General features: G+C 39.9%; 3 protein-coding genes and 1 long non-coding RNA gene across 16 annotated transcripts; 2 read left to right on the forward strand and 2 right to left on the reverse strand.

The window, feature by feature from the left end:
- The first annotated feature begins 17,031 nt into the window (after positions 1-17,031).
- IFT88 (intraflagellar transport 88) lies at positions 17,032-152,593 on the forward strand. 6 transcript variants are annotated; one of them, XM_070577829.1, is made up of 27 exons: positions 17,151-17,263; positions 17,366-17,528; positions 28,850-28,945; positions 32,823-32,885; positions 42,048-42,104; positions 43,248-43,301; positions 43,929-43,992; positions 44,756-44,825; positions 48,307-48,397; positions 49,612-49,716; positions 50,811-50,913; positions 51,907-52,021; positions 54,389-54,620; positions 55,936-56,006; positions 62,463-62,549; positions 76,368-76,467; positions 82,129-82,215; positions 88,529-88,715; positions 90,871-90,979; positions 92,728-92,878; positions 93,824-93,939; positions 105,705-105,757; positions 107,410-107,475; positions 111,815-111,921; positions 130,261-130,327; positions 151,958-152,068; positions 152,315-152,593. In XM_070577829.1, the coding sequence occupies exons 3-27, from the start codon at positions 28,856-28,858 to the stop codon at positions 152,434-152,436; spliced, it is 2,478 nt and encodes an 825-aa protein (XP_070433930.1). In that variant the 5' UTR covers positions 17,151-17,263; positions 17,366-17,528; positions 28,850-28,855; the 3' UTR covers positions 152,437-152,593. The 6 variants fall into 6 exon arrangements, with proteins under 6 accessions (XP_070433929.1, XP_070433932.1, XP_070433934.1 ...); XM_070577828.1 differs by having other exon boundaries at positions 17,032-17,528; XM_070577831.1 differs by lacking the exon at positions 151,958-152,068 and having other exon boundaries at positions 17,079-17,528.
- Positions 152,594-160,742: 8,149 nt separating this feature from the next.
- Positions 160,743-181,316, forward strand: LOC103562589 (uncharacterized). The gene is made up of 5 exons (XM_070579454.1): positions 160,743-160,847; positions 161,677-162,058; positions 162,141-162,718; positions 179,408-179,905; positions 181,067-181,316. Exons 1-5 carry the CDS (start codon positions 160,743-160,745, stop codon positions 181,106-181,108), a joined length of 1,605 nt encoding a protein of 534 aa, XP_070435555.1. The 3' UTR covers positions 181,109-181,316.
- Positions 165,620-170,147, reverse strand: LOC139076307 (uncharacterized). The gene is made up of 2 exons (XR_011527739.1): positions 169,865-170,147; positions 165,620-167,154 (listed from the first exon to the last, which is right to left on the reverse strand). It is a non-coding gene; the product is annotated as an uncharacterized lncRNA (long non-coding RNA).
- A 2,204-nt stretch (positions 181,317-183,520) lies between the features above and the next one.
- EEF1AKMT1 (EEF1A lysine methyltransferase 1) lies at positions 183,521-218,307 on the reverse strand. 8 transcript variants are annotated; one of them, XM_070577841.1, is made up of 6 exons: positions 218,094-218,307; positions 199,115-199,277; positions 192,175-192,257; positions 187,143-187,423; positions 185,149-185,321; positions 183,521-183,860 (listed from the first exon to the last, which is right to left on the reverse strand). In XM_070577841.1, the coding sequence occupies exons 2-5, from the start codon at positions 199,256-199,258 to the stop codon at positions 185,185-185,187; spliced, it is 645 nt and encodes a 214-aa protein (XP_070433942.1). In that variant the 5' UTR covers positions 199,259-199,277; positions 218,094-218,307; the 3' UTR covers positions 183,521-183,860; positions 185,149-185,184. The 8 variants fall into 8 exon arrangements, with proteins under 8 accessions (XP_070433942.1, XP_070433946.1, XP_070433940.1 ...); XM_070577845.1 differs by having other exon boundaries at positions 199,159-199,277; positions 218,094-218,243; XM_070577839.1 differs by having other exon boundaries at positions 198,902-199,277; positions 218,094-218,198.
- Positions 218,308-219,321: the final 1,014 nt, after the last annotated feature.

Raw genomic sequence — 219,321 nt, forward strand, 5'->3', positions numbered from 1 at the left:
CCTGAGCTAACATCCGCTGCCAATCATCCTCTTTTTTGCTGAGGAAGATTGGCCCTGAGCTAATATCCATGCCCATCTTCCTCCACTTTATGTGGGATGCCTGCCACAGCACGGGTTGATAAGCACAGTAGGTCTGTGCCCGGGGTCTGAAACAGTGAACCCTGGGCTTCCAAAGTGGAGCACACGAACTCAACTGCTATGCCACTGAGCTGGCCCCCTTATAAGGTTTTTATTTATAGAAATTAAAATGTTGATTTTAAACTTTATATATGGAAATGCTAATGACCTAGAATTTGGAAGATTTACTCTAAAGTTACAGTTATTAAGACAGTATGGCAGGAGAGATAATCCAGAAATAGACCCATGCATATATGTCAATTGATTTTGATAAAGATGCCAAAGTAATTCAAAGAAGAAAGCACAGCCTTTTTGAAAGACAGTGCTGGAACAACTAGATATTCATATGCAAAAACAAATTTACTTCATACCATATATAAAAATTAACTTGAAATCAATCTTAGACATATGTATAAGAGCTAAAACAATGAAACTTATAGAATAAGAAAACAGAAGAAAGACCACCTTTGTGACCTTTGATTAGGCAAAGGTTTTTTAGATAAGACACAGAAATGAATTCATAAAAGCAAAAATTGACGAATTAGACTTCATCAAAACTATAAACTTCTGCTCTTCAAAAGGCACTGTTAAGAAAAATGAAAATACCAGCCACACACTGGGAGAAACCATTGGCAAAACACATATTAGGTTGAAAGCTTGTGTTCAAACTGCACAAAGAAATCTTGGAACTCAATAATACAGAGGTTGTGAGGTGCTTCTATCTATATATTCATTCATTCAGCCAACAAATACTCACACTGCGCCCCCACCTTAGGCTAAACACTTTGCTAGGAGAGAAGGAATAGATTGACAAGGTCCTGCTCCCATGGAGCTTATATTTGGAAGTTGGCAAGAAATAGGTAAATGGATAAGATAATTTCGGAGAACGGTGGTTACTATTGAGTAACTAAAAAGAGGTAATGAGATACTGACTGTCCAGTGGGAGGCTGTAGAGGTGCTGATTTAGATTGAATAGAAATCCTCTATGAGAATATGATTTTTTTTTCCTGCTGAGGAAGATTTGCCCTGAGCTAACAGCCATGCCAATCTTCTTCTGTTTTGTATGTAGAACGCCACCACAGCATGGCCACTGACAAGTAGTGTAGGTCAGCACCCAGGAACCGAACCTCGGCCACCAAAGCAGTGTGCATTGAACTTAACCACTAGGCCACGGGGCCAGCCCCAGATTTATTTCTTTTAATTGTGAATCTGAATACTTCTGGAGACAGGTCCATGGTCCACTGAGTTATCAATGTTGTCAAGCTAGTTGCTGGCAGGAGTGGCCAGCAAGGGGCTCTCCCGCTCTCAAGGGTCAGACATAAAGAGGGCCCTCATGACAGGATCCATGTGTATTATGTAGGTAAGGACAAGAGCCAGTGAACTTTGAGTTCTCCCTATTTACGTAATCACACTTGTACCCATGGCTCCTGGAGGCCTAGGGAAGCTTGAATTACAATAATAATAATTCATATTAGTGTCATTCTTCTAGTATATGAAATTATTTCACTTCATTAGCCCATTTGATCCTCACAATCTTGTTTTTTTTTGTGGGGTTTTTTTGCCAAGAAAGATTAGCCCTGAGCTAACATCTGTGCTAATCTTCCTCCACTTTATATGTGGGTCACTGCCCACAAACCCCAGCTGCCTAAGTGGAGTGCACTGAACTTAACCACTATGCCAGGGGGCCAGCCCCATGATCCTCACAATCTTTTAATCGTTGTTTTCCTCATCTTAGATGTGAGAAAACAGGACGTTCAAATAGGCAAGTTCAGCAACTTTCATTTGCTTAACCTCATTCATTAAATATTTATTGGGCATTTCTTATGTACCAATCAATATTCTGAATCAGCACTGTCCAAGAGAACTTTCTGCGGTGGTGGGAAGGTTCTGATTCTTTTTTTTTTTTTTTTTTTGAGAAAGATTAGCCCTGAGCTAACTGCTACCGATCCTCCTCTTTTTGCTGAGGAAGACTGGCCCTGAGCTAACATGCATGCCCATCTTCCTCTACTTTATATATGAGATGCCTACCACAGCATGGCTTGCCAAGCAGTGCCACATCCGCACCCGGGATCCAAACCAGCGAACCCCAGGCCGCCAAGAAGTGGAATCTGTGCACTTAACCACTGCGCCACTGGGCCGGCCCCGGAAATGTTCTATATCTGTGCTTTCCGATATGGTAGCCACTAGTCACCCGTAGCCACTGATACTTGAAATATGGCTAACATGGCTGAGGAACTCAATTTTTATTTTATTTTATTTTAATTAATTCTAATTTACATTAAATAGCCACAGGTAGCTAGTGGCCATCGTATCTGATAATTCAGTTTTAGACGTTGGGGCAGAGTGATGAACAAGACAGATAAAGACCTCCGGTCTCATAGAATTTATATTCTAGTAAAAGACACAGAAAATAAAAAGTAGACAAAAAATAAATGGCATAATATATAAGGAAATAAAAATTGAGGTCATGATAAGTGCTATGTAGAAAATAAAGCAGGTTAAGGAAATTAAGAATGAATGTGGGTGAGGGAGATGCTTTTTTAAATCAACAGTTAGGAAAGGCCTCTCCTAGAAGCGAAGTTTGGAATGTTCAAATAATTATACGGATTTATAATAAAACCCTAAATCCTTTGCTCTCTTCACCACAAATGATCCAAAATTGTCCTCGTCTTTTCAATAGCCAAGCCCTACTTCCTCTTGGAAGCTATGACTACTTCACCCCGTGATGGAGGAGCACTCTTTTCTCCGAGCTCCCAAGCTTGCTGTAAGCACTACTTGGTACATTCCGTTATTCATTCACTCAGTTTTTCATTGTACGAGTCACTATGTTAAGAAATGCTTAATGTTTAGTCTTCAGCTATATAGTCAACTTCTGAAGTTTAAGGCCTGTGCCTCATTTTTCCTTACTAAGCACATAATAGGTCTTTAACAATGCTTCTGAAAGCTTTCTTCTGTTTATCTCCAAAAGCAAGGGAAAAAGCACATCCTTCTTCCCGTTTTCTTTTGTTTGTTTTTTCAGTTTGATATGCAGCGGAATATAGCACATGGATTCCAGCTTCAACTGAAAGTGTTAGATTCGTTTGTACCCCCACCCCCCCACAGAATACAAAAACAAATCAACAAACCTGAGTAGAATATAGAACAGAAAGATGGAAGACAGAAAAAGAGCAAAGAAAGTTGTATTCCAACACAAGCTGAGAAGAAATCAAATTCAAAATAGTGAACAGTAACTTGTCTTTCAGAGCCCTACTCAAATGTGGAGGAAGGAGTTGCTTCTGAATAAGTTGTTTAGAAATCATATAGCCAGCTTCAAAGTACTAGGGACAAAAAGTAAGTCATATCAGCAAAACGTTATACCACTTTAATGTACCACAGCATATAAAAATGATTAGAAAAATTATTTACATTGGATAAAATTTAGATGTAGGGTACGTTATTGTAAAAGAAATCTCAAAGTTTGTAAAAATGGATGTTTTTCATAACAATAAGCATTTTCTTTTCAGCTCTTTTTCTTTTCTTTTTTTTGAGGAAGATTAGCCCTGAGCTAACATCTGCTGCCAATCCTTCCTCCTTCTGCTGAGGAAGACGGGCCCTGAGCCAACATCTGCACCCATCCTCCTCTACCCCATATGTGGGATGCCCACCACAGCATCGTGTGCCAAGCGGTGCCATGTCCTCACCCGGGATCTGAACTAGCGAAGCCAGGCTGCTGAAGTGGACCGTGCGCGCTTAACCACTGCACCACGGGGCAGGCCCCACAATAAGCATTTTCTGTAAACTACAAAATTCATTTATGGAAATTAACTGTTTCATGTTCTATAAACACTCTGTACAGCACATGTCGGGTACACTGAAGGAGAGCCACTTGCTGTGGGAGCCCCGGCCTGGGCGTCCTCTCACTCTCAAGTCCGATGGCTCCAACAGCTCTGCCTCCCGACGTGGGCTGCATCTGTTTCCAGAGAAACAAAATCCACGTTCTCATGACAGCCAGTTGGCCAGTAAACCTCCGATCAGAAATTTCTTTTCAGTTAAAATGCCCTGAATTTTATATTTATCCTAAGCTTAAAGAATGTTCTCAAAAGATTTGTAATTGAATTTCAGTTTTGTAGTTTAAACCTCAGGAATAGTCTCCAGGAGCGTCCACAGGCACTGCCGGCTCCTAGCAAACTGTTTCACAGAGCAGTGCACACATCGCTCCCTACAGCTCCTCCTGCCCCTGTCTGAACACCCTGGTCACAGCCCTCAGCCTCCATTCCCCTTTTTCACGTTCTTTAAAATATCACGAGTAACACCGTACGTTAATACAGCACTTCACAAAATGTTTTCTCATCATCCGTTCCCTGCCTATGTTTATTCTGCTAAAGAAAGGAAAGGGAGGGAGAGAGAGAGGAAAGAAAAAGGGAAGTAAGATGACAATTTCTGAAGTGAGTGAAACAAGAGAAATGTTAGCATAATAAAACTGCTCCACAAAACAGTGTGCTGAATGCACTATCATTCACAGAGTCACCCAGCCGGAGAGACTATCGTCCTGAAGGGAGACAAAATGATTTAAACACGTCACCAAGCGAACCAAGAACTGTTTTTCTGTACAATTCTTTCCTCCTTAACATCACAGTAGTTTTGATAGTTTCTTTAGGGGGAACCAAAGACGGAAGATAGTTTGTATGTGTTGGGGAGATTTTGGGGGATATAGAAAGGTGTATCTCAAAACTGAAGTATTCCTCTCTATTTATATTAATCACATTTGTACCCATGGTCCCATGAGGCCTAGGGAAGCTTGCATTATACTATATTATTTATGCTACATAACACATATAATATATTGATATTATTATTTTAACAGAGTTAGCATATGAAGATAGAATTTTAAGCCATATCCTTGACAATTCTTTTTCCTTTTCTTTACCTATTAAACTTCACTGATTCACTTTCACTAATATAAGTGTTTTGATTTTAAAGAGTACCTAGAGCAAGTGAGAACCCATTTCATGCCTTTGTGTAAATAAGAAAAAGGCTCTTCTTCAAGACACTGTAGTCTCATCTGAAGAAGATTGTCATGCTATATTGATTTTTTAGGACAAGATACTTTACTGCCATCTTCTGGAAAGTTGTTTTGATTATTGTTATAAGTACCAAATCTATGATATCTGTAATGTGAGGAATATCTCCTTAAGTGTGTCCCCTTTGTGCAGGACACAACCTATACAACCATATAACAGAGGCTGTGATAAGTATCATATTGTCTAGGGAAATTTATGTGCTTGAATATAAGTATGTCCAGAAAGATGGTAGCCTCTTGTCAGAAACTTAAGATTTCATGACTATTATAATTACAGTGGCTCCTTTCCAAATAGTTTCTGAATTCACTCAGAGAAGATGTCATTCATGGGCTTCATCTTTGTCTAGACTCAGGATTCTGGAGGTAGAAACCAGGGCACAACTTGCTTTAACTGTACTCAGTTGTCTGTTTGAAAAAGTAGTTAGATAACCCATTACTGAAGCCCACCCTATAGATAACATCGGATGCTTGGTCACCATGGTAACAGGTGCTTAAGTTTTCCAGGAACTGAAAGCAACTCCTTGTCCAATTCAGGCCGATTAAGACAACTAGCTCATCAACAGTGCCTGCTTGAATGACCAATAGGTGACCTTCTGATGTCAGGGGGTGGGAAACTCTACCCTCAGATCATGGTAATGTCACCATTTTGTGAACATGTGTCCTATGAAGAGATGTGAGGTTCGACTAAGCTTGCACAGATCACCCGTTACCTCACTTCTCCTCACCTCCAGTCATCTATTCCCAGCCTGCCCCCTTGTCCCACAAATATCCCCTATCTGCATTCAGGGAGGTGTAGTTGAGATTTGTTCTCCTGTCTCCTCACTTGGCTGAGTTGAGAATAAACCCTCTCTCTGCTGCAAACTCGTCATCTCGGTGATTGGCATATCGTGCAGTGGACAAAATGAACCTGGTTCAGTAACAAGGTAATAGGAGGATGAGCAAGAGAATGGATGATGGAGATCCTTGATTTAAAAAAACCTGCAAAGATAGAAGATGAGAGTCTAAATCAACAAGCATGTAGTCTTACTTCAACAAATAGGACAATGAAGATCTTTACCTCAAGTAACCCTTGATTTTCTTTACTGGGGTTTTAGAGAAAGTACTTAGATGCCCCTTTCAAAGTCATTACTGGGTAGAGACACATTTTCAATGAAAAAGAACGACTCTCCTTGCCTTTTAGCATGGTTCAACAATTTTATACACAAGCCACCTCAAAAAAGACAAAAACCTATCATCTTCCCAAACCACTCCCACTTTCCCATAGCATTAAACATACTCACCCAATTATGAACCAAATGAATGGGAAGACTAGCAATGTTTCAGTGAAGTGACCCTAGTTCTTCCTAAGGAGAATTTTGAAGAGCACACATAAAGATAACACTAATTCATTTCCCAACATTCTGTATTGTATTTTCATAGACATTTAGAAGAATTTATCTCACACGTCTTTAAAAAATACTATCAGCTCACTAATGATTCTTTGGACCATGCTTTGCGGCTTACAAACAAACATAGCTTATTCAAAATTGCTTTTAAATGGTGCAGTCAGGTGACTTTAATATTCTGTCTATCCTCCTAGCATTGTCCAACAGAATGTCCTGTGATGATGGAAACGTTGTACATGTGTATGTTCCAATGCAGTAGTCACTAGCCACGTGTGGCTATTGAGCACTTGGAATGTGGCTAATGAGACTAGGGAACTGAATTTAATTTAAATTCATTTGTTTCATTTTAAATAGTCAGCTGTGGCTAATGGTTACCATATTAGACAGTGCAGTTTATATATGTTCTTCCCTCTGCCAGGAATGCCTTTTTTCTGGCTTATCCATTTCTGAAACTCCTATGAATGAATGAATGAATGAACATGTTATGTTAGACACCGTATATAGCTGATGCAGATCAATAAAAATATTTAATGCAAACAGTACAACACACTTAACTGCACTGTTTTGTGTCATCAAATATCTTTGTACAATATTCTAAAAAAGTTTTGGTTATTTGAGCATTCTTGCTTTTTGGTGATTTTTGGATGATGAACGGCTGGGAGTTTACTTTGGATTGGATAAGAGTTATTGGGGTTTTTTCAAACCACATTTCAGCCTTCACTGATCCTATTTTCAAGTTGAAAAGCTAAATTCACATCTATTATTATGAAACTGAATTAACTACCGATTCGAGCAAGTAGAAAAAATTGACATGTTATATTGGGGAATAAGACTTTTTATAAGAATGCTCTTCGGAAAGAAGAAAAAAGAAAGGCAAAGTGATGGAAATTTACTTTGCACATATATTGCATAAACTGCCCTTTTCAGAAATCAGCTTCGGTGCGGCATGAAGGCCACAGCTGCAACAGCAGCACAGCGTGTGAGGTTCATGAAAGGGCCAGAGCGTGCTGCTTTTTGAAGAAACCCTTTCACAAGGTCCCTGCTTTGCTCCAAGCACAGGAGGATGACATGGGCAGCAATTAGAGGACTACAGGCCGCCTTTTACTAGTTTCCATCCATAAAAGTTGTTTGAACATTTTTCAGTATTTTTCCACTTTTCGTTTTTCTCCTCTGCCCCGCTCTCGTGTTTTAATCGGCAATCTCCTTTCACGCTTGAATGCAGATTTATTACCTTAAATGTGGGCATTCTACTGATTTTTAAAGGTGAGAGATTTGTGGAAAAGGGAATCGTAACTTTTGAATATGAACTAAAATATACGTTAATACTAAGGAAATTCCCCTTAACAATAGTTAAAATTCCTTTCATTGTGGGCAACAGTCAAATGAGCAAGCAATGGAGTGCTGGGGTGGAGTACTCCCTCTGACAAGTGAGGAGAAGTCAGGAGGGATCAAAGCCTCAGAAGCAGCTAGAGCTGCCAGAGGCCAAGGCCAACACTTACTGTGACAAGACACAGTCCTAGAGAAGGCAGGGACTTGTCCAAAGTGACACAACAATTCAGTGGCAATGCTCGAGGTAGAAGCCAGAGTCTCTGACTCTTAGGAAGGTAAGCTTTCCATGGCCAATGCTTCTCAGTTTCTCCCAGCAAGGAACTCCAGTGGCAGAGGAGAATGAACACGCTTCCCTCCTCAGGGCACAGGAGACACCTCTCCCAAACTTAATATTTCATTGCAGTTTAGAGTGCTTTCTTAAGAATCTATAATAATTTACATTCTACTCTAAAGTACATCCATATTTGTGTTAATATAAAGTAATATTTGAAATTCTTTACCAATTTAAATTACCTAAATTTTTCTCCCAAAACACATTTGAGTAACACTGATGTTTCAGAAAAATTCATCACTTTCTTTCATACCTCTGGCATAATGCCACAAATCCCCGGGCATATTTGAGAAGTACAGCAGTCCATGAAACTTTGCAGAAATCAGGCCATAGGCTGAAAAAAATATTGAATTATCGCTACCTTTTCTTGATAGCGCCTATCCAAATTAAGCTTAAAAATAGCATTTTTGCTTGTGTGAGGAAGTCATAGTCTTTCTTTACTGCCATCTTTAGCTTCTGTTTTCTTAACCCAGTGAGAGGAAGACGGCACAATTTTATGCTGAAAGCCAAAGGTTCCTTGATTTGTAAACTTTCTCGTAAGATGGAGATGAACTTGGAGAGAAAAAGTTGAATTATTGGGGCTGGCCCCGTGGCCGAGTGGTTAAGTTCGCGCACTCCGCAGCAGGCGGCCCAGTGTTTCGTTAGTTCGAATCCTGGGCGCGGACATGGCACTGCTCATCAGACCACGCTGAGGCAGCGTCCCACATGCCACAACTAGAAGAACCCACAACGAAGAATACACAACTATGTACCGGGGGGCTTTGGGGAGAAAACGGAAAAAATAAAATCTTTAAAAAAAAAAAAAAAAAAAAAAAAAGTTGAATTATTAAGTGTAATTTAGACTAAGCATAAATATGCTTTAATTATTAAATTGGTTGCTATGCACAAGAAGTATATGATATTAATCATTAATATTATAATTATGTAACTATTCTATGTGGTTATGTAATTATATATAATTATATTCTTATCTATTATTATGTAATAATTATTAATCACTAATGTTGTTATTGCTAATTATTCTCAATATAAGTGAACTTGAATTATTAAATGTAGTTTTCACTCAGTCTGGCAAGCTTTATGGGTTGGATAAAAAGAATGTGCAAGTCCAAAAATTTTCTTGAATTCTGCAATCCCTCACAAACAAAATCATGGCAAAACTGATAGGAATAGAAACTGAAGTTTTGCTTATACCTAGAAAGTGGTAAACATAACACAATTGTCTGAAATCTCCAGTTAACTGAGGCTTTTTTTCAACTGAAAAACTATCATTTGGGGATGGAAAATCGAAGAGTTATGATAAATATGTGAACAATTCTAGACGTTTACACAAATCAATACTTAGGCTCTTCTTTGTTGTATACATTAAGAGTTTTTGGTAGGAGTACCAAAAGTTAGGAGCTACCAAGGTTAAGAGCATGATTACGGCATTTTAGAACTAAAGTGGAAAGAATGATCCAGGACAAGAAAATGGATTCAAAAGAGAAAGAAGAGGCAAAAGCAACTGTCTTTTTTTTTTTTTTCGGTGAGGAAGTTTGGCCCTGAGCTAACATCTGTGCCGATCTTCCTCCATTTTGCATGTGGGATGCCACCACAGTGTGGTTTGATGAGTGCTGTGTAGGTCCGTGCCCAGGATCCAAACCCATGAACCCTAGGCTGCCACAGCAGAGTACGTGAACTTAACTACTACACCACCAGGCTGGCCCCTAACTGAGTGTCTTGTACTGACTGAATGACTAGCATACTTGAGTGGTTTTGTAGCCAATGTCATTGATTTTATTTTTGTGTGTACCTTTGAGCTGGGTTACTTTATCACTAGAAGGTCAAGAGCTTGCCTTTTTCATCCTTTAAAAGTTATGATAATGCTTAGTCATTATCTACCTTGACTAATTCCTCTCTGGCAAGCAATACACTGTTAGATTAGAGGCTGGACTTTAGTAAGTACTTCCTAGTTATAAATTAGAATTCCTTAAACTCTGCCTTCTTTATTTCACATGCTACCATTGGGGCATGTGATAGTGTGGGTACAACTTAAAACCCCTCCAGCCTCCTCGTATGTTACACATTAATTTCAACTTGTTAATGCCTGTGGGTTTTGTGGTGTAAATGGACATAGGACGTTTCACTGGGGTAATTTACAGTCCAATGTCCATTTATTTTAGAGCAGATTGAAATTATTGGCAAGCTAAAGTTATTTTGTAACTTGCAAGTAAGAAATCTTGCAAGCCTGAGCACAAATTGTGATACTTTGGTTACACTGTGGGTACTCTGTCCACAATTTAGGATCTAAAGATCCTGCCCAAGGGCCATGAAGAGGATTTCTCTGGGCTTGATTGGTGCCAGTTGGAAAACAGTGTTTCTCACATTAAGAAATATGAATCTCACTTAGATGGCTCTGAAGGAAGAGAGGACAGAACATTTGATGTAGAATATGCAAAATTAAGCCTAGTTTTTGCACATTTCAACACGAAGAGAAACCCTGATAAAACACCCAGGTAGGAGTATCTTTTTCTGCTTTGTCATGTAAACAGTAAAAGAAAAAGGGGTCTGGAACTTCAGTGATCATATTTTCATTTTTTTTAATTTTTATTTATTTATTTTTTTTGAGGAAGATTAGCCCTGAGCTAACACCTGCTGCCAATCCTCCCCTTTTTGCTGAGGAAGACTGGCCCTGAGCTAATATTGATATCGACCCTGATATCAGTTTCCCCACATTAAACCCAGCATATATGGGGTTAAAACCAAAACACTCATTCTCTGCTTACTCTCTGGCTTCCTGGCTCCGGAATCCACTGTCCTCCATGAAGACAAACACCGCCAAGGACAAGCACCTGGACTATCTCCTCCCGCAAAGAGATCCGGGCTGGTGGGAAAGCTGCTGACCACCAAGGTCACGGGCTCCCTCCTCTCTGCAAGTGTCTCAAGGCCAAAGACAGGCTGGTGGGAAAGCTCCGACCAGCAAGGACATATGCTCCCCTTCCCCTACCTAAAACCCCAAATGAAAACCCTTCCTTTTAGCTTTTCAGGGAGTTTGGGATTTGAGTGTTAGCTGCCCTCTCTCCTTGCTCAGCGCTGTGCAAAAACAAAATTCCTACTTTCTTCCACCACACCCGGTGTCAGAGATTGGCTTGCTGTGCAACGGGTGAGCGAACTCACTTCAGGTAACAATATCCGTGCCCATCTTCCTCTACTTTATATATGGTACGCCTACCACAGCATGGCTTGCCAAGTGGTGCCACATCCACACACGGGATCCGAACCAGTGAACCCCAGGCCGTTGAAGCAGAACGTGCGAACTTAACCACTGCGCCACTATGCCAGCCCCAGTGATCATATTTTCAGAACACCGAGTGGTGATTATCCTCCCAATAAGTATAAAATGTATTGTAAGTTTTACTGGTCATGTTATTAGCCCCAGGAAAGAACTGGTCTCAGTTGTTTGAAAAAGGAGAAAAAAAAATTTCATTCTGCATTTTCAGGCTAATTTGCTTTTAACTTTTAGGGTAAAAAAATGTCACGATAATTTTAAATATTTAACAGGCAATCACGGCATTTCATGGTATTTGTCTGGGCAGAACAGGTGAAAGGTTTTCATAGTGCCTAATAAATTACTTGTTAGATAAAGTTTTGCCGCGCCAGGGTGGTAATCCAGTGGTGAGCAGTAACATGTGGTCGACTTGGGTAAACTTCTATGAATAAATAGTAATTATAAAACTGTGTTACATGCTCTGATAGCAGAAGGTCAACATGCTATAGGAATACAGGACTTAACATAAACCAGGTGTTATGGCCTGAATCATGTCCCCCCAAATTCATATGTTGAAGCCATAACATATAGAACCTCAGAATGTGACTGTATTTGGAGATAGAGCCTTTATTTATTTTATTTTATTTTTTATTATTTTTTAAAATTTTTATTTTATTTTATTTTTTTAAAAAAGATTAGCCCTGAGCTAACATCTGCTGCCAATCCTCCTCTTTTCACCGAGGAAGACTGGCCCTGAGCTAACATCCATGCCCATTTTCCTCTACTTTATATGTGGCACACCCACCACAGCATGATGTGCCAAGTGGTGCCATGTCCGCACCCAGGATCTGAACCAGCAAACCCCAGGCCACCAAAGCAGAATGTGCGCACTTAACCGCTGCGCCACCAGGCCACCCAGAGATAGGGCCCTTAAAGAGGTGATTAAGTTAAAATGAGACCCTTAGGATGGGTCTTAATCCAGTTTAACTGGTGACCTTGTAAGAAGAGAAGATTAAGACACACGAGAGACACAAGGGGTAGCTGCACAGAGAGACCATCACGTGAAGAGGCAGCATGAGAGGGACCACCTGTAAGGCAAGGAGAGAGGCCTCAGAAGAAACCAAACCTGCTGACACCTTGATCTGGGAATTCTAGCTCCCAGAACAGTGAGGAAATTAATTTCTGTTGTTGAAGCCCCTCAGTCCGGTATTTTGTTATGGCAGCCCTAGCAGATTAATACACCAGAATTAGGGAAGGCCTCCTGGAGAAAGGGGTGGCTAGGCTAAGCGGACTGTAGGAAAGATCATTTTAGGGAAAGAGAATAGCATGTGTGAAGGCCTAGAGGTGAGAGAGATCATGATACCTTCCAGTGACTTGAAAGAAGTTAAGTATGGCTGGGGCATAATGTGCAAGAGGAGGGTAAAAGGATGGGAGGTGTCATGGACATCTGTCATTTTTGGCTGTTCAACATCCGAATACCTTTTGTGCTTGAGGAGAATCTCAAAATAGGTGGGAAGAAGCTTAAGGGGAACAGATGCCCTTTCTCTGAGCTCCCTGGAAGCCAGGACATGGCATTTGACCTAAATACAGCCAGCTCATGTTCCTTTCTGGGACTGTGACTCAGGAAGGGAGAGGGAGATGAAGGGTAGGATGGTTAAAAGTGGTTCATGCTGCCCATGGTGGTACCTAGGGTCTAGTGGTAGGGCAGAAAGTGCCAGAAGCAACAGAGTACAGCTGTATGACAACGTTTCCAACGGCAAGATGGGAGGTATCAAGATGGCAGGTACCTACAGCAGTAGACTAAGTAGGGTGACCAATTTGTCCTGGTTTGCCCAGGATTTTCCTGGTTTTACAACAGAAAATCTCACATCCTGGGAAATCCCTCAGGCCTGACCAAACTGGGAGGGTCGGTCTCCATAACTCAGGCAGACAGTTCCTGTGGTACAATTTCGGCTGTGCCTCATCTCCCTGAGCTTCTGTTGTTTTTCCAAGCCTTGTTCTTTAGCTTCTCTGATAACTCAATGAGTTACTTGATATCTTTCAAAAAATTCCTTTTCTCCTTAAGTTAGCAAGAACTGGTTTTTCTTGGCTGCAACAAAGAATCCTGAGTACTGAGACTGTGAAGGGCCTTAAAAGCCACATTATGGAGTTTAGACCTTGTCCAGAGGTCCAGGCAGAGTAGGGAGAGGGGGCGTCAAAAGGTTTTGAGCAGAAAATAATGTGATCAGATTTTCACTTAAGGATGATTACTTTGGCTAGAGTGTGGAGAACAGACCGAATGAGAACAAGCAGGAAGAGTAAAAAGGAAGCAGTGAGAAAAGTTAGGAAGTTATGGTAACGAGACAGACAAGAGGAGATGGTTGCCTAGCCCTCCAGGTGGTAGGGGGATGGAGAGAGGTGCAATGGTTGGAGGGAAATGTAGCAGGCTAGATAGAATTATTGATGAATGACAGACAACCAAGACCTTTAAGAACACTGACCCTGAAACCATGAGAGCATGAACTCAACATAGAAAACCAGACTGAACATGCCCATCCTCCACCATCTTACACTAAATAAATGTCCACAAGGCTGCTGCTTACTTCTTCCTGGCTGCTGGCCACTACAGACGATCTGCAGTTGCCATCAACAGTTGACTGTGAATAAAGGGAACATTGTACCTCTTACCAGAGCCACTGAGCCTCGCTTTCACGCTCTAGCAGAATTCTTTGAGACCTATGTGCTCAGACCCTCTCAGAAACTGTCAGGTCTAAAGCCACCTCTTCTCACATCCCTGTTTTCCTTGGACACCACCCAGAGCACGTCATTGTGGTCAGCAGCCATATCCTGGGCCAACCCTTCCCAAAGCCCACTGGCTTTCTCAGGCTCAGTTCTAAGCTCTCTTTTCTTGTCCCTCGACACCCTCCTCTCCTACAGCAATCTCATTCACTCCCAGGCTTCAAGTCCACTGATTTTAGGAGCCAGCGAATCCGAAATGTATATCTCCAGATGGAATCTCTTCTCCGAGCTTTACTATATACAATTGTCTACTCAACATCTCTATTTCCGTATTTCCCAGGCATCTGAAACGCAACATGTTCAAAACTAAATTTATTTTCTCTCTCAAACCTGCTTCTCCTCTAGTATTCTCCATATTAATAAACGGCACTAGCTTTTATTCCACTGCTCATGCCAAACTTGGGATTCATACTTGTTGCTTACTTTTCATTCACTCCCACCTCTATATGTGATTAATTACAAGCCCTGACAATTTACTCAATAAATATTATTGAGAACCAACTATTTTCAGGCACTTTTTTAGGCACTGGGGATATAGCCGAGAACAAAAAAGACAAAAACCTCTGTTCCCTGTGGAACTTATATTTTAGTAATCCAAGTTATGTGGCCCTAACATTTTGTCTGGCAATATAGGTGTGTGCTCAGTAAACAGTAGCTGCATTACAATATTTAAAATGAAAGAGACGATTGGAGCTGGCCCAGTGGCCAAATGGTTAAGTTCACGCGTTCTGCTTCAGCAGCCCAGGGTTTCGCCAGTTCAGATCCTGGGCACGGACATGGCACCGCTCATCAGGCCATGCTGAGGCAGCATCCCACGTAATACAACCAGAAGGACCTACAAGTAGAATATACAACTAGGTAGTGGAAAGCTTAGGGGAGAAGAAGAAAAAATAAAATAAAAAAATTTAAAAAAAGATTGGCAACAGATGTTAGCTCAGGTGCCAATCTTTAAAAAAATAAAATAAATTTAGAAAAATAAAATGAAGGAGATGATTAACCACTCCCTACGCAAATAACTGTATCATGCTTAACGAGTAACTAAGTTTAAAGGAACTTGAATTTGTTTTCAATTTTCCCTCACACAAAAAAAATTGCGGGAGCATAGCCTGGAGACCTAAAGAAATAATTAAAATTGTCTTATATATTGAAGTGTAGTGACTTGAAAGAAGCACTGTGCAGTGTTCACTAATTAACTCAACAAATATGTAGTGAACATCTGCTTTGAGCTAGGCACTGCAGCTAGACACTATCAAGAATTCCGTACCATCTTACCCCATCTCTGAGCTAACAAGCTGACGGTGTCGTTAACGCTGGCAGAAAGTACCTGCGTCAGGGACAAAGGTTTTTATTACAGTCATGCATCATTAACGACAGGGATACATTCAGAGAAATGCATTGTTAGGTGATTTTCTTGTTATGCGAACATCATAGAGTGTACTTACACAAACCTAAATGGTATAGCCTAGTATACACCTAGACTTTATGGTGCTAACCTTATGGGACCACGGTCATATATGCGGTCCGTCATTGACCAAAATGTCGTTATGTGGCACATGACTAGTCACAGTTCAGCAAGCAGAGTGAGCTTCACATTCCCTTGAGTTCACCTTGCCTCCCAAGTCCCACGGGGGTAGCCCAGGTGGATGCTGCACATGCAACATGTTTGTGTCACAGCTGAGGAACCCTAAACTTAGGGAACCTCAATCTTTTACAACAGACTTCAAGCCAAAGTGCTCAGCATTTGCCCCAGAGGGAGACATTATCATTAATATACTGGACAGCAGCCAACCTGCCTTTTGCACTGTAAGGGGACGATGATCTCAATCTTCCAATGCTGTTCCCTAGACAAACTCCTTTGAAAAAATTGTTGTATTAGTCAGGGTTCTCGAAAGAGACAGAATCAAAAGGATTCATATATATGTATATATCTCTATCTCTCTATCTATCTATACAGAGAGACTGATTGTAATGAATTGGCTCATGCAATTGATGAGAGCTGGCAAATCCAAAATCTGCAGGGCAGGCCAACAGACTGGAGACCCAGGGAAGAGCTGAATTTACAGCTCAGTCTAGAGCCAGAATTCCCTCCTCCTCAGGGGACATCAGTCTTTTAAGTCCTTCAACTGATTCGATGAGGAACACCCATATTACGGAGGCTAACCTGCTTTACCCAAAGGCTGTTTTGTTTGTTTTTTAAAGATTGGCACCTGAGCTAACTGTTGCCAATCTTTTTCTTCTTCTACTCCCGAAAGCCCGCCCGCAGCACATAGCTGCACATTCCATTTGTAAGTCCCTCTAGCTCCACCATGTGGGACGCCACCACAGCATGGCCTGATGAGCAGTGCTTCTCAGCACCCAGGAACCAGCCAGAGAAACCCTGTGCCAACAAACTGGAGCGCAGGAATTTAACCACTGTGCCACGGGCCGGCCCCACCCAAAGTCTGTTTTGACTGTTGAAAAAACACGTGAAAAAAAATCTTCACAGCAATATCTAGACTGACGTTTGACAAAAAACTAGGTACCATGGACTAGTCCAGCTGACACAGTAAATTAACCACAATAGTCCAGAACAAAAGCAAGCAACTCATGAGAATTGTATCCCAACATGTACTTAATGTTTTAAACTCATTAAATACTGGTGTCTTTAGACTTCCCGTGCTCCCCATTTATCTTTAAAATTTAAAACAAACTTTAATAATGTTAATTATGAATTTAATTCCTCATTCATATTGCATGTATTAAGCTTTACTGCGAGGCTGCTTCTAGACGTCTGGGACAGAGTTTCAGTCCCTGCCCTTTGAGGCCCTCACCAGACAACACATGAAGAGCTCTGACAAAGCCCTGCCCAGGGCCTGTGGGAACGCGACTGCAGACGGGAGGGAGGGAGAGGCGCTGCGGCCGCCCAGACAGGCACCTCCTCGGAGAGTGATCTTATCGGGTGACTAAGGGAGTCGGTGACTGCACGGAAAACGGCACTCAAAGGCTCCCAAGATTAGCGTAGCGGAGAGCTACAGGAGGTATTTTATGGGGACCTGGCGTCATCCTTTGGCAATCTGCGGTCTGGCTGATTCCATCAGGATGTAAAAGATCTTCGTTCTCTTCCTTCCCACGCCGCCTAGTGGCCGCCCGCCGGGACACCGCCCGCGCCCCGCCCCTGGCGCGGAGGACTGTGGGAGCGGCTTCCTTGGTTTCCGCGCGTGGCAACGACCCGGGCGCCGCGCTCTGGCCTACGGAGGCTCCGAGGGGATTCTCGGGACCGTCGCCCTGTTCCCTCGCCGCGAGGTACGAGGAGGGCCCGGGACGACGGGCGCCTCGGGCTGGCGCGGGCGGCGAGGTGCAGGGCCTGAGGCTGGTGGCTGTCCCGAGGGGCGGGCCGCCCGCCCGCCCTGCCTCTCCGCCCTCCCTCCCCGTCCTGGGCCGCCCTCCGTCTCCGTCTTCCCTCCCTCCCTCCCTCCCTCCTCGTCCTCCCTCCCTGTCCTCCCTCTCTGTCCTCCCTCCCCGCCGCGGGCCGCCCGCCCTCCCTCTGCGCCGCCCGACCCCCTGTCTCCGCCGCCCTTCCCCGGTCTCCGCCCTCGCCGCCCGCAGGGCTGGGCGTGGGTAGTGAGGCGCCCCGGAGGGACCCTGCCGGCCTGGCTCTCCTTCTCTCCATCCCGGCCGAGGGCTGCCTCAGGTGCCGTGCCTGCCCTTCCTGAGACGTGGCGCTCATTCTCAGACGTTGGTTTCCAGCGTCGGCCAGTTTGTGTCGCTCCCCTTCCCGGGGCTGGGCACTGTTGCCCCACGTGGGATGCTCTCCCAATCGTAGTCACACCTTACGCGGGGAGTTGGAAACCTGGTTAGACCCTTTCGCCAGCTCTTGAATTTCACGGTAGACTCGTGGATCGTTCATCTTCAGTTTTTGTGTTACGTAAAGCTTTTGAAATTGTCTAATAAAGGGTTTAATGAGTGACATGTAAGAGTACACAACAAAGTATGTAAAGCACATACTCTCACAGAGATGGAAAAAATCAAAGATTTGAAATACTGTTTTTCGAAGATTTTTTCTAGGCCTCGAATTCCACTTTTTCTTTTCCCAGGTGGAATTTGGTTGTGAGCTTTTGAGGAACTACAGTCGGCATCTTGCATGTAGACTGTCCAGCATAGTCAGCCGAAGAGTACCAGAATAGTAACTTTCTCATTTCAAAAAACGTTTTACTGGCGTTTAATTTATATGTATATTTTTAAAAATTTTATTGAGGTCATATTGGTTTACAACATTGTGTAATTTCAGGTGTACATTATACATCAGTTTCTATGTAGACTGAATCGTGGTCACCACCAATAGTTGGCATTTAATTTATGTTGAGGTGTCATCATCCTCGGAAAATTTCAACATGAGAGGCTTATTATGTGTATAAACTGCTTTTGAAATAGCCTGGAGAATCCAGAAGGCCTGAGTTGTGCTGCCACTCATAGCTGTTAGCAATGGGGACTTCACTTCACCTTTCCTGGCCTGGCTTTCCACGTCTTTAAAGTTAGTGTGTTTACTAGATGTCTGTTCAGCTAAAGTCTCTCCAAGATATAAACTATTTTCATTTTGGTTGCAATCAGCAGAAAGGATCTCTAATTCTAAAAGGTGCTTGTTTTTCTGACGTTAAGTGTAAGCCAAACTGACTTAAATAGGGCTCACAGGGGCCGGCCCGGTGGCGCAGCAGTTAAGTTCGCACATTCAGCCTCTCGGCGGCCCGGGGTTCACTGGTTTGGATCCCAGGTGCAGACATGGCACTGCTTGGCACGCCATGCTGTGGTAGGTGTCCCACATATAAAGTAGAGGAAGATGGGCACAGATGTTAGCTCAGGGCCAGGCTTCCTCAGCAAAAAGAGGAGGACTGGCAGTAGTTAGCTCAGGGCTAATCTTCCTCAAAAAAGAAAAAAAAAATAGGGCTCATAATCAGGAAGTTCTTGTTCAGCACACCAGTCCTCAAGGGTAGTCCCCAGACCAGCAGCATCAACAATACTTGGGAACGTGTTAGAAATGCACATTCTAAGGGATGGAGAGAGCGGCGCTGGCACCCACCCAAGACTTCCTGAATCGGAAACTGGCGGGGCAGAGTAGGAATCCATATTTTAACAAGCCCTTAGGTTTCTGAGGCATGCTAATGTTTGAGAACCACTGGTTAGCCTTATCTGAGCTAAAGCTTTTAAGTTAAAATGTTTCAGTTATTTTCTACCAATGACTTTTAATACCATTTGGAGGTATTTTGGAATAAACGTTTCTATCTGAATGACACTGCCCTCATAGTAGTGAATTTTCATCTCTAAAAAGTAATGAGAAATTCAAAAGACCTAATTGTAAGAGCTAAAACCACAAACTCTTAAAAGAAAACATAGGTGTAAATCTTCTTGACCTTGGATTAGGCAGTGGTTTCTTAGATGTGACACCAACAGCACCAGCAACCAAAGGAAAAAAAAAAATGGATAAATTGTACATCATCAAAATTAAAAGCTTTTGTGCTTTAAAAGACACTCAAGAAAATGAAAGGCTAGTGCACAGAATGGGAGAAAATATTTACAAATCGTATGTCTGGTAAGGTTTAGATTCCAGAATATATTAGAGAATTCTTAATAATTCAGATAAGACAGATAACCCAGTTTTTTTAAATGGGCAAAGCATCTGAATAGGCATTTCTGCAAAAAGATATACAATGGTTAATAAACATATGAAAAGATGCCCAACATCGTAAGTCATCAGGAAAATGTAAATCAAAACCATAATGAGCACGGGGCCAGCCCGGTGGTGCAGTGGTTAAGTGCTCACGTTCTACTTTGGCCTCCCGGGGTTCGCTGGTTCGGATCCCGGGTGTGGACGTGGCACAACTTACCAAGCCATGCTGTGGTCGGCATCCCACATATAAAATGGAGGAAGATGGGCATGGATGTTAGCTCAGGGCCAGTCTTCCTCAGCAAAAAGAGGAGGATTGGCAGCAGATGGTAGCTCAAGGCTAATCTTCCTCAAAAAAAAAAAAAAAAAAAAAAACCCATAGTGAGCACACCCAGAGGGATCTACAAGTAGAATGTATAACTATGTACCAGGGGGGTTTGGGGAGAAGAAGAAGGAAAAAGACCCATAATGAGATAGCATTTCACACGCACTGGAATGACTTTACTCAAAAAGAGGGACAATAAGAAGTGTTGGCTAGGACATGGAGAAACTGAAACCTTCATACATTCCTGGTGGGATGTAATACGGTGCAGCCACTTTGGAAAGCAGTCTTAGCAGTCCTCCAAAAGTTAAACATAGAATTTTCATATGACATAGTACTTCCATTCCTAGGTGTGTGCTCAATAGAATCAAAATACATGTCCATGCTAAAACGTGTACACAAATGTTCATAGCAGCATTATTCGTAATATCCAGAAAGTGGAAATAATTCGTGTCCATTAATTAATGAATAGATAAAATGTATATCCATACTATGGAATATCATTCAGCCATAAAAAGGAATGAAGTATGGATACATGCTGCAACATGATGAACCTTGGAAACATTATGCTAAGTGAAAGAAGCCAGACACAAAAGGTCACATATTGGGTGATTCTTTTTATATGAAATGTCCACAATTGGCAAATACGTAGAGATAGAAAGTGGGTTAGTGCCATGGCCTGGGAAGAGGGAGGAATGGAGAGTGACTGCTAAAAGGCCCCAGGTTTCTTTATGGGGTGATGAAAACATCCTGGAATTAGATAGTGGTGATGGTCACACAGCCTTGTAAATATACTAAAAACCACTGAATTGTATACCTTAAAATGGTAAATTTTATTTTTTTTATTTTTTATTGTTTTTATTAATGTTATGATAGATTACAACCTTGTGAGATTTCAGTTGTACATTATTGTTAGTCATGTTGTGGGTACACCTCTTCCCCCTTTGTGCCCTCCCCCCACCCCCCTTTTCCCTGGTAACCACCGATCAGATCTCCTTGTCAATATGTTGACTTCCACCTATGAGTGGAGTCATATAGAGTTCGTCTTTCTCTGTCTGGCTTATTTCACTTAACATAATACCCTCGAGGTCCATCCACGTTGCTGTGAATGGGCCAATTTTGTCTTTTTTATGGCTGAGTAGTATTCCATTGTGTATATATACCATATCTTCTTTATCCAATCATCAGTTTCTGGGCATGTAGGTTGGTTCCACATCTTGGCTATTGTAAATAATGCTGTGATGAACAAAGGGGTGCAAAGGGACTCTTGGGATTTCTGATTTCAGGTTCTTAGGGTAGATACCCAGTAATGGGATGGCTGGGTCATAGGGTATTTCTATTTTTAACTTTTTGAGAAATCTCCATACTGTTTTCCATAGTGGCTGTACCAGTTTGCAGTCCCACCAATAGTGTATGAGGGTTCCTTTTTCTCCGCAACCTCTCCAACATTTGTCGCTCTTGGTTTTGGATGTTTTTGCCAATCTAACCGGTATAAGGTGACATCTTAGTGTAGTTTTGATTTGCATTTCCCTGATGATTAGCGATGATGAACATCTTTTCATGTGTCTATTGGCCGTATTTATATCTTCTTTTGAGAAATGTCTGTTCATGTCCTCTGCCCATTTTTTGATCGGGTTGTTTGATTTTTGGTTGTTGAGCTGTGTGAGTTCTTTGTATATTATGGAGATTAATCCTTTGTCGGATAAGTGGCTTGTAAATATTTTTTCCCAATTAGTGAGCTGTTTTTTTGTTTCAATCCTGTTTTCCCTTGCCTTGAAGAAGCTCTTTAGTCAGATGAAGTCCCATTTGTTTATTCTTTCTATGGTTTCCCTCAACTGAGGAGTTATAGTGTCCGAAAAGATTCTTTTGAAACTGATGTCAAAGAGTGTACTGCCTATATTCTCTTCTAGAAGACTTATTGTTTCAGGCCTAATCTTTAGGTCTTTGATCCATTTTGAGTTTATTTTGGTGTGTGGTGAAAAAGAATGGTCAGTTTTCAATCTTTTGCATGTGGCTGTCCAGTTTTCCCAGCACCATTTGTTGAAGAGACTTTCTTTTCTCCATTGTAGGCCCTCTGCTCCTTTGTCGAAGATTAGCTGTCCATAGATGTGTGGTTTTATCTCTGGGCTTTCAATTCTGTTCCATTGATCTGTGGACCTGTTTTTGTTCCAGTACCATGCTGTTTTGATCACTGTAGCTTTGTAGTATGTTTTGAAATTGGGGATTGTGATTCCTCCAGCTTTGTTTTTCTTGCTCAGGATTGCTTTAGCAATTCTCGGTCTTTTGTTGCCCCATGTGAATTTTAGGATTCTTTGTTCAATTTCTGTAAAGAATGTTCTTGGGATTCTGATCGAGATAGCGTTGAATCTGTAGATTGCTTTAGGTAGTATGGACATTTTAACTATGTTTATTCTTCCATTCCATGTGCATGGAATGTCTTTCCATCTCTTTATGTCGTTGTCAGTTTCTTTCAAGAAAGTCTTGTAGTTTTTGTTGTATAGATCCTTCACTTTCTTGGTTAAGTTTATCCCAAGGTATTTTATTCTTTTTGTTGCGATTGTGAATGGGATTGAGTTCTTGAGTTCTTTTTCTGTTAGTTCATTGTTAGTGTATAGAAATGCTACTGATTTATGTATGTTGATTTTATACCCTGCTACTTTGCTGTAGTTGTTGGTATTTCTAATAGTTTTTCTATGGATTCTTTGGGGTTTTCTATATATAAGATCATGTCATCTGCAAACAGTGAGAGTTTTACTTCTTCATTACCTATTTGGATTCCTTTTATTTCTTTTTCCTGCCGAATTGCTCTGGCCAACACCTCCAGTACTATGTTGAATAGGAGTGGTGAAAGTGGGCACCCTTGTCTTGTTCCTGTCCTCAGAGGGATGGCTTTCAGTTTTTGTCCATTGAGTAAGATGTTGGCTGTGGGTTTGTCATATATGGCCTTCATTATGTTGAGGTACTTTCCTTCTATATCCATTTTATTGAGGGTTTTTATCATAAATGGGTGTTGGATCTTGTCGAATGCTTTCTCTGCATCTATTGAGATGATCATGTGGTTTTTGTTTTTCATTTTGTTGATGTAGTGTATCACGTTGATTGACTTGCGGATGTTGAACCATCCCTGTGTCCCTGGTATAAATCCCACTCGATCATGGTATGTAATCTTTTTGATGTCTTGCTGTATTTGGTTTGCCAGAATTTTGTTGAGGATTTTTGCATCTATGTTCATCAGTGATATCAGCCTGTAGTTCTCCTTCTTTGTGTTGTCCTTATCAGGTTTGGGGATCAGAGTGATGTTGGCTTCATAGAATGTGTTAGGGAGTACTCCATCTTCCTCAATTTTCTGGAATAGTTTGAGAAGAATAGGTATTAAGTCTTCTTTGAATGTTTGGTAGAATTCTCCAGAGAAGCCGTCTGGTCCTGGACTCTTATTTTTGGGGAGGTTTTTGATTACCGTTTCTATTTCCTTACTTGTGATTGGCCTATTCAGATTCTCCATTTCTTCCTGATTCAGTTTGGGGAGGTTGTAGGAGTCTAGGAAGTTGTCCATTTCTTCTAGGTTGTTCAATTTGTTGGCATATAGTTTTTCATAGTATTCTCTTATGATCCCTTGTATTTCATTGGTATCTCTTGTGATTTCTCCTCTCTCATTCCTAATTTTATTTATTTGAGATTTCTCTCTTCTTTTCTTGGTGAGTCTGGCTAAAGGTTTGTCGATTTTGTTAATTTTTTCAAAGAACCAACTCTTTGTTTCATTGATCCTTTCTACTGTCTTTTTTGTTTCAATATCGTTTATTTCTGCTCTTATTTTTATTATTTCCCTCCTTCTACTGACTCTGGGTTTTCTTTGTTCTTCTTTTTCTAGTTCTGTTAGGTGTCGTTTGAGGTTGCTTATGTGAGCTTTTTCTTGTTTAGTGAGGTGAGCCTGTATTGCGATGAATTTCCCTCTTAGGACTGCTTTTGCTGCATCCCAAATGATTTGGTATGTCGTGTTCTCATTTTCATTTGTCTCCAGATAATATTTGATTTCTTCTTTAATTTCTTCAATAATCCATTGTTTGTTCAGAAGCGTGTTGTTTAGTCTCCACATTTTTGCACCTTTCTCTGCTTTTTTCTTGTAGTTGATTTCTAGTTTCATAGCATTATGATCAGAAAAGATGCTTGATATTATTTCAACTCTCTTGTATTTATTGATGCTTGCTTTGTTTCCCAAAATATGGTCAATCCTTGAGAATGTTCCATGTGTACTTGAGAAGAATGTGTAACCTGCTGTTTTTGGATGAAGTGTTCTATATATATCTATTAAGTCCATCTGGTCTAATTTTTCATTTAATTCTATTATTTCCTTGTTGATTTTCTGTCTGGATGTTCTGTCCATTGGTGTTAATGGTGTGTTGAGGTCCCCTACTATTATTGTATTGTTGTTGATGTCTTCTTTTAGTTCTGTTAAGAGTTGCTTTACAAATTTTGGTGCTCCTGTGTTGGGTGTGTATATATTTATAAGTGTTATGTCTTCTTGGTGGAGCGTCCCTTTTATCATTATATACTGTCCCTCTTTGTCTTTCTTTATCTGTTTTGCTTTGAAGTCTACGTTGTCTGATATTAGTATAGCGACACCTGCTTTCTTTTGTTCATTATTAGCTTGGAGTATTGTTCTCCATCCCTTCACTCTGAGTCTGTGTTTGTCTTTGGGGCTGAGGTGTGTTTCCTGGAGGCAGCATATTGTTGGGTCTTGTTCTTTGATCCATCCTGCCACTCTTTGTCTTTTGATTGGGGAGTTCAATCCATTTACATTTAGAGTGATTATTGAGATGTGGGGGCCTACCACTACCATTTTGTGTCTTGTTTTCCGGTTTTCTTCAATTTCCTTTGTTTCTCGTCCCATGGTTTAATCTGTTCTGATGAAGAGCTGCTACTCTCTGTTGTTGTCCTACTACTTATCTCCTCTGCTCTTGGTTTTGTAGCCCCTTTCCTTTTTTGGATTTTTCAGGAATGAGGGTTTTCCTGAGGATTTCCTGAAGAGGAGGTTTTGTGGCAATGAACTCCCTTAATTTTTGTTTATCTGGGAAAGTTTTTATTTCTCCATCGTATTTGAAGGATATTTTCGCTGGGTAGAGAATTCTCGGCTGTAGGTTTTTGTCCTTCAGATTTTTGAATATATCATTCCACTCTCTTCTAGCCTGTAAAGTTTCTGCTGAGAAATCTGCTGATAGCCTGATGGGGGTTCCTTTGTGGGTTAGTTTCTTCTGCCTGGCTGTCCTTAGTATTCTCTCCTTGTCGTTGACTTTTGCTAGCTTCACTACTATATGCCGTGGGGTTGGTCTTCTTGCATTGATAAAGTTTGGAGATCTATTGGCTTCTGTCACCTGAAGATCCATCTCTCTCACCAGATTTGGGAAGTTCTCAGCCATTATTTCTTTGAATAGGCTTTCTGCCCCTTTCTCCTTCTCTTCTCCCTCTGGTATACCTATAATCCTTATGTTGCATCTTCTAATTGTGTCTGATAATTCTCGGAGAGTTTCTTCATTTCTTTTTAGTCTTACTTCTCTCTCCTCCTCTGCCTGCAGCATTTCTATATTCCCATCTTCCAAATTGCTAATTCTTTCCTCCATATCATCGGCCCTACTGTTCAGTGCATCTAGATTTTTTTAAATCTCCTCTATTGTGTTCTTCATTTCCAGTATTTCTGTTTGGTAAAATGGTAAATTTTATGGTATGTGAATTATATCTCAAAAAGTTATTTTATGTAAAAATAATTTTTTAAAGGTTATGAATAGCCATTGAAACCAAGGATGAAGGAGTTAAAATTTCCCTGGATTAGGATGAAACCATGCCTGTACCCACAAGGTTGACGTGAGAAATAAAGTAATCAAATTTTCTAAGCTTGCTTTGCAGAATAGCAGGACAATAGCTGATAAGAGAGTAGCTTGCTGACAGTCCTCCCCCCGGCCTGACTAAGCATCTCGCAGCAGCACTGGGAAGCTAAAATGACTAATTGTAAACTTTAGATGTCACAGATTAAAAATCCACCGCATGCAACACATAGAGCCGCCTTGAGTTAGCACATGTGATGCATAAAGAAATATGAAAGTTAGTGGCAGCCATACAGAGGACCCTTAAAACTTCAGCCCCTAAGGCCACATGCTCCCTTTCCCCATCTTATTCTCACAATGTGCTTTGGAAAAATGCTTAGAACTGCACATAGGCAAGGATAATCAGTAACCGGTAGAAAGAATAACTTGTTAGCAGAAAACTTACGTCCTCTGCCCAAAGCTGTTCTTTCTGTCCCAGGTAAGGAAGTACCTGATGTTTTATTAGATTCCTCAGGAATGTCACATTCAGCAGATCCAAAACTTTTTGTCTATGGAGAGGCATCCACTGGTCTCTGGTCATCCATCACCTGACATTCCTGAACCCTGTTTGCCTATATGAGTTGTTTCCAAATCAGTTCCCCTTTAAGATGTTTTTTTTAAGGACCATAGTCTGCCATCTTCTGATCAGCTAGCTCATCACTTAATAAAATTCTTTCTCTCTACCACCTTGCTTCTTAACTGATTGCCTTTTGTCTTGTGGCAAGCAGATCGAGCCCTTGCTTGGTATCAGCCACATATATTTGGCAATGTACTGAGTAATAAGATTAAGCTGAAATGTTTGTAAGAATTTACTGGCATGCTTAAAATTGTACAAGCTTTAAAGAAAATATGTATTTTAAGATGGACAAAGTAGTTCAATACTGCATTTCTTAAGTAACTAGCTGCCCCCACCTCCTCCCTAGTTGCCTAAAAATATTGACTGAATTTGATTGATTCTTCTTCCGGGAATTCGTCTCAGATTCTCTAGTAACTATTACATTTACAGTGTGTGGAATCAATAATTACGTTTCTTCCATGCTTCTGCTTTACTTTCTTTGACATCTGTTTTATTCTGTCTTGCATTTTGTCTCAACATTTTATTATGAAAGTTTTCAAATGTATAGCAGAGTTTAAAGAATTTTACAGTGAACATCATACCTGCTACATAGATTCTACCATTAACATTCTTCTGTGCTTGCTTTACCACATATCCATTTATCCATCTTATTTTTGTACATTTGAAACTGAATTACAGATACTCAGCTTTACTTGAAATAGTTAAGTATGCATATTAATTAAAGTTCATTTTTGCTTACAGTTTTTTCTTTCAAGAAGAAATTTACAAATAATGAAAAGCAGATATCGCTGATATGTGTTTGCTGAATTTTCACATGCATACTCCTGTGTAACCTAAACTGCTATCAAGATACAGAACATTTATCACCCCAGAAAAATCCCATCATTCCCTTCTCCATTCATTCCCTACCCTTAGCCCCTAAGAAGCAACCACTGTTCTGATTGTTTCTACCATAGTTTTGCCTGTTCTAGAACTTCAGATCAATGAAACAATACATAATGTTTTTGTATGGGACTTCTTTCACTCAGCATAATTGAGACTCTTCCATGTTGTTATATGTGTCATCAATGCATTATTTTTTTATTGCCCAATAGTACTTCAGTGCATAAATATGCTGCATTTTGCTTATCCATTCTATTGATGGGCACCTAGTCTGCTTCTAGTTTTTGGCTATTATAAATAAAGCTCCAAAACCATTCTTACACAAATCTTTTTGTAGACATATGTTTTCATTTCTCTTCGGTAAATAGTTTGGAGTTGAATTCCTGGGTCATACGATACATGTCAATTTTGTGAAACTGCCTGACTTTTTCCCAAAATTGTACCATTTAACACTATTATGAACAATATATGTGATTCCAGTTTTTCCATATCCTTGCTGACATTTTATGGTGTTGGTCTGTTTAATTTAGCCATTCCGATGGGTGTGTAGTGCTTTCTGCCTTGCATTGTAATTGACTATTACATACCTTTTTTCTGCACTTGACGCTACGTTCCTTGAAAATCAGTACAATCAACTGTTGTTGGTGTCACAATCCAATCTACACATCAGGATAGATGCGGAGAGGGCTGATGGCCACTCTGAGTTTATTATAACCAGCATTTCAATATATACATAGCTTACATCTGTTAAACATACACAGGTGTTCTGGATGAAGTAATTAGCGAATGCCAAGAATTCTTAGTGATTTCTCAAGGAGCCCTCCCTTGGCCTCCGTTTTGATATTATCATGTTATTGCTGTGCTCGTATACTTTCTCTTGGAGCATGCAAGGCCTCCTAGGCAACGGCCCCTCCTGCTCCCGATATCGTGTCTCCATCTGTGCCCCCTGGCAGCCGATGCCTGTCTTAGGTTGCCTCCCCCTGAAGGTCTTACCCCTCATTGGCTAACTGGCCTTCTCACCTCTGGGTCACAGTTTGTTGGCAAGCTTTTTCCAGTGATTATTAACCCTTCCTGTGTCAGGGGCGGCTACAACTGTAACCCGCTCTAGTGCCTGTCACTGTCCTTGAAGGTAGTAGGTGTGGAATAAATGTGAAATGAGGGCAATGAGTGAATATTTTGACACCTATTTTTGAGAATTTGTCACGAAAAAAATTTTAAGCCATAAAAATATGTAGAGAAAATTTGACCAGAAAGGTTTAGTTATACTTTATTTCAATTAAGAATTATTTCTCATCTCAAGAACATATTTACACTGCCAATTTTTCATAGGTACAAATGATGCAAAATGTACACCTGGCCCCAGAGACAGATGAAGATGATCTTTATTCTGGATATAATGACTACAATCCAACCTATGATACTGAGGTAAAAAATAAATAAATAAATAAAATCTCATTGTTTTTTATGTTTGCCTTTGTGGTAAAGCTGGTTCATGAAAACTTTGGATTTGAGGATTCTGCTTTATTATGCTTTAAATTAAGTAAGCTGATTAAAAGCCTAGAAAAGTGCTGCTACTGAAGACTCTACTAACTTCTACCAATGATAATAATAGCAACAGAAGGGAAAATCATGAGAAAAGTTATGGCAACAAATAAGTATCAATTATAGACTTGCGTTCTTCAGCACTAGTTATCTGAATGTGTAAGTTGAAACACTTACATCACTTGAAGTACCTAAAGTCAGTTTTGTTATTTCAGTGCTCTAAATTTGAAATGTGTAGAGTTATTTTTCTTCTTTCAAATTGTATAAGTATTTTATAGAAAAATTATGAAATAGAAATAAGTATAAAGAAAATTAAAATCATAGAAACTGTTACCACCCAGATATAACTGTTAATTAACTGATAGTGCCAAACATTACCTATGTATATACACATGTATCTGTATGTTTTTGGATAAAATGGTATCACACTGTGTGTACTGTTTTGTAACCTGCTTTTTCTCTTTTATAATTATCCAGTTATGTCGACAAATCTATATCTGTGTAATATTTAGTGGTATAGTAATTTAAAAGATGAAATTGTTACCAAATTGAATATTTTAAGTCTTTTTACATCATTGTGAGAGTTATAGTTTCTGAATTGTAAAACAAACAAGAAAAAAAAACCTCTTTATAAACTCATCTTGAATGCATGTGTGAAAAAAAGTAAAGATGAGGCTTATGAGCATTAATTTACTTGCTAGTATATAAGAATCAAATATTGGCATTTATATCACTTTAAACTAATTTAGGAAATCTCATACTATTCTAGAGTTTTTCATATAACTTTTAGTCATTTTTGAATTGTTTTTTTCTCTGGAGAAAAATGGTAGTCTGTGAGTTTGAGACCTATAAAGAAAACAAGGAAAGAAACCAGATACCATTCACTGATTCTACATGAAAAAAAATCTAGGAGATGCTGATCATTGTAGAAACAAAATGACATAAATCCTGTCACTCAAAGATCCACTTTATTAGATATTATCACCTGATGTTTTGTTGTGTTCCCTTGTCTTTAATATACACAGGTGTTTCCCTCCCTGTATACAAAAACGTGCGTGCGCGCACACACAAATATGATTATATAGACCCCTTTTAAAAAATTTGTATTAAAACGTAAGCATTTTCCTAAGTTAGTATAAATTATGAAAACCATTGAAATGTCCCCCTTCTCCTAGTTATAAAAGTTATGTATATAAAGAATATACATGCTCATTGTTGAAAAAATTACCCATAATCCCATCACACAGGATTAACTACTGTTGACATTTTGTTGCTGTCTTGCCTTCATGCATACCTACAGTTTTCTTTTAGCGGGTTTGGAATTGAACTACCATATACTTTTCTGTTTGCTTTTTTTACATTAACTACTTCATAAGCAAAGTTTCATGATACTAAAAATTTAAACAAATGCAATTTTAGTGAGTGCATAATACTGAAGGTATACAGTTGATTATAACTATTTTCCAAACATAGGATATTTACATCCAGTTTTCTGATGTTGTAAATAATAACAATGTAATGAACAATTTTATGCATAAATAACTTTAGGTATTTTGTTCAAACACTTCCTTGGACAGAGTCCCGGAAGTGAAATTAATAGATCATGAATATGATCATTTTTAAAGCACCAGAGAAACTTCCTAACCCCTCAGGTCATCATAGTGTGGCTTCATATTTAATTTGAAGTGAACATTCAAAGTATCAGATGCAAAAATAAGTTATACAGTAAAATAAAAATGATATTTGGTTTGCCCATGGTTTCTTTTATCGTAATTAATTGGAATAATAAAAAGTTTAATATATAACTGAATTACTTGAAAAGTTGCTAAGATGTTGCATAGATTAGGCAAATTGTTAAATTATGAACAAAGAAAAAATTACAAAAGGTGTTAGTTTGGTATTTGTAATTGGAGAATTTGTTGACAATTTTTAGTTTGTTAGAATTCATTGAGCTGGTTAATCAAATTTTGCTAATAGTTTAGGAATATTGGAGGATTTCCTTTTCCTAAAACATCTGCCAAAGTAGTATAATTAATTATGCTGAAAGTTGCCTTTGGCTTTATATTTCATATGAAAATTGCCTAGTTTCTATGGCTGAGATTGTGTACTTATTTAATTTTATGTAGTTGATATGGAAGGTTATAAAGATTATTTAAAGTAAAAATTAAATAAGATTGGGGCTGGCCCAGTGGCGTAGTGGTTAAATTTGTGCACTCCACTTTGGTGGCCCAAGGTTCGCAGGTTTGGATTGTGGGCGTGGACCTAACACAGCTTGTCAAGCCATGCTGTGGCAGCATCTCACATGAAATAGAGGAAGATTGGCACAAATGTTAGCTCAGCAACAATCTTCCTCAGCAAAAAAGAGGAAGATTGGCAACAGATGTTAGTTCAGGACCAATCTTCCTCTCACACACACACACACAAATTAAAGAAGAACATTTGTACATAATAAAATGTTTAAAGTGCAGTTATTAACATCCTGGTTATATAAACATTTTACTTTGCAGTTTCAAAAGTTAATTGATATTGACTCTTATCTATTGTTTGTACTTATTTTTTAATAATCAGTAAGTATATTTTTGTGGGAAGTAGACTGAAATAAATCAGAGTCGAGTATGAGAATTGCGCATAACATTTATGAGGGGTTAGAGCCAGAGTTTGTGTTGGTGAAGGAGTAAGAAATAAAGGCTGGTTAGATTGGTGGTTGGTAAGACTGAGTCCTTTTGAGAGAGTCTTTTTATTTATTTAATTAATTTATTTTTTGAGGAAGATTAGCCCGGAGCTAACATCTGCTGCCAATCCTCCTCTTTTTGCTCAGGAAGATTGGCCCTGAGCTAACATCCGTGCCCATCTTCCTCCATTTTATACGTGGGATGCCTGCCACAGCATGGCTTGACAAGTGATGCCATGCCCGCATCAGGGATCCGAACCAGCAAACCCCGGGCCAGCAAAGCGAAACGTGCGCACTTAACCGCTGCACCACCGGGCTGCCCCGAGAGTCTTTTTAAAAATGACATTTGTCCAGGAAACCCAGGAACACTTCTATCTTGCCCTTGACTGATGTTACTTTCCTTAGATTTCCTGAGGGAGAATATGAGTACAGGTCAGGCATCAGCAAAGCATAATAACATTTTATTTCAACCGAGGCTTTGGTTCCAAATGGCATTGTAGGCTAGGCTCTGTGGAGCCCTCAGTTTGCCTAGGTTAGCTCCAGTCTGAATCTCAGACTTTACCTCTCCAGTGAGAGGAAAAGTGTTTGCCCGTTGCTTAGAGAACATATGGCCTTTTCTGTGCTAAGGCTTTCTCAGGTAGGGCTAGTAGTCATGGTCCCAGCATATGGAAGAAGAGAGGAGAGGGAGAGAGAATGGACAGAAAGAAGGAGAGAGAGAGAAAGAGATTTGCTTCTTTGTTCTTACTGCTCTAGCTGCTTGGAAGACAGAAACAGAAGAAAGGCCATATCCTTGTGTACTTGATCTTTTAACCAGGCATAATATAGTGCCCATTTAAACAGTGGCTAATGTCCTACAAATTGACTGACATTGTCAGTACTCTTCTTCCTAGGGGAGGGAGGAGCCTTGATATTTTGGATAGTGTGAAGGGGGTATATTTGAGGACAGGAGTCCTTGAGCCCCCGACCTGGAAATCAACAGATGGGGTAAGATGAGTTATAGAGGATCATGAATACCAAACAGGAGAGGTTAAACATTTAAAAAAAAATTCTCACTTCTTGTTGAATGTTAAATTTGCCTTTTTATTTTAGGAATTGGAGAATGACACAGCTTTTCAGCAAGCTGTGAGAACTAGCCATGGTAGAAGACCTCCAGTAAGTGAAATTTTTTTATTGTGGTAAAAAACACAACATAAAATTTACCATCTTAACCATTTTTAAATGTATCCTTCACTTAGTGTTAAATATATTCTCGTTGTGAAACAGATCTTCGGAACTTTTTCGTCTTCCCAAACTGAAACTCTGTACCCATTAAACAGCGAATCCCCACTCCCCTCCCTCCAGCCCCTGGCAGCCACCCTTCTACTTTCTGTCTCTATGAATTTGACTAATTTAGATACCTCATGTAAGTGGAATCATACAGTATTTTTTTTTTTTTGTGACTGGTTTATTTCACTTAGGATAATGTTCTCAAGGTTCATCCATGTTGTAGCACGTGACAGGATTTCCTTCCTTTTTAAGGCTGAATAATATTCCGTAGGATGCGTATGTCACATTTTGTTTCATGACCTTTGGGTTGCTTCCACCTCTTGGCTGTTGTGAACAGTGCTACTATGAACATGGGTATGCAAATATCTCTTCAAGACCTGGTTTTCAATTCTTTGGACCCAGAAGTGGGATTGCTGCATCCTGTGGTATTTCTATTTTTAATTTTTTGAGGAACCTCCATACTGTTTTTTTTTTCTTTAAACTTTTTATTAAGATTGTGATAGTTTACAACTTTGTGAAATTTCAGTTATACATTATTGTTAGTCATGTTGTAGGTGCACCACTTCACCCTTTGTGCTCTCCCCCCACCCCCCCTTTCCTCTGGTAACCACCAATCAGTTCTCTTTGTCTATATGTTTAACTTCCACCTATGAGTGGAGTCATACAGAGTTCATCTTTCTCTATCTGGCTTATTTCACTTAACATAATACCCTCACGGTCTATCCATGTTGTTGTAAATGGAGCAATTTTATCCTTTTTTACGGCTGAGTAGTATTCCATTGTATATATATACCGTATCTTCTTTATCCAGTCATCATTTGATGGGCACTTAGGTTGCTTCCACATCTTAGCTATTGTAAATAATGCTGCGATGAACATAGGGGTGCTTGGGACTTTTGGAATTGCTGATTTCAAGTTCTTTGGATAGATACCAAGTAGTGGGATGGTTGGGTCATAAGGTATTTCTATTTTTAATTTTTTGGGAAATCTCCATACTGTTTTCCATAGTGGCTGCACCAGTTTGCATTCCCACCAACAGTGTATGAGGGTTCCTTTTTCTCCACCACCTCTCCAACATTTCTCACTTTTTGTTTTGGATATCTTTGCCATTCTAACCGGTATAAGGTGACATCTTAGTGTAGTTTTGATTTGCATTTCCCTGATGATTAGTGATGATGAGCATCTTTTCATGTGTCTATTGGCCATCGTATATCTTCTTTGGAGAAATGTCTGTTCATGTCCCCTGCCCATTTTTTGATCAGGTTGTTTGATTTTTTGTTGTTGAGCTGTGTGAGTTCTTTGTATATTATGGAGATTAACCCTTTGTCAGATAAATAACTTATAAATTTTTTTCCCAACTAGTGGGTTGGTTTTTGTTTCCATCCTGTTTTCCCTTGCCTTGAAGAAGCTCTTTAGTCTGATGAAATCCCATTTGTTTATTCTTTCTATGGTTTCCCTCAACTGAGGAGTTATGGTGTCCGAAAAGATCCTTTTGATACTGATGTCGAAGAGTGTACTGCCTATATTCTCTTCTTGAAGACTTATTGTTTCAGGTCTAATCTTTAGGTCTTTGATCCATTTTGAGTCTATTTTGGTGAATGGTGAAAAAGAATGGCTTTCCAGTTTTCCCAGCATCATTTGTTGAAGAGACTTTCTTTTCTCCATTGTAGGCCCTCAGCTCCTTTGTCAAGATTAGTTGTCCATAGATGTGTTGTTTTATCTCTGGGCTTTCAATTCTGTTCCATTGATCTGTGGACCTGTTTTTGTACCAGTACCATGCTGTTTTGATTACTGTAGCTTTGTAGTATGCTTTGAGGTCAGGGATTGAGATGCCTCCAGCTTTGTTCTTTTTTCTCAGGATTGCTTTAGCAATTCTGGGTCTTTTCTTGCCCTATATGAATTTTAGGATTCTTTGTTCTACTTCTGTAAAGAATGTCATTGGGATTCTGATCGAGATAGCGTTGAATCTGTAGATTGCTTTAGGTAGTAGTATGGACATTTTAGCTATGTTTATTGTTCCAATCCATGTGCATGGAATGTCTTTCCATCTCTTTATGTCGTCATCAGTTTCTTTCAGGAAAGTCTTGTAGTTTTTGTTGTATAGGTCTTTCACTTCCTTGGTTAAATTTACCCCAAGGTATTTTATTCTTTTTTGTTGCGATTGTGAATGGGATTGAGTTCTTGAGTTCTTTTTCTGTTAGTTCGTTGTTAGAGTATAGAAATGCTACTGATTTATGTATGTTGATTTTATACCCTGCTACTTTACTGTAGCTGTTGATTATTTCTAATAGTTTTCCTATGGTTTCTTTGGGGTTTTCTATATAGAAGATCATGTCGTCTGCAAACAGCGAGTTCTCCATACTGTTTTTATAGTGATTGTACCATTTTACAATCTCACTAAGGATGCACAAGAGTTCAAGTTTCTCTGTATCCTCACTAGCGCACTTGTTATTTTCTTTTTTTTTTTTTGGTAGTAGCAATTTTAATTGGTATGAAGTGATTCTCATTGTGGTTTTGATTTGCATTTCTCTGATGATTAGTGACATTGAGTATCTTTTCACACACTTGTCGGCCATTTGTATATCATCTTTGAAGAAATGTCTATTAAAGTTCTTTGCCCATTTTTTAACTGGATTATTTGATTTTTTTTTTTGTTGAGTTGTAGGTGTTCTTTATAAATTCTGGATTTTAACCCCTTATCAGATATATGATTTGCAAATATTTTCTCCCATTCCATAGGTTGCGTTTTCACTCTGTTGATTATGCCCTTATGTTGATTTATGCACAAAAGTTTTTAAGTTTGATGTAGTCCCATTTGTCAATTTTTCCTTTTGTTGCCTGGGCTTTTGGTGTCACATCCAAGAATCACTGCTAAGTCCAGTGTCATGAAACTTTTCCTCTCTGTTTTCTTCTAAGAGTTTTATAGTTTTAGATTTTAGGTTTGGACCTTTAATCCATTTTGAGTATAAGATAAGGATCTAACTTCATTTTTTTTGCATGTGGATATCTAGTTTTCCCAGCACCATTTGTTGGAGAGACTGACCTTTCCCCATTGTGTGGTCTTGGCACCCTCGATGAAGGTCATTTGACCATATACACGAGAGTTTTTTCTGTGTTCTTTATTCTAGTCTGTTGGTCTATTTAATCTGTCTTTATGCCAGTACCACAATGTTTTGATTACTGTAGCTTTGTAATAAGTTTTGAAATCAAGAAATGTGAGTCCCCCAATTTTGTTCTTCATTTTCAGAGTTGTTTTGGCTATTCCGAGTCCCTTGAGATTCCAAATAAAATTTAGGATGAATTTTTCTATTTCTTAAAAAAATGCCATTGGGATTTTGGTAAGGATTGCACTGAATCTGTAGATCGCCTTAGGTAGTATGGGCATCTTAGCAGTATTACATTTTCCAATCCATGAACATGGATATCTTTCCATTTATTTGTGTCTTCCTTAATTTCTTTCAGCAATATTTTGTAGTTTTTAGTATATCCAGTAAATGAATTTTAAAGTATTTTAGATAAGAGGATTTTTTTATTTTTTCGAGAATATAAATATCATTTATGTAAAGCATTGGAATATATTTATCTAAAGTACTATTGTTTAAAAAAATATTTCTAATTTTAAAGTTACATAAATATTGATACTTCAAAATGTTGGGGCTTAATTTACAAATTACTCCTTCCTTGATTAATGACCCTTCATTAATTCATCTTCCACCAGTAAATAAATTGATAGAGTGATTTTTCTCAGTATTGTTAAAATTTTTGTTTATGTCATGTACTGGAAAACAATATGGAGATTCCTCAAAAAATGAAATATAGAACTACCATATGATCTGCCTATTCCATTCCTGGGTATTTATCCAAAGAACATGAAAACACTAATTTTAAAAGGTAAATACACGCCTATGTTCATTGTGGCATTATTCACAATAGCCAAGACTTGGAAGCAACCTACGTGCCCATCAGTGGATGAATAGATCAAGAATAGATCAATGGAATACTACTCAGCCATAAAAAAGATGAAAACTTACCATTTGCAACAGCCTGGATGGACCTTGAAAGTATTATACTAAGTGAAGTCAGTCAGTCAGAGAAAGCCAAATACCATATGATTTCACACATGTGGAAGATTAAACAACAACAACAACAAACAAACACATATAGATACAAAGAATAGATTGGTGGTTACCCTAGGGAAAGGGGAGTGAGAGGAGGGCAAAAGGGGTAAAAGGATGCACTTACAGTGATGGATGGCAACTAGACTTTTGGTGGTGAATACGAGGTGGTCTATACAGAAGTTGAAATATGATGATGTACAGCTGAAATCTATGTAATGTTATAAACCAATGTGACGTCAATGAAAAATAAATAAATTTTTGTATATGTCATGCAAAGCATGAACATCTGCCTTCCACAGTGCATGAAATATGCCAAGCTTCTTTTGTAGTTGAAAATAAACAAGGTTAGTACTAGGTACTGCAAGTCTATTCCTAATGTTCTGTTTTTAAAACTGCCTCTCCACAGGTGCCCACTACTGTATAACAGTGGTTCTCAGTCCTCCCCGACACTCGCCCCAGGGGACCTTTAGCCTGGAGATATTTTTGGTTGTCACAACTTGGGTGAATCTAAACATTATAGAATGCACAGGACAGCCCCCACCCCCTCAATAAAGAATTTTTCAGCAAAAGGTCAATGGTGCCAATGTTGAGAAACTCTGATATAAGCAACTCCTCTGCTTTGGATGAAATGTCCTCCTGTCCTTCCCTCACTTTGTCACTTTCTCCCTTTCCTCCCTGCTGTACATGGTATTTAGCAAAAATAAATCATCAGTATTAAAGCACTTAAGATGGAAAGGATCTTGTGAGTAGTTTGCCCAGCACATTTATATAAGTTAATTTAGTGTGGTTCCCTGCAATGAGTTTAGCCAACTAAACAGTTAGAGGACATAGTTCTCCACAAGACTGTCATCACTTCTGACACCAACTGCAAGTTCAGGGGGTTCCCCAAACCACCTTCAGGTTCAATACTCTGAAAGGGCTCACAGATCTCACTGAAAGCAATTACACTCAATGGTTCATTACAAGGGAAGGATACAGGTTAAAAGCCACCAAAGGAAGACACATATAGGGCAGAGTTGGGGGGTGGTCCAAATGTGTAACTTCTGGTTGTCCTTTCCCTGTGGATTCCTGGATAGCATTAACTCCTCTTGGCAATTATGTGATGACAATACTTAGAGAGGGTTGCCAGCCAGAGAAGCCCACCTATGACTTTGGTATCTAGAGTTTTCACTGGAGCTCCATCACGTATTGTCTGCATGGCTGACCCTTAGTCGCCAGCACCTCATGGAGGTTTGGGCTGGTACCTCTGGAAGTTGGAACTGATATTATGTGTCCCAAAGCTCACATTATAAATCATGTTGTTAGATTACCTGGTGGCCAAAGCCCCTGGACAAACAAAAATATATCAGGCAGAACACTTCCGGGGCTTAGAGATCACCTCCTAGTAGCCAAGGGCAAAGCCAGACTCTCTTTAGGTAAAGTTAATTCTTGACTACACGTTCCACAACCCATTTTTGAATTTTAAGGTTACCTTTATCATGGAAAGAAAAATCCTAGGTTGAGTTCTTCTGCTAGGCTAATGACTAGACTATAAGCTTTTTGAAGAGGCAGACTGTTTTATTCATTGTTCTTTTCTTTGACTACTGTTGGTGCTTCATAAATCTTTATTGCATGACTTAGTAAATAAGTGAACAGTTTGAGTTAACAGTGATTTGAGTTATCAGACATCAGGTGATAAAGTTTCACCAGGCTGGCCCTTCAGTGATCTTTAGAAGTGACTTCAGAGATCCTCATTTTACAGATGAGGGAACTGAAGCCACGAGAGGCCAGAAGTCTCACAGCTGTCTGTACTGGGATAGAGCTTAGGTCTCTTGGCCCCCTGTTGAATGATATTTTCATCACACCCTACTTATATTAAATGGGGAAAAATTGTATAGCTTTTATATGAAAGGTACAAGGCTCACTTAAGAGGGATAAAATTCTAGCTAGCTCCAAAGGACCTTCTAATCTTAGGAAGGAAAATAAAATGGACACAGATATTATAAAGCGTCATGTAATATTGTCATACAAAAGAGTGTAAATTGGTATGGGACCACAAAGAGAGGTTATTTATCACTAGTTAGAACAATCAGAAGAGGCTGCCTTAGAAGATAAATTTACAGTTAAATGTTAAATGATGTGTGCAGTTAAGACTGACCTTGATGGGGCTGGCCCCGTGGCCGAGTGGTTAAGTTCGCGCGCTCCGCTGCAGGCGGCCCAGTGTTTCGTCGGTTCGAATCCTGGGCGCGGACATGGCACTGCTCGTCAGACCACGCTGAGGCAGCGTCCCACATGCCACAACTAGAGGAACCCACAACGAAGAATACACAACTATGTACTGGGGGGCTTTGGGAGAAAAAGGAAAAAATAAAATCTTTAAAAAAAAAAAAAATCTCCTTAAAAAAAAAAAAAAGACTGACCTTGAGATATGAGAGGAAAGGCATTGCGGGTGAGAGTGTAAGGTGAATGAAAGAAGAGACAGTGTAGGATCCAGTCTTTCTGAAGAGAGCAATCCAATGCTAAGAATAAAAAGACCCAAAAGAAACAGATTAAGTCATTAGTAAGTAGTTAAAAAGAATGATGGTCTCTTTCCTTGTGTTTGTTTTCATGGAAAAAATTGCTGAGATCTATATCCTTTCTTTTTAGCTTTTTCTAAGACCTGTTATTTGTCACTTAGGTCAACTTTGTTATGGTTTTGTTCAAGTGTTTGATATTTTTACTTATCTTTTTTGGGGGGCCTACTAGTTCTATTATTAATGAGACAGTTATGGTCAAATTTTACACTATGATTGTGGGTTTATTTCTTTTTTTTAGATTTTTGCTTTATATATTTGGAGCAAAAATATTTAAAATTGTTACATTTTCATGGTAAATTGAGCTTTTCATTGTTATGAAATGTCCTTATATCTCTAGTAATAGTTTGTCTATTTTGTCAGATGTTAGTATATTGATAGAGCTATTCAAGCTCTCTTCTGTCTAGTGTTTGTGTGATATGTCTTTCCCATCTTTTTACTTACTTTTCCATATCCATATATTTAAGATGTGTTTCTTATTAACAGCATGTAATTGAGTTCCGTTTTTTAAATACGGTCTGATAACCTTATTCTTTTAGTGAAGTATTTTAGTCCATTTACGTTTAATGAAATTACTGATTTGGTCTACCTTTATTGTCTTACTATTTGCTTTTTGCTTATTCCTGCCTCTTTTATGTTTCATTTTCTGTTTATTCTTGCCTTCTTTCGTTTGATTGTTTTTATTATTCCATTTACTCCCACTGTTATCTTGGGAGTTTACATTCTTTAGCTATTTTTTAATGTTTTCCTAAAGATTACGATACTCGTCTTTAACTTATTAGAATGTAGTATATATATTAGTATTTTACTACGTCTTGGACAATGCCAAATTTTGCCTTATCTTCAACGATTTTTTACTTCTAACATTTCTATTCCTTTTTTATAGTCTCCAGTTCTCTGCTGAAACTGTCAATCTTGTCTTTTAATTCATTGAACATATTAAGCATAGTTATGTTAAAGTTGGTGTCTGATATTTCCATTGTGTTATCCCCTTCTGGGTTTCTTTCCATTCTTTTATTTCTTTTGGCTTTTGGTTAGGTAGTCTTGCCTCCTATTTGTCTGGTTGTTTTTTATTGAAAGCTAGACATTGTAAATGAAAAATTTTAGGGATAATTTAAGGCTATATCTCTCTGCTGTCCAGTATGATAACCACTAATCACATGTAGGTATTTACATTTAAATTATTTAAAATTAAATAAAATTTGAATATTCAGGTCCTTGTTACACCAGCCACATTTCAAATGCTCAGCAGCCACATGTGGCTAGCAGCTATCTTATCAGACAGGGCAGCTGCAGAAAAGTTCTATTGGATAGCACAGCTCTAGGTGATTTCATCTTTTACTAGAGAGAATTTGCTTTTGCTTGTGGCCCTAGAGGCACTGGGAATCCTGGACCACCTTGATCCAGTTGAGTTTGAGTTGATTGTAAATTGGACTTCAGTCCTTATGAGGACTGGTATACCTCTACTTTACTTTTCAGTCTTAGAGTGTAGCCTTTTGAGATCACAATCCAAAGCCTGGGGGATTACCAGTGCTGCCACCTTGGCAGGTCCCCAACTCCAGTGTTTCTCTCTTAAGACCTGTGAGTCTGTAAAAAGCTATGTTCAGCTTCTCAGCCATGCCTTTGGGATTAACAGATGCCTCTAGGAGAAAAGCAGGCCCAAATGCAGGCTCACCTCTCTAGCCTTCCCTTTTCCTTATCTTGAGACCTTGTAATTCTTCACTGCCTGCATGGTTCTCTCATGTGACCAGACTGAGTTTTTACAAAAATAATTTTGTCCCTAGCTTTTTTAGTGGTTCTTAGTGATAAAGTTGTTTAAAATAGTAGTCTATCATAGCCAGAAGTAGAACTCTTCTACTAATGATGTTTTAATTAAATATTTCAAACAAATATGCCTAATAACTAACATGTTTAGGACATTTTCATCTACATGGTCCTGTTTGATTCCAACTACAAATATGTGATCAGCATACTTTGTATCCTTATTTCAAAGATGAGAAAATTTAAGGTCAAAGAGATAAAATAAACACAGCTAGTAGAGGGCACACTGAGATTCAAACCCAGATTCTCTGACTCCAGATCCTAGTGGATGGCAGTAATAAATACGCGTAATGAAGGATAGATGCAACCATGAAAAGCTAATCTTTCTTATTGGCATCTCAGGTCATTCTGAAGTCCCTTTTCTACTTTAAAATTAATTATAGAATAAATCCTTTTCTCAATACTTAAAATATCTGAGCTCCTTAATATTTAGGGTAATGTAAAAGAAATTATCCTAAATATTATATAAATATGTCTCTCTTTTCTATTTCTTTTCTACTTTTCTATTATATAGCTTAATCTGGATTCTATTAACTATGTTTTTTTTCCTCCCCAAGATAACTGCTAAAATACCAAGCACAGCAGTTACTAGACCTGTAGCTACTGGATATGGGGTAGGTTTTCTTAAGCTGAAGATATTAAGATGCTTTTTCTCATACATGAGTTCACTTTAGGCAATTCTGCATAACTTTGGCTGTCTTTCAGTCCATGACCCAGATATATTTTCTATTTTGGGTAGTTATGAACATTATAAAAGTGTAATTTGATTAATAACTTTGAATATTCTAGTCATTTTGATTGTAAATATATCAGAAAATATTACCCCTTTATTGGTAAACCTCGTGTTTGTTAATTGACTTCTTTTCATTTTCTGTATAATATAACCAAGTCTCATGTGTATTCCATTCATATATTTTGTGTGAAGTTATATGTTATATAAATGTAACAATGTGTATAATTTTAAAAGTTACTAACTAATACATGAAAAAATAAAATTTAAGAAAAATTTCAGAGGCATGTATTTGGGTCTTTTATTTGAGATCATTGGAGGAAAGATGCTATATAAAAATCCATAGAGGAAAATCTTCTAAACTTTGCTCAAATTTGGATGTTTTAACTTACATGAAATAATAGAAGAATGGGAGAAAGATGGAAGAATGAAGTAGAATAGCTTTTTCTAGTCCTTATGATCATATTTCTTAGGGGTCGGAAAAATGGTTTCAGAACCTGGAGGTCCAGGGCACTTGCCTTCATGCTCACCCCACATGTGAATGAAGAAAGTAGCCTCATATGTAATCTAACTGTGTGTCTTGTGAAACATGCTGTTATTAATCAGCCCAAGCGTGTACTACTCATGGGTTTGATTTTTGGTGATGTTTCAGAATAGGAGACAGCAGACTTTTTCTGTGAAGGGCCAGACAGTTTAGGGATTGCAGGTCAGATAGTCCCTGCTGCAGCTGCCCAACCCTGCATTTGCAGTGCAGTCAGCCGGAGACAGTGTGCAGACAAATGAGATGTGGCTGTGTTTCAATACGACTTTATTTACAAAGGCTGAGGGTTGTGGTTTGCTGACACCTCTTTTAGAGTTTTATAGTTTGATCCTATATGCTGAGGGGATAAATGGAAACAATTATGTTAGGTTTACTTGCCAGTAGAATGAAGAAAAAAAGTTTTGAAGAAAACTTTTGTAACTTGGTTTATAAAATTAAATGTAGATGTTTTTTAGAATCATTTTAACTTAGTTTTCTGTTTACTAGTCCAAGACATCCCTGGCATCATCAATGGGAAGACCAATGACAGGGACTCTTCAGGTATCTCTGTCATGGGGTTGTTCATCTTGGCTCTCTCTTGTGACTTCGAATATTACCAAAGTTTTTTTTTCTTTATTATATTATCTTAAAACGTTGAACATATTACTTACATAATGACCCTGATTCTTTAAGTCATGGGCTACAGGTTGGATTGTTCTAAATATTTGGAGGCAGAGTCTCTTTGGATTTGTTTACTCGGGTCTCAAATGAAATCCCATTGAGTAGTGGACATGGGGCTGACACTTTGCTTGTGTGGTGTACTCTGGGGCCCATTTTTCCTGTGCTATCATTTACAGAAATTTCTGTGGGTTCTCTCGTAGGCACATAGGAGACCAACGGAAAGTAGGAAAGCAGCTAGCTAACAAGCTATATATAAAAATCCATTAGTTTTTTTTTTCAAACTGACAGTAAGCCCAGTTAGATCAAGGAACTGAAATTTTATAGGGGAAAGGGAAAGTAGAGACAGGATTGACATAGGAGGAGGCAGAAGTAAGGAATAAGCAGATAGTGATTAAAAATAAGCGCTAAAAATTAGAGCTGTATTAAGATATGTGTCATGTACAGAACTGTAAATAAGAGGTAGATGTTATTTAAGAACACTTTTTAAATGATTCTTATTCTTTTAAGGATGGAGTTGCTAGACCTATGACAGCAGTGAGAGCAGCTGGTTTTACGAAAGCAGCTTTGAGAGGTTTGTTATGTTATCATTACTAGTAATTTCTTTCAGATCTTTTCATCTTTTTACTGTTTTTGTATGTGTAAATATTATTACCAGTTAAAATAAAATCTAACATGCCATTGATTATAAGATGTGCCATTATTTTAGGTACATTAAGAAAGGAAAGGGGTGATGAAAATGATCTGCATCTCAGTTGGGGTGATAGTTGTACGGGCATGCAATCTCTCAAAATGTACTGACTTGTACATTAAAAATGTGTGCATTTTATTTTATGTAATTATGGCTCAATTTAAAAAATTAAAGGTGAAAATAATATTTACATATATAAGTTTACATATATGTAAATTACATATATGTAAATTTTACATATAATAGTTTTAAAATAAAATTATGACAAAAATTAATGTTTATTAAACCAATGAGGAAAATTAAAAAGCCAGTACCAGGTTATTACTGACGTGATTGATAATTTAGAGTTCATAATAGGGATAGATTACCGTGGGAGGAAGTAAATACTAGTAGACAGTATCTCATTTTTGTTTTTACATGTTAACACATGAGTTTTGTTTACATAGATTTATGTATGTTAAAAATCTTACTAATTTCTTGATATATGAAATTTTTGTCTAGATATAATAAATGTCCTTCCCATTTTATAAATAAGGAATCTAAGCCATTTTATAAATAGGTAAATTAAGTAAGTTGTGCAATGTTTCATTTTTCTTCAATTATGCTGCATCGCAAATTAAATGCGCACTCTTGAATTGTGTCTCAGGCTCTGCGTTTGACCCCCTTGGTCAGTCAAGAGGCCCTGCTCCTCCTCTGGAAGCCAAAAACGAAGATAGGTATGCAAGTCCTGAGGCTGTTGTTTTGTTGTTGTTGTTGCATGTTTTGTATTTTTATTTTACAAATATATAATTCTTAAGTATTTTAAAAGTTTGTGTCAGCAGGATAGTAATCAAAACATCATCCTTAGTTCTTGAAACTAGCAAAAGAATCAAGTCTAAGAAAAACAGCTATGTGTGTTCTGTAAAGTTTTATTATAATATTATTTGGCTTGAAGATATGTCTAATTTTTATGAGCACCAGTATTCTCTTGAAGGCCAAATGGGATTGTAAATGGAGTAAGATGTGCTTATTTTAAAAGGACATTTCAAAGAAAAGATTTAAGAGAACAAATAAAAGGTTAGTTATCTTATCAATATTGAGGGGGGCCGACCCCATGCCCGAGTGGTTAGGTTCACACGCTCTGCTTTGATGGCCCAGGGTTTCACCGGTTTGAGTCCTGGGTGTGGACATGGCACTGCTCATCAGGCCATGTTGAGGTGGCGTCCCACATGCCACAACTAGAAGGACCCACAACTAAAAATACACAACTATATACCAGGGGACTTTGGGGAAAAAAAGGAAAAAAATAAAATCTTTAAAAAGAAAAATATTGAGAAATTTAATTTTTTTATAGAATTAACTTACTTTTGTGCAAGTGGCTACAGAGTAGCCAAAAAGCTGTGGTATAAATTCAGCTGTATACATGTACTGATACCTGAGTACCACTGATGTACACATTTTACAAATAGTAATAGAAGCCAGTGTTTCCAAGTACTCACTGTGTGCCAAGCACTATGCAAGTGCTGTAAATAAATGAAGACTGAGCTGTTTTTATCATTAGTTCATAGCGAGAGAAAGTAAAGCACGGAGATCTTGGTAACACAATAAATGGCAGGACTAAGATTTGACCCAGGTTGTCTCTTCCAGAGCTTATGCTATTAACCAGTATGTTTTATTTTGCTTCTATATAATAGATGTTTTTAAAATTGTAATTCTTAAAACCCAGTATTTGGGCTGTTGTATAAATTACATAGTTTCCCTTTTTTGCCAACAAGGAACTTCTATAGAAAATCGGATTACTTTGTATCCTAGTTAATGGCAGCATGTTTGCTAATAAAAGTATGTTATTTTACTTAAATATTATGTCATTTAGGATCATTTCACTTGCTAACAACACAAGACTCATCAGAAAAACAGACACACAACAAGAACATTTATTATATTATATAATGGGAAATCTGAAGGAAGGGCTGTTCTAGGGATGGTTAATTTAACTGCTCAGTAACATCATCCCTGGTTCAGCTTCTCTTTGATTCTCTTGGTTTTTCTCGAAAGCTGCCCCATCCTTATGCTCCCAAGGGAGCCATGAGAGTTCAAAACCTCTAAGTAGTTGATAAAACCTAGAGTCAGAAAGTTCTCAGTCTTAGGTCCCTTTTATTTTTATTTATTTTTAATTTTTTTGGTGAGGAAGATTGGCCCTGAGCGAACATCTGTGCCAGTCTTCCTCTATTTTGTATGTGGTATTGTCACAGCATGGCTTGATGAGCAGGGTGTAGGTCTGCACCCAGGATTTGAACCAGTGAACCCCAGGCTCCCAGGCTGCCAAAGCGGAGCACGTCAACTTAACCACTGCTCCACCGGCAGCTTACCTAGGTCCCTTTTATTTTACTTTTTATTTATTTATTTATGTATTTATTTATTTTTGGGGAAGACTGGCCCTGAGCTAACATCCATGCCCATCTTCCTCTACTTTATATGTGGGACGCCTACCACAGCATGGCATGCCAAGCAGTGCCATGTCCTGGTGAACCCCAGGCCGCCAAAGCAGAATGTATGCACTTAACCGCTGCACCACTGGGCCGGCCCCTCTCCTCGATTGCTTTTAAAAAGTCAAGAAAATCTTTCCAGGTACCTTCTACCCCGAGCAGGTGTGTCTTCTTTCCTCATTGGCCAGAAATGCTTCACAATCCTATGACTGAACCAAACATTTGGCAAGAGAATGAGACTCTTGACTATCTTAGATTTTGCATGCAAGGAAGAAGGATAGGTAGGTATCCAACAGTGTTTTCATATAGAGTTCATTTTTCTGGCATTTGGTAGGGACAAGATAGTTACTTTGAGTATCTTCATAGAGTTTTCTTACAGATTTTTATCTTTAAAATTTTATATTTTAGGTTTAATAATAACAATCTGTAAGCAACATTTAAAGACATTTATTAGAGTGTTTCAGATAACTAGAAAACAGAATTCTGTACTTCGTTGTAACCTTTATAAAACTACCATCTATTATTATGCTCATTGCTCAGTTAGAATTTTGTGGATTTTTATAAGCTAATAAAATTTGTATCCCATCTGACTAAATTGGTAGTCAGGTTCCACCAAAGAATATGATTCTATAGACAAATCTATACTATTAAATTTATTCCTGTATTCTTTTAAAAAATCCATTTATAGAGGCCATCCCCATGGCCAAGTGGTTAGGTTTCTGCCCTCTGCTTCAGTGGCCCAGGGTTTCACCAGTTCGGATCCTGGGCACGGACATGGCACCGCTCATCAGGCCATGCTGAGGCGGCATCCCACATGCCATAACTAGAAGGACCCACAACTAAAATATACAACTATGTACTGGGGGGCTTTGGGGAGAAGAAGGAAAAATAAAAAAATTTTAAAAATTAAATAAAAGTATTTTTAAAAATCCATTTATAGAGAATTAAGAGAACTGTGTATTCTGATACGTTTGTAGTAAAATTTTATTTAGGCACCAATGTACATTCAGAGTACTGTGGTATTTTGCTGGAAGAATGTGGTAACAAAACAACATCAGTGTTACTTTTGAAATGAGACTGATTTGGGAATACTCCATTTGTTACTAATGGAATCAGGATTTTTAAACTTCTTTGTCTTGTTAGGAATCTTCTCCAGAGTACCTATCTGGTAGTAAATAATAATGTCTTATCTCTTTTTGGAGGGACTTCAGTTTTCCTAACCATAGGATAAAGTTTTCCTTTGCCATAGGATCTGAAAAACGATCTGCCTTCTTTTGGGGATGATAATATAACAGTGTGGATCCTAGAGCTACCTGACTGGGATTTAGATCCTGGCTCTGTACCTTACTAGCTGAATAATCTCGAGCATAATCCTTCACTTCCTAAACCTGTTTCCCTATCAGTAAAATGAGAATAATGATAGCACTTGTATCAGTTGTTATTATGAGGATTAAATGCCATAATTAAGGTAAAGCATTTAGATCAGTATTAAATGATACTTGGGCTAAATAAATTTTAGGTATGTTTACTATTATTATGAACAATTATTTAATGTAATTATTAAAAACAGTAGTACGTTTGCTCTTTAATGGCTTTTATACATTTATCTTATCTGTGACCTATTCTTAAGGTTTAAAAGCACGTAATGGGTGATGCTAAAAGTAAATTAGATTTTGGTATAATTATTAGTGGTTGAATGATTCAAAGTACACTTACTTTTTTTCTTTAATAGCCCAGAAGAAAAGATTAGACAATTAGAGAAGAAAGTAAATGAGTTGGTAGAAGAAAGCTGTGTTGCCAACGGTTGTGGAGACTTAAAACTGGTAAGTTCATAAACTAATAGAATTCAAGGTTATGAAGTGTGTGTTATATGTGTGTGTCTGCCTTAATATATGCATACTTACAAGCATATGTATAGTTAAATATTTTTGTTTTGCTATTGACTGGCCATATGTTTTCACTGAAGCAATTATTTTGAGAACCTGCAATTGTAACTGTGCTTCATAAGCTCTGATGTCAAAACATTTGGCTGCTTTTACACTGTTTGATGTTGGACGTTTCAGTAGGGAAGAAGATTCTAATGTCGTGGTTGATTGAATTGTGCAGCCTGGTGGGCTATGGATGAGACTCAGAGCCTGCTGAGAGGCATAGCTTCCTTGATCCACACAGTACCAAGGGCTGTTTTCTTATTTAAGCCTCACTACCCTAAAATATATTTTCTTAAGTAAACTGTAGAGTCGTGGTTTGCTTTTTAGGAATCCAACTCTGTTTTGTTATTATTATTATTAAATCTTTTTTCTTAATTTTCTTTGTTCATGTTACTTTGTCATACCATATGAATATAATTTCTGTGACATAATTGTCAGATTAATGAATACCATTAGAATGAATTATTCAGTATAAAAAGCTACTTTTATATCTCATAGAACTGGCGCTTTTTTATCTTGTCCTAAAAAAAAAAATCCCATGTTGAATTAATCAGTCTGTAAAACTGATTAGTTTCTCAGTGGAAATAACAAAAGGTTCTTGGCATCCTGAGTAGGATGTGAGACCAAACTAAGCATCAGTTGTAAGACAGTGTAGCAGTTATCCTTTGACTTGTCTGTATTTTGAGCATCCCAGAAACCAAACAAATCCATCAGGTTTCTGTCTCACGAAAAGGAATTAAAATACCTAAAGATTCAGGAGTTACAAGGAAAAAAGAAGTAAATAGGTATGGTCAGTCCTAAAAGGTGGTGGAAGGTCTGGTGATGAAGAAACTTGACTTGGGGCAATATACTGGACAGTTTCTTCCTTGTACTTTCTCTCCTTTCCCAGGAAAACACATGAGGTTTTTATGATGGTGAGCTCCAGTTTAAACAAATACTCTGGGCTCTTTTGTGTTCAAGGGGAGTTGATGGTAAGAGTCCTGCAGGGCATCCTAGGAATCCAAGGGTGGATAACGTGTCCAACCAAGCATCATGCAGATAGCTCCCAAATGCATAACGTGCTCATAATTAATGCTCAAGGAGTTTACCAAGTATAAACTTGATTTCAGGCCTTAGAAAAGGCAAAAGATGCAGGAAGAAAAGAAAGAGTCTTGGTGAGACAACGAGAACAAGTTACAACTCCAGAAAATATCAATTTGGATTTAACTTATTCAGTAAGTATGAAATTGCTGTTGGCTAAAATTGTTTTGGCTAGGATTTGTAGATTCCAGAAGTCTTTTTTCTTTTTTCGTTTATTTTTTAAATCTCATTGGACCTCAGGTGCCCAGAATTAGATTAATAATAATCTTGAGTTCATGAGACACTCTCTTCTTTGGTCCGTGCAAAGTTTTTTTGTTTTTTGTTTTATTTAGTTAAGTTGTTTTTAATCACTTACTAAGTACTCACAAACCCACCATCCAGTGACTCTTATTTCTTGAAGATTGCTAATATTTATGCTCTGTTCTGTGTGGTTACTTTAATGAGATTCTAATGTGGACTTTCTCGTCTGCGATTTTCAAGAACTTCACACTAGGCAAATAAAGCAGTTTTCTGTGAGGGTAGGGGGGAAAAAAGCTAACTAATTTCTAACAAAATTTTCTTACTTCTTGAAAGACACTTCCTTGATGCTTATACTGCTGTTAAAAGGGTGTATTTTCAGTGGGCAAAGTCTTCATATGCCAAACAAATGGAAAAAAGGATATTTGAGACTTTGATTAATAAGAATTTTTAGATTTTACTATTTATAACTAATATTTTTAAATTCCATGGACTCTTTAGATTAGGGAATAATTTATGATCATTTTTTTACCTTGAAGAAGATAATTTACTGTACCTTAATGACTTAAATTATATTTTTGCATATAGAGAAATACTATACAAATTAAAGTTTAAGATATTTCCACATGATGTTTAATTTATGAAGAGAATTTGGTCCACTGTCTTGCTTATTCCTGTTATCACTAGCAACATTAACAATACACGTTTATTCTTTGTAGGTCTTCCTAGATTAACGGATGGCAAATACTGCCTAAATTAGAAAGAACACATAGAAAATTAAGGTGAAATTTAGAGGACAGCTCTACTTGGCTCAGTGCTCTGTTTCATTTGGAATGCAAGACATTTCTCTGTATACTTCATTTCCTAAGTGGCTTGGTGTCTTGAGATAAGCAGCTAACTTTGTTATAGGATTTTAATCTCTAGAAAGATTATAGGCATAAGGGGCCTAAAATGGTCATTTTTTGTCTTTTTGCAATATTTTTCTCCGTAGGTTCTTTTCAACTTGGCCAGTCAGTATTCAGCTAATGAAATGTATGCTGAAGCACTAAACACGTATCAAGTTATAGTGAAAAATAAGATGTTTAGCAATGCAGGTATGTGTGTATAGTCAGTTTTTCCAATAAGTCTAGTTCTTTTGTAGTGTTAATTTACATTTCCCCACCTTATGCTTCCTTATAATGAAATGATCTACTTTTTAAAAAAAATTTTTTTAATTTTTATTTTTCCTTCTTCTCTCCAAAGCCCCCCAGTACATAGTTATGTGTATTCTAGTTATGCATGCTTCTAGTTGTGGCATTTGGGACCCTGCCTCAGCATGGCCTGATGAGCGGTGCCACGTCTGCGCCCAGGATCCGAACCGGCGAAACCCTGGGCTGCCGAAGCAGAGTGCAAGAACTTATCCACTCGGCCACAGGGCCGGCCCCTGAAATGATCTATTCTTTAAACAAATTTGTATTTATATAGATGTGTCCTGCTTAAACATACTATTTATATGAAAATTCACGCAAATACTAATGAAGAAATATGGTTGATGTGAGGTATATTACCTAATAGTGAACAAAAAATGTATTCTGTCATCACAAGTGAAATGAGCCGTGGGAACCCCTTTGAACATGCTTTCCCCTCTGTAATTTATCCCCAAGAGACCATAGTTTATATTTAGCATTTATACTGTGTAGTTTTTTGGTAGCAGTATTAAAGTTTATCAGAATATTTTCTTTGATGTCATATTAAAATGTGTGTGGCATTACTGAGTCTAATTTTAAAATCCCTTGTTTTTCTTAGAAGAACACAACTCCAGTTTTATAAATTGTTTAAAATCGTAAATTAATTAAAATTGTTTAAGTTGTGAATTAGTTGTTTTCTAGCCATATTTTCAGGAATCCGTCTATCTTGTTACATTTCCTCACAGAAGATTAGTGTGCAGATACATGAAAACAGTATAACTGTTTTAAAGTGAGAATTTTAGGTAGTATCTGAAGCTTCAAACTTGGAAAAAAGCTTCAAAGGATATGAATTAAGGTCATCTAAAATATATAGAAAAAGTGAAAAAATAGAATGTTAAATTCATTAATTTCTTTCATTAGGAAGATTGAAAGTGAATATGGGAAATATTTATTTAAAGCAAAGAAATTATTCCAAAGCCATTAAATTCTACCGAATGGCATTAGATCAAATTCCAAGTGTCCATAAAGAAATGAGGTAAGTTTACATAATGATAACTTTGTAAAATTTGTGTTATTTTTCAGAAACAAGATAACTCTTCTGACCTGTTGTTAGGAGATTGAACATTTTGAGGTGTTTGTACATGAGAAGTGTTAGATTTATGTTATATCTTTAGTGTTTTGGTCTATTTTCCTTATAACTGCTTGCACACATTTGTTTAATGACAAGTTAAGGGTTAAAAACATAATAACTGATCAGTTAACGTAAAACTAAGCTAATTGGCCTATGTAGGGTATAACCCTGCAGGCCATTAACACCAAATACAACTTATTGCCAACACAAAATCAAAACAACAGTCTTTTAGAACATACCAGAATCTGGAAAGCAAGGCTAGAAATTAAGACCCTCGTTCTTGTTATAGATTGAGAGTAAAATAGTGAAAGGGAGGGGCCAGCCCAGTGGCTCAGCAGTTAAGTGCACATGTTCCACTTCGGCGGCCGAAGGTTCCCTGGTTTGGATCCCGGGTGCAGACATGGCACCGCTTGGCAAGCCATGCTTTGGTAGGCATCCCACATATAAAGTAGGGGAAGATGGGCACGGATGTTAGCTCAGGGACAGTCTTCCTCAGTAAAAAGAGGAAAATTGGCAGCAGATGTTAGCTCAGGGCTAATCTTCCTTAAAAGAGGAAAAAAAAATAGCAAAAGGAAGCGATTGGTTTTAAATCTTAGAGGATGGGGAGGTGAGTGAAGCTGAGATATTTTCTATTCCTATAATATTTAAAGAGCAGAAACAGTAAATTACCTTATGGTCTGGTAATAACCTTGGGAACATAGAAGGTTTCCAGGATGTTTACTGGTCATAATTTCCCCTAGACACAGTACAGTTCCTCTGTGAAAGTTAATTTATTTGTAAATGCCACCTTTAGTGATCATTTATTTTTGAATTATGCATGATATCTCATTATCATCAGTAAATAGCTTATGAACACAATGTTGTTGAGGTACTTTGAACCCAGGTGAGGCCAAGAATTTGAACATTTTAGACAAAGATGATAATATTAGATAGTGTAGGTTAAGCGCTTAATAATCAATACTTAAGGGTTGCTGTAGTAATTCAGTTGAGGGAATAACTTTTGAGAACGGGAATGGTCAGGAAAGATTTTGTGAGAGCGGTCTAAGTGAGAGGAGAGAAGGGTGACATTCCAGACACGGGGATGCCAGAGGAGAGTCAGGGAAATGACAGTGTTTATGATCTGATCAGACAATTATGAATAGACAAATTTAGTTGAAACAGAGGCATTTTGTTGAGGAGTGGTTACAAATAAGATGAGATCACATCCGTTAGAATGACTCTAATCAAAAGATAATAACAGGTATTGAAGAAGATGTAGAAAATTTGGAAACCTCGTACATTGGGGATATAAAATGGTACAACCACTTTGGAAAATACTTAGGCAGTTTCTTAAAAAGTTAAATACAAATTTGCCATACGCCCAGCAATTCCATTCCTAGATATATTCCCAAGAGAAATGAAAACAAGGGATTGTTTGCATATGTTCATAGCAGCATTATTCATAATAGCCAAAAAATGGAAACAATCAAATGTCCATCAAGTAGGCAACGGATAAATAAATGTGGTGTATTCATACTATGGAGCATTATTTGGCTATATAAAACGAATGAAGTACTGACACATGCTACAGTATGGAGGAACCTTCAAAAGATTATGCTAATTAAAAGAAGCCAGACACTTGGAGCTGGCCTGTTGGTGTAGTGGTTAAATTCACGTGCTCTGCTTCAGTGGCCTGGGGTTCGCAGGTTCAGATCCTGGGTGTGGACCTATACACTGCTCATCAAGCCATGCTGTGGCAGTGTCTCATATACTAAATAGAGGAAGGTTGGCACGGATGTTAGCTCAGGGATGATCCTCCTCAAGCAAAAAGAGGAAGATTGGCAACAGATGTTAGCTCAGGGCTAGTCTTCCTCACCGAATAAAAAGAAGCCAGCACAAAATATCACATATTATGTGACTCCATTATATGCAATGTCTAGGAAAGGCAAATCCAGGAAGTCAGAAAGTAGATTAGCAGTTGCCTAGGGCTGGACATGAGAATGGGGAGTGACTGCTAATCGGCACAGGTTTTCTTTCTAGGGTGATGGAAATGACTTAGAGTAAGAATGTAGTTATAGTCCCACAACTGTGTAAATACAGCAGTAATCACTGAATCATATACTTAGAACAAGTGAATTTCATGATATGTAAATTAAACCTCAGTAAAGCTTTAATAAAACAAAACAAAAGAATAAAGTGGGAAAGAAAAGGAGGAAACTATTTGTGGAATGTCTTGACTACCAATTAAAGAGTCCAGACTTTTAAAGCTAATCTGTGTTTATTTTTCTTTAGAATTAAAATCCTGCAGAACATTGGAGTTACATTTATTAAAACTGGTCAGTATTCAGATGCTATTAATTCATTTGAGCACATAATGAGTATGGCACCAAATCTGAAGGCAGGCTTCAACCTAATTCTTAGTTACTTTGCTGTTGGAGATCAAGAAAAAATGAAGAAGGCATTCCAAAAATTGATTGCTGTTCCATTAGAAATTGATGAAGATGATAAATATATTTCACCAAATGTGAGTATGAAGAAGACTGTTATGTAGCCAGATCTTAGTTATCCATGCTTTTTTGTTTCCAGAAATGAAAAGTTGGAATGGATGACTTCTTAGGTTTCTCCCAGCCCTATGTTAATATGTTTTAATTAATTAATGCATTTTATAATTTTCATTTGTTATTAAATTAGGTTGAGAATGGGACTCTATTGAAATAGAGCTAGGGATTATGGTTAAAACAGACAATTTTAGTAAAAAAAAAAAGGGGGGGAAGAATGTTATGAAAAATAAGGTTGCATGTCATTCTTTAAGAGTAATATCTTGACCAAGTAATCCTAAAGCCTTTTTTGACTATTTCTTCAGTCGTTGCTGAGCAGAGGGAACTAAAATATACTAAATATATCAAGAATGGAAAGAAGTAATTCCTTATCTTTATTCGTAGAGTGGAGCATAATACAAAAGTCATACTTTCAAAGACCTGAGGAAATATGTTATGTTAAGTGAGAAAACACAGATATACACCCATTCATGAACAAAACTAGAAGAAAATACACCAAAATTGAAACAGTAGTTTTTGGGCAATGGGATTATTTTTTTTAATGCTTTTAAAATATTTTCCATATTTTTACACATACATTATTGGTATACTACTATATTATTTTATTTTAAGTCAAACCCTATGAAATTGCCTGTATTTATACATCAAAATGGTGTAACAATGTCAGTTTCCTAAGATAAACTTCATAGATTTTTTTCACAGATTATAAGGGTGTTGCAGCATAGTGGCTGACTCCATCACTCAGTACTGACTCTCCTTGTGCCTCAGTTCCTTTATATATAAAATAGGACTAATTATAATAACCTGCCTTATAGAGTTGTGAGGATTAAATGAGGTAATGCATGTGAAATACTTAAAACAGTACCTGGAATATAGTAAGTGCTGGGTAGATGTTAACTATTATATATTACTTTCATGCTGAGAAAAAAATTATATATATTGTGAAAAAAATCATCTGTGGGAGTAGAGATATGGCTCATACTAGGTAATTGGTGATCATTAAAGCATTTATATTTGAGTTTAGAATGTGTAACGTCACACAGCTTCTGTGTACTTGATCATATTCTTTCCGGCCTGACCTTTTACCAGCTGCTTAGAATTTATGTTAGTTCAGCGGAGAAATAAGAAAAAAGATCTACTTTGTGTAAGGAAAAATAATTTAGAAAGACGAATTTACCCTACATTTTATACAGCTAATTAGTGGTGAGGTTGACTAGAAATCCAAGTTCTTGGTGTTTACTTCTGAATTATTCATTTTTCTTTACAATTTTATTTTCCCAGGATGATCCACATACTAACTTAGTGATTGAAGCTATAAAAAATGATCATTTAAGGCAAATGGAACGTGAAAGGTAATATTTTGGGCACTTAATAATTAGAACTTAGTAATGTAGGTTTCATTTTTATAAAAGAGTTAAATGTGCATTTTGATGATTTCTTTCAAAACTTACTAGATTCACCGTATGTCTTGAATAGTGCTGTTGTTTCACCATTTCTATACTTCACTGGGTTCTCTTTCCTCTTTCAAATAACCTCAGTTCTCATGCTGATCCCAATGATTCTTACTCAGTTACTCTTACTATTTCTTTATAATTAACTTTCCCTCTTCATTTGGTGCAATATTGGAATTTTGTTTTGTATTACCTTTATTTTAAAAATTATATCTTTATGTATTTTTGTCCAGCCTCTCAATTAAATTTCAACTCCCAAAGACAAAATTCTTTCTATTTATTTCATTTCTTCCTTCCTCTGATATGGTACCTAGTCTCTGGCAAGTATAGTTTGAAAGTTCTAATGTTTATTGAATATGCAACAAGTATAATAGTATATCACATGATAGAGGACCTTTAATTTTTTTTTAATTGTGATAAAATACACAGAATGTAAAATTTACCATCTTAACCATGGTGCATAATTCTTTATGGTTTGGTAGTGTTAAGTGCTTTCACATTGGTTGTAACCAGTCCCCAGAACTCTTTTCATCCCTTCAAACTACAACTCTGTACCCATTGAACAACAGCTCTCTAGCCCCCTGCCCCCAGCCCCTGGCAACCACCCTTCTACTTTTGTCACTGTGAATTTGACCATTCTAGTTACCTTATATAAGTGAAGTCATAGTACTTTGTCTGTGCCTGGCTTATTGCATTTAGCATAATGTCCTTCAGGATCGTCCATGTTGTAGCATGTGACAGGATTTGCTTCCTTTTTAAGGCTGAATAGTATTCTATTATATGTTTGGAGGGCCCTTAATCTTTAGGAATTAGTCTAACATTAAAAATAAAACAAGATACTTGTAATTCTTGGAGGATGGAGTAGACGTACTTTTCCCTGTTTTTCCCAAAAAAATATGCAATTATTATATAATGTAATATATAAATGTATAAATAAAAACCCTGGAAATTATATATAAAACAAATATAAGAAGAAAGATGGAGAGAAGAGGGTAGCAGCGAGGAACCTCCGGACCTGAGGAACCACATAGCACTGAGTTCCCCTCACGTTTCCCAGAGTTGCAGCTGAAGAAGCTGGCAGTCAGAAAATGCTGATGAGTACATTTAAGAAAAAAAAACGAAAAACCCAAAAAGCCTGCTTTCTTTAGCCAAAGGACAAGGAAAGGGGTAGGCTAGCAAGACAGGAAAGTTTTAGACAAAAACCACAGAGAAAAACTGTATCCCCACCCCTGCTTATGCCAGCAAAAGCCAAGCGGGAGCCTAGACACCCTCTACCCCAAAAGATCAAGTAGGGAGCAAGGACTTTAATCTCCAAGGCCTTTAATGAGTCCCCCACTCTGTGGTGTCAGCAGATAGCACCTGGGAAGCCTGGAATTTCACCCTACCCAGCAGTAATGAGCTACTCCTGCCCCCCTTTCCTGGGGTGGTGTCAGAGGAGACCAGCGGAGAGTCAGGATATTTATCATCACTCAGCAGTAACAAGGCCACCCCACTGTGGTGTCAGTAGGGACCATGGTGGAAGTAGGAACTCTTACTCCACCCAGTAGGAACAAGGACTCCCTCCCACTTTGGGTGGCAGAGGAGTCCATGTGGAGAACCTGGACTTCTTTTATCTGGCAGTGATGAGGTGGTGTCTCTTTTTTCCCTGCTGGAGTGGTGTCAGAAAGCCAGCTAAAACAAAGATTTAAATAAAATTCAGAGTCTATAATGCAAAAATGTCCAAGTTTCGGTCAAGATTCACTCATCATACCAAGAACCAGGAAGATCTCAAAATGAGTGAAAAAAGCTAATCAAGAGATGCCAACATTGAGACGACAGAGATGTTAGAATTATCTGACAAATTTTAAAGCAACTGTGATAAAAATGCTTCAACAAGCAATTATGAATAAGCTTAAAATGAAAAATAAAAACCATCAGAAAAGAAATAGCATCTCAGCAAAGAAATAGAAGCTATAAGGAAGAACCAAGTGGAAAGTTTAGAACTGAAAAATATAATAACTGAAATAAAAGCTGAGGGGATGGGATCAACAGGAAAATGAAGGGGAGAGGGGAAAGATTCAGTGAACTGGAAGATAGAAAATGGAAATTACCCAATCTGAACAACAGAGAGAAAATAGACTAAAAAACAAGAGTGAACAGAGCCTCAGGGACCTCTGGGACTATAACAAAAAAATCTAACATTTGTGTCATCACTGTCTGGGAAGGAGAGGAGAAAGAGATTGGGCTAAAGAGATAATGGCTGATAACTTCCCAAATTTGGCAGGAAAAATAAACCTACAGTACAAGAAATGGAACAAACCCCAAAGAGGATAAACCCAAGCAAGATATATCATGATTAAATTTCTGAAAATTAAAGACAAATAAGAAGTCTTGAAAGGAGGCAGCAAAAAACAACACGTAAGGGAAAAGCAATTAGAATGACAGTTGAAAAGTCTTAAATCAGTAACCTAAGCTTCTAGCTCAAAAACCTAGAGAAAGGAGCAGTCAATCCAAAGGAAGAAGAAGGAAAGAAATAATAAAAGAACAGACATCATTGACATTGAAACGAAGGAAACAATAGAGAACATCAATGAAACACAGAGCTGATTCTTTGACTAGATCAATAAAATTGACAAACTTCTAACAAAACTGACAAAAAAGAGAGAAGACACAAATTACCAATATCAGGAACAAATGGGCTATCACTACAGACCCTGCAGACATCAAAAGGATCATGACTACAACAACCCTATACACATAAATTTGGCAACTTAGACAAAATGGACCACTTTCTTGAAAAAAAAACTACCACAGCTCACCTAATATGAAATAGATCATTTGAATAGCACGATAAGTATTAAAGAAATTGAATTTATAATTTAAAAACTCCCAAAAGAGAAATCTCCAGGCCCATATGGTTTTACTAGAGAATTCTAGGAAATGTTTGAAGAATTAACATCAGTTGTACACTATATTTTCTTCCAGAAAATAGTTCCTTTTATGAAGCTAGTATTACCCTGATACCAAAATATGACAAAGACAATAAAAAAAAAAAAAGGGAAAATGTTGACCAATATCTTAGGAATATAGATGCAGAAATTCTTAAGAAAATACTAGCACACCAAAAATAACTAACAAAATATTAAGAGAATTATGCACTGTGACCAAGTGGGATTTATCCTAGGAATGCAAGGTTTGTTTGCCATCTAAAAATCAATTAATATAGTACAGGATGTCAATAGAATGAAGGACAAAAACCACATGATCATCTCAGTATAAATAAAAAATTTTTTGGACAAAATCCAGTATGCTTTCATGATAAAAACAAAACACTTCAAGCTAGGAGTAGATGGGAAGTTTCTCAATCTGATAAAGATATCTATGAAAAACGTGCAATCTGACTCATACTTAATGGTGAAAGACTGAATGCTGTCCCCCCAAGTTCAGGAGGAAGGATTTCAAACTCTCACCAATTTTGTTCAGCACTGTGCTGGAGATTCCAGCTACGGAAATTAGGCAAGAAAAGGAGGGAAGAGACATCCAGGTTGGAAAGGAAGAAGTAAAACTATTTCTGTTTACAGATCGCATGCTGTTATCTCTAGAATATCCTTCCTAAAATTTTAGAATCCACTAGAAAATGATTATAGGCAATAATGGAGTTCAGCAAGTTTGCAGAGTAAAAGATCAGTATACAAGAACCAATAGTATACTATAGAAATGTATTATACAGTATCAATGAACTATCCAAAAATGAAATTAACAATTGCATTTATAATAGCATAAAAAATAAATTATTAGAAATAAGTTTCACAAATGAAATGTAAAACTTATACCCTGAACACTGTAAGACATTGAAAGAAATGCTGAATAAGTGGGAAGACATCACATGTTTATGGATAGGCTCTTAATATTAAGATGACAGTGCTCCTCAAATGACTTTATAGATTCAGTGTAATCCCTATCAAAATCCAAGCACTGTTTTCACAGAAAGTAACAAGTTGATCCTAAAGTTCATACGGAAGTATAAGGGATCCAAAATAGCCAAAACAATGTTGAAGAAGAGCAAAGTTGGAGGACTCAAACCACAAAGCTACATCAATCAAGACAGTGTGGTTAGTCCTTTATGCTAGTAGCATGAAGATAGAAGTATAAATCGTTGGGATGGAATTGAGAGTCCAGAAATAAACCTGTAAATTTATAGTCAGGAAAGGTGTCAGGACAATTCAGTGGGGAAAAGATAGTCTTTTCAACAAATCGTGCTGGGACAACTGGATATTCTTATGCAAAAGAATGAAGTTGGACCTCTCTCTGATACGATACACAAAAATTATTTCAAAGTGGATCATAGACCTAATGTAAGAGCTAGAACTATAGAATTCTTAGGGAAAAGCATAGAAGTAAATATTATTGATCTTGTGTTAGGCAATGGCTTTTTAGATATGACACCAAAAGCATATCAAGGGAACTGGCCCCATGGCCGAGTGGTTGAATTCACATGCTCTCCTGTGGCAGCCCAGGATCCTGGGCACAGACATGGCACTGCTCATCATACCATGCTGAGGCGGCATGCCACATGCCACAAGTAGAAGGACCCACAACTAAAAATACACAACTATGTACCGGGGGGCTTTGGGGAGAAGAAAGAAAAAAAACACATCAAAAGAAAACAGTGAGTAGATTGAACTTCATCAAAATTAAAAACTTTTGTTCTTCAAAGGGCACCATCAAGAAAGTGAAAAGATAATCCACTAAATGGGAAAAAATATTTGCAAACCATGTATCCAAGAAGGGACTTATTTCTACAATATGTAAAGAACTCTTCCAACTCAATAATAAAAAGGCCAGTAACTCAATTAAAAATGTATAAAGGATCTGTATAGACATTTCTTCAAAATAGATATGCAAATGCCCAATAAGCATACGAAAAGATGCTTAACTTCTGTAGTACTCATTAGGGAGATGCAACTCAAAACTGCAGTGAGATACAACTTCACACCCACTGGTATAACCATTATCAAAAAGATAGATAGTAATAAGTGTTGGTAAAGACATGGAGAAATCTATATCTTATATGCTGATGGTGGGAATGTAAAATGGTACAGCCACTTTGGAAAACAGTCTGAAAGTTTCTCAAAAGATTAAACATAGACTTACTGTATGACCCAGCAATTTCTTGCCTTGGTATATACCCAAAAGAAATTAGACCATGTGTCCACACAATAACTTACACATGAATGTTGATAGCAGCATTATTCATAATATCTTAAAAATAGAAACAACCTAAATGTCCACAACTGAAGAATGAATAAATAATGTATAGTCTGTCTGTACAGTGGAATATTATTTAGCCATGAAAAGGAATGAAGTACTGATATATCCTACAATACACATGACCCTTGAAAACATTTGATAAGTGAAAGAAACCAGTCACAAAAAACACATATTCTGTGATTCCATTTATATGGAAGGTGCAGATTAGGCAAATCTATAGCAACATGTAGTGATTCAGTTTTACTATTTACCGTACAGTATTTCTTTAATGGCCGTCTTCACGCTTTCCTTTCATGTCCACAGACAGTGCAGGTTGTGTAACTTCTGCTGCAGAGCCTTGTGTCTCTCCAGTATTTATTTCTTACTTCAGTTTGTCAGTATGTATCATAGAACAAAAAACAAAAAGAGGGGCTGGCTCCGTGGCCAAGTGGTTAAGTTCTCGCACTCTGCTTCAGTGGCCCAGGATTTCGCTGGTTCGAATCCTGGGGGCAGACATGGCACCGCTCATCAAGCCATGCTGAGGCAGCATCCCACATGCCACAACTGGAAGGACCCATAACTAAAAATACACAACTATGTACCGGGGGGGTGGTTTGGGGACAAAAAGGAAAAATAAAATCTTTTAAAAAAACAAAAAGAAATGAGCTGTTGGGGCTGACCCAGTGGCGCAGCCGTTAAGTGTGCATGTTCTGCTTCAGCGGCCCGGGGTTCGCTGGTTCAGATCCCAGGTGCGGATATGGCACCACTTGGCAAGCCATGCTGTGCTAGGCGTCCCACATATAAAGTAAAGGAAACGGGCATGGATAGTAGCTCAGGGCCAGTCTTCCTCAGCAAAAAGAGGAAGATTGGCAGCAGATGTTAGCTCAGGGCTAGTCTTCCTAAAAAAAAAAAGAAATGAGCTGTTAACCCAGAAGGCAGTCGTGGCTTTCTAATCCCTTTTCCTAGTCATGATTTTCAACCTGACTTGTAAATGGATTTCTAGTGTAGCTGCTCACCACTTGGTTTATTAACTTTAATAGATAATGTTTATGCTTAAATTTTAAGGAAAAATCCATACTCTTTTTATACTGTGTTTCTAAATAAGTTTTGTTTGTTTGTTTGATACAGGAAAGCCATGGCAGAAAAATACATCATGACAGCTGCAAAACTCATTGCTCCTGTAATTGAAACATCTTTTGCTGTGGGTTATGATTGGTAAGAGAGAAATTCAGTATATCTGGATGGATATGGTGTTTTCTTTTCAAAATTTATACTTTTATTGATTTGAAATTTTATTAGAGGGGCTGGCCCAGTGGTGTAGCAGTTAAGTTCACATGCTCTGCTTCGGTGGCCTGGGGTTTTCCAGTTCAGATCCTGGGCATGAACCTACACACCGCTTATCAAGTTGTGCTGTGGTGGCGTCCCACATGTAAAATAGAGGGAGATGGGCACAGATGTTAGCTCAGGGCTAATGTTCCTCAAAAAAAAAATGTTATTAGAAAAGTGAATAAATCATTATGAATATTAATTTCTACTTATCAAGCAAATATTATATGGTAAGATTAATGTAGGCCATTCTAAAAGTTCTAGTGTATTTTTCTTATTGTTCATGTCATTTCATAAATCAAGTACAAAGACAAGTGTGCTACCATTTGATATGAGGATACATAATTGCTTCCATTGTATAAATTCCAACTTGTGGCCTCTTTCATTTTGCTTAATTTTTTCTCATTTTCTCCTTTTTCTGCCTTAAGTTTGTCAGTAGTGCTAAATTTCCTGTCCTGAGAAGTAGCTCCCACACCTATGGAGGCTCTCGTCTCCTGATGTCATGTGTTTCCTAGAAAGGAGTGAAGAGTTATATTAAACTTGGAAAAATCTTAGACCATTTGTTGAATGATTAATTGAATTTGTTTCTTCCTTCCACCCAGTATGGGAATCCCCTATCTAGCATCCCATTTAGTTAGGTGGCTATTTAATCTCTGCTTGGATTCCTCTGGTGTTCAAATCATATGTTTTATTTCTCAACATCTTTAAGGGTTAGAAAATTCTTCTTTGACCTGAATCCAAATTTGCCCCTTGTGGAACTCTTCTGTGATCCTTCAAGCAAACATAGAGTGAGTCTATGATCTCTTCTATATGGTACCTTAGAATTTTTAAAATCTAAGATACATGTACGTGGTTAGAAAATCAAGTAAGTACAGAAAAAGAGTTACAGTCCTAGTTTTCTCTTTTTTTATTAATGAGATATAATTGACATACAGCATTATGTTAGTTTCAGTTATATAACATAAAGATTTGATATACATATATATTGTGAAATGATCACCACAATAAGTCTAGTTAACGTCCATCACCATACATAGTTGCAAATTTTTTTTTCTTGTGATGAGAACTTTTAAGATCTACTCTCTAAGCAACTTTCAGATATACAGTACACTATTATTAACTGCAGGCGCCATGCTGTGCATTACATCCCCAGGACTTACTTATTTTATAACTGGAAGTTGTATCTTTTCACCCCCTTCACCCATATTGCCCACCCTCCCGCCATTGGCAGCCACCAGCCTGTTCTCTGTATCTGTGAGCTCAGGGTTTCTTTGTTTTTGTTTTTTTGTTTTCTAGTTTTCTAATTACTTTTCATGTTTCTTCTTGGTAGAAGTAACTTATGCTATCTTTACCATATCCTTAATATCTTTCAAATTCTTACCCATTCTTATTCCTTAGAATCCGTTGTCTCCCTGGTTTAATTTGTCCTGGAGGCATCATATTTGGTTCATGATGTATTGTTTTTACTGGTATTTCTAGTTGCCTATCTTTTTTTTGCATGCTTTGCTTCTGTTGTAGACTTAGGTTTTTGTTGGAGTTCTCCCTCCCAGAATCTCTCCCTGCTCCAGTTTCTGTAAGCTGGTTACTGTCTTGACCTGGTGTTAAATGTTGTTTGGGGCTTACCTTCATTTCTTTCCCAGTTTAGATCCTCTTGTTGTTTGACACTTTATTTTTTCCTTTATTTCATCCTGATTTAACTTCCTAAGATCTTTCTGTGCATGTCTGTAAATATCTAATTATCATTCTTGATTGATCATTTATTTGATCAGGTATAAAATTCTAAGTTGTAACTTATTTTCTCTTAGAACTTTAAAAGCATTCCTTCGTTGTTAACTAGGATTGTTGCTGATTAAAAGTCTAATGCTAGTCTCACCCTTGTTATTTGTCAGTGACCTGCATTTTCTTTCTGATAATTTTTATAATTTTCTCTGTTGGTTTGTTATTCTGAGATTTTATAGTGATGTGTTTCTTTTTTTCTATGTTCCTCCTAAGTGCTCAATAGGCCCCTCAATTTGTAGTCTTATGTTTCCTTTCAATTTGGGAAAATATTATTATATTATTTTTTGATAATTTACCTTCTTATCTAGTTATAAATATCTATCAGTAAGATTTTGGACTGTCTTATCACTTATCTTTCTATTATATTTTCCATCTCTAGTTTTGCTTTGCTTTCTAGCAGACTTTGTTGACTTTCTCATGCAACTTTTCCATTTAATTATTTTATTTTTACATTTTTATTTCCAAGAGCACTTTGATCTTCTCTGGTTGTTCCTTTATCACTGTTGAGGATAAGGAGAAGTGCAGGCTTTGCTGCACACAGAGATGGAACAGTCAGTGATTCCATGACAGACCTGTAATCACCCTGATTTCAGCCCACTTCTCAACTCAGCCCTTCACACTTGCCATCTCTGAATCCGCAGTCTCACCTTGATTCAGTGCGGAAGTAAACTCCCTCCTCTGTTGTAGCATTCTTTGTCCCTGCTTTCGAATCCAGCACTCTTTTCATTCTTCCAGAAATTAGTTTGCTCATTGAGGAGGGAATGGGAGAGACATGTATATGTGTGCTACTGTTTTGAATCAGAAGTTTTGCCAGTTATTGCTGCTGATAGTGATGTAAGGGCTTTCTTCAAAGTTTTTTGTCTTTTTAGAAACTAGTTTCTTCACCCATTTCAGATATGATGTGTTTTTCTGGAATAACTGGTTTTCTACCTCACTGGTTGCATGCCTAGTTTATGAATGATTCCCTTAAAATCTGTCCCTGTATCTGTACAAATTACTCCACTTGTGTTTTGACCAATGCATAGTACAACAGAATCATTATATCCTTTTTTCTGGATACCAAACTGGTTGTAACCAAAGATCTCCTTGATAAATGAACTCTGTTCATCTTTAATTATGTTGAATAGTATGTATTATTTGTTTTATTATTACTAAATCTAATCTGAATTCTCTTAATGTTTACTAGTGCTTACATATTTATTTATTTATTTTGCTAAAGAAGATTTGCCCTGAGCTAATATCTGTTGGCAGTCTTCCCTATTTTATATGTGGGTTGCTGCCACAGCATGGCTGACAAGTGGTATAGGTCCACACCCAGGATCCAAACCTGTGAACCTCAGCTGCCGAAGCAGAGTGTGCCGAACCCAACCAGTATGCCACAGGGCCGGCCCTTAATTTTTAAATATTTTAAGCTTTTTAAAAATGTGATTATAGTTGTGTCTTTACAACCTAGCAGTTGGAATGTAAGGGAAATTTTGAGCATTTATCAAAATGCCAACCACTTTGACATTTTCCACTAAATTATTGTTTTAACTTGCCAAAACTAATTGCTTTTGTCATGTTAGACTCAAGATCAGGATAGAGTAGATGATTCTACTCGTGTATCATTTTACTTTTACCTAAGTATATGTTTTTACTTGAATATATTTCTATTGTAAAATGATAGCCTTGTATTGAAAAAATGATAGATTTGCTTAGGAAATGTTGACAAACAGCCACTACGAAATATGAAAATGAACATATTAGCATTTATTTAAAAAGTTAGATTTCAGTAGATTTTTTGTATGGATGCTGATATAATGAAAGAAGGAATCTAAGTAGAAGACCATCCTTTTACTGGGGTTCCATATTTACCCTCACATATTGTTTTATCCCAGCTCAACATTTTTTCCTCTTTATTTATTTTTTCCAGGTTTATTGAGATATTATTGATATATAATATATGTCAGTTTAAGGTGTACAAGTTGATGATTTGATATCATATATATTGTGAAATTATTACCACAATAAGGTTAGTTAACACCTCCATTCCGTCACATAATTACCCTTTTTTCTTTGTGGTAATTAGATTTAAGATTTCCTCTCTTCATTTTCAAGTAAATAATACAGTATTGTTAATTATAATCACCATGTTGTACATTAGATCCAAAATCTTACTCATCTTTTAGCTGGAAGTTTGTACTCTTTAGCCAACATCTCCTTATTTCCTTCACGTCCTAGCCCTTGGCAGTTGCCATTCTACTCTATTTCTAGTTTACATTCCACATCAGCGTGATAATATACAGTATTTGTCTCTCTCTGTCTGACTTATTTCACATAGCATAATGCCCTCAGGGTCTGTCTATATTTTTGCAAAAGGCAGGATTTTCTGTTTTATGGTTGAATAATATTCCATTGTGTGTGTGTATATATATATTTCACATTTTCTTTATCCATTCACCCATCAGTGGACACTTAGACTGTTCCTGTATCTTGGCTATTGTGAATAATACTGCAATGAATGTGGAGGTGGAAATATCTCTTTGAGTTAGTAATTTCATTTCCTACAGATATATACCCAGAAGTGGGATTGCTGGATCATATGGTAGTTTTCTTTTTAATTTTTTGAAGAACCTTCATACTGTTTTCCATAGTGGCTGCACCAATTTACATTCTCACCTGCAGTGCACATGGGTTCCCTTTTCTCCAACATTTATCTGGGGGTTTTTTGATAGTGGTCATTCTAACAGATATGAGGTGATATCTTATTGTGGTTTTGATTTGATCATCTCTGATGACTAGTGATGTTGAGTATTTTTTCATGTACCTGTTGGCCATTTTTATGTCTTCTTTGGAAAAATGTCTATTCAAGTCCTCTGCCCATTTTCTTTATCAGATTGTTTGTGGGTTTTTTGCTATTGAGTTGTATGAGTTCCTTATATATTTTGAATATGAAACCCTTATTAAATAACTGGCTTGCAGATATTTTCTCCCATTCCCTGTAGGTTGCCTTTTTATTTGGCTGATTGTGTTTTTTGCTGTGCAGAAGCGTTTTAGTTTGATATGGTACCACTTGTTTATTTTTGCTTTTGTTCCTTGCACTTTTGGCATCATATGCAAAAGATCCTTGCCAAGACCACTGTCAAAGAACTTTTTCCCTATATGTTCTTCTAAGAGTTTTACAGATTAGGGACTTAGGTTAAGTATTTAATCCATTTCATGTTAATTTTTGTGAGTGGTGTAAGGTAGAGGTCCAACTTCATTATTTTCCATGTGAATACCCTGTTTTCCCAATACTGTTTATTGAAGAGACTGAGTATTCTTGGCTTCCTTGTCAAATATTAGTTGACCCTTCATAAGTGAGTTCATTTCTGGCCTCTCAATTCTATTCCATTGGTCTTTATGTCTGCCTTTATGTCAGTACCATGCAGTTTTGATTACTATAGCTTTGTAATGAAGTTTGAAATTAGGAAAAGTGATGCTTCCAGCTTTGATCATCTTCTCAGGATTGATTTGGCTATGCGGGGTCTTATGTGGTTCCAAAGGAATTTTAAAATTCCAATAGGAATTTTCTCTATTTCTGTGGAAAATGTCATTGGAACTTTGAAAGAGATTGCCTTGAACCTATAGATGGCATTGGGTAGTGTGGACATTCTAACAGTATTCGTTCTTCTGATCCATGAACACAAGATATCTTTCCATTTATTTGTGTCTTCTTCAATTTCTTTCATCGGTGTCTTGTAATTTTCAGTGTACAGATCTTTTAGCTCCTGGGTTAAATTTATTTCTAAGTGTTTTATTATTTTTATTCTATTGTAAATGGGATTATTCTTTTAATTTCTTTTTCAGATAGTTCATTGTTAGTATATAGAAATGCATTGGTTTTTGTATGATGATTTTGTATCCTACAACTTTACTGAATTTGTTTATTGGTTCTAATAGTTTTTTGGTGGAGTCTTTAGATTTTTCTATCTATAAGATCATATCATCTGCAAACAGAGACAGTTTTACTTCTTCCTTTCTGATTTTGATGCCTTTTATTTTGTTTTCTTGCCTTATTGCTCTGGCTAGGATTTCTGGTACTATGTTGAATAGGAGTGGTGAGAGTGGGCATTCCTGTCTTGTTCCTTGTCTTAATAGGAAAACTTTCAAGTTTTCAACCTTATGAAGTTAGTTGGGAGTTTGTCATACATGGCCTTTATTATGTTGAGGTATGGTCCTTCTATACCCAGTTTCTTGAGAGTTTTTATTGTGAAAGGGCGTTGAATTTTGCGTCTCTTGAGATGATCATATGATTTTTATCTTCCATTCTATTAATGTGATGTGTCAGATTTATTGATTTGCTTACGTTGAACCATCCTTGCATCCCAGGTATAAATCCCATTTGATCATGGTGTGTGGTTCTTTTATTGTGCTGTTGAATTCACTTTGCTAGTATTTTGTTAAGAAGTTTTGCGTGTGTGTTCTACAGGGATATTGGCCTGTAGTTCCTTTTATTCTAGTGTCCTTATCTAGGTTTGGTGTTCAGGTAATGCTGGCTTCATAAAATGAGTTTGGGAGTGTTCCTTCTCCTTCACTTTTTTGGAAGAATTTGTGAAGGATTTGCTTAGAATTCACCAGCGAAACCATATGACACTGGGCTTTTCTTTGTTGGGAGGTATTTGATTTCTGATTCAATCTTTTTACTTGTTATCAGTCAGTTCAAATTTTATATTTCTTCACAATTCATTCTTGGTATGGTGTGTTTCTAGGAGTTTATCCATTTCTTTTAGGTTGTCCCATTTTTTGGCATATAATTGTTCAGATAGTCTCTTATAATCCTTTCTATTCTGTGATGTGGTGTCAATTGTAATGTCTCCTTTCTTTTCTTTTTTTTTTCAGTTGTATTGAGATATACTTGACATGTAGCAATGTATAAGTTTACAGTTTACAGCATTATGACTTGACATACATATATTGTGAAATGATTACTGCAATAAGTTTAGTTAACATGCATCACCTCATATAGTTAAAAAAAATTCTTTTCCTTGTGATGAGAATTTTTAGGATTTACTCTCTTAGCAACTTACAAATATACCATACAGCAGTGTTAACTATAGTTACCATGTAGTATATTACATCCCCAGTACTTATTTATGTCATAACTGAAAGTCTGTACCTTGTGACCACCTTCATCCAATAACTCCCCAACCCTGGTAACCACAGATCTGATCTCTTTTTCTATGAGTTTGGCATTTTTTTTAGATTCTGCGTATAAGTGAGATCATACAGTATTTGTCTTTCTCTATCTGACTTATTTTGCTTAGCGTAATACCCTCAAGGTCCATCCATGTTGTTGCAAAGAGCAGGATTTTCTTCTTGTTTATAGCTAAATAGTATTCCATTATATATATACACACATACCACATTTTCTTTATCCATTCATCTGTCAGTGGATGCTTGGGATGTTTCCCTATCTTGGCAAATCTAAATAATGCTGTAAAGAATATGGGAGCGTGCATATCTCTTCTGCATAGTGATTTTGTTTCCTTTGGATGTATACCCAGAAGTGGAATTGCTGGACCATGTGGTAATTCTATTTTTAGTTTTTTGAGGAACCTCCATACTGTTTTCCATAGGGGCTGTACCAATTTATATTTTTCCCAACAGTGCACAGGGGTACCCTTTCTTTACATCCTCATCAACATTTGTTCTCTCTTGTCTTTTTGATGATGGCCATTCTAACAGATGTGAAGTGATATCTCATTGTAGTTTTGATTTGCATTTTCCTAGTGATTAGTGATGCTGAGTACCTTTTCATTGCCTGTTGGGCATTAGAATATCTTTTTTGGAAAAGTGTCTATTTAGGTCCTTTGCCCATCTTTTAATTGTATTATTTCTTTTTTGGTGTTGAGTTTTATGAGTTCTTTATATATTTTGGATATTAACCCCTTACCTGATACATGATTTGCAAATATTTTCTCCTTATTCCGTAGGTTGTCTTTTCATTTTGTTGATCATTTCTTTTGCTGTGCAGAAGCTTTTTGGTTTGATGTACTCCCACTTTTTTCTTTTTTATTTTGCTGCTTGTGCTTTAGGTGTCATATCCAAAAAAGTCATTGCCAAGACCTATGTCAAGGAGCTTTTCCTGTATGTTTTCTTCTAGGAGTTTTATGGTTTTCATTTCTGATTTTATTTATTTGAGTTTTCTCTTTTTTTCATAGTCTAGCCAAAGATTTGTCATTTTTGTCTATCATTTCAAAAAAACAGCTCTTAGTTTCATTGATCTTTTCTATTGTTTTTCTACTCTTCATTTCTCTCTGCTATTTGTTATTTTCTTCTTTCTGCTAACTTTTGGCTTAGTTTGTTCTTTTTTCAATTCTTTGAGTTGTAAAGGTAAGTTGTTTATGATCTCTTTTTTTCCTTAACAAGCATTTATTGTTGTGAACTTCCTTCTTGGAACTTCTTTTGCTGCATCCTGTAAGTTTTGGTGTGTTTTGTTTCCATTTCATTCATTTTGAGATATTTTTTGACTCCCCTTTTGATTTCCTTTCTGACTCATTGGTTGTTCAAGAGTGTGATCTTTAATTTCTACATATTTGTGAATTTTCCTGTTTTTCTCTTGTTGTTGGTTTCTAGTTTCATATCATTGTGGAAGGAAAAGACACTTGGTATGATTTCAGTCTTGTTGCATTTGCTAAGGTTTGTTTTGTGACCTAACATATGATCTGTCTTGGTGAATGTTTTGTGTGCACTTGAGAAGATTGTGTATTCTACTGCTGTTGAGTGGAATGTTCTGTATATCTCTGTTAGGTCCATTTGGTCTAAGGTATAGTTCAAGTCCAATGTTTCCTTATTGGTTTTCTGTCTGGATGGTCTATCCATTGTTGAAAGTGGGGTATTGAAATCCCCTATTCTTATTGTATTGTTGTGTATTTTTCCTTTCAGATCTGTTAGTATTTGCTTGATATATATAGGTGCTGTGATATTGAATACATATGTATTTACAATTGTGATATTTTCTTGATGAACAGACCTCTTTATCGTTGTATTATAATGACCTTTCTTGTCTTTTGTAACAGTTTTTGACTTAAAGGCTTGTTTTGTCTGATCTAAGTGTAGCTACCTTGGCTCTCTCTTGTTTTTTTCATTTACATGGAATATCTTTGTCCATCCCTTCATTTGAACCTATGTATGTCCTGAAAGCTGGAGTGAGTCTCTTGTAGGCAGAATATAATTGGAACTTGTTTTTTAATTTATTCAGATACATGGTGCCTTTTGATTAGAGAATTTGATCCATTTACATTTAAAGTAATTACTGATAGGTAAGGATATTGATTGATAATTATTAATTAGTAATTCTTGATTGGTACTAATGCCATCTTATTGTTTTTGGCTGTTTTGTAGTTCACTTGTTCCTTCTTCTTTTGCTGTCTTTCTCTATGAATTGATGATTTTTCCATAATGATGTGCTTTGATTCCCTTTTTTCTATCTTTTGTTTATCTACTGTGCATTTTTGCTTACTTAAAACATCTTATAACAGTCTATTTTAAGCTAATAACATAATTTTAATTGCATACAAAAAGTCTATCCCCCCATAATTTTATGTTTTTGATGGCAAAATTTACCTTTTTATATTGTATATCCATTAAAAAATTATTGTAGCTATAGTTATTTTTAATACTTTTGTCCTTTTACCTTTATACTATAGTTAAGTGACTAAAATACCACCATATTATAATATTAGAGTATTCTGAATTTGACAATATAATTACCTTTTCCAGTATTTTTTACATTTTCTTGTTACTAATTAGTGTCCTTTCATTTCATCTTGAAGAACGCCTTTCAGCATTTCTTGTAAGGCAGGTTTAGTGGTGATGAACTCCCTCAGCCTTTGTTCATTTGGAAAAGTCTATCTCTCTTTCATTTCTGAAAGACAGCTTTGCTGGGTAAAGTATTCTCAATTGGCAGTTTTTTCTTTTTTCTTTCAGCACTTTAAATATATTATCTCACTCTCTCCTGGCCTACAAGTTTTCTGCTAAGAAATCTGCTGATAGTCGTATAGGGGTTTCCTTAGATGTGAGAAGTTTTTTCTCTTGCTGATTTTAAAATTCTCTTTGTCTTTGATTTGAGATAGTTTTATTATAATGTGTCTTGGAGAAGATTATTTTGCGTTGAGATTTTGGAGTTGCCTATTAGCCTCATGAACTTGGATGTCTAAATCTCTCCCCAGATTTGGAAAGTTCTCAGCCATTATTTCTTTAAGTAAGCTTTCTGCCCCCTTTTCATACAGGTTTTGATATACCATATTTTCATTATCATTCACTTTAAAGTATTTTACAATTTTTTCTATGATTTCTTCTTTGAACCATGGATTATTTAGAAGTAGATTGCTTAATTTCCACAATGTTGGGCATTTTCTATTATCTTCTTGTTACTGATATTTAGTTGAATTTCCTTGTGGTCTGGGGATATACACTGAATTATTTAAACCCCTTGAAATTTGTTGAGGCTTGGCACATATCCAGAACATCCTTTATTGCTTCTAGTAATGTCTCTCGCCTTAAAGTTTGCTTTGTCTGCTTTCTTTTGGTCAGTGGCTTGTCTTTTTCACTTTACTTTTGATCATTCTGTGTTATTAATTTAAGGTGTGTCTCTTATAAGCAATACAGAGTTGAGTTTTGTGTTTTATCCATTGTAAAAATCTCAGTCTTTTAATTGGGTTATTTAGTCCTTTTACATTTAAAGTAGTTACTTATATGTTTAGATTCCTTTCTCCTGTCTCACTTCTTTTCTTTTTGTCCCATGTTATATGTTTCCTTTAATCTCTTTCTTTGCCTTTTCTTGGTAATTAAATATTTTAAATTATTCCAGTAGTATTCCAGTTCTGTCTCTTAACTTCTTCATTATGTGTTCTTTTACTATTCTTATAATCATTGATTTTGGTTTTTGGTTTTTTTTTTTTTTTTTTTTTTGCTGATCTAACATACTTTGCCAATATTCCTCTTTTTTTGCTTGAGGAAGACTGGCCCTGAGCTAATGTTGCGCCAATCTTCCTCTATTTTGTATGTGGGTTGCTGCCACAGCATGGCTGATAAGTGATGTAGGTCTGCGCCTGGGATCCAAACGCAGGAACCCGGGCCATCCAAGTGGAACATGCCAAACTTAACCACTATGCCATGGGGCTGGCCCTGTATAATCACCGTTTTACAGTGTGCATCCTTGGTGTATTACAGTCTGATAAAAATGATTATTTTTGCTATTTCACTGATAGTGTTAGAACTTTAGAATACCTTAATTCCATTTCCTCCAACCTCGTACCTTTTTAATTTTTGTCAGGCATTTCAAATTCTAAAATATTTTAAATCTCAACGAGGCCTTACTGTGTATTTTTTGTATGTTGACAAGAGTTTCTGAAATGAAATTTATCAACTTTTCCTTTATGGTTTATTGCTTTAATATCATGCTTAGAAAGCCAACAACCACGCAAAAAAATAAATATTCATTGTTTACTGCAGGCCATTTGGTAGGTCAAGATAAAAAAGTATCTGCCTTCAAGAAGTTTATGATTGAGCTAAATAGATAATTATATTAGCAGTAACAAAACTTTATTACTGATATATTAACAAAACAAATTATGTTTTATTGTATGGTGTGAGATTGCTCAGCAGCAATTGCTAATTGCTGATGTAGTCTGGTGTTGTGTGGAAGGCTTCCCAGATGAAGTGACATTTGGGTTGAGACCTGAAGGATTAGCAAGGATAAAAGGGAAGGAAGGATGGGAAGATGTTCTAAGTAGAGAGAAGAGTGTTCTCCCAGGTCCAAACATTGACAGCCCTTCTAATATTGATTCCTCAAGGTAATTAAGCCCTAAGGTTCTAAGGCGTCCTATGCATCTGGAATGATAAGAGCTGTGTACTGTCCTTAGGAAAATTGAGAAAAAGTGACTCAGATGCTTTTCTGCAGGGCGTTATTCCTTCGCAGAACCCCATTTGAGAAAGGTAAAGAGGAGAGCCTGATGTATTTGTCTTTGAAGCACTTGATTTTAAACAGCACCATGGTGAATGAATCAGGTTCTTAAATATTTCCTGATTCTTGGTCTTCCACATTTGTGGACATACTATTCTCTCTTCCTGAAATGCCCTTCCCCTTTTTGTCAAATCAGTTCATACTTATTCTTCAAACTGAGCTCAGACATTTCTGAAATACCTTTCCCAGTCTAGTTTAGAGTCTCCACCCCCGTATTCTTTTATAATAGTTCTTACACAAGACTTAATTTGCTCGTCTACTTCCTCCACAAGGGCATGAACCGTATCTTATTTATCCTTATAGTCCCTATACCAAACATAATGTCTGACATATACTAGACATTCAGTAAATATTTGCTGAATGTATTACTGAATCAGTAGTTTTCAAATTATTTTCAAATTGAAGTCTTGTTAGCCAAGTCTACAGGCTGCTTTGCTGGGGTTGGAATGGGGACAGAGGGCCATTCACAGGGCTACTGAGCAGGCAGGGCTTCAAGTCCTCTCTCCCCACTTCAAGCAGTGGGGCTCTTTTATAAATTGGGATTAAAAAACTAAAGATTTTGCTTGAAGAAAGGGATCTTCTGCTTTTTTTTTATTTTCCTGAAGTAGATTCACCCTGAACTAACATCTGTTGCCAGTCTTCCTCTTTTGGCTGAGGAAGATTTGCCCTGAGCTAACATCTGTGCCAGTCTTCCTTTATTTCGTATGTAGGATGCCGCCACAGCATGGCCACTGATAGATGAGTGGTATATGTCCATGCCCAGGAACCAAACCCAGGCTGCCAAAGCAAAGCGTGCCATAGTTAACCACTAGGCCACCAGGCCTGGCCCTGCTGTAATATTTTAAAATTATTGATCAAGGCCAGTGGCTTTGAAACATTTTTGAACCAGACCCTCAGTAAGAAATGTATTTTAGGGGCCAGCCCCCTGGCCGAGTGGTTAAGTTCATGCGCTCCGCTTTGGCGGCCCAGGGTTTTGCCGGTTTAGATCCTGGGCGCGGACATGGCAATGCTCGTCAGGCCGTGCTGAGGTGGCGTCCCACATGCCACAACTAGAAGGACCCACAACTGAAAATACACAACTATGTATGGGGGGGGTGGTTTGGGGAGAAAAAGGAAAAATAAAATCTTTGGAAAAAAAGTGTATTTTACATTGTTTACTGAAACAAGTTTCATGAAACAATCCTTGCCCTCATTATGTATGATGTCCTTTGACATTTTTAAATTTTTTTTTAAATACAAATCATGATCCACTAAATTAATTTCAGTTGACCTCAATTTGAAAAACATTTGTCTTGGTGCAAATGAATTTGATATCAACTAAAATTCAGTTCAGACTCTCACTTGACCGTTTTCTATCTGTGTGATCTCAGATCTTCCATTTTCCTATATAAAAAACAGAGATAATGCCTGTGTTTCAAGGTTTGTTGTAAGGATTAAACGTGACAATGCTTATAAAGGAATTAGTGCAGTGCCTGACAAATAGTTAAAAATAAATGTTCTGTGTGCTTTGGGGAACAGATCTACGATAGTCTAAGTTTGGACATAAAAAATTAAATATATTCTGCAAACTCTGTAACATTTTTCTCACCATCAGAGCATTTAAGTTGAAAAAAAAAAAGAAACAATTTTATCTGTTATAAATTAAAATTGTTTTAGTAGTTAATTAAAATTAGAATGTTGAGCCCAATCCAATTTTATTTAAAATACCATAAATAATTAGAAGTGATGACAGGCTAATGAAAAATTGGGTAAGAAAATTAGTTTAAAACTGAAGCGTTCAGTAACTTAATGCCTGTATTGGAAGAAATCAGTGCTTGCTTAACCTTATAAAACACGAGGGGCACTTTAAAAAGTTTTTGAAAGTCACATTTAAGAAAACCACAAACAACATAAATATATCAAACCAAAATAAAGTAACGTTTTTATGCTTTACGTTATAGGTGTGTTGAAGTTGTGAAAGCTTCTCAATATGTAGAGCTAGCAAATGATCTGGAAATAAACAAAGCGATTACGTACTTGAGACAAAAGGACTTTAACCAAGTAAGTTTTAAAAATTTTTAGGTGAAATTTCATATGTTAATTGGTCAAAGCCATAGTATTGGGAAACTCCTTTGTAGAATAATTTTTATCTGTGATTATTCTGAAGTTGAGTAATATTTTTATTTCTGTCCTAACATAACTTCCATTAATATAGTATTACTTTATTTTAACTTTGACCTGTTTGTCTTGTTTCTTAAAATATAAATACTTTCCATGTAAAGCATGGTTGCTAAATTACTGAACCGTATTCTAGTCCAGAGATCAACTTTTCCCTAGGGGTTTGGGAACTGTCCCTGAAACTCTGAGGTTTTTCAGAATGAGGGATTATGTGTAGGGACTAAGCAAGACCAGGAGCCTGGATAGTAGCTTGACACTTCATCTACTGTTTTCACCAGAACAGCTTTCCCGTTACCTGTTTTACATATTTAGTTTACGCATTAATGGTGCTTTGGGCATAAAATGGTCCCATTGCTAAGCAGTTTCAGAACCTTCCAGGATCTCTCACTGGTACCACTGCTACCTTGCTACCATGGGTGGAGGTGGAACAGTTACCCCCCTTCAATATGAAATCTGTCTCAAATGAGACATAGTTGTGATAAGAATAGACAGCTTTGAGGGGTGGGGGTAGGGGAAAATAATAAAAGAGGATAAACAGAATGAAACTTGATATCCTAGTTTATAAAGCCAATGGTTAGTGTCATATGTGCCCACAAATAGAAAACTTAGCTCCTCCAAGCTTAGACTCAGAGAACAGGGCCAGAGAAAGCCACAATATCTTTCCTACATCCTATCCCAAGCCTGTTTTCAATTTTTCTTCCTACTTAAGGACCTTTCTTTTGTCTAGGAGACAATAGAAATGACTAACCCCTTTCTAGAAGTTGGGGGAGAACGCCAGCTACCCTGAGACTTGAGAGTAGAATAAAGCAGCCCCAGTGTTCATGTTGTGATTATTGATTAACATAATGGAGTGCCATGGACTTGTTCCATTGTGTAGTTGAATTTAGTATGCTTAAAAATTTTTAGCATTTGTAAAGCACTGAAAGACTTTTCGAAGTATCTTTACATCTGTTCTGTCATTTGATTATCACACCCTTGGTCATTAAAAATGCCACTGATAACTCTCTAATACTGTTGTAATGCTCTTTCAGTGGAAATGAAGTGAGACAAATTGGTCTTTATTGTCTTGCTGAAGTCATCTATGGACCAAAAGAGTAATTTTTGTGTGTGTAAGAAATATTGTTGTAGGTAACAAAATAGAGAAAACCATGTTTGCCAATTTTCTCTTGATATTTTATTTTTAAATGGTCTTGTTTGAAAGATTTCACAATGTATTACCATAGTTCATGTTTTAAAACTGTGCCCATTAAGGAAGAAACTCTCTAATTTTTTCATATTAAAATTAATTTAACCCACATCTTATTGTTTACTGCTTTCTCAGCTATCCTCATTCAGCATATCTTTTGTTCCATTTGTATTTTCAAGATTTTAATAACAATTAGTTTATCTATATTTTTAAAATGTAATTTCTGCTTCCTTTTCAACATTGCTGCTTTTACTTTGTGTTTCTTTTGTTTGCATATTGTAAGTATGGGTATAATACAATCTTAGTTTGAAGAGAACACTATTAGGTTAAAAAGGATTGGGTTGACATAACTCAGAATGATCATTTGATGAGGACTACTTTACTTACAATTCAAGGTAAAAGAAAAATATATCCTTTCTTATATAATTCAGTAGTTTAAATACTTTAAAAAAGTATTTTTTAAGTTGTTTTTTGGAGGAAGATTAGCCCTGAGCTAATATCTGCTGCCAATCCTCCTCTTTTTGCTGAGGAAGACTGGCCCTGAGCTAACATCTGTGCCCATCTTCCTCTACTTTATATGTGGGACGCTTGCCAGAGCATGGCTTGACAAGCAGTGCCTAGGTCTGCACCCACGATCTGAGCTGGTGAACCCCGGGCCACCAAAGCAGAACATGCAAACTTAACCGCTGCACCACTGGGCCGGACCCTCTAAATACTTTTTAAAGAAAAGGTGCTGAAATCTGAGTTTGGTTCCTTGTCATGATAGTGTTATTTTGTAGTCACTTTTGTAATGGAGAAAGAACTCCACTAAAAAGCCAAAGGTGGATGAAATGAAGTAGTTTGGTCTAATAGCCAGTGATAGTATACAGACAGACTCCATGGAATGCTGAAGCCAGTAGCTAGATGGCGTTAGCCAGGAAAGAAAACTAAAATGGTGACATATCTATTTTCCTATTTGTTTTTTGGGGGAAAAAAAGCAACCAAACTAGCAACGTTTTGTTTTTTGTTTTTTGTTTTTTGTTTTTTTGAGGAAGCTTAGCCCTGAGGTAACTACTGCCAATCCTCCTCTTTTTGCTGAGGAAGACTGGCCCTGAGCTATCATCCCTGCCCATCTTCCTCTACTTTATATGTGGGACACCTACCACAGCGTGGCTTTTGCCAAGCGGTGCCATGTCCGCACCTGGGATCCGAACCAGTAAACCCCTGGCCGCCAAAAAGCGGAATGTGCAAACTTAACTACTGCGCCACCAGACCAGCCCCACAACGTTTTATTGTCATTATTTGTTTTGCCATTTACACCTAAATTTAACTTTGTGTACTTTTATCACTTTTATTTTTAAATAAATTGATTTATGTTTTACTCTTAAAAACAAACGTTGGATATGCATTCCTTGAACATATAAAGAACGGTTGTGAAAACAGCCTATTTCAAAGCTAAAAAATACCTGAGAATGTTCCTTTTATTCAAGTAATTAGCCTTTTTAGAATAATGTATAGTTTAGAAACTTAAAATATGAAGTATGTTTTTATTCTCTCAGATGTTTTTAAATGGATGTTTTAGGTTCAAAATACTTTTATTTCGTTTAAGTAATAGCTTTGGATTGCATTGCTTTTTACATCTTGTTTGAATTTATAGTAACTTTTTTGGGGGAGAATAATTTGATGTTAAATGTAGTCTTAAAAGTATTGTTACTAATGAGCCACAAATTAGCACATATGAAAAGTTAAAAATCCAATACGTTTCCTTGACTATAATATGAATAGCTATTTCTAAAAGGAGTGGTATAAACTACTGTAGCATTCTATTTTTAGAAAAGTGATTGTTGTTGTTTGTTACCCTGCTTTTGATATTGTCCTTTGTGGATGACATAAATATTAGAGAAGAGCCTTTCTTTCCTCTACACTTGGCTTCAGAGAGTTTAATGTTTGTGTGAATTATACCTGTTCATGTACCTTATATTTTAAATTAACACATACATTTATCATGCCACAATCTAAGAGTAAAGATTAAAACATCTGAATTCTTATTCAAAGTGAAATGCAGCTTATAAAGCTTAGAGGTTCAAAACAGCAGTGGCTTTTGCATTGATAGCTGCGGAGGTTGTGTACAGATTCAATGAAGTCGGTTCTGCAGGATGAACAATGTAGGCAGCAGTAATGTCTGCGGTAAGTTTTAGGAACTTCTTGATAGTTTTAGAGAAGATCCTTCCACAAGATAAGTGAGAAAAAGAATCTCAAATGTGAGGGTATGATATTTGGAGGTTTTTCTTCCAGAGTTTACTTTGTGGAATTATAAACTACTGGCCCGGAAACTTCCAAAGGTTTTCTTTAAAACAATAAAAAATCCTTTGAAAAAATAATAATTTACTCATATTATAACCAAGGTATACGATTCTAGTGTTTTAAAATCTTCTACCGTAAAAAAAACTGAGTCAACATGCTTAATGGTACTCCATTTGTTGTACCTCTTTTGAGGTCAGAAATTTGCACAGCACAAAGATAAGACTTCTCAGGCGTTTTCCATATTCATTTGTCAGGCATATTCTATCAGCAATAGCTGATGCCGCTGTAAAAGCTAGAGTGGGATTTCTGCTTGGAGCAGCTTCTCCCCAGAAGCAGGAGGCACCAAGAGGCCAAGCACTCTCTCCAGTAAATGTATTTTAAAGGAAGGAAACCCATTGCCTTTCTCTGCTTTTTTTTTTTTCTCTCATATTTCTCAGTAATTTCTAGGTTGAGTACTCATTTGCCTTTCATGCAAGATGTCTGCCTGTCCCAAATGTCGTATTTGCTTAAGGTTAGACCTGGCAGGTAGTTAAATATGTACCTTCATTTCTCATGGCTTGAAAATGTAATTATATTTCAATTTATTTCAGATCTTTTTTATATACTCCCAGAATTATGTTCTGTCATCAGTTTTAGAAAATTCTCAGCCATTCATCTTTCTTTTCTTTTTGGAACTCCAGTTACATTTGTATTAGACCTTTTCACTGTGTTTCCATATGTCTCTTATGTTCTTCTTTTTTTATTTTTGTAAGAAAGATCAGCCCTGAGCTAGCATTTATTGCCAATCTTCCTCTTTTTTTTTTTTTTTTTAGGAAAAGGGGTCCTGGGCTAACATCTGCGTGCCCATCTTCCTCTGTTTTATATGTGGGCCACCTGCCACAGCACAGCTTGATAAGCAGTGCGTAGGTCTGCATCTGGGATCTGAACTGGCGAACCCTGGGCCGCTGAAGCAGAGCACACAAACTTAACTGCTACGCCCCCCGGCTGGCCCCCGATCTTCCTGTTTGCTTGGAGAAGATTGTCACTGAGCAACATCTGTGCCATTCTTCCTCTATTTTATGTGGCATGCCACCACAGCTTGGTTTTACAAATGGTGCTAGGTCTGTGCCTGGGATCTGAACCTGTGAACCCTGGGCCACCGAAGCCGAGCGCATGAACTTAACCGCTATGCCAATAGGCTGGCCCCTCTTATGTTCTTTTCTAAGAACGTGTTTTAACCTTTTTTTTTTTTACTTTTTTTTTTAAAGATTGGCACCTGAGCTAACATCCATTGCCAGTCTTTTCTTTTTTTTCCTCTTCTCCCCAAAGCTCCTTCAGTACATAGTTGTGTATTCTAGTTGTAGGTCCTACTGGTTCTGCTATGTGGGATGCCGCCTCAGCATGGCCTGATGAGTGGTGCTAGGTCCACGCCCAGGATCCAAACCAGCGAAACCCTGGGCCACCGAAGCAGAGTGTGCAAACTTAACCGCTTGGCCATGGGGCCAGTCCCCTGTTTTAACCTTTTCTTTTGCAGTGCTTATTTCAGTCTGAACATTTTCTGGGATCTTGACCTTAAAATCCTGGTTGCCTTAGTAGCTCTCCATTGCCTTCAAAAATATTTTCAGTGCTTCATCAAGCTTTTCTAATTGTTCTCTGTAGGACAATGGTTTTCTATAGGCTAGTCTCTGATAGCCAGAAGCGGAAATTCTAGAATTATTCTGTAAATAGCAAATTTGATCATGTATTTTAAATAAAACCTTACCCCCACCTCATTATGCAAGATAAACACTAAACTGTGTCACAAGGCTCGCTATTTACTCTTCTTTTCAGCTGTTTCTAATCTGCTGTTAAACCCATCTATTGTGTTCTTAATTTTAGTTATTTTATTTTTAGTTTCATTTTATTCTTTTTTATAAATTTTAATTCTCAAATGAAATTCTCATCTTGTTATCTGTTTTCTTAAAGATATTAGTCCTACCCTCTTTTGCCCTTCCTTGGTCTTCCCCTCTAGATACACTGACTGATCTTTTCCCCAATCTTAAGCCTGAATACTGTCATGTTACTGTAGTAATAACTTTCAGATATTTCATTTCTAGGCTGTAGAGACCTTAAAAATGTTTGAAAAAAAGGACAGTAGAGTGAAAAGTGCAGCTGCAACCAACCTCTCATTCCTGTATTATTTGGTAAGTTCTGTTTTTTTTTCACAATTAAGAGTTTTGGTAATGTGATATTTTTATGTTGCTAAATTTCTGCCTGAGGAGCATGCCTAAGGAGCAGCTCCAAAGAAGACTGGTGGAGATGTCAGCAGAATGGAGTGTATAGAGGGTCTGGTCGTGATAAGTTCTGGGCCAGGAGTGAGTTCATGGATGTGAGTGAGAGGACCATCTTCAGAAGGAGAAGGAGGGAAAAAAATTGTGGTGGTAAGCATCACATCATAGAATTAGAGTGTAGATCTGGGAGATGAGCTAGAGATACATTTCAACTCCATGTTGGGAATAAAGAAAGTGACATCTTGGGTGAAATGATTTATGTATGGTTACAGTGTCATCGATAACAAGCATACTTGAGCATCTACTGATGCCAGTCATGGGGAATACCAGAAGTTTAAAAGGGAACTTTCTTCATTTGGAACAAAGAAGGCAGGTGGGTAGACTAGGAAGGAAGAAAGGAAGGTTGGCAGAAAACAAATTAATGTGGATAGCAAGTACTTGAGACATTCAGAGGAGGCAAATAACCTTTTAATTTATGACTTTCAGGGAAGATTTCCTAAGGTTGGATCTTGAAAGTCAGAATATAGATAAGAGAGAAAGAAACGTTTGTGGGGAGACCAAAGGAGTAAACAAAAGCACAGAGACGAGAACGCTGGGCAGGGAGATGAGCCTCAGGATTGCTGTGTTTAGTTAGAACGTGTCCAGTCCCCAGGGAGCTTCCGCTCTGTGCACCATTGGGGACTGCTGCCCTGCTGAACTAACGTCACGCTGGGAAGGTGTTCCCCCCTCACACGTGTTAGGATGGGAGAGAGGTCAGACCACTGGTGAAGGTGGCTCCAGTGTTCTAAATCTGCTGGCAGGAGAGTGGTGTCAAGTTCATGTCCAGAGGAGGGTTCAGGTTCAGGAGAAAAATGCTGAGTGTGTTTTTAAATATATTTTAAAAGTGTTTGTACTGTTGGTGATACATTCAAATAGAAATGTCCAGGAGGCATGTGATGCTGATCTCAGACAAGACGTCAGGGTCAGAGATAAAATGTGATGATCGTCTCTGTAAAGGTTAAACCTTTGATAATAGATGCTATGGACTGATTGTCTGTGTGCCCCCAAAATTCGTATATTGAAGCCCTAGTCCCCAGTGTGACTATATTTGGAGGTGAGGGCTCTGTTATGTTAGATGAGGTCATAAGGAGGGAGCCCCCATGATGGGGTTAGTGCCCTTGATAGAAGAGGAGACCAGAGTGCGCTGTCTCCGCCATAAGAGGACGCAGCAAGGAGGCCATCTGCAAACCGCGAACTGGGCTCTCACCAGACCCCGAATTTGCTGACACCTTGATCTTGGACCTCCCAGCCTCCAGAACTGTGAGAAATAAATATTTGTTGTTCAAGTCACACAGTCTGTGGTATTCTGTTATAGCAGCCTGAGCTAAGACAATAGAGGGTATCTCCAAGGGTGAGAGCATAGCACAGAACTGAGAACTAACTTTGGGGTGTGCATACGTTGAAGAGGCCAGAGTAAGAATCAGATCGGGAAGACAGCAGAAGAACTATAGGATGCTTTCTTTGAAGTAAAGGAAGGCACGAAGAGGAAGTATGTAATAGTGAAATCAGAGAGGTAGTACAAGAAAAGGAAAGCTCAGACAAGGCCGCTGTCGCCGGTGAGACGCAGACTCCGAGATGGAGATTAACCTGCAGGAAGTTTGCTGGGGAGAGCTCTGTGGATCAGCACCGCAGGGAGAAAGGTAGGAAGCAGCATTGCGCAGAGGGAGACATGAGGCTGCGATGTAGTCACCACAAGGCCTGAGCCAACCCTGTAGGACACTTTGAAGCTGGGACGGCAGCTCAGCACTCTCCCCTCTTGGGGTGAGGGGACTGGGCCTCCGTAGCCCTGTGTCACCCAGTCGCTGGATATCTGGCCTGCTCACAGGAGGGGCAGGACTTCAGGCATGGTGCCTCTGCCTCTTCGGCCCAGGGTAATTCGTAGACAGGGCTGGCGGCCAGGGCTGGCGGCCAAGGCTGGCGGCCGGCACCATTCCCGGCAGCTCTGAAGGACAGGTCTCAGGGGCGAGGCGCAGCCTCCACTACAGCCGTTACGTGTTGAATGTAGGAAATTGTGAGTGAATTTTGTGAACATGGTTTCATGAGTGATCAAGTCTTTACCAAGCTTGGTGAATGTATGGGAGGAGACCAAGAACATTTTTAAAGAAGGAAGAGATTGGTTAGATTTAGTCAACTGAGCAGAGCCAGTGGAGCATCAGATCAATAATTTGTTGTGCCTGGTTGTGAGGAAAATGGTTGTTTTGAGGAAGAATGATGTCTCTTATGTAGTTATATTTAATATATAGTTGAAGATATATTTTTGGTATCCAGTATATAGTTGTATCAGTTTTCTATTGCTCTGTAATAAGCCACCCCAAAACTTAGTGGCTTAAAATAACTATGTATTTGCTCACCTTCTACCTGAAGGGACTGGGTTTACCTGAGTGGTCCTTCTGCTGGTCCGGCCTGGGATCATTCATACTGCTGCCATCATCTGAGGCTTGACTGAGTCTCAGATGCTTCCCTGATGTCTGGCACTTAGCTGAGCTGTTGGCCAGGCGTCTTAGTCCTCTTTCACAGTGCTTCTCCGGTGGAAGAGCCCAGATTTCTTTTTTTTTTTTTAAGATTGGCACCTGAGCTAACAACTGTTGCCAATCTTCTTTTCTTAATTTTTTTATTCTTCTCCCCAAAGCCCCCCAGTACATAGTTGTATATTCTAGTTGTGAGTGTCTCTGGTTGTGGCCTGTGGGACACTGCCTCAGCATGGCCTGATGAGAGGTGCCATGTCTGTACCCAGGATCTGAACCAGCAAAACCCCAGGCCGCCAAAGTGGAGTGCATGAACCCAACCACTCGACCATGGGGCTGGCCACAAGCCCAGACTTCTTACATGGGATAGGGTCCATAAGAGGAGACCCCTGTGCACAGGTGCTTCTCAGGCTTTTGTGTGCGTTGAATTTGTTGTTATCATATTGGGAAAAACAAACATAGGAAAGAACCATACAAGGGCATGAATACTGGGAGATGTGATCTATTAGGGGCATTATTTTAACAATCTATCACTGCCTGCATTCAAGCCCAAATTATTCACATCCTTTCCATATGCAAAATGTACTTAACCTCTCCCAAGACTCTCATGGTCTCGTGCAGTTACAGTATCAGGCTCAAAGGCTGTCATCTACATCAGGTCTGGATAGAGATGGGGCTTTCTCAGGCACAGGTCCTCTTGATCCAGAGTTCTGGGAATAATAAAAACATGTCATCTGCCCCCATACACTACATCTCACAGGATGTAGTGAGATAAGAATGGGATAACTGTAATAAACACTGCCATTCAAAAGGGGTGAGATGGAAGCACCTAACAGTCACTGGTCCTTAACAGTTCTGAAATCCAGCTAAGCACGTGTGTCAGCGCCCCTAATGTGGGAGAAGGGAATATTCCTTGATTAGGGCCCAGCTCTGATTGGAGTGATCCCCCAATCCTTTAGTCTCTGTAGTACTTGGTTCTGTCTTCTGAGAACCCCTTTGTTCTATAGAAAAAATAACTTATGTTTGCAGCTGATTAACTTTGTTAGTCTGCCTTCTGCCCAGAAAAATTTTAGGCCCAGAGACCTTTTTTCATTTTGGACTGGGTCTGTCCCTAATTTAATCTAATCTGGGAACACTTTTGTTAGTACAACTCCCTTAAAAACTTGGCAGATTTCTATAAATCTCATTAGGATTTCCTTCATGCCCCAAAAGCCAAATCCATAATTCTTTTCAAAGCAGACCCCTTTTTCTCTTAGGTGTACAAGGATGCTGTGGAATAGAGCCCTAAAGATGCTTAGAAGCTTTTTTCTACTTGAGAGAGAGGCTCTACTCTGCTAGGCACTGCCTTAAGTCTTGTTTGCAAAGGATGTCAGAGCTATACCCTTGATTTGATCTCTACCATGCAACCATTTCTTACTTTGAGAATCTTTTGCCACCAAGAGAAACTGGAGACATTAAATAATTTTATTTTCCCACACATCAAGTCCTAGTTCCTCCATATTTCTTCTCAATTCTAGCTGCAAACTCTGAATAGTTCTCTCCTTAGCTCCTCTCTCTCACTGTACCTTATCACACCCAGTTAAAATACCTTAGTTGGCACTTTCAGCAACCTCCTTAGCCACATGTACATGTTCATTAAGTACATTTTCTATCTTCTAAGTCAATGTAGATGCCAAGGAACAGTTGTCTCGTGACTACAAAACATGCCTTGCCCTTTATCAAGCCTCTAATAACAATTGCTCACTGCTTTTCCAAACTCCACTAATGGTTCATCATCTCTCCAGTCTCCATCAGCAACCCTTCACTGCTTTTCTAAATTTTACCTGCTGCCTACTCCAAAAGACAATGTTATATGATTTAGTTTTTATGACAGCAGCACCCTACTTTTAGGTACCAATTTTTATATCAAAGTTCAGAGTCCACACAAATACTTGTACATAAATGTTCATAGCAGCATCATTTATAATAACCAAAAGTGGGTGAAAACAACCCAAGTGTCTCAACAATGAATGGATAAACAAAATGTGGCATATCCATACAATGGGATATTATTCAGTTCTAAAAAGGAGTGAGGTACTGATAAGTGGTACAACATGAATAAACATCAAAAACATTATGCTAAGTGAAAGAAGCCAGACGTAAAAAAGTCACATATGGGGGCCGGCCTGGTGGCACAGTGGTTAAGTTTGCACATTCTCCTTCTCAGCGGCACGGGCGTTCTCCTGTTCGAATCCCAGGTGCAGACATGGCACCACTTGGCAAGCCATGCTGTGGCAGGCGTCCCACATATAAAGTGGAGGAAGATGGGCGCAAACGTTAGCTCAGGGCCAGGCTTCCTCAGCAAAAAGAGGAGGATTGGCGGCAGATGTTAGCTCAGGGCTAATCTTCCTCAAAAAAAAAAAGTCACATATTATTATATTTATTATGAAATGTCCAGAATGGACAAATCCATGGAGACAGAAAGCACATTAGTGGTTGGCAGGTGCTGGGGGGAAGGGAGAATGGGGAGTGACTGCTAATTGGTGCAGGATTTCTTTCGAGGATGATAAAAATGTTAGGGAAATGTAATGTTATGGATACTGGTGACGGTTGTACAACTTTGTGAATGTGTTAAATGCCACAGAATTGTATGTTTTAAAAGGGTTTTTTAATGATATTTGAATTATATTCTCTATTTTTTTAAAGTTCAATCAGGGAAGCAGTCACTGTGAATGTTACGGGAAAAGGGATATAGGAATTAGAACTTATACAGTGGTAGAGGAGCTATGCAGGTGAAGGTGTGGAAGGGGGACTTGGGGAACTGAGAAGGGATCACCCATCAGTGAGTAAGTAGCCAGGTTTGTCCAGCAGCCACCCAACGGGGGACTTCATGAAGAGGTGTATGGGAAGTGATTGCCTCTGTACAGCTGCTTCCTCTGTGGGTCCACAGCCAAGCACCATCATGGATCTGGATTGCTCTGGTCAGCAGAGACAGCACAGTCAGGAAGAAGAGCCAGACGTGGAGTGGAAGTAAGTGAGGACAGACTGGAACCCATGGACATCAGTCCTGCAGCTGATGACCAGCAAAAGACCTTCAGAAAGTAAAGGCTGCTGCTTCATGTCTGCAATCTACATGTCCTAGAAGTTCCTTTTGGCCAAGTCTAGAAGAGAACCATACAGGGAAGAGGATTCTAGGAAGTGTGGCTCTCAGCTTAACTAAGCTGATATGGCACAAACAGCTGCACTACTTAAGAACTGAGAGGTCCACGTGGCATGCATGAATAATGGCAAGGTTCTGATCGAGCATTTGGTAGCAGAGACAAAGAAGATGATTGCTAGAAATGCAAGACCTAGTAAGTGATGCAGCCAGTTTGAGGGGGGAGCAGAAAGGATAGTGATGCTTCCATAGCTATTTCAATGCTTTAGGTTTGGGAAGCATAGTACTGCAGTAATAATGACATGAAATTTGGGCCCTCGAAATGGAGCTACCTACATATAAATAATGTTGTTAGTCAAACCAGGAGACTGTGGAGAAGCCAATTATAAGAAACTTGGGTAGTCGAAAGAGCTTGATGATTAAAAATCTTTTGTAGAATAAGCCTATCAAGACCAAAATATGTAAAATATTTCTGTTCATCCTATCTGTAGTCTCAGAAAGTCTGTTTATCATATCAATAATTTCAAAACAGAAAAGATATTTGATCAACTTTGAATAATTTGTATGTGTTTGGTACTTTATTTAGGAAAATGAATTTGCACAAGCCAGCAGCTATGCAGATTTAGCTGTGAACTCTGATAGATACAATCCATCAGCTCTTACTAATAAAGGGAATACAGTTTTTGCAAATGGTGATTATGAGAAGGCAGCTGAATTCTATAAAGAGGCTCTAAGAAATGATTCTTCTTGTACTGAAGCACTTTATAATATTGGTAAGTAAAACAGGGAGAATTGCTTTCTTTTGTTCTTTTTGCTTTTCAATTCTTTTTTTTTTTCCTTCAAAGAGCTCTAACTCAAGAGGAGGAGAAGAGTTGAAAAGAAGATCCTTGGATCATAGGTTATTTTTTTAAAATTTTTTATTGAGTTAATGATAGGTTACAATCTTGTGAAATTTCAGTTGTACATTGTCTGTCAGTCGTGTTGTCGGTGCAACCCTTCACCCTTTGTGGCCACCCCCCAACCCCCCTTTCCCCTGGTAGCCACTAGTCTGTCCTCTTTGTCCACATGTTTAAATTCAATCATAGGTTATTTTTTAATGGAATTCATGATTCAAAAGCTGTACACATGTAAAATTTGGATAGATGTTGCCATACAGCCCTCTGAGAAAATTTTTCCAATTTCTGTTTCCACTGTGGTGTATGAGATGACTGATTTCCCAAATTCCTACTAATACTGAATACTATAATTCAACTTTTGCCAAACTGAGAGGTGAAAAAAATCACATTTTCTTCCTTTTTAATTATGAGCAGTTCCAAACATAAAAAAATTGTATGAGAAAAATAAATACCCATGTACCTACAACCTGAAGGCTCACCACTATCTCATTTTCTTCCCTTCCCTGAAATGAGTGTCATTCCTTCCTGTTCCTGAGTTTGCAGTGTTGCAGACACATCTTGATGCAATACTGTGTCTTATCTCTTGGGTTATTAATGAAGTTTCTTTTGATGTTTTCTTCTCCCTACGTAGGTTTGTTTTGGGTTTTTTTTTGGTTTGCTTGTTTGTTTTATCCTCTCTCTGTCATGTTACAACTTATCCTCAGATGTCTGATGGTCCTGGCCTGTCTCCTCATATTTAGGACTTTGCAGCTAAAAGCTGAGTGGGATCTCTGGGGCCACAAGTGAGATTGATGGACGGGCACCCTGCCATAGGGCCATCTGTCTGATCTGTTTAGTTGGGGCACTGCCCGTCAGTCAACTGGATCTTTTCCTTCCAGAGAAGACTCTTTAATTTCCTGCCAGAGGAGAAAGGAAGACCTGTCTGGGTTGGGAGGAGAGGAGGCAGGGTGAAATTAGCAATTTTGGATGGAGTCAAGGAGAGCTTCACTGAGAAGGTGACGTTTAAAGTCATGTTGGAAGGAAGGGAGGATCTGACCATTTGGATACCTGGGAAAAGAGCATTCCCGGCAGAGGGAGGTGAAGAGCAAAGGCCTTAATGCAGATTGCTTGCCTAGATATGTACTTGGGGCTGGCCCCGTGGCTGAGTGGTTAAGTTTGTGCGGTCCACTGCAGGCGGCCCAGTGTTTCATTGGTTCGAATCCTGGGTGCACACATGGCACTACTCATCAAACCATGCTGAGGCAGTGTCCCACATGCCACAACTAGAAGGACTCACAATGAAGAATATACAACTATGTACTAGGGGGCTTTGGGGAGAAAAAGGAAAAAAATAAAATCTTTAGATACGTACCGATTTATTCTCTTTGTAAGTTTTAAATACCTTCCCTAGTCCATTGCTTGACTTTTAACTTTATAATTTCTTTTGTCAAACAGAATTTTAAGATTTTTTATATAGTCAAATTTGGCTTTTTGAAAATTTGTGCCTTCATTTGTTTATTGCTTTGCAGAGCCCTTCCCTCCCCCAAGATTACAAAATCACTTTCTTATATTTTTGTATCATTCTTTTACAGCTTTGTTTTTTCCTTTTAGCTTTAAAGTAAATTTTGAATTTATTCCTTTTGTGAATAAATTCACAATAGGAATCTCTGTTTTTTTCTTCATCATAGTCAATTGTCCTGGCACCATTTATTCCTAGTCCCTTAGTCCTCATTGATTTTAAATGCCCATTAACTGAGTTCTGTAACTGAGTCAGTTTCTCAACAATTTTTCTGTCTGTTAATCTGTTTGTCATTCCTGCTCCCCTACGACACTAAAATCACTAAAGCTTTATGGCATGTTTTGGTATCTACCAAACATTAGTGAAAAGCCCAGCCCGCTCCACCCACATTGCTCTTTTCTTTAAAAAGTTCTGTTCATCTTTATTTTTTCTTCTGGATGAATATTTATGTATATTTAAAGATTTATTCTGTTACTTTGAGAAAATTCACTCCCAGTAATAGTGCTAATAGCTTTTCTTTCTCTTCTTTTTAAGGCCTTACCTATAAGAAGCTAAACCGGCTTGATGAAGCTTTGGACTGTTTCCTGAAACTTCACGCAATCCTGAGAAACAGCGCCCAAGTTCTGTACCAGATAGCACATGTGTATCTTATGTGAAAAACTTAAGGACAGTTATTAATTCACTCAATTGGTGATTGAATACCAATTATTAAATAAGCTTAACCAAGGAAGTAATTGATGAGGATAATATTTTAAAACCTATCAGGTTAATGTGTGATGAAAGTATTGAGTGATCCTATTTTAAAAGATTGTTTGCATTTATAAGAGGAATTATTTAAAGGTTAAAACTGTTTATTAAATTTTGGAAATAATTGAAGCAATTGAGTATGACATGTTGCATACTCATAAGCTATTCATTGAATATGGATTAGATACTTTAGAATGTGTTAGCTCTGAGTCTTACAGGGTATTTTTGAAGCAGTCACTTACTAATTAAAAGGAAAATATTGTTTATTACTGATAGTACTACTGATTGAGTTTGGATAATTTATCTTGTGTATTTTAGCTGACCATGTAGGTTTGGTGAATGTAACTCTCTGAACGCCTTAACCCTCCAAAATTACACAGTAGTTTGTATGGATTCGCTCATTCGTTCATTCAGTAGTCGTTTATTGACTGGGTACTATATGTGCCAGTATCATATTTAGAACTCTGGGGAATGTTGAAATATAAAATACTGCTCTCGTGTCAGTTTCTTCTACAACTCTTAGCTTTCTTTAGTTTTTTTTTCCCCCTTGCCCTTGTTTGGAAAAGCATAAATTTGTTAATGTTTTTAATGCCTTTGACACTATTTGAAAAACACTTTAATTTCTCTCCTTATTTAAGAAAAAAACTTTGACAACAACATTGGGAAGGATTAAAATCTTATATAGGGTTTTAAGTTACCATTGGCTTGATATAAATTTTATATAAATATGTTTAGAAAAAAGTATATTATGAGACATACCATTAATAATTGTAAGTAGTATCTGCTGTCCTTAGGGTAGAGTAGATAAAAAAATTCTTTTGTTAAAAATTTTAGTTTGGGGGCAGATGGCTTCGTAGTTATTTCTTTTAGCCTTTTTGTTTTGTCCATTTAATTTCTCTGAAATTGCCAGTGTCATGAACTGATACTACCCAGTTCATCATCACTTTAGATCGAATTGAGTAATTGCTACATTTAAGGCTGAGTTTCTTTCCTTGTTTTTATGTTTTCTTATGGTATCACATTTGTCATCATTAAAAATAGAAGGCTCTTTTTCAATAAAACTTTGGATTGGGGTATTTTCATTTCATTGAAACATCTAATATAAAAATAAATAGTAAGTAATCAATAAGTATTGATGTGAATAAATTATTTGAGTATGTGCAGAGGACTTACTAGGTACAAAAGCTACAAAAAACACAGCTCTGTATTTTGGGCTTATAATCTAATTAGGGAAAACTCATAGGAAAACACGTGGAAACTATTCCCTTAATATGTTTAATATGTTGAGCATGTTAAGAGAGGTAGAATAATTGAACACAACATTCAGGCATTTTTATTAAGGACAAATTTTGGACAATGCTGTGAATAAAATGGCAAACTGTTAATTCTCCTAGAAATTTGGGAGTTGATCTTAGTGGACAGTAACAAAGCAAAAGGAAAAACAAGGTGTGTGTATGATACAAGGGCGTTATTTACAGTACTGCTCCATTTGTCATCCTTATCCCTGGAGAAATACAGAGTAAACTATTAAATAGCACGTTACTATAGGCTAAGAGATAGTTTTATTGTAATGTTGTTTTTAGGTTTCCCTATTGATCAATGAATTTAGAAAAATTGTGTTATCCTTAACTGAAATTGTCCAAGATATGAATTAATGGAAGATCCCAATCAAGCTATTGAATGGTTAATGCAACTGATCAGTGTTGTTCCAACTGATTCTAGAGCTTTATCTAAACTAGGAGAATTATATGATAGTGAAGGAGATAAATCTCAAGCATTTCAATATTATTATGAGGTAGGTATATAATCTTACTTTCCTTCTACTTTTTAGCTTTTATGAATTATTATAAAAAAAAAAAAAAAAAAAAACACAGCTTCCTGGGGCTGGCCTGGTGGCGTAGTTGTTAAATTTGTGTACTCCACTTCGGCCGCCCGGGGTTCACGGGTTCGGATCCTGGGCGCGGACCTATACACTATTCATCAAGCCATGCTTTGGCAGTGTCCCATATACAAAATAGAGGATGACTGGCAGAGATATAAGCTCAGGACCAGTCTTCCTCAGACACACCAAAAAAACCAGCCTTTTAATTTTTAAAATTTAGAAATGCTTATTAGTTTTTAAATGAGTAATGATTTAAAATAAAGCATTTGTGGAATATAAAGTTAGTTTTGATTAAAATTAATAAAAACTGAAATTAAAAGTACAGTTTTTTTTTCTTTTGAAGCATGATTTTCATCCCTTTTTGATTCTATTACATATTGAATTTGATTCAGATTATATATCAGTACATCAAAAAGATGTATATAGATAATTTTAAAATGTGTCAAATTTTGTTTTCTAAATCTTGTACAATTTCAGAATTCATAAAGTGCTTATGACAGCTCATAGTTTTTTATTAAGAAATTTCACAGTGGATATGGGGCCAGCCTCGTGGCCAAGTGGTTAAGTTTGTGTGCTCCACTTCAGCGGCCCAGGGTTTCACTGGTTCAGATCCTGGGCACAGACATGGCACTGCTGGTCAGGCCACGTTGAGGTGGTGTCCCACATGCCACAATTAGAAGGACCCACAACTAAAATATACAACTACATACTGGGGGGATTTGGGGAGAGAAAGCAGAAAAAAAAATTTTTTAAAAATTTCACAGTGGGTAAATTAACCCATTCAATAGGTAAAATGTTCAAAAATTAAATTATACATTGCCACTGAAGTTGTATTGTCATGTTCCTTATTTTTTCCAGTCATATAGGTATTTCCCTTCTAACATCGAAGTCATTGAGTGGCTTGGAGCCTATTACATTGACACCCAGTTTTGTGAAAAAGCCATTCAGTACTTTGAAAGAGCTTCTCTTATACAGTAAGTAACTATTATGATGATATGTTTAGTTAAATATCTTGTGTTGAGATTTGATTTTATCCCTAGAATTAGAATCTTATAGACATATTAAGTTCATGAACAAATATTAGTGAACATTTATGCATTATTTCCATTTTCTTGTATTATGTTCCATTTTAGTTGTTTTTATTTTGATAAATATATTTTCCTTATATGCAAAAGTTTTAAAAATACCTTCAAGATCCTTTTTTTAATGTATTCACATCTCAGCAAACAAATATTATTTCTTTATCCGTCAAATAATGACTACCTCAGTTCTAGGACGAAGTTTCATTTCTGAAAGCGTTCTAATAGAAGTTGTGTTGGTTTCAATTTATAAGTGATACATGTTGTATATTAAAAATTAAACTCTTAAAGATGTCTTTAATTTTACATCAGAATGTTTTGTACATGTCTGACTCAAAAATAACTAGAATATATCATATTTTGCTTTGTGTTTGGCCAAACTGAATTTTAACATTAAATATGACTTTTAATCATTTAAACGATAAAGAAATGCTTAATAATTTGAGTGATCTGTGTAATTTAGATTAGGCAATTAGTTTTTATGACACTTGCTTCACGTAAATATTTTGTGAATTATAAAACTGACTACCAAGCATAGAGGGATAGATTATTTATGTGCTTGAGACTGAAGTTAGATAGGTTATATACTGTAAACTTTTTATTATGCTTAATATTAACTCTAACCTTAGCCGTTAGCTGATGTAAGACACTTTCTCCTTTGAGGCTTCATCCACCACTGTTCCATCCTTGACTCCCATTTGTGAATTTCCCATTTGTGAATTTCCTGTGTTGACCTGACAGTCCTTCTCTTATCTAGTCTAGATCATGCTGTTTTTTTCTATCCTATCAGTAGTCACAAATCTTGGCCTTCCTAACTATTGCTCTTTACTCCTCTGCAATTCTGCCGCCTAGATCTTATGTGATTTTGATTATCATCCAGCACATTTATACAAATAAATTCCTACATTGTAATATCCAGCTGTCTGAACATAACCTTCTCTCCTTCCAGCTTCCATACTCCCTACTTTCCAGTATGCCTTTCTTTGATAGAATTGAGACCTCCAATTTCTTGACCTTTCTTTCTCTTGCAGTGTCAGTCTCTCCTGGCTTTAGTTCTGAGTCTGTCTTTTCTAGGCTACTTGATTGATCATATCTATTCCCTTACTTGCTCTTGGTTACTTTTTCTCTGTTGCTTTGTTGCCTCTTTCATCTCCCCAAATTTTAGTTCATGAATTAATGTAACTATTCATTCCATTCTTATACAAGAGTGGGAAACAGTATTGGACATAAATTATGTGACCAGATGAATTGATGACATACACATTTGTATCATGTGCACGCTCCTCATCAGTCTTAAGTGTTTCTAATTATCTCTCCCTCCTTTTTCTCTCACAGATCTCCTCAGCTTCTCTCCCTGTTTTACACTTAAATTTCCCAGAAAATAGAAATCTTTCCTAGGAACTCCCCTAAACATTTGCCTCTTCCTGCTTTCCTATAAATTTACTTGCACCTGTTTTTGCCTCCTTCTTCCTAAGTGACAGAGACATTTAATATGCACTAATTACCCCTCCTCCTGAGCATTTATTTTCTGTACTATACATCTTAATTTCCACTTTTTCTCCTTTTTTTATATGCTCAGTCTTTGTTTGCCATGTAAGTTTTACCTCTACAATAAAAATGTAAGCTCTTTGGAGGTGGTGCAGAGGTCTGTACTTTTGTTACATAGTTCTTTACATATTTCAGAATAGTTGGCATATAGTTGCAGTAAATTATATTACATATCTTTGCTGTTTCTTTCCTATAGAAACTCCTCACCTTGCTGTATTCTTAGTAATCTTTATGATTCTGGTATTTTGGTAATTGGTTTAAGCCTCTACTGTTATTTTCTGTTTTCATAAATCCATAAATCATGCCTTAAAACTTCAAGAAATCCTAGTCCTAACTGGTCCATTTAATGTAATTTTATTATGGTGCTGCATTAGAAAATGTTCTTTAGTATTTATCATGATTATTATTATTATGGAATACCATCAAGCAGACCGATGTATACATTATAGGAGTTCTGGAAGGAGAAGACAGAGAATGGACCAGAGAGATTATTTGAAGAGATAATGACTGAAACTTCCCAAATTTGAGGAAGATATGGATCTACAAATGCAAGAAGCTCAATGAACTTCAAATAGGAAAAACCCAAAGAGACTCCCAACAAGACACATTATAATAAAATTGTTGAAAGACAAAGAGAATCTTGAAAGCAAGCAAAGAAAAGTGACACATCATGTAGAAGGGATCCTCAGTAAGATTATCAGCAGATTTCTCAGCAGAAACCTGGGAGGCCAGAAGGCAGTGGGATAACATATTTAAAGTCCTAAAATAAAGAAAATGTCAACCAAGAATTCCATATCTAGCAAAACTGTCCTTTGAGAATGAAGGAGAAATTAAGACATTTCCAGATAAACAAAAGCTAGAGGAATTCATTACTAGTACATCTACCCTACAAGAAACTTAGACATGTTTAAGTTTTTAAGTGTAAATCTAAGTCTAAGATGTAAGAAACAATTAAAGAACACTTGTAAAGATAACTTCATAGGTAAATGTAAGAGCCAGTATTATTGTGGTTTTGATTTGGTTTATAACTTCTCTTTTTCCTGTATGATTTAAAGGCAAATGCACAAAAAGGAATGCACAGAAAAGGAATGAAGTGAATCAAAATAGTACACCACCAAAAAATCAGCCAAATACCAAAAAAGAGCAGTAATGGGGGAATTGAGGAATAAAAAACAGTAATAGGCATAGAAAACAAATAGCTAAATAGCAGAAGCCAATTGTTTTATATCAGTAATAACATTAAGTGGAAATATATTAAACTCTCCCATTAAAAGACAGAGATTGGCAGATTGAATAGAAAATCAGGATCCTTCTGTATGCTGTCTACTAGGTACTCACTTTAGATATAAGGGTACAAAGAGGTTGAAAGTAGATAGGTGGAAAAAGATGTTCCATGCAAATAGTAACCAAAAGAGAGCTGGGCTAGCTATGTTATTGTCAGATGAAATAGACTTTAAATTACAAAAGATTATAAGAGACAGAGAAGGATGTTATATATTGATAAAAAGCTCATTACTACAAGAATATATAACAATTATAAACAGATACACAACTAAAGGAGGAAACCAAGAATATATGAAACAAAAATGGACAGAATTGAAGGGAGAAATAGATAGTCCTACAATAGTAGTTGGAGACTTCAGTAGCCTACTTTCAATAATGGATAGACAAGTGAGACAGAAGATCAGTAAGGAAATAGAGAACTTGAGCAACACTATGAACTAATTAGATGTAACAGTTTTGTACAGAACACTCAACCCAACAAGAGCAGAACACACATTCTTCTCTAGTGCACATGGCACATTCCCCAAGATAGACTATATGTATTAGGCCACAAAACAAGTCTTAATAAATTTTAAAAGACTGAAATCATACGAAGTAACTTTTCCTGTCACAATGAAATGAAACTTTAAATCAACAAAAGAAGGAAAACTGGCAAATTCACAAATATGTGGAAATTAAGATGCTCTTAACCAGTGGGTCAGAGATGAAATCAGAAGGGAAATTAGAAAATACCTTGAGATGAATGAAAATGGAACATAACATACCAAAACTTATGGGATGCAGCAAAAGCAGTGCTAAGAGGAAAATTTATAGCTGTAAATACACACATTAAAAGAGAAGAAAGATCTCACATTAATAACCTAACTAATTCCTTAAGGAATTATTTTTTAAAAAAAACAGCAAATTAAACCCACAGCTAGCAGAAGGAAGGAAATTATAAAGATTAGGGTAAAGATAGATAAAATGGAGAATAGCAAAACAAATAGGGAAAATCAATGAAACCAAAAGTTGATTCTTTGAAAAGATCAACAAAATTGACAAATCTTTGATTGTTAGATTGATGAAGAAAAAAAGAGAAAAGACAAATTACTAAAATCAAAAATGGAAGTAGGATCATTACTACCAATTTTACAGAAATAAAAAAGATTATGAGAATACTATGAGTAGTTGTATGCCAACAAATTAGATAACCTGGATAAAGTGGACAAATTCCTTGAAACACACAATCAACCAAAACTGACTCAGGAAGAAATAGAAAATCTGAATAGACCTATAACTAGTAATGAGATTCAATTAAGTAATCAAAAATATTCCAATAAAGAAAATCCCTGGACCAAGTGGCTTGACTGGTGAATTCTACTGTAATGTTTAATTTTAGTGTCAACTGGACTGTTCACTGGGTGCCCACATTAAACATTATTCCTAGCTGTATCTGTGAGGGTGTTTCCTGATAAGACGAGCGTTTGAATTGGTCTGGTGGACTCACTAGATTGCCCACCCCAGTGTGAGTGGCATCACCCATCTCTTGAAGGACTGGATAGAACAAAAGGCAGAGCAAGGAGGAATTTGTCCCTTTTTCCTACCTCACTGTTGAGCTGGGACGTTTCATCTCACCTTCTCCTGCCCTTGGACTAGGATTTACACCATCAGCTCCCCTAGGTATCAGGCCTTCAGACTTGGACTGAATTATACCACTAGCTTTACGGGGTCTCCAGCTTGTGGACAGCAGATTATGGGACTTCTTAGCCTCCATAATCACACGAACCAGTTTGTCATAACAAGCCAATCAATCTCTCTCTCATTCTCTCATTCTCTCATTCTATGTGACCAGCCTTATCTTGATACCAAAGCCAAGCAAAGACACTACAAGAAAAGAAATCTACAGACCAATATCCCTGATGAATATAGATGCAAAAATCCTTAACAGAATACTAGCAAACCAAATTCAGCAGCATGTTAAAAGGATTACCAAGTGGGATTTATTCCCAGAATGCAAGGCTGGTTTGACATGTGAGTATCAATCAATATAACATGCCACATTGATAGAATAAAGGAAAAAAACCCATATGATCATCTCAATTAATACAGACAAGGCGTTTGACAAAATTCAGTGCCCTTTCATGATAAAACAAACAAACTGGGAATAGAAGGAATCTTCCTCAACATGATAAACACCATATATGCAAACCCCACAGCTAACAATGTACTTAATAGTGAAATACTGAAAACTTTTCCCCTAAGATAAGGAACAAGACAAGTATACCTGCTTTTACGACTTCTAATCAACCTAGTACAGGAGGTTTTAACCTGAGCAGTTAGGTAAGAAAAAGAAAGAAAAGCCACCAAATAGGAAAGGAAGAACTAAAATTATCTCTGTTCACAAATGACATGATCTTGTTTATAGAAAACCCTAAAGAATCTACAAAGAAACTGTTAGAACTAAGAACTTTGGCAAAATCACAGGATACAAAATCAACACACAAAAATCAGTTGCATTTCTATACACTAATGATGAACTATCTGAAAATGATATTAAGAAAACAGTCCCACTTACAATAGCATCAAAAAGAATAAAATACTTAGGAATAAAAATAACCAAGGAAGTGAGAGTCTTATATGTTGAAAACTACAAAACAGTGCTGAGGGAGTAGCCTGATGGTGTAGTGGTTAAGTTCGCATGTTACACTTCAGCTGCCTCAGGTTCGCAGGTTCGAATCTTGGGCACAGACCTACACACCAAAGCCATGCTGTGGTGGCATCCCACATACAAAATAGAGGAAGATTGGCACAGATGTTAGCTCAGGGCCAATCTTCACAAAACAAACAAAAAAACAACATTGCTGAAAGAAATTAAAGACAACACAAATAAATAGACATCCCATGTTCATAGATGGGAAGACAATATTGTTAAAATGTCCATACTACCCAAAGAAATCTACAAATTCAATGTGATCCCTATCTAAGTCCTATGGGCATTTTGCAGAAATAGAAAAACCCACCCTAATATTTGTATGAAATCTCAAGGGACCCCAAATAGCCAAAACAATTCAAAGAGGAAGAAAGTTGGAGGGCTCACACTTCCTGATTTCAAAATTTGCTACAAAACTACAGTAATCAAAACACTATGGAACTGGTATAAAGACAAACATAGAGACCAATGGAATACAATCTAGAACTCAAAGATAAACCCTCATGTATGTGGTAAATTGATTTTCAGCAAATGTTCCAAGACCATTTGATGGGGAAAGGACAGTCTTTTCAGCAAAAGATGCTTGGAAAACTGGATATCCACATGCAAAAGAATGAAGTTGGACCCTTACCTTATACCATATACAAATATTAATTCAAAATGGATCAAAGACCTAATTGTAAGACGTAAAACTATAAAACTTTTAGAAGAAGACATGGGGGGAGACCTTCATTACATTGGATTTGACAGTGCTTTCTTGGATATGACACCAAAAGCACAAGCAATAAAAGAAAAAAGTAGATAAATTAGAGTTCATAAAAATTTAAAGCTTTTGGGCATGAAAGAACTCTATCAACAGAATGAAAAGACAATCCACAGAATGGGAAAAATATTTACAAATCATATATCTGATAAGGGATTAATATCCAGAATAAATAAAGAACTTCTGCAACTCAACAACAATAAAGACAATTTGAAAAATGGGCAAAGGATTTGAATAGACGTGTCTCCAAAGGAATGATCAATAAGCACATGGAAATATGCTCAATATCATTAGTCATTAGGGAAATACAATTCAAAACCACAATTAGATACCACTTCACACCTTTTAGGATAGCTGTTATATTATATTAAAACAAAATAACAAAGTGGTGATTGAGTACGTGGAGAAGTTGTAACCCTTGTGCATTGCTGGGAGGAATGTAAAGTGATATTTTACAGAAAACCATTTGGTGTTTCCTCAGAAAGCTAGACTTAGGATTACCATATGATCCAGTAGTAGTACTCCTACGTATATATCCAAAGGAATTGAAAGCTGAGACTCGAACAGGTGTTTGTACGTGCGTGTTCATAGCAGCATTGTTCACAACAGCCAGAAGATGGAAACAACCCAAGTGCCTATCACTGATGAATGGATAAGCCAATGGATAAGTTATATACGTGCTGTGGAATATTATTCAGCCATGAAAAGGAATGACGGTGTGACACAGGCCACAACGTAGAAAGACCTTGAAAACATTATGCTAAATGAAGGAGGCCAGACACAGAAGGACAAAATATATGATTCACTTATATGAAAAGTCCAGAATGGGCAAATTCAAAGGGACAGGTAGTATATTAGAGATTACTAGGGTCTAGGGGCTGGGGGGAGTGAAGAGTTATTGTTTAATGGTTGTGGGATTTCTGTTTGGCTTGATGAAAAAGTTTTGAAATAGGTAACAGTGATGACTGCACAACATTGTGAATGTAATTAGTGCCACTGAATTGTATAACTAAAAATGGTTAAAATGGCAAATTTTTTGTTGTATCTATTTTAACCATAATTTAAAAAAATTAATAATGTAACACACCAAAAGCCTTTCAATTATACACTTTAAATAGGTAAATTGTATGTTTTCTTTATTTACATGAATATTTCTTTATTTACATTATATCTCGATAAAGCTGTTAAAAAAAGCATGCATACTATATGATGTCATTCATTAAAGTTCACAGTCAGGCTAAATCGACAGTGTTCGAAGTCAGGAAGTAGTTGCCTTTGTAGATGAAGGAGGTGATGTTGGAAGGGAGCGTGCTGGAGGCTCCTGGGGTTGGCAATGTTCCGTTTCTTGAACTGCAGGGTAGCTACACGAGTGTTCACTTTATGACAATTTGTTGAGCTGTATAGTTATGTTTTGTGTACTTTTCCATACATATTATACTTCACAATAAAAGATTTAAAAATTAAAGGAAAAAGACAATATGAACAAAGAAAAGCAGCTGCCCCACCCCGAGGGGAGCCATTTGGAAAAATAGGATGAGGGGCATTTTAATTGTCATGATGATGGGGAAGCACTATGAGCATCAGGGGGTGGCCACCAAGGATGGGAAGCGTTCAGGAATGTGTAGAGGACGTGTACAGTGAATTGTGTCACCCAAAATGCCAAGAGTACCTTCCACCAAATGCTGCATTAGGACACTGTAATAGTATGATTTCATTACTGAGATTTAATCTTAAAATTCCAAAATCTTTTCTCTGGGGCCGTTTGGTGTATTCAGGGAAGCAGTTTTTGGTCTGCCTCAGGAGTACCAACCTGGCTGCTGCCGTTTCTGGTAGCTGGAAGGGGCTGGGGCCAAGGATCTTGTTGTTCCAGAAGCAGACTCTCTATTTCGTTCTTCAGTTTTCATTCCAGCACCTCGAACCAGCCTGAGCGCCTGAGCAGCTGCCAAGGGTGCACAGAGTAGGGGCCCAGCTGCTCCTTAGTCGGATTCCCAGTCTGTCTTCCTTTGTGTGGTTCTGTGCCTTACTTGCTACGTGCTCATTGCTGGGGATGCAGATTCTTGGCGTTTCTGGTGATTTTCAGGAAGATCTGTGTGCTTCTCTTCAGTCTGCCCTTTGTGAGCACTTGAGTCTCACCTTTCTTTGCCCTGCTCAAGTCAGTTTCCATTTCCTTCCTTCATCATCCATCATTTGTATGTTGTTTTATATGGTTTGAGTTTTATCTGAGATGGAGTTTATCTGTCCCATTCCTTTTGGTTTTGGGGGGTTAATTTCCAGAAAAGACATTGTGAGGTAAGGGGTCTTTACTCTACCATTTTAAAACCAGAAATCATGACTCTCTTTCTAGTGCTTACTTATTCCACATATGGAGATAACAATTCTTCCCTGTGGTAATTTTCAAACCACATCCTTCATTGCTTTCTGGAAGTGTGAAATAAGGGATTTATAACGGGATATTACCCTAGTAAATCCTGTTGGGAGAATAACCTTAGACATAGCTCTTAACCTTGCCTGGGTTTGTTTCCTTCTCCATTAAGTTGAGTGGGTAGAAGGAATTGCTACTTGAGGCCACTTCTATTTCTAAAATTCCGTAATTCTATAACTTAAATAGTTGCAGATTTACAATACTTAAAACTTTTAGTACAGTTCTGTATTCGTTATACTGTGCTAGGCAATTTATAAGCAATTTGCTGGAATTTTTTGTTGTTGCATTATTTTAAATCACTGTATCTTAAATGTGCTCTCTGTAAAATAGTATTTTTCTTTATTGTGAGAATTTAGGAGAGAAGTAGGCATTCCATCAAGAAATAAATTTAGTTTATTATTTCTAAACTATATTCTGTTGGTAAAACAGAAATGAAAGAGACAATCCAAAACAATTAGCCTTGTTTATTTACTTTGATGTAGAACTTTCTTGTCCTATATTAATAATGCCTAGGCTTTCTCCAGTTACTGAAAGTAACAATAGGGACATGGCAGTTTAATTCTTTAATAAAATACATTTATCTCATGTCCTAAATTGTTCCTTCGTTACATTTATTATACATGGAAGTTTATCAACTATTATAATGCATAAAATCTTTTTATGATCATACAGATCACATCAATGCCCAGTTATCTGTGCTAATGAAGTAAGCAGTGTCACAGATAATGTGTAGTTATTATCAACTAGAATTAATAACCCAGAATGTCACCTGACCCTTTGTTAACATTGAGTCACTGAGCTCTGTTCTTCCTCTCTTCACTGGGCTACGTTAGTGATTGAAAAGACCATGAGGATGCATGCACACTACTTAACCAACTACTCTAGTAGCTATTTATTGAATTTCCCAATAGGTGGCATTCATGAATAAGGCTTTCTTGAAGAAAAAAAAAGTGGTTTTAATAATTAATGTTTATTGTTTACATGTTATTTAATTCTCACAACAATCCTCTGAAGTGGACGCTATTATTATCCCCATTTTATAGAGGAGGAAACAGAGGCACAAGTTTAAGTAATTTATGAGGTTCACAGAATTAATAGGTTGGCAAACTAAAAATTATAATCCTGGGGCCAGCCTGGTGGCGCAGGGGTTAAATTCTCACATTCCGCTTTGGTGGCCCAGGGTTTGCTGGTTCAGATCCCGGGTGCGGACTTAGCACTGCTTGGCAAGCCATGCTGTGGTAGGCGTCCCACATATAATGTAGAGGAAGATGGGCATGGAGGTTAGCTCAGGGCCAGTCTTCCTCAGCAAAAAAGAGGAGGATTGGCAGCAGATGTTAGCTCAGGATGAATCTTACTCAAAAAAAAAAAAGAAATTACAATCCCAACCTTGAAGGAAATAATCAAGATGTGTATTTGAATACACCAAGGAAGAGGAATTAAAAATGAATAGTCATCCAGTAGGTATCAGGCATCATGCCAGGTCCTGAGTATACAAAGACTATCCTGCTCTTGGGAATTTATAGTTTAATAAGGCCTTCGGAAACATAAATAATAATACAGTATAGTAAATGCAGTGCTAAAGAGATTGAGAGTGTTAGGAGAGTACAGAGAACAGTCTGGTCCAGCCTGGCAAGGTGGAGTGTCAAGAGGTTGGAGTGAGCCTCCTAGTAGAAGTGATGGTGCCTGCAAAGACCAGGAGTCTAGAAAATGTAGTGAATGCAGGGAGCTCCGTGCTCCTGTTTGGATTTGCCATGGCGTGAACTGTTAGGCAGAGCATGGTGAAGACAACTTGGAGAAGCAGAAAAATGACTGCAGTGGTTGAGCTGGATTAGGATCTTAGATTTATCATGTAGTTGAGGGAGAGGCAATGGGTTTTAAGGAGAAAACTAATATGGTTAGATATGTATTTTATTTAGATCACAGTGGCTGGCTGTGTAGGCGGTGGATTGGAGGTTAAGTAACTTGCCCAAGTAGCAGGGCTGGAATTTAAATCCAGGTCCGTCTGATTCCAAAGCTGGTAAGTTTGCCATCCAACTGAGTAGGAACCAAGGCTATCTGTCTTTGAAGCCATCAGGTGAATTGAAAGGAGATTCTAAAAGGAAGTGAAAAGAGTGTTAAATTATTTCCTAGTCTTATTTCTTCAAATCTTATTTTTCTTAGATTTTTTTTTTTTGAGGAAGATTAGCCCTGAGTTAACTGCTGCCAATCCTCTTCTTTTTGCTGAGGAAGCCTGGCCCTGAGCTAACATCCGTGCCCATATTCCTCCACTTTATATGTGGGACGCCTACCACAGCATGGCGTGCCAAGTGGTGCCATGTCTGCACCCGGAATCCAAACCGGCGAACCCCAGGCTGCCGAAGCAGAACGTGCAAAGTTAACCACTGTGCCACCAGGCCGACCCCCTTTCTTAGATATTTTTAACAGTAGTCTTTAGAAGTCTTGGTTGTGGTTATTTAGATAAGAAATTCATGTCTTTTTAGGGGGAAAAAAAGGGGGATGAATAGAATTCTTTTTTACTCCCTCTTTAGCTGAAGCCTAATTGTTCAAACACAAGGTCAGAAATTGCCTCCTGGGACTAAATTTGCAAGCCTGAGCCTAAATTTCTAAGCTATGGATACTAAGCCTAAGTATAAGACTATGGCAAAAGTAATGATAATGTTTAAAATAGAATGCAGTGGTCTTCAACCAAAAGAGTTTAAGTGTTTGTCATAAGAACATCTAAATAAAGGCGTGAACTAGATTGAAGGACTCTTAAATTTAAATTTCCTAATATAAATATGGCAGGTAGTAATGAAGGAAATTGTATATGTGCTATTTACAGTAATAAAGATGATCTAATCAAAGGTCAAAAAGTAATTGAAAGACAGTACAGATACATAGCTTTATAAAACTGTTTGACTATCAGGGTTTTTTTTGTTTCATCTCTAATTTCATATAATTTATTTCCTTTATAGGCCTACGCAAGTTAAATGGCAGCTGATGGTAGCTAGTTGTTTTAGAAGAAGTGGTAAATGCTTTAATTTTATTCGTTTTTTAGTATGGTGTGCTTCTTTCTGTCTTTTAGATAATTATGCCTATGTGTTTCAATTGCATATTTGTTTATTAAAACATTAACTTTTTATAACTACACATTTGAAGCATTGTATGAAAAACATAATAGTTACTACATACAGAAAATAATTATGCTTACAAAGTAGGTCTTAATTGTGTATTTCAATACCACTGTTAAAAACAGATTCATTTTCACATTTAGTCATTTTCATAAGTTAGCCACAGAAAAATGGCCATTCTGTACACATTAGTTTATATTTCTATTTTCTGCTCACCTAATTCTAAATGTTCTTGCATGCTCTGCCAAATTCATGGTACTACCTCAGACCTGACAAGCCTGTGGAAGCCCAGAACTGGAGCAACTGGGACTATTTTTTTTATACCAAATGTCATTAGATATCTTCGTTTGTGTTTTCAATAGCTGCTTTTATTACATCCTGTACTGCTGACACTTGTCCTAAGTATAGAGATGTTAATAGTTTTGGACTGTGAAATGAATGATACTGTTCAAATATCAGAGATAAAGCAGGGAGATAAATGTTAACAAATTTGTTATCCTTCTTGTACAGCATATAAATGATCCAGGAAAAGAAATTCTTCCATCTAAAGGAAACACAAATTGTGAAAGTGTTAACAGTATGTTCCCACGCAGTTTTATAGGTTTCTTTACCTCTGTGAGCTCCTTCAGAATGGCATCAGAATACATACTCAGTGTAGTCCTCACTTCAGGGGTTGATCTGTAATGTTACTGTATTTCCTACTGGATATGCAGCATAATTGTACCATAGACATTTTATTTATATCAGTGTGAGTTCTGAATTGCCTCTGTTCATTTCAATGTCATATATAAAGTGTACATATATATACAAGATATTCTGTATAATTTAAAGACATAAACCTTCTTGAGTTATTGAAGGGCAGGTTAGACGAGAAGCTAACATTTATTGAGAACCTGCTATGTGCTAGATGCTTCCTATCTTTATTTCATTTAATTCTCACAGCAACTCTTAGAGGGTTAGCATAGCCATCCCTCTTGTACAGTAAGACCCAAAGAGATTCATAACTTGTTTACTGAGATTTTAGCAAAGATTTTTGAACCAAACTTCATTTTCTTATTCTGTGCTGGTATGTGAAGCTAAATTATTTTATTACAAAAGAAAACACTTTAAACTTTCTTAATGTTTCAAAATGAAAACTACAAAAAAGTTATTTTTATCTGTTCCAATTAAGTGAATGACATTCAAATTAATATTAGTCTATCACTTAAATAATTTTTAAATTTGTCAGTTCATCTGAAATAACATTAAGTTTTAGGAAATTGAACTGATCTTAATTTTTTGCTGCTACCATATTTATTTTAAGAAGTGGAGCTAAGTTTCAACCATCACCCCTTTTCTTCTGCTCTAACCTCTTTTCAAATTTATTTTATCTGTACATTTTCTTCCGGAAGTTGTATTAAGAATGATTATATATGCTTGTGGCAAACATGAAAATCTTCCTATTAAACCAATTAAATCGTACCAGTATTTTGGATTAAAATTAATATTTTGCTGAATCTTATTATTCTATAATCTGCTAGTGTGTTTTTTTTTTCTTTTTTACTTATAGGTAACTACCAAAAAGCGTTAGATACTTACAAAGATATTCACAGAAAATTTCCAGAAAATGTTGAATGTAAGTGAGATTACATTTTGTAACTTTGATGGTATAGATTCTCACATTTTATGTCCTAATATATAATGATTACCCCTGCTACAGTAATTGCATACATAGATACCAACCTATAATTTGTGGTACATATGTTTTCTTTTTATATTTTTTTGCTGAGGAAGATTTGCCCTGAGCTAACAGCTGTGTCAGTCTTCCTCTCTTTGGTATGTAGGATGCCACCACAGCATGGCTTGATGAGTGGTATGGGTCCACGCCTTGGATCCAAACCTGTGAACCTGGGCCACCAAAGCAGAGTGCACTGAACTTAACCACTATGCCCCCGGGCTGGCCCGAGAAAAGACATTTTAAACTATATTTAGTATACAACTTTTTGAGGTTGAAAAAATACTTTTAGAGTTTATGAAAATAGAATACTAGTAATCTTTCTGATACTGATAGCAAATGAATTTTGATGTTACTTTAATTTTAAAACAGTATATTGATGTTACTTATTTCCCTTTTGTAAAGTTAACTTTGTAGAAAATATTCAGTTATTCCCCATCTTCTTGTACAATGAATTTGATGCAATTTAAAGTTATAATATACAGCATTATGGCAATAACCACAATAGAATCAGAATGAAGAAAAATACAAAATAACTATATTCATATGTCGCATATTCCCACTAAACTATATATTTGGCCCTGAATAGCCTTGTGGCTAAAGAAAAGAGATAAAGTACAATCCATTGTATAATCTTTACTATTTATGAAGAAATAAAAAGCAATTCCAGGGGCCAGCCCCATGGCAGAGTGGTTGTGTTCGTGCGCTCTGCTGGGGGTTTCCTGGACGCTGACATGGCACCGCTCATTAGGCCATGCTGAGGTGACATTCCACATGCCACAGCTAGAAGGACCCACAACTAAAAATATACAACTATGTACCAGGGGCTTTGGGGAGAAAAAGGAAAAATAAAATCTTTAAAAAAAAAAATCCTTGGGAAGAAGAAAAATTTTTCCAACTTTTAATTCATTCATGTTGAGACACTGAGAGACATGGTAGGTAAGGTTGTTAAAAAATATAGTAGCTACTTGCTTTAAAACATCCCTACAGCAAATAAAATAACATTCGAAAAGACTGTTTTTAATTTTGTCCGTCAGTGACAATGAACACAGAACAACACATTTGAATTCAGTAAAAATAATCTTTTTCTGAGCCAAGTTTTCCAGTGGCCCAGCCTGATCCAGGGTTAGAGGGGTGCTGCACGGTCCTGATCCCGGGGTTAGAGGGGTGCTGCACGGTCCTGGTCCCGGGGTTAGAGGGGTGCTGCACGGTCCTGGTCCCGGGGTTAGAGGGGTGCTGCACGGTCCTGATCCAGGGGTTAGAGGCGTGCTGCACGGTCCTGGTCCAGGGGTTAGAGGGGTGCTGCATGGTCCTGATCCCGGGGTTAGAGGGGTGCTGCACGGTCCTGGTCCCGGGGTTAGAGGGATGCTGCACGGTCCTGATCCCAGGGTTAGAGGGGTGCTGCACGGTCCTGGTCCAGGGGTTAGAGGGGTGCTGCACGGTCCTGGTCCCGGGGTTAGAGGGGTGCTGCATGGTCCTGATCCCAGGGTTAGAGGGGTGCTGCATGGTCCTGATCCCGGGGTTAGAGGGGTGCTGCACGGTCCTGGTCCAGGGGTTAGAGGCATGCTGCACGGTCCTGGTCCAGGGGTTAGAGGGGTGCTGCACGGTCCTTCATTGGTATTTTCTCAGTTTGGCTTTTGTGGAAGCCCAACAGCAGGTAGCCCCGAGTTATGGCCTTAGGTAGTAGCTTAGGAGCAAGGAGTTTCCTCATGTGGATTAGAGGTAGATCCATTAGTTTACAGGAGTAGTTTCCAAAGGCCAGTCAGGCAGGGAACAGGCTACTTGGAAATTGCTTGTAAAACTTTTTAAAAGTACATATTTTGGGGGCCAGCCCTGTGGCTGAATGGTTAAGTTCGTGCACTCCGCTTCAGCTGCTCAGGGTTTTGCTGGTTCGGACCCTGGGCGCGGACATGGCACTGCTCGTCAGGCCATGCTGAGCTGGCATCCCATATAGCACAGCCAGAAGGACCTGCGATGAGAATATACACCTATGTAGTCAGGAGGCTTTGGGGAGAAAGAAAACAAAAAAAGAACATTGGCAACAGATGTTAGCTCAGGTGCCAATCTTTAAAAAAAAAACAAAAAACGATTCATTTCACTGAATGCAATTTTTTTTAAAAGTACGTATTTCTAGCCCTACCTACAGAGAATCTCATTTAGGTTTGCATTTCCCCCAGATGCCTAACTTTTTGCATTTCCTATTTCTTTTTTAAAAGCTTTTTATGTGATTCTTAATCTCGGTCACATTAGGGAACTGGTACTTTAGAGGTTAAATGAGAGATGGCAGTAATATGTCTCTTTGCAAAAGAAGCAACTCAGATGTCTGCTAGGCAAAAGTTTCTCGGCATCGGCACCATTGACATTTGGGATTGATAATTCTGCGTTGTGGGAGGCCATCCTGTGCATAAAATGTTTTAGCAGCAGCCTTGGCCTCCACCCACTAGATGCAGGGAGCATACCGCTCCCCACTTATGAAAAGTCCTCAGACATTGCCAAATGCCCCCTGGGGGCCAGAATTACTGCCAGTTGAAACTACTGCAGTAGCCATACCTCCTCTGCATCGGACCAGGAAAGGGAATATTTCCAAGCGAGGCCAAATTTCCTTCTTTATTTAAAGAGAATTTTTCTCTAAAAATCCACGCCACAAGGAAGGTCTAAGATGACTTTGGCCTGGATAATTTTCACAATAAGTGTAATCAATAGTCTACATTAACTACAATAGTCCCCCTTTATCTGTGGGGGATATGTTCCAAGACCCCCAGTGGATGCCTGAGACAATGGATAGTACCGAACCCTATATAGACTATATTTTTTCCTATACATACATACCTATAATAAAGTTTAATTTATAAGTTAGGCACAGTAACAGATTAACAACAATAACTAATAATAAAATAGAACAATTACAACAATATACTCTGGTAAAACTTACCATAGATCTTAACCTCAGCGTACAATTTTTTTCTTTCCTTGTTAAGTTGAGAACTTTCACCTTTCTACTTGAAGGAAGCACTTTATGGCTTCTCTTTGGCATATCTGAATTGCTAGCATCACTACTCTTGCACTTTGGGGCCATTATTAAGTAAAGTAAGGGTGACTTGAATACAAGCACTGTGATACCGTGACAGTCGATCTGGTAACTGAGACAGTTACTAAATGACTGCCGGGTGGGGAGCGTGTACAGCGTGGATCACTGGACAGAGGGATGATTCGCGTCTCAAGTGGGATGGAGTAGGATGGCGCGAGATTTCATCACACTACTCAGAATAGTGTGCGATTTAAAACTTATGAATTGTTTATTTCTGGAATTTTCCATTTAATAATTTTTGACCACAGTTGACTATGGGTAACTGAAACCGTGGAAAGTGAAACTGTGGATAAAAGGGGACTACTCTACAGTCATGGAAAAAACGTTTGCACCTGTGGAATGTCTGGTTTTGAGCAGAGTAGTTTTCTGGCAAACCCAACAGGATACTTTAGTCTTAAAATATATTCTTCATTTATCAAACATCGATCTGCACTGTCCAGTTACAGATGACATGCTAAATTTCAGAGGACATCTACGAAAAAAATGATTTTTATTTTACATTAAATATTCCTAAGCCACTCTTTCTAAGGATGGGTATATAAGAGAAATAGTTTTGTATTATTTGTAGAAGATATAAATTGCCTTCTTATTATGAATTATTAAGACAGATGTATACATAGGCAATTTATATAGTAATGTGTGACATTTTAAATTATTTTAGTACTGTTACTTTTGCAGTACATTAATGGTCATGAATTGGTCATTAATTTACAAATTCTTATAGAGCAGCTGCTGTGTTGGTACACAGCACTGTTCCAGCACTACGGATGTAGCAGAAAACAAAACAGACAAAACCCTCGGTCTCACAAAGCTTGAATTCCAGTAGGAAGAGAAAGACAATAAACAAATATATAATATGTCGGTAGTCATAAGTGCTGTAAAGGAAAAGCAGTTAAGGAGATAAAGAATATGGGAAGGGCTCTGATTGTAGATGGTCTGGTCTCACCTGAGGGCAGGGCAGGTGGAGCCCCTTTCAAGGAAGTCAGTTCCCCCAGGGCAGAGAATACAAAATATAGTTATTTTTCAAGAGAGAAACAAACACTGTTTGTGAGCATCACTCCTACCTGTGTCTCAAAAGACTGAGTTTATAGATTTGTTGTACTTTCAACACTGCGCATAAATACTTTTCTAAGTATTTTTTTCGCAATTTAGGTCTGCGTTTCTTGGTTCGTCTCTGCACAGATATTGGATTAAAAGAAGTTCAAGAATATGCAACAAAACTCAAGAGATTGGAAAAAATGAAAGAAATAAGGGAACAGGTATCTTATATGGGCCGAAAACTGCTGTCTGCTATTTTCCAAAACGTCAGCCTTCTGTAGTTCAACTGAGTGATGTTGGGGGTTTCTATCAGTAAAGGAAAGTTGAAATTTTTTTCTGCTCTGGCATAAAAGGAAGAATAACTAAAATCCTAGCTTTAGGACAAAAGTCTGTCAAAAACAAGTTCTCAGTAGGAGGAAGCACAATGGATTCTGTATAGTCTGTAGTGGATAGTTACTAATAGACAAACAATTGTAACTTTCCACAATACAAAATAACTTAGAGATTAACTTATAGACTTGATTTTAATTGGAGAGTCCTGTGGCCATGGAACCTAAGAAGCAATTACTTGTATATAACAACAGTACTTTTTTCTTTAAGCTGTTTCAGTATACAGTAGAGCATGGCTATGGGAATACTATTAATATACTTGGAGGCATTTTAAGTATGTTTCTGTGTTCCGTGCAGTATGTAGAATAACAATGTTCTTATTTTTACTTCTTTAAAAGAATAATTTCTCTTAACTTTGAACCTAGAATATTTAGAAATTAAACATGATTTTTGAGTTTCTGCCTTTCATAGAAAGAAAATATATTCTTTAAGCTTAGGCTTTTTCAAGAATTTAATTATCTTGGATAATTAGATCTAAATTCCATATTTCCTTTCAAAATGTGGTTATCTTGCTTTTGCTTTAAGATGTGATCTGATTTTGTTTTTCAAAGTATCAGTTATAAAAGGATTATGAATATAACATAGATATTTACTTTCAAAATTCTTAAAATGTCAAGTTGGTATTTAAATACCATGCTAGGGCATGTAGTTAAAACCTACTGTGAAGACCAGTTTAATACCATGTACCAATTGCTAATTAAATTAGATAACCTGTGTGAAAGCTTTGTAAAATGTAAACTAGTATAAATGGAAGTTTAAATTATCATAAGTGTCATCATAATCACTATTAAATTTGTTTCATTAAGAAGAATAAAAAAGAAGTATATGTTTCTAACTAAGAACATTCTTTGGAACTCAAAATTAGTTATGTAAAGTTACCTAGTATAGAACCATGGATGCACGTGGAAAGAGTTAAATTCTTAAGACTTCATAAGTTTAAGCATCAGTAGTTTGAGTTAATTATACTGAACAAAATGAATACAGATTATGAATACAGATTATGGATCATGCATAATACACTGCTTGCAACTTATAACCCCAAACAGAAAAATTGGTATATGCATTACTGTCTCTGATTTGGTAGACTTCCAGGGTTGACCCCTTTTAAACAATAAGTAGTGGCCTTCTGATTCCCTGGGAATTTCCTTACAGCTAGTTCACAAGGGATCTTAACTCAAGCTTTAGGACACATTGAGTCCAAGGAATTCCTGGAAAATGAACTTGAGGGTTAAAGACTAAAATAGTCCCCCTTAAAAGACATTCAGAATTACTTTTACACACTTTTCTTATAGTTTACTGTTTAATTTTCCCATTTACTAAGTTGTATCTTAGTTGAACCGTTACAGATATCGTTCTCTCCTTTTGGTCTTTACAGGGCTTCGCTTTTACATTTGCTTCCTCTCTCCTTTTGAATTTTGCTCTCCTTATCCTCTTTTCTTTATTAAATTCTCTCTATATATGGTTAAACTCTTTTTTTTTCATCTGACTACTATGGACTAATATTCATATGGAATAATGAATTTAACTATTATAAATGAATATATGAATGTCATTGACTACTTTTCCTTTCTAATCACTATTCAGTCTTTTAATTCCTCTTCCATTAAAATATTTATATATTCATCAAGATAGTCAACTTTTGTCTCTTTCTCTCGTAGACCTTGGTTTTAATCCTTATGTGGTACTCACCACAGTAACTCCCTGATGGCTTAGGTTAGAATACTTTAGCAAGCTCATATGAATTACCATTGATGTGTTTAGATTATCCAATGTTTATCTCACCTCTTTACCCAAGTTATTAATGTCTCACTGTGCTTGAGCAGTGCCTCTTTTGGTAATATTTTATCACTGCTTTCATTGTACTCTGTATAAAACCCACTGTCATTTGGATATCTTCTCTTATTTTATGTTCTCCCTAATATCTTTCCCTCAAACATTGTTATTCCTTAATCTTTCTTTTTTTCTTCTTCTCCCCAAAACCCCCCAGTACATAGTTGTATATTCTAATTGTAGGTCCATCTGGTTCTTCTATGTGGGATGCTGCCTCAGCATTGCTGGTGGTCCCATGTCTGCGCCCAGGATCTCACCAGTGAACCCCTGGGCCGTAGAAGCAGAGCGCGTAGACTCAACCAGTCGGCCATGGGGCTGGCGCCCTTAATCTTTCTTTAGATTTACAATCACAGCATTTTCTTGCCAATTTCTTTGAAATTCATTTCTCTATTACTCTTCAGTACTCCGCATTAAATCTTACATCAAAGAAACATTTTCTTGATGTTTTCTCACTTATGTTTTGCTTGTAAACACAAAGTGGAGGGGAAAAGTTAGTGGAAAAGAAAGATCTTAAGAAGAAGAAAAGACGCTTAAAGAGAAAGAATTCTAATATATCTGGGAGCTAACTTCTCAGTTAATTGTTGCGTCTCCCATTTCAGTTTGTCTGTCTTAGATTGTAAAGCCATGAGGCAGGGCATTCTGTTTTCTGGCTTGTGTAGTGCCTAAAACACTATTAGTTATGAAACAAAATATAATTAATAAACTTCTGAATAAAGGATGCTCTCCTTTTCTAAATTTGAACTTAAAACTTCTTACTTTTTCTGTATGTTTCTTGTGTAGAATCTGTCCCAATGAAAAAACTTAACATTTTTCCTACGTAAGTGGAATTTCTCATAAAATCATTAACGCCTGCATAATACCATGTTGTACAGATGTGTATTGATTTCTTTAAACATTTCCAAATTGTTAGACAGTCATGTTTCTTTCTTATAGTTGGTAACTTTCTGTGATCTAATTTGCAGGTGTTTCTTTCTAAAGCTCTGTTGACCTCTGTGATTATTTGTAGGAGAGCTCTTCCATATTGCTGACTTGAGACATTTTGTGAAATAGCCATGTTATTGAAACGAGGGCTATTTATAGAGAATCACATCCAGCCTTTACCTGGAGCTATTAGAAAGAATACAAAATCGACCCCCAGTCTTTATGTCTTCCTTTCCCCCGAAAGTGCTGATAATTGCAGAAGTTTGACAGCAGGAAGGAAAAGGAGAAATAAAGAGCCTGGATAACCTGTTCCTGAATGATGTTGACAGTCTTCATGTTTCTGGTTACAGTTTTCCAATTAATTCTACTTTATTACATCTGCTTAATTGGACATTAATAATTATAACAGCTAACATTTATTGATTGCATGGTAAGTGCAGGCACTATTCTAAGCACTTTACACAAATTAACTAATTTAATCATTGCAAGAATCCTGTGGTCTTGGATATGGTTTTATTATTACTCTTTTTTACAGATGAGAAAACTGAGTCCCATGGTTGCTAAGTAACTTTCTGCAAGTCACACAGCTATTGGGAGAAGACCTAGGATTCAGATCCAGGCAGGCTGGCTCCCAAGTCCAGGCTCCTGACTACTGTGCTTATGAATACTACCTTATGAACAGTAGAGAAAGAAGATGATGCAGTTAATAATTACCTGTTGATGTATATTCCTTACTTACTCTGCATCCAGAAAACTTGGTAACTCATACCATGAATTAGGTTAAGATGGACCTTGCCGTCAGCTCAGCATGATTCGATTAGGAGTTATGGTGTCAGAAGAGTGCTATTCAAGTGTGGCTTGTCGCCCAGCGGAGCCTCAGAATCACTTGGTGCTTCTTAGACTTACACTCCAGACCTGCACAAACCCTCCCCTAGTGTTAAAATCTCTGGGTATGGAGTCCAAGAACCTTTGTGTTTGTTATTTTAAACAAATCCTCTAGGTAATTTTTATATTCACTAACTTTGAGAAGAACTCGAGTTTAAGCTCCCGAAGAGTCACCTTGCAAATGATTAAATACCAGCTCAGGATATGGGATCTGATTTAAGTTGGGGGTGGGGGGTGGGGGAGTAGATGTAAAATGAATCAGGCCATGAATTTTTAAAAATTGTTTAAAAATTTAAAAGGACTTGTATAGACCTAAGAAAGATAAATTAATTCAGGTTTATGTGGGTCAGGATAATGTATCTCCCTGAGCCCCTAACTCCTATTTTAAGATATTAGAACTGGAAGTTTATTTATGTGGACAGATTTTTCAGAGAAACTCTTTCTGGAGCTGTTGTGGGAAAAAATACTGTTCTCCCCTTTGTGCTCAGGGGACCTATATTCCTGAGTAATTAGAAAACTTTGCAGGGGCCGGCCCCATGGCTGAGTGGTTAAGTTCGCATGCTCCACTTGCATGGCCCAGGGTTGGGTGTGGACATGGCACTGCTCATTAGGCCATGTTCAGGTGGCGTCCCACATAGCAGAACTAGAAGGACCCACAACTAAAATACATAACTATGTACTGGGGGAATTTGGGGTGAAAAAGCAGGGAAAAAAAGGAAAACTTTGCACATTGTGTATTTATTAGTGCCAGCAATAAGCAGTTCCAGGTACAGGGCTCTTCGCCAGGCAAGAAAGAGTCACTCTGCCATGTCTGGACACTATGAGCCCCGGAGCAGCGTGAGTTAGCCCCTGGCTGGCACTGTGAGCCCCTTAGCAAAGGTGTTTTGTAAGAGATATTTTGCATTTCTGCTTCACTGAACACAAAAAACATTAGCTGCAAGGAATTCTGTCAAACTTGATAGTATGGCTGGAAAAGAGCAAAATGGGAAGAGCAGGAATTGCAGACTGAGTATTTTAAATATGAAGAGGAAGAGAAAAATACTAGCCAAAATACCAAAGATGATTAGAGGACAAAAGGAAACTATTAGGAGGTAAAAGAAAATGGATAAAGAAATAATTTGCAAAATATAGAAAGTTTTAGTTGCTAGTCCAAAAATAGAAGTATATTAGTAATTCACACCATTTTTAAAATCGAATTTCTAAATTTTCAAAATACTCAAATAAAGGATGCTGCCCTGGAGGGAAGAGGCGGAGCAAAATGGCAGGGTGAGCTGACCTGGGATTCTCTCCCCTCCAAAATACAACAAAAGATTGGAAGAACTGAATTTCAGAGAATAAACATAATGCCAGCTCGTTAGAGACCTACAATACCAAGAAGGCGGAGATCATAAACTTTGCTCACACCCTCGGAGGCGCTGGAACGGTAGGAGAGAACATCGCTCCCTCCCCTAGAGTCTGCGATCGCTGCAGCACGTGGGTCGGGAAGGAGCGGGGGAGGGGCAACGCGACCGGGGGATCATCCAGGACTCCTGCCGCTGGTTCAGTGGAGACCCGCTGACGGGGGGGGGGGGCGGGGGGGGGGGAAGCTTCCGTCCACGGGGACCCCATAAATCAAGGCCTTGGGAAACCAGAGAACAGGACTGATCTGAACCCAGACCGGAGCGCGTGAGTAACAGCCCCTCCCCCTGGGCAAAGCCAGTGGGCGCAGCCATCTTGCCCCGAAGGCGGAGAGCTAACACGCCGCTCTCGACCCCCATCTAGTGGCAACAGGCTGTAACTGCAACTGAATTCTACCACCATGAGAAAAAACCGCTCCTCTACCATCCAGCAATTTATAAAAGCCCCAGACCAGAAGGAAAACAATAAAAACATAGAATTAAGTCCTGAGGACTTGGAATTAGGTAAACTAAGTGATAATGAGTTCAGAGCAGCTATAATCAAAAAACTCAATGAGGTAGAGAGAAAGATAGAGAAACAAGCCGAGTTCTGGAGTTACTTCACAAAAGAGATTGAAATCATAAAGAAAAATCAAACAGAATTACTTGAGATGAAAAACACAATGGACCAGATAAAACAGAATACAGATTCCCTGAATACCCGTGTAGACAACATAGAGGAGCAAATTAGCATAATCGAAGATAGACAGGCTGAATGGTGCCAGACAGAGGAAGAAAGAGAACTAAGAATTTAAAAAAATGAGGAAAATCTCCAAGAGATCATGGATTCAATGAGGAGTAAGAACATAAGGATCATAGGAATTCCCGAGAATATGGAAAAGGAAAATGGAGCAGAAAGTGTGCTTAACGAAATTATTGAAGAGAACTTCCCAAATCTAGGGATCGATGGAAAAATGTGTGTAGAGGAGGGTTTTAGATCTCCTAGATTTGTCAATGTAAAAAGAGCTACCCCAAGGCACATAGTAGTAAAGTTGGCCAAAAGGAATAAGGAGAGAATACTCGGAAGTAAGGAAAAAAAAGAGAATAACCTATAAAGGAGCCCCTATCAGACTGTCAACGGATTTCTCTACAGAAACCCTACAAGCTAGGAGAGAATGGAGTGACATATTCAAAGCTTTAAAGGATAAAAATCTTCAGCCAAGAATACTCTATCCAGCAAGAATTTCCTTCAGATATGAGGGAGAAATTAAATCTTTTCCAGACAAACAAAAGTTTAGGGAATTTGTAACTAAAAGCCCTCCACTACAAGAAATCCTCAAGAAGGCTCTCATACCTGAAAAAAGGAAAAAGGGAGAAAGGGGACACAATCCACAGACTAGGGAGACTGATAGATAGAACCAGAACAGGATAGCAAATATTCAATTATAGCATTAGGGTAAAGGTAAGGAAATTACCAAAACAAGGATGATCTTAGCACTCTAACTACCAATTAATAAAACAAGTTGGAATAAAAAATGAAAATAATTATTTAGGAGGGGAAGAGCAAAGGGTCTAAATCAGTATTGGTCAAGTAAGTAAGAGACCACCAGAGAATAGACTATATTATACATGAGATTCTAAATACAAACTTCAAGGTAGACACTAAAATAAAGTACAGAACAGAGTCACAAATCATAAATAAGGAAAAATCTAAGAAACCCAGCATAAGAAATTGCAGTATTAAATGGGTAGTCTAAAGCACACAGGAAAAGAAATGCAGGAAAACAAGATAATGAGCGACAGATTGACAGCACTAAGTCCACATGCATCAATAATCACTCTCAATGTGAACGGATTGAACTCTCCAATAAAAAGACACAGAGTGGCAAAATGGATTAAAGAACAAGATCCAACAATTTGTTGCCTCCAGGAAACACACCTCAGCCCCAAGGACAAACACAGATTCAGGGTGAAGGGCTGGAGGACAATACTTCAAGCAAATAGCAAGGAAAAAAAGGCAGGTGTTGCAATTCTCATATCAGACCAACTGGATTTCAAAATAAGACAGGTAAAGAGAGACACAGAAGGACAATATATAATGATCAAACGGACACTTCATCAAGAAGAAATAACGCTTATAAATATCTATGCACCCAACACAGGAGCACCAAGATTCATAAAGCAACTATTAACAGACCTAAAGGAAGATGTTAAAAACAACACAATAATAGTAGGGGACCTCAACACCCCACGCACATCAACTGACAGATCATCCAGACAGAAAATCAACAAGGAAATAGTGGAGCTAAATGAAAAACTAAAACAATTGGACTTAATAGACATATATAGATCACTTCACCCTGAAAGAGCTGAATACACATTCTTCTCAAGTGCACATGGAACATTCTCTAGGATAGACCATATGTTGGGAAACAAGGCAAGCCTCTAAAAATTTAAAAAAATTGAAAGAATAACAAGCATCTTCTCAGATGATAGTGCTATAAGGCTAGAAATTAATTACAAGAAAAAAGCTGAGAAAGGCACAAAGATGTGGAGACTAAACAACACACTACGGAACAAGCAATGGATCATTGAAGAAATTAAAGAAGAAATAAAAAAATACCTGGAAACAAATGAAAATGATAGCATGCCATACCAATGCATATGGGATACAGCAAAAGCTGTATTAAGAGGAAAATTCATCGCAATACGGGCACATCTTAACAAACAAGAAAAATCCCAAATAAGCAACCTTAAAGCACACCTAACTGAACTAGAGAAAAAAGAACAAAGTCAGCAGAAGGAGAGAAATAACAAAAATCAGAGCAGAAATAAATACTGTTGAAACAAAAAAGGCAGTAGAAATGATCAGTGAGACAAAGAGCTGGTTTTTTGAGAAGATAAATAAAATTGACAAACCACTAGCCAGACTTACAAAGAAAAAAAGGGAGAAAGCTCAAATAAACAAAATCAGAAATGAGCGAGGAGAAATAACAACAGACTCTGCAGAAATACAACAGATTATAAGAGAATACTACCAAAAACTATATGCCAACAGAATGGATAACCTAGAGGAAATGGATAAATTTTTGGACTCCTACAATCTCCCAAAACTCACTCAAGAAGAGGCAGACAATTTGAACAGACCAATCACAAGGAAAGAGATTGAAACAGCAATCAAAAACATCCCAAAGAATAAAACCTCAGGACCAGATGGCTTTCCTGGGGAATTCTACCAAACTTTCAGAGAGGATTTAGTACCTATCCTTTTCAAGCTATTCCAAAAAATTAGGGAAGATGGAACACTTCCTAACACATTCTATGAGGCCAACATCATGCTGATACCAAAACCTGACAAGGACACCACGAAAAAAGAGAACTACAGGCCAATATCACTGATGAACATAGATGCAAAAATTCTAAACAAAATTTTGGCAACCAGAATTCAGCAATTCATCAAAAGAATCATACATCATGATCAGGTGGGATTCATACCAGGGACACAGGGATGGTTCAACATCCGCAAATCAATCAACGTGATACACCACCTCAACAAACTGAGGAATAAAAACCACATGATCATCTCAATAGATGCAGAGAAGGCATTTGACAAGATCCAACAGCCATTTATGATAAAAACTCTGAACAAAATGGGCATAGAAGGAAACTACCTCAACATAATAAAGGCCATATACGACAAACCCATAGCCAACATCATACTCAATGGGTAAAAACTGAATGCCATCCCCCTGAAAACAGGAAGGAGACAAGGATGCCCTCTATCCCCACTCTTATTTAACATAGTACTGGAGGTCCTGGCCAGAGCAATCAGGCAAGAAAAAGGAATAAAAGGAATCCAAATAGGGAGGGAAGAAGTGAAACTCTTGCTGTTTGCAGACGACATGATCTTATATATAGAAAACCCCAAAGAATCCATTGGAAAACTGTTAGAAGTAATCAACAACTACAGCAAAGTTGCAGGGTATAAAATCAATTTGCATAAATCAGTAGCATTTCTATACTCCAGTAATGAACCAACAGAAAAAGAACTCAAGAATACAATACCATTCACAATCGCAACAAAAAGAATAAAATACCTTGGGGTAAATTTAACCAAGGAAGTGAAGGACCTATATAATGAAAATTACAAGGCCTTTCTGAGAGAATTGGATGACGACATAAGGAGATGGAAAGACATTCCATGTACATGGACTGGAAGAATAAACATAATTAAAATGTCCATTCTACCTAAAGCAATCTACAGATTCAACGCCATCCCAATCAGAATCCCAATGACATTCTTTACAGAATTAGAACAAAGAATCCTAAAATTCATATGGGGCAAGAAAAGACCCCAAATCTCTAAAGCAATCCTGAGAAAAAAGAACAAAACGGGAGGCATCACAATCCCTGACTTCAAAACGTACTACAAAGCTACGGTAATCAAAACAGCATGGTACTGGTACAAAAACAGGTGCACAGATCAATGGAACAGAATTGAAAGCCCAGAAATAAAACCACACATCTATGGACAGCTTATCTTTGACAAAGGAGCTGAGGGCATACAATGGAGAAAAGAAAGTCTTTTCAACAAATGGTGATGGGAAAACTGGAAAGCCACATATAAAAGAATGAAAATTGACCATTCTTTTTCACCATTCACCAAAATAAACTCAAAATTGATCAAAGACCTAAAGGTGAGACCTGAAACCATAAGGCTTCTGGAAGAAAACATAGGCAGTACACTCTTTGACATCAGTACTAAAAGGATCTTTTCAGACACCATGCCTTCTCAGACGAAGGGAAACAATAGAAAGAATAAACAAATGGGACTTCATCAGATTAAAGAGCTTGTTCAAAGCAAATGAAAACAGGATTGAAACAGAAAAACAACCCACTAACTGGGAAAAAATATTTGCAAGTCTTATATCTGACAAAGGCTTAATATCCATAATATATAAAGAACTCTCGCAACTCAACAACAAAACATCAAACAACCCAATCAAAAAATGGGCTGGAGACATGAACAGACATTTCTCCAAAGAAGATATATTGATGGCCAATAGGCACATGAAAAGATGCTCATCATCGCTGATCATCAGGGAAATGCAAATCAAAACTACACTAAGATATCACCTTACACCCGTTAGAATGACAAAAATATCTAAGACTAATAGTAACAAATGTTGGAGAGGTTGCGGAGAAAAAGGAACCCTCATACACTGCTGGTGGGAATGCAAACTGGTGCAGCCACTATGGAAAACAGTATGGAGATTCCTCAAAAAATTAAAAATAGAACTACCATACGATCCAGCCATCCCACTACTGGGTATTTATCCAAAGAGCCTGAAGTCAGCAATCCCAAAAGTCCTATGCACCCCAATGTTTATTACAGCACTGTCTACAGTAGCCAAGACGTGGAAGCAACCTAAGTGTCCAGCAACAGACGAATGTATAAAGAAGATGTGGTACATATATACAATGGAATACTACTCAGCTGCAAAACAGAACAAAATCATTCCATTTGCAATAACATGGATGGACCTTGAGAGAATTATGTTAAGTGAAATGAGCCAGCGAGAGAAGGACAATCTGTGTATGACTCCACTCATATGAGGAATTTAAAATTATGGACTAAGAACAGTTTAGTGGATACCAGGGGAAAGGTGGGGTGGGGGGTGGGTACAAAGGGTGAAATGGTGCACCTACAACATGACTGACAAACATTAATGTACAACTGAAATTTCACAAGATTGTAACCTATCAATAACTCAATTAAAAAAAAAAAAGAATGCTGTCCCAATATTTGCTGTTTTTCCCCCAAAGAAATCAACACTTTCAAGAAATGCTTTCTTTTGTCCAAATTGACAAACTCTCATGTGACATTCAAAACTAATATAAAATGTGGTTGATACTTATCGCCAAATTTCCAATTATTGCCAAAAAACAAAATGAGTATGCAACCTAGTTGAGCAGAAACCATTTCTTTAAAGGAGACTCAGTATTAAAGCCTCATAAAGGCAGAAGTTTAAAATTGTACAGAAAATAATGCCAAATTTTAAAAGTTCATATATGTAATGAAAACTGTAAGAATGTCTTGCACATTTTATGCACTATCGCATTTACAAAGTTCAACAAAAATACAAAAGAGACTATCTTTGTAACAAATTTGTGTTGATCTGAGTATTGATTACATTTTGCAAGATTACCAAATCCCTTATTGTGTTAAAACCCATTGATATCAGTGCTTTCGTGCATTGCCTTGTGTTAGTTTCTTAGTTCATCCATTCAGGAAGCATTTATTACGATCTGCTGTGCGTCGTGGAAGACACAGTGATGTGTAAGAGTTGGCCAGTGCTCAAGGTGCTCAACGTGGGAGAGTAAGATGAACATAAATTACTCTGCCACACGGCACAGAGAGAAAACCTTGCGTGTGAGGAAAACATCCAGAGCTATGGCGGCTGGAAGGTTGAGGGGTTCAGCTCAAGATGCGGGCGTCAGAGGCAGTTCCTGAGGAGCTGGTGTTCGGAGCAGGTGTGACTGGATGCTTGGCGTTTGGTGTGCAGAGGCAGAAGTATGAGCAGAGGTCTTAGGGCGGGAAACGGCAGCCACGTTCATGGATTCTTTGGAGTGGAAGCCGCAAAGAAATGTCTTAAATTCTGTTTTCTCTTGAGTTCAGAGCCAGTTTTCTTAAGAATTCTTAACCAGGCAGCAGGTAACTGCTCCTTGTTCTGTTTGACAAAAATCTAATTCTTGTGGAATCAAAGCGCGGTATGGTGGACAGAGCCCTGGCTTTTCTCCTGACTTGACCGTGGGTCAGCTCTGTGACCTGGGCGGACGCTTCTCCTTTCTGGAGCTTGTCCTCATTAGCTGTAAAGTCAGGGTAGTGTTCTGATCAGTGCTTCTCAAACTGTGTGTGGTGAAGGTATTTTTTTTTTCTCAGTCTGTCACTGACATTTCTAGGAAAATGGTCATGTGCTTAGATGTAAGAAATCTCAAATCGCTGTGAAGGTTTGTAAGCTCTCGCGCTTGAGTTCTGCGTTCACCTCGTCCAGAGCAGGTGGCTGTTGGTGGGCTGGCGTGTTTGCGGACCGCACCTTGAGGAGAACTGTTGTAGGCGATCTATAAGGGTGCACCAGCTTTCAAAGGCTCTGAGTTGACTCCAGTTCCAAGAGAGGAGTATATGACACCTATGGTCGTGTGTGCGTAGTGAGGAGTAGGTAAAGGGAAAAAATGGTTCTCACTCCCACACTTACTTATTTGTTTCATTATTTTATTTGTATCTCCTTTGCTCTTCTATGTCCCTTCTTCTCTCATTTTTTTTTCCAAAATGGGAATGGCATCATTTTTTTCAAAATAGAAATGCCATCTTTTTTGATATTATTAAAAAATGTTCTTTTAAAAATTCAGGTAGATTACATTTATAAGTAATATTTTAATTCAAATAAAAATATATAAACAAAAAAGTGATAATGATCCATCCATCCCATCATTTTGAGATCACTATTAGCATTTTGGTATCTATCTTCCTAGGCATTTTTACAAATATATAGAAACATATATTAATGCAAGTATTTTTTTAATTAATGTTATGATAGATTACAGCCTTGTGAGATTTCAGTTGTACATTATTGTTAGTCTTGTTGTGGGTACTCCACTTCCCCCTTTGTGCCCTCCCCCCACCCCCCTTTTCCCTGGTAACCACCGATCAGTTCTCCTTGTCAATATGTTATCTTTCACCTATGAGTGGGATCATATATAGTTCGTCTTTCTCTGTCTGGCTTATTTCGCTTAGCATAATACCCTCGAGGTCTATCCATGTTGCTGCGAATGGACCAATTTTGTCCTTTTTTATGGCTGAGTAGTATTCCATTGTGTATATATACCATATTTTCTTTATCCAATCATCAGTTTCTGGGCATTTAGGTTGGTTCTACGTCTTGGCTATTGTAAATAATGCTGTGATGAACATAGGGGTGCAAAGGACTCTTGGGATTTCTGATTTCAGGTTCTTAGGATAGATAGCCAGTAGTGGGATGACTGGGTCATAAGGTATTTCTATTTTTAACTTTTTGAGATATCTCCATACTGTTTTTCCATAGTGGCTGTACTAGTTTGCATTCCCACCAAGAGTGTATGAGGGTTCCTTTTTCTCCACAACCTCTCCAACATTTGTCGCTCTTGGTTTTGGATGTTTTTGCCAATCTAACCGGTATAAGGTGACATCTTAGTGTAGTTTTGATTTGCATTTCCTTTATGATTAGCGATGATGAACATCTTTTCATGTGTCTATTGGCCATACTTATATCTTCTTTTGAGAAATGTCTGTTCATGTCCTCTGCCCATTTTTTGATCGGGTTGTTTGTTTTTTTGTTGTTAAGCTGTGTGAGTTCTTTGTATATTATGGAGATTAAGCCTTTGTCGGATAAGTGGCTTGTAAATATTTTTTCCCAATTAGTGGGCTGTTTTTTTGTTTCAATCCTGTTTTCCCTTGCCTTGAAGAAGCTCTTTAGTCTGATGAAATCCCATTTGTTTATTTTGTCTATTGTTTCCCTCAACTGAGGAGTTATAGTGTCCGAAAAGATTCTTTTGAAACTGATGTCAAAGAGTGTATTGCCTATATTTTCTTCTAGAAGACTTATTGTTTCAGGACTAATCTTAAGGTCTTTGATCCATTTTGAGTTTATTTTGGTGTGTGGTGAAAAAGAATGGTCAATTTTCAATCTTTTGCACGTGGCTGTCCAGTTTTCCCAGCACCATTTGTTGAAGAGACATTCTTTTCTCCATTGTAGGCCCTCCGCTCCTTTGTCGAAAATTAGCTGTCCATAGATGTGTGGTTTTATCTCTGGGCTTTCAATTCTGTTCCATTGATCTGTGGACCAGTTTTTGTACCAGTACCATGCTGTTTTGATCACTGTAGCTTTGTAGTATGTTTTGAAATCGGGGATTGTGATTCCTCCGGCTTTGTTTTTCTTTCTCAGGATTGCTTTAGCAATTCTCGGTCTTTTGCTGCCCCATATGAATTTTAGGATTCTTTGTTCAATTTCTGAAAAGAATGCCCTTGGGATTCTGATTGGGATAGCATTGAATCTGTAGATTGCTTTAGGTAGTATGGACATTTTAACTATGTTTATTCTTCCAATCCATGTGCATGGAATGTCTTTCCATCTCTTTATGTCATCGTCAATTTCTTTCAAGAAAGTCCTGTAGTTTTCATTGTATAAATCCTTCACTTCCTTGGTTAAATTTATCCCAAGGTATTTTATTCTTTTCGTTGCGATTGTGAATGGGATTGAGTTCTTGAGTTCTTTTTCTGTTAGTTCATTGTTAATGTATAGAAATGCTACTGATTTATGTATGTTGATTTTATACCCTGCTACTTTGCTGTAGTTGTTGATTGTTTCTAATAGTTTTTCTGTGGATTCTTTGGGGTTTTCTATATATAAGATCATGTCGTCTGCAAACAGCGAGAGTTTTACTTCTTCATTACCTATTTGGATTCCTTTTATTTCTTTTTCCTGCTGAATTGCTCCGGCCAAAACCTCAATACAAGTATTTTTTAAATGGAACTTTTCTTAGAAAAATGCAATTTTTGCAAAAATACTCTCTTAGAACCTGCTTCTCTTCCTCATTTAGCAAAATAACATGGACAGCTTTCCATGTCAATAAATACAGATTTCTGTCATTTTTTTGTTTCATATTCCATTATATGGCTCTTTCCTTTATGTTTTAGTGTTGATCTAATGAGAATCATTTTTCTCAATTATTGTTTCATTTCAATGCTTCCTTTCTTACCTTCCATCAAGCCTTACCTCATACCACTCCAAAGTGAGTAATATTCCCGTGAATTAAGTCTTAAAACTCTGAGAAGATGGATTAAGTATTTCTCCTATTCAAAATCTTCATATACTGTATGATGTGAACATCAGTATGACTGTGTTTGACAAACATTTATTGTGCTCCTGAAATGTTCTTGGTATTGTGATAGATCTGAGGTGGATCGTGTGTCAGATGTGTCAGTGTAAAACAGGGCCCAGGGTCCTCCAGGAGTCTGTGGTCTAGTGGCGAGAGAGCCACAGAAAGTGGTCTCTGCCTGTGCCCTGGGGACAGCTGGAGCCGCCATGGCCCGGGGCATTTACAGTGGAGGGTAGAGCTTAAGCTTCAGGCCCTCATTTGCATTGGCCCTTTGTAAATAAATTTTTATTATTGCACGCATTTTATTTTCATAGTTTTATATTCTCTTTCATCTGAACCTATCAGCTCTTCCCCTGAACTATAAGCTTTAGGCCCTGCAAAAATCTGGGACGTGCCCCACTGTCATTATTCTCTTTCCTCCTGGCTAAAGATCTACAATAAGTTATCGATACTTGATCTTTATTTTTTCACCTCCCAGGCACCCTTCAAATCAATGTAACCTTGACTCTTTCCATTACTAGAATTACTCTCACTAAGATTAATCACCTCCATGTTGATAAATATAACGGGGCCTTTTTGATTTTCACTTTGCCTGACTTAACAGCAACTCCGTGTCTATGGCCTCTGTAACAGACGCCCCCCCCCCCCCCCCACCTCCTGGTTTCCTTTAGTTCTTCAGGGCTTCACCCAGGCCCAATTTACCTCTCACCACCCGCTTAACAGACAACACCAGCTCCCAGGCCAACTGTGGGATACATAGGCACGTCATGGAACCTGAGTCTGATCTATCCACCAGGCAGCCCTTTGCCTTGTGGGACCACCACTTGCAGTGGCTCTGTCCTTTGAGGGCTTTACTGCTAAGGAAGAAATTAGATCATGACTGAAAACATTGACGATCAGACCTCTGCAGAGTAAATGATATGAGAGATGAAAAGTAAACTGAGTCTTGACTGTTCATATTTCTTTGAAGTTAGAACCTTGTAAACTAATGATTTGGTTTTACTTTTGAAATTGCCATCTCTGTAACTTCCACATGAAATCATTGCTACAGCTAGTATAGCTGTTGGTCCACAAGATTCATTCTGGTGGAATTCATTGATTTTCAATGGCAAATAGGTATTCAGTTGGAAGAGGATAACAGCCCACATTCTCTGCTTAAAGGAGAGTGGTGGAGGAGAAAGATAAGCAAGCAGGGCAGGGCCGTGAGTGTGAGGAGTGCGTGGGTGCTGGTGAGCACTCTCAACAAGCACCCACCTGGGACACACGGGGGAGTCTCCCTGAGGAGATGAGTGGAGCTGAGCCTTAAAGGAGAAGTGAGAGCGGGGAAGAAGATGAGGAAGGGGGTGGCAGACAGAGGGAGTTCCGTGGAGAGAGGCGGTTCGCACATCCAAGGAGATGCAGGCTGCCTGCATTCACAAAGTACCAGGGCAGTCAGTTGCCACAGTGAAGAGGACAGAATGTGGTGTGTTAGAAAGGCACTGCTCATGTGGGGCGTGGGCGAGGACTCTGAGCCAGCAGTGGGGAGGCCCCTGGAGGCTGGCACTCCATGTGCTTACATGATTTGTCTCCAGCAGGGCACAGCATCCTGGGAGGAGAAGAGGAAAAAGGAAAGTCTTGAATCAAACCAGGTTTTAAGTTTCTCTTGGTGAGAGAAGCAAACTGACAAGAAGGCACGTCAGGGACTTGGAAGTCCTGATGTGGATGTGCTTAAAGTGGTAGGATGCTTCTAGGCTGGAGAAAAGTAAAGATTTAAAGGTATTAATTAGGAGAAGAGGGATGAGAGCCAAAGGATTGGAAAGTTCTAATGAGAACAAGGAACAGGTATAATGGACGTAAAGAATGTATTGATCATGGGAAGTGCTCAATTTCCTAAATTGTTCTGTTCTAAACTTATGGTTACTTAAGTAGGATGCAAGATACTTTCTCACATTTAATTTGAAAAAAATGTCAAGTTATATGGGCATTTGTCTTTATGAGTTTAACTATTTTAGCATTGTATAGGTCTTTTAGATATGCTGGAGATTATTAATGTATGGGTAGATGAAAACCAAGTTTTGAAATAAAATCTGATTGTATATGCTTAAATTTTTATTTCGTTACATCACTTTTAGATTGTCTTTTGTTTGTGAAAGCAAGGGGAGAGAAGGAGTTTCAGGGGAGGTTTCTTTTCTTTTTCATAGAAAAGACTTGAGCGTGTTTACATATGTTTGAAAGTCCTAAGCTTTAGGAGAGTGTTTCATTTTACAGAAATAAGTCTTGAATTATTGAAAAGAAATTGTTTTTTCTTCCTAGCAGACTACATTGCCAATAACCTCATCCATGACCTGTAATTTATAAATACTTGGGGAGTTGTATGTGAGGGGATGAATATTTGAGGGAATGAATACTTTGTTCTTTGAATTAAATATGACGTTATTTTATATTATTGAAGATATAAATAAGATATCAACCTATGTTAAGAAATTTTAATTCAGTTGTATGGTAAATTTTTATCAAAAGTTGTCTGTGTTTGCTAACTACCCTGTATATCTAAATGAGCCATACGCATATGCTGGCAGTGGACTCAACGCAGACTCAGTGTTCATACAAAAACCCTAGCACTTAGGCAAAACACAAAATAAATGTAAAAAGAAACCTAAGAATGTCATAGCTTGGAGATATTTCTTTGTTTTAAAGGGTGAGTTTGTGTCTAAGAAAGTAGACTATTGAACAGATGTTAGGTATTTTGGGAGATTTTAATAGTGCCTTTATTATAGAAGTTGAAAAAAAGCCAGTTTACCTTTTTTTCTCTGAAATAGTTCAGGTCCAACCATTATAGAGTAGGACTAATGTGGGAAAGAGCCTTTTTGTAGATTCTCTTCTCCTCCTCTTCCACCCCTGTTAAGCTTTTATGTTTAAGACCTGACCTTCCACATAAAGAAAATATTTGGTTTTTAAGTTGTTTGTATAAGCAAAGGTTATGCTGCACTTGTAAATGTCAGTGCTGTTTGAGTATTTCATGAGAAGGCCTGATTCCTCAAGGTGTTGGAGGGCAGGCTTTGAACCCTGTCCTTACAAAACAACTTGGTCTTCTTTCCTATTGAATCAACTCTCAGGTAGCAATCAGTTTGAACCTAGCTTTTAGGAAGGTAGGAACAGTAAGTCTTCAGAGTTACATAGTAACATTAATTTAAAAAATTAACATTTAGTTATATTCAGCTTTGAAGGAATATAACTTATTCTTTTAAACTCATCTTGTTCTAGCGCATAAAATCTGGCAGAGATGGCAGTGGGGGTTCCCGCAGCAAAAGAGAGGGGAGTGCTGGCAGTGGTAAGTATTTCCTGTTACCTTGAAATGCTGGATGTGACAGGTTCTAGTACATGGGCTTCTAGAAACATCTTGAAATAATCCAGAGGTGTTCTTTATCTGTTTGTTTGTTTTATACACAGTAAAACCTCACTTATTCTAATTAATTTTGTAAACAGTCGGTCTGATATGTAAATTGAGTGTTTGTAAATGTTAGTAGATTTTAGTTCTTAAATAACCATACCTAATTCTGATAATTGATTAATAAACAAGTTCAGGTTGGATAAATTATCATTGATGTCCATACTAATGAGGTTTTACTATGTGTTTTAAAAATTTACATTTTAAGGAAGTACCATGAGAAGTAAGATGGTCTTATAGAATGCTAACAGTTCTGAATCTTTAGTCCCGCTTTTAGTGTAGAAATAGTGCCAGTCTGGGAAGTAGGAGACATGGTTCTAGTCCTAGGCTTGATCATGATACCGTATGTCTTTGGACCAACACATAAATGCTGTACGCTTTAGGTGATTTCTAAAGTTCTTTGCATCTCTAAATTTCTTGACTCTGTGACTGCTTGTGATGTCATTACTTAATAAGGAGATTTGTTAAATTTTCCTTCCCTTTTTCCCATCAACAAAATCTGCCTTCTTTCTCTGCTTCAGCAGAGTAGTGTAAGTTAAACTTAGTAGAAATTTTGAGCTTTTAAAGCAATTGATTGGAAAAGTAAATGTTAAATTGAGATCTATAAATACATCTACATACTCTCACTTCCATACTTAGCACTGTCATGCATATATGACCCGGTCCATGTAACTGCCCAGCTGCATTCTGTTACATCTGTGATCTAGGAGTCAGGACCAAAAAAAAAAGTAACCCTTAGTTTAGGCAGGGCTTTCATTCATTCACAAACACTTACTGGATGCATCCTAGGTGCCAGGCAAACACTGTGCGAAGTACCAAGGACGTGTCCCTCTGATCAAGGAAATTAGAATCTAGTTGGAAAGATACACAAGTTTCTAATGCTGCCGAGAGTACTGCCATGATAGAGAACTGCACATGTGTTTTCTAAGTTTCCTAGGGATAGAAACTTTCACTGGGTCAAAGATGCTTTCTTGAATTCAGAGCTCTGCTTTGCTAAATATCATCAATGGCATCTAGTTCTAATGAGACGGTTTGATTCTCCAAGGATCAGTCCAGCTTCTCCAGCTGAACCTCACAATCCTGGCCTATTTACCCTTATGTCACAGGAGCCATTACCCAGAGCTTGAGAAATTAGTAGAAGCATTGACACTGAGTCTAAAGAGTGCCAAGGGCAGTCTGCCACATTGAGGAGTTTTCAAGGACAAGATTTCCTATCTCATGAGCCTTCCATGGTCGTGATAGACACTGATGTCTCCATGTTGTCCCCCAGCCCTTTGATATCGCCCCCACTTCTGCCCTCTCCTCTCCAGCTCCTGTTTTATTGTAGGCATTTGATTGTTGGGTTGGATTTAGCTGGGTCCTGAGTCTGAGAGTCTGTCCCAGCATTCTCTGTAAGCCAGAGCCAGCTCTACAGGCCACAGCCTTTCTCCAGCACCTCTGGGGCAGTGTGCTGTGCAATTCAGGGTTTTTTGGAGTTTAGAAAAGTCATGTGGTACATTAGCCATATATCACGTAATACCCATGGGGAACACCTCATTGTCAAAGAGTATTAATTCAGTGAAGCATGACTATTCACACTAGAGATAAATGATGTCTAAAAATAGCTTTAGGTCAAGTCAGATTTTGTGCTCAAAAAGTATACACATTGCCACCTGAAAACTTGGCTTTCAGGGCTCTTTGGAATTTGGAATTGTAGATGAGGGATCATGGACCTGGATGTACCAAAAATATTCTTAATGGCCAAGAAGTCAGCAGACAAGGCATTGTGCATCAGTTAAAAGAAAATCTGGAAGTCTCACTGGACCGACTTGCTGCTGCTTACTGGTCCTTACTCTTAGGAGGCAGGCAGTCTGTGATATGAGCTCTTGAAATTGTGTCCCTTTAAGGAGTAATTGTCTTGAGTAACCCCAGGGAAGTATTATTTGTTAAAATTCTAGAACCAGATTCACCATCCTCTAAGGATCCTACACTTCAGAGTAACCAACCAGGTCCTCCCCAAAACACCAACAACCTTAGGTTAAGTCCTCAGAGCCTTCCCTGGTAATTCATAAACTGATGAATGTCTCCAGTGCTAACCCCTAAACCCGAGCTTACTAACGCCTGAAGCTGAGTTACCCGGACGTCTTCACTTTGGAAGTCTGCTGCAGAAGCGTCAGGACCCCTAATGAGACGCTAGGGCGCGCCCAGAGAACTGTCAACTAGGTTGGTGCCGAGCCACAGCCAGAGGACAGTGTCCAGAGTCCACCCCGGGAAGTCTCCTCAGGTGGCTCTAACATCTGCCGCTCAGAAACGTCGGAAGGAAGGGTCGAGGTGTGCCTGCGGCCAGAGCGGGGGCGCTCCCCCTGGGCCGGGCCTCCTCCACAGAGGAACGCTGGTGGGTGAGGAGAAGGTGCGGCTACCCTGGATCTGGTACCTGTGTGCAGGCAGGGAGAAGCCTTTCTGCTAACAATTCCCCTCTTAGTCCTGGCCTTCCCCCACTGCTGCTTTTTCTTTTTCCTTTCTGATAAATTTTCCTTTCTCTGATCCAGTCCATTTCAGTCCAACACAAAGTAGTCAGTTCTAGTGCACAGATAAGCTTTATTCTCACACGAGGGAATTTTGGAGTAGAAACTGCATTATTGAAGCATTTTTTTTTTGTAAAGATTGGCACCTGGGCTAACAACTGTTGCCAATCTTCCTTTTTTTCTTTTTTTTTAAGATTGGCACCTGGGCTAACAACTGTTGCCAATCTTCCTTTTTTTCTTTTTTTAAGGATTGGCACCTGGGCTAACAACTGTTGCCAATCTTTTTTTTTTTTTTCTGCTTTATCTCCCCAAACCCCTCCTGTACACAGTTGTATATCTTAGTTGCAGTTCCTTCTAGTTGTGGGATGTGGGACACCGCCTCAACGTGGCCTGACAAGTGGTGCCATGTCCGCGCCCAGGATCCGAACCCCGGGCCGCCGCAGCGGAGCGTGCGAACTTAACCACTCGGCCACGGAGCCGGCCCCAATTGAAGCATTTTTACAAGCTGGGTTTCGTGTTGCTCAGTTCTCTTGCCACAGGTTCAAAGCAGTGCACAGTTCCTTGCCGGGGTACTTGCTTGCTTGCTTTTTCCCTAGCATTTGCCTCTTTGTTCCTTACTTCCTAACACCATGAGTTACATAGCATCCCAGACTTCTTCGTTTCGCCCTGCAGCCCAGGTTTGAATGCCTCTTTCAGTGACCTCACTGGTCCTAGCCTGACACTTTGTCAAGATCCGTGTTTTCTGCCTTCTTTCTCCAGTTCTCGGCACAGGCCACAGTGCAAGGCTGTCCCTGGCCTTGAGGTCAGAAATAAAGTATGCTGTGGCTACCTCTCTTGCTTTCTCATTCCTTTTGCCTTGTGGGGCACTTCCCAGAGCACCCTGTAGCACCCTGTGGATGCACCCCATCCTTACCCAGCGGCTCCCCTCCCCACACACCACTAGCACCAGTCAGTCGTGGGCAGTGGTCACTCACCCATTCATCGTGCCCCTCTCAGGAACTCCCCGGACAGACATACATGTAAAGGCAGCTCAGTCTCATCCATCTTCCCCTCTAACCTGTAAAAGCTAGAGATGCACATTTACATCTCAACATGGAGATATCTGGCCCTTCTGTCTGGATTCACAGCTAGGATAGGAGAAAGGGACAGTTTTTTGTATGCATCCAAATGAGGCCAGCCTTAAGCTAGTTTAAGTTTAATATGTTAAAATAAATGCAGTGCCTATAATATTAAAATATTGCCTGAGAGAGAAGACCATAGGGAACTTATACACCAAAATTATGAGTTTCTTTTTCTTTTCTTTTTTTTTTGGTGAGGAAGATTGGCCCTGAGCTAACACCTGTTGCCAGTATTCCTCTATTTTGTATGTGGGTGACCACCACAGCATGGCTGCTGACAAGTGGTATAGGTCCATGCCCAAGAACTGAACCCAGGCCGCTGAAGTGAAGTGCACTGAACTTAACCACTAGGCCATGGGGCTGGCCCCAGAATTATCAGTTTCTTTAAAATAAGTATTTTTGAAATGCTTGAGGGCCCTTGAAAATTGTTCTTTTTTCGTGGATCAGACTAGTCTCATTGCAGCCTTAGTTTTGCTCTTAATTTGTTTAATAAACCTCAGCTCCCTTCCTCTTCAGTGGTTCTCAAATTTTAGCATGTATCAGAATCACCTCGAAGCTTGTTAAAACAGACTGCCGAACTCCACCTTCAGCGCTTCTGAATCAGTCTGATGGGCCCATGGATTTGCATTTCTGATAAGGTCCCAGCTGTTGCTGGTGCTGCTGGTCCTGGGACCACACTTTGAGGACCACTGCTGTATCTTGAATGAGAAAATACAAGGTTAAATGTGATATAGTGTATATAAAAATGTCCCTGCTATTACCACCGCATTCAGATTCACAGTATGTGGCGGTCATCCTGCCTCACGCCCTGGCTCTGTGACTCCCAAGTGTGTTACTCTGAGAGGTGGTTTGAGCATTACATGTACAGCCCATGGAAGGGGATCAGCACAATGCCTGGCACACACTGGATGCTGAGTAAATGGTAGCTGTTTTTATTATTATTTAATACAAAATACATTAAAAAGCAATAGTGCTTAGTTTAGAATTTTGAATAGCCATTCCAGGATTTTCACTACAGTCATGCACCACATGCACCGCATAACAATGTTTTTTGGCCCATGACGGACAGCGTCTACAATGATGGTCCCATAAGTTTAGTAACATCCAGCCTAGGTGTGCAGTAGGCTGTACCATCTGGATTTGTTAAGTGCACTCTGTGATGTTCACACAACGACGTAATCGCCTAACGATGCGTTTCTCAGCATATCCGTAGCATTAAGTGATGCAGGACTGTAATTTATTGTTTTTACAGAATTAATTTAAAATGAAATGAACTTGTCTTAACCACTTGAAGTAAAAACTCATTACTTTTTTAAATGCAAATTTTGGGTTAAGATTTTAGCAGCTCGGTGCCAAAATGTCAGTCAATTCAGAAGACAAATTAAACCAAGTCACACTGAAAATCAACTTCCATGATTAGATCTATATTCTACGAGTTCAAAGTCTTGATAGTCAACATTATATAGTCCACGTGGATAAACTAGATAAGGGGAATAACCATGTTCCTTCCTAGTGTGTTGGCTGCATTTAAAGGCCAGGAAATCTACAGAACACATCTGCTTCTCATGTGTATCTGTCCTCAAGAAACAAGAATGCCTTCTTGTACAGCATCTTCTCTTTTAGCATGAATAGTGGCATTTGGTGACTTATTTTGAGTACTGTGTTTTAAGATTTCATTTTAAAATTGTATTTTGTTTACTCTGTGTGATACTTAATGGTTTGCTGCATTTTTAGTTGTTTTTTTTTTTTCCTGAGGGAGATTGGCCCTGAGCTGACATCTGTGCCAGTCTTCCTCTATTTTGTATGTGGGATGCTGCCACAGCACAGCTTGATGAGTGGTGTGTAGGTCTGAGCCTAGGATCTGAACTTGCAAACTCCTGGCCACCAAAGCGGAGTGTGCAAACTTAACCGCTGTGCAACGGGGCTGGCCCCTAGTTTAATTTTTATTATGTCTTGGGTGTGAAATTTTCCTATGAAAACATATCTCTTAATTCTCTACTAAAAATAATTTTATAATGAAAATGAGTAGGACAATATGACTCGGTGAACAGAAATTCACTTTAAGGTCAACTTTTTGAGGAACATGTGTTTTATAAAGCACATTGTAACCGTATTTTCTTTTATTTTAAAAAAGCAAAGTTTTATTTTAAGATAATGGTCCAAGCGTGAGCAACTTCTTTGCCTAGAATGCCTTTTCCCATTTTTGCTGAGCCTCACTGGTGTAACAAGCAGCGAGTGAACAGCTCCTGCTTAGTGCCCACCACACGGGAGGAGTTAAAAGGTTGCTGTCCAAGGAGGTGAGGTAGAAAATGCACGTGTGAATTCTCCTAAACTCAAAGAATCAAATCAACAAAACGCAGCTGATCTCCTGGGAGAAAGGGAGTGAGTGTGTATAGGGCAAAAAAACCCTTGAGAAGCCAGAGGAACTGAAGTCTCCTATTTCTTAAAAGTATCACTCCTATCAGCTTCAGTCCCAATGAAGCGCCCTCTTCATCTAAGAAATCTAGAGAGTGATTGTGCTGGATATTCAGCTGTCTAAGTACTTTGAAGCTTGTATATACCACAAAGGGAGCTTTATTAGTCATAAATATTAGGAGATAGTTAACAGCACTGGCTGTAGCACTGAAGTATTCTCTTTGTCACGAATCCTGAAGAAAATTGTCTCTGTTAGTCTAGCCTGCTGGTCTAACGCTATTGTGTCGCCTGTTTTCTGGTGTAGTGATTCTCTAAGCCCGTGGGGGTGGCGGGGGGAATCAGCAGACTTCCTCGGTAAAGGGCCAGATAGTACAGGCCGTATCCACTCTTGCCACTGTGCTGCAAAGGCAGACAGTGTGTCAGTGAATGGGTGCGGCTGGGCTCTCTAAAGCTTCATCTTTGGACACTGAAATTTATTATGTCATATGAATTTCATGTGTCGCACAATATTCTTTTGCTTTTTCCCCCCAACCATTTAAGAATATATAAATCATTCTTATGTTGCTAAATGTACAAGAAGAGGGATGGGCCAGGTTTGGCCCACAGACTGTAGTGTGTGAATTCCTAGTCTAAGCCAAACTCTCCGTAGATATTCTTGGTAATGACAAGTGGGGGCCTAGGAATTACCCTTTTGATCAAAGCACCGGTTACAGCTATCTAATCCAAAAATAGAGCTTCTACAGTAAGATTCTATATCACTCTAACTTCCTTTTAAGACTGTCTTAGCTGTTTACATTTCAGCCACCTCCGCATGTGTCACATACATAGTAACAGAATATGAGATTTTGTCTTCAACGGACCATGCTCCTTTCCTCTGGCCCTTAGCCTATTGCCCTGCATTTGAGGTTGTTGAAATTAATTCCTCAGTCCCAGTGTACATTCAACATCCAGTGACCCCTTTTTTCAAGTCACCACATCTTATGTGACCTTGGGCAAGTTACTTAATCTCTTTGTCACAGTTTCCTCATCAATAAAATAGGAGTGAAACTAAGACCTACCTGATAGGGTTGTTGAGAGGCGGAGATGAGTTAGTACATGGAAAGCACTTAAAACGGTGCCTGACACAGGCGAGCACTCCGTAAAGGTGACTCCTATTTGACAAAGGAGAACTCGGGCGGCACTGAAGTTCTAGTGTCCACGTCTGTGTACAGTGGGGCCCACGTTCCTACCTCTGCTTGACGTGTGACCTTTGAGTTTGTTATTCTCAGTGTTTTTCCCACCACTACAGGATCACATTTATCTTTGCATGAAGGTAAATGTCAACAAATGCATCACTGTCTTACTATAGAGTTTATAAAAGAGGTTTTTGGGTTTTTTTAATAAAAATACTGGAAACTATATATACAAATGAATGTTGGTTTTTAAAGTTGCCAATTTGGAAAGCTGAATATTTATTCCAGTAATACTGCTGTTAATCAAGACGTTCGTGAAATCCCTCTTTTGGAAGTTCTATCAGAAGCAAATTACAAAAAAAGCACAGAAATCCAGTCTAAACATTTACAAATATATGTATGTACTTAAATCTGATAAAATATGTGAAGTATATATATTACATATATCTATAAAATATGTATACACATGTATGTATATTTTTATCTATACGTGTGCACACACACATGCATACGTACACACACATTCCATCAGTTCTTTTTTCCTCCCTCTTTCCCTTCCTATCTTTCTGCCTGTCTATCAACAAATAAGCATTTATCGAACTCCTGACCATGGTGAGTACTCGGTAAATGCCAGCTCCCTTCCAGCTTCTCCTTTTCCCAGATCCTTTTTGTATGCCAGGTACTTTTAGGATGCGAATAGCAGTGTAATAGATTAATTATCTGCCTTGCTTACACCTTCGCTAATTACCTTCCCAGGCTCCCTCTTCACAGTGTCGCCTATTAACAGTGGCTATCCGAGTCTTCTTTTCCAATTTGGATATATGCCTGTTAGCTGTTTTGCTGAGTAATAATACAATTAGATCAATAGGAGTTGGGAGTTAGGAGTGAACTTAAACTGATAATCACAGCCGTAACAATGTGAGAATGAGCTGAAATTAGATCCAAGCAATGGGGCTTGTAAAGTTAAAGTATGCCATCTGAGCTGATGACGCCATCACTGTCTTAGATGTGAGGGCTGGGGGGCTGCCTTGGATCCATAGCTGTGGTATGCTGCTCCTTAACTTTGGAAAGGAGCAGGGGCAAGGAAGATGAGCTTCTTCACAGCAAAAGGATCGGTTATTTGCAAGTCAGACTAGAGAGTACCTACAAGTAAATTGGAAATAGATTCATGCTAAAGGTCTCAAAAATGCTGTATGATGTTCTTCAGTATTTCTAGATGTGAAAAACTTCCTCATACTTATGGAGCAGGTCTTCCTTAGTGATTGCATCTAAGTAGGTGCTAAATTGAATATCATCTTGGGGATAGAAAAGAGAAACCAAAAATATTTTTTTAAGTGTAGACCAAAAGTATTCTTTTCGATGTCTAATGGATAGTTAAATCGGAGTTTATAGCTCACTGAAAGAGAATCATTGAAGAAGAGATCTGACAGAGTCGAGGGCAGTATGTTCGTGGCGTTCAGAGGAGTGGGAAGACTTTGTTAGACGGTTTCATTTCGATTAGCACTTTGGAGAAAGAGAAACTGATAGGGCTGACGGCTGCCTAAATCAAGGAAGGGCTGTTGGAGAATTGTCAGATGCGCATTGACTGATTGCGCCTTGAAGACTGAAAAAGGCCATTAGAGTTTTCAACTAGGATGGTGTTGGTAGCCCTAAAGAAAGCAGTCTGTTGGAGGTGAAGATCAGATTCCAGGGATTTAGGGGGTGTGTAGGGTATAGGGAGCCCCGAAGCCTTGGATTGTTTACCAACAGCTCGTAGAGATGGTATAACTTCTGAGAAACAATCTTATGTGCAAGTAAAGCACAATGAATAATAGTAATTCTACGGTATGGTTCCCTTTTTATGTTTCTGTAAACAAAGTAATGTTCACTTAAAAGCATGCTGAAATCAGTAAAATAAAAAAGCAGGAAAATCAGATATTTTTATTGGATTTTTATAGGTGTGCTATAGGCATCATGGAAATTATTTATAGTAAAGGTTTAAGGTAAAAGTCACCCATAGACTAGGACTTGAAGGTAGTGGCCATGTCATCTTTTACTCTGCCATGTGTGAAAAGCGTAAGGTACTGAGTTGGAGCACAATTAGTACTGTACTCATCAGAATTTTAAAATATCCCTGATGGTATTGAAGATAAATCTATGTATTTTTCTTATATTCATTACTAGTGTAAATATATTATGTACTCACTAAAATCATTGAATTTAAATCTGATAAAATCTGGTATAATCTAATTCTGTTTAAAGAATTAACAAAAATGAAGTACATTGCTTTTTATTTTCTCTTTACAGTTTTTTTTCCTGCCTTCAGTTTATCTACAACTGTAAATGATTTTCATGCTCTTAACCATATTCTTTCTAAATAAGTAACGACTGTCTTTTCTTGGAAACTGAATTCATTTTTATTTGAAGAGAACGTGCGGTGAAAGTTTTTGTAGTTTGCTTCTTGTTTTGTGAATGGAGCCTATGTTATCAACCTCACTTTCTCACAAAAAAAGAACTCCTATTTAAAAACTGTAACATTCTAAAATGTTACAAATGGGTCACCTTCCTAGTATGAGTTGCCTCATAGAAACATTGGTCACAGCAGGATGTAGCCTCCCCCAGGAAAGCTTTTCTCAAGTCCCAACATTGCAAACTTGCTTTATAAGGCAAGAAGAGGCTCTAGGCTCCTCTGGGGATAGAAGAAGGGGCTAAAACATGGGAGGGACTGTGAAGAGATTGTGTTTTACTTTGTTAGTGTTTAACTGTCGTTATAGACAGCCACATTTCGTGGAGTCAGCCAAGCTTGGAATAGCACATGTTAGGAATATGTGTATGCTAGGCCACATTTATTCATATAAACTTTTCACATCCATATGAAAGTGCCACACTTTACATGGATCCTTTGCTGAAAGAGGCATTATTAGATAATGGGCAGGGACCAGGCTGGCCATCAGGAAACCTGGGTTTTGGTGTTGGCCTCGCCACTCTGTGTACTCGAATAAGTGACTTTACCTCCCTAGGCCTATTTTCTCATCTGAAAAATAAAAAGGCTAGACTTAACCTTTTATTTTTAACCTTAACCTTAATGATATTTTTGTGTATTTCTGACTGTGAAATATTACAAACTTCTATTTCTGACGGTAAGATGGACTGAATATTCAAGGAAACTCCTCCAGGTATGGCACTCCTAAAAATGGTGGATTGAATATTGGAAAAAAAAAAAAAGGAGGAAAGAAGAAAGAAAATAAGTATGCAAAAAGCATTTTTTAAAAATTTTATTGTGGCCACATTGGTTTATAACGTTATGTAAATTTTAGGTGTACATCATTATATTTTGACTCCTGTATAGACTGCATCATGTTCACCCCCAAAAGTCAACTTTCCGTCCATCATCATACACATGTACCTTTTCACCCTCTCCCCCCTTACCCCCGGTAAACACCAATCTGTTCTCCGTATCTATGTGTTTGTGTATCTTCCATATATGAGTGAAATCATACAATAATTGTCTTTCTCCATCTGACTTCCTTCGCTTAGCGTATACCCTCAAGGTCCATCCATGTTGTCACAAATGGCATGTTTGGATTTTTTATGGCTGAGTAGTAATCCGTTGTGTGTGGGTGTGTGGATGTGTATGTGTATCTCTCTCTCTCTCTCTCTCTCTCTGTGTGTATATATATATATATATATATATATATATATATATATACACCGCATCTTCTTTATCCATTTATCTGTTGATGGGCACTTAGGTTGCTTCCAAGTCTTGGCTATTGTGAATAATGCTACAGTGAACATAGGGGTACACGTATCTTTTCGAATTAGTGTTTTCATGTTCCTTGGATAAATACCCAGAAGTGGGATAGCTGAATTATATGGTAATTCTATTTTTAATTTTCTGAGGAATCTCCATACTGTTTTCCATAATGACTGTACCAATTTACATTCCCACCAGCAGTGTATGAGGGTTCCTTTCTCTCCACATCTTCTCCAACAGTTGTTATTTCTCGTCTTTTTAGTAATAGCCATTCTGACAGGTATGAAGTGATATCTCATTGTAGTTTTGATTTGCCTCTCCCTAGTGATTAGTGATGTTGAACATCTTTTCATGTGCCTGTTAGCCATCTGTATCTCTTCTTTAGAAAAAATGTCCGTTCATATCCTCTGCCCATTTTTTGATAGGGTTGTTTGTTTTTTTATTGTTCAGTTGTATGAGTTCTTTATATATTTTGGATATTAACCCCTTAGCAAATATATGATTTGCAAATATTTTCTCTCAGTTGGTGGGTTGTCTTTTTGTTTTGTTGATGCTTTCCTTCGCTATGTAGAAGCTTTTTAGTTTGATATTGTCCCATTTGTTTATTTTTTCTTTCATTTCCCTTGCCTGAGGAGACATGGCACTCAAAAAGATACTGCTAAGACTGATTCAAAGAGTGAACTACCTATGTTTTCTTCTAGGAGTTTTATGGTTTCAGGTCTTACATTCAAGAGTTTAATCCATTTTGAGTTAATTTTTGTGTATGGTGTCTCCATTGTATGGACTTGGGTCCTTTGTTGAAAATTACCTCTCCATAGATATGTAGTTTTATTTTGGGGCTCTCAGTTCTGTTCCATTGATCTGTGTATGTTTTTCTGCCAGCACCATGATGTTTTTATTACTATAGCTTTGTAGTATTAAAATCAGGGATGTGATACCTCCAACTTTGTTCTTTTTTCTCAGGATTGCTTTGGCTTTTCAGAGTCTTTTGTTGTTCCATATAAATTTTAGGATTCTTTGTTCTACTTCAGTGAAGAATGTCATTGGGATTCTGATTGAGATTGCATTGAATCTGTAGATTGCTTTAGGTAATATGCACATTCCAACTTTGTTTATTCTTCCAATCCATGAGGATGGACTATCTTTCCATTTCTTTATGTCTCCTTCAGTTTCTTTCAATAACATCTTATAGTTTTCAGGGTATAACTATTTCACCTCTTGGTTAAATTTATTCCTAAGTATTTTATTCTTTTTGTTGTGATTGTAAATGGGATTGTATTCTTGACTTCTCTTTCTGCCAGTTGTTATTAGTGGATAGAAATGCAACTTCGTTTTGTATGTTGATTTTTCTATGCTGCAACTTTACTGTATTCATTGATTATTTCTAATAGTTTTTTGGTGCATTCTTTCGGGTTTTCTGTATAGAGAATCATGTCATCCACAAATAGTGACCGTTTTACTTCTTGCTTTCCAATTTGGATCCCTTTTCTTTCTTTTTCTTGCCTGACTGCTCTGACTAAAACTTCCAGTACCATGTTGAATAAGAGTGGCAAAAGTAGGCACCCATGTCTTATTCCTGCCCTCAGAGGAATAGCTTTCAGCTTTTCACTCTTGAATGTGATGTTGGCTGTGGATTTGTAACATATGGCCTTTATTATGTTGAAGTACTTTCATTCTATACCCACTTCATTGAGAGCTTTCACCATAAAAGGATGTTAGATCTTGTCACATGCTTTCTTTGCATCTATTGAGATGATCATGTGATTTTTATTCTTCACTTTGTTAATGTGGTGTATCACACTGAGTGATTTGTGGATGTTGAACCATCCCTAGATCCCTGGAATGAATCCCGCTTGATAATGGTGTAAGATCCTTTTAATATATTGTTGTATTCGATTTGCTAATATTTTGTTGAGCATTTTTGCATCTGTGTTCATCAGTGATATTGGCCCGTAATTTACCTTTTTTATGTTGTCCTTGTCTGGTTTTGTTATCAGGGTAATGTTGGCCTCAAAATGAATTAGAAAGTGTCCCATCCTCTTCAGTTTTTTGGAAGAGTTTGAGAAGGATGGGTATTAAGTATTCTTTGAATGTTTGGTGCAATTCACCAGAGAAGCTGTCTGGTCCTGGACTTTTGGTTTTTGGGAGGTTTATGATTACTGTTTCAATCTCTTTACTTGTGATCGGTCTATTCAGATTCTCTTTCTTCATTCAGTTTTGGGAGGTTGTATGATTCTAAGAATTTATCCTTTTCTTCTAGATTTTCCAATTTGAGGCATATAGCTCTTCAGAGTATTCTCTTATAATCCTTTGCATTTCTGTGGCGACTGTTGTAATTTCTCCTCTTTCATTTCTGATTTTATTATTTGAGTCATCTCTGTTTTTTCCTTAGTGCATCTGGTTTAGGGTTTATCAATTTTGTTTATCTTCTCAAAGAACCAGCTCTTAGTTTCATTGATCCTTTCTATTGTTTTTTAGTCTCTTTTTCATTTATTTCCACTCTGATTTTTATTATTTCCTTCCTTCTACTGACTTTGGGCTTCATTTTTTTCTTCTTATTCTGGTTCTTTTTGGTATAGTGTTAGATTGTTTATTTGAGACTTTTCTTACTTCTTCAGGTCTATATTACTGTATACTTCCCTCTTAGTACTGCTTTTGCTGCATCCCGTAAGTTTTGATATGTTGTGTTTTCATTTTCATTTATCTCGAGGTGTTTTTTGATTTCTCCTTTGATTTCTTCATTGATCCAATAGTTATTCAATAGCATGTTTAGTCTCCACATATTTTTGACTTTTATAGCTTTTTTCTTGTAGTTGATTTATGGTTTCATACCATTGTGGCTGGAAAATATGCTTGATATTATTTCAGTCTTCTTAAATTTATTCAGGCTTGCTTTGTTTCCCAAAATATGGTCTATCTTTGAGAATATTCCATATGCACTTGAGAAAAATGTATACTCTGCTGTTTTTGGATGGAATGTTCTATATATATCTATTAAGTCCATCTCATCTAGTGTTTCATTTAAGGTCAATATTTCCTTGTTGACTTTCTAGATGATCTATCCATTACGTAAGTGGGGTGTTAAGGTCCACTACTATTATTGTATTGCTGTTGATTTCTCCCTTTACGTCTGCTAATAGTTGCTTTATATACTTTGGTCCTCCTGTGTTAGCTGCCTATATACTAACAAATGTTAGGTCTGCTTGGTGGAATATCCCTTTTATCATTATATACTGCCCATCTTTGTCTCTTGCTATCTTTTTTGTCTTAAAGTCTATTTTGTCTCGTATAAGTGTGGCTACACCTGCTTTCTTTTGCTTGCCATTTGCTTGGAGTATCATTTTCCATCCCTTCACTGTGAGCCTACGTTTGTCTTTACAGCTGAGATATGTCTCCTGGAGGCAGCATATTGTTGAGTCTTGTTTTTCAGTCCATCCAGAAACTCTGTGTCTTTTGGTTGGTGAATTCAATCCAGTTATATTTAGAGTGATTGTTTATATATGAGGGGTTAATATTGCCATTTTACCTTTTGTTTTCTGGTTGTTATATATTTCCATTGTTTCTTTTTTCTCAGGTTTCTGTCTGCCATTTCAGTTTTGTTCTTTTTCTTTTTAGATTGATGCCTGAACTAACAACTGTTGCCAATCATTTTTTTTTTCTTGCTTTTTTCTCCCCAAATCCCCCCAGTGTATAGTTGCATATTCTTTTAGTTGTGGGTCCCTCCAGCTGCAGCACATGGGACGTCACCTCAACATGGCCCAACGAGTGGCACCATGTCTGTACCCAGGACCCAAACTGGTGGAACCCCAGGCCACCAAAGCAGAGCGCATGAATCCAACCACTCAGCCATGGAGTCGGCCCCTTGCCATTTAAGTTTGATGGTTTTCTCTGATATGTTTCTCAGTTTTCTCTTTTTTTATGTTTTATGGCTCTTCTCTGATTTTTTGTTTAGTGGTTGCCATGAGGTTTATATAAAAGATCTCATAGATGAGATAGTCGTTTTTCTGATAGCCTCTTAGCTCCATTAGCCTATGCAGGTTCCGTCCTTTTTCTCTTCCCCTTCTGTGATTTTGTTGTCACAAATTATTCTTTTATGTGTTGTGAGTTTGTGACCAAATTGAAGTGATTATAATTATTTTTGAAACTTTCTGTCCCTTTATCCTTTATGTTATAATTATTTACTAACCTACTCTGATATAGAGCTACAATTTTCTGATTCTGTTGTCTGTTTCTCTCTTTGCTCAAAGCTTTGTAAACCTTTCTCCTTTTGTTTCATGTAGGAGAGATTCTATCAGCATTTCTTGTAAGGCAGGTCTAGTGGTGATGAAATCCCTCAGCTATTGTTTATCTGGGAAAGCCGTTATTCCTCCTTCATATCTGAATGATAACTTTGCTGGATAGAGTATTCTTGGCTGATAGTTTTTGTCTTTCAGTCCTTTAATAGATAATTCCACTCTCGCCTAGCCTATAGAGTTTCTGCTGATAAATTTGCTGAAAGCCTGATGGGGGTACCTTTGTAGGTTGTTTTCTTCTCTCTTGCTGCCCTTAATATTTTTTCTTTGTTGTTGACTTTTGACAGTTTAGTATTACAAGCCTTGGAGAAGGTCTTTTTGCATTGGGATAATTAGGAATTCTGTTAGCTTCATGCACTTGTTTGTCCAGTTCCTTCCCCTGGTTTGGGAAGTTTTCAGCTATTTCTTTGAATTAGCTCTCTGCTCCTTTTCCCTCTCTCTTCTCCTTTCTTTCTTTATTTAAATATTTTATTTTTTTCCTTTTTCTCCCCAAAGTCCCCCAGTACATAGTTGTATATTCTTAGTTTTGGGTCCTTCTAGTTGTGGCATGTGGGATGCCGCCTCAGCGTGGCTTGATGAGCAGTGCCATGTCCACGCCCAGGATTCGAACCGACGAAACACTGGGCTGCCTGCAGCGGAGCGCGCAAACTTAACCACTCGGCCACAGGGCCAGCCCCTCTCTTCTCCTTCTTGATGCCTATAGTCTTTATGTTTCTTTTCCTAATTGAGTCGGATATTTCTTGAAGGATTTCTTCATTTTTAAAAAATCTTAAGTTTTCTCTCCTCTTCCACCTGAATCATTTCTAGATTTCTGTCTTTGAGCTCACTAATTTTCTCCTCCATCTGGTCTGCCCTGTCGTTAATGCTTTCTACATTATTTTTCATCTCATTAATTGTGTTTCCCATCTCCAAAATTTCTGTTTGGTTTTTTTTTTTTTTTAGAGTTTCAGTCTCTTTGGTGATTTACTCCTTCTGTTCATTAATTTTATTCATGAGCTCATTTTCTGAGTTTTCCTGTCACTGCTTGAGTTTCTTTATGACAGACACTTTGAATTCTCTGTCAGTAAGATTGTAATCCTCTGTGACTTTAAGTTTGGTTTCTGGAGAGTTGTCATTGTCTGTCTGTTCTGCTGTGTTGCTATAGTTCTTCGTGGTGTTTTAAGAACTCATCCTCTGCTGCCGCATTTGTGGTAGCATCCATGTTTCTTATTTGGATAAGGCTTTGGTTACTTTGGTTCTCAGCTGCTTCTGGTTGTATTTGAGAGCCTCCACTTTCCACCCTCCACTGCCTCTGCTACAGGCATTGTCAGTGCCCTCCTTGTGCCTCTTGTGCCTCCGAGGTTTCTGGTGCCTTGATGCTTATGATGTCACTTCAGTCTCAGGTGTTGCCATTGGGTCACCATGCTGGGAGCACTTGTGCTGCTTCTGGGGTCACCTGGGCCTCGTCTTTCTCCTTGGGCTCTCTAGGAGCTCTCCATGGGCTTTGTTGCTGCTGCCCCCGGGTTTTCTGGGGATGCTGATTGCACTGCTGCCAGGGGTGCTGGGTTCACAGGTGTCACAGTTGCTGCTAGTGGCCTGGCTATCCGAGGACTTGCAGGCACTCCCCACTGCTGATGGGAGTTGTTGTTGGGTGCACCGCCACTGGAGACTGGGTCACTAGTTCTGCTGTGGTTCCCGAAGCCTCATGTTACAGGTTCCACCTCCCACTGCTGGCAGGGAGCAGGAGCTGAGCAGGGAGAGGTTGTTGTTGATGCTCGTTCGTTCAGCCTCTGATCTCTGGCACTGACTGATGTATTTTGAAAACTCAGGTCAGGGTGCCCCGCCCCAGCTGGGAAAATCTGAGTGTTTCATACTGACCTCACTATTGGAAAGACCTGTCCTCTGCCAGGGGAAGGTTAGGGGGCGTGTGCTGGATCTTCTGGGAGATGGGCAGAGAGCGAGCTGTTTTTCTACTCCCACCATGACTGCTCACAGGTGCTCATGCCAGCATGAGGAGCTGCACCCTGGATCACTGCTTCCAGGGAGGGAGAAGGAGTTGCTGCCCTCATTCTACTTCCTCCCATGTGTCCAGTCCAGCTGCCTTCAGATGTATAGATGCTGGATCTCTTATGTATCTTATTGTGCTGTGTAGGGAATCCTTTATTGCTCAGTAGGTATCTGATTATTTGTAACTTAGAGAGGAGAGACAAAGGGAACCACTCACTCTGCCATGATGCTGACGTCACTTGAGTCACTTTTCTCTTGATGGTTTTAAGATTCTCTCTTTCTCTTTTCCTTTTCACAGTTTGATTATAATGTGCCTCAGTGTGGGCCTCTTTGGGTCCATCCTAGTTGGGATTCTTTGAGCTTCTTGAATTTGTATGTTCATTTCCTTCCTCATATTTGGGAAGTTTTCATCCGTTGTTTCTTCTAATAATCTTTCTGTCCTATTCTCTCTTTTCTTTCTGGGACTCCCATAATATGTAGATTGATCTGCATATGATGTTCCATAATTTTCTTAGGCTTTCTTCACTTTTCTTCATTTTTCATTCTTCATTTTTTTGTTCCTCTGACTTGATAATTTCATATGATCTATCTTTGAGTTCTCAGATTCTTTATCCTGCTGGATCATATCTGTTTTTGAACCATTCTAGTGAATTTTTCAATTCAGTTATGGTATTATTGTGTTCTTCAGCTCCAGAATTTCTATTTGGTTCTTTTTTACAGTTTCTCTTTGTTGATAGTCTTGTTTTGTTCATGCTTTATTTTCCTGATTTCATTTATTGTCTATCTGTGTTCTCTTATGGCACATTGGTCTTATTTAAGACAGTTATTTTGGATTGTTTGTTAGGTAACACATAGAGCTCCATTTCTTCAGGATCAACTTCTGGAGATTTATTTTGTTCCTTTGGGCCATGGTTCCCTGTTTCTTTGTGTGTCTTCTTACTTTTTGTTGTGTTTTCTTCATTTGAAAAAACAGTCACTTCTCCCACTTCTTTTTTGGACTGGTTTGTACCAGTCCAAATCACCAGTCAGCCCCAAGAGATTATGGCAGTGTCTCAGAGTTTTTATGGGGCACATTTTTTCTCAGCTTCTATGTGTACTTTCCTAATTAGAGAGGTTTGATGGTTTCTTTTTCAGAATTTCTAATCTCTTCCTTCCTCTAGTGTCTGTCTATCATACTGCAGGATCTCTGGCAGTGCAACAAGCTCCTCAGCCCTCTTTTGTTCTCTGCAGTCCACAAGCATCCAAGATATGCCAGTTCCCCATCAGTGCTCTGAGTCAGGTGAGACAGAAACCAGACCCTTGGGCAGCTCCCCAAAAAGCTGGAGTGTTGGATGTACATTCCCCTCTCTTTTCCTGCTGATGGAAGAATCACAAGCTGGACACTTTCTCTTTATCACAGCAAGCTGTGCCAGCTTCTGTCTGCAGTGGTGGAGGTACTCTGGCACTGCAACAAGCCACTGAGTTCTCTTTGTTCTCAGCAGCTTTCAGGCATCCAGAGTATGCTGGTTCCTCATCGGCACTCCAAGTTAGGCAAGACAGAAACCAGTCTCTCAGACAGTTCCCTGAAAAACCAAAACAGTGGATGTATGTTCCTCTCTTTTCCCTCCTGAAGGAGAACCTGCAAGTTGGGCTTTTTCTGCAAATTGTGAGCTATGCTGACTTTGGGTAGGGGCAGACACATTTGAAGTGAAATGGCTTTTCTTACCTGTTTCAATGCAATTGTTCTTGGTTTTGAGCTTGCCTGGGGTACTGTGACTACCTACCTGGTTTCTGGGTTCTTATAAAGACCTTTTGGACCATATATTCTTGTAAGTTGGTATTTTTGTAAGGGAGCAAAGTCTGGGGCTTCCTATTCTGTTATCTTGCTGAATGCAAAATTTTAGGTGTTTTGATGTATACTACCAAATTACCCTCAGAAAATTTGTTCATTCCACTTGCTAACCTGATATTTTTTAAATCTTGGCCATTTTAATAGGCAATGTTGAATGTTACATTTAGAATTATGTGACTGTTTAATTTATGTAATATTTGATACCTACAAAATAACCTATGTAGCATTCTTAACTTATGAAGCATATTAATAAAATTAAAATTAATTAAACTATCATAACATATTAGAACAAGAACATTACTGTCCTGCCTACTTGTGTGCTTTTTCCCATTCCATCTCCTGCCTCCCCCACATATAACCACTGTGTTTTATATTTTATATATATTCAGGTTTATATTTTTCAGTTTCTTGCCTTTTCATATACAATTTTATCGTACATGCAAACAATATATTTAATTTTGCTTTGTTTTCAGCTTTCTAAAACTGGTATCATTCAGTATGTAGTGTTCTGACTTGTTTTTTTCTGACTTATTATGTTTCTAAGATTAAGTAAGGCTACACATTTTTTTATGTGTTTATTGACCTATTGCATTATTTACTTTGGGAATTATCTCTTTGTATACAATGTCCATTTTATAGGGGTATTCTATTTTTTTCTGGTATAGGTAAGTTTCAAGATTTTTTCTTACTCTATAATTTATGATTCTAAAATTTTTCTCTTACAAAGTATAAGTATCTTTTGGAAGTTTTAGTGTTAATTGATTGATAAGTCAGATAAATTGATCTCCAGATTCTTATTCTCTGAACTTATTTGTCATTTAACTTCCCTCTAGGAAATAGCAATTGTTGTTTGTAACTATAGTGAAGTGATTATAATAATTTGTCTCATTATGTAGACATTAAACCCCTGCAGACTTATAAAGGCTTCTTGATCCATTTGCAGCTGTTCACGTATAGCAGTGTTACTGCATGAAAGTTGATTGAAAATGATGAAGTGCAGATATTCACGATATACCCTCATTGGTCTTTATAATAGAAAGTGTTTAAAAACTGTATTCTAAGGAGATCACTTTTCAGTTTTTAAAGGTTTGCTCTTCCCACAGTATTGGAATCCTTCAGGCTGGGAATTGTACATGGGGTTTCAGGGGGCTTTGGATGCCTGAGGGAGATGTCAGGGTTTTGTTAGACTCTATAGAGAACTTGTAGCTATGTGAAAGGTGAAGTGAAATAAATATTGCCTAGAGCAATGGTGTTCAAACTTTCTTGACCTGAGCTTACTTAGGCACTTTGACAGACACCTATTTACACTTGTAGATGGAAAAAATTGACTTAACTGTAACAAAAAATTAGAGGGGAACAACATAATAAGAAACATACCAAAATGTGTAGACACATCCAAAACATTAAACTAAGGCACTTTATTTTCCAATGATATCAACAGTGGAGGGAATCGTAATGTTTTTGATAAGAACCCAGAGAAGACTTACAGTTTTGATTCGCTTGACCAACTTAAAATGTAGGGATTTTAAAGACCATCTTGTTTTGACTTATTCCCAGAGACATTATCAGTAAACTAAAATATAAAGTATACTAATAAAAGAAATGGTCAGTATATATTGGTGGACTACTTTCATTAAAATTGAAGCTTCCATAATAGAAAAAAATATAACATTATAAGAATTTTAAGCAGAAGAAATACAAACTGTGGGGCTAGAGGAGTGGTTCTTTAGAAAATATAATAGAAATTCAGGGTTAAAATGCACTAATAATGTTTCCTACTAATGTGAATATTCAACCCTATCTGAAAATCTTCAGTGATATGCATTGCATTATTTCCCATGGCAGCCATTCTGTATTTAAACACTATAATCCTTTTCAGGTTTTTCCTTGAGTTGAGCCAAAATCTATCCTACTATACCGTGTAAATCTAATCCTCTTCTGTATGAACATTCTTGAGATGTTTGAAGAAAGTTGGTTGTATGATCTAGGTTCTCTGCCACCTCAGCTAGACTTACCCAGCCTCTTCTGTTCTTCATTTGATGTGGTTTCTCGCCCCTCACCAGGCTTGATACGCGGTGGATGATACAGCTCAGACTGATCTTACGACTTCCTGTTTGTTCTTTCTTCAGCTGCTCTTTGTCCTTTGCTAGATTATGCTCATCAAAGTGGTCTCTAACTTCTCACAAGTGAATCTATAAAACTGAAGCCTGTACCTAAGCACACATTTGAAAGAATATGTATAAAGACTACTCTAAGTGATGTTTTATGTATATTATAGATTCTCAGCCAGAGATTTCTTTTAAATTTCAGAAAACAAGAACTACATCCCTTGGATTTTTGGCTTCCCAATGAAACAGCTTGCTTGTTTCTTGGCAATTAAGTATTCTTTAAGATTCATAATGTAGTGTTATGTCTTCTCAGCATGTTAAACAAATGCATTTTTGTTTCTGTGTTTGCAGACAGTGGCCAGAACTGTAGTGCCAGTAGTAAAGGTGAACGACTAGGTGCCAGACTCAGAGCTTTACCCGGGACAAATGAGCCTTATGAAAGTAGCAGCAACAAAGAAATAGGCAAGTGCTGGCACTCCCCGCCCAGTTCCTACAGGCAGAACAGGTCTGAAGAAGATTGGTGAGATGGCAAAAATGTATAATTGGGCATTATGAAGAATTTTACATATACAGACACAGTTTTGAATGACTTGGAAGAGCATTTCTGTTCACTCTGAGTTGTCTGCTTTTGATTATGGGACTAATTGGTTTCATATTTGTTTTGTTTTTCTGTATTACTCTAATGTAACAATCTGTTTTGAAATGTAGATGCCTCCTATGTGGATCCACTTGGCCCTCAAATAGAAAGACCAAAAACTGCAGCCAAAAAAAGGATCGACGAAGATGATTTTGCTGACGAAGAGTTAGGAGATGATTTGCTCCCAGAATAACATAGACTTTAATGTATTGTTTATTGTTAAACTCTGGATTAAATATACAAATTTTAATTTTGTACACTGTCAAAACTTTCAGTAAGTGTATTCTGTTCTATGAGTATGGGTTTAAGTTTTATTTTGTTTTTACTGGAATAAAAACATGTGAAACTAATATTTTAGGCCCGTGACTTCCTTTACCCTTTTGAAAACATTGACCCACAATAAGAAATGTTTTATTAGCACTACCTAGTACCTACATACACGTATAAGTGTGTGTGTGTTCACAAAAATGTACCCTTATTACTGCAGTGCATGCTGATATTTTTTATACTTTCATTAAAACAAAGTGTTAGTAATGAAAACACCACATTAATTTCATTGTTTGCAGCTTGGAAAATACTTTGCTAGGACATGTCCTTGATGAATCTTTATTCAAGCTAAATCTCATGGAGTTTGGAACCTATAAGTCTGTAGAAGTTTTGCCTCATGGGGATTATAATACCATTAAAACAATTATGTTTTGGAAGCAGTGCAAAGCATAGTATAGTATAGTGTAGTACAACATAGTGTAGTGTACTATAGTGAGTACAAAGTATAGTATATACCAAACTATAACCCTATTGCTCTTTTCTGTGGTTCCTTTCTACCTTCAGCCTGGTGGTGTGTTCCAGTAGCACTGAGCAGTAACAACTCTAAGAAGGTTTTTCCCATTTGTGACTTAGGGTATGAAATGGAGGCCAGGACTGCCTGCATGTTTCTTCAGCAGTGTGTTTGGCTGATCAACACTGTCCAGAGAATTTGTAATGATGGGGCACTCAAAAGAAGTTGCTCATCGTTAACAGTTCACTAGAGAGGATAGGCCCCTCCATCTTACTTAACATTGTCTCTACAAAGTACATGCTACTGTTAGGCACAGGAAGAGGAAAACCAAAATTAGATCGTATTCCCCCCTCCCAAGATAGGCAATGACCTAATGGGGGTGGCATTCAACCAAGACACTAATCATCTAGTATGTGCAAGGTTCTGCGGATACAGTAGTGAACAAGACAGGACAAGAGCTTGTCCTCGAAGAGGTTAAATTCTGGTGGGGAAGACAGACAATAAATATATATATATATTTTTTTTTAAAGATTTTATTTTTTCCTTTTTCTCCCCAAAGCCCCCCGGTACATAGTTGTGCACTCTTCGTTGTGGGTTCTTCTAGTTGTGGCATGTGGGACGCCGCCTCAGCGTGGTCTGGTGAGCAGTGCCATGTCCGCGCCCAGGATTCGAACCAACGAAACACTGGGCCGCCTGCAGCGGAGCACGCGAACGTAACCACTCGGCCACGGGGCCAGCCCCGACAATAAATATATTTTTTAAAGGACTTTAGATATTGTTAAGTGCAGTTAAGAAAGTAAAATGGAGTAGTGTAATAGGGAGTGATGGTGGTGGAGGAAGGGCTTGCTTAGATAGGAGAGGCCAGGAGGCGGCATTTGTATTAACACCAGAATGATGAAATGAAGAACACAATGTCCTAAGCAGAAGCAATAGCGAGTGTAAACACACTAAAATGGTAATGATCTGGATGGGTTAGAGTGTTATTGAATTAAAGTGATAATGAGTTAGAGGGTTTGGGGTCTAGCGGGGGTGGCAGTGTACAATATATCCAGGAAAGTGAAAGGAGGTGAGGTCCAAGAGGTAGGTAGGGGCCAGATCATGTAGAGTATATAAACAGAGTTTGGGTCTTATTCTAGTAGCAATAGAAAAGCCCTTAGAGGGGCTGGCCCTGTGGCCGAGTGATTGAGTTCTTGCGCTCTGCTTCAGCGGCTCTGGGTTTAACTGGTTCGGATCCTGGGTGCGGACATGGCACCGCGCATTGGGCCATGCTGGGGCAGCATCCCACATGGCAGAGCCAGAAGGACCTACAACTGGAATATACAGCTATTTGCTGGGGGGCTTCAGGGAGAAGAAGGGAAAAAAAGAAGATCGGCAACAGATGTTAGCACAGGTGCCAATCTTTAAAAAAAAGAAAATAGAAAAGCCCTTAGAAGGTTTTATGCAAGAGAGGTGAGTGATATGATTTGATTTAACCTTCAGAAACCAGCGATCACACTGGTTGCCATGAAGATGAATTGATTGAGGTGGGCAGGTTGAGGGGAGGGGAAGGGTTGGAACTGCTAGCAGTAGCCTAGATAAGAGTTGAAGGTGACTGAGACCAGCTTTTTAGCAATGGAAGCTATGAGAATTGGTCAGATTCAGCATACATTCTGGAGGTAAAGCTCAGAGTATTTACTAATGGACTGGATATAGATTGTGAGGAAAAGAGAAGAAAGGATGAGGAACTGAGTGGCTAGTGTTGCCTTTTACTGAGATAGGAGTGGATTTGGGGGGAAATCAGTAGTCGTGGTTTAGCCATATTAAAATTTCAGATATCTCTTAACTATCCAACTGGAGATCCAAAGAATGCAGTTAGAGTTACAAATCTGGAGATTAGAGAAGAGGTAAGGGTTGGAGATGGAGATCTCAGAGACCTCAGTGTACGTGTAGTATTTAATGCCGTGGAATTGGATGAGACCACTTAGGACAAAGAAGAGAGTCTAAGCAGTGAGCCCTGGAGATCAAGAAAAAGAGGATAACTTAGCAAAAAAAGACTGAAAAGAGCAACAAGTGATGTAGGAGGTTTCAGATTTTGAGGGAGTGAGATTTCCAGTTCTAAGGAGGATGCAAAAGGTCATGTCAGGCCAATGCTCCTATTATAAGAACTAGGGGAAAACGCAACAAATAAATTATTGCAAAAACCATACGTTGAAAGTGGCCAGAGAGCTGTGGAAGCAACAAGACCAAAATTCCTCAGAGGAAAGAGTTATTTCTAGGTGAGCTGATGATCCTGCCTATTTTCCTCTCTGGAGACATTTGCCAATTTTGTGCGTGGGCTGAGAATTGGGCTTGGCCCAGGGAAAAAGTCTCTTTTAGAGAAACGAAAAGCTAGCAGAGCTTTTGGTGGTCATGTGGGGTTGGCACAACAAACTAGAAATTTAGAGAAGCCCCAAACTTCTGATTGCTTTTCCACCATGGGTGTTTGCTGAGGGTAGAGATGGTGCTGGAGGCTGGAGAATTGGGCTGCAGGCTTTTAAAGTTTTAAAAGCATAAGAAGATTTCAAGTTAAATCTCCTTAGGAGACAAAGTCCTGGTAGAGAAAGGACTTTCCACAAATATACAATTGGTCTACCCTCAAGACATTTGCTATTTTATGAGGCTGGTGGGGCAGGAGCTAATGATGTAAATTCAAAACTTTCAGGGGCCAACTTGGCTCTCTTGACATCTTTCAGAGCTGAGGAGACAGATCTGCCAGGCTCGCTCCATCAAAAGCTTGGAAGGACAGACATGAACCAGGGGTGGATTGACTCTTAAAAAAACTACAGCCCAGCCCCAACCCAGCTCAATCCTTGATTTCACTGAGGTTCTTAGTCCCAAATCTTCTCTGACTAGCAGAAGAAAGAGGTACTTTCTCTGATAACAATATCACTTGTAGCCTCTGGTTCTTGTATGTGCAAAGTCTGGCATACAATAAAAAAGAGGCAAGAAAATGGCCAATAATCAGCAGAAAAATAGAAGCAGACCCTTAGATAATTCAGATAATGGATCTAACCGACAAGGGCTTTAAAATAACAATGATTAGTATATTAAATAAAATAGAGAAAAGATGGACAAAATGGATGAAAAGATAGAGAATTTCCACAGAGTGCTGCAATGATGAGCAAGAGTCAAATGGATGACCTAGAACTAAAAGATACAATATTTGAAACTAACTTATTAGGATCGATTTAACAATGTACTGGACACAGAAGAAGTCACGATTAGTGAACAGGTTATTAGAAAATATCAAAATTGAAACACAGAAATAAGAATGGAAAGAAAGAAGAAGATAGATATTTGGGACATGGTCAAGAGTTTAAATAAGTATAATAGGAATCTCAGAAGAAAAGGAATGGAGTAGAAATAACATTTGAAGAGATAGTGTCTCAAATTATCCCAAATTGATGAAAGACATCAACCCACAGATTCAGGAAGCTCAGTGAACACCAGCAAGAATAGATACAAAGAAAACTGCAGCCTAGACATACGTTCAAGTTGTTAAAAGCCACAGTCATCCTAGAAAGAAGCATAGAATGTCAGAATTAGTGAAAAGCACCGAAGAGGTAGGGGGATACATAATAGAAGAGTGATTATTTAAAACAACAACTAATAATAATTCCTTGTGGGGTTTTAACATATATAGAAATAAAACATATGACAATACTAGCCCAAAGATTGAGAGGCTGTATTAAACTGCTGTAGGTTGTTGTATTGTTCAGATAGTGGCAGATGTAATAAGTCAAGGATACATATTGAAGTCTCTAGAGTAACAACTGAAATAAAGGAATATATGATTAAAAATCTAATAGAACAACTAATACATACAGAAACGATAGTTAGAAAATCCCCATCTTGCAACCATCGTGGTAGTAATTGGTTCAGGCAAGAACCGGTGGATGGCTAAAGCAAGCAGTGGAAGTCTGATGAGAACAGTATATTTACATAGCCTCAAAGTGTTTCCCTGCAAATTACTTATTAATTACAAGAGGAAAAATACTAATTTTATATTGAAGAAACTTGGTGGACACCACCATAACAAGTGATCGAAGTTAACATGACCAATAATGGGACAAACCAAAACCACGTGCCTCTGATGTGATGAACAAAATTTCTTAGGTGATATTCCTGCCAAAAACATCTAACCTGAACCTACTCAAAGGAAGCGTCCCAACCTGAGGAACATCCTGCAAAATAACTGGCCTGAACTTTTCAAAAATATCAAGATCATAAAAGACAAGGAGGAGCTGCTCCAGATTAAAGGAGACTGAAGCGACATGCCAACAAAATGCAATGCAGGATCCCGGCTCAGATCCTGGACTCAGGGGAAATTTGCTCTTTATAAAAGTCTGGGGACAGCTGATTAAATGTGAACAGGTCTGTATATTAGATAGTAGGAGTATATCTATAAAATTTTCTAATTTTGTTAATTGCACTATGGTTACATAAGTGAGTGCCCTTGTTCCTAGGAAATACCTTACTAAAGCATTTTGAGACAAAGGGTCCTGATGTCTGCAACTCAATAGTTCAAGAAAAAATACAATGATAAAGCAAATGTTGAAAAATGTTAACAATTAATGGATCTGAGTGAAGGGTATATAGAGTTCTTTGTATTATTCTTACAACTTTTCCATAAGTCTGAAATTGATTCAAAATTAAAATTTTTTTAAAAAGCTAATGGAGGGACCCGCCCCATGGCCGAGTGGTTAAGTTCACGCACTCCACTTCGGGGGCCCAGGGTTTCACCAGTTTGGATCCTGGGCGCAGACAGGGCAACGCTCATAAGGCCATGCTGAGGTGGCATCCCACATGCCACAACTAAAAAAATATATATATATACAACTATGTACCAGGGGGCTTTGGGGAGAAAAAGGAAAAATAAAATCTTAAAAAAAAAAAAAAAAAGCTAATGGAAGATAAAATATGATAAAAAATACTTGGTTAATCCAAGGAAAGGCAGATAAAGGAACAAAGACCAGATGGACAAACAGAAAACAAGTAACAGGATGGTAGGAGTTAAACCCAGTTATATTAGTAATTATACTACATTAGTAATTATAAAAAAGTAAACCGAATTAGATCAGTAATTACATAAGTAGTAAATACTAATGATATTAGTAATTATGCTACATTAGTAAATAGAGTAAATATAAAAAGATTAAATATTCCAATTTAATGACAGATTATCAGACTGTATTAAAAAGTAAGACTAAATATGTTACTTACAAGAGACATTTAAATATAAGGGCACAGATAGGTTGAAAAAATGAAAAGGTGGGAAAAGATACACTATACAAACATTAATCAAAAGGGATAAGGAATAAGGGAGTGATCAACTGTGTCAAATGATACATAAAAATCGAATAAGATAGATGATTGACTTCGGCAGTAATTACATAATTTCAACCTTTTATGTTATTGCAATGAAGTGTTTGGGGTAAATACCCAATTGGAATAGGTTGAGCAGAGACTGGGAATTGAGTTTTAGAGCCAGAGAATAAAGACAACACAGAACCTTTCGCTATAAAAGGGGACAGAGGAATTAGATGGTAGATAAAGTCGGACCTGGGGTCAAGAGAGGGTTTATCAAATATATCAGGAAAGAAGGCCGGATATAGGAAATTGAATGCAGATAGGTGGTTAAAAAGAAAGAAGTCACGGCTCTCATCTGTGCGTGGGGAACAGGAGGGGAGGAGGGAAACGGGAGCAGAGATTTGAGGAGAGGGGAAATGTCACTAGTGATCTTGGAAAAAGGGAACATAACTGAGAGAGATACTAGATATGTGTGTTGAATGTTTATCCAAGATTCGTGGTCGCAAATTAGAATTGAGTCTAGTCAGCTCAGTTGTATGATTTTAACAGAGGAAAAAGGAACAGGGGATTAAGGGTGTTGGCAAGGGTGTGGTAATAGTGTTCAACCATAAACTCTAAACTAGGCAAGAAAGGAAGTAAGGACTCGAGTGGGATAGTTAGTTAAAAAGTGGTAGGATTAGAGGCCACCCTGTGGCATAGTGGTTAACTTGGCGCACTCTGCTTCAACAGCCTGGGGGTCGCAGGTTCAGATCCTGGACGCACACCTAGCACAGCTCCTCAAGCCACACTGTGGCGGTGTCCCACATTAAAAAGAGGAAGATAGGGGCCAGCCCAGTGGCGCAGCAGTTAAGTTTGCACACTCCACTTCAGCGGCCCAGGGTTCACTGGTTCTAATCCCAGGTGCAGACCTAGGCACTGCTTATCAAGCCATGCTGTGGCAGGCATCCCACATATAAAGTAGAGGAAGATGGGCATGGATGTGAGCTCAGGGCCAGCCTTCCTCACCACAAAAAAGTAGTAAGATTAGAAGACTTGACAAGATTAGGGAATTACAGGAGTGGGTAAGGATAGAATTGATTGTGTCAGGGAAGAAGGTATTTGAAACCTCACGTTTGGAGGTGGTGCAGTTACTAGAAACGATAGTATCGGGTATGACCAGATGACTTGATAATTCAGATGTGATGGGAGAAAAGACAATTGGAGCTAAGGCAGTCATTTAGAGGCCAGGGTATTGAAGAATCGTGTGTGGAGGTTAAAGGCACCAGGAATGATGAACAGGAGTAGTGGTGGATCCAGGTGCCAACCAAGATGACAGCAATGAAGAGAACTATTGGTGGGAAAATCTGACAGTGCTTTAAAGGAGGGAGAGAGGTTTGGGTAGATGTGTACATTGGTAGCCCAAGAAGATAAGTCTGAAAGTAGCCAACGACACATTAGCTTTTGGGGTGATGGTGCCTAAAAGATTTTTCGAACAGTTGGTCCATAATAAGGAGTCTTACAGCTGTGACCAGTATTTGGGTGGCTGAGTGAACCAGGGGGTGAGAGGGAGGAACTGAAGATGACTTAAAATCAAGCTTTTGTGACCTCAAGGACAGTAGCATCTTCAGCAGAGAACACTGGAGACGTATCAATGTCTAAGGGAACATGATAAGCTTGGTTTGGGGTATTTAGTTGCCTTTTACTCACGTGTATGTCTTAAATTTGGATTTAATTATAACATTCATTTCACAGGCTCATAAATATGTTCACATTTGAAGAGAATTGATTACAAATTAGGCAACTAAAACGTTTTGTACCTGTTTATAAGACATCTTCTCAACTCTGTTTAGTCTCACAAAGATGAATTTCACGTTCTATCAAATAGGTGAGCATTTTCAGTAGTTCGTGATCTTTCACAGAACGAAACTGTTGGAAAATGATTATTTCCTTTTCCACTTCCAAGATAATCAAGGAGAAGAGAGAAATTGTCTGATAAGACAGTGGAAGGTATTTTGTTGAATGATATACAGAATTAACAGTCTGGCACTGTGTCACCTTACACATGAAAGGATCCTGTAGTGAGCATTCCTATGCAAATACTGTGATGACAGTCTCTCTCTCCTAAAGGACTCCCACACTTTTTTTAAATCAAGGAAAAAATAAGCAGTATTTTTGAGTATTGATCTTTATTTCCATTTTACCAGAAAGGAAACAACACAAACAATTTATCTAGTAGTCAGAAAAAAAGTGTTTTATAACCTCAAATGCTTCCTCACCAAGAGCTATAAATTGCTTAAATCACTTAAATTGGAGATTTCAGTGGGATTTTTAGCAGTAAATAAATTCCTAAACTCATCAGTTATAGAATATTCGAGGCATATAGAAGTGTTCTTTTCCTACACAGCATATCCAAAATGGAGTTTAACCAGTGGTTCACAAGGCAGGCAAATAGCGAAGCTGCAAACCACTTAGGGAGCCATAAATTACGAATAGCTACGCTTTCGAAAACCTTTCAGTTGGTATCAATCTTTTTATTTTTGAAGTATGACTGCTATGAAATGACCACATTCATTAGCATGCCGCCTAAAAAGCATTAATTTGTAGAATAAATCAATCAAGTTTTCTTGAGCTCTTGAAGTATAATATAGTTCCTTCATTTAAGAATATTTCCTGGGGCAGGCCCTCTGGCCCAGTGGTTAAGTTTGCGCGCTCCGCTTCAGATGCCCAGGGTTTCGCTGGTTCAGATCCTGAGCCCTGACATGGCACCTCTCATCAGACCATGGTGAGGCGGCATCCCACATGCCACAACTCAAAGAACCCACAACTAAAAATACGCAACTATGTACCAGGGGGCTTTGGGGAGAAAAAGGAAAAATAAAACCTTTAAAAACAAGCAAACAAACAGAATATTTCCTTTAATTTATTCACAGAATATTAGGCATATTTTACATGACTGCTTGCACTTACAATTTAGTTATCATAGAGCAGAAATTCTCCAACATTGTAACAGACCAAGTGATGCCCACTTACAGCCATAAAACTACAAGTTGGGAGAAAGATTTAGTACTTTGACGTTAGAATTGATCCAGAGGCACAGAAGGATTTTATGGATGTTCAGGGGAAAGCAGAAAGGGCCTCCTCTCTATTAAAGAGAGTTTTTAAACCTCTGATGTATACATCTCTCTGAAACGCACTCTCAGAAGAGGAAGTTGTCCTAAAGAAGAGAATCCTTCTAGGTTTTGAGCTCATTCTTTCTCCAGGTGGCCTGTTCTATTCTTGGACAAGCTTTTCTTACTAGAAAAGTCTTTCCACCCTGAGCCAAAATCTGTGTCCCCTAACTTCACACAGTTGGCCCACTTCCAAGCTCTGGAGACTTCTAGGCCTTCTTCAGCCAGGCCGCAGGCGCCAGTCCACGGGCACAGCACGCCAGCTCTCTCCTTGTCCGCAGCACAGCACGCCGTCACAGCAGGCTCGGCGACATCCAGGTCGGAACCCACGACATCGCCCGCTCCGAATCCACGTGGCTGGCGGGCCCTCAGTTCGCGCGGCTTTCTCGTAACACATCGGAGAATATTTTCGGCGGAGACGCTGGGACACCGGCGAGGACGCGTCGAGGCTGCCCCGGGGCTCTCGGCGCCCGCAGGCACAGGGCGCAGACGCGGCTCGGCCGCGGACGCGGGCGGCGACCTGAGCGGGCGGCGCGGCGCTCTCCAGCGGCGGGGCGGCGCAGGCGTGGGCGGCGGGCCGGCCGGGGCGGGGCCGGGGGCGCGAGTCCGGGGGCGGCGGCGCGGGATGGCGCGCGCGCGGGTGAGGGCTCACAGACACTCGCAGCCCACGGCGCAGCAGCCCGGCAGGCACACGCACACGCGCACGCCGCACCCGCCCCCCGCGCGCCCCCCGGCCCGGGGCGGCGGCGGTGGCGGCGGGCCGGCGCGCGCGGGCCGGCGCAGGGCAGGGCCCCGGGGCGCCCGCGGGCGGCGCGCGGGCGGGGAGGGCGCGCGGGGGCCCGCCTGCTCGGCGCCCATCCTCGGGCCGGCTGCGGGCCGCGGCGGCGGGCGGGCGGCGGGGCGCGGACGCTGACGCGGCCTGTCTCGCAGGTCTGGACGCTCGTGGCCGGCGTGCTGCTGGCGCTGGCGCTGGCGCGGGGCCGGGCCGCAGGCGCCCAGCGCGCGAGCGGGCGGCCGCGGGGCTGCGCGGACCGGCCCGAGGAGCTCCTGGAGCAGCTGTACGGGCGGCTGGCGGCCGGCGTGCTGGGCGCCTTCCACCACGCGCTGCAGCTGGGGCCGCGCGAGCAGGCGCGCAACGCGAGCTGCCCGGCAGGGGGCAGGCCCGCCGACCGCCGCTTCCGGCCGCCCGCCAACCTGCGCAGCGTGTCGCCGTGGGCCTACAGGTGAGCGGCGGCGGGCAGGTGGGCGCCCGGGCGGGGGCGGCTCCTCCCCGCGGCCCCCCGCCCGCCCCGAGGCCCCCGCTTCCCTCTGCTTCCTTTCGTTACCGCGCGGCGCGTGCGGCGGGGCCTCTCGAGCGGCTCCTCCGTGCCAGGTGCGCAATCAGGTGGGTTCCGCCAGAGACCGAGCCGGGCGATGCTCGAGGAACTTTCCCAGAATTGGCGCAGAAGGCTGTGGACGTCCTCCAGACGTTGCGTGAGGGCCTGTGGCGGTTCGGACGCTGCTGGGCCGTGGACCCTGAGAAGTATATGCTCTGAGCCCACTGAGCTTAGAGTCCGAGGGAGGAGTGGTGGGGCGATTGGGAAAGAAACCACAGTGCGAGGCAGGACGTGGTTTGACGCGGAAAGTGTGAGCGTGTGACGGTGTGAAATGGGGCTTGGAGGGTCCAGATGGCGTTCGAACTGCACTTTGAGAGCAGGCGTCGTTCCGAGTCTGGCCTGTTGAAGAGGTCGTCGCGGAAGAAAGAACCAGCCTGCAGAAAGGGGGTTGGGGCGTGTGCAGGGAACAGTGTGGCTAGAGGGTCCTCAGCGCAACTTGTGCCTGCCCCCTTCCCTGCCCTTACTGCCAAGTGTCACCGCCTGGAGGGGCCCTCACACTGCCGCTGGCCTCCTAGAAAGGCTTCAGGGAAAGAGCGAGAGGAGCGAGTGAGGCCCAGAGGAAAGGAGCTTAGTGCCAGGGCGGGAGGAAGGGAGTGAGGACGCGAGCACCGCAGCTCTCAAGTGCAGGGGGCTGTGCGCGTGAGGTCGGGAGTGGCTGAGGTGAGCTGGCGAGGGGGCAGGAGCCAGGTTGCGGCCCTGTAAGCAGTGCTGCAAGTTTGACGTTTTTCCTGTGGGTTGCTTTTCGATCAAGGAAACCATATGGCCGCTGTGTGTTTTGGGAGGGATGGATTGGAGGGCAGATGCTCGACAAACGCACTGCAGCGCTTCCAGCAACAGGCCATTACTACCCAGGCAGTGGCCGTGGAAGGGGTGAGGCTAGGATCAGTTTGAAAGAATGACTTAAAGAAGTGGAAGTGACAGGATTCAGTGAGTGATGGTTGTAGGAGTGAAGAAGGAGAGGGTGTGAAATGTGTCGTGGGGCAAGGCTGCAGTCCACACTACTATGGAGACGTGCGCAGAACATGTCATGATTTTGTTTAAAACCTATCCGGGCTTCCCTGAGCCTCTCCCTGCTAGTTGGTGGGCCTCCCCCTCCTGGCTTCTCTGCAGAAGACCGAGTTCACTTGTGACTGAACCCCACCCCACACCCACCCACATGCAGGGCCGGCCCAGACCCCTCCTGCCAGCCCTGCCCCTCTCGGTTTTCTGCCGCCCTCAAGGACACGCATGTGGAACCATTCGTCCTGGTGGCTCCATTCTCTTGCTTTTCCTCTTTGTTTCCACCATTCCCAGGGCCCAAAGAGTGAGCTATTATATTATCCTTCTTTCTCCAGCCTCATGTTATACCTTTGATATGCTAAATAGCTTTAAAGAAACTTGGAAAATCTCTCAAGACAGTAGCTTGGCTTCTCCAGACAGAAGCTGCCACCTCTGCGATTTTCTGTAACAAACCCTCCTCTCTCTAGTCAAATAGATACCCCCTCCCTCCCCTCCTAGGTTGAGGGCCCTTCGGGCCAGAAGACGGAAGAGTAACATACAGCAGTCCCGTTGGACATGTCTTCCACGTTCTGGCTTGGCTTGATGGTGTTTAAGCAAAATGGGGAAACAGAATGAGAAGCAAGTTTTGGGAGGCAAATGCGTTCAGTACTAGACCTTTTGAGTTCTAGTTGAGTTTTACGTGCCTGAGAGCTACACAGGTGTAAATAAATGACCAGTTGGCTATGGAGGTGTGGTCTCAGGAGACAGGGCAGGACTGGAGTACAGATTGGGAGTTGTCAGCCCTAGAATTCTGCACATAGTAACTTAAGTGGAGTTGCCCTTGCTGCCTTTCCTGGGGACTGAATGCCTGTTGTTTCCCCACGTAAGATCCAAGAGTGGCAGGCAGGAGGGAATGCCTAAGGGTTGATAGGGACAAGAAGAACACAGAGTGTTGAGCGCTCCTGGACTAGGCTGCTGGACCTGCCCCTGGGGCCTTTGTGCTGTGTGGAGCCTGCGAGCGGTAGCCACATGTGTGTCAGGTGGCTTACGGTATCATCGGCATTATTTTTCGTATTATTTAGCAACACTGATGAAATTGCTCCCTTGGTGAGCACCTGGAGGTCTGATGGCTTACACTCTCTGAAGGAAGGACAGCCTTCTAGGGACAGGCATCAAGCCAGTGTCCCAGGTCGCTGGATGCTGAAGTTGGCCCTGCCTTTCCTGTCTCTCTGTGCTTCTGACCCGTGGTCACTTCTCCTTACCGCCTCCTGAGTTATTGTGAAGATTGGAAAAAGCAGTACACATGGAAGCCCAGAGCCTCTTCTGAGAGAGGTGTGTGGAAGGACAGGAAGGTTTCTTAGCAGTCACTGCAGGGGCCTGGTCACCTGAGTGGAAGAGGGTGCTCACCTGTGTCACCTTAAGCCTGGATTCAGAAGTGGTATTTAAGGCTAAAAACAGTCAGAGAAGCTCTTAAGAAAGATGAATAAGGAAATAGGCTGCAAGTTAGAAATACCGAAAGGCACAGAGAGGACCGCTTCAGGTGGATAAGAGGTTTTAAAATAGAAATTTGGACTATAAGGTGGCTTTTCGTTTCTTTATGTGAGAGATGGATCCTTCAGTAAATGGTGTTGGGACAGCTGAGTTACCAGCTGGGAAAAAATACAATTGGATCTCACCCCTATATCAAAATAAATTCCAGGTGATTCACAGATTTAAATGTCAAAATAAAACCACAAAAACAGATAAAAACATGGTCAATTATGTTTATAATCTTGGAGTGGAGAGGCCTATTCAGCAGCTCACAGGCCCCCAAAGCCATAAAAGATGACACTGATAAATTCAATTACATACTTATGTGCCATTTCTTCTTGGGAAGATAAATAAGATAAGAAAAATACAAGGACAAACTGGGAAAGAATGCTTGCAACTGCTGTCACAAAGGCTCTCTTCCTAAAGAGCTTCTTCAAACCAGTAAGGAAAAGGCCTAATGAAAATATGAGCAGAGGCCCCCTAGTTCCCAGGGAGGGACACTCAGATGACGCAAACACTTGAAACTCGAAGAGATGCTCGACTGTGGCATCGTGAGTGAAATGCATAATGAAACTCCACAGAGAAACCCTTTTTTTTTGTCAGCACTCATCAGGCTGTGTTGGCAAGGGGGGAGCAAAAGGCATCCTGCAGTAGAGAGGGTGTGAACCGGCACAGCTTTTGTGGAGGACAATTTGGTGTTAACTGTCAAAAGTTTCAGTTCACACACTCTGACCCCACACTTCCACCTGGAATTCCACATTTGCCCACGTGCCAAGTGATGTGTGTACAAGGGTGTTCATTGTGGTGATAGCAAGGGACTGGAAGCATCTAAACGTCCACCAGTAGGCAGTTGGTTTGATAAAATGCTCTCAGAACAGCCGTAAAGAGGAAGGGGGCAGCTCTAAGTGCGCTTGAGTAGAGCTGTCACCACCAACATGAGGGGAGACGAGGTGGGTGTGGCCGTGTGTGGTCAGAGAGAAGTGACATAACCTACACATCTCTTAAGTGGTCTTTTCAGTGTCTGCACACCACACTTTGGGGCATCTCTGGAACCTGGTTGTTAGGGTGCCTCAGGAGGGCCTGGGAGGCTGGGAAGGAGACTTGCTTTTCACTCTTTCGTGTCTTCTGAATTTTCTGCCATGTGCATCTATTATTTATTTCAAAAACATCTTAATTTTCAAACTGAGAGCAGGGAGCCGGCTCCATGGTGTAGTGGTTGGGTTCAGCATGCTCCGCTTCAGCGGCCTAGGATTCGCAGCTTCAGATCCCAGGCATGGACCCACACCACTCATCAGCCATGCTGTGGTGGTGTCCCACATACAAAATAGAGGAAGAGTGGCACAGATGTTAGCTTGGGGATGATCTTCCTCATGAATAAATAGCAGAAAAGGAAGTTCACCAACCATGAAGAAAAAGCAGATACTGAAGAAATGAAGCTTCAGCAGTATCGACAGCCTTTGTTGTATGGAGGGCACTGGTGCGAATGCCCTGTCTGATCTCGTGGGCTGGAGGGCTACAGCAGAGGCACTGAGGGCCTCACAGAGTCTGCAGAGCCCTGCTGAGCCCCCAGCTGGGTGGTCTGCAGAGGAGGAACTGGCCTGGAGGGGTTAGGGCGCTGGGCCGAAATGAGAGAGCCGGGATCCAACCCCAGACCTCTCTGATTCCATGGAGCCTGTGCTCCCGACCAACGTGCTGTTAGAAGAGCAACATTCAGCTTCCAGAATGTGAAAATGTCTTCTCATTTGCTTTGTGGTATCATGTTTGTTTCTCTTAAGCTTTAAAAACAAAAATGCCAAGCATAAAATTAACATGATTTCTCAATAAGCTTTTTTTATGCCAAACTGACATAGTAAGACATTTATTGTAAGAACACTGAGATTTATTAAGGTTTAAAGATACACATCACTCATTTATGTGAAGCCCCAAAGATAAACACCTACCAATACTCTAATTTTTAATTGTTTATATTTTTCAATTTGGGGTAATAATCTAGAGATAACTTTTCTCCAGGATATGAATAATGCACAACAATTTATTTTTAGGCTTTGTTAACTTTTCTGTATAACTCTTTTCCTCCAAGGACTTTAAGAGACTACACCTAAATTTATTTTTGCAATAAACAACTCCATGGATAGCAGCAACAGCTAGGGAATAAATGGAAAGAAAAAGGAGTAAAGGAGAGGAGAGAGGACAGGGGACAGGGACGTCGAGTGACTTAAAAATACGGGCCACCAGGGAGTTTGAAGGGGCAGTGGGACCACCCTCAGCTGGCCAAGTCCTCCACGGCAGGTGAGCCTGCGGCAGGGGTGTCTCGGCAGGGGGCCCCGAAGGAGAGTCCAGACCAGCAGAGGTGCCGATCCACGTTGGTAAGTGTCAGTAAAGCGGACGTTTTCCCGGGAGAGCCCAAGTTGGCGCCACTCTCTATTACCAGAACTTTCAGCGGGTCTGTTGGGAAGAGGGGCCCAGCATGGTAGCAGCTTCCAGCTCGTGTGGGTCAGGTGAGGCCACCACCGTCTCCTGGGCCAGCGACGCCCAATCACAGGGATGACCTTCGCGTTCCCATAAAACCGTTACCACGTGTTTAGCAACGCTGCATTTTAGAAAGGTCTTCGTCAGGAAAGGTAGAAATAAAAGGGATATTTTTGCTGAACCCTCAAGTCTAGCTGACACGCCTGCCTCCCCTGCAGCAGCTGCATCCCTGCGCAGATACTGCCCGGCAGGCCGCGCCCAGCGCACCCCCTGACGCTTGCTCCGAGATCCCCGCGCACGGCTCGCGTCACTTTTTCTTTATCTCGTTTTTAAAATTGTGAAAGGATTGTAGCATTAGGTAGAGGAAGTTAGAAAAGTTAGTGTAATGTGGGAGGAACTTACCCCCTTTTTAATATTCCCATTTCACGTGCCCCCTGCCCCCTATATGCACTTTCAAGTTTGTGTCCTAGCTCTAAGAACAGAAGCCCCCATGGACAGAGCCCCTTGGGGATGCGTGCGGGCTGTGACCGAGCCTCAGGGAGGTGGCCGCGTCCCGGGACGTCGAAGGAGTCGCCGTGTCGACTGTGACCGACAGGGGGCAGCACCGCGCCAGCTCCCCTTCCCCGGGAGACCTGGCTTCTCCGGGAAGGCTCATCCGTGGGATCTTTGAATTTGGGAAGTCCTTTCTTTTTTATCATGTTTCTTCTTAGCAAGTTCCCTTTTTTCCTGGGTCCCTACTTCAAACCTGTGCGTTATTCTGATGACTTAGAAACAAACTAAGAAAGCCTTCCTGCCTCCAGGGGATAGCCGTAAGTGGTGTCAGCGCAGGTACAGGCCTTTCTGCCGGGCTGAGGTCACGCTGTTCTTTAAGAAAGGACGGGCTTGGGCGAGGACAGGAGGAGAGAGGAAGGAACAGAAGCAGTGCCCCTGCCTGGCTTCCAGCATGGGGCACGGCGGGGCGGGGGGCGGCTCACCAAATCTCGTTGGAGAAAAGGAGATGATCATCATTTAAAGCAGCTTGTTTAAGAAATGTTGGTATTTTCCCCAAAAACTATTCTTATGGATAAGTGACCTTTAATTGGCCAAAGTACCGCACAGGTTTTCTTCTCTGAGTTACTCAAAATATAGCGGCTCTGCTGCACCTATCACTTTCACAGAGTAAAAATAAAAGTATTGTCATGGGATTAAAGTCTCTCGTCCTGAAAGTAGATATGTTCATTTTGCTTTGATGGTTATTTTCTGTAACTGCCTGCGTTTTACTTTAGCATTCTTATAGTGGCTGAGGATGATGATAAAATTTCATTCCATCATCACCTCCTTCAAATTTCCTCACCTGAATAAAATGATTGTACTCTTAATGCCAACAGAAGGATTGGGGCAGCTCCAGGCAGGAGCACACAGACCACGAAGTGAAATTCCTTATGGATCCCTTACGGGGTCTGTGTTCCAAAAATGACACGTGAAGATTTTGAAGGAGGGCAATGAGTACATTGCTCACTAAGTTAATGAAGTCAAAGAGAAAAGAGTCCACCAAGAACTCTTCTGGAATTAAATAGAGTCTAGGCTAATGTTTTGATATTAACTATTCCTTGTAACCAATGTATGGCAGCAGCTGATTCATTTTGGATCAGGTGGGCTCCCCCTGATCCAGGCACTTCACCCGCCTGCCCCAAGGACGGACACATCAGATGGCTCTGAAGCCAAATTCTGCGGCTTCCACTGGACAGATAGTTAAGCCATCCCGTGGGCATGAGCTGTGTTTTCCTTTGAAGAGATATTTCCCAGCTGCACTGAATGTGTGGCATCTGCCATGACCAAAGAATAAAACCCTTTGAGAAATTCTGGCTCTCATTCTCATTTCTCTTTCCCTCTTTCTCTCCATAAAGCCTTTTTTTCTGAGTTATCTTCCAAATTCTTTTCCAAGCCATTAGTCTCTCTTTGCTCTTCCCTGATCTCCCAGATGAACAGATTTTACATGGACTCAGTAGATAGCCTGGCTGTAGCTTTGCCACTTACCAGGCCTGTGATGAATTGCTAAATGTCCACGAAGTGCAGAGTAGACGCACGCAGCCCCACTGTGCAGGGCAGGGCAGCTGATCATGCTAAGCCAGGTGAGCTGGAAGGCTTTGGACAGACCCCTCAGCCTCTCGGTAACTCAGTTTCCTCATGAGTAAAGGGAGAGGGCGGACAGGCTGAGCCCTTCCAGGCTCCTAGTAGCTCAGAGCCAATGCACTTGGCAGAGGAGCTGGCTTAGTTCTGGAGCCTGCCTCACTGGCTGAGCTTCAGGGCTGACCTTGATGCCAAGTTCAGGATCACACCAAAGTCAGCCTCCGTCCCCACATGGGGGTAGGATTGACCCCTAGCTCTCCTTGGCCAGTGCAGAGGGCCAGGTGAGGCCCACTGGGGATCTGACTCCAGGGCATCTATGCCAGGTCAGACTTTGCTGCCCTCCCAGGCTGATTTTTCCGTGTCCTCTTTCATGAGAAATGCACAACTGATGTTTTCTGCTAGGGGCCAGAAGAGCATTTTTCAGAGCTTTTTGGCAGCACATATTGAAGATCTTTGGCTCTCTCAGGCCTCAGCGAATGGAGAGAGGGTGGAGCTGATGGCACTGTTGGCTGCAGCTTTCTAACAGAGGGAAACTGTTTGTGGTCTTCATGTCCCCGATTACTCCCTGGACAGCAAACAGAGTCCTCCCACGACCGGCCCTGCAGCTCAGAACCTCGCCCCTCGCCTGCTTCCCCACAGTCTCATAACCATTCCCCCCCATCCTCGGGGCTTGTTCCAAGGGGAAAAAGAGAGACGGGAAGGTTGACACAAACCCCTGTCTCAGTGACTCATTCTCTCTTACACCTGGACGCCAAACAGCCTCCACCGGGGCTGTATGTTAGAATTATCTGAGGAGCTGGTAAAAATACCGGCCCCCTGGCCCCACTCCAGAGCCATGAATTCTGAATCTCTGGGGCGGGGGAACAGTAACCACAAGTTTTAAAGCTCATTCGTGTGCCTCCTGTGAAGAATAACAGATCTCAACGCCGTCCCATCTGTGACACCAGTCACTTGCTGGATTAACGTTGACCTTCTGCATTAATTAGACTCCTCAGGGTAGGGAGTCCTGAGCTGGTAGGATCATGAAATTCTAGCTTATTTGGGAAAACACAATCGTCCACTTGTTTGCTATCAGCTGCAATCAATGTATGTGTGGCTCACCACCTTTTAGAGATGTCACCTAACTTTGCTGCTGACTGTGTGACTAGGAAGGGGCTTCTGCTGGCTGTCAGAGGGTCCCCAGTTTAAATGAGCAAGACAAGTCTCTAGGGCAGCTTGTTAACTCACAGGCCTCCTGATTCAGTGGGTGTGGGGCGAAGTATGAGACTGCATTTTTAACAGAGCCTAACGTGGTTCTGATATGGGTGGTCTGAAAATCACATTTTGGAAACATTATGACTTCTCTTTATTGCCCACATCCTGGGTGATGACAGGGTTTCTTCAGAGGAATCTTAGCTCTTGGAAAGGGAAATTGGTTATCCCTCAGCTTTTGCAGAGGGCTGCCAGCTGTCTTCATATGACCCTAATTTTATAACATCTTGATACCTGGCAGAGTGAGTCCCCTCCTTATTCTTCAAAACTGTCTTGGCCCTTTTCTCTCTATAGGAATTTTAGGATCAGCTTGCCAAATTCTAAGAGAAATCTACTGGGCTTTTGGTTAGAATTGCACTGACTTCATAGATTAATTTTGGGAATTCTCCAATATCTTTTAGATTCAGTGGATTATAGGTGTCATTTCTAAGCAGAAAACATTGATGAAATATTGCATTATCAGTCCCGCCATCAAGAAGCTGGGGGAAGTAGCCTGGTGGTCAAATCCATCCCCTTCACTTTGCAAAGCTGGGGGCAATGATTCGTCCATCGTCACGGGCTGGTAACTAAATCGGACCAAAATTTTAGGTTCAGGACTCTTAGAGACTCCATCCTGCCCTTTTAAGAAAGTCTATTGGGTTGAACTCATTGACCTTGAGATCTGGCCAACCATGACTACTGAGGCAATTTTGTTTCCACTTAACATGTTTCAGTACTTAGGGGTTTCCAGCCTAGACCAGAGAAGGCATTTCCCCCATTTCGATCTTGGGTTTGGGGTCTTGGGATTGCTGTGAAAGAAACAATCATACTTAGCCTCTGCTGTTTTAAAACTAGAATAATTTTCTGTTTTGGAAAGCAGGAGGGTGAGCCACATGAATGAGTTTGTGCCAATAAACACCACAGCTATCCTTGGGCATCAGATAGAGAGCACATCAGGTGGCTGCGACTCTGTCTGCCGGAATGTGCTCATTGTTCTGCGAGTGGCAGTCCTCCCGGAACGGCTTCAAATTGTTTCCTACCAAGTTCAGGGGCCCAGGGGCAGTGCTCTTTTTCTGTCTCTGCTGTCACCCACATTCCTCTCCAAGCTCAATTTCCATCACCTCTAATCATCCCTGGAGGACTTGTCCTTTGTTCTTGGATTAAGCCGGGCCAGCTGTCACTCACTCAAGCCAAGCTTCACACGTGGCCCCAGGGACACTTCTGGGATCCCATCAGGGAGGAAAACTTGATTTGTGTCAAGTGTGTTCCTGTGCCAAGCTTCTGCAGAGCAGCATGCAGAAAATGTCGAGACAAAAGAATTATTGCTCACAAGGAGGCGAGACAGCTGTGTGGGCTTCTTACTCGCATTTCCGTGTTTGGTGAGAGAGAGGGACCCCTGTTGGAGCTTCTTGATGTTTCGTTTTCATGGCAGCTTTCTCTACCAAAAAGCACTCCTGCCTGATAATTTTCCCAGAATCTTGAGGCAGGAGCTTGGGGTGACGGGCTTTAACTTTGTGACTGTCCCCTGGCTGCCCTGAGGCTTTCCGACTTTTCCCCTGACCTCTTTTCCATCCCCCAACTAGCGTCCTTCAGAATGTGTCTGTGTTGTGCTTTCTGTTTTCTGTGGTAACCGCTGGCATCGAGACCCACAATACAGGGTGTCAGGGGTGTGATGTATGTGTTGTATTCCCTCCCTTGGTAGCACATTTCTATTTTAAGAGAAACCTCCCGGTCACAAAACCACAATTTGAAAACAAGTACTTAGGCTGTCTTATGATGTCCCACATCCCAGGCACAGGCAGGGGGCAGGCGCTGTCTCTTTGTCGCAACGCCTTAGCCTAGAGGTGTCACTGAGACGGTGGGAATTTCAGTTTCAGGGGGCCGACTGGGGGGGATCGGGTGGATATTTTTAGTCAGATGAGCCTTCTGACTCATCACAACGTCCAAACGACTGTCAGTCCTACCTATAAAACTAACAGATGACCCGGGGATCATTACCTGCATCCTGTGGTGCACAGAAAGGTAGATCCCAGGTGTTCAGAATTGAAAAGGATCTTTGATGCCCTCAAGTCAAACTCATGTGACAGACGAGGAAACTGAGTCTGAAGAGGCTGTGCCTGACCTTCCTACCCCCGCTTCGTTTTGGCCTGTAGTTGAGTCTACACCTATCAGAAAGGTCTTTCAAATGTCAACCTGATCATGTCTCTGCTGCTTTCCGCCCTTTCGTGGCCTCCCATGATCTGCAGGGTAAAATCCAGACTTTTTGTTCTGATCTTCAAGGCTCCTGTCCACCTCTCCCATTTCTTAGCGAACCTGTGCCCACCACATGCCTGTGCACAGAGACCTCCAGCTGCAGTGACCTCTTGGTGGTCCCGCTGCGCGGTGCTCTGCCTTCCAGGCTGGCTGGGTGTGGCTCCTTCGCCTCACACCCCTCGCCCTCTTCTCTGCTTAGCTCGGCCCCCCTTGCGCCCTCGCTTCACCTCAGACCTCCCTGGGCCTTAGCCTTGGCCACCCACAGGTGTTCACAACAGGCTGTGCACTGTGCGCTGGTTTGTCCTGACCACTGGCTTGTGCGTTCGTGGAAAGGCTGTACCCTCATCCAGCACCCACCTCTGGAGCTTGAACAGTCCGCTGAATGAATGGTCACTACTGTTCTGCTATTTAGCACATTCAGAGGGCACTTTGTGACTTCACTAGCATCCAGCACTGTCACAGTGTGTGTGTGCACGCTCACGTGTTTGGTCTGTATCACTAAAGGACAAGGACTCTGTGTTAAACAAAACCACAGAATACCATTAGCATGCCTAAGAGTTAATACTTCCTTAATATCTTCAAATATTCACTCAGGTTCAAATTTCCCTGATTGTCTCATAAGCGGTTTTTTAAAACTTAAAAAAAAAAATCCTCTTTATTTTTTGTTTTATTTAACTCTTAATTTTGAAATAATTTTAAACGAACAAAAAAAATGTGAAATTAGTACCGAGGTATAATTGACCTGTAACATTATATTAGTTTCAGGTGTACAACATGATGATTTGATATTTGTTTATATTGCAAAATGATCGCTACACTAAGTCTTAATTAGCATCCACCACCACACAGTTACAAATTCTTTTTCTTGTGACGAAAACTTTTATGATCAACTTGCTTACCAACTTTCAAATATGCAATACAGTATTATTAACTATAGTCATTATATATGTCATTATATATATGTTACATTCCCAGGATTTATTTTATAACTGGAAGTTTGTACCTTTGTCCCCTTTCATCCATTTCGCCCACCCCTCATCCCCTTCCTCTGGCAACTACCAGCCTGTTTTCTGTATCCTTGAGTTTAGGTTTTGTTTTTTGTTTTTTTAGATTCTACATATAAGTGAGATTATACAGTATTTGTCTTTCTCTGTCTGACTTAGCTCACTTAGCATAATGCCCTCGAGATCCACCCGTGTTGTCACAAATGGCAGGATTTGCTTCTTTTTTATGGCTGAATAATACTGTGTGTGTGTGTGTGTATATATGTATATATGCACCACATTTTCTTTATCCATTCATCTGTTGATGGACATTTAGGTTGTTTCCGTGTTTTCACTATTGTAAATAGTGCTGTATGAACAGGGTGGTGCAGAGACCTTTTCAAGTTAGTGTTTTCATTTTCTTTGGATATAGACCTAGAAGTGGCATTGCTGGATCATATGATAATTCTATTTTTAATTGTTTTGAGGAGCCTCCATACTATTTGCTATACCACTTTATATCCCCACCAACAGCGCACAAGGGTTCTCTTTCGCTAACACTTGCTATTTCTTGTCTTTTTGATTCTAAGTTGTGAGGTGCTAGCTCATTGTGGTTTTGATTTGCATTTCCCTGATGATTAGTGATGTCAAGCACCTTTTCATGTGCCTGTTGGCCATCTGTATGTCTTCTTTGGAAAAATGTCTACTCAGATTCTCTGCCCATTTTTTAGTAGGATTGTTTGGCTTTTTGCCATTGAGTTGTATGAGTTCTTTATATATTTTGTATATTAACCCCTTATGAGACATATGATTTCCAAATATTTTCTCCCATTCTGGAGGTTGCCTTTTCATTTTGTTGATGGTTTCTTAAGCCTCTTTTAAGATGTAGGTTTCTCTCCCACTTTCTTCCCCTTGGGATGAAACTTTTACTGAGTTTCCTACATTCTATATGTCGTTGGTCATATCCTCATGGTGCCATTTAACATGTTCTTCCATCCCTATATTTCCAGTAAACTTTTTCAGTCAGATATATTTAGTTTTTTACCAGCCACTTCTCAAGCCTCTGCCCTTCTAGGCTCTGGGGATGCCACCCCTGCTTCTGGCCATCTCCACAATTAGACATCTTCTCCCTTAAAAAGTTGGTTTTCCTTGCCTTTTATTTGGTATCTCTCCATACGCTCCCCTGAATGATCTTATTTAACCACCATCTATATGCTAATAATTAAAAGTCTCTACCAAGATCTCTCTCTTGGGCTCCAGACTATCTCCCACCCATAGTCTGAGGAATCAGTCTGAAACTGCATTTGACTGGGTCACTTCCCTCTTTAACATCCCTCCTATTGCCTTGTCTACTCTGGAGACCCTTCACGGTCAGCCTCCACAGATGGCTCCAGCCCGTCCTGTAGTTCTCCGGTGCTGCAGTTCCTAACTCTGACATGGTCCCTCAACTCTAGGCTCTGACCTCTGGCCTACGTGCCCTTTCTCCCTTCTTCGTCTGGATGAATCCACCCAGGAACAACCTTTGCCAGGAAGTTTTCCCTAGCTGCCACGGCTGGGCTAACTCTCTACGTGATTATTTGTACATTTAACCCCCAGATGGTGGTGAGTCCTTGGATAGCAGATATGTGTTTCTTCTATATCCCCATTGCCAGAAACATCACTGGCACTCAGATGTTTGTTGAATAAATGTTGAAAGTGACTGGCGATATTATAAATTCTCTTTCCTTCAACTTTTGAGTTAGGGTCTTATATTGACGGAGTATGAAGGACAGGAAGCTGATGCAGGCCAGACTCACCAACACATCCCACCAGCTCACCATCTACTGAACTCTTATTCTGTGTAAAGCACTGTGCTGGGCATGTTAGGGCATAAAGACGAATAAAAATACAGTCCTTACTCTTCCCTTCCAGGGAAAGATGTGGAAAAAGTATAGTTCTATCTGACAGGCACAAAGTGTTATGAGAATATAGGGAAAGGAGAGGTTAAATTTGACTAAGGAAATTTGAAAACTTAAGATAATGAGTTGGACCTTAAAATATGGCAAGTCTTTATTGAGTTGATACTGTTTTTCGGAAGAGAACATCTTGAGGAAAAGCTTAGCTGTGACACATGCAAGGAGCATTCCTGTGGGCTGACTGGAGTGTAGGATGCATGCAGGAGAAGACAGTGGAGGAGCGCTGGAAGGGTGCGTAGGGAAAGACCAAACCGGGGGAGGGGGGGGGGCCTGTGAAGGCAGAGCGAAGAAGTTTGGATTTTTCCTGACATGAACCCCCACAGCATGAGAGGGGCGCTGGGGGGACCTGTGCCTCAGCAGACCCCGCTGGGGGGAGGAGTGAGGCGTTCCCGAGGAGGGCGGACAAGTCAGAAAGGCCAGGGTGGACGGCTTTATCCGTCCTTGCAAGGACAGACCTCATTATGCTACAAAGGCCCTGATGACAGAACTAAGGGAAAGTAGTCATGAGAAGCTTAAAAAATATATTTTCAACTATTTGTGTGCATGTTGGGGGAAAGAGGAATGGCTGGGATCAGTGTGTAAGTGTTCTGGCGGCAGAGACAGCTTGCATTTTGTAGACAGTCCCCACCCCATGCTCCTCCTGTTCGCACATCACGGATTTATTAGCCTTCACTCCTGAGTCTTGACTCTCCCTCTCTCCTTGTAGTACAGCCATGAGAAGGAAGTTGAAGGGGTCCACGCCTGAGCACTCACCACCAGCAGGGCTGCCTGTGCCTGAGGCCTCCTTGTTCCCCCCATTGCCACTCGCATCCTTCTGGTCACCCCGACTGCAAGCCTTGGAATCACTGCTGACTTCTCTGACCTCATCCCCCACATTCAGACAGTGGCCAAGTACTTGGAAATGTCCTTTCAGCTTTAGAATGCTCAAATGGCAGGTTGGGTGTGGCCCTCTAGTTTAACTGTCGCCACTCTCTTTATGGGATTCTGCCAGCTCCTGGCCTCACTAGCTTCTTTTCCTTCCACATGTGGCAGGTGTTACCTGGCTCACCCACTGCGGTGCCCAGCCCCCTGGGATACATGCGCTCCCACACAGGTCCTCCCTTCAGGCGAAACCATCTTAGTTCTTTCCTACTGTGTAAATGGCACACAGTTGGCACCATGTGAGTAAATTTGTTGTTGCGCGAAGACACCATTTCTAGACTCTTGCCTGCCCAATCATCTAATACATCAGTGTTTAAAGATGTTGGACCCAAATGGAAGAAACCCATGTAGCTTCCTTACATGTCTGGGGCCACCCACTCTCATCTGGCCACTGAGAGTTAACACTTGCCTCATTGACATGATCTCCTCAGTGGAGAAACCTCTTAGCCAATCCAACATAGCTTTTTTATCTTGTTACACTCATGCTTGAAATTCATTCAGGCTTCTGTTTCCCTGCGCCCAACACGCCTACAACTGGCCCATCAGCATCGTCCACCTTCTAGCTCCCCCTTTCTGCAAGAAACCCTCAGCTCTGTTCCTAGGACACTGGGCTGCTGGCTCACCCTCCCCTTACCTCTCCTAGGCCCCCTACTGCCTCTGCCCATTCTCTAACTGGGTGGTTTGAACATACTTCTTAACTGGAAATCTCTTAACTTGGTTGATGAATTTTAGCCATTATTAGTGAGGACCTACAAGAGAACTAGTCCACAGAACTAGTCTGTCTGGAGGACATCAAACTTCTGCAAGCCAGGACGGGTAAGGCTAACCAGGCCAGCGTCTCTCCCACGGAGCTGTCTTTGCTGTAGCCACACTATTGTCAAGAGTGCTTGTTAACAGGAACCCAGATGAGAAACTGTACACACCTCAAGTTGTAAGGTTTAAAAGCCGTTAAGCCCATCTCATTTTTTTCATTTATATCATAGGCTCTCATTGGATCAGCACTTTGGGGGCCTTCCTGGGCTTGGCATGTCGTGGGTGTACAAATATGTTTGTTTCTTGAGAGGTTAGAGAAGTCCTAGCTGTGATTCTGAGATTTGGGGTCCCGAGGATTCAGCTCTAGAAGAAAGAGAAACATTCCTAAGAGGATTGTATGTGTTTTAAATGGGCAGATTAACGGACATGGGAATTTGAGGTCATGGCAATCCCATGAGAAACGGGGACCATCCTTCCCTCTGCAAGGGGACGTCAGGGAGGAGTCCTGGGTCCCCATTCATGCCCAGACACAGCTTTGACCTCTTTGCTTTGGGGCGAGGGGTGGTGGAGGGCAGAGCCGGCCCGGGGGTGCTTTTGTTCCTCCACCGGCGGCCACAGGGTGTTGTGTAGGTGCGACACTCGGTTCCTGGCATCAGACCAGACAATAGGGGGACGTGGAGGAGGATGAAAACGATCAGGTTTAAACCATCACTCAGTTTTCAAACGTCCCAGCCTGGCCAGTCCTGCCCTACCCTGGTGTGGCTTCGGCCCCTTCACAGAAGAGGACACATGGACCCTGACAGACAGACGGGACACAAGGCCTACCTCGCGGCCTTCTGGACAGGTGTCTCGAAGCTTCCTTTGCCTATGGCCCTGTCAGCGGCCGGGTGGCCAGGGTCCGCACCGGCTGGCACCAAGGCCAGCTAGCCTCATGCAGGGCTCCGTGGGGCGGTGGCCCTGTCCTGGGGACCAGGGTGGGTAGCCGCCCTGGTGGATGTGGCCCCGGTCTGGGGCTGCAGAGCCTGGTGGGCTGGAGGGGAGGCAGTTCTGAGGCCTCGGGAGCCACTGCTCTGGGCTGCTGGCCGAGGTGGCCCTGGGAGCAGGCGCTGCGGCCCAGGCGCAGAGGCGCCCGCCGCGCGCTCTCCGTGGCCCTGCAGAGCTAGCGAGCGCCCCCTTCCGCGTCCATCAGCGCAGATTCGGGAAGCCTTTTTAGAGAATGGCCTGGACGTGGCTGTCAACGCTGTCCTGGCCACCTGAACTGTGACGAGGTGCCGCGGCTCGCCGTGTGGACCGGCCCGGCTGTGGGCGGGCCGGCGGCGCGCCTCGCGGGGCTAAGCCTGTCTCTCTCCCCGCAGGATCTCCTACGACCCGGCGCGCTACCCGCGCTACCTGCCCGAAGCCTACTGCCTGTGCGCAGGCTGCCTCACCGGGCCGCGCGGCGCCGAGGAGCTGCGCTTCCGCAGCGCGCCGGTCTACGTGCCCGCCGTGGTGCTGCGCCGCACGCCGGCCTGCGCGGGGGGCCGCGCCGTCTACGCCGAGGAGTACGTCAGCGTCGCCGTGGGCTGCACGTGCGTCCGCGCCCGCGCCGCCGAGCCGCGCCGGCCCTGAGGCGCCCGCACGACGGGGCGGCCGTCGAGCCGGGCTCCCGGCGGCGGCGCTTGGCGCAGAGCTGTCGGGGCGGGCGGCGAGGGCGGCCACCCGGGGCTGCAGCCGCTCGGCACCGCGCTCGGGGCTCCGCCGCCCGCCCTGCCCGGCCGGGGGCTGCCTGGGGCCGCCGGCGTGGGGACAGCCCGGAGGGGCGGAGCCTCCGCCAGGTGACTGATGGATGCTTTAAACAGCCCAGAGCTTTGAAAGTACAGTATATGCCTACTTTTTTACTCAACTGTTTTCAGTAGGGGCAGCAACTTTTTGTATTAGCAATTTAAAAGTTGTGCTTGCTGTATAAACACTCGGTTTCCCCTCCTCCGGTAGGATGTTGTAGAAGCACGATCGGAAACGTGTTAGCTTTGTCTTTTTGGGGAGAAGGCTTGGCCGAGCCGACCCCGCGCCCCGCCTGCGTTTTGTGTGCGGGCCGCCCCCACAGCGGCTGCCGGCGGGGCAGGGGCGGCGCCCGCGGGGACCGGAGCAGCCACCCCCTCCGCCTCTGCCCGCCCCGTCAGCCCCTCAGAGAAACTTGGTTTTTAAAAATTTTTCCTCCTTCCCCCCAAAGCCTCCCAGTACATAGCTGCGTATCCTAGTTGTGGGTCCTTCTGGCTGTGGCATGTGGGACGCCGCCTCAGCGTGGCCTGACGTCCGGCGCCGTGTCTGTGCCCAGGATCCGAACCACCGAAACCCTGGGCCGCTGCAGCGGGGCCGGACTCAACCACTGGGGAGGGTGGGGGGCTAGATAAGCTCTTGGTCGCTGGCGCTGCGGCCTGGGCCTCTGAACGCAGCCCGTTGCTAATTGGCGATGACAAACGGCCCGGGCTGAGTGGGACCTGCCCCCTCCGCCGAGCTCGCCAGAGGCGCCGGGAGTCAAAGGGCAGCGTCGGCCTTCCTGGACGCTCACGCGGGCTGGATTCATGAGGGTGTAAATGGCTGCAGATTTACACAATTAAGTTTTTTATACTTCTGAGAGGCAGTGGGCCAATTTGTGGGTAAGAGGTGGTGCTGTAAGGCAAGGCGAGGCACGCGACCTCTGCCAGTTCCCAGGAAGCAGCCGAGTCTGGCCCAGTGTCCAGAGCTTCAGGAGGGAGCCCAGTGTGAGACGAGGCCAGCTCCCGGCGTGCGGAGATGAGTGCCCGGGGCCTCTTTTCCTGCTCACAGCAGGGTGAGCTCGGTCTGGCCCTGAACACGGCCGTTTGTGGAAGCGAGAAGTTCCCCCTAACGGAGTAGAACGTGCGGGGAAGGGGCCGGCCCACGCCGCTGCGCGCTGGGCCTTGATGGCCTGACTGTGACAGGAAGCTATGTCAACCGAGTTCCCTTTATCGTGATTTTACGGTTGAAGTCTAAACTAAGATTTGATTTGGTTTTAGAAAGAGCAGCTAGTCGTGCGAAGGCAGTGTCTGTGCTCGTGAGACGCCCGGCGCAGCCAGGAAGCCGCCTGTCTGCACGTCCGTCCGGCTCCAGCTGCCGTGAGCCGCGCTGGGACAGACTCGGCCTTGCTGTGCTGGGCGGGGGCTCGCCGAGGGAACTCGAAACTTCTGCCAGATACTGACAGACGCTGTGCGTGAAGAAACATCACTGAGCAAAATCCGGATTTTCTAAATAAATTCAAAATTGAAATCATGGCTGTGCGTCATTCTGTACAGTTTGGGAGATTTTGGTTCTCCGTTCAACCTGTGGGGGAAGGAAGGTCGGGAAGCTCTCTGGAATACCCCGTCCAGACAACAGAAGGCTCACAGCTACCTTTTGTTGCCTTCACGTCAACAGCAAGTCCATAAATTAAAGTTGCCTTTCAAACCAGTGATTTGGATCATGGTTTCAATCATCGCCGCTGTTGTGTAACATTTTCCAGTCACTCCTCAAATATAAATAGTGCAAACATCAGAGGAGAATAAGAGTAAACTCTTTGCATGGGGAAAATACCGTGATTAATTGTATTATTAGTTTAACCGAACTTAGTTTGTTAAAAGGTAGCACGGGTGTGTGTGTGTGTGTGTGTGTGCGCGCGCGCGCGCGCGTAGAGGGCCCCGCCCAGCGCCCGGCCCGGGAAGCACCACGACATACTGGCCCCAGTGATCTACACGCTACGTTTAAAATAAAGATCAAGCTATTCTTTCTTCATGGTATGTTTATTGATTTAGCAAGCGTATAATCACTTAAAAGTGACTATTTTTTTTGTACAAAAGATAAGTTTAAAATTAAATACGACTAGGCAAATTGGAGGGTGGTGATCCAGAGATACTATGTCGATGACTTAACAATTTATGGGACAGAATTTTGTCCTCTTGTTAAAACTAAAGTTTTTTCTAGAGGGGGGCGGGGTCAGTATTACGTTTTATCAAACAAATAGGGGAGAAAGGATGCCAGCCAAAGTTCGGTGACACTTAACATAGTGGCAGCCCATTGACCCGGGCACTAAAATTCCTAAGCTTTGCAGAGTAGCAACAGTTTATTACGGTAAATTTGATAGCTTCTTCCACGCCTCTCAAAAAAGTGCCACGGGGCACGTGTTTCCTTCAGGAATTCTATCTCGAGGCTTATGGCACAACCCTTGGAATGGAGGTACCTTGCTGGTTATTGAAGATTTTTTCCAACCAACTGACTACAGTATTTCTATTGCATGCTTGTTTCATAAAAACGGATCAAAAAACATTCGCACACACAGCTCCCCATTCAGGGGCCAATTACCAAACTTCTCATTTTACTGCCTCTCTTTTGGCAAGGCAAAGGGGAGAAAGGGGCTGCTTTAGGAAGTGGTTCCAGCTCTGATCTTAGAAAGGAGCTGAAGGGGAAAGAGCATGACATTCCTACCTGGAATGGGGTTTTAAAGTCACCCATGCATTTCACTTGTTCTTGCTGTCCAGGCGCGCCATCACCCCCAAACACACAGCTGAGGAGCTAAGCAGGAAATTTTGAATTGTCAGCAAAACTAGAATTATCATCTTCCCCTCCACTCAGCTCTTGGTTGTCTCGTCTCTCAGCGCAGACCTTCGAAATAGGAAGGGCTTACAAAGATGTCGACTAACATATCCTTTTTGGCTACTGAGGTTCTTAGGTAAAGTGTAAGAGGTGAGGTGCCTCGTCAGAATCCATGAAGCTTATTTTAATCCACCATTCACTGTGCACAGACCTGCCGACTGGAGAGCACTGCCCCAGCCTTCCTCCGCCCGAGCTGGCAGGGTGCTCGCTGTGCCCTCTGCTGCTGAGACAGACACTGGGGAACACGCCAGGCCTAATTTGTGTTTTTGAAGGGGCAGAGGTGTAGCTGCAGATCTTTTCTGAAATCCAGAAGTGGATCATAGCTGAATATAGGTTTGCTAAAACTGAAATCATGTATAGGGGTCCAAAGCTATAGAACACCTATTGGCTGCTTATTAAACAATTTTTTTTTTTTTTTTTGGTGAGGAAGATTTGCCCCGGGCTAACATCTGTGCCAATCTTCCTCTATTTTTTGTATGTGGGATGTCACCACAGCATGACTGATAAGCAAAGTAAGTCTGCAACCAGGATCCAGCCACCACCCTGGGCCAGCACAGCCAGCGCAGGGAACTGGAACCACTGGGCCACCGGCTGGCCCCTGTAATTAAATTTTTAATTGAGTCAAGCTTTGCCCCTTTCCTCCCTCATCTCCATGAAGAAACAAAGTTTCTCTCATCTAAAGGCTAGATTTTAAGGACAACTGAAATTATGTTATTTCTAGGCTGCTACTGCCCACAATTCCTAAGTTACACATTACATTTCTATGCATGATTTGTTACTAAAATTTATTACTGCCCTAGGTAATTCTTAGCAAACTGATTCATAAGGAAATAATATGGTAGGGGTTATTTTTAACAGAACAAACATTTATTGAATACTTAATGTGCCAGGTGCTGGTACACTGATAAGAATATAAATGTCTCATAAAAATAGAGTGACTTTTTAATTAAATTAAAAATTATCCCGAAGGATGACAACTGAAGTCTGAGGAAGAACAAACACGCGCAAGCCCCAGGCGCCTCCTGAGCACCAGCGGGAGTGTGCGCCCCCGGGGCCCGGGGTCTGCGCAGGGCGCAACAGCCCCCCTCTGAGGTTTGCTCCCCTCCTCCTCCACGTCCGCGGCAGGTCGGCTGTGGCCCTGCTCCAAGCTGGGACCCGGACGGCCAAAGCAGCTTGTCTGGAACACTGCAGATTACAGAGTCAGAGGGAAAATAAAGCTCTGATAGAAGTGCCGAGTGTCACTTCCTTTCCTGTTTTGTTAGCCGAAGCAAGTCATACCAGGTGGGGAAGTAAAAGCCTTTCCCAGAGAGAGGCGGTTAATATTTTACAAGTTTTTATTTTGAAATGATGGTGGATTCACAGGGAATTGCAAAAATACTAGAGAGAGGTCTCGTGTCTCCTTTACCGAGCTGCCCCAATGGTGACATCTTACACAACCATGGTGCACTGTCACAGCGGGGAAACGGACACTGGGGCAGACCTCACGCAGAGCTCCCCAGTTTCACAGGCACTCATCAGTGGGTGTGTATTCAGTTCTATGGAATGCTGTCACGTGTAGATTTGTGTAACCAATGCACAATCAAGACACGGGACAGTTCCAGCACCCCAGAGATCTCTCTCTTATGCTCATGCTCACCTGCCACAGCCATCCCACCCTAATCTCTGTACGTGACCTTTTGGGATTGGCTTTTTTTACTCAGAATGCCCTTGAAATCCATCCAAGTTGTGGATATCAATATTTTGTTCCTTTTGATTGCTGGGTAGTGTTCTGTGGTGTGGATGTATGATGAACACTCTCTGAACAACAATAAAGTCTAGCACACTCTTCACCTCCTGTTTGCTATGGTGTTTGTTTGCAGGTGGCACTCCTATTTTCTCAGGTGGCTCAGGGCGTTTGATATGGCGGAGGCTGAAGACGCTGGGGCTGGGCTGCGTTCCTGTCATCCCTCCAAGAACTGGGGACGGGGAGAAGTCCGCGAGGCTCTCGGACACTAGTTGCTAGGATTATCAACTTTTACATGGAGGCAAGTCATGTCTCCTTGAGGGGCTGGAGCAGAGGAGGGCCCCTCACCAGTGTTACGACGCTCAACGAGAGCCATGGGAAGAACCAGCAGCCCCACAGGGCAGAATCCGAATGAGCCCATTTTAAGGGGCCGAATGGCCAGAGGCAGAGGTTAAGGTTCTGCCTACTTCAGGTCTTGGCCAAGCCACTAAGTGTTTGTACTTCGCTTTTTACCTATGTTAAGTGAGGAGAGTAGATTAGATTGATTCGAAGATTTCTCCAACTATAATTCCGTGGAATCAAGTTAGCACAAGCATCCTGAACTCTAGAGAGGCCCTCAAGAAGGAAGTCACAGTGAGATGTTGTATCTTTATTGTGAAAATGAGGGCGGGGACAGCCCCAGTGTGTGGGGGAGGGGAGCAGCTTATACCTTTGCAATCTACTAAGAAAATAAAAAGAAGGAAATGTCACCTAGGGTCCTTAACCGTGTTACATTATGATCTGCATTTAGATGTCATGGTCCAGCCCAGAATCATAATTCACGTAACAGCGAAACTCATTTGCCAGGGTTCGAGTGTGTTCTGGAATAAACTTGCACATCTTCACTCCAAGAAGTTTCGCTGCCTCTTCTTGCATGACGGCACCTGAAGAGAACAAACCAAACGAACTGGAAGACTGAAATGCCAACCATGCGCAGCGCCATCGCGAGCTGCGGAGGGCCCTAGACTGGAAGACGTGAAGCAATTACTTGATGCTACCACTCCACAAATGAGGGGGCCCGTCCTTCACATTCCTTTTTACTTTCTCCAACGTTTTTGCAAATTACCTACTTTTTTCCCTTCCTCTTTTACTCAATAATTTTCCTACCTCTGCAAAGCTGAGTCACTTAGAAATTTAGAAATAAATGATTCCACAAAGTAACATAAGGAAAGCAAAAAAAATTACTAAAAACGAGTATTTTCCAACTTTGAGTCAAGAACCCCTTTTTCAGTAATATCTAACTGTGCAATTCGTACGAACACACTCACGTCAGCTTCGGGCTGACTGGCCCCAGTTTCCCCCTCCAGCCAGTGCTCGCCCGGCGGCCTGCCTGCACAGCTGATGCTGTGGACACCGTGGCCGCCGCCGCCGCCCTGCTGCTGCCCCACAGGATGTGCCTTACCAGCCGCACAGGCCCCAAACCCAGGCTCACCCTGATCCTTCCTCGTCTTCACCCTCCACATTCAGGGCACAGCGAGTTCCTCCAACTTTATCCCCACAGTGTGTCTTCACTCCACTCCCTGCCCTCCTTTCCTACTGTCACAGCCTTGTCCAGACCACTGTCTCAGTGGGATGCTGTGGTCACTTGTCTCATAAATCCATTTGGGTACAAAGTTAAAGGAAACTTCTGTAGACAAATCGGATCCTGTCACTTTGGGGCTGAATGCTTTAAGAGGAAATCCCAACTCCGACCAGACCAGTGTCTGCAGGGGGGCCTCTCGCCATGCCCCTCCCCGCCCAGGCTCCAGCCAAAGGGCTCCCTGACTGGGCCATGCTGCTCCCCTGGGCCTCCCCTGCAGGTCTCCACTGAAATGCTGCTGCTCCAGGAGACGCCCCAGTCCATGTGAAGTACCATGATCCTCTGTGCTACCCTGCTTTCTCTGATTCTTTCATTACACTTATCAGAATTAGTAACTCATTTCTTCTGTCTTGTTACGTCTTTTAACCTATCCCCTAAAACTAATGTATGCTCCATGAGGTCAGTAAACGATTGTTGAATCAATAAGCATTAAGTAAATATTGTGTGAACAAAAGAGTCACGTTCTCGACCAAGTAAGCAATTCTACACCCCCAAAGAAGATGACCGCCTGCAGGCCAGGCCTCCTCCCAGCCCCAGGCGCTCTGGGGAGGAGCAATGGCCTGAGGGCCTGGGCGCAGGAGGGCGCAGTGCTACCGGGCCTGTGCCCCAGGCTCTCCAGGAGGGAGACCAGGAGTCTGCATTTGACGTTTTGCTCAAATTTCAGTATATCCACCTTAAGAAAACATATCGATCTCACAAGTAAGAAAACTCTTCTGCTTTAATAAACCTAATCTAACGTCTAGCTCTGCAGCCTTAGGCATTCACTTGAACTCTATAGATTCCAAATTTCTCTTATCAAGTGTGGAGGCTGCATCAAATACTGCTACTACTGATGCTGATGATGGTAAGTAAAAATACCATTCAGGGCGCACTCGCTACACGCCAGACCCCACTCTACGTGTATCGTGTCACTTAATTCCCAATAACCTTGAAATGCAGGTAGTACTATCAGTCCCAGTTTACAGATAAGGAAACTGGGCACAGAGAGGTTAAATAACTTGTTTAAGGCCCCACAGTGAGCGGTGGATTCAGGATTTGAGTTCTAAGATCTCTTCTAACTCTTGATACCTAAGGCTTGAACACCCACCGTCACCAATTTTCAGGAGAGATGCAATCTGGCACCTACCTGTGCACAGCAGAATCTTGCCCTGAGTCAGATACTTGATGGTTTCTGACGTTTTCCTGAGACATTCCTCAGAAAGATAGGGGGGATCTGCTATTACGATGTCGAAACTATGTGCAGCAATTTTTTCAGGTAAATCCAGTGGATTATTGTAATCATAGAAGATAAACTCTTCTCCATATATGGCAAATCTTTTGTCATATTCAAAGATGTATACAGAAAAGTCTTCTCTGTGCAGCTCTCTCAGTTTCTGGTAAACACTCGGGGCACTCACACATGCTATTCTAGGAAACAGAATGAACAAACTCATGAAAGATCTTTAACGAACAGCTTATGGTGTTAAAAAACGACTACTTTACTAAAAAATATAAGTCCTTGTGCTCAGATTTTCTTAAAGGAAATAATAGTGCAAACTAACATAGCAGGAGTAAATTTCAAGAGAAAACTTTATATTGCCTCACTTTTAGGGAATCTCGTATTTAAAAATCTGCAACTCATAATTTTAAGGTATGAAAGGATAAATCTGCTTTTTTATACTAAAAAATGTAAAACAAAAAACGTAAAAAAAATATAGTAAAAAGTGTAAAAAAGGAACACATTAGGACAAACGTTAGATAGCCTGAGGCCTAAATTTACCCCTTATTTTCATGGTGGTCCTTTAACATTTATTTCAAATACTTTTAGTCTCAAACTAAATATTTTGAAGTTATTTTGGAATATTCATAATCTTTAAAGAAAAATCCCAAATAACTGCCTAAATAACTCCAGTTTTCCAAAAAGATAACATTAAAATTAGGTCTCAGTGCAGACAAGCTACTTTGAATTTCTGCTTCTTTTCTGAACAGGGAAATTAAGGAATGCTGCATTACAAGCAGTCCCCAGTGGTACAACACTACCATTTATGAATGGGTGGTGTTCCAACAGTAAACTTTTAAAACCAACTGCTAAAAAAGCTAGAAGTAACTTAAAGAGTGAATTATTGACTTGACTGTGGTACATTTGTTACAATGGAACACTCTGTAGCCATTTACTCTCCAAGATATTCAAGGAACAGAAGAGCGTAAACCACGCTTTCATGGGTCTAAGAATATACGCTCACAGACGAACCTGTGATCTCTGGGAGAGGCACAAGAGCCAGGGACCACGGGTGCCTCATGGGAGTGGAACTGGGGGATTGGAGACAATGGAGAAAGAGACTGGCTTTTTTTCTCAATCCCCTTTGTAACTTTTACTTTTTTTTTTTTTAAGATTTTATTTTTCCTTCTTCTCCCCAAAGCCCCCCAGCACATAGTTGTGTATTTTCAGTTGTGGGTCCTTCTAGTTTCGCTATGTGGGACGCCACCTCAGAATGGCCCGATGAGCGGTGCCATGTCTGCACCCAGGATCCGAACCAGCGAAACTCTGGGCCATTGAAGCCGAGTGCACGAACTTAACCACTCGGCCACAGGGCTGGCCCCACTTTCACATTTTTATCATGTATGTATATTATCATTCAAAAAAGTACTTCTTTTAAAAATTAAGCTCAGCTTTAAAACTATGAGATGCATTTCCCAGCAGAGACAGGTCACGTGCGCTGTCAGGTGCCCACACCAGCTTAACGGCTGCTCAGTGGAAAACACTGGAAGTGTGTGATGAAGTCTGCTGAGGCCATGTGAGGCTTCCACGGGAAACATGCACGTCCCAGCCTGGGGTGGCAGGGGCACAATTCTCCTGCTGCAGCTCTTCTTGCCCACAGCCCAGCCAGGCTGCTGCCAGAGCTCTGGGGAGCAGGAGGAGAGGCAGAGGCCGGGGACCTGTATCTTCCCTGCGCTGAAAGAGAATAAGCAGCAACCAAAGACTAGACGCACAATGAAAAAGCCTTCCAAGAAAGAGGGTGGAATAAAGATATTTTCGGACAAAAAAAATCCGAGAGTTTTTTACCCGCAGACTTTCACTATAAAGTTCCAAAGGATCTACTTCAGGCAGAAGGGAAGAGGTCTGAGCAAGGAGTGAAAGTAGAGCCTGCTGAGCGTGGTGGAGACAACGCCATTTCCTATGTAGCAGTGACATCGGACAGCCTGGGTTGCAGCCCAGCTCTGCCACTCACCAGCTGGTGACCTTCTGCAAGTGACTTCATCTGTTGGGCCTCAAAGTCTATCTTTAGAATGGAGAGGACAACAGTAACCAGCTCACAGAGGCGTGAGGATTAAAGGAGACGACCTCACAGAGCACACAGCCAGCGGAGAGGGCGCTCAGTAAGTGCTCAGTAAGTGCCACTGGGACTCTTCATCTTTACAAGTCAGACGGAGCTCCTCAAAATACTGAAGATGCCTTTCAGAAAACAGCAAAGGCTGCTTCCAAAGCCCTCACATGAGTGGAAAAAAGAAAACATATGCAAAAACACTGTCATTACGAAAACCCTAATAAACAACTGCTTATAGTTTAAAAAAGAAAAAGAACAGAAAAAAGAAAAACTTAGGACTTCTAGTTAAAGATGGCAGATGCAACACATTCATTTAGATTTGCTCCCTTATTAAAGCCTACTGAATAAAACATGAGTAAAATTTTGCCTTGTTTTGTGGCTGAAGCATAAACCTCTAAGACCAAAGAGAATGCAAGAGGGGACGAAGGAAACAGCACTGAGGAAGCTGAGAAGCAAAAGGATGGGTGGCATTTGACACAGCAGCCCCAAGAAAGCAGACCCTAAACTGGCAGCCAGGAAAGCTAAGAAACAACCCGGTTTACATCACAGCACCCTCAAAGGCTCAGGAAGCGGCAGAACTGGGTAACTCAAGAGTAGGGGTGAAGGTGGGACTAAAAACAGAAGAATTCATTGAAAGGCCCAGTTCAGAAGAAATCTGTTCCCAGGATTCTCTTCCCTATCTCAAGCCTCCAGGGATCTGCCCCTCCATAACTATGGCAAAGAACTGGAGGGACGTTCTCTGGATGGACGGGGGAGGAGTTGTGGGGGTGATGCCAGGCACAGCTAGTGATGAAGCACCATGTGGAACTGACAAGGATTAAGTTAAGCCCACTGGATGTTGAGATCTCCAGCTTTTTTTAAGTACTGTGCCTCCCATGATGACATCAATGAGATGCATAATTCCAGGTACATGTTAGAAGACTCTCCCCTGGAGCTCTGACCAGCCCACAGGGGAAGACTAGAAATACTGACAGTGGGGTTTCCCTATAAAAAAGCTCATCCAGATCATCCAACTGCAGAGACCAAAGTAGATAAGATCTGCCCATGGATCAAAACTTCCAGCTTTTGAGTGCCCTACCCTTAAATATGAATAGACAGCAAAAGGTCCACAGATATTCAAGGAAAACATCAAATATTAGAGGCCAAAATAAACAAATGGAAAAGGCATGTTGTTGGAGTAAACAGACTATGTAGGGGGAAGAAAACTTAAAATCCTATAATTAATATCTTCATAAGGATGAACGAGATACAATAATAAATATCCAGAGATCAAAAACAAAACTATCTATGACTATATGATAGCAGAAATGGTAAACTCAGTAGAAAGTTTAGAAGACAAAGTTGAGAAATCTTCCCAGAAAATAAGGTAAAAAAGACAACAGATGGAAAAAGGAGAGAAAGAAAGTAGAAGATCAGGTCCAACATTCAAATGATAGAAGTTCTAGAAAGAGGAACAGAAAAAACAGTGAGGAAGAAATCAAAGAAGTAATTTAAGACAAGTTTCCCAAACTGAAGGACATGAGCTGTGAGAGTGAAGAGCTGTCTACACAGTTCAGCAGACGGGAGCCCCACACCAAGACACATCGAGCACAGGCCAGAAAAGCAAGTTCTAAGCTTGCAGTTGGCAGGGATGGGAAAAACAGGTTTCCTACAGGAAATCAGAGTGGCAGTGGATTTTTCAAAGGCACCTATGTAAACTGGGAACTAGTGAAGCAATGCCCTCAAGACCTGGAATTTGATACCCAACAAAACTATCACAATCAAGAGTAAGGGTGGAATAAAGGTTTTTAAAAAATTCCCTCTCATGTATCTTTTCTGTAGAAGCTATTGAAGAATGCCTCCAACCAAGATAAAGCTGTAAACTAAGCATTGGGGTACTATAAACAAGGAATCCAGAACAAAAGAGAGGTAAAAGGACAACTCAGCAGATGGAGAAGGAGATAAAACGGCCCAGCCAAGCTGAACATCAACCAGTACGGATCGGAACCGGCTACAAAGCCCTGGGAGTGATTATTTTTATAAGGAGTTGAAGTATGGTTTAATTTACTGATAGGAGATTTACACAACTGGGGCAGAATTTAAGGGTTAATTAGTGATATAGACATAGAAATACATAAAAAATAAGACAATTATTTTTTTCAGGGAAAACGAAAAATTGTACAGCAAAGGAAAAGTAAAAGACTCATCTGTAAAGAACATTTATGTTGACTAACAATATAAACTCTGTTTTAACCAAAATGAGCATATAACTCTATTGGGAGCGCGGACGGAGAGCACACACGTGCGTGGTAGGGATGGAGTATGAAGGAGAGCTACAGCCTCATTCCCTAAGTTGAGAAGTCAAGAAATAATGCTGCAAATGACAAATCAAGAAGCGCCAATATAAACGTGCTATTCAGAAGTATGGCTGTAAATACTAAAAGAATCAGTTGAAAGGGAGCTGAAAAAGGAGGAAGTTAGCAATGGATTTTTTTAAGCAAATCTTTTAAGACCATTGACTTTATATGCAAGCAAAATTTTAATAAAAATAAAAACCAAATTAACAAAAAAGAAAACCTATATTCTTAAAACTTCAAGAAGGTCAAACATTGAGATTTTTTCTTTTAAAACCAACTCCAGGGGTATAAAGGAAGACACAGGTTAAAACAAGTTAACATAGGACAGAGATAACGCCTCTCACGACAGAGTCTCCACACACAGCACGGAAGCCGTTCGTAATTCCTCCTGTTCTGCAAACCACGGACTGTAATGTTTGCAGATTATAGTTCAGACTTCTTAGGAACCATCCCTCATCCAGGAAGGACATTCAATACATTACTTCAGAACAAAAGACAAACAAAACTTGGATCTCACCTGCCACCCTCTCCAGCAGCTGTAATCGCTTCCTTGGCGAGCTGCAAAGCCGTCTCCTGACTGTACCAAAACTGGCTCAACTGCTGTAACAGAGCGTGAGCAGAAATCATTTTAGAATTGGCATAAATTTCCTTTTAACTTATACCCACTATGCTAGTGTGCATATATTTAAATTTTTTCTTTTTCTTTCTTTCCGCTGAGGAAGATCCGCCCTGAACCCTCTTGCCCCATGAGTGGTGCAGATCTACCAGCGTGGTAGGTCCCCGCCTGGGAACCGAACCGGGCCACGAAGCGGGGCGCACCGACCTTAACCCCTAGGCCACCGAGCGGGTCCCTTTTTCTTTTAAATTACTTTAAATAAGAAAGCCCTAATTAACTAATGGGATCTAGGCATTGACACAAAAAGGCGAACCAGTCCACGTCCCCAGAGGGAAGAACACGCCCCACCTTTGAGAACTCGCCCTGGACCTGCCCCCGCCTGCTAACTGGGCTCCGGTCGGGGAGCGCGCGCAGGACGCGGGCGCTCGGCCGCAGGCCCCGCCGTGCCCCTAGGCCCGCTCTCGTCCGCGATTGCCCTGACGCCCTCTATCCGTCGGGCGAGCTGTCTGTCTTTCCGCCTCCTGTCTGTGCTGGCTGTCTTCTCAGTTCTAACGGTCCTCACTTATCTACTCGCTTGTAAAGGCTGGCTGATTTCCGTGGGAAAGGGGGTTCCGCAACCATGGTGGGCCGTTCCCCACAGGCCTCTCCCGAGCGGACAGGCGGCGGGGGCGCGAGCCCACAGCTCCGGCTCTAACGGCGTCACCGGGGAGTCCCCACAGCAGGTCCCACGCGGATCCTTTGTGAGTTGCGCTTGCTTGCAGGAACCAAGGCAGAGCACCGCCACGGGGCCCAACCGCAGAGCCGGTCTCAACCAGAAAGGCCCAGGGCGCGATGGGGTCCCGAACGCAAAAGGTGCTGTGTGCACGAAGGGAGCATGGGCACGTGCCCCAGAGGCCCGGCCCAGCGATGACTCGAGACCCCGGCCCCTTCACGTCGTAAGAAGCCTGCTCCCCTTCTCTCCGGAGGTGTCTTAGAGCACAGCTCTGCCTCCTGCATTCACTGATCTGTGAGTAGTGTTTCTGCCCTGCTATTCTGAACCTGGTTTTGTTCTATTGGTGTGGGCGGCTCCGGGCACAAGGACCCACTTGCCGGTCACCGGGCCCTTGGGGCTCGGTAACAGAAATGTTTCCAAAAAAATATATGATCATTTCAATAAATGCAAAAGGAAAAACATTTAACTAAATTCAACACCCTTTCATGATTAAAAAAAAAACCTCTTAGCAAATTAGGAAGAGTAGAAAACTTCTTTAAACTGATAAACAGCATCTAGAAAAAACTGACAGCCAGTATCATACTTTTTCCCCATGAGAAAAAAACAAGGCAAGAATGTCTGCTTTCAATACTGTTATTCAACGTTTTACTGTAAGACCTAACCACTGCATTAATACAAGAAAAGCAATAAATGAATGACAGCCAACAAAGAAGAAAAACTGCTAGTGTTTGCATGTTATGTGATTTTTGTACCTACAAAATACCAAGGGAAAAAAACTGTTTCCAAACAGAATGTACGTATTCATTTGGATATATGTACAGTCATGTGCCACATAACGAAGTTTTGGTCAATGATGGACCACTTATACGAGGTTGGTCCCATAGGACTAGTTCCATATAGCCTAGGTGTGTAGTAGGCTATACCGCCTAGGTTTGTGTTAGTACACCCTGTGATGTTCCTACAACGATGACATTGCCTAACGACATTTATCAGAATGCATCCACGTCATTAAGCCAGGTATGACTAAATATGAATTCATGTCTCTGTCTATAACTGCGTCTAGATGTGTGTGTCTAACCTTTCTTAGCTACAGGAAAAATGTCAAGCTCTGACTCTCCTTTGCTTGGAAAGCTGGAGGAAAGCCCATAGGGTACATGGTATGTAGGGGCTTCTGTTTCACTTGATTTGGAAGGCTGCAGAGTTTTCTGATGGTTGGCTACTGAGCTGCCCTTCTCCCTCACTCCAACATTGTCAGGGCAGAGTGATGTGTTTTGACTCTTCTCACATCATTCTAAAAAGTAAAAATCATCGGGCCAGCCTGGTGGCATAGCAGTTAAGTTCTCGTGCTCTGCTTCAGCGGCCCAGGGTTTGTGGATTTGGATCCCACTTGTTGACTTATGCACCGCTTATCAAGCCATGCTGTGCCATCATCCCACATATAAAATAGAGGAAGATGGGCAAAGATGTTAGCTCAGGGCCAATCTTCCTCAGCAAAAAGAGGAGGATTGGCAGCAGATGTTAGCTCAGGGCTAATCTTCCTCAAAAAATAAAAAAAATAAAAAATCTTACTCTTAATCAATGTGCTACATGAACATGGCTTTAAAAGGGAAAAGCACTTCTAGGCTTATAAAGAAACACAACAGTCCTCTGCCCCACATCTCCCCACCACTGAGTCCCACTCCTCAGAAGCAATTTTCAACTGTTGGCTCTTTAATCTTTTGTCCCCATATTTCTAAATATTATGTTTTAAACGTCATTTCTTTATTAACCTACTTTATATTATGTATTTACTGTGGTAGATGAGGATTTCACTCCTCATACATACCCTTCGCTTATATCTCACCCTCCCCATATAGTTGTTACCTAAGTTTAGTTTAGTTAAAATCATCAGGGTTCACTGCTGAGCCAAGTAACATGCTATGGTTGCATTTCCTTCCAGAATGGTACCTTTTGTTTTTCCTAGAGTTAATAAATGTATGGTTGTGTCATTTTCTTGGTTTCTTTGAACCTATCCCTAATTCTTCCAGTGTCCTCTTGCAGCTTGTGAAAAGTGGTGCATGGGAGCCAAATGTTGTGAGACTCGCCATGTATAAAATGTTTTTATTTTATCCTCATATTTTATTGGTAGCTCAGCTGAGTACAGAATTCTAGGCTGAAGAAAATTTTCATTCCAAATATTGAAGGCATTGCTTCACTTTTTTCTAGTTTCCAGTAAAGCTATGGAGAAGTACAATGTGACTCATAGTCCTGAGACTTTGTAGGTGACCTACTTTTCCTTTGGAAAGTTCTAGCATCTTCTTTGTTACTATATTTTTCACAATTATCATAATCATATCTTAGTGAAGGTCTTAGGTTTTTGGAAATTTTCTAATATTAATCTTTGAAGATTTCCTCTCCTCTTTGTTTTCTGTTCTATTTTTTGGGAACTCCAATTAGGTGAATGTTGAGCCTCCTGGATTTATCCTCTAGTTTTATAATGTTCTCTTTCCTATACTTCATATAACTTTTTTTTAATTCCTAGGAGATTTATTGAATTTTATAAACAAAACAAAACATCTCTCAACATAGTATTGCAAGTCCTAGCAAGAGCAATTAGGCAAGAAAAAGAAATAAAAGGCATCCAAATTGGAAAGGAAAAAATGAAACTGTCACTATTTTCAGAAGGTATGATATTATATATGGAAAACCCTAAAACTCCACCAAAAGACTGTTAGAACTAATAAATGAATTCAATAAAGTTTCAGGATACAAAATCAATATACAGAAATTCGTGGCATTTCTATACACTAATAACAGACTATCAGAAAGAGAGATTAAGAAAACAGTTCCATTTATTTGCATCAAAAAGAACAAAAACCTAGGAATAACTTTAACCAAGGACGTGAAAAACCTATACACTGAAAACTATAAGACATGGCTAAAAGAAATGGAGAAGACACAAATAAATGGAAAGATTTTCCATGCTCATGGATTGTAAGAATTCATACTGTTAAAATGCTCATACCACCCAAAGCAATCTACAGATTCAATGCAATCCCTATCAAAATTCCCATTGCATTTTTCACAGAAATAGAACAAACAATCCTAAAATTTGTATGGAAGCACAAAAAACCTGGAACGGCCAAAGCAATACTGAGAAAGAAGAACAAAGCTGGGGGCATCATGCTCCCTGATTTCAAACTATGTTACAGAGGTATAGCAATCAAAACAGTATGGTATTGGCATCAAAACAGATACATAGATCAATGAAACAGAACAGAGCTCCCAGAAATAAATGCATGCATATATGGTACAACAAAGGAGCCAAGAATATACAATGGGGAATGGACAGTCTCTTCAATAAGTGGTGTTGGGAAAACTGGACAGCCGCAACCAAAAACATGAAACTAAACCACTATCCTACACCATACACAAAAATTAACTCAAAATAAATTAAAGACTTGAATGTAAGACCTGAAAGCATAAAACTCCTAGAAGAAAACATAGGCTGTGAGCTTCCTGACATTGGTCTTGGCTATGGTTTTTAAAATTTGACCCCAAAAGCAAAGGTGACAAAAGCAAACACAAACACGTGGGACTACCTCAAACTAAAAAGCTTCTGCACAGGAAAGGAAACCATCAACAAAATGAAAAATGCAACGTACTGAATGGGAGAAAATATTTGTAAATCATATAACTCGTAATGGGTTAATATCCAAAATATATAAAGAACTCATGCAACTCACTAGCAAAAAAACAAACAACCTGATTACAAAATGGGCAGAGGACCTGGATAGACATTTTTCCAAAGAAGACATACAGATGGCCAACAAGTACATGAAAAGATGCCCAGCATCACTAATCATCAGGGAAGTGGAAATCAAAACCACAATGAGATATCACCTCACACCTGTTAGAATGACTATTATCAACAAGATAAGAAATAACAAGTGTTGACAAGGATGTGGAGAAAAGGGAACCCTTGTGCCCTGTTCGTGGGAATGTAAATTGGAACATCTGCTATGGAAAACAGTAGTTTTTCCTCAAAAAAAAAATTAGAACTGTAATATGATCTAGCAATTCCACTTTTGGGTATTTATCTGAAGAAAATGAAAACACTAATCTGAAAAGATATATGCACCCCCCAAGTTCATTGCAGCATTATTTACAATAGCCAAGATATGGAAACAACCTAAGTGTCCGTGAACAGATGAGTGGAGAAAGAAAATGTGGTATACAAACACAATGGAATACTATTCAGCCATAAAAAATGAGGAAGTCCTGCCATTTGCAACAACATGATTATGCCAAGTGAAATAACTCAGACAGAGAAAGAGAAATACTGTGTCATCTCACTTATACAGGGAATCAAAAAAAAAAGACAAAACCATGCTCATAGATACAGAGAACAGATTGGTGTTGGGCAGAGGCAGAGGGTGGCAGGTGGGTGAAATGAATGAAGACAGTCAAAGGTGCAAACTTCCAGGTATAAAATAACTAAGTCCTGGGGATGTGACGTACAGCATAGTGACTGTAGTTAACAATACCGTATTGTAGAGGGCCGGCCCGGTGGCGCAGCAGTTAAGTGTGCACGTTCCGCTTCTCAGCGGCCCGGGGTTCCCTGGTTCGGATCACGGTGCAGACATGGCACTGCTTGGCACACCATGCTGTGGTAGGCATCCCACATATAAAAAAAAAGTAGAGGAAGATGGGCACGGATGTTAGCTCAGGGCCAGGCTTCCTCAGCAAAAAAAGAGGAGGACTGGTAGTAGTTAGCTCAGGGCTAATCTTCCTCAAAAAAAAAAACAACAAAAACCGGATTGTATATTTGAAAGATGATAAGAGAGTTGATCTTAAAAGTTCTCATCACAAGAAAAAAAACTCTGTAACAATGTGTGGTGATGGATGTTAACTACACTTACGGTGGGGATCATTTTGCAATATGTAGAAATATCAAGTCATTATGTTGTACACCTGAAACTAAGATGATGTTGTATGTCAATTATACCTCAATTAAAAAAAGAGAAAAAGCAAAACAAAAAAAGTGTCAAAATTATAAAAATCGCTCATTCTAGGTAGTGGGATTAGGACTAGCTTTCATTTTTTTGTTGTTTATGTTTTTATATATTTTCTATAACAAACAGAGATTACTTTTAGAATGACGAAAAAGTACATAGTATTTAAAAAATTAGGCAGAAGGACAAGAGAAAAAGGTAGATTACTCAGGAATAATGCAGCACTTCAGGCTTCTGATTTTACTTTCTCTCGAAGCATCGGGCTGGAGGACAAGACCATGCAGAGAAGGCAGATGGTGAGAAAGAGGCTCTGGGTGGGTGGAACATTTACAGGAAATATAAAGAAGCATTTTTATCACAGTCAGTTTCAAATAGATGGTAAATAGGGAAATTTTATATAACTTAGGAGATCCAAACTTGATACAAAATGTGGAAAGACTATAAAATATACATATATAAGCAAGCTTCCTGCCAGTTGTAAAGGGATGGAGAGAGACAAATCTATTATTGAGGGTAGGCACAGACAGAACAATTCAAGTATCACCTATTTCTCAACTATATCCTTCAAAAAATTTAAATTTCTAGGTTCCAGCTTAGGTTAGGAGTTTCTCTCAACTCATTTTTTTTCTTTTTTAATTCCTACTTTTATTTGGACCAAAAAAACCAAATTTAAAATACACACTATGCACCAGACACTATTAATATCTTCTTTAGAAACTCCCTTTCAGCAATTTTTCATTACATGTTCAAGTTCAGTTACCCCAGTGACGGCAGTGATACCGATTTTCTCTGTCCCCAAAGCTTGCTGGGCTCCACACAAACCACTCGAAGGCAGCAGCATCAGGAAGGAAGCCCAGGTTTGCGCTGGACCTAATGACATGCCGCCCCCCTGTCAGAGAAGTCCCCTCCTCTGAGCACCAACCTGCTTGAGAGCCAGAACCAGGAAAATCTGCACTCGTGCTGTCTTAAAATATTCAGGGACTGCCTTCTGTCCTAGCTCCCCAAAGAGGTGCAGCTCCCGAATGACCGGCAAGATAGATTTGGGTATTAGGTGGGATGCAGACGAACACTGTACTAGGCACAGAACAGGTTCCACACCACTGCTTCCTGAGAGGCGTGGAACGCGTTTACTTACCCAGTTCTCTCCTATTATGCCAATGTTATATTTATCGTCCCCACCTGGGTCGATCTGTTGCTTCTGCTCGGCATAAAATTCCTGGAGAGCTGCTAGGGTGTGGGAAGACAGCTGGGGGATATCGTCATCTTCGGAGTCACTCATTTCACAAATTGTCTATAACCTGGAGATAAATAAGTACAAGTGCTGTGGGGTTTTCCCTTCCCGTCAAATAACAGTTAAAACATTTTTATTTCAAGGTAAGGATCCAAACGGAAAGTGAGTTTTATAAGGGATATATACATATTTAAATGAGACCAAACATCCATAGAGAGCTTCCATTGAACTACAGTTTAACAAATGCAGACTTTTCCTTTAAATGTATTCAGCTTTTACACGAGATTTTCATTTTTTATGATTCCTTGCAGAATGAGACTTTCACCATAAGTTATCTCAAGACATTTTGCCTGCTTCTGGTATCCCAATGACCATGTGCAGACATTTCACAGCAGTCTCTTAATCAAAGACCTTTTCATGGTGAAATGTCACTGTTGACGTGGTCTAAGGCTCATGGGTGTTATTGACAGGATAAGTGAAGGATCGATAAAGAAGGAGGGGCATAGAAAGAGAGATGAAAAATAAAAGGGATGACAAGGAAAAAGAGAAGAAAAGTAAAACAGAGCGAGGGAGATGAGGCAGGTGTTTTGCATGACCTGATGGCCAGGTACGATTACTTCTTGTGGTGGCTACCTGGAGTTGCCAAACTGTGAGGTTCCAGCACAGCTCTCCAGGCAGCCAGCTCTGCCCGAGCCTCCTGAGAACTGCCAGCTCGGGCTTCCCAAACCGCCCTCATGTGCAATAATTTGCTAGAAAGGCTCACAGAACCCACTGAAAGCAATTATGTCCACAGTTACATTTATTACAGGGAAAGGATACAGAGCAGCAGCAAAGGAAAAGATGTGTAGCACAGAGTCTAGGAGAGTTCCACACAGGAAGCTCCCACTGCCCTCAGGACACATCACTGTCCCAGATCCACGGGTGACAACACGCATGGAGTCTTGCCAACCTGGGAAGCTCGGCCGAGCTGTAGTGTCCCGTTTTATTGAGGCTTCATTATGAAGGCATGATTGATTGAATTACTGCCCACCTGGTTGTAATGTCTCCAGCTCCCCCGTCCCTGAGGGCGGGCTGATAAGGCCCGAGGGCCCTCCGTGAGGGATAACAAAAATATTCCCAGCATTTGGGAAAGTCCAAGTGTTTACAGGTTACCTCCCAAGAGCCAGGACAAAGGCCAAACCTCTCCCCGGGTGAGGTCAAATTCCCTACTACACAGGTGCCAAACACATTTGTAAATCAAGTTATCCAAGAATATAAAAACAGCACCCTACTTGCTTTGTTAAATACTGTGTCTGAATTTTACAGTAAGTGATGTGTTGAAAATCAGCGAAGATTCAAGAGCTTTGTCAAGTTGCTCCCTTCCTATTCCAAGGCCTGTGTGGGTGTATCTGATGACAGGCTCGGCCTCATGCCTGCACGACCAAGGCAGCTGGGGGAGCGGGCCTCCAACACGCCGGGCTCCCCAGGCTGAGGAAGAGACTTCAAAATGCGCCGAGTAGCAGTTTAAAATGAGGACTGCCTGGTAGACGTCGCTTTTGTTCTCCTTTTCAAAACCAAAGAACTAGGCGTTCTACCTAGGATCCTAAAACCAAAACAAAAAACCTTGCATGTACCAAGTACTCCTCCTTTCCTTTCTCCATCAAAGACTTATCTGTGTAAAAGCTTGCTAATAAACATCTGGTCTCACAAATTAAATCTGGAAATAGAAAGAACCCTCTATGAACAAGCAGTTTCCCTCTAGGAGGAGAAGGAGCAAAACACAAGACATATGATAGATTTATATAAAGTTCAAAAACAAGTATAACTAGGGGCCGGCCCGGTGGCGCAGCGGTTAAGTCCACATGTTCTGCTTCTCGGCGGCCCGGGGTTCGCTGGCCCGGATCCCGGGTGCGGACATGGCACTGCTTGGCAGCCATGCTGTGGTAGGCGTCCCACGTATAAAGTAGAGGAAGATGGGCACAGATGGTAGCTCAGAGCCAGGCTTCCTCAGCAAAAAGAGGAGGACTGGCAGTAGTTAGCTGAGGGCTAATCTTCCTCCAAAAAAACAAACAAACAAACAAAAAAACAAGTATAACTAAACCATGTTATTTAAGGAAGCATATAGGCCTATATTTATGAAAGATAGATTGATTTTATCGAAAACCTCCCCAAAGAGAAGACTCCAGGCGGAGATTCACTGATGAGTTCGATCAAACATTTAAAGATGAAATGTTGTTAATTTTATCATCCAGAAAACAGAGGAAAAAGGATACTTTGCAACTTGTTTTATGAAGCCACTGTAAATCTAACATGAAAACTTGTCAACCATTATAAAATAAAATCACAGACCAATGTTTCACATGACCATAGAAGCAAAAATTCTTTTTAAAAAAAATGGTATTCAGTTATTTTTTGTATTTTTTTAATTGAGTTCACAATAGTTTACATCAATGTGAGATTTCAGTTGTACATTATTTCTTGACTGTCACCACATAAGTGCTCCCCTTCACCCCCTGTGCCCACCCCCTACCCCCTTCCCCTGGTAACCACTGAACTGTTTTCTTTGTGTATGTGTTTGTTTATATTCCACATATGAGTGAAATCATCTGGTGTTTGTCTTTCTCAGTCTAGCTTATTTCGCTTAGCATAATTCCCTCCAGGTCCATCTATGTTGTTGCAAATGGGATGATTTTGTCCTTTTTTATGGCTGAGTAGTATTCCATTGTATATATATACACCACATCTTCTCTATCAAGTCATCAGTTGATGGGCGCTTGGATTGCTTCCATGTCTTGGCTATTGTGAATAGGGCTGCAGTGAACATAGGGGTGCATATGTTACTTTGGATTGTTGATTTCAAGTTGTTTGGGTAGATACCCAGTAGTGGGATAGCTGGGTCATATGGTATTTCTATTTTTAGTTTTCTGAGAAATCTCCATAATGTTTTCCATAGTGGCTGCACCAGTTTGCATTCCCACCAGCAGCATATGAGGGTCCCCTTTTCTCCACACCCTCTCTAACATTTGTTATTTTTAGTCTTAGTGATTTTAACAGGCGTAAGGTGGTATCTTAGTGTAGTTTTGATTTGCATTTCCCTGATGATTAGTGATGTTGAACATCTTCTCATGTGTTTATTGGCCATCTGCATATCTTCTTTGGAAAAATGTCTGTTCACATCCTCTGCCCAGTTTTTGATCAGGCTGTTTGTTTTTTATTGTTCAGTTGTGTGAGTTCCTTACATATTATGGAGATTAACCGCTTGTCAGACATATGATTTGCAAATATTTTCTCCCCATTGGTGGGTTGTCTCTTTGTTTTGATCTTAGTTTCCCTGCAGAAGCTCTTTAGTCTGATGAACTCCCACTTGTTTATCTTTTCTTTTGTTTCCCTTCTCTGAGAAGACATGGTATTGGAAAAGATCCTTTTAAGTTCCATGTCAAAGAGTGTACTACCTACATTATCTTCCACGAGTTTTATGGTTTCAGGACTTATCATCAAGTCTTTGATCCATTTTGAGCTTATTTTTGTGTATGGCTTGAGACAACAGTCTACTTTCACTCTTTTGCATGTGGCTGTCCGGTTTTCCCAACACCATTTATTGAAGAGACTATCTTTACTCCATTATATGTTCTTGGCACCTTTGTCAAAGATTAACTGTCCGTAGATGTGCGGTTTTATTTCTGGGCTTTCAGTTCGGTTCCATTGATCTGTGTGCCTGTTTTTGTACCAGTACCATGCCATTTTAATCACTATGGCTTTGTAGTACATTTTGAAGTCAGGGATTGTGATACCTCCAGGTTTGCTTTTTTTTTCTCAGGATTGCCTTAGCAATTTGGGGGTCTTTGGTTGCCCCATATGAATTTTAGGATTCTTTGTTCTATTTCCACGAAGAATGTCATTGGGATTCTGATTGGGATTGCATTGAATCTGTAGATTACTTTGGGTAGTACAGACATTTTAACTATGTTTATTCTTCCAATCCATGTGCATGGGATCTCTTTCCATCTCTTTGTCATTATCACTTTCTTTCAGTAATGTCTTATAGTTTTCATTGTATAAGTCCTTCACCTCCTTCGTTAAGTTTATTCCTGAGTACTTTATTCTTTTAGTTGGGATTGTAAATTGAATTATATTCTTGAGTTCTCTTTCTCTAAGTTTGTTATTAGAGTATAGAAAAGCAACTGAGTTTTGTAAGTTGATTTTGTACCCTGCAACTTTACTGTAGTTGTTAATTATTTCTAATAGTTTTCCGATGGGTTCTTTAGGGTTTTCTAGATATAAGATCATGTCGTCTGCAAACATAGAGAGTTTCACTTCTTCACTCCCTATTTGGATTCTTTTTATTCCTTTCTCTTGCCTAATTGCTGTGGCCAAAACCTCCAGTACTGTGTTGAATAAGAGTGGTGATAGAGGGCATCCTTTTCTCGTTCCTGTTCTCAGAGGGATGGCATTCAGTTTTTGCCCATTGAGTATGATGTTGGCTGTGGGTTTGTCATATACGGCCTTTATTATGTTCAGGTAGTTCCCTTCTATGCCCATTTTGTTCAGAGTTTTTATCATAAATGGCTGTTGGAGCTTGTCAAATGCTTTCTCTGCATCTACTGAGATGATCATGTGGTTTTTATTCCTCAACTTGTTGATGTGGTGTATCACGTTGATTGATTTGCGGATATTGAACCATCCCTGTGCCCCTAAAATAAATCCCACTTGATCGTGCTGTATGATCTGGTTGCCAAAATTTTGTTGAGGGTTTTTGCATCTATGTTCATGAGCAATATTAGGCTGTAGTTTTCCTTTTCTGTGTTGTCCTTGTCAGGCTTTGGTATCAGTGATGTTGGCCTCGTAGAATGTGTTAGGAAGTGTTCCATATTCCCTAATTTTTTGGAATAGCTTGAGAAGGATAGGTATTAAATCCTCTCTGAAAGTTTGGTAGAATTCCCCAGGGAAGCCGTTTGGTCCTGGTCTTTTATTCTTTGGGATGCTTTTGATTACTGTTTCAATCTCTTTCCTTGTGATTGGTCTGTTCAGAATCTTTATTATATTCTTCTTTATTCAGCTTTGGGAGCTTGTAAGAGTCTAAGAATTTATCCATTTCCTCTAGATTATCCATTTTGTTGGCATATAGTTTTTCACAGTATTCTGTTACAATCCATTGGATTGCTGTGGTGTCCATTGTTATTTCTCCTATTTCATTTCTAATTTTGTTTATCTGAGCTTTCTCTCTTTGTTTCTTTGTAAGTCTGGCTAGGGGTTTGTCAATTTTATTTACTTTCTCAAAGAACCAGCTCTTTGTTTCATTGATCATTTCTTTTGCCTTTTTTGTTTCAATAGCATTTATTTCTGCTGATTTTTATTATTTCTCTCCTTCTGCAGACTTTGGGCTTTGTCTATTCTTTTTATAATTCAGTTAGGTGTAATTTGAAATTGCTAATTTGGGATTTTTCCTGTTGTTAAGGTGTGCCTGTATTGCGATGAATTTCCCTCTTTTTTTTTTTTTTTTTTTTGAGGAAGATTAGCCCTGAGCTAACTGCTGCCAATCCTCTTCTTTTTGCTGAGGAAAACTGGCCTTGAGCTAACATCTGTGCCCGTGTTCCTCTACTTTATATGTGGGACGCCTACCACAGCACGGCGTGTCAAGCAGTGCCACGTCCACACCCGGTATCCGAACCGGCGAACTCTGGGCTGCCAAAGTGCAATGTGTGCACTTAACTGCGTCACCAGGCCAGCCCCATGCAATGAATTTCCCTCTTAATACAGCTTTTGCTGCATCCCATGAGTTGGTATGGTATGTCATAATTTTTATTTGCCTCCAGATATTTTTTTTTAAAGATTTTATTTTTCCTTTTACTCCCCAAAGCCCCCCGGTACATAGTTGTATATTTTCAGCTGTGGGTCCCTCTAGCTGTGGCATGTGGGGTGCCACCTGCCCCAGCATGGCCTGATGAGCGGTGCCATGTCCACGCCCAGGATCCAAACCAGCAAACCGTGGGCTGCCAAAGTGGAATGTGCCAACTTAACTGCTGTGCCACAGGCGGGCCCAGAAGCAAAAATTCTTTACATTATATTAGCAAATTGAACCCAACAATATATAAAAAGGATAATACATTTTGACCAAGTTTGGTTTATCTCAAGACTATAAGGATGATTTAATACAGGGGTCAAGTATCAAAAAATACCCAGAGCTGAACAGTAGTTAAAGCTGTAAAAAGAGATTTTATTAGGACTATTGCAATACAGGAAAAGAGACTTCAGTATAGACTGGGCTCAATTCAAAATACAGCCTGGACGATTGGTAATTTACAGCCAAGGAGTAAGGGGAGTCAGTGGATGGAAAATTACTATGAGAAAACACGGAGTAAGGGGGATTCTGGCTAAACTGAATCAACAAGATTCTTTCTGAAGACAGGCCAGGTGATCAGACACCCCTCGGGGGCGCAGAGGAGGGAGAACCGGCTCAGACAGTGAGAGTGGGGGTTCTGCTTCAAATGACTCAGCAGGGTTCTTGCTAAAACTGGATTTTACAGGGACATGCACAGATGGGCCTAGAGAAGGTTCAGGAGCCTGACTAAAGTGTGGTCAAGCAGAGAATCTTAGTCACAGGAAACTACGGCCTGTAGGCCACATCATATTGTGTACAACTGCTTTTATGATAAGCCTAAAATATTTACTATTCAGCCCTTAACAGAAAAAATTTGCTGACCTCTGGTTTAATCGTATAAAAGAGAAAAGCCATATGATCATTTGTATGGATACTACAAAAGCATTTGACAAAATTTGACATCCATTCATGTTAAAAACTAGCAAACTAGGTACAGAAGAGAACTTGAGTCTGAGAAAGGGTATCTACAAAACATATAAAGTTCATATTTTACTTAGTAGTGAAACACGGAAGGCTTTCTCTCTAAGCTCAGGAACCAGGAATGATATCCTATCTCACCACGTTTATTTAACATTGTCCTGGCCTTTCCAGATAATGCAAAAAGGCCAAAAAAAAAGAGCAAGCAAGCATAAAGATTGGAAAGGAAGAAATGTCCCTATTTGTAGCCATGATTATTCACAGAGAAAATCCTAAGGAAACACTACCCTCATCCAGGTGATCAAGGTCAGCATGAATGGAGATAAGTCATATCAACAACACGGATCCTTGATATGTTGTGATGAGAATGGCACTTCACCTTTATGTTCTTCCTCCCCAAAACCTCATGATCCCAGTGCAATCAGGACAAAAAATTGGACAATCCCTAACGAAGAGACATTCTACAAAATACCTGACCAGTAATTATGAAAACTGACAGGGCATCAAAAACAAGGAAAATCTGAGAAGCTGCCAAGCCCAGAGGAGCCTAAGGAGACATGTGATTAAATGTGATGTAGTGTCCTAGACAGGATCAGGAAAGAAAAGGGATATTAGGGGAAAACTAAGGAGATGTGAATAAAGTATGGACTTTGGTTAATAATAATGTATCAATGTTGTTTCATTCATTGTGACAAATGTACCACACTAACACAAAATGTTAATAATAGGGAAACTGGGTATAGGTATATAGGAACTCACTGTACTATCTTTGCAATTTTTCTGTAAATCTAAACTATTCTAAAATAAAGTTTACTTTAAAAAAATTTTAAGGCAGCATCACTGACCCCAACGACAAAAACTACTAGAACTTATAAGTGAGATTATCAAAGTTTCAGAGCACAAGATCAATACAGAAAAATAAATTGCACTTCTGCATTCTAGCAGCAAATAAATGGAAATAAAATTTAAAGGCAATTTTACATAAATAGTGTAAAAAATACTTAGGAATATATTTAACGAAGATTTTGTAAGATTCTATACTAAAAACGATAAAGCATTGCTGAAAGAAATGAGAGAAGACCTAAATAAAAACAGAGCTATACTATGATCATGAATTGGAAGAATCAGTATTATTAAGGTGTCAGTTCTCCCGAAACTGATCAATAGATTCAACATAATCTCAAGCAGAGTTATTTATTTATTTAAAAAGAGAAATTGACATGCTGGTTCTAAAATTTATTTAAACATTTATTCATTGAATGATATTAGGATTATTTCCAGTTCTTGGCTATTATGAATGAAGCTACTATGAACATCTGCATGAAGGTTTTACATTTTTTTCCTGGATTAATAAAGCTTTAATTATATATACATCAAACACGGCACTAAACCATTTATCAGTATTTTGGCTAGCTTATGGATCCTCAGCATGGGAAACAGATGGGCAAAACAAAAGCAGACAAACGACACAAGTAAACCAAAAGAATGGCAATGCAGGGGCCAGCCCTGTGGCCGAGTGGTCAAGTTCGTGTGCTCTGCTTCAGCAGCTCAGGGTTTCACTGGTTCGGATCCTGGGGGCGGACATGGCACCGATCATCAAGCCATGCTGAGGCGGCGTCCCACATAGCAGAACTAGAAGGGCCTACAACTTGAATATACAACCATGTACTGGGGGAGGGGAAGGGGGGAGGAGGAGGAGGCGGAAGAGGGGGAGGGGTAGGGGTAGGAGGAAAGATTGGCAACAGATGTTAGCTCAGGTACCAATCTTTACAAAAAAAAAAAGTGGCAATGCTGATGCGAATGTAGTGATATTGGTATGCTCTCTAATGTGGGTAACAATTTAAATTGGCATAATCTCCTTCTGGACAGGAATTTGACAATCTGGACATAAGAACATTCTTCCTTTCTGACCCAATTCTCATTCCTAAGCTTTTTATTTTGAAATAGTTATAGACTCACAGGAAGTTGAAAAAATAATACAAAGAGGTCCATGTATCCTTCACCTGTTTTCCCCCAAAGGTAACATCTTACATATTTTACAAAATCAGGAAACTGACAATGGTACAATCTATAGACCTCATTCAGAGTTCACCCATTTTACACACTCATTTGTGTGTGTGTGGTTCTATATAGGGCTAATACATGTATAGATTTGTGGAACCACTGCAACAGGCAAGACACATAAAAGTTGCAGCACCACAGAGGTTTGCTGGACATCCCTTCAGAGTCATACCCCGTCTACCCTTCCCTGCCTCCATTCCTAACTCCCAGAAAGCACTAATCTGTTGTCCATTTCGAGAATTTTATTACATCAAGAATTTTTTATAAATGGAATCACATATTGCATAACCTTTGATTGACTTTTCCTACTCAGTATAATGCCCCTGAGACTGAGGTTCATCTGAGTTGTGGTGTATACCAACAGTTCACTCCTTTTGGAGATTCACCCTTTTTAAAAAGCTCACTCCTTTCTACTGCTGAGCAGTAATCCATGGTATAGCCACACTTTGTTTAACCACTCACCCACTAGAAGACATCTGGATTGTTCCCAATTTTAGGCTATTATAAAAGGAGCTGCTATGAACATTCAGGTACAGGTCTCTGTGTGGACACACATTTTCATTTCTCGGGGATAAATGTCCAGGAGTAGGATGCAGGATTGTATGGTAAGACTAAGTTTATTTTGAGAACATCAAAATGATTTATTTCATAATGGTGAATTATAAAATATGTTCTCATCAAATTAAGAACTGAATTCCTGAAATATGAAGTTCACTGTGGCCAGAGAGGTTGGAGTTCTCTTTGTAATACTGCAGATTATTTTAGAAATATTTAAGCAATCTGTGTAATTTTTAAAACAGCTTTATTAATATTTAATTACTATAAAATCTGTCCATTTAAAATGTATAATTCAATGGCTTATAGCACATTCAGAGCAACCATTACCACAAATTTTATTTTACTTAATTTTTTTGCTGAGGAAGATTTGCTCTGAGCTAACATCTGTGCCAATCTTCCTCTATTTTGTATGTGGGTCACCGCCATGGCATGGCTGCCGATGAGTGGTGTAGGTCTGTGCCCAGGAACTGAACTCAGGCCACCAAAGCAGAGTGCACCACACTTAACCACTAGGCCATGAAGCCAGCCCCTACCACAAATTTTAGAACATTTTCATCACTCCCAAAGGAAACCCCATACCCATTAGCAATTAATCTCAACTTCTCCACACAAACTCAGCCCTAGGTAACCACTAATCTACTTTCTGTCTCTATACATTTGATTATTCCACGTTTCATACAGATGGAATCATATAATATGTGGTCTTTTGTGAATAGTTCAATGTTTTTTGAGAAACTGCCAAAACTTTCTCCAGCATGGCTGTAACATTTTACATTCCCACCAGCAGTGCATCACAGATTCAGTTTCTTTGCATCTCCCCCAGGATTTGGTATTTGTTATTTCTGCCATTTCAATGGGTGTATAGTGCTAGCTCATGGTAGTTTCGATTTACATTTCCTGAATACTTAATGATGTCGAACATCCTTTCATATGCTTATGTGCTATCCATATACTCTGGTGAAATATCTGCTCATGTTTTTTTGGTCATACTCTTACTGGACTGTGTTTTTACTGTGGAGTTTTGAGAGTTCTTTATGCAATTTTACATATATTCTGCATACAAGTCCTTTGTCAGATAGGTAGCTTGAAAATATCATCTTCCAGTATTTAGCTTGTTTTTCATCCTCTTCACAGGGTCTCTTACAGAACAAAAGTCTTTAATTATAGTGAAATCAAATATATCAATGTTTTCTTTTACAGGTCTTGCTTTTGGTGCCACGTATAAGAAAGATTTGCCAGGCCCCAAGTCCCAAAGAATTTCTGTGTAAAACTTCTAGCAGTCTTATAGTTGTACATTTAAATCTCTGATCCACTTTGAAATAATTACTTTTCACATGAGGCCAGGCTCTTTGCTGGGCGAGGGGCAGGGCCGGTAGTCTCTGGATGTCCGATAGTTGTAGCACCGTTTGTTGAAAGGGGTATTTTAAAAATTGCTTTTTTGCTTTTGTCAAAAATCAGCTGGGCATATTTGTGTGGGTCTATTTCTGGGTTTTCTGTTCTTTCCAATCGATCTGCGCATCTTCTCTCTCTGACATCACCATGCTATCTTGATACCTGTGGCTATACATTAATTCTTAAAATCAGGGAGCATGAGTCTTTCTATGTTACTCTTCACTCAGAATTATTTTAGGTAGTCTAGTTCTTTTGCCTTTCCACACACATTTTAGCATAAGCTTGCCTACAATTTCAAAAAACACGGCTGGGAATTTCATAGGAATCGTGTTAAATCTGTATATCAATTTGGGGAGAACTGACATCTTTGCTATGTGAAGTCTTCCAATCCGCGAAATAGGGTACATCTCTCCATTTAGTTAGTTCTTTGATTTATTTTATCAGCCTTTTAAAAATTTCAGCATACAGTTTCTGGACATGTTTTGCTAGATTTATACCTAACTATTTAATTTTGGGAAAGGGATTGTAAATTGTTTTAAATTTCAGTTTCAATGTATTAAATGCTAATATTTAGAAATAGCACTGATTTTTTGTGTGTGTGTGAGGAAGATTGGCCCTGAGCTAACATCTGTTGCCAATCTTCCTCTTTTTGCGTGAGGAAGATATTTGCTGAGTTAACATCTGTGCCAGTCTTCCTCTATTTTATATGGGATGCTGCCACAGCATGGCTTGATGAGCAGCGCTAGGTCTGTGCCTGAGATCCGAACCTGCAAAACCCGGGACACTGAAGCGGACCATGTGAACTTTACCACTATGCCCCAGGACTGGCCCCTATATGACTAACTTTTATGTTTTGATCTCTCCTGTAAGCATGAGGAACTCACTCAGATTAGTTCTAGGAGCTTCTTTATGTATTCCTTCAGATGTTCTACTGAGAAGTCATGTGTCTGTAAAGAGGGATAGTTTTATTTCTTCCTTTCCAATCTGGATGCCATTGTGCTGGATGATACAGTATTAGGAGTATGGACTCTGGGGCCAACTTACTTAGATTTAAATCAGGGCTCTGGCACCTACTGCCTGCACAGCTTTGAGCAAGTTTTTCGCTGCTTTGTGCCTCAAATTTCTCATCTATCAAATGGAGATATTAACACCTACTTAATAGGGTTATTGTGAGTTAAACGGGTTACCAGCTATAAAGTGCCTAATAGTCCTTGGCACACAGTAGGAAAACAAATATTACCTATCATTACTGTATGAAGTTGCAGCATATCATTAACAATATGGTATCCATGATAACTACTAAACAGGATACTTTAGTACTGTCATAATGACTGTCCACTTTACAGTGAATTGGCAGAAAAGTGAATGAGTGAATCTGGACCATAGGAAATCAATAATTTCAAGGGAATAACATGAAGTGTGATAGGAAACTTAAGCATGACTCATCACAACTATTATATTCACAGACTTAAGATATATACATATTTTCCTCATTTTAACAACTATGAAATCAGGACGTGACTTTAAAATAATGGTGTGTAGCATGTTTTCTCAAAGTGATGGTACATTCTTACAATCCATGGTGTCCCAGATTTGATGAAATGTAGTCATCACTCTATCAATTGTAGGCAATAATTCAGTGAAACCACCAGGTAGTAAATCCATCATTTTATAGCCTCAAAATAAAGTGATCAGAAAGAGGTGAGACAGTTCTGGAGGGTGCAAACATCCAAATGGTATTCATGGGAATGGATGGCGAAAGAGAGTATATATAAAAGCTATTAGAGGACTCTGGGAGGACTGTCTCCATACGCAGATAACGGCAGTGGCGCCATCTGTCTGATGTGACTATTTTGGAACTCTAGAGTCTATTCAAAGGCTTGCAACTTCCAGGAGAAGACTTAAACTGTGGTTAATTTCAGTCAGTTTTGGCACTTAGCATGGCAGTGGCCACCCGTCCCCTACTCCTCATTCCTGTGTCAGGAAGCTTTGCACATGTTCCTGTTTTGTGCTCAGGTCTTAATTGATAGAGCTGACTGAGTGAGGACATGCAGAGTTCAATGCCATTGAAAGAAAAGTTTAACGTTATTCACAGTTCCCTTGAAATGACAGGCACAGTGTACCATGAAGGGCCACATGAAATGTGTCACATGCAGGCACAAGGAAGCAGAGAGAAAGAGAGAGAACTGGGACTATGCCCTCATTGCTGGGTTAGTAGAAAGAAAAGGGATGTCCCCTACTGGGCAGGAAGTGAAAATACACATTCTATGGTTTGTGGTTGCAAGGTTCCTTGGCTTGCAGGGAAGATGGAAACATCTTTGGCCGTTAGTTTGGCCCTGTAATAATGCATGCCAAACAGACAAATACAAAATCTAAGAACACAGTTTCAACAGTTCCAGGAGCAGCTTGTATGCAATTTGTGGGAGCAAAGATAGGCAATAAGGACTCTGTCCTTCAAATATCGGGGCTCTGTGTTCCGATCACCAGTTACCACTTCTGATCGTGGAGGAACAGACACTGAGCCAGGCAGCCATTATTGCAAGGCTCCCATTGTTGTGAGCATTTCCCCCACAGCTGAAGCAATTTTGAGGCGGAGCTAAAGGGCCAGCACGTTTTTACCCCTTTCATTTTTCTCTTTTTCCCCTCTTGAGAGCCAGACATTTAAGGACTACACCATTAGAAAAAGCAACCACATATATGGGGAAATTTAGAAAGTCACATGTATGCCCAGGAACAGGTGTGGGCTCAGAAAAGACCTGAGAAGACCTTAAGTTTACACCTCAGGCTGATCCTCAGCACAGAGACAGCCTAGAACAATCAAAAACCCAAAAATAATAAATAAAACAATAACAAAAAACAGAAAATTCTGGGGAAGGGGGAGAATCTGATTTCCAGTTACTACTACTACATTATTAGATTCAAATATCCAGTTTTCAACAACAACAAAAAATCACAAGACATACAAAGAAACAGGAAAGTATGGCCCATTCAAAGAAAAAAGTAAATCAACAGAAACCATCCCTGAGAAAGATCAGATGGCAGACCTACTAGACAAAGACTTTAAAACAACTGTCTTAAAGATGCTAAAAGAACTAAAGGAATATGTGGAAAAAGTTAAGAAAATGATATATGAACAAAATGGAAATATCAGTAGAGACAGAAAACATAAAAAGAAACCAAAAGGAAATTCTGGAGCTGAATATTACAATAACTAAAATGAAAAATTCACTAGAGGGATTCAAAAGCCGATTGGAGCAGGCATTAGAATGAGCAAACTTGGAGATAAAATAAGTGGAATTGGGGGCCAGCCCTGTGGCTGAGTGGTTAAGTTCGTTTGCTCCGCTTCAGCAGCCCAGGGTTTCACCGGTTCAAATCCTGGGCGTGGACATGGCACTGCTCATCAGGCCATGTTGAGGCGGTGTCCCACATGCCACAACTAGAAAGACCCTCAACTAAAATATACAACTATGTACTGGGGGGATTTGGGGAGAAAAAGCAGAAAAAAAAAAGATTGGCAACAGTTGTTAGCTCAGGTGCCAATCTCTAAATAAACAAATAAGTGGAATTGTCGAGTTGAGGAAAGAAAGAAAAAAAACTGAAGAAAAGTGAACAGAGCCTAAGGGACCTGGGGGACACCATCAAGTGGGCCAACACACACATTGTGGGAGTCCCAGAAAGAGAAGAAAGGGAAAGGGACAGAGAGATTATTTGAAGAAATAATGGCTGAACACTTGCCAAATTAGGTGAAAGACACTAATATAAACATCTAAGAAGCTTAATGAACTCTTAGTAGGATGAACTCAAAGACAGCCACAGTGATGCACACTGTAATCAAAATATCGAAAGCCAAAAGACAGAATCTTAAAAGCACCAAGAGAGGTAACTTGTCAAGTATAAGGCATCACGAATAAGATTATCAGATTTCTCACTGGGAACTTTGGAGGCCAGAAGGCAATGGACTGAAATATGCAAAGTGTTGAAAGAAACAAAAAGAACCACCAAAAATCTTACATTCAGCAAAAATGTCTTTCAAAAGTGAGGGAGAAATCAAGACATTCCCAAATAAACAAAAGCTGAAGGAGTTTGTTACCAATAGACATGCCCTGCAAGAAACGGTAAAGTGTGTCCTTGAGGTTGAAATGAAAGGAAACTAGACAGTGACTCAAAGCCGTATGAAGAAATAAAGATGTCAGTAAAGGTAAATATATAGATGATTATAAAAGCCAGTATTATTGTAACTTTGATTTGTAATTCTACTTTTTGTTTTCTGCATGATTCAAGAGACTAATACTCAAGTGTCCATCAACAGATGAATGGATATACACACAAAGGAATATTATTCAGCCTTAAATAGGAAGGAAATTTTGGCGTATGCTACACACACCATGGATGAATCTTGAAGATGTCATGCTAAGTGATATAAGCCAGTCACAAAAGACAAATACTGTATGATTCTACTTATATGAGGTACCTAGAGTAGTCAAATTCACAGAGACGGAAAGTGGAATGGGGTTGCCAGGGGCTGGGGGCGGGGAGGAACAGGGAGTTGCTTAATGTGCGTAGAGTTTGTTTTACAAGACGAAAAGAGTTCTGGAGATGGACGGTGGTGATGGTTGCACAACGGTGTGTATGTACTTACAGCTACTGAACTGTACACTTAAAAGGGGGTAAGATGGTAAATTTTATGTTATGTGTAGATCACCACAATAAAAATATTGGGAACAAATGTTACTAGAGTGAACAGCAGTGAGGTGTTAACTGGGTAATTAGATTGGGTTAGATAGACATAAGGTTCTGGCTATTAGGGAATGTTTCCCTCAAGAAGTGTTATTTAAACTGACGGTTAAAGAATAACAAGGCAAAGAAAGGAGAAGGAGCATTCAAGGTAGAGGAAACAGCACTTACACTGAGTAGTAAAAGAACTGATTCATTAACAGTTCAAGGTAAACTAGGAGTAATCTCAAAAGAACTGCCTACTAACACAGCAATAAAACAACGTTCTCATTGAACTGATAATCTGACTTTAATTGTTTGATAGTTTCGTTTATATTTAATTTGAGAAAGGGTTTGGTTCTATAGTTGTATAAAAATCAAAAGCAGGATGAATTATTTACTTTTGAGGTTATAATTTAGAATAAAAATTACCAAATCAACAGAGAGGTGTCTGTAGCAGTCTTCCCGAGGAATGCTATGAAGGCCTGAAATGAGTAATTTTAGTTTACGGCAATAAGCACAAAGAATACATTTTTAGGAAAGTATACCAGGAACTATCAGGCTGGAGAACTTCCAAGTGGAAATTCCAAAGATTAGCGTCTGTGCAGGCTGAGCTAAGACCGAGAGAACACAGCAAACTGATCTGCAAACTACTAAAAGGTTTCATTTTGGTTTGGTATTTCAGGATTGAGTCTCTTTCATTCAGGAAGAGAATCAGGCAACAAGGAAAACCCAGTGTCTCCTGGCAGAGTTGAAGCATACAACCAGTGCCCAATCAAAGCTGCTCCACAATACTGCCTAGAAGAGTCGAAGGACAAAGAAAAGTACGTGTATGTATGTATACACATACGTGTGTGTGTCCATATGCATTCATATAGGCACACACATATCTATACATGTGTATATCCTCGATATAGACAGGAATATTTGAATTCATATTTATTAATACTAAACACTTTCCACAGCTGCATCTGTGGAAAAGGGCTTTGAAACTGCAGCTTAAAACCTGTTAGCTAATCATTTATAAACAAAACATGAAAACGATAAAAAGGGGCTAGCCTGGTGGCACAGTGGTTAAGTTCGCATGTTCTGCTTCAGCGGCCCAGGGTTTGCCAGTTCAGACCCCAGGTGCGGACCTGTGCGCCGCTTGTCGAACCACACTGTGGCAGATGTCCCACACATAAAATAGAGGAAGATAGGCATGGATGTTAACTCAGGGCCAGTCTTCCTCAGCAAAGAAGAGGAAGATTGGTGGCAGATGTTAGCTCAGGGCTAATCTTCCTCAAAAAAAAAAAAAAGAAAGAAAGAAAACCATAAAAAAGTCCAGCTGACTTTAAGTACAAAACAAAGAATTCCAAAGAGCAGTTTAAGCAAACTATTTTCATAGTTGTAAAAGGCAATTAAATTTCAATCTATATTTTAGTACAAATTTCATCCCAAAATAAGTTTATTTATTTTTTTCGGGATCCAAACTGGAAAACTCCAGGCTGCCCAAGCGGAACATACAAACTTCACCTCTGCACCACCCAGAGGCCAGAAAGCTTATTTTTAAAGCTGATCAGATCCATTCATTTGCTAACCATTTATTGAGGCAGCACCTTGTCCTTAGCAAAGGCAATCAAAGTCCCTGTCCTCTTGGAGGTTACATTCTAGTGAGGCAGAGAGATTATAAACAGAAATAAAACATATGTTGGAGATGATAAGATCAATGGAGGAACAAGTAGACAGTGCAGGGGGCTGCAATTTTAGCACAGAATGTTTCCTACAGTATTAAAGTGGGTTTGAGTGTATCACTTCTTAAGTGGGAAAAATTGAAATGTGTTTATATAATAAACATTACTAAAGACAATTAAATGAACTTTAGTTTTAACATACTAGTGTTTTTACTTAAGTCACTATTTTATCATATCTTTAGCACTGCATTATTTAAAAATTTTCTAAGTGGGTTTGTGAGATTGCTGTGAAAGAGATTTTCAAGACCAAAAGAGTTGGGGAGTGCTGTTACATGATTGTGAAACTGCTGCTCAGCCGCACGCGGCTCGTCTCTAGATCAGCGCACGCGGCTCGTCTCTAGATCAGCGGCTCTCCCCGCAGCCAGCGAAGATCCCACCCCCAGAACATTGGGCAGTGTCTGGAGACGTTCTTGGTTGTCATAACTGGGGAGGGTGCTACTGGCATTTATGGAGTAGAGGCCAGTTTCCAGGACAACTGTCCACAACAAAGAACTATCTGGCCCCAAAGGTCAATAGTGCTACGGTTGAGAAACCCTGCTCTAGACAGAAGGACACGCAGACAGACAACCGTGATGATGCGGTGGGCGCTGCTGGAGAAGCCCGGTTCGGCGCCAGGGGACGAGAGTGAGCACGTGGCGGTAGAGGAGACAGGCGCAGGCAGGGAGCCCGGCCTCGAGGGAGAGGAAGGCTGAGCCGCGAGGACTCCAGAAGGCAGGCGGAGCAGGGGGCTGGACGCAGGGACGCGCGGGGTCGGCAGGGAGCAGCAGGCTCCGAGCAGCCGCGGTCACACCCTGTTCCTTTCGAGCGCTTAACTCGATGTAACCAATGTAACCTTAGAAAGTTATATGTAAATCCAATCGCATTTCAAAGTATAAAATTCTTCAATTTCCATATATCAAATTCACTTAACACAAGACGCTCCCTCCCCCAGTGTATAAATCCCAACAGTATCACCCCGCCTTCTGCAAGTAATGTGGGGGAGGCAGCGGGGCCCAGTAGACAGAGCGTTAACCCAGGCTCCCCAGACTGCCCGTGACCTGGGGGAGAGGGGACGCCCGGCCCGGCTTGGGAGCCTCGGTCCGGGAACGCAGGGCGGCCTAGACGGCGCCGAAACCCTGGGTGCACATCGCTGCGCCATTCCACCCCGAACGCGCTCCACCGTCAGAAAAGGGCTGTCATCTTCTATTTTCGTCTTTGCATAAGTAGTTACCTTCACCTAAAATGCTTATCTTTCCCTTCCCCAAATTCTATTTATCCCGTTATTTCTAAAATTACCTTTAAAAAACAGAGGTAAAGTTTACCTCCACTGAAATTCAGATAACGTACTAGGCGCCGAGGGCCGTGACCCGCAGCCCCGCGCGCGCGCAGCCCCCGCCGGGACGCCTTCCGTCGGGCCCCTCCCGCCGAGGCGGCCCCGCGCCCACCCCGCCCGCCGCCCCGCGCGAACCCCGGCCCAGGGACGGCCTCGCCGGGCCGGGCCCCCTCTCGGCTCACTGCAGCTCGCCAGCCGCGGCCTGGAGCCCCTGGCTGAGCCCCTTCCCCCTCGCTGCTGTGGAGAAAGGGCGGGAAACGGGCACACACGCACCACCGGCGCCAGGCCGCGGAGGGGCTCGCAGACCACCCGCTCCCACGCGCCAGCAAGGCCACTCACCCGCCACGCGTGCGCAGTCGCCCGGGAGCGCCCCGCGAGCAGGGGGCGGGGCCGGGCCGCGCAGCCTGCGCGCACGCGCACACCTTCCCGCCGAGGGCGCTCCAAGGCTGGGGACGCAGGTGCCCGGAGGCGTCGGTCCCGCGCAGAGGCGCCGCAAGGGCCGGGGGCGGCTGGGAACCGTTCCCTCAGCTTCTCTATCTTATCAGTTGTCTCCAAGAATGATGGCAATGAAAACATATTTAAGGTTTTAATTAGATTCCCTTCAAGCTAAACGCATTCCAAGAAACCTATTTTGCACTTTCGCGTAGATGTACCTTTCACAAACATTAATCAAGGTTTCGTCTGTCTCGTCTCCTCAGTCTTATAATAGAGAAATTAAGACATTAAATTGAGGCTTCATAATAGTGATAGGATTAGAAAAAAATCCTTTAAACTCTGCACTTTAATCAGACATCCTCCTCAATATGATTTGCCTTCCCAAACTTAACGTGGTTAATATGTCTAGCTATATGCATTTTTCATTTTGGGACTAGCTGCAAAGAATGCAAGAGATGTAAATGAGTGCAAGATGTGACGGGTGAACAGGTGATGTAGACAGCTGTCTTCATGCTGAAATAAGACCAGCTACTAAATTGGCCAATAATCCAATTGAGGCAACAACATTCTCTATGAAAACGATTCAAAATGGGGGATACTTTTGGTCAGCAGACTTGCAGTTAATCTTTCAGAGCCTTCAAAGTGTTGAGTGCATTCATCAACATGTATATTAAAACACTTAGCAAAGTACCTGACACCTAACAGGCACTTATAAAAAGTAAGGTACCCTTCCAGCTTGGCAGCTACCAAATCATAAGTGATATATTTATCTTCCATTCCCCAAGGCAATCAATCTATATTATGTTCCTACCTTCCTTTCCGTCATTTTCTTTACCAATTTCATTATCTTGCTAAGTTTTATACATTCTGCTGAATAGCTTTAAATCCTTTAAATAAGGTGAAGATATAAATGAATTTCTCAGCTGTCAAATGATGCCATTCAGTAGTGCATAAGACACGTTTACAACTTTGGGAGAACCATAATTTCTATTTTAAATATTGTTTCAAAATCTATAGCTACAGGTTTTATTTTTCCTTTGACTGCTTTGAATTGACAAGTCTATTAAACCAAATATTTCAAAATCAGGTGTAACTTAGCAAAGGAGCAGGAAAAGAAAATATATAAAACAAA

Source organism: Equus przewalskii, chromosome 16, assembly GCF_037783145.1.
Source record: "Equus przewalskii isolate Varuska chromosome 16, EquPr2, whole genome shotgun sequence".
Lineage (NCBI taxonomy): Eukaryota > Metazoa > Chordata > Mammalia > Perissodactyla > Equidae > Equus > Equus przewalskii.

Bases quoted from the DNA above. Each gene is read 5' to 3' on its own strand.
- EEF1AKMT1 (XM_070577839.1), bottom strand. From the start codon at position 199,258: ATGAGTGACTCCGAAGATGACGATATCCCCCAGCTGTCTTCCCACACC. The intron at 192,258-198,901 runs GTTGGTGCTCAG...GCTCTGTTACAG, and splicing joins TGGTTCTGGCTCTCAAGCAG to CAGTTGAGCCAGTTTTGGTA. The intron at 187,424-192,174 runs GTGAGATCCAAG...TCTGTTTCCTAG, and splicing joins GCTGCTGGAGAGGGTGGCAG to AATAGCATGTGTGAGTGCCC.
- IFT88 (XM_070577828.1), top strand. From the start codon at position 28,856: ATGATGCAAAATGTACACCTGGCCCCAGAGACAGATGAAGATGATCTT. The intron at 62,550-76,367 runs GTAAGAGAGAAA...TTTACGTTATAG, and splicing joins TTTGCTGTGGGTTATGATTG to GTGTGTTGAAGTTGTGAAAG. The intron at 88,716-90,870 runs GTAAGTAAAACA...CTTCTTTTTAAG, and splicing joins TGAAGCACTTTATAATATTG to GCCTTACCTATAAGAAGCTA.
- LOC103562589 (XM_070579454.1), top strand. From the start codon at position 160,743: ATGGAGTTTAACCAGTGGTTCACAAGGCAGGCAAATAGCGAAGCTGCA. The intron at 162,059-162,140 runs GCGTGGGCGGCG...CGCGCGGGTGAG, and splicing joins CCAGCGGCGGGGCGGCGCAG to GGCTCACAGACACTCGCAGC. The intron at 162,719-179,407 runs GTGAGCGGCGGC...CTCTCCCCGCAG, and splicing joins GTGTCGCCGTGGGCCTACAG to GATCTCCTACGACCCGGCGC.